Below are 260,754 nucleotides of genomic sequence, written 5' to 3'. Positions count from 1 at the left end.
CACCAAGGCCTACTTTACACTTGCAGAGTTGGGAGTGATTAAGGTGTTTTTACGGTGTTCGTCACCATGGTAGCAAAGTACCTGATGTTTGCTTTAGACATAAGTGAAACCTTTACAGTTTGAATTTTGTTCTTTGATGCTTGGTTTGTGCCCGGAATGGAAGCACTTGAAGCAACCATGAAAGGTAACAGTCCTTTTTTCTTACCCTGCTTTCCTCCTGCGTTAGAGCTCATGAGTTAGTGAAGACTCGGTTAAAGACTTGGGTAAGGGGGGTGAGAGGTTAACAGCTTAGTGAGACTTTGGGGTGGTGTCTCATGTTTTGGAACATTCTGAAAAACCTTGCTCTTCTGCTTGTCTCTGGGAGCTGTCACTCTGCCCTTTAGCATAATTATGATAAAAGTGTACGCGCTTTCATCATGAACACAGCAAGCTTGCTCATCCTAGTTATGTTTGTAATACTTTATCTTTTCCTGTTAGTTTTCTCAGTGTAATCAACTGAAGTGTCACATTAGAAATAGATAGTTTGTTATTTTCACTTGTTTTCTGCTTCCTGGGTGGAAGCTGTTGGGCAGCTTTGCTCTGCTAATGCGAGAGCTGAGTTGTAACTGTGGCTGTGTGAATGCAACACGCAGTGTTCTTGCTCTGCTGGTTTGATAAAACCTGTAGTGTGAAAAGGGGCTTCAAAAGTTTGGAATATTTTTGAGGGCTCAATCATACTTACCTTTAATGTATTACCTGATTTTTTTTTTTTTTTTTTTTTTTTTTTTTTGGATCACTACACGAAATAAATTGCATGGCTCTCTAGATCCTTTTATCCGACTTATAACCATGTGTTTGAGACATTGATAATTCCAGAAGCTATTTCTGATTTTTATTTCCTACCACATCTTTCTGAAGTACAAATCACTAAGCTGTTGACTGGAAGCCGTGTTTGGTAATAGCTGCAGAAGAATTGTGCAAGTGCTGTCTTTTATGAACTTAAAGTCGTAAAAGTAATAGTAAAAGACTATAAGTTTGTAAAAGACAGCATGCCCATAGTCATAAAATACTATCAATTGTATTTTCTTGATTTGAAGCTTGTTTTAGTGCTTAATTTGGTGTTTAAAAGATAAATTTCATCGCAGTAATGTAGACTGCCCCACATCCTCTTAGCTTTTAATGTAAGAAGTGAGAGTTATCCAGTAGTAGCCCTCAGAGGTAAGCTGTTGCGTCCTGGCATGGGGGTTGGTTGGTTTGCTGCTGCTGCTGGTTTTCCCCTTGTCTGAAGAGGAAGCTTGAGGAGGTGAGGGCTGCTACACCTTCTGACGACGGAGTGTGGTTGCCGTGCAGCTTCAGAGAGGTGCAGAGTCCCTGAGCGCAGGAGCTGGCTCAGTCAGGAGAGCCCGGGCGCGCTCATTCCCTCTTTGCAGGGTCTCTTGGCTCTGCTGATGAGGGCTGGGACCCGAAACGCCCCATGTCCCACTCCTCTGGCTGTTTGTGTCAATACCCTTTTATTCTTAGTTTTTGTACTGGTGAAATACAGCCATGTGGTGGACAAAATGCACTAGATATGCGGGGCAAGGAGAAATTCTCCTGGATATCGTGTAAAGATATTTAGGCAATGCTTTTGCATACTAATCACTTCTAGGTTACGTTGTTAGCAAGGATTAAAATTTGCTCCATCTCTGATAAATTGTACCACTCAAAGTGGTGCCGTTTTGGTGCAAACTCCGAGTGTTTTTCATGGCAGAAATGAATCATTCTCATCTCTGTATGACGAGATAGGATGAAACCAAATTAGAAACTGAGTTAACCTCGTTTCTTTCAGAGAGGTTTCAACCTTGCTGTGAAGCACTGATTAATCCATGAGGCTGGTGACTAATGTGATTTCAGATGTACGCCAGGTACAACTGCACCCCTGCATGGTAGGTAATTGCTACGTTCCGAGTATCTGATTTAACTCAAGGTGAATGGAAATAGGAGGGCTAAATATAACTTTTCTAGTGGCATGTTCTTGTTTCCCAGAGTCTTTTAAAGTGTGAAGGAATTTGTCAAGTACAGCGCTAGAGCTGTGTGTATGGGGAACAGAACATGCAGCTCTCAAAGGGCAGCTGCTGAAAGGGGCTTGCCTTGCCTCAGTTGCCCCTTGCTTCCAGAGTTCACCAGGCTCTGAAAACACGTAAGCATGGCCCCGGGGTGTGTGTGGCACGGGCAAGGCATAACTGGCACCTTCACCCCTTCCCCCTGGCTTCATCATCTCGCCTCCCAGCACACTGGGGATAGCTTTATTTACAGGTTGAGCGTAGTAATACGTTCGGTTTCAAGAAAATCCCTGTGGGCAAAGCATGGCTCCTGAGGCTGTAACTGTGTGGTAAAATGGAGGTGGAGTTGCAAATCCAGCGTTCAAGCCCGTGCCATCTTTAGCTGGCAGGAGGGCAGCGGTGGGCAGGGCCTCATTTGTCCCTTCTGTGGACCCTGGGCTTCATGCTGATGTTGCCCAGCTGTGCTGCTGGCATCTTCATTGCTACTGTTAACTGGGCTGCTGTCATTACAGGTCACTAAGGATGTGCATTGAATTTATAGTCTGTCTGCACTATAAGATTGCTTGGCTTTTTTTATGTGGGGTGTGATTAAAAAAAATAGGAAAAGGGGTAGATATTGTTGAGTGGCATGATGGGCTAGGTTCTTGGGATTTCCACATTTTTGGGAATGAGTCCTGGACACTTACAATCACAGCCTTAGCTCTGTGCTAGTGTAATGTGACAGACTGAGCACTGAGAGCAGTGAGTGGTGTGTGTTTGAAAAAGAGCATTTGAACTCCTTTCTCTTTCCTGGATTTTGTTGGTTTGAGTTTATCTGAAGGGTTCCTTGGTGTCATTTGACCTCAGAGGGAAACTGAGGACCACGCAGCTGCTCACTCCCCCTTCCCCCAGCACTGGGGAGGAGAAAATGGAGCAAGAGGCTCAGGAATGGAGATAAGGACAGGGTTAAAGATGATACGGAAGGGATGACTCACCCGTTACTGTCATGGGCAAGAGACAGACTCCTCAGGGGAAGAAAAAGAACGTAAATTTAATTCAGACACTAACACCACCACCACCTAACAGACAGAGTAGGACAGTGAGAAGCATTACTGCATCTTCAAAACACCTTCCCCAACTCTTCCTTTCTTCCCCGGCTCAGCTCTGCTCCCAATATCTCTCCCTCCTCCCCCCACAGGGGGTGGGGAAGTGGGGGGTGTAGTCATGGGGGAATGGCGGGGAACTTCTGGCATTCTCCCCCTGCTCCATCGTGGTCCCCCTCTCACAGGAGACAGTCCTGCACAAACTTCTCCAGCTGGAGTCCCTCCCATGAGCTGCAGCCCTTCCCGAGCTGCTCCGGTGTGGGACACCCCGCACACTGCAATCCTCCCAGCACCAAACTGCAGCACCGGGGGCTGCTTCTTCCCACAGGATCCTGGCCTCCTTCAGGTGCAGCCATCTGAAGTGGTGTGGGGCCCCCCCATAGACCGTATGTCAGCGTCTGCTCCACCACAGACCTCCATGGGTGGCGGGGGGATGGCCTGCTGTCTCACCAGAGGATACAGGGGGGTCTCTGCTCTGACTTACCTCTCCCCTCCACACACTTTTTCCTGCTCTGTCCTTCCACTGACCTTAGTGTTCGTGTAGATGTTGCAACTCTTCCTCACAACTCCAACTCCTCCTCCCAGCTCCCTTCTAATTCTCTCTGCCTCAGTGCAGAAGTGGGGCTGACTTGGAGCTGGGGAGACTTCAAGAAGCTTCTCACAGGGGCACCTCTAGCCCCCTCTCCTGCTGACAACAACCCCACCACTCACCCAAACCCAGGGCACTTAGGAACCTTACTTGTTTTCACTAATTGCTTTCTGGGTTTGAGTGTGAGGGCTTCCCTCCCCGCTGGCTTGGTTGTAGCTGGGGATGTTTAGACAAGAGCGTGAAGGGGGGCCATCACAGACATGCCAGGTATCGCACGGGTGGCTGCGTCCCCCGGCCAGGGGGGAAAAGGCTGGCCGTTGTTTATTCCAGATGCTGTCAGACATGGGGGGAGTGGGGGGGGTAGCGTAAGGACACCAGAGCAGACCTGTACTAGACATTTTCGTTATTAAAAAGAAGGAAGTGAAAAATGTTAGTGGTGCATAATATATATAATGTAGCCATACATAAAACACGTTAACATGTGTATTGCACGTGGCGCAGATAGTTCTCCCCTGTTCCCAAGTACAATTTATCTCTTCCTTTCGGACTTTGCTAAAGCGCCTCTAACAGTGCTGACACATCCCAGATGCAATCCAAAAACATAGCTGAGAAATAGGTCAGTTGTATCAGCAGTCAGATTTCCTAAAAATATACCAGGGGAAGAGCCAGGAGGCTCCTGAACGCGAAGCCTGTGTGGGATTGCCTTCCTCAAGGGATGAACGTTCCAAGCGAGCAGTGGGGCTAACAGTGCGCAGGAACAACAGCTTTGCTGTCGTGCATCTGTGCGGAAGGGAGCAAGGAGGAGCTGGCAAAGACATTTTGGGAGGACACGGGGCTTCTGAGGAACCTACCTGACGAGGTCAGGGATTTATTACCTTGGGGATCGCGGTAGGCAAGAGGGATTTAGGTGCTGTGTGAGCAAAGAAATGAAGGTGGGCAGTGGGAGAGGAAAAATTTACAGGTAATCTGGGATTAAGCCCAAATTAAAGTAACATGGGAATCATCCTTGGAGTGATCAGTGAACACAATAGGTGTATGCTGATTGAGAAAGTTCTAAGGTGTCTGTTCCTCATTCATTCTTGTTTTCTATGACTTTCAGTCCTATTCTGTCTACTTTTTTTTTTTTTTTTCCCCTCCTCTAAGGCAAGCACAAAGTAATTCAGGGGAAATAGCGGTAAAGTTTTGAGCAGAATTTAACAGAAAGTCTGTGTGCTTAATGACATTTCCCCGAATTCTCATTATGTTCCCTCTTTCCCCATTGATAATCCCATAATTCTTTCTGTGATGCAACACACCACCTGTAAAATTTGGATTTCTCACCCCATCCATGATACTGAAGTATGCCCATATGGGCCCTAACCGTCTTCTGCTTTGATTGCAGCAATTTTCTCCTCTTGGCTTCCTTCACTCTCGTAGCCTCCAAACCAAACCAGTCACAGCTGCAGTGACCCATTCCTTACTCTTTGTCCAGGTCATCTCTTAGTGTTGGCAAGAAGTTGAGTTTCTTCTCCTTTATTGCTCGTGGTGATTGTTGTCTCGATCTCTTCTTTCTGCTCTACTAGTGGTCACAGTATTGGTCTCCCTCATCTTTCTCAGTTATCTGTACTCTGCACTGACCATTATTTGCTTAATTCCCTGTTCAGCTGATCACGGTAATGATCGAGGCACTTACCGAGAGCATCCAGACAAACTGAAACAAGGAATCAAAAGCCTCGTCCTGCATCAGGGGTCAGACTCCAAAGCCAGAGGTCGGGAGCCAGAATCAAAAGAAAGGATGAGATGACGAACTCTCCTGTCAATCACAGTATTAGGCACGTCGACCGGGCAGGGAAATGTGCAGGAAGGGTCTGACCAGGCCCATTTCTTCAGATGTTACCGAAGTGGGAAAATGTGAGCAAGAGCATGGCCTGTTGGTGCCAGCGGAAGGGATTCCAGGCTTTGCTCAGCAAACTCAGCAGCAGATCCTTGGTTGATTATCTCCTTCCAGGGGTTTGCGTACATTTGCCTTGGGCTACATTGCCTGCAAAGATCTGAGCAATGCATAATAAACTGGATTTTTTATGTATACAGAGCTGCAGTGCAAAGTAACATGAATTTTAAAACATATTGTTATCTCCCTCTTTCTTAATATTAACACCTGCTCGTGGAGAAGGCAGTGCTCAGCACGTGTGCGGTGAAAGGGTCTTCACTTGGGTCCGAGCCCCCTATGATCGATTCTAAGGCTGCTTTAGGTGCTGGCGTTATTTCTCCCCTTTTTAAATCTGCAAAATTAAACCGCTGATCACTGCTGCTGGCCTCTAGGCAGGAGAATTACTGATGTGGCTTTATGCTCTGGAATTATTGCTGCAATAGCGATTGTCTGTGTTAGCTGCAGATAGGCACGCTGGAGCCTAACATCAGCTGCTGCCAAAAGATAGTTTAAGAGCCACTTCTCTCCCTGCAGGTTCTTCAGATAAAGGCATATTCCTTGTACTAGGTTGGGGTCTCTGTTTTCCTGATGCAAAAGAGTCCATGAGTACTTATATCCTTTCCGTTTTGATCGCAAGTTTCGAACATTTTTCTCCAGTGGAAATTGAGCTCTGCGGCTCAGAGATTGCTCTCTCCTCTGGAAGGAGGAAGGGCACAGAAAAGTGAGGTGGAAGAAAAGATTCAGGCAAAACGTCTCCTGTCTCTCCCAGTGTGTCATGCGCTTGCTTGCATGTGACAGAAACTAGTCCCAGTGCAACACAAAATTGTAAGGTATTTGGCAGTATAAATTCACACCAAACATCTCGAAGCAAAGTTGAGCTCTCCTGGTTCTCAAGAGCAAAGGCCTGTTTGGCATGTGTCACTACCAAAAGACAGGCAGTCGCATCTGCCATATCGGGAGGTTTGTTTTGGGATGGTTTGCTGCAAAAAGTGTGATGCAGACCTTGTATTCACCTCCCATCGCAGCCATTTAATTTTTAAAATTTAAAACAGATTATTATGAATAGTTAATGAGACCCTCCAAAGTGCATGTGCAGCACGCCAATAAACAGTAGTAAACTTTAAATTCATAAAAAGTGATAGATTTCAGCTCCTGTTGGCTTATTTTGCACACAGGAGTACTTTCTTGCTCATTAGGGTTATCTGAATGAAATACTAGGCAGGGTTTGTTTTCATGTCATGAAAATAAGTTTGTAGGTACTTTTTTTCTTCTCTTTTCTTTTTTTTTCTTTCTTCTCCTTTCTTCTGTGGACATACCTGAGATACCTAAGGGCTTCTAGGATCTTGCAGGCAAACAGCTGTTCAACTCAAGTGCGCTCTGCAGTTGGTGAGCGAGGGGTTTCTGTTTGTGTTCCAGATGCTCGTCTCTTTAGGGCTGAGCAGAAAGGCTCCCTTGAAGAAAGATTCAGAGACCTGGTAACTGCTGAGCATTTCCTTCTCACTTTCCTTCCAGAGAGAGAGGGATATCCACCCTTCCTGCCATTAGCCTTCTCCAGTTTCTCAAAGGCAGCAGATCATACAGAATGATATTTCTTTTTTTTAAAAAAAAAAAAAAAAAAGCAGAAAACACAAACCCAGCACTTCATAGATAACACCACATGGGGAGTTCAGCAGCAGTGCTGACATAAGGAGTTATGAAGGTGCAGCTGGTTGTGGGACTGGCAACCAGATCAGGGAATTGACCTGCCTTTGAAAGGCAGGGGCTGGGGAGAGAAAAGAGGGGGGTTCTTTGTTTTGAAGCTCGGTCGGTTCCCCGATCTGGCTCGCAGCGCGACTGGGTGGTGCACGGCTGCACTGGGGAGGAAGCAGAAGGCTGGGAGCGGGATGGGAGTCGTGAGGGAATTCTTGCCACTTGGACTGCTGCTTACAGTAATATCTGTAAAATGGTGCCAGAGTTTGAGAATTAATGTGGTCCTGAGCCTGTTCTGAAGGAAGCCGATGGTTTTGGGGACCTACGTTTGCCAGCAAGCTTCATCACAACTTTCCCTGTGAAGAAGTCCGCGTTTAACGCTCTTTTACAGACGTGAGAGCAAAGGTTAACTGACTTTTTCAGAAGGGATTTGCTGTGGGAGCAAAGGTAAGATGTGAAAGTTGGGAGTTGCCTGTCGGTGTGGTCCCTGGTTTGCACGCACCTTCCTGCTGCCCGCGCCGCGGCGGAGCTGGAGCCGCTGTCAACAGCACCTGGCCGCAGAGAAGTCCACCTAAGCGGAGCCACTCACAAGTTGTGATCTTCTTTGGAAAGAAAACCTCTCAGAAATTCTGAAGTTGGTACCAACAAAGACCCACAGCAGCCAGCCCTGTCAGTAGTAAGAGAGACACTAGTTCACCCGTGTGCTTTTCAGTAAAACAAGAAGGAATCAGTTCAGATTGGGTTTAAGGTAACCTTCAAAATAATATTCAGGAAACTCCTACTTTCCATCAGGAGTAACCTAACAGAACTCTGTATGTGGCTTCTGTTTTAGCTGGAAGGACTTTCTCCATATGAAGATTTTTCAGCATACTTTTTTTCCCTCTGATCCTATGGAGCTATGGTGATGAATAAGACTTTTTGAACTGCGTTGAATGTTTTTGTTTAATGAACTTGAATAAAAGATTAGGTTGTGCTTGTTCTAGTCTGAGCATGATCAGAAATACTGCGTGGTGGTTTGTTATGTTTGGAAAGCTAACACTGCATCTTAGCATGAGCCTCAAATCTTTTGAAGACAGATTTAGTTATTTTCTCCAGTTATGAAAAATATTTAAAATTTAATTTAAATTCCATTAGACCTGTGTTGCTGTTTTCAGGAGGTAATAGCTGATTAGGTTCTCAGTTACTTTTCCTTCAATTCCTGGAAGGAAATCTATTCTGTGGCTTACGTGGTAAAGTGACTGAAGAGTTTAAGTGTGTATAGACAAAGCTGTCCCTGTTAAGGAAAAAGTACAGTTAGAGGAATGTTATGAAAAAGTGAAAGGTGAAATGCTTTTTCAGCACGTCAGCTGCATAGGACATGATAAATCTACCCTAAAGATGGTCCCATGCATGAGAGTCTGTCAAAAGTGAATCTTGTTTCTTTAGAGGCTCATGTTTGTGGGAGGAGTCTTATGCTACCTGACTGGTGTGCCTGGAGGAAAAGATGTATTAAATGCTAGCAGAGAAGAAGGAAAAAACTTGTCAAAATTTGTGGTTTATTAAAATGGTGCCAGCATTTGCTCAGAGCCAGCTACTCTAGACTTATAATTGATTCTGGGGGTTGAGTTTACAGGAAAGTTTTGTTGTTCTGTTAAAAAGTAGAACAGGATGAACTTTTCAACCTAGTAGGTAAAGAGCTAGTTTCCATGGGCCTGACTGTCAGCAAAACAAACGAGTGTTAAGACAGAACAGGCCGGCTATGAAGACAAGGCATTAGCAGAGGTGTTTTCTCATACCTAAAGCCAGATGACTGAAATTGGGAAGTTTCTTGTCTTCGAAGTCCCCTCTGGGACACTGAACTAGACATCTGACTTGGAAGATAGGAAAAGGAGAGATGAAAACTTATATGATATTCATTCATATCTGCAAAACCAATTCTGAAACATGTACGAAAAATGTTTTTTTTCAGGGGAGAAAGAATCATCAACTATAAAATGAAAGTTGAAGCAAGACTTTTAAGACCTTTTCCCATGTGTCACACAGAGAGAGCTGTTCCCCCCTCACACACACATAGCTGCGTGGGTGTCCATAAGCCCACTGCAGTACAAAGTGACATATCATTCCTACCTAAATGTCATGAATCATGCTCCATTTGTAAAAGGTCTTAGGTCCTATAGAGACTTATGTAAAAAACCCACAAATCACAACTTCCCAGCTTTGTATTTACTTGACACAGTGTGTTTTATAGGAGGCTTGCTGGAGAGGTTTGTCTTAAATCTTATTCTATTCTTCGTCTAACCAATCACAGTCCAACCTTCAAGAAGAAAAAGTTTTGAATGCTGACAATTGTTTATTTATTGTAAGACAATAATACCCAGGTTCCTCTGAGAAGGATCCCAGAACCTTGTTGTGCTAGGCATCATAAAAAACACCGTGTAAAGAAAAAGTCCTCACCAAGAAAAAGTCCTTATCAAGACCTTGGAGTAGCACATGGCTCTTCAGAGACTAAACACGGCTTTCCTGCATTGTGGCAGCTTCTTCTTAAAAAACAAGGTGTCTTAAGATCTTATCCTTTGAGGGCTCCTGTTTACGTGCAAACACCCATTGCAGAAGAGTGTCGAGCACAGTCTGCCCTGGAGAACCCTGTTTCTTATTGCTGCTGAGCAAAATTCAAGGGAAACCTTTAATGAGAACAAGCATTCCTGTTTCTTTGTTTGGAGAATCATTGTTCCTCTTTTGTATTTTGTGCTTGCCAAGAAGTGCTTGTGTGATTAAAGTGGTTTGTTGTTTTAGATCGATAGTTCGGGTGTGGGATACAGGAATTGCTGGATCCAGCTTCCATGGACCAGAAAATCTAAGTGAGCTCACTGCCACTCTAGCTTCCTGCTGAGGGAGAGATCTCAGTGGGATCTCTAAGGATCAGTATTTGTATGGATAAAGAGATCTATGAGATGAACGCTTGTAAGTGACACGAACCTTCCCTTTCCAGACAAACACCCTGGCATTTCATGCTCAGTCTGTGACGAGGAGGGAGTTGTTAGGAAAACAGAATTTCTGGGAATCGCAACATGTACAAACCTCGTGTTGTTCCAAATCAGAATGAAAAGCCAGAGCTTCCTGTTGAATGAAAACTCTGGGGATAAGAGAAAGTTGATTCGTGACCATGGAAACATTTCATACCTTTATATTTAGTATTACGTGCTGATAATGCAAACATCAGTGCTAATGTTTCATAAGTTGAAGAAAAAGAAATTCAGTTAAGTGAAAGCATGGTGCTTTATTTTGACATCTTTACTTCTACCCATTTCAAATTTTCATCCGTGTCACAAGACCAAAAGAACAACCACACTCAATTCACATCAAGAGTTCTTTTTATCTGAGGGAACATGATTTAGAGAGTGACTTTTCCAAAGGTAAAGCTCAGCCTTTATGTGATAGATGGGTTGTCCAAATATGGGAAAATAAACTGCAGTGTCTGTGGTAGCGGGGAACTGCATTTGTGCTTCATCCTGGAAGTTTAAAATGAGCATTAAGTGTCTGTTCAAGGTGCTTTGGGAAAGAGTATGGGAACAGGGAGAAACTCAACAGAGCTTTATCTCAATACCTCTCCTGTTATTTCCTAGTATAAAGAAACCTGCAGTTTATAAAGCTCTTGAGCTGAAGACAATCTCCTGTTTCTTGTGTTTTGCTGTTACTGCATCTTTCTTTTATCACTCTTGCTCTCGTTTTGTTAGGTGTGTGATTTTATCATCTTAAACACTTTGTATTGATTAGTTTAATAATTTAGTTTTGTTGAGTGACATAGTAATTATCGGGTTAAGCTTGAGGCCTGATCATATTCTTGGATCTCCCTTAGGTGTTTTAATTGGGAGTCAGCAGATAAACATTTCCCTTCACCTGTTTCATGCCAGTCATGATTTTACAGGCCTCAGTTTCCTTACTGATTTTTTTCCCAAGCTGAAGAGTCTGGGTCAACTTAAATACTTTTCACACAGAAGTTGTGTCATATTGCTAATTTGTCCTCTTTTTACTTTTTCTAGTTCTGTTATATTCTTTCTGAGAATTATATGTAACATCAGAGGTATTGCTGAATGACTAATTCTGACGTTTGCAACACTTTCTTTTTGATTTTCTCTTCTTAATAATGATTAATGTTCTGTTCTATGTGCCTGTTAGACATTTTTTAAGGAGGTATTGCTACCAGAGAAGGAGCCAAAATAAGTCCAAGATCTTCTCCAAAGAACTTTCTAGTGATAATAACATATTAGAGACCATTACTTCATGTAACCAGAGAAGGGTTTTTTCACATTTATGTTTCTCAGTATTGAATTTAACCTGCTATTTTGCTCCATGCTCACTGGCTATATTAAAATTATTCCACAGCCTGTAGTCTGATAACATGATATGATGAAGTTTGCCGGTGATGTTGGATAAATTGGTGTTGTAAATAGGAGTGTTACTTGCAAAGATATCCAGAAGGCTCTTCTGAGGGTGCCATTTTAAAGTCACTCAAATTAAGTTCAATGTTGGTATGTACAAGTGATGAAGAAAGCTGACATTGGCTTAAAAAAATAGATGTGATCTGAGCTATTTGGGAGTGAGACCTTGTGGTTATATTAGAGTGAAAAAGTCACTCTGATATTCACATTCAAAAAAGCAAATCAGGTGTTAAGAATTAGTATGAGGAAATAAGAACTAGTAGGAGGAAAATGAACTAGGGTACAAAAATTTGCTGCTGTGTAGATTCAAAGTGTGCCAATACCCTGATTGCTGTGCAGCTCAGCTATCCCCGTCCTCCACCCAGAAAAGGGCTGTAACAGAACTAGTTCAGAGAAGGCCAAAGATGATCTAAAAATATGGAATGGCTTTTGTAGGAAGGATGACTGAATCAGCTCTTCTGCCTGGGAAAGAAATAACTGAAGGGGAATATTGCAAAGATATATGAATTTATGGATGACATGGAGATGGTTAATAGAAAAACGTTGTTCGTGTATGGGAAGAGACAGTTACTTTGGGACTATCCAATGAAGGTTACGGGAAATAGGTGGCACATAAAAAGATGCGTTTTTTCATGCATACAGTTAAGCTATGAAAGTCCTGCCAGAAAATGTTATGAGTGATAGAACAAGTCCATTTATCATAACTCCACTAAGGCTGGGGAATGCTAAAAGGAAGTTACTGCTTTGCTTTAGCAACCACCTGTGCAGTGGGATGGTCTGCACCTTCATGAAGCTCATGCAAGACACTGAATTGGAGGAAGCAGTAAATCTACTGGAGGGCGGGATGGATCATTCCTCCAGCTTAGCAAGTTCCTTCCGAATGGTCAACGAAAATCTCGTGGAGTTCAGTCAAGGTAAATGCAAACTCCTGCACCTGGGATGTCATAACCCCATGCACCAGTGCAGGCTGGGGATTGACAGGGTAAAAACCAGCTTTGCAGAAAGGTGCTGATGAGCAATCTGCTGAACAGGCATCTGCAGTTTCTCTTGCAGCAATGAGGACTAACTGGTCTGTATTAGCAGGAGCATGGCCAGGAGGTTGAAGGAAGTGAATATTCCCCTGTATTTGACACTTATGGGGTCATGTCTGGGGTACTGTGTTTGGTTTGGGCCACCCCAGAACGAAAAGGGATATTTACAAACTGGAGAGGGTCCAGGGAGGGTCACCAAGACAGTGAGGATGCTGGAGCACATGCTGCACAAGCAGGGGCTGAAAGGGCTGCGTGTGTTCAGCCTGCAGGTGAGAAGACTAAGGGGGGATCTCATTCCTGTCTTCTGCCACCTAATGGGTACTTATCAGAGAAGCATGCAAACAAACCTACCTTGCATCTGTGTTTCCCAAGACTCGCCATGCCTTTCTGCCTCCTGTGTCTTCCCTTGACTTTAGAGAGGTCGAGTTGTTCTGAGCAGGCGGAGCAGAAGTCAGGCAGCTGGGCAGATGTGGGGACCCGCGCTGAGGACGAGGGCCAAGAGGTGTGCCCTGGGGGCTGGGGTTTCCAGGGGTGGGAAGGTTGGGGATGTGGAGGAGTATGAGAGTAGGGGAAAAAGAGGAAGGTTTGGGAGGAAAGAGAATTTAGGGAAGGATGGGAAAGAAGATGGAAGATGTCGGGGGTTCTGGATTGAAGTGATGAGGAGAAACGGTTTGAGTCTGAGAGTTGAGGTGGGTTGAGAAACGAGTTTGGAGGCAGAAAGGCTTGGGAGATAAAAAAAGTCACAACTGGGAAAAAGCAGATAAGAGGGGGGAGTCAGGGGATGAGCATGCCGTGCTACACAGGAGTTTGGGTGAGGATGGGCAGGGATTACTGTGCTGCCTCCCTGCTGCCTCTAACCAGCTCCGATCAGGAAACAGAAATTTGCAGAGACCTGTCCTTCCTCTCCCAGCAGCACGGGGTTTGCCTCCCCTGCATTCTCTTTTTGTCATTCAAAAATATAAAATTTCAAGTTTAATTTCCAGATGAGAAGATAAAAAATAATTTTGCTGGCTATCTCTTTTTTTTAAATCGACGTCTCAGCAAATCATAGTAATGTCACGAATCCCCAGACCCCGTCTCCTCCTCTACAGTTTTCCTCCTTTTCCAGCGTGAGACAGAGAAGTACGCGCACGCTTGTGTCCCAGCGTGCAGCCCCGCTGCCGGTTGCGCTGGCCCGCTCCCCCTCCTTTGCTCAGATCCATTCCCAAATTTAGCCCGACGAAGAAATAAATTGTGGACATGGACCGTTCCCGGCTTGGCCGGCAGATGGCAATTACTGCTCTTTAAGTGACCCTTAGGCGGCCTTTAAAGCTTACAGAAACAGGAGTTTGGAGTAGATGAGCCTCCACAATACTATATTGGGTGTAAAAACACCTCTGGAAATTGAGTTCAGCTTTCCTGTCATCTACTGACAGGTCAGATGTTGGAGCTTCTCAGTGAAATAAGTACTGTTACCCACTAAGGAGAAAAGCACTTGATGTTGTTCTGAGTTGTTCACTCAGCACTTCACTCTCTGTTATGCTGTCGTAACATGCAATACAGGAACTTCTGGTCCCTTTTTAAAGGTATTGTAAAATCTATGTTGCTTCTGGGATGCTTCCTGCCACATCAAAAGGTCCTGATATGCTCTGACATGGAGTACTGAAATAAAAGAAAAATTTCATATATGTGTGTGTTTCCTATTGTTGTTACAGATCATGGGGAAATGAGCTGTTTCATTTCAGAAGGAAAAAAAGCAGAGAGGTACAGATAATATATGTAATAAATGACAAACTTCTGGAACAGGCTAGCAGAGGAGGCTGCTGCAGGAAAATAATGTAAACGTGAGTTATGTTCTTTGCTGAACAAGGAGAATGTTTCAGGGATGATGTAAAAAGCCATCAAGACAGCAAGTTGGAACTCTGGTTAATGGACAAATATACCAACATTATCCTGAATTTTTCTTTCATTTTCACAATGAAATGGCTCTGTAGAGCTAAATACAATGTGCTGTTTAGGGAATGCGGTGAATTGTTACCGCTCAGGAGAGATAACTCCCAATGTGGGGAGGAGGAAGGGTTAAGAAGGAGGTTCAAGGTGGCATTATAATTTGGTTCCTAGCTATAGTGCTGACTGGGCCAGAAAGGAGTACAGAAATCCTCCCTAAGTGCGGGGCAAAACGTTTCTTAAATCATTCTCTGGTGACCTTTTTACCTTGAGAAGCATAAATAGGATATGAAGCAAGCTTTATCTAGCTTTGTGTGGCTCAAAGTTTAGTTGTCCTGACACGAGCCTGAGAGCTGAAGGGAGCAAAGAAGAAAAATCAGTGGGAAGGAGAACTCGGGGTCCTGCCAAAAAGGCTGGTTTGCTTTTAAACACTCAGTATTTCCGACTGACTGTGTTTTACTTTCCAGTCATACCGATATGATCAAGCTATACCGAGAGTATGAATTCCTAGACTGAGAGTGTGAATAACAGTTTTTAACTCCAGGTCCTTTCCTGAGCCGTTGCAGACAGACCCGCAGCGTGTGATGTTCACCCTTGCATTTCTAGCGTTAGTTGCCAGCGCTCTGGGAAACCCCGAGTTAGAAGCCCTCTCATTGTCAAAAAAGAAAGGGCTTCCTTGAGTCAGAGAGAGTCTGCACCACCAGAAACAAGGCAGTCAAAGCGGAAGTCTGGAGGGGCTGTCTGGCCTCGGGCTTCAAAGGGAGCCCAGGGTTCGCTGGTGGTGAAGAGCTTAAGCAGACCGCAGGGACTATGTTCAAGAGTTTGTTTAAAAACAAACAAACCTGTAACTCTTGCATGTGCATGGGTAAGCAATTCCTGTACTAAGCCTGTGCCCCACAGTTGTTTCTGAAAACTGTTGTTAGGAATCCATGTTGTTAGGAAACAACAAGGTAGGCTCAGGAGGAATTTATCCACGTGATCTGGGAGCTTGGTTTGGGGATGAGAGACAGAAGACACTCACAGTGGTGAGAATGGGGTTAAACATGGGATCTGTACCTGGCAGTTCACTTGAGAATTCCAGAGTTAGGACCACCAGGCCTATGTGCATCAGCAAGACTTTGAAAAGCAGGAGATTGAGGCTGGACACAATCACAACAAATCAATGTCTAATCAGAGAAGAGAAATCAACCCACCTGTGAAAACCGGTGCTTCCAGTTAATGTCTCATGCATATATAGCTCCCCAAAGTGAGCTTGACATCTCATCTTTATAAGAAGCACACATCTTGGCTAGAAAAATTCAGAAGACTAGCTCTCTCACATTGCTCCTGCCTATCAGGAAAAGCAAAAGGAGGAAAAATGGCACTCAAATCCCTTGTAGGTTACCCTGAAGTATCAGTGCTACTGTGAAAGCTGAAGTCAAACACGAGGTTGGGTTTTTACGTTTGTGTCTTTAATTCCTGGCTATGATTGGATTCATTGCACAACCAGAAAAGTGCTTTTTCCAGCTGATAGCCTTGCAAAGTCACACTGGAAACAAGAAATAGTGTGTACTTTGGCTGAGGTATTACCAGCCATAAAGATCTGGCAACAGCAGCTTGTGTAACGATTTTGCTAATTATATTTAAATCGAAGTGAATCAACCCTTCTAACACTGAATAAAGAACAACTTTATTTTTCCCAGGGAGAAAAGCAGATAGGAGACTGGATGTATTCAGGTGAGCAGGATTTTAACAGATGTTTCCACACTAAGATTTAACACCACTTTGGCTACACAAATTCGTTAGGCTGGTGCAAGTTATGACACCGTGTAAAGTAAAAGACGGTCTGAAGTTAAAGCTGGTAATTATTCCACAACAGTTCATATGTGAACAGTCTTAGAATAATTTTTTTATCTTCTTGTTCAAATTTTTCCACATGCCCATGATACATTAAGCTAATTCATGGAAAAATAACCCCTCTCCTATATGTGGCTGTACACTGGTATGTGTAAGAAAGGGCCGGTAGTCCTTTAGCTTCTGCTTTTCTACTGACTGGTGGCAGTACGTCAGGCATCCTGAAGAAGCACGATTAGGAAAATGCCGTAAGATCAAATGAACTACAGAATTACGATGTCTGGGAACAAAGTGGGTCATAAAATGTCAGAAAACATGAATTCTGTAAAAATAACGGTCCTCGGTTATTTTTAAGATCACGTCCTTATGTCGGTGGTGACTTTCTTAGTGTGAATACTAGGTGTGTTTGGATAGTGATATAGAAATCTGAGATGACTTCACGATTAATAAGGCTTTTCTCCCTAGAAAATTTACCTCAAAGAGAAGAACTGTACATCGTTTAGTACACAGATTTCATGCCCAGTCAATGGCATATAGGTCTTATTAATTGCAAAATCCTGTTAGTACACAGTAGTATCCTTCAGTAAATTCCAGCAAAGTGGATCTTGGAACTATAATGCTGCTGCTTGTGTATGGTTATAAATCAGATTCCTAAGTGTTTAGAAATCATTCATGTGGTTTAAGTGGCTTGGGTTTATATCATCTTGTTGCTTATTTGGCCCAGTTTGAGCACACGATCTTTCCCTTAAAGGGTGGTACTCTGTGTACTGTTATTCAAACAGTTGGCAACTTCTTAAAGGTTTAGAAGATACTCCTTGGAGAGCTTAGAGGAGCTGAAGGCTTTTAGTAAAATAATTTAGGTGGAGTGTCATTTAATTTTAAAAATTATTATCTCGGGAAGAATTTACTCTTAAATAAGATGACCTTGATTTCACCTTGGTGAGAGAAGGAGGGAAGACTCACCTTTTTCTTTAAAGTGTTTGTAACTAAAATACAAGACACAGACAGCCACCTAAACAGTTAGACATTTTATATATGAATAATTCCGCCTGAAAACTGGTACTGCATCTGTTGTGTCACATCCCTGTGATCACATGCTGCTGTAATGCAGAATCTTTTCAGAGTCTTTCTTATAAATCATTGGGAGGATCACTATGATGACAAAGCAAATTGATTATTAATTTTATCCATTTTGGGGAATGCAATCTAGGTTTCACAGAGAGGAATCTTAGTCTATTTGCATCCCTTGAGTTACCAAAAATGCTATTTCAGAGGGAGTGCAAGTAGCACTTGGCAGCTACTGAATCTGGATGATCTACATCTGGCTTTCAAGTAAATGTTGCACTATGAATGACCAGCTATTTGCTAACCTGGTAGTCCTTGTGAGTGAGAGCAGCCAGGGGTATTGCGTTATCTTTCTCAACCTAAGCAATATGGGAGGTAATAACAGTTAAATTTAGGATTCCTTTAGGAAATTGCCTTCTGTGAATATATGCTATATTATAGATCCCTTTTTTCTGTATTTATTTCTTTTATTTTTATAGCTAAAACAAGGGTTATTCCATTAATCTGGCAGGGATGGATTTTTGTTAAGAGTATAAATAGAAAGGGCAGGGCCTGTGTGTGTGCTTACTGTTAAACAGGCCATATATTTTTACTTAGCCACTAAGTAATTATATATTTAGAGGAAGGGCATTGATATGGGATTTATTTAACTTAAAAAAAAAAAAAAAATCCCTGTCAATTCAAGAATCAATTTAGTTCTGCTTTTGAAGGAGAGGAGATATTTGATGGTACTAACAAGAATCGTTATATTTATTTCACAGTATACAGTCATTGAAAACCGAATGAGGCATTTCCATATGCCTTTTTTTGAAATCTGTTCTACCCATATTACCAGATATGGGATGAATTGTGGGTTAAATAATCTATCAGTTGGAGAAAATTGAACCAGAGAGAGTATGTACATTTTGTTTTGAACTGACCTGCAACAGACTGAATTTTTTGCTGTGGGATACACAGCTTTAAATTCAGGATTTCAGATAATAGTTAAGAAATAGGTGTAGACCTCGCACAATAATTTAAAAAAAAAAAAAATTGAAAAAGAGATTGCCTTTCTGTTACGCCTTCATCTATTAAGGCAATCCTTTGTGAGTAGAAAAGTAGAGTGAAATGAAGCTCTTCTGTGCCAGCTGCAAGGTAATATGGTGTATGAAATGACTTATCATATATATAATATGTCCTATACAGTTCAAGTATTTCAATGCAAATATGTACAACCTGAAAATATTTCTTGATATATTTAGTAGCCTTATACTACTCTTAAAACATCAGATTTTTTTTTAATGTTTGTATTTCTCAACATAAATCTGTTCAATTTCCAACGGCAAGTAGACTTTCTACATGGAAGACTTTGTTAACTGTTCTCATATGCCTTAATATTTGAATTGATTCACTTAGACACACAGTTTTGTTTATCTAGTAAGTAAAATGCTGAGAGTGTTGTAAATCGGGTCTTGAAATGGGGCCACTAACATCTGCTAACCCTTGTTACAGTCTTTAATACAGAAGCGCTTTCAAAATGACAAGAAGAAAACGGTGACAAAGTTAATTTGACTTGAATAGAAATTAGAATTATTAAAAAGCAAGCATGCAAGATTAGTGTCACTGCTATTCATGGTGGTTTGTTACTTAGGTCATATTGGCAGAGGTAGTCGTTCTTTGCATTGTGGATTTTTTGCAACCTGAAAAGTCAATTGAGTAGCGACTGAGCAGACAACCAAACTCTGCTTCTAGACAACAATCGGATTGGGTTTATTTGATAAAACATTTGCTTCTCTGATGCTCCGAACTTTTGTTGAAAACAAAATTGAGTTCTTGAGATTGCAAAGGTGGTCTGGAAGATATTAAATCTGTGTAAACAAAGGAAGGAACTTTGAGGTGCTTAGATCCTATGATAATGGCTGCAGTATGAAATACTTGACCTGGATAGTGGTATCAAATCAAACCTGAAGACAGCCTAAAACAATGGCTTGAAGCAGTTCCTGCTCATTTGAAAGAGATGTTAACTTTGAAGATGAATGAGAAAGTTGCCAACAGTGTTAGTTATTTCACTGCCAAGAAAGAGGTGAATGATCATGCTAGGACAATGTATTCTTCATGCTTCCTCATTTAGCAATAGGATCAAAACAAATTCCATGTTTGGGGTCTGAATAAAAATTATCTTAAGATGTTCTTCAACTTAATATCTGAGGCTGCAATTATTTTCACCAAATTTTAGGTGCCTGGAGTTCTCACTTGTACATCTATGCCAGTCATCTGGGCTCCTTTAATATCACTGATCTCATCACAAATGTTAATCTTTAAGGTAATTTGTCCCCTGGAATTCCCTAGTCTCTCCTACCAGCACTATGTAGATGACCAGCTCTGATCAGATGTTCACTCTGGAGACAGGGACAAGGTAGGCTAGAGGAATCCTGCACTAAAAGTCTGCTATCAAAACGTAGCTTTGTGCAGCTGGAGATTTGTAGGGGGCAGAGGGCTTTTACAGTTGGTAGCTACCACTTTCTTTCACTTGCCTACCTTTAATAATAGCAGTTACACGGTAACTATGCCCCAGATAACAGCCTGTCAAGTCCCATCTACACTTTGTTAAATGAAAAAAGAAAACTAAATTTAATTTGTAAAGGACCCAGACCTGAGCTGTAACCTGTGCTTTAGGTGAGCCTAAAAGAGGAAAATATTAAATCTGGAAGTGTTGTTTTAAATAAACGTGGTAGAGGGACTTGGACCTGTTGCTTACTCTCAGCTTCACCAGTTAGACATTTAGGCTACTCTCTTTCCCTCTCTCATTCTACTCACTCTTTCTCTTTTAAAGGGACAAAAAAGAAAATTCTCTATATTTGTGAAGTAGGAGGAAACCTGTATCTTGACAACTAATAGCACTTTAGGAAACTTTTACTGTAGGTATTACCAAATGCTAAAACTAAGGTTAGATGTTCCTGATGGTCCCCACAGTCAACAAGTAAAACCTGTGCTTTTAATCTTTGAAAATGTGACTCATTTGCTTCAGCAGTCAGTTGCAGCCCCTGTACTTCATACGACTCATCTGGAGCCCAGTCTGAAACATCAGTAGAACATCCTGTCTGGCTGAGCGATGCGTAAACACTGCTTACTGAATGGGATTTAATCTGATGTTGATCTTCACGCAGTTGGTGATACCATATGTTTTTGTGTTTTAATGGTTATCCTGTTTATCTCATCTTTTTGACTTAAGGCCAAATCCTTCTGTTGAATAGGTGCATTATTAATTGTAGTTGAAAATTAAACAACAAAAAGGCTTAATCGTTAAGAGCACGTACTAGTCTATGTGGCCACATAACTTGGTGCTCGCCTCATGTCCTCTCTGTATAGTGTCTATCTTTCTTGGTTTTCATCTATTGTACTGCTTGTTGCAAATCTGTAACAAAGTTAGGCATTTTACTGAAGACCTTTTTTTTTTTTTTCTTTTTTTTTTTTTCTGGATGATGTAAGTATAGCCTTTTCATTGATTACAGCATAAATTCTAATCAGATCAACAGAAGAAGGAAGAATTAAACTCCCTGAACATGTACCAGTCAGACTTGGCATCCTGTCCACTTTACCTCTGTAGAATACTACCTGATTTTGAAATGTTCTATGAATAAAGTGATTTATGGAAAAAGCTGTCTTGGTGTGTCACTATCAGCACACTTCAACTATATAGGTAATTGTTTTTAAAAGTAGCTAGCTACTGAAACTTTCCTTATAGTCAAAAAAAGTGCTGCACGTGAGAGCTACTGAAGTATTGGCCTATTTTCAATAGCTTGTGAGAAAGCAAGGGAATGTTTATAGGGAGCTGGCTAGAATTTCAGCTAGGGTTGCAGAAGATGCCATTTCCTGGTCTGTGGGTTCTGAGAGCCCACAAATGACAGGGCAGATTCCTCCTTTGGCACTGGCATTTTATATATTGATCCTAAAATAGGCATAAACTAAGTACCACCAGAGCGGATGTCTGCTGCAAGCATTATGTCTTTTGCATGCACAATTGCTGTTCGTTTGTTTTATCAGCTGAAGGGTATTAATAAAACATGTAAAATAAGTAAATTACTATAAACAGGAACAAATCTTAGACAAAATGAATGTGTTTCTCATATCACATTTCTCATCCACTCTCAGTCGATTTTTTCACTTTCCTCTCTATTTTGATGTTGGTTTTATGATTTTTCATTTATTTGCTTGTAACAACAATTTAGCTGAAATAGATACAGTTACCTGTATATAAGTCTGTAATCTCTTTATTTTCACTATTTTTATGAAAATTCTTTAATGTCTGTCTTCCTTCTTTTTCACTTTCTTAACTGTTTTTCTTGTGATCATGCAGGACTCAAACAACAGAGCCATGAGGGTGGCTTTCTTTTTACATAACTTCCCAGAGTTAGTTGGTTTCTTTTTTTTTTTTTTTTTTTTTCCAATTCAAATAGTCTTTTTAAAAATTTGTTGATAGCAAGAATTTAAATGTCAATGCTTTTTTATTGTGAGTTACTGGGGTTACAAAAACTTTAGAATTCAAACCTGACCATATTCTGTTTTCAAACTAAATTTTCTATGGAAGGTGGGGATTGAAAATTGTCTGACTATGAAGATTGAACCTTTATTGTTCTTGTTCTTGGAACTACTAGGGAAATAGCTGAGATCTCAAGAGACCTCTATTGAAAGGGAAGAGACTTAGTACTTTACAGGAGCAGAGAGTACCGAAGAGCAAAGAGGTACAAAACTTCCCTAGATACTTACTTAAGGCCTGTAAAGGAAGGCCCATGTGCTCTAGTTTTTTAATAATATAAAGCTTTTTTTTTTTTTTTTTTTTTTTTTAGTTTAGATAAATAGCAATAGGACAGTAAGATACAGAATACTGAAGAAACATGCGGAATAGTTATAGCCATCAAATTTATAAAATTTTTATGTACTGGAGAATCAGATTTTGTGACTCTCCATTCCCAACAGTGTAAGAAGAAAGGGAAAACAGTTATTTCATACTAAACAGGGTATAAGAAACACTTAAAAACTGGAAAATAGAATCTATTTTTAAAAAATGCCCAGAAGTTGATAATATGTTCACAATGTTTTTTGCCCTTGTTTACTGAAAGTTTAATTAACATAATCATTGCTGGCAAACATAATGCAGATTGAATCTGGTTCCAAAAAAGGTTTGCTCTGTCATAAGTGTTCAAAAATGTTATATTGTGGTGGGTGAAGCTTGATTTATTATAAGAAAGCTCAACAGATTTGGACAACAGCCTCTGGACAAAGACTTGCTGGAGAATGTGAAGTGTTAACTTTTGCATGTTAAATTGCTTACGAAATATTCTGAGCACATTTAAGCTTATGGTAGGCTTGGGGTTTTTCATAAGCATTAAAACTTGTTCCTTGGAGGGCACAGATGTGTTTTTCAGTGGTCGGCCAAGAGTTCTCTCTTTGCTCTGACAGTTATTACGCATTTCACACAGTTATATTGTGTTTTGTTATGGGCTTTTATTTTTTTTTTTTTCTGTATTCTACTGGTGTTGTATGTGTATGTGCAATGTTTTCATGTTTAACTTAGACGGGCATGGGTAACAAGACAAAGGGAGCATGCTGCTAGATTAGCGTGTCTGTAAAATGCACTTCATTGTTATAATAAATGTATTTGTATTTTTTTTTTTACCAAAAATGACTTAAAGAGATTGGAGGACAATAAACATGCAAAATTAAGAATCTGAAGGTCAATGAATTCTAAAAGCCAGGCATTCTTAAAGACGACATCCATTCAGTGTGCATTACTACATGGGCATTCATTATGTCATTACATGGTTTTCTTTCTTTAGCTACTACTTTTTATGTGGAGAGTGGCTGAGTAATTTGTGCTGAAAGAGGCATGTTTTTAAGAATCTGTGCTTTCTTCTGGACTAAGTTTTGTTTCCCCTCGTGGCCACTGGAAGGTAGGAGGGAGAAGGTGATTCAGGGTCCGAAGAGGAGGAAGAGGCTTTAGCAGGCGGGCAGGGGAGTTCTGGTACAGCAAGAGCAGCCCGGGTTCTGAGGGAAGAAACGGGGATGGCGTACAAATGCGAGAGAGAGCTTCGAGCCCTCCAGGTCTCATGAGGACGGACAAAGTATCCAGGTTTAATCTGCTGATTTTCTTTCAAGCAGCTCCTCTTCCTCATCAGGCCCAAAGTGCTTAAAGCGTGAGTAGCTGCCAAACATATGAACAGATGGGCGGCTGAGAGTTTGGCAGCAGGATCGCGGCTCAGAAGAGCTTGTCGTTTAACACCCCTGACCTCGGCTTTCCCTATTCTCTCAGCTGGCTGTGCGGAGGAAAGGCCGAGAGTCGGTGACTCTGTGCAAGTGGGAGACGTTTCATGAGGTGTGCGAGTGCAGCATTTTCTCCTCCTTTGTAAGGAAAAAAAAAAAAAAAATAAGGCGACGACCGGGGATAAACGGTTTCGCCACCGCCATGCCCGGGAAAGCGCCGAGGGTGGCCCAAGGGGAAGTGGAGAGCTGCTCCCCGAGGGTGGCGGATGCCCCGGGGGCCCTGGGACGGGGCGACTCCGCACCGCGGCTGCCAGCCCGGAGCCCGGAGCCCGAGACAAGAAGGGCGGGCGACGGAGGGCGCCCCGCGGGCCAGCGAGCGGCGCGCAGGGGCCAGCGGCGGCCGTGAGGGGCGAGCGACGGCCGTGAGGGGCGAGCGGCGGCCGCGAGGGGCCAGCGGCGCGCAGGGGCGAGCGGCGGCCGTGAGGGGCGAGCGGCGGCCGTGAGGGGCGAGCGGCGGCCGTGAGGGGCGAGCGGCGCGCAGGGGCGAGCGGCGGCCGTGAGGGGCCAGCGGCGGCCGCCAAGGCGGGCGGGCGGGCGGGGGAGGCGCGGAGCGGCGCCGCTCGCTCAGCGTGCCGCGGGGTTTTCACTTCACGCGGTGGTCGCTGGCTAAGCCGCCGGGGAGGGAGTTTCGGACTCTCCCCTCAGCTCACGGCTGCCCGGAGCGGGCGGCCGCAGCGGGGCGCCGCTGGGTGTAAGTGCCCCGGCCCGCGGGGAGCGGGGCTTCTCCGCGGCTCTCCCCGCCGGGCTGGGCGGGGGCGGCGTGCGGTGCCTGCGCGCGGAGGCTTGGGGCGCTCGCCCCCCCCCCGGCCGGTAGCGGTTGACTTCCAGCCCCGCTTCCCCGCCCCGAGCGGCGGCGCGCGGCCGCGGCACGAGCGCTTAACAGCGCCGCCGGCGCGCCGCGGCCCCGCCCCCCCCCTCCAGCCGCTGGAAGGGCAGCGCGGGGGGGGGGGGGGGGGGGGGGAAGAGGAGCGCGGCTTCGCCTCCCTCCCCTCGTCTCCCCCCCCGCCTCCCTCCCCGCAGCCAATCGGCGCGGAGGAAAAGCCGTCGTGCCGCTGACGCCCCCGCGGGACCCCCCCTTTTAAAATAAAGCGGCGGCGGGTCACCCCCTCGGCGCGCGGCGCGGCGGGAAGGAAGGGGGCGCGTGCGTGTGGGGGGCGAGCGGTCGGCGAGAGCGGCCTCGCGCGCGCGCACGGCAGAGAGAGAGAGACAGACAGACAGACAGACAGACAGAACGCCGCAGGATGCCCGCAGCTCCCGCGGCGAGGGGCTGAGGCGGGCGGGCGGGGGCCGAGAGGTCGCCGAGAGGGAGGAGGAGGAGGAGGAGGAAGGAGGGAGGAAGGCGGGAGCGGCGCGCGGGGGAGACAGGGTCTCGCGGCCGAGGATGGCGCCGGTGCGCGAGCAGCTGGCGCCGCAGGGGGACGCCCCCCCCCTCCTCCTCCCCGCCGCCGCCGCCGCCCCCCCCCCGCCCGCAGCGGTGGCCGAGCCGCGGCGGGAAAACGGCGGCGAGCGGCGCCCCGGCAGCGGCAGCCCGGCCGCGGCGAGCGGCGAGAGCGGGGCCCGGCCCCGGGCGGCCACGCAGGCTCCCGGGAGCGCGGCCCCCGAGCCCCCCGAGGGCGGCTGGGGCTGGGTGGTGATGCTGGCCGCCATGTGGTGCAACGGCGCCGTCTTCGGCATCCAGAACTCGTGCGGGGTCCTCTTCGTCTCCATGCTCCAGCTCTTCGGCGGCGGCGACGACAAGCAGCTGGCGTTCAAAACAGGTGAGGAGCAGCGGGGGAAGGGGTCGCGGTGGCTTGCGGGCCCTCCCCGCCCTCAGCCCCGGCGGAGGAGGTGCCCCCGCCCGGTAGCTCCCGCGGTGCCGCCGCTCCGCCCGTCCGTGTCCGCGCCCCGCGGGGCTGCCGGGCCGGCCTGCGGCGTGGCCGCTGCCCGTCCCGCCCCTCTGCCCGCCCGCGGCCGCGGAGACCCCTCGGGGCGGGCGGGGGGGGGGGGGTCGAGTCCCTCAGCTCAGCGCAGCCCAGCCCTGCCGCACACGCGTGGGGCCGCGCTGAGCAACTCGGAAATACTCGTCGGGGCGGAGGGAAGCTCCGCTCCGCTCCCCACGAGGGTGTGCGCTCACAGCTGTGCCCCGGGGGGGCGAGCGCCTGGTGCGCGGGGGGAGAAGCTGCAGGGAGAGGAGCAGGTGTACTGGCGCCTTCCGCGGCGGTGTTTTCAGGCATCTGTCAGCGTGCGCTGCGGGAAAAAACGCATCCTCTTGGTCCCAGGAAGTTTCACTCCCTGGCCTCTCTTCGCCTGATGGATTAGTCGAAAGGATTAATTGTCTGTGGGGTATAGAGGCGCTTGAAATGTGTCAAGAACGGGCGTAACGGTTGCCAAAACCAGTGCTTCGGTGTGCAGATTTACTGCTGTAACCCGTATCTCAAAACTCACCAGTAAAGTTCACTAAACTCCTAAAAAACTCGGCGGTAAAGTTTACTAAACTCCTAACAGTGCTATTGCAACCAAATCGCCACCCTGCTGTTAGAGAATCTAAATCATTCTAGACACATAGGTATCGGTTAATCCAAAGGTGAGCGTATATTCTCTTTTGCTTTGTGTAAGTTCTCTTTGAAAAGTGTCTTGTGCTTTGACTTTGTAAGTTGAAGAAAGGCAGTATTTTGCTCTCACAGTAATAATTAATATTTATAATAATGTCTTGCAGTAAATTATAATAAAGTTGACTTATTTAAAAGGTAGATTACATATCGAAATGAAATATTAAATCCCCTAAATATTGTCTTTTATGTTTATGTTCCTTACTAAAAAAAAGGTGTTCCAGCTACGTAGCCCTGCAGAAGTGTAAGCCTTCTAGGAAACTTCTTCAGTACAGAGTGGTGTTATAGACCTTTAAAAGAAGTTTGCAAATTACATCTTCCTTAATATTGGGATAAATAGGCCTAAAGTTGAGATGTTGGAGACAAAGGAGCTAATTTTCCTCCCCTGACTTAATAACAATATTTATGTCTGAAGCAGAAAACTAATGCAAGGGTTTAGACTGAAGTAAGAAGGCTGTGGTGGAGCACTGATGCGCTCTCCCATGTTTGGGCTATTTGTGGTGATGTGTAAGGTGTATTGCTCAGTGTTTTTGAGCTAGAAACATGTGTATGTGTCTGCACGTCAGGCGTGGCAGTGCCTGCTTTGCAGAAGGGAAGTGTGCATCCAGAAGCAGCTGCCGAGGCTCCTTAGCCTGTACAGGAGACGAATGAGGTTGTTCAGAGGAGGTGCTGTGGATATTTACATACTGACCTGGGAGCTTGTGGCCAGTCAGAAATGCAGAAACACACAGGGGGTTGATCCTCTGTCTGTTCATGGTACAGAGGTGTAATTCCTTTTTCTGAGGATGTGTTTCTCTAGTAATGATCTCTCAGAAGAGACTTCTTGTGCTGAAGAAAATGTGACTTTTACGAAATGGTGCAGTAGTCAAAATAATCAACAAGAGGAGGATTGAAATTATTATCTTTTGTCTTTCAGAAGATTAATTGCACCACTGGTGTTTAAGTGAAGTGAGTTTGCGGGTGTGCTCCACCCATGCTTTTGAAAATTTGCCCAACTACACAAGTGGGGAAAAAAAATGGAATGTGGCTTTATAGTCTAGTTATTTTGCGTTCTGCGTAGAAGAGCAGGAAGAATTAGGAGTCCTGGATGCAGACAGCACCTTGTACATCACTTTTTAAAAAATTTATTATTATTAAAAAAAAAAAAGCTACAGCTATGTTTTGTTTTGCTGTCAGATGTGCTCTGGCTTGGGTAATGCAGATGACATGTTTTGCTTTTTTAAATTCAGATGGGTGTCGGTTGGGGGAAATAGCATGAGACAGCTGCCTTGGCTAGGTGACATGTGTGCATGGGAAGGAGGAGGACTGCAAATAGAGAAGTGCCTCCTGTAAATAGCAGAATAGCAGATAAAAGGTGTCCTTCCTTTTACTGTCTGAAAGTACCATAAATTATGAGTCTGGACACCATAAGGTCTAAAGAGCAGCTGTTAAACAGGACTTTTTATTCCTTAATGTTGAACTTTATTGTTTAGAAACTGTTTGTCTGTTATTTTTTATCTTGTTGAAGGTAGGACCAAGAGTGAACTGAAGAAATTCTGCTACAATATTTAGTTTGCCATAAAGGGGAGCTAAGATCAGCAATGGCAGATTGCACTTAGTGTGTCTCTTACTGAAACACTGATGGATTAGCTGGCATGCTGTAGAAAGAAAAAGGATGACTAATGGGATAGTCAGTAGGATTTTAGTGTTAGAGAAACCCTAGCCTGATTGTTCCCATAGTATTGATTATTGTCCTTATTTTAGTTACTCTTGAATTTGGACTGATTGTACCTCAAAATTGGCAGTGGAAACTGAGTTTATGTATCAGATTTAATGAATTTGAAAACTGGAATTGGTAATGAAAGTTTTCTTGTTTTGGAATACAAAGTCTAATATTCTAATCCTTAAGAAAAAAAAAAAATCTTTAAAATCTGAAATGCTGATTTTCAGAGGCGTGAATACTCTAGTTAATCTCTCCTGGGACCCCAGGTGTCTGTGGAATCTTGCAGTTGATCCAGAATACCACAGAATTCAACTTTTTTAAACTACTTTTGGGACCAGCTAGTTGTTGTCTCTTGCCTACTGTCTTCCTTAAAAAAACTAGGTAGGCTATAGTACATGCTACTTTTGTTATTTCTTAATAGATGGATGCCTACCTCGATGTAAAGCAAAACGGAAAGTCATTAAGTAATCATAGTATGTGCTATTTTTGTTATTTTTAGTAGATGTATGGATATTTGTCAGTATGAAAGGCAAAATGGGAGGAGGCAGAAGGCAGGAGGGATGTAGTCAAGAAGTGACTGCCTCGCAGATAAGGAGTAGAAGGAACCAAAAGTACAGGCAAGGCAGCAAAGCTGTCTTCAGAATGCAGCATCAGCACTGGATAAGTAAGATGAGTAACTGTAGACATTGTTGCAGGATTTAGGAGTGTTAATGGAAAGGAGTTATATGGAAGAACTTGTGCTGTGGGTTATAGAGGATTCACAAATTTCTACAAGGGGTATCTAAGTAGAATTAATATTTTTTATGAAAAATTTTGAACTTAACTAGGATAAAATATTTTGGTATTCATATTGGTAAAAAGCTTGTTTCTTTGCTGATATATTGTACTAGATAAGCATTTCCATTGTTTCCTTGTGTAGCCACTTTTTTTGTTCAAAAGCTAACTGGTGCACAGCCATAGAAGAGGAAAAGCCCTCATTCTGAGTACAGGACTTCTAGAAAGATGTGCCTGACGTCTCAGGAAGCTACTCTGTTCATTTTTTACAGCTCATTGTGTTTGAGGAACAAATTGGGTGGAAAAACACAGTGGAGATGAATTTCAGGGGACTCTTAGCCCTTGGAAATAGGGCAGACCTAGTGGGCTTCTAGCATTCAAACGCAGTTGTAGTCTGATGGTCCTCGAAGGAGGAGGACTGGGCCCCGGGACCAGTCCAGGCTCTGGCAGGAGGAGCACTTGGTTCCTCTCCCTGTTGTCGCAGAGGGATGTGGAGCACTGAGGCAGCCCCTGTCTTACTGCGGTAAGAGATCTGCCGTATGAGCCCCATCTAGGCCTGTGTTGTGCTCTCTCCATAGATGCCTCTACCATGTAGGTTTTTGTGTGTGTACGTACACATACCTGTTTTCCAAAGGCAAATAATTCTAAGATACTAGTGGCCATAGAAATAAATACGCTGGGTTTTATATATAAAAAAAAAGTAGATAAAAATACTAGTTCTACTAGTTTAATTATTCTTCATTCTGTCATTTATAATGCTGGTTCTGTAACTCCACTGAATTACTCTTATGTTTGTTCATCTTCACTTGTACAAATAGCCTTGCACAGGGAATATATGCTGTTATTACTGTTCTGCATCCTCATGTTTGTTTTGCGTTAGCAAGTGTTATTAGAAGACAGTATATCAGCTGGCCTGAACTGGTTAATGGTGTGCTTGTATGTATCTGCCTTGGTTTGACTTTGTAAGGTGCCACCTTTGGTGATATGTCTGGCTATCAGGATGATTGGTAGCTCCTTGAGCTGGCTTAACAGTGTCAGCACCACTGGGACTCTTGGAGCTGGATTGCTGTGGGTCTGGTAGGGCAGGGAGGAAATTCTGCCTTGGTTGTCATATCCAGGCCATAACTCAGATACTGTGAAAATAATGTTGGATAACTGCAAAGATCTACAGGTGTTGAGAACAAGTGAACCATGACCATATATGGTAAGTTAATTTTGCTGAGCCGGGCTGGCTTTTCCATTTAACAGGACAGTTGGAAGTCAAAGTTTTTCCTTTGCTCTTTCCTTGATATCTTTTGCTAATTTCCTGAGCTTTGCTTCAGAGATAAGAATGCCACCAGAAGCTCTGTTATCATTCAAGACCTTGTTCTGTAACTGTCCTTCAGAACCATGCTTTTATCTCTGATTTTATGGGATGTGGTTTCCAGTAAATTGGGAAGATTGGCACGTCACTTATGAGAGAGCACTTGACTTATTTCCCCCTTTTTTAATGAAGAAATAAATCAAATTTGGAACATAGAAGTTATCAGAGCATATAACTGTAGTTTGTGTGAGGTACAAGAAAGCACAATACTGTGTAACAGTTTGGTCAGTAAGGGTTATGTTGCAATGAAGGAGGTAGTTTCAAGAAAATTTGGACGGATGGATGTTGGTGCTGCTGTAGTTTGCCATCCTTCCCACATTTGTGTGGCCATTGAAACCAGCGCAGGGAACCAGCAGCAGGACCAGATTGACTGAAAACTGAGCTGATCTAAAAGTAATGATTTGTTTTATTCACTGCAGTCATATTTTTGTATTCTTTTGACCTGGCTTTGTGAGTATAAATTTTTATGTAAATTAGCACTATGGCATAGTTGAAATTATGACTGGGTCAAACTGGAAAGTTGAAGGTAGTTTTGTTAGTGTGCTCATTTCTTTAGGACAAAATAGTTAATACTACTAACATTTATGCATTCACTCATGCACATATATCTTTATGCCTCCAGCTCTGGAGCATTTAATTTGTACTCTTGATAATTAGCTTGCAGACTGACTGGCCTTGTGCCTGCTAGTTAGGTTGTCTTTTTGTGTTTTTCCTCTTGTTGGAGTTCACACTGGTTATCTCTCTTACCATTCCAACTACAGATTAACTTGCAGCAAGTTGCTTAGTTAGGGAGAATAATCTTCCTAGAGTGTCTGAAAGCCAGTTACCAGTTTATTTTTGTGGGCTTCTTTAGAGGCAGTACTTTAATTTCACAGGGATGAAACATCTCTATAAAATTCTAAAGATGACTGGCTATTGCCACCACTCTGCATTAAATGCACATGCCTCAAGTTAAGAGCTTTTGTGTGCTGCCTTTCAGATAAAACTGTATCCTTTAAAACCTCCTTCAACCAAACCCTCCTAAATACTAAGTTTTTACTGTACTTCATTCATGAGGTGACAAGTTGGATGAAAGCAAAATGCTATTGTATCTCCTGCAGAGTAATTTGCTGTTAGTGTAACCTTATCAGTCAAGATGAAGTTCTCTCACAGCTCTTATACTGTTAACACTGAGAAGCTAAATGTAGTTAGTGCCTACCTGTAGCTATGCTAATCCAGTTACAGGTGCCAAAGTAATGAAAGGGTTCTTAAGCAATAGGTTAAAATAGTTTAAAACGCCTTTTAAAAAATGAAGTGAATGTGTTTAAAATGAAACTTTATTTGATGGTTCTTAAGATAGTGTTAAAACTGTTTTCCGTTCTCGTCCTTAAATGGCAATTTCTAAAAGGTATATGTGAAATCTTCTTCTGAATACTCTCATTTCTAATCCAAATAAACAGCAGTATCGTGTGGTTAGACTGATCTGCAGATGGATGAAGACTCAAACTTGGTTTGATTTCCAGATAGCAGAAGAAACTTTTTTTGTCCTTCATTTTGAAGATGCTTTATTTAGATGACTTGCTGGTCTGTCATCTGTCATTTTACTTCCAGACAAAGTAGCTTGGGACTGGTGTTTGTGTGTATATTTTCATGCATGTGCCTCCTTGTGTCTCTTCCTTGGATAAATCTTTCAAGTTTTAACAGTCTTATTCCATGTGGAACATTCTTCATACTCTCAGTTAACATTATGTCTCTGTCATCATCTCTGATGCTTCTATAACCTTCTGTAATATGGAGAGGAAAGGTTCTGCGTGTCGTATTCCAAACGAGTCTCTGCTGTTTTATGCCATGCCATGATGTACTATAATGACCTTGTGCTATCTAGTTTGCATTATTTACATAACCTAAAGTTTTTTGTTGCTGCTCTTTATTAATACCTGCTTTCATTGGAGTTTAGTTGACTGTGAAGTTTTCTGGTGTGCATTGCTCCTTACTCTGCAACTTTGTTTTGTTTAACTGGTTCATGTAGTCTGTTCAGTGTCATCTTATTCATCTATGTGAGGTTCCTCAAATTCCTTCCTGATTTTTGAGTTAGTCTAAATAACTGCTGCCTAAAGAGGAAGTTGGCAAAATGTATATGTTTATTAATAGACCCTTTTCTTAGACTTAGCAAGATGTACCAGAGCTTACTGCTGTTCAGTGCATCCACAAAGATGACTTAATCTTTTAAAACTTGGTCTGCTTTGCCTCCAGACATTTTAGGTTTCACGATATTGTCTCTTTTCTCATGATTTGATTTCTTTAGCATCTTAAGAGGTGTGTTAAAGGCCAACTTGAAGTTTAAATGTTATCGGTCTCTCTTCCTTTTATTCAGTTACTAGCTTTTCATGAAGAAATGTAGTGGAATGTTCTCAAACTGTTACAGCATAATTTGTCTATTTACTCTTCTAGCCAGTTTGAGTTAATTGAGTAACTACAGATAATAACAAAAGGGTTAAGGTTGTAGCCTCTCTGTTTGGAGGAACATCTACTAGAGCAGGCAGCTGAGGACCTTGCCCAGTTGGGTTTTGACCATCTCCAAGGACGGAGGCTCCAGAGCTTCTGCAGGTAACCCGTGCCAGTGTTTGACCACCCTCACAGTAAAAAATATTTTTTATACATTTCCTGTATTTCAATTTGTGCCCATTGCCTTTTGTCAGAATACCACTGAGAAAAGTTTGGCTCAGTCTTTTTACTTCCTCTCCTCAGTTATTCATTCACGCTTCAGATTCTGCCCCCTACCCCACCCCACCTCTCCCAGCCTCTCATCGTATGTCAGATGCTCCAATCCCTTGATCATCTTGGCAGCCCGTTGCTGGATTCTCAGTAATAAGCAGGCTGCCTGCTCCTTTTGCACAGTTGGGAGTTCAGACTATTGAGGCTTCAGTGTCTCGGAGAAGATAAGGTCACTCTCTTCCTTGTTGTCTCTGGTGCTGTGCGGTGTGCTGACCTCCTCCACGTTTCCTTCTCTTGGCAACGCACATGCTCCACCAGCACACACCTCCTTGCAGGGAAGTAGCCTGGCGCCTGCTGCCTTGGCGGGGGCCCCCAGGCCTGCTCAGATGCATCCTCCCTCGGGAGCACAGTCGGGGTGAGCAGCCCTGCTGTGACAGGGACAGTTGCTGGGGACTGTGCCCTGTGGCACCGCCACTGCTGGGCAAGTGTTTGCTGTTCTGAGAAGAGCTGCCGGCCTGCTTTGGTATGCCCTGCTGTTGGCTGGCTGCTCTGCAACCTGCTCTGTCTGGCTGCCGCGGCTGTGCTGTCGGAGCTGTACTCAGCACCTTTCATGTGAGGGTTCAACCGTCCTAAGGAATTTATTATTTAATATTTTCTGAATTTTATATAGATATTGTTTACTGCTTGAAGAGCCTCATGCAGATAATGTTAACTGAGGAACTGACCGGCAGTTCAGGTTTAGCCATAGAATTGTTATATTCTTAGAAACTATACTAATCTGTATTTCAATTCCTCATTTGTCAATTTATGGATTAGTCTGTTCATACTTTGGGAACTGGTATTTGATCAGTCACGTGAAAGCATCTTTAGTTTGCTAAATTTTAAGAAAACTTTGTAACTCTTTATTTTCTAGCCTTTTACTTTTAAACAAAATGTGTTAAAAATCTTCAGTTTAGTTTTCAGAAAATACCTGCATAAATCTTAGTTTGGATTTTTAAGACAATTCTTTCCAAATCTTTAACATCAGCATAGGGAAGGGAAGGGTTTGTTGGTCTGAATTATGACTAAAAATTTTTAATAGAATCCTACACCTCAAAGGTCACGCTTTGAAATGAGATGAATATTAATAAAATTATAATTTACATTGCTGTGTGTTGCTAAGGAAAATAAGGGTTTTTCATTAAACATTGATCTATAATGCTCAGCAAGTAATTGTCCAATTCAAAATCGCTTTTGCTCTATGACAAGGAGGAGGCGTACTGATTATTTGCATTCAAGATAATGTAGCACTGATAATAAACTGCTTTATTTTAGCATACTCACTGTGGCAAAAGGAATAGTATAGGTTCTTTCATATATACTCCACAAATTTTTTTAATCTTTTGTTTTGTGAACACACACAGTTAATGCAACCTTATACTACTGTAGATTAACCTTCAGCACATATGTACAGAAAAGATAAATCTATGAGAAAACATTCCCTTGTGATTTTTACATTATCTGTTTTACTTCCAGAAATCTAATTTATTACTATAATAGCAGCTCTGTTTTATATCTTGCTGTTAATTTTCATGGGAACTGGATAGGAATGACTTGTTCTAATAGCTGAGTTAGAGTAGCAGCCCTTTAGCAAGGATGGGACCAATTTAAAAATCATCAGTGTCAGTTCCCACACACAGGAAGGGATGGATGGGATGTTTAGCCCAGCCTCTTGCTATTATCAGCAGCATGTCCGTAATCCCGTGGAACACAGTCTCCCTTAGATGGTGGGGTTTACTCAGACTGCAAGCTGTAAAACTACTTTCTTGTTGCCTTTTTGCTGTAATAAGCAAAAGCAGTGAGTTCTTTGGCAATCTTCTGCAGTGTGCTTTGTTTAGTAGAGCTGTACTTTGTGTATGTCTTCAAAGTACCTCAGAATATTTTTTTATTTTGCATTTTTAAAGAACATATATGTAAGGGATAGTAAGTGATTTAAAACATGCTAGCTATTAATTTAATTCCCTTAGTCTCTAACTATTGTCCTCTTTGAAATGACTTGTAAAATGAGCAGTAAGGATTGTCTTCTGGCTCATGGTTGGGGCTTTAGCCATTTTTCAAGCTGCTTCAATAATAAGGTTCCAAATGGAAAATGCATTGGGTAAGTACCCCCAAAAAAACTTTATAGTTTATTGTAAAATAGTATGTTGATATCACAGTTGACAGACTTCAAAAAGTATTTTATAATTTTAACTCTATTTTATCAATGCTGTAATTCTGAGCAAGGATAAAACACTGTGGTAGAATGTCAAAAATAAACTTTAAGCTTTCTGCTTCTGCAGTCTAGAATGAACAAGCCTTTCTTTTGAAACAAAGCACAACCTGAATAGTTGTAAGTTCATTATATGATGACCAGGAACAGTGTTCTTGTGTACAAGGTAGGAAAGCTGCTCTTTTGTAAAAAACTTTCATGCTTCTTAACTACAACACCAAAAAAAGGTGTTCTAAATTCTCCTAATTAAGAGGTCAAACTAGGACTTCTCTACTGTATTGCATTGAATGCTTAAGAGCCAGAGAATTAAAGAATAAAATAGAACATTAGTATTAAAAAGTAATCCTCAGCGAATGTTGAGATGGACCGTATCTTTGAAGGCTTTTTTCTGTGCTGTCTCTGGTATTGGCACTCCAGGACCCCTGTTGTCCTTGGGCTCATTATTGTGACAGTCTTGTTTATTTTCTATACCCAGGCATGTACTATCCAGATGTCTCTTGAGATGCTGTTTAGTTTGCTCTAGACTAGTGTCTGGGTGGCAGCTAAGCAGTATACAGAATGAACACCCGAGGAAGGATATTGGTGTAAAACAGAAACCAGTTTGGTTTGCCCAAGGAGGCCTGTATCTCCTATCAAAAGAATCGGAAGTACTGAGTGTTCTTGGGCCACACAGCCAGAGCTTACTTGGACAGTAACCTGATCCTGTGCTATAATTAAACGTGCTGGAGAACACGCTGGGATTGGAATAATCTCAATGGGTTACATAGGTGAGACTGAAATCTTACTTATTGTCAGTTTGCCCATGTTTAGCGTATACTGTAGTAAGTTTCAAAGTGGCTTGAACTGATTGATGACATCAGCTGCTACTTAATGCTGCTTATTTTTTTGAGGAAAGAAGGTGTGGTAATGGTGCTTTACCTAAAGATGGTATTAACCTCAAAGCAAATGAAATTGAGAACCTGAACTATGGTCCATATTTTGGTCATATGTCAGTGGTATGTATCATGGTTTAGAGGAACAACCTTCTTGGAAGGTCAGTGTAGTGTTGCTAGATAATATTTTTCAAATCTCGAGTGTTGTTGTGGTTTGAGCTCAGAGGGCAACTGAGTACCATGCAGCTGCTCACTCTCTCCATCTCCCTGCGCCCAGCAGTGCGAAGAGGAAAACAAACAGTCTTGGGTTTTGAGATAAGGGCAGGGAGGGATGACTCACCCGTTACGGTCATGGGCAAGAGACAGACTTGTTAAGGGAAGAAAAAAAGAATATAAATTTAATACAGACTCTAATAACAACACTTAGCAGACAGAGTAGGACAGTGAGAAACATTACCACATCTTGAAAATACCTTCCCTCCACCCCTTCCTTCTTACTGGTCTTAGCTCTGCTCCTGATATCTCTACCTCCTCACCTGAGTGGCGCAGGAAGCAGGGAATGGGAGGTGCAGTCAGTGCTGCCACTTCTTCCATCTTGGGGGTAGGAAGGAGAGCTTCTGGAACTTCTTCCCCCTGCTCCAGCGTGGTCCCCCTCTCGCAGGAGACAGTCCTCCACAAACCTCCTCCAACTTGAATCCCCCCCCCATGGGCCACAGCATTTCCCAAGCTGCTCCAGCATGGGACACCCTGGCACGCTGCAATCCTCCCAGCGCTGAACTACAACAGCAGGGGCTGCTTCTTCCCACAGGTTCCTGGCCTCCTATGGGCACAATCACCTGTGATACCATGGGGCCTCCCGTAGACCATATGTCAAGCATCTGCTTTACCATAGACCTCCATGGGTGGTGGGGGGCAGCCCTGCCATCTCACTACAGGATACAGGGATCCCTGCTCTGTTGCATTTCCCCGCCTGCCACCTTTCCTCCTCTGTTCTTCCCCTGATCTTGGTATTCACATAGGTGTTGCAACTCTTCCTCACAACTCCAACTCTTCCTCCCAGGTGTTGTCTTAAATATGTTATCACAGAGGCAGCTGATTGGCTCGGCCTTGGTGCAGAGGTAGAGCTGACTTGGAGCCAGGGGAGATTCCAGAAGCTTCTCACAGGGGGCCATTTCTGTAGCTCCCTCTTCTGCTGCCAAAAACCCCACCGCTCACTCAAACCCAGGACAAGTATACAAGTTGTCTGATGACTTTTGGGTTCTCCTTCAATTCATTTGCAAAAATACTGTCTGTGGCTTCTTGAGTTCATTGGTTTAAGTTGCATGTGGGTGACAAAACTGAAGGTATGTACTTTAAAGAAAGTCTTTATGGTTTTGGCATATGGAATTGAATTTGAAATTGCCCTTTCTTTTATACCTTCAAATAATTTCTTACTTTTGAAATACTTATGTAGCTTAGGCTCTTCAAAACCCAATATTGTATTCCAAACTTGAAAGAAATTAGAACTCTCAGTTTATAATTTCTGACACTGCTGGGTGCAGGCAGTGATCTAGAAAATTAAATCAATGCTAGGAAGTTTTCTGGAAGCTTAAATAAAATGTGCAAGCCTGAGCTGTATTTTTTAATCCTATCAGAGTAACCCCATTTTTCACAAATACAAGCATGGAACATTAACAGCTTTTTACACCTCTGTACATATCAAAGTCTTTTGTGCAGCAGTTTAATGAACATTTAGTTTCATGCAGTGAAATTGCTGACCCTTGAAGATGTGTGTGGTGGGGATGGGGACAGAATTGGGTAGCTTAGGGGGAAGGCTGGAGTAGAACTGCACAAAATTGATATCGACAACATCAGTATTTATATGCACAGTCAGAAGTTTAATAAGCATGACCCAACTCTGATGTTGTGGATTTTTAGTGCTTTTTCTAATATTAGGCAAAGAAAATAGTATGTTGCATGCAATTCATACTCCCTCATGCTACAGTATTAATCTTTTGTACATGTGATATAATGCTTTTGATATTAATGTATGTTATGTGATACAGGTTCAGTCTCTACATGAAGGTCTGTGACAAAACAACTGTATACTGTATTAATACTTTTTTGTAGCTGAACATGTATTTCAGCAATTGGTCAAAATACATAAAAATATTTTGTAAATAATTTATCTGTATTTATTAAGGATAATTGTATTGTGAAAATACAGGTACGAACAGGCAGATATTCTACAAACTGTTTGTTCTTTGGGATACTGTCACGGCTGCTTCTGAGCAACTGACATCTTTCCTGTTTTATGAGGCATCCTACCTACCAGTCTTCTAGGTGCATATTTTCCTGATCAGGGTAAGTCAGTGTGGTGCCATAAACAGTAAATCGAAAAGCCAGGTGAAAAATGGCATCACATCTTTAAGACTGCTTACACCTGGACCTGTGTGGTTCTGGAGTTTCAAACAAAAAAGGATGTGAGAGCAAAAAAATGTGAGAGCATTCCTGTAGGTTTCAAATCAAGGATCAGAATGAAAAGGGTACAAACTTAATTTCAAGATGAAAATTTGCTGCAAGCTTTATATTGCCTTCTGTGGGTGAGAAATCTTTGCTTTTAAACAAAAAGTTGAGAAATGCAATGTGGATTCTGTGGAAACTTTGAGTGCTAGTTCTTTGGGACTTTGGGATAAGAACTCAGCCTGAGAGGTTGTTAGTATTACTGTGTAGAAGATGTTGGTATTACAAGCAGTGTTCTTCTAATGGAAAGGCTTTCATTGTTTTTATCAAGACATTGCTTTAAAAAAAGGTTAGAGCTCTGCTTTTCTTAGGCTTTTGCAGAGGTCTGTAGAGTACTTCATGAACTGGTCTGTAATTCCTCTTCAACGTATTTCTTTGTTTTTTTTTGGAAAAGAACAATTTCTGTGACTGAGATAAGCCATTATGACCAAACTGTGTTAAAACCTGGTCACTGCTTTTGTTTTGTGTATTAAACTAAAATCTGAACTAGAGGAGGCTCAGTGGACTTTAACTGATAATTAAGAATGGTGATCATATTTAGCCTTAGAAATAGCTAGTAACAGTAATGTGGGCAAGGTGACTAGTTTGTGAATCTCTGGCTGGTGTGATTGTAGCTAATTAATAGATTTATTGGATCTTCTCAGAAATTAAGTAAATAACACTTTTTTCCTTTTAAGACATTAAATGCTAGATTTTGCCCACACAGTTTTTAGCACTGTTTTCTGTGTTATGAACCAGTGATGATTCTGATAAAATACATCTTAATATACTTAAGAATCAATTCTGATAATATTTCCTGTTCTGGAGCTTAAGATGCATCTTTGACTTTTGCTCTGCATCCTGCTTAATAGAGAAGGAACATGTTAATTTTATGCGTACACGACCTATATGACACAAAACCCCACAAACCCTTCAACTGGAGAAGGGAGAGAGGTCGTCCTCTAACCACCACTGTATCTTGTATATACCTTATCTGTTTCCTAAAAAGCTATAGACCCTCACTACCTACTCTTTATTTTTAGCAAAGGCAGTGCTTCTGCTCTGTAATGCAGGGCTTTCCATCAGTTTGTAAGCTCTACCTTCAACTTTAAATTCCCTGATAGAAGAATCATAAGGGGTATAAACTTCTTCCCTCAGGCTCCCCATGTCACTACCACCAGAACTACCCCCTGTCTGTGCAAGTCTTAGAGCTTGGGAATGTGATCAATTAATTTTAAGGTAATCTTGTCACTACATGTGAAACTGCATAATTAATAAAATTCTTTGTTTTCTTGAATAGGTACCCCTGGTGTCTAACCTTTTAGTGAAGTGTTGAGTGTATCTTTGCATAACACAAACATTGAGAAATGGGATTAAAGGTTTGTGACTGGGGCAGTGCATGGATGTTTAGTGGGAATCAGAGGTGGTTAGAGAAAGACTTAGCAGTATTTACACGGAGATAGTTGAAATGAGGGGAGTTTGGGACAAGTGTAAATGCAGAGGAAGGAAGAAGGAGGCTCCACCAGTTCTTAGGGCTAGTGAAGAATAGATCAAAGGTAAAATCAATCTGCTTATTTTAAAGGTGTTTTGTTAAGCCACCCTCTAGTGAGAATGCTGAATCCACACAGATTATTTGCTTGATTATATAAGATCTTGCCTTCCCAACTGACTTGTACTGCTTCTGATTACAGTTATTCTTTGCTGTTGGCATTGTCATTTGTTTTAGCTGCTACTTTTTGTCTTTACTCTTTTTTTTTTTTTTTTTATGAAGTCACTTTATAATTGTAAAGCCTTTTTCTAGATGTGACTGGTTTAGCTTAGACAGGCACAGATCCTTTGAAATTCTGTAAGTAATGAATTTCAGTTTAGTAAGACAAGGTTATTACAAATGTTTTGTCATAGAAAACAGTATCACAGGATTTTAGAGCTAGTCTGTTCATATGCTTGTCTCCAATTTAAGGAGTATCAGTTTGAAGTGTATTCTAGTTGCATTTTTTCCCTCAGTAGTTATTTCTGGCATGTACTAAAATCATAAATAGGTAAACTATATATAGTTGTTCCCTTCCTTGCTTTTCTTTTTTCTGTTTTTATCTGGGTCACTATGAGACTGTTGAAGCAAATGTGGTGGTCAGAGTGTTTTGTTGTGTTCTGAAAGGCATGATATATGCTGAGGTGCAGTGCAGCCTTCCTAAATGTCACTGGTGCCAGTCATTCAGCGATGCTTGGCATCATACTGGACTAGTAATGTGCATTTTGTTTTTATTGGTGTTTTTGCTTTTGCTTTGCACTACTTGTCTGCATTGCAATGTTGGGTGACAGGCATTTTCCACCAGTGATGCCAAATACGCAGGAGTGGTGTTACACTGGGAAAGACCTGGCCAAGGTATGGGATTCAACTTTCAGGTTCTAGTAGATGGAGGTCTAGTCAGTGCACTCAATGGTATCCGCAGAGTTACTCAGCTGGCCAGATGCAGGCTTCAACTTTAGGGTGGGGTGAAACTCAGCAGTTTCTAGATCCCACTAGAGTCAGTGGAGAGCTTTGACTACTCACACAGGCATCTAAACTTGGGTCCTTTAACATGGAAGTTGAATCCAACTCCAGGTGTCCTGTATTGACCCTGAGCATTTAGTTTTTATTGGTGGGCACAACAAAAAATACTGTTATACGCTTGTATGTGCTACATCTGTAGTGTGCTCTAACACTATCCCTACTCCAACATGCACATCCGTGCTTGATAGTTAGACATCACATTTACAAACCCAGGTAGCTGGATCTTTAGGGGTTTTATTGTCAAAGCTGTCTTTGCTTTTGAAGGTTTATTGCAACCTGATAAGATTGGTACAGAAAACAATGCCCCCTAGAACTGCTTGATTTTCTGATGTTGTATGTAGTTATGAATTAAGCTGTATTTGCTGAACTGTCCTCTGTGTGACGTTGTATGAGCTTCAACCTCTAATTGCCCTAGAATTTAGTTCATGTGCATATGGAAAAACAGGCTAATGCAGAGTTTGTGGCCAATGCTTTTGTATGATTCTGTTCCTCAGAAGTAAAGGTAAATTCATCTTGTAATTGGAATGTTCAGATTCATTCATATAGCTCCCAACAGTTAGACTATAATTGTATGTGCTGCATTATTTTCAACCATTTCCAAATATGAGGCAGTTAGGCAGTTTTATGCAGCTTTTCCAGGTATGATTGTGGCCAGTGATTTGTTGATGTGCAAAGTTAAGATACACAGAAGGAAAAAAAAAAATCAATGTGAATACATCAAGGAAGTTGAAGTAGTGTGATTTTTTTTTTTTTTTTTTTTTTTTTTTTTTTTTTTTTTCCCCTCTAACCTTTCTATTTCCAGTTTTGATCTTGGCAGGATTACAGAGCCCCTGGCATATCTAGAGGCCAGACAGTGCCAGTCAGTTATGTCCTGTGTCTAGGAGAGGGAATTCATGCTGAGCCCCACACTTGGTAGGAGCTGGAAACTGAAAATTACTTCCTCTCTGAAGCAGTGACTTGCTCCTCAGAAAGTTGTCACGGCAGGACATAATGCTTTGCCAAGGTATCTGGGAGGTGCCAGTTGGTACCTGCCAGTCAACTATTTTTTAATTTTAATTTTTAAACTGTTGGCTGGGCTAATATGCTGTTTGAGACTTTTGGTCATGTGTTAATTGTAACTCATGAAGATGATCAAATGCTGGTAAATGGAGGGCTTTTAGGGTGAAATTGTCTAATAAGGAAATTATCTGACTAGGATTTATCTGGATATAACCAAATACAAATAGAAACACTCTGGTAATGTTTTCTTATTCTAAGGAAAACACTTAAGGAAACATTGTAGCAAATAAAACTTGAATGTATTCAGGTAGATACTTTTGGTTTATGTTGGTATTACAGGTTAGAACAACAATTGAAAAACTGAATCTGAAAGCCTAGATATTATGTATGCTAATCTCTTGATGTAAAAAGTCCTGATTGTGATCACACTGGTACTCACTTTTACATGTGCTAAATATATATAATATATATATAAAACGTTTCTATTTTTATCATGTATTTAACTTGAGCATTCTGCTTTTTCTGTTCTGTGATGCTTTCAGTTTCTATGAAAATAGACCAGTTACTATGAAAATAGATTGTTGGAATAGCATGCTGCCTGGTTTTGGTTTAAACAGGTGTGGGCAACCAGTGGCACTCTTAAGGTTCTGCATGCAAATGAAGGGCCACTTCTTTCTTTTCTTAACATTTATTGTCTGTATATGGGCAGCATCTGGAAAGGTTAGTGCTGCTCTATTAGAAAATGGCTTGAAGAGTATTTGTATTTTAGGTTTTTTCTTTCTGAAATTGTTCTTTATTTCCCTTAAGTAAGAATGTTATCTAGACAATTCATCTCAAGATTTTTTTTGTTGTTGTTGATCTTCAGCAGCAAGATGTAAGGTCTCTGACTTCCTGCATGTATGGGCTCTCAATACATTACTAATGCAAGTTGCCAGTAGGAAGCACTGGTTTCTACATTTTCTTTAGCTGAGTTGTTTGCAACTGTTTTCTTTTCTGAGCTCTCAAACCAGAGAAGAAATGCAGGGAAATGGAATTATTTTTCTATTATTTTCTAGTTTTACTATTATTCTTATTAAATTTACGTTCCTCATTAAATGAGGTAAAATGTTCTCCATTTTCAGTTGGGAAGAGGGAAATGTAAAAGTAACACTTAATCCAATTAATGTATTTTCCTGCTCTGATTCATTGTGATGACTTTGAGCATCTGGTAGTAACTGAGCATGAGCTGCTTAAAGTCAGAGAAACCCAATTCCCATTATTTCTGCTCATTGAAGGGAATAAATAAATTACCAGGCACTAATCTTCAGGTAATTGCTCACTGAACAGGAGATTTTAGCTCTTTCTTAAATAAATTAGTTTTGTAAGTTTATAGAACTGTCAGAACTAGTGAACTATTTAAAAAGGTTAACCATAAATGAACAGAAGCTGAGCTTTCAGTTTTTTATTCATAATTTATGCAGTTTAACCTTGCAGTACACATAGTATGTGGAGATAGATATTATCTTTCCCCTTACGAGTTTTAGTGCAACTTATCAACTGAAGTGTAAGCTGAAGACTGACCTTTGTGTCAATGTTTCTGGCAGTACAAAGTTAGGACATATGTGGAATAAGATACAGTATGTATTGCTGTTTTGAATTACCAAATCATTTTGGGTTTGAAGTAACTCTTACTCATTTTGGCTTGGAATTCTAATTCTGACAGAGAGCAAGGCATGTGCTTTTTAGCTCTAGACAGTCTACCCTGTGACATTATATCATGCATGTAATTTTTCTGATTTTTTCCTTTAATTCACATATCTTAAGCAGGTTAGCTTTCAAAGCCCTTGTTCTTGATAACTGGGTGGACTTGTGATTTATGTCTTTAGGGTATTGGTATTTGAAAGTCATGCTCCTTATCACTGGTGGTCATCACTCCTTTGCCTTTGGAGAGAAGCCTGAAAAAGCGTGAGGAGTCATGTTTCATAGCTCCTACTCAGTAGCCTTAGGCCACCCTTAGTGCTTTGACCTCACTGGAGTCTTACTTCATTCTAGGAGCAGACTTCCTCCCCCACACATACATCTGGAAACATTCAGGGCCCCAAAATAATTAGATGAGTAATTTTTTAGGTTTGCTTAATTAGAATACAGTGCCTGTTAACTTATTTTCAACATCTTGTATTCACAGGATAACTAAGGAGTAATTTAAGTGGTCCCTGGATCTTTCTGACCTGATGGGTACTTTCTGTCTTTAGTTTGTTGCAGTGGGCAGTTTATACATTTTTTTCTGAGGCTATAAAAATCTGTATTTGCCTCTGTCAAACTCCTATTCTGCAGCTGGTCTTTACAAATAACAGGATATATTCCTTCTGTTTCTCTTACATTGTATATTACAATGTTTATTATATTACATTTTTGATCAAAATTCCACAGGGATTCTGGCAGAGGGATAACAATACATGGTTAACTCAGATTAAATGCTCTGATTGGAGGTAATTTTTCCATGCAGTGTGTTTCTGCCTGTCAATGAGAACTGGACTTCTTTCCTGTAGACAGTCTTTTCATTGTGGAATCTCTGCTTGAAACTTCCTTAATTTAAAGAAGTAGGCTTTATTTAATCTCCTTCCATTTATTTTAACTACTGTCAAAATATGAGGATATAGCAGACTTGCCATACAAGGACACTATTATTAATAATCTTTAAGGACAAAGTGATCTCAGTAAGTCAAGCATGACTTAGTTTTCACAGAATTTCATGTTAATACTGCTGTAAATTTCTTCAGAGTGCCATTATAAATAATAGGGAAAAAACATACTGAATCTTTGCAGACTTCATCTGGTTTAAATTTGTTTGTTCATCAAGTTGTCAAATGCTTCTGTACCCCGAAGGGCCAAAGCACTATCATTCACAATCTTAAATACATTCCGGTTACAGATACAGCATTAGTGTTGGAGGCAGGTCTAGCTGTGCCTTTGAAACAGCTTTTCCTTAGACGTAGCCATGATCAGGCCTTCTGTTAAGTGCCTGGGTTTTACCGCTGTTCCTTAGCACAGGGAGAGGGAGGGGGTGTATGTATATTTTCCTCTGCAGAGACAGGCCTATAGCAAGCACTTGTACTGCCCCCACCCCGGGTGGAAAGCACAGAGGCTTCTTCGAGGGGGGTTGCTCCTCAACAGCCAGCGTTCAGACGTCCACGGGTTGGTAACAGCAGGAGTGTAAAAGGCATGTAGTGTCATAGGTACTTGCTGCAAATACATAATGTTTTAACACACGAACAGACACGAACAGAAAACAGCATTTCCTTTTGCACACAGGAACTTCTCTTCCTGAATGCGTACATGTACACCTTTTTAGGAAAGTGTAAAAGCAGAATCAAGCCCAGCTTGCTGTTTTCAGATTTGTTTCTGCCATGACACAGCTCCAGTGTTTTGTTCATAAAACCTGTATACAGTGGAAATATATTCAATAAGGGAAAGAGGTCAATGTTGTTATATGCATTTGTCATTACAAATCTGAATTTTTATATTAATATTGATTAGAGTAATAAAAAGGAATTGTATTCAAAACTTAATTGAATAGGCTGATAAAAAATGCAGAGGTATGTGATTTCCAATTGATGGGTCTCCTGTACCATGCACATGTAGTTGTCATGTGCAAAACAGAAAATGGCTTATTACCATTTTTCAGTAGTTAGGGGTGTTTCATTATCAGAAGCAGAGCAAATGGAACTGTTAGTATTTTCCCAGTGTTGTCCTTCAGTTTGTGAGTACTTTAATTAGTGTTTTGCTTTCCTGAACTATTGCTAAGAGATAGTTACTTGATTTGATGTTTCCTAATGTCTTCTTATTGCTAATTTGGAGTTAATTAAATTGATTTATACCTTTCTTGAACACTTGAGAGTTGGATCTAAAAATCAGATGGTTCAACTTCTGAATTTTACAAAGAAGCTAGTGTATGCAAAAGAATAGCATTTGGCCTGTTTTAGTTTAATAAAACAAAATGTTTGTGTGGTAGACTAGAGCATTTGTTCAGCACCATGGTATAAATGTAGATGTAGGTCCTGAAATGTCACACTTTGGTATAAACCAACTACTTAAATTGTTAGGTTGCACAAAGGTTTCCAAATGAGACTGCAAGCATGACGTGCAGCATGAATGACTGCTATTCTTGCTGATGCTGGGCTTTGCTTTCCAAGTTCTTTTTCTAGCTAGTAAGGTAAACTTTTATTGGGTCCACGTGCTCTTTGAGCAGTTTATTTTGGTTCGCCTTTTACCATGTTTTTTTTTTAACTTTCCAGTAGTGTATCTGGTGAATGTTTTGTCTTGACTATTAACATGTCCTAGACTTTGTTCTGCATAACTTTAGGAATAAGGAATTCTATTAACTTTAAAACCCAAGAACTTTGTATACGTAGCTGTTAATGTTATCAATAAATCAATGCTAATTTCACAGTTGCTTTGGATTACTGTGCAAGATAGAAGTTGGATTTCTTAGAACTTCTATTCATGTGCTGTCTACAGGCCAGTTGGTCTCACCTCTGTGCCTGGCAAGATCGTGGAGCGGATCATCCCAGAAACTGTGCTAAGGCACATGGAAAATAAGGAGGTGATTGGTGACAGCCAACAGGGCTTCACTAAGGGCAAATCATGCCTGACAAATCTGACCTTCTACAATGGGGTTACAGCACTGGTGGATAAGGGAAGAGCAACTGATGTCATCTACCTGGACTTGTGCAAATCTTTTGACATCCTTGTCTCTAAACTGAAGAGACGTGGGTTAGACGGATGGACCACTCAGCGGATAAGGAATGGGCTGGATGGTCGCACTGATCAATGGCTTGATGTCCAAGTGGAGAGCAGTGAGGAGTGGTGTTCTTCAGGCATTGGTATTGTGACTGGTGCTGTTTAACATCTGTTGGTGACACGGGCAGTGGGGCTGAGCGCACCCTCAGCAGGTTTGCTGACCACACCGAGCTGTGTGGTGTGGTCGACACGCTGAGAGCAGGGATGCCATCCAGAGGGACCCTGACAGGCTGGAGAGATGGGCCCGTGCAAACCTTGTGACGTTCAACAAGGGCAAGGTCCTGCCCGTGGGTCGGGGCAATCCCAAACACAAATCCAGGCTGGGGTATGAGTGGATTGAGAGCAGCCCTGCGGAGGAGGATGTGGGGATGGAAAACTGACTGAGCCAGCAGCGTGCGCTCACAGCCCAGAAAGCCAACTGTGTCTTGGGCGACATCAAGAGCAGGGTGGGCAGCAGGTCGAGGGAGGGGATTTTCCCCTTCTGCTCTGCTCTTGAGACCCTACCTGACATGGACCTGATGAAGCGAGTCCAGAGGAGGCCACAAAGGTGGCTAGGGGGCTGGAGCACCTCCCCAGTGAGGACAGGTGGAAAGAGTTGGGGTGGTTCAGTATGGAGAAGACTCTGGGGAAACCTTATAGCAGCCTTCCAGTACTTAAAGGTGCCTTCAGGGAAGATGAGGATGGGCTCTTTATCAGGGAGTGTAGGGATAGGACAAGGAGTAACAGTTTCAAACTGAAGGGTAGATTTAGAGTAGTCAGAATGAAGAAATTCCTCACTGAGCATGATGAGACCCTGGCCCAGGTTGCCCAGAGCAGCTGTGGCTGTCCCCTCCCTGGAAGGGTTCAAAGCCCGGTTGGACGAGGCTTTGAGCAACCTGGTCTAGTGGAAGATGTCCCTGCCTCACCTCCTCACTCCAATATGTCAATGTTTGTCTCTTGTTCTGGGGAACAGAAAACTCAGTGCAACTCCAGATACAGCCTTATGAAAATGGAATGCTCATGCCCCCTCAACCTGCTGGCAGTGCTCCTGCTAATGCGACCTGGAACGCGCAGTCAGTCTTTGTTGCTGAAGGGCACAGTGCTGACTCAGATTCAGTTTGTGTCCATGAGGTCCCCTGTGTCCCTTTCCGCAAATCTTATTTCTAAGCAGTCAACCTGCAGCCTGTACTGGCTCCTGATGTTTTTCATCCCAGGTGTAAGACTTTACATCTGCCTTTGAATTCCTTCTGGTTCCCGTTGGCCCATTTCTCTTTACACTGAGGTCCCTGTACACAGCGTTCCTGTCCTTCAGCATGTCAGTCACTCCTTCCAGTGTGGTATTCAGGACTCGGTGCATATGAAGTCTTTCTCTTCATCCATATTATCTCTTGTAAAACAAGCTGTATGGCTTTAATGCTTAATAAAAAGAGACTATAAGGCTACATGTTGCATGACTGGATCATGCATGAGCAAAGAGAATTACATAAAAATAATGGGTCACACTTCAAATTGATGTAAGCCAATGTTTTGTATCCAGTACTAGTTACTGATGCTTATAAACCTTGAGAAGTAGTCCTTCCTGCTATATACCTTCTTCCCTTTGGCCAGTTAGTGGCTTTTGGACTTGGAGACACAGAGAAGTCCACCCTTTATCAGCTGTTTTTTTTCCAAAGTCACTTAATACCAATGGACTTGAGAACACTCAGTTGTAGAGGATGCACAGTTGAGTTTATTTTTCTAACATAATTCAAATTTTCTTGTGTTCTAAATGTGCTTTCTGATAACTTTGGGAGATGTATGTATGTACCTTTTTTATGTATTAAGAGAAATAAAAAAAATTTAATCTTCTTATATAATCCATTTATATTCTCTTTCTAAAACCAAAACACTTTCCCCCTCCCCTCAACCCCCCCCTCCGAAAAACAATCAGAAAATCACCCTTTATCAACTGCAGTCACCTGAGTTCTGTTTTAAGATTAAGAGTTTTGTCCCTTTAGCCATTCTCCCTTTTCCAGGTGATTTGTTAATATTAACAAACAGCAAGGGCACTCAACATGGATTCTTTCTGGATGTTGCTGGTAACTGCTCTCTGTATGCTAATTTGACCTCTTCTTGTTTCTTTTAGCCAGCTTATTCGTACCTCTGAGGTCTTTTCCTCTTATCCAACTGAAACTTTGCTTTTCTAAGAATCTTTTGTGATGGATGAACCCTTTGTTCCAGCTGTAAAGCATTCTAAGCAATTAACATTAGACTTATTTTGAATGGCTTGTTACTTTAGCATATCCAGATAATTCTCAATAAGTGATTATATCTAAACCCTGTTTTTTATCTCTTTATTTAAAAGATGTTTAATCACTTGACTCATAATTGCTTGATGAATGGTAAGTATTTAAAGCTGTTTTTAGATGAGCAAAAGCTTGTGATATTCAGCCACTCTGAAGAGGCTTTGCATCAGAGGAGGTACCCTCCTTATTATGGGGAAGAAATAATTCTATTTTGTTTTAGTGCTTTCTAGAATAAAATTTAGATGAGGGAGAGAAGAGAATCTTCTTTAAAAAATAAAAATTAAATTAAAATAAACCTTGGAAAAGAATAATATAACTTTTTTCTTGTAAGTTTTAATCTAGTTTCTTAACCAAACACAGAAAACATACTTTAAAATATAATTTCTCAAATAATTTACTGAAGTGCCTTTTATCTTCTGGAGGATTAGCTTTTAAAACATTTTCTAGTTGTATCTCTGCCATGCAGAAATACTGGAATTTTTTTGCTCAAGCAAGAATAAAAGAATTTTTTCCTGTCCTCATCTTTTTTTTTTTTTTTTTAATAATACTTTTATTGTATTTGGCTGTACTAAAGCTGTGGAAAGGGTAAGTGTTCTTCGTGAAGCAACTACCAACCTGCACCTAAAGGATATTTAGTTCTGATTGTCAGGAAAACTATTATTTATGGTCACCAATATTGAAGTGTATGGCATCATCTGTTTGCCTTGGCAGGATTATATGAAGATAGTCCTTGACCTGGAGGTGAGGGGCAAGGGAGAAAGATACTCTCATGTCGTCTTCCTTGCAGGCTTTTTAAGAGCAGGAGTGACCCTGTTTGACAGTAGCCATCTCGAGTATGAGAAACTTTAGTGAATTTGTCCTCTGTCTCCTAAGGGTCTGTCCCTAGTTGCATTTACCAAGGGAAGATAAATACTTAACGTTGCTGTTTTGAGTCTATTTTCAAGCTTCTGTAATTTCTCATATGAAGTTTGTAATATTCTTAAAAGTAAACTGATAAAACTATCAGAATCCTTTGTTTTAATTATTTGATATGTTAGTAAGTATTATTTTTTTTTTAAATTGAGTCACGTCAGAGCTCCTGAAAGTAAAAGCATTGCCTCAAGCTAAGCATGGTGTTGGCAGGAGCTATGCAAACTTTGTGTAGTTTTTGCCAAAGAACCTCTTTTCCTGACCTGAAATATCCCTGCTGTTTCCAGCTGTGAGCTTCATGAGCAAACACTATGAATTTTGACAAGCTGATCATTATTCATGCAGAATAATTTATTAGAGCAAATTCCTGTCCTAATTAGTTACCCTTTGTATTTTAACAAGCTTTAGTTTGGTTTTGTTTTCACTTGTTTTCTTAGTAAGTCTTACTTTTTGCCAATTTCATTGGGTTGAGTAGGTAATCCTAAGAAATGATTGAAGGATGCAAGTGATGTGATGTTGCATTGTCTAGCTTAAATGGAAGGCACCACATGTAAGCTACTCAGAATGTATTAAAATACAATATCATTGCATTGATGTATGGAATTGTCTTAAATGGTCTTTAAATTGTGAGGTACATAAGCCAGGAATAACCTGGGAGGGAATTAATTAAATTGGAACTTTAAAAGAATGTTGAATTTGGAGTGGTTTGGCATTTAAATTGCTGCATCAGTGTTTTTCACAATAAACTAGTGTTATACGCTACTTAGGAGAGCAGGATTTTCTCCTGCAACCAAATCTTCCACCCAGTCAAATAGCGGGAAATGTTGAGTCAGACATAAAATGGTCAGTGCTAAGGCTACTATGTGTGATTCCTCAATGGTTGGATTATATGTAGATGGATATTAAGGACTGTTTCCTTTTGTTGCTGTAGTATAATTTTTCCTCTGGTCTCATTCATCCCCCTCATTTTGCATGATGAATAACATGGCAAAGCTCATTGAGCCCCATCAGAAGATGATGGGGAGGTGATTTTTAATTAAAACAAACAAAAAACTCACACAAAAAACAACACACCCTACACCCCCCCACACACTCATACCCACATACTCATGAGCATCAAGAAACATGTATCAAAGTAGCCTGTTGAGCAATCAGACCACACAGATGAATGTGTCAAAGTGGTCTTGCTAGAAATCCTTCCAATGAAATGAGCGTTGAGATTTCTGCTATCAAATCCTCATGCCTTCTGGGTTGTTCTTAGGTCAGCAGCTGTGTGCTGAATTTGGATGTGACTTTTGTACCCTGTAGGAGCTGACAGGGGTGAGGATCTCTTCATCCTGTTCCACCTCTGAGTCATTAGGATTTACTCAGTCTTTTGTCTCCCTATCTTGGCTGTAGCACAGCTTCGAACCTGTTATTTATCTTCCCACCATTATCTCTTAATTACTTAAGTCTATAGTTTGTCCCTTGTTGTAGTGTAAATGTAGTCCTTGTTTTATTGACCTGGGTATTTTGAGGAGCTGATATGTAGTTGTACTGTGATCTTTGATCTGCTTATCTAGGAGCCATCAACACTAGCTGTTCTTAAAGGTCTTTCTTCTGCCATCTTGCCTGGCATTTCCACGCCCAGGCATTCCCATTCATTTGTCTGATCGTATCAGTCTTAATGTTTCCATTACAAAATGTTTCTACATTTATACCAAAAGGGAGAGAACACCTGCCTCTCTTTCATGCTAGCAGCTCCTAATCTGTTAATACCTATTAAACTACCAAAATATACTTATCAGACCTATTGTCTGAATTGTTGTTAAAATTACTTTCTGTGTGTTAACATAACTTCAGCTATACTTTCCTGCCTGGGACTCCAGTTTGCTAGAATCTTTGTTCATATCCTGTCATCCAAGAGATCTCTCTAGTCTTACTTCTCCCTCTTCTCTTGTTTTTCTACCTTGCTGGTGTCAGAGGAAACACAGGACTGCTGCCACACCAGCTTTAGCTGTTGGGGCTTGTCAGCTTAATCCTTTTCTTGTTCTTGATATTGCAGACTCCTGTCTTGTTCATACATGCAGATCTACCCATCCCCAAATTCTATTAACCTGCTCGATACTGCTGCAATTCCTCAGTGTCTTAGGCTCCTGATCCATTTCCTCTCCTGGGCTGAGTATGCATTCCTCGCACAGTCAACCTCTTGTTTTCCTCAAAGAAACTCTGAAGAGCAGCCACCTTCTTCTGGAGACTGATTCCTAGAGGACTGGTGGGGTAGTTGTTACCAGGTTTGAACTGCCAGGGGCTTGTCATATTACTGCCGGATTCTTCCTTCTTTGGCACCCAGTGCTTTGTGCTAAATAAAGCAGAAGCAACAGAGCTTTCTGCACTCCAGACTACAGAGTGAATTGAAAGCAAACAGACCTTGTCGATTCTTTGTTTTCTTTGGGCTGTCTAGGGATGCTGACTGTTAACAGTTTTTATTTGAAGCATTTCAGCTAAAGGAACACTCACAGTATGCTTTAGTTTTAATAATGTCAGAACAATGGAAAAATAGATACTATTCTTTTGCTGTCCACAATCCCAATAGTTAATTACTTTTGCAGTCCATTGGACTGAAATTTTTATTTGCAGTCTTACTTGAAAGTTCTTCCAAACTCTACTTACGGGCAGGCATACTATTTATTCATGTTTTTTCATTGCACTTGCTGGTATCTTTTTTGAGAGAATCTGTCTAGTAACTTTTACCTGATGCTGGTTTACACCGTGTTATGCCATCAAGGTGAAGTTATGTGCACCAAATTTCCGTATTTCTGATTAGGGATCAGTGCGTGGAAGTCTGTTTATTCCATAGATATTTGGACTTTGCTATCCTTTGTATGCTTTGGACTTCACTTCTTGGATGCTTTGGCTGGTATAGTTCAGAACAGCTGCTGAGTTCCCAAACTTGTATTCTAGTTGCTATAAGGAGAGTGTTCTGTCCTAGCAACTCTTCTTAGACTCGAAGCGAGAGCCCTTGGGAGGAGATGCAGAGCATCCCAGAGGCTTTCTTTATGATAGAGTAATACCAGTAAGTATTCTTTTTATCCATATAAAAGCTATTTGTGAATTTAACTGACAGGAAGACCTCTGGGTGAAGGGCATTACTTTAGTGCAACTGAGATGCTCTCCCTCTGCCTCCCCCTTACAATTTAGCACTTCTGCTGCCACATCAGTTAGCTCATGTAGTAGTTGGGAATAAGTGCTACAGCAGCTCTTCAGGAGGATAAGCTTGTTTCTGAAGGGACATTATACCTGAAAACTCCTTTAAGATGGTGGAATTAAACCTGAACTTTCAAAATTGTAGCTCTCTTGTCTTGGCAGCTCTGCTAAGCTTTACGGTGTCAGTGTTTTTTCACTGGCTGTTTCACCAGACCTGGTGGAAGAAAGAACTAATTGTTTCATGCTGAAAATACAAGCTTGGACCAGAAGGAAATGACTAGTGTATTTTAAATGGGGCTATAGCTTTTTTCGTGTGTGGTTCTTTTAGTTCTAAGTGTTTGGAAAAATATCAAGCCAGATTCAACAGCCTGAGAGAAGGGAGGCTGCTGCAGTTTTGTGTCCCTGGTCTAGCCAGTAGTGGGGCTGAAAAGTTATTTCTGGTAGGGAGATTTGAGCAGAGTGCACATGTGTACCACATATACACACGGCTGGCCACCCAGATGAACTGACAGACACTCAAATAACACTCACATGAACACAGCGCTTGTGGCCTCATCCTACTCTCCTATAACTGAACAGAATGGAGGTCTGCCAGTGAAAAGGTGTGCGTATGTATCTATATCTATAATGTATGTATCCATGTTTGCAGTGTGGATCCCTCCAGATGCTGGGCTTAGACATTCAGATACGTACACAGATGGAGGGGTCCTTGCCTTAAGGAAAAGGTTAGAAAGGAATTTGGCAAGAAGTCCAGACAGGCTGTGCTCATCAGGCACAGGGCATGGCCAGACAAGCGTACTGACCAGCAAACTGTTTACATGCGACCAATCCTTTTTATTCTCTTAGCCCCCTTCCCTGCCCCCTCCACCGATCCTCCCCACACCACTTAAATCCCTTCCCGATTGGCCCCCTGAACATCCCGTAAGTTGTCCTGTGTGATCCTGAAATGCTCCTCCGCGGTCTGTCCCCTCCGTGTCCCACGCCCCCGGGCAGTAACCCCCCTTGGCATGGACCCACGCTGGTGGGTGTCTCCTGGGGCAGCCCGGGGAGGGCTGGAGCCTGCAGCTTGGCTGCCCACCCGCCTTCGCCCCTGTGCTCCTCCGGGCACACAGGGACAGGCTGGTGCTAGCAGGGCCGAAGGCTCCTGCCGTTATTTGGGCTCCTCTCCCCGCCCCACCTTGCCTCGGTACCCCTCCGTGGGTGTGCAGATGCCCTTTTATCGCGTGACCTGACACTGCGCCAATGGAGCTTGATGGAAGGCAGTCTGAGACCTGATAAGGTCGGTAGTGATGCCTGCAGCAGGCTTTTGACCAACCTCAACAGAGTTCTAGTCCATGAGCAATGGAACTCAAAGACTTTGTTCAGGAACTTGCATGTAATACACATAACAGCAATTTTCCTTGTTCTTTTGCTTTTTCTGCATTTTCTCCTCTTGGAATCTGATTTATTTGTGAGTGGACAGAAGTGATATTTGGGAATGAGTAATACTTGTGAGTGTCTTAAGCTTTTTAGATCGTTATAAGAGCTGGAATCTTGCTTTTTCTATGCTCTAGAAGATCAAAAATCCCTGTATATGTAATATGGCTGTTTTCTGTGAAGTGTGGTTATGTATTATAGGCACATTATTATTATTACTATTCACATGTTATCTAGTGACAGTTACTGTTTATGATGTAATAGCATTTTTGTTAGCTTTGATATTTTTAGTCCTTTTCTTCCTTTCCCTTAAAATTAGAAATAGTGGATAATAGCTCACTCATTTGGAGTTAAGATCTGACTGTGAAGATTGCAAATTGGTGGTGTAATTCCTTAATTGATCTGGTCGGGTTATTGTTCGGGGAATAGCATTAAAGTAAGAATGGTTGTACAAGTGCTAGTAGCCAAGCTACTTGGTGCTTAGATCGCAAGCTGATAAAATCCACATCTAAAATGCTCAGTCTCCTCTAAGAAATTGTAGTCCAATGGTAATGGATGTAGATTGATCCTTCAGCAGAAAGACTTTGAGTGCTTTTCTTTTTTGATAACAAATGTTATACTATTCTATACTGTGCTATTATGCAATATAACTGGAAAAAACCTAATCTCTATACTGATTATATACCAGTTCTTGCCACTGACGCAACAAAAATGGCCGAGTCACTGCAAGAAAGTGTTTCAGATTTGTGCAGCTTAAGCAAGACTATTGCAATTACTAGGCAGAGTGATGGTTTTAGACTTCTTTTCAACAAATATAAAGATTCTCTGGTGAACAATTAAGGAATAAGGCACTGAAACTCCCTAACATATTTCAACCCTCATCAGATTTTTGAAGGAGATGACTGATTCTAGCAGTTTTCTTAACTAAACTTTACAGTTTCTCTGAAAAAGACTTTCATACCTGAAAGTAATAAACAATGTTTTAATCCAGGACTTCAGAGAAATTTATAGTAGACAGTGTGTGCCTATGTCTGTTTGCTCATGGTGGGTACAAAGAGTCTTTTTAATACAACCACCCAGAAGCTTGAAGAGCTGAAGGCATTGGTTGAAAAACAGGGGAGGAAATGAACCAGCCCTGTGATTGGCTTAGAGTTTGGTGCTGTTGTACCTACTTATTTTATAAATAAGAGCTTTGGACTTCTGCTGTTTTTCAGAATACAGCAAAAATATTAAGTAAAAGAATTAGTTTTCTTTTTAAGATAGTGCGATCTTATAAAGCAAAACTATTATTTCTATAAAAGAATCTTCGGAAAGTTCTATCTAACTGAACTTTTTTTTTGGAGCAGATATCATAGTTCTGGTAAAGGATCACTAGGTGGATCCAAAGGAAAAGTAGTAGGAATATTACTGGAATAGAAAGATGTGTTTCTTGAGTTAAACAACAAATTTATTCCAGATATCATTGTTTATATGTGCTTTTTATTTCCTATATATGATATGTAGGCTTTATTATTCCCTTATTTTTTTACTAGACTTTGCCTATATAAACCTTAACAGAACTTAAACATTTGATTTAGAAGTATACTCAGTATTTTGAGAACTAATTGAATGTCTTAAGTGTAACAAAATAATTTTTGCAGACTAATAGAGTAATGATAAAGGAGGCCACTTGTAATGGTAAAGAGTACCTATATATGCGAGAAATGCTTCAGAATAAAATTTGTGTCCTATCTCAAGACAATTTTAGCTCAAAATAAATATTGTAGTTTTAAAACTGCAAAACAATGCTCAAGTAGCTCAATTACTTGCCCATTTATTTGTATTTTAAAATGAAATTGCTATATTTTGCTGTGGAAGTTCCTGGTGCTGAGTGCGAAATATGGAAGTCGTGCGAAATGGCTATGAAAAACTGAGTTTAAATTGTTTTTTGGATAAACTCAGTGACCTGGATAAAGCTGTGACCATGTGGAGGGAGAGGAGCCCATTCTGGAGCAGGTTTGCTGGCAGCACTTGTGACCCACGCTGGAGCAGTTCATGAGGTACTGCAGCCTGTGGGAAGAGCCCACATTGGAGGGGTTTGTAGGCAGCTGTCTCCTGTGGGAAGGACCCCGTTTGGAGCAGGGGCAGAGTGTGAGGAGCGCTCCCCCTGGGGAGGAGGGAGCAGCAGAGACAGCGTGTGATGAACTGACCCCAGCCCCCATTCACTGGCCCCCTGTGCTGCTGGCTGGGAGGAGGTAGAGAAATTGGGAGGGAAGTTGGGCCTGGGAGGAAGGGAGGGGTGGGGGGAAGGTGTTTTAAGATTTGGTTTTATTTCTCATTACCCTACTCTGATTTGATTGATAGTAAATTAAACTAATTTTCCCAAGTCGAGTCTGTTTTGCCTGTTGCGGTAATTGGTGAGTGATCTCTCCCTGCCCTTATCTTGACCCATGAGACTTTCTTTGTATTTTCTCTCCCCTGTCCAGCTGAGGAGGGGAGTAATAGAGCAGCTTTGATGGGCACCTGGTGTCCAGTCAGGGTCAAGAAATTTAAATTCTCATCTGTAGAATATGAACCTAAAATAAATATGGTGCTTCTTTAAAATAGTTTTGAGGAAGTGTTTGCTTTCATGCTTGACTTAGTAGTGTTTCCTAAGGGGGAAAAAACAAAAAACAAACAAACCAAAAGAACAACAACCAACCAAACAAAAAAAACCCACCATATTTTAATGGTTGGGAGAGAGAGCCTGTGATTCAACAGCTTAACAAGAAGCTTCTTGTTTAAATTTTTTGTACTTTACCAACTGTAAATATCATCTAAATTATAACTGTTACCAGCAGTAAGTATTTGCAGTGTCTAGAGATGGTAGTCTAAATCCTGTTGGTATTATGAATAAATAAAAATACGTATAACCTCTTGGTTTTGATTTTTCGCAAACTGGATGTTAGACTAGATGGGACCGATGAGAACTCCAAGTCTGCTAAGAGGTACTTCAACAAGCTGTAGTTCCTATGTCCTGTATCTGTCAGACTGATTTATCTCAGTTGCATATGTGAAATACTACATATGCAGCAAGTCATTCATGAGTGTCAGCTGTGTATCTAAGATGAAAATTATTTTGTGTGTGCAAAGTAGCAATTTGTTCAGGTTTTCTAGATGTATGGCAACCCAGGCATTTGCATTTCTGGGAATCAGATAAGATGCAGGAGTAGTTGGGCTCTAAATTATTGAGAAATAGTTTATTATCCCAGTGAGTGATATTGGCAGACTTAAAAAATTTGGATGGAGATGAGGTAGAAAAACAAGAGCAAGAGTTACAGTGGCTGGTTCACTTGGTTACAAGGGTTACAGAGTGCACAAGCTGAGTTGGGTGTGTGTAACGGATATAAAGGGCACTTGCTGGCATAGAAAATTAACCTGTCATATATGCTTTTTCTTGTATTTGCTCTTATCAGACTTTCTGTGCAAATGACTCCCTCTTCTTACTAATCCTCTGAAAGGGACAATGCTTTAATCCATTTGTTTTCTGTGAAAAAACTTATGGTACCCCTGCTGTTTTATTAAGTTTTCAGTATTTGAAGGGAAGAGAATGGAAGATATGGGTGAAAGAAAATATGATCCATGTAAATCCCCCTTTTTCCCCAGCCTGTGAAAACATTTAATTCTTAGTGTCACTTAAAAATAGTTCAGTTTTGGACTTGTATTTCCATTTGGCACTGTATTTGTGATGAGACTGATAAATTTATACATAAATATTGGAGGAAAAAAAAGGTAAACACACTTTACAAAAGATAGGCATACTGAACTTCTTTATCACTTCACTTTACCTTCAGATTGCTTCTTTTAAAGTCAAATGTAGCTTTCCACTTAACTTATTCTACATAATTTATAGCAGAAAATAATGTTACAATTGCAAAGACAGAATTTTGCTGTATAGTTCAGTGTTTGTACTTGTAATAATAAATGCAGGCGCATGCCTCTGAATGCTTGTCTGTTTTTTGGATTGAAATGTCCTATTTCAAAATAGACCTTTTCTTTCTATATGAATGCAGATTCTTCCCCTGTGAAGCAGATGCTAGTTCAACAATCGGATCTTACCTCGAAAAATATTTCTTTTACAGCATCTAAATGCTTTGTCTTAAAATCACTTGTTCTTCTGTTTTATTTGCTCTGTATAATAGTATTTTGTTTTTTTCTTTATGACAGATACTCTGTCCCTTGATGAAAATGGGGACTTGTTTGCCTATGAAGCCCTAAATGTGATGCTCTTACTGAGTCTCTTGGGGTGGATAGTGGGGAATGGTGGTTTGTAACACTAGGAAATCTTTTAGGTAGCGGTTTGACCCTTGAAGATACGGATTTAAGACCTAAATTAAGTTTGATTATTCTGTAGGGGCCTACAGAACATAAGGGGACTATATGCTGATGTAAACAGAGAATGCATGTCCCGAGGATGCTCAGGGATTTACTGAGATGTGATGGGGTCTTTTAGCCAATTCTGATGGATTCAGAAGGATCTTTACATGTGAAAATTAGGGTTAGTTTGTGAGCTGCTTGATGGCAAACTATGCTCCTGAACTTCAAATAGTGTACCAAACTTACTTGTGAAGTAAGATTTCTTTTTCTTGTCTGTTTTTATCTTCATCATGGTCTCACAAGGACTTCTGATGCTGTAGAAGTGAAATGTATGCTTGTGCCATTTAAAAGGCAACCTTGATTTGCAGGTCTTGCCCCAGTGCAAGTGAAGTGGGGGAAAGGGAGAAGGCTAGTAATGCCATTAAGACCTTAGGAGTTTGGGTCTTGAGGTCTGATCTGTGCTCTAGCTTGAAGCCATGAGACCGTTCTATGGCACGTTTGGTTACAGATATGTTCAGAATATGTCTGTAACTGTTGGTTGTGGAGAGCAGTTAGGATTAAACTTTTCTGGCAAATCAGGCTGTCATCTTTGAAGTTAATAGCAAATACTTTCTTATGCAGAATGTTACTGTTCCTAAATCAAAACAGAACGTGATACTTGGTGTTCAACTGTTTAGTATTTAAAAAAAGTAATAGATCAGTGCTAATTTGGGGGCAGGGAGAAGGAAGGAAAGATAAAAATGTGCCTGGAAATTGCTTCTGGAATTCAGGTTTTTTGAAGCCATTAGTTAAAAATGTGATTACACGGTACTTTGGAAACTGTCTCAGACAGTTGGGGAAAACATTATTGTATGACTTCTAAAAGGAAAAACAAGTGGTTACAGCCATTTCTTATCGATTTGTTCCTTGTTTATTCTTCCTACCACAGCATTTTCAGACTTTAAGTGTCAAAGGTCAAGCTCAGTTTGCCATGAAATCCAAATGCATGTGTTTTTCCGTTAATGATTAACTTCAGCCTTCCTTTAAATGTTCCTGAAAGCTTAATACTTATAATCTCTACCAGCAGTATTTTGCCTAACATTACACTTTTGAGCTCTTGTTTTAGCTTTTACTAACTTAATCATTTGTTTATTTTCCTCTAACTTTTTAAACTACATAGGAGATCTGCAGTCTCTGTAGCAGGGAAAGTTGTTTGCCTATAGGAACATCTTTTTCTTTAACTGTTTCAGGTTCCTACTTTGTACCTTATAGTTTGAAAAAAATGTCACAATCAGTTCCCCATGATACTTGCTTTGGATTCTCCATTACTATCTGTTTTGTTGATTTGTTAAAGGGGGAACCAACAAGTGAAAAAGCCCCCAAAACTCTGCCTAAGCTCGTGTTATAGCTCATGTAAATTAGATGGTAGTTAAATAATCAGCTAGTTGCAGTGATACGGGATGTTTTGTCAGTGCATGAATACCCATTTTCCTGACTTTTCTGTTTTCTTGCTCCTTATGATCACCCAAACTTGATCTTGGTAGAAATTCTAATCTTGTCATTAATTCTGAAGGCAGAAGGTGAAACTCATCTAGTCCTATTTTGTAAATGGCCAGCTTGGGGAGGGTTACTCTATTAAGGATATACATGAATCTCTTCTGGCACTTGGTCTTTCATCACTGTCACGCACGTCAGAGAACATTTACGGTGTGCAAAGCCTTGGAAGAAATCGGTGTATGTTCTGACTTGATATAATACTTGGGTTTGTTTCTTAATCCTACTGTGATCTTATTTTGCTAATTTTACAACATATTGGCAAGTTTATGCTTTTTTTCACCTTGCATCAAGATCAGAATGGCACATACACACCTGAGATAGTATTTTGACTGTCACAAGGCATGTATACTGAAGAGATGCTATGCATAAGCACAGGAGAGCTTACAGCTATTTGTAAAACTTGTGCATTCAATCTTTTTTTTTCAGAATAAACTAATTCAGAATGATAATGACTTAATGTCTGCTGAAAACAGAAGTTACACTTTCATGTTTGTGATATGGAAACAGAGTGTCTGTTCAAAGATCTCTTCACTGGGAGCCAGTGGGTCATGTATAGTTCATTGTTTCTGACTCATTATAACTACCAGTATCTTTGAATAATAAGGCTATTCAATAAAAGACTTTTTCTTCAGGGACAAGAAAAAAAGAGTGGGCTAAAAACAATGTCTTGTATACCTGTCAGATACTTCCACTAGTCCCTGCTTCATAAATCTTTGTGTGTTGGCCATGATCTCTTTGAGTGTGCTGCAGAAAACTGATTAGATCCTTTATAGATAATTCTCATTCTTAGATCCTGTTCAAGAATAGTTTGGTGTCCAAAAGAGATGGTATTTCTTCAGGCTAAATTCTCTTTGCCCAAAATATTTTAGAATTTTCATTTAAACTGGGATTTAATTTTTTGTTTGTTTTTTTTTTTTTTTTTTTGTGGACAATATTGCTTTAAGGGAGAGCCTAGCTCGGACATCTGCAAACTATACACTGAAAAGTAAGCAAACTGAAAGCTCTAGTCATGTAACCTGAGTTCAGAGTATAGGATACTTCCTGTGGCAGCATTATGTCATAAATTTATTTTTAGTCCTTAAATACGTACTTTCTCTAATGGAATCAGCAGATCTCTTTGGAGTAGAACAAGCAGTGCACTTTGTTAACAGTAGGAATTCTAAACGTGTCCATACAAGCATTTCAGCATCTGCTCTCCTTTCCTACTGACATACTGTTCTGTGATCTCTGGGTTGCTCAGTAATGGGAACAGCTATGTGGAAATTCAGTTGTTCTCCCTTTTGCACCCACAAGTAACAAAACTCCTCAGAATTCATGAGAAGCTACAGAGCAGTCTCTGAAACAATTTTGAGAGGCTTGTGTAAGGCATGTGGTACTAGTCATTTGATGTTGTCTTTCAGTAGTGATAGGTTGGATAAAAATAGGATTGGCAATTTCCAGGAGGCTGACCTACAGAGGCTCTCTGTGGACACGGGAGGATATTCTGATACTTGCTGGGTCTAGTGGTTCGGTTGGTTACCTAACATGTATTGAACCGTTCTCTTGGAAATTACCAGCTTTTCTCTGGAGAAAATAGATAATAGATAAAAGAGGATGTATCTGGACTGCCTTAGGTGAAGTGTAACCCTATGCTGCTGGGAACAGGCAACAAGAATAAAACAATATTGATGGAAAAAGTGCATCAGTAGGAGAGATGCAGTAGTTCTAAGCAATAAAGCTTGCATCTAGAATGCTAACAATAGGTTTCTGAGATCTACTTGTAAGGATCTATTTGGCTTAGAAGTCATATTCTCAACTCCTTCCCATTTCCTAAGTAAAAATTTTCTAAGGAGAAAAAAAAAAGGAGTTTTAATCTTATGACTTAGTTCTGTTTATTTATTTTCTTACCTGAAGGAGTTTTTACATATAAGACTCACAAGTAAGGGATTGGTTGTCAGCTTAATATTGCCAACCTAAATTTTTTTTTCCTGAAGAACTGCTAATTTTAACACTGTCGTAAGAATCCTGTTTTTCAAGAAGCAAGGGTTTAGAACCGTATTCTTCCAGATGAGTGGTATTCCTCAGGGTGGGGTCGGTATTGGGACCGGTGGTGTTTAACACCTTGGTCAGTGACACGGACACTGGGACTGAGTGCACCCCCAGCGAGTTTGCCGATGGCAGCGGGCGGGGTGGCGCGGTCGGCACGGGGAGGGCAGGGATGGCACCCCGAGGGGCCTGGGCGGGATGGAGAGCGGGGCCTGAGCAAACCTCATGGAGTGCAACAAGGCCAAGGGCAAGGGCCTGCCCGTGGGTTGGGGCGATCCCAGGCACAAACCCAGGCTGGGCCATGAGAGGATTGAGAGCAGCCCCGAGGAGAAGGACTCAGGGGTGTTAGTGGATGAAAGGCTGACAATGGGCCAGCAATGTACCCTTGCAGCCCAGAAAGCCAACCATTCTATGATAAAGTACAGTGTCTTAGAATAACTTGAGTTGGAAGAGACTCTGGTTATCTGTGCTGACACCCCTCACTCAAAGCAGGGCCAAGTTAAAAAATACATTGAACTTCTGAGTTAGATCAGGTTGTTCATGGCCTTGTCGAGTCAAGTTTTCAGTGTATTGAAGGATGGAAATTCCGCAGCTTTTCTGGACATCCCATTCTGGTGCTTGACTACCTTCATGGTAAAAAATTGTTTAATGACATCTAATTGGAATATTCTTTATTGCAGTTGCAGTTTTTGTGTGTGTGTGTGTGTGTGTGTCCTGTCACTGTGCACCACTGAAGAGAGACTAGCTTTATATTCTGTAGTAATCATGCATTAGATATCTGGAGGCACTAATTAGGTTCCTTTTGAGCTGCTGGTCTTCTCATCTGAAGGCTGAACAAATGCAGACTTTGTAGCCTGTCCTCATACATGAGCATGTTGGTGGCTGACTGTTAACTTGATGAGTTCTTGTGTTATTGTTGAGTAATTAATATGACAGAGTAAATTCAGTGTATGTATGTATCTCATGGGAAGAAATATAATCCAAATACATGCTGGAAAAAAAAAATCATCTCTATGTCAGTTATTACCCTTAGGAGAAAAATAAGGAGGGTATAGAGAATGAAAAGAAAGTTATGTTAGCACAAACTGATTGTTTGTCCCATATTAAATACTGTACGCAGTTCTGGCTACCTTGTCGCATAAACATGATGTTATAATTAGACTCCATATAAAGGTTGAAGAGGGAGAAGTGTATCTTCTATACAAAGACAGAGTCTAAAAGGTGTTTCATTTTGGAGAAGAAACTAATATGAAAAGATGTGATAAAGGCATATGAAATGATAGGTTGCAAAAGGAAGTTTAGCAGAGATGATTAGTTCATCTTTTTTACAGCAGAGGAATTGAAGTATGAGCAGGTTCAAAACAAAGGGGGGAGGTTTGGTTTTTTTATGTGGTGCCGGTGCCTGGACATGTTCTGTAAGTGATTACAATGAAATGCAGTGAAGCCAAAGTAGTATTGATGGAACGAAATGTTCTTGAAGAATGATTAGATGCAACTTTCTGCTTAGGAGGTTTCTAAGCTGCTTATTGCTGGCTGGTGGGAGGACATAGCCGGGGAGAAAGTACTGCAGGATGCTAGCCCTTTTTCAAATATTCTTTGTCTTAAGTATTTTGTGGTGGTCAGATACTGGGCTAAATAAGTCTTTGATCTACACAGTATGGCAATTATTTTGTTTTTAAAAATAAATGCCATGTAAATGTGATTATGCAGGCAAGGAATTAATAATACTAGCTGGAGACGAGCAAATTATCTCCAGAAATAACTTTGAATAACCACTTTGTTTCCTTCAAAACAGGATATCTCAAATTTCCGAGCTACACTCATAACAAATATTACGGAAGCCAATCTTCTGCTATGCTGAAGAGAATATCCTTGTATGTAAATGGCCATGGTAGAAGTGGAGGTTCTTCACACAGTCCATAATTGAGTTATGGAGCAGTTTGCTGTAAGAAGTTGAGGATGCTGAAAATGCTTAAGTGTTCCAGAAGAGGGTGGCAGTTCACAGAGGGGAAATCACCAGAGTATTGATAAATACACTGGAAAAAAAAGTAATGTCCAAATATGTTTAGTAGGAAAAACAACACCCCCTGGATTAGGCAGTCCCTCAGCTGTTAATGGTTTGAAGCTGGCAGAGTACACAGGCTTCCTTATTCTTGCATAAAGCATAACTAATAACTTAATGGAAGCATGAAGATTTTCATATTGTAAATACTGTCCTTCCCTTTCTCTCCAAGTATTTTTATAAAATACAAAGAAAATCCTCCTAAATATTATTGAAGTTGAGCTTTCAGAAGTTAATGAGTACCATTATTTAATCAGTTACATTGACTCTGCACTATGATTTTATTGTAATAGGCTACTTCTGCACAAACCCTTTCAGTGTGAAACACTTCTAAACATCTGCTATTCATATAACTTCTCCTGTATTTTTTATTTTACACAATAATTTTAAAATTTCTTTCTTAGAAATCTGCTGTGTAGAGTACCTTCCACAAAACAAGAATTTTACATACTTTCCCTATGAGAGGAGTATTGTTTCCATCTTATAAATCAAGTTTGACTATGTCTCTGATTCTGTACTTCCTGTTCATTATGAGTTAACCCAAGATTTCTCATTATCCAGCATTATTGTAGTTCGTATTTAAAAGTATTAGCAGCGTAGTGTGGCCTGCACTACTGTACTAGTTACATAATAAGATGGTGAGAGAACTGATTTTTAGGAAGGATGTCTGACAGTGAGCAGAGGTACTGATTTAGGGGGTTGTTGGCCTGTCTGTTTTGCAGGTGCTTAAAAACAGTGTAGCTATAGGTCTTTGCACATGAGAATCTGTTATATTAAATGTAGAAAGTTTGCTTTCAGTTTCCACAGGCTGTGCCTCTGTCTTAGCATGTGTAGTGCCAAACAGATTATTCTGCAAGCTATCCAGTGAACTATAATTTTACTGCTGTCTAGTTTTGCTGCATGAGCCCCACAGACGCACATATCTGGTTTTTGAATGTGGGGAAACAAAATATTTTTGAGTTGATTTTGAATCCTCAATTTAAATATTCTATTCACTTGCCTCATACCACTTGTCTTCCAGACAGTAGCTTTTTGTTCCCTGTCTCAACCAGAAAAATCTTGGGGGAAGATATTAAAAAAATTCTTGTAGTTCATTAAAGAGTGAAGAAATCTATTACTGTGTTAAGCCAACCACCTGAAAGGCACTTGTGAGGATAAAACTGATGAGATCCTTACTGTAATACCTAGAAAGATTTTGATCGTAAAGAGAAATGCTATGGAGGAGTAGCCTGTATTTAAATTTATGCACAATAAAGCATTCCAATGTGATATATTAATGCTTTATTTTGTGTTGTCTCATAAGTCCTAGTGCTTGAGTCTAAAGAATGAACCAAAACATTTTAACAGCTTGATTCATAGTTTAGTAGATAAATATGTACTACATGATCTAGCTGTGATGATGGGAATGATTTTGTGAATGCTCAGATATTTAATACTATATTTATAGCTGAAGAAAAAAGGCTTTTTAAAATAAGGCTGATTTTTAAAAACTCATGGCAAAAGAGCAGCATATTTTTATATGCATATTTCTATATCATAGTTTCATTGCTATAGACTTTTGAACAGGGAAAGAATGGAAGAAATACGAGAACATAGATGGTAGCTGAAATACATCAATTTGTACTGAACTGATAAGAAAATAGCATGTAGCAATGATGTTGCATTTTGGGATACTTTAATTTATAGTAAAGTTTGGGGTTTTTTATAATCTATTATGTGTTTCAGTGTCACAGAAAGAGACTTATCAGTATAGATGCTACTAATAGACTCTGGTCTGATATTTTTATCCTAAGGATAACTTCTGTCTTCTAGGGAAGCTTGGGAATTGGTTATTCTGCAATTACATGTTTCGAGGAGCTAATTTTTAACTTCCAGTGCCTTAAGGAAGGTATAAGTCCTTAAAGTAGGAATAGCTTTTCTTCTATGGGAATCAAAATGTTTTGTGCATGAATATGAATGCAGTTATATGTAGCAATTAGGTGCTGTATTAGTATCTGAATTAGCAGCTCTGGAATATAGCCAGTTTGTGGCCAGGAAAGCAGCCAATAGCCTGGAGGAGAAATGTTTTAATTAATATGTAATAACTGCTCTAGAGAGCGCTTGTTATTCTGGCAAGCTGCATTTCATATTACTTATTTGGGACAGTTGTAATTTTATTTAAAAAATGTGGAAGACATTTCATTGTACTTTTTTCATACTGAGTGAAAAAGTGTAAAGATGCTTGAAAATTTAGTTGAGCAAAATGAAGTTGACAATTACTTGGTTCTATGGAATATAATCTGTAGACATCAGTTTCTTCATAAGATCAAGAGATTGCAGCAAGGATTTTTTGCCTTAAGGAAATCAGTGATTTATACATGTGCTCTTCTGCTTATATTTTAATTATTTCTGGTGCTAGGTTTCTTCTCAAAGGATGAATACAGTAAGTTTTCTTGAACTATGCATCCATGTAAAGCTAGACTTCAAGAACGTACTTTGCATTAAATAATAAAGCTCTTCATACAAGATACACCAGCAGCATCTCTTTAAATGACAGCTTTAAGTTAGTATGAGAGTCTTGTGTCCTACAGAAATGTAATTTAAAGGGCTCCAGTTTTCATCGGGTAGATAAATGGTAAAGCACGGGCTCCCACTTCTGCAGTTTAATTGCAGAGTCATTCCAAAACACTTTGGATAAGGTTGCTGTCCTTCTTAACTGTCTGTTGTGTTGAAAATCAGTGGGGAACGTTTCTTCTCTTTTAGACTTTGCATGTCATTGCTTTAACAAAGAAGAGAGAATCAAGTTATAAGGCAGGCATACTTCTTTCATTAGTACCTGGAAGCATGAAGAGGCAAAGTCAGCAGGTTGTTAACTGAATGTGATTTGAGCTGAATGTTTTCACTTCAGGCTTTTATATTCCAATTATTTTATTAGCTGTATAAGCCATTAAAAAGTACTGTAAACTATTTGATCTCACTAAAGAGAATGCTAATTGAATCACAACCCGTGCTAACTGGAAATTAGGACACTGGTCTTGTATCTGTGGCTCTGAAGTAATTTAGTCTGTGATTTTATGCAAACTATTTAACCTCTGTTTAAGTTGCCCAGTTTCTTTACCTGTTTATCTCCACGAATGGGGTGCATGTACCTGTCCATGTGAGATTGGATTCTCATAATTTGTAATCTGTGGGCTTGTCTAGTGCCACAGTTGTCATTGTCTTCTCATACCTGGGCAGGAAGGCTGGCAGGAGGGTCAACTGTTCCTTGCTGCCTTCATACCACTGGGAATCTGAGGACATCGAGTCCTGCAGTGTCCACTTCTTGAGATTTAGCTGCCTTTTCTCTTGGCCTTGCAGATACCCCAGGTGCCATAGGTACTCTGTAATTCTTAGTGCTGCTCTGCAAGTCTTGCAGAGATGCTGAGGACTGTTCATGGTGGTGGAGCTACCAATTATTTTGAGGGGGGGTGTGTGTGCGTGTGACAAAGTCATGGACATTCTACCTCCTAGTGTTTGCATTTTCCTTTGGACAGCAGAACTGCAGGCTCTCTACAGCTCACTCTGGGAACGAGAAGTAAAGTGATGAGTCTTGTAGAAGCTGGACTACTTAGAAGCTTCGCAGCTGTCTGGTCTCCAGGCTGTATGAGAGCATGTGCTCCCTCCTGAGTCCTGTTCACAAGTTGTAGTTGGTATAATGTTGTCTTGCAACACCAAGAGCCATCTGGGCTGTAAAATGGGACAGATCTCAAAGTGATCTCCTGCCAAGGTGCATTTGAGCCTTCCTTGACTGCAGAGGAACAGAAAGGGCAGATCTTTCATAAATCTGGTCTTTGCCTTTCAGTCAGTGTCACAGGGGGCTCATTCTTCCTAGTCTTTTGTGCTATCCCTTCATACCCCTCGTGTTTCTGCTGCAGAGGTGCAAGGCTGGCAGGGCTATCTTGTCTAGGTTAGTTGTACCCAGGAAACGCAAGAAATACCATAGAAGTATGTCACTCTTCTTCAGATCGCACCTTGAAACTCCATTATATTTATCATAAGCTCAGAAGCCCTGCCCCAAACAGTTAGGTCATGGTTCATTGAGATAATTGTTTGCCCTAAAATAAAGGGTTTATTTCTTGTGCTCCCATTTCTGGTTTTCTCTAGCCATCTGTTCTCTTTGTAACCCCTTTCAAGGACAATTTTTTTGTTTGCTTGTTTGTTTTGCTGTGTCTTCCTTAGCACCTTGCACAATGAGGTCTTCATCAATGTGTAGGGCTCATAGGTGCTTAAACAACACTACTTCTAATACTGGTATCAATAGATATACTTGCAAATATCCTTCATTAGGTCTCTTGGTTATATTTTTTTTTTCCCCCAGATTATTTTATTTGCCCTTATCACTGAATCACAATTGTTTATCTAACTGTGTCTTTAGAAATGATTATTGCAAGCAAAATTATAGTTACACAGATTTAAATCTATTCCAGGTTGAGAGTTCTTTCATCCTGTGTACAATTAAAAAAGAAATTAGAATACTTCTTCCAATGCATCTTGCATCTGCAACTTTTTCCACTACCTGTTTAGAGCAATTTTTTTTTTCCCCAAGTAGATGGGGACATTTACCCACCTGAATATATTTGTTGTAACTATTGTGCTACAGCAGCTTGATCTACCTTTATGCCCTGGGAGAACTGTTAGGTGTAACATCAGTAATACATGTTTGAAAGATAGATTAGGTGAGAGCAGGTAAACGATGTGGTTCTGAACACCTGTATGAAGTCAAGCAAAAAGCTGACTTTTAATGTAAAATGAATGAAATTCTCTTCTACCTAGGTTATTTGCAGATATTTTTGGTACACGTGGAATAAAAACCACACTTGTGGCTGAAAATTCAGTGTAAACACCTGAACTGAATCTTAATGATCTAGACTCATTTCTAAACAAAGTACAGTTTTAACAACGTCTGTAAAGCTGGAGCAGTATCAGATGCAGCAACACTTTTCCATTATACATGGAAATGGTTGTGCTAGCTCAAGTTCATTTAAAGTAAAATCATATTCCTAATGTGTGTATTACAATATAAAGGCCTATTGTTGTTTGTTTACTCATTATTAATGTTCACTATGATCTAGATCTATGTAATTAAGTTAAATGGTTATTTTTTTTCAGGAAATTTAGCTGTTTAAAGTCATTAAAGTTTAGGATTAAATCAAGTGAACATGCTAATTGATGTCAGAATGGATATGGAGCCCCAAAGGTATCTTTAACGGCCTAGTAATCAGTTTGAATACTAGCTTAATTACTGGAGGAATAATTGTGGTGTGGGTTTTTAAGTCAAAGTAATAACTACTTCTTTAGCTAATTGTATTCTGTGAGCTGATAAAGTCTGAATCAGTTGATTACATAAATTGCTCAAGCTCTTTTACCATGTTAGGTAAATATATTTTAAAATGTGTTTAAATATTTTTAAAGCAGTTACCAAATTGTTACCCAACTTTTATCTAAAATTTTATGTTGCTGAACTAAAACAAATACTAGCTGAAAACTTAAATCCACAGGTCTTCTAAAATGCCATCTTTTTCTATTTTGCAGCATGGGTGAGTTCTCTTTCTATGGGGATGGTCTTCTTCTGTTCTCCAATAGTCAGCATATTCACAGACCTGTTTGGTTGTCGAAAAGTAGCTGTTACTGGAGCTGCAGTAGGGTTTGCTGGACTCCTGTCAAGTTCTTTTGTAAGGTAAAAAATTATTTTCTTTACACTTGAATTCTTTTATCAATTTTGCAGTGTAAAGGTAATGCCGATCCCATCAACACGATATGGAGTAAGCAGTGCTACTTGATATTATCTGAGTAGAAACCTTGCTTTAGTTGTTTGTGTCTTTCTAACTATGATTTGTGAAAACTCCAAGTGGTCCTTTCAACTTCAAAAGTAATTTAAAAAATATAATATAACCTCTTAACAGTGCTCCCTATTTAACAGGAGCCACTATGTATAAATGTATCAACAGCAAGACTAATGCCATAAGATCAACAGCTGGATAAACTTGTATGTTTGCTTCATGTATGCTGTTTTCTAGCAGGTATATAAACATTGATCTGTCTTCCCCCACGCCCCTGGCCCTGTCCCTTCAATTTGCTTTCAAAACACTGTTTTAATGTTGATAAATATGCAGTAGGACCTCCAGGAACATGTTAATGTTCTAGTAAAATTTGATGTTTTCTTCTATTCTCACTGGTACAATTGCCAAACACAGAAATAGGAAAAACCTTGGTGTAATGACATAGGGCTTACTGGCTTTATTAAGAAAACCTCAGTTCTTTCTTGTGTTGAAAAAACTTGAACAGTAGTTGAAGTGTAACCTGGATCAAAAAACCCACTGATTTCATACATTTATGTAACTTTTGCAGAATAAATCCTAAGAAGTTCAAGAGCAGCTGATTTGTTGGATATGCCCAGTAGAAGATGAGGAAATGGGAAATTTACTCGCTCATTCTAGTCATCAGCAGAAATTGGTTAGTGAAGATAGGATACGAAGTAGCAGGAAAATAAGCCACAGTTACCTCTAGTTCTTAGTCTGCTTTTTCCCCACCCTTATCAGTATAAGCACAGGAACAATCAAAAGCAAAATTTAGAAGAGCTTCCTACACAGATGATAATATATCTATACAGACAGGTTTGTGAGAATGTGTTTTCTCTGCCTGTACTTTGAACCAGATAGCTGTGAGCTGGCTGTGATCTGGATGGATGAAGAGCCATGCAGTGTGGGACTGACTATGCCTGAGCTGATATGTTTAGTTTCAGCATATGTCCTCCTAATGTGAAAACTTACCCACAAATTTACAGGACGAAAAGACAAATAGTTCTGTCTTAAGTATAGAGACTAGTGTTTATACTTGGAATAACCTGTTTTTATGGGAAAAAGAAAGCTTTGTTTTCTTGTTGCTTCAGCAAGTTTCTGCTTTCTATTTTTTTTTTTTTTCTTAATCCAAGTGCACATACTTTGCTTAATTCATTTTTATTAAATCAAACAAAAACTCGACTTCCTGATATGTTTTAAGAGGCTTGTTACCACAGGTGAGATAAACTGAAAGAACGCAACTTGGAAAAGTCTTTCTTCTTCCTTGCTTCCCAGTAGTGTGCGAAGTGATGAATACTAAACCAATCTTATTATAAATTAAATCCCTGGATAAAGGAAAGATGTTTCCTTCTTTGAACAAAATGCTGTCATCCTTGTGTTTCTCTGATATCCAATGGAACAAGGCCACAGCAGAGGCATGCAAAAGCAAGTTATTTTGTAAAGGTTTTAAAAATATTTTAGCTCATTTGAATTTTGTTTTAGAATTTGAGTTGTTCTGTTAGAGGAGGGGTGAATTCGTGTTAGAGTACACGCCATGTTAATGTGCCTTCTTGGTGTTTCCTTATGGTACTTACACTACAGTGACTTGTGCCTATGATGTTATCAGTTAATTGAGGGAGCATATTTCAGATACAGAAGTCAATGTTCTAAAAGTAAAATACTGTACAGTAGATAAATGTAAATATGATTTACTGCTTTTGTTACATACTGATTTCTTAATATAAGTTTTATCTCTTCGGAAGCTGAGATGTAAGAGTATTTGTAATGCAGGAAGATATTTCACTATATGTCACGCTGCAAAGTCTTTGACTGAATCTACAGAGGGAAGCTAAAGTTCTTTGTCCTTTACCGTATTATGTTCCTCTTCTCATTTTATAACTTATGCTTTTATTTTTCCTGGTTATTTTCTATTGATAAAGGTAATTGGTCTTTCCCCCTTACATTGTTTCTGCTGGCTTACCTTGTGTATAATCAGTCTTGGAGATTGCTAGTTTAATGTAGAAAGCAACAATATTATTTTACACAAATATTCTTTTTCACAATCATACCCAAAACCAGAGTTGCTGGTGTCAGACCTTTGTCAGTCAAATACTATTTTCTAAGAATTTCTGTAATTGCATGCAAAGCTTTGTAGAGTGTATTTTGGTACAGAGGGGGGCTGGCAGGTAACATTCTACAATGAGAAGCACTACATAAAGCATTCATACTTCTTAAAAAAAAAAAAAAAGTTAATATACTGGCTAACAGGTTAAATGTTTTTTTGTGATGGCTTTAAGAGCAGGCGTTAGCTGATAGAAAAAAACCCAGGGTTCACGGAAAACCTAGTATTAAGAAAACATTTCTCACACATTGCCTCCTTTATCTAAATGTAAAAAAATGTCTCTTTTGACTCATTAATACTATAATGCTAAGTTAATTATACTAACACTGTTATTTCCTACTTTTAAGATTTCTTGCACAAGTACCTTTTAATGTCCCATGTCTGCCTGTAACCTCATACGATGGCTCTGCTTCATTTCAGTTGTATGGTAGATGGTAATGGTGGAGAACCTTCTGATGAAGATCCTCCTTAATATGAGCTGAAATATTGCATTCTTTATTGATCTTTTTTTTCCTATTTCTTTCCTAGCGTATCCAATATCTGGATCAAAACACTGAATTTAGAATATTTAATAAAAAGGGGATTATTTGTTTAAAAAAATTAATACCAAAAAAGCCTATCATTTGTTAATATATTACATTACCAAAACATGACAGTATTTTTGTTTTACTTTTCATTATTAGTGATGTTTACTACTTTTGCTACTGTGTTTTCATAATAGCTATGTAAATACTTGATTTTTTGGGGGATTCATAAGGAGTGTTCAGCATTATGTTTGAACTGCTAGCACAGTGAAGAAATGTGTAAATCAAAACAATATAATTTTTCTTTGGAAAAGAGACAATGAAAACCCCAGCAATAGTTGAACTTACATTTGGCTTGTTCATCCTGACAATGATTTTAAAAACCTTTTTTTTTAGTCAGACTACTTTGTGTCATTATACTTAAATATAATTTTGCTTTTTTACCTGCTTAGTGACTTCTGTGAAGTTTTCAGTGGAAGAAAATAGACTAATTATTGAATTAAGTTGGCAGTGTATTTCAACTATGAGGACATACAAACTCTTAACTTCTGTAAATATGTCAATTCATTGAAAACCTGTCTTGCATGTGGTAGGCCAATGTGAGCCTACAGTGTTGTACAAAACACTAATGATTTTTAAATTTTTTTCTTTTGATATAGCACCATTGAACCTCTGTATTTCACCTACGGAGTCTTATTTGCCTGTGGCTGCTCATTTGCGTACCAGCCATCCTTGGTCATTCTTGGGCACTACTTCAAGAAGCGCCTGGGACTAGTGAATGGCATTGTCACCGCGGGCAGCAGCTTGTTCACCGTGTCGCTGCCCTTCCTCTTGAGAGTTTTGATCGATTCCGTTGGCCTATACAACACCTTGCGGGTCCTGTGCATCCTTATGTTTATTCTGTTCCTGGCTGGCTTTACATACAAACCCCTTGTTTCCAACACCAAAGACGAGGAGGGAGGAAAGAAGGGAAAGTTCAGATTTCCTCCTGAAAAAAAGATCTGCAATTTCTCCGTTTTCAAAGTTCCCAGTTACCGAATCTGGGCTTTCGGGATCCCAGCCGCGCTCTTTGGATACTTCGTGCCTTATGTTCACTTGGTAAGCAGATGTTTCTTCCTACATATGTTGTATTTAAAACTGCAGCTATTTCCCTTTGTGTTACGGACTAAGAAAATGATTGGTGATAGGAAGCAACAGTTAAAGTGCAAGTTGTGTTGGGGAGAAATGTGAAATTAATTTTGATGTTGCCTGTGATTAAAAGAGGGTTCTAATCAGAACTATTAGTTGAGCCAGTTCAAATTTTAGTTCCTCGTTCTCAATCTAGGGTTTAAAATACTTTAACTGTGAAAAGAGACATTTGAAAAGTATTCTCTATTATTCCAAAGAGAATTCTTTATTTTGGTACTCAGCTGCATACATTGCCAGTGATACTTGTTCCATTATTCCTCTGAAATGCACAAGTAAATAACAGAAAATGAGTAAAACTTCTAATTTTTGCTCCTTTAAATTGAGGTATGTTTGTTAAATTGTACATTTTTACTGTACCTTTTCCAGGTTTATTAAAAGCAAAATACTTGGATTTTTCTGTGTCTCGAACTTCAACTTTGTAGTTTACCACTATAGCGCCGACATAACAGATCCTGTTCTCTGGTGCTTCCAGCTGCCAACTCAGCTGGTTTTTATTGCCGTCTGCAGTAACTGATAGAGCTTTAGCTTCTGATGATGGGGAAGCTGTCAATCAGCCATTTCTTATACATATACTAAAGTTAATTTGTTTCCCTAGCAGAATTTATTTTTTTTCTGTAGTACACTTAATGTAAGAACTTCTGATGCAACTGGAAGATGCATTACATGAGGCGTATCTGGCTGGCACTCATTGCACAACTTAAATGGTGAACTGTTTTTGAATGGCTTGCTGGTGGTGCTGGCTAAACTCAAGTGGTGCAAACCAAAAGGCTTGAAAGGGAAAGGGGAAAAAAAAAAAAGCCCACAGCCAGCAGTGGGATGCTCTATTTAGACCATTATACATCCTCATATTCAAGTAGTACATGGTAGAGAGCATGGACTAGTAGAACGAGTACCCACTATGAAAACAGAAGGATCATATTAATATTTATTATTCATCCATGATAGAACAGTAAGTTTAATGGTAATAAATGCCTTGAATTCTGTCAGAAATCTTCAAGTCCTTAAAAGCCCACAGGTTTGTATGTAATATAGCAAATGGTATCACTGCTTTCTGGTAATACATCGGTTAGATTACTGACTCTGCATCAGACACTTATTTTAAAAATTACCTTAGGATGGGGGCTTGGGTTTTTTTGAGCAGTTGTAAACTGACTTTTATTCATGGCTAGATCTTGTTACTTGGTTTTCAAACGTGTAGATCTTACTCTATAGCACATGGAATTAGACTATTTCAAAGGATTGTACAATCAGATGACTAAGCTATTACGACATCTTATGCTATTTTCCCATAAGTTTTGGAGAGATGTTTTGAAATAAAACAGTTCTCAGAGGAGTAGAAGGGAAGTGGTGTAGAGAAAGCTATTGGATAGATTGTAAATGATTGTTAACACTTGCAGGGAACTGAAAAACAAAAATCTATATGAGCTATCATATAGAACCTCTAAAATACATTTATTTTACAAAAGGCTTGTAATTTTTTTACCAAGACACTTGTATGAATGCTTCTTGTCTCTACATTGGACTAAAGCTTCTGGACAACTTGTAGAGGACAAACACCTTTTTTTTTTTTTCTTAATATTTCTTTTTATAGTGTGCTTTCACTCCTGTTGAGTGTTTCCCTCCCCCCTGCATCAGATTGGCACAAATTCTGATTGCAAAATACAGCTCCAGTACAGGAAAACAACTTGATCAAGGCTGTTTCTAATATAATGTTTGATAACACTATAAAACTATTCCAAAGTACAGTTAGAATCTAATATTTTAAAGATTACATCAAAATTATACTAGGAGATTTAAATTCCAGGTTTTTTTTTTGCTCAGAGTATCAGAGGAGCCATGAAGCTTAACTATTTATAACATAAAATTTTCAGTGGCAGTCAGATTGCTTTGTATGTCACTTTTGAGAGGGGAAGCTTCACCAGCTCTTAGGAACCCTTCCATGATAAGTTTTATTATCAAAACCTCCTCCTAAAACACACAACTTTTTGTTTTAATTTATTTGTCTCTAAATACTCACTTTTACTGTAGAATTTTCTGGTTGTCCTGTAAACTAGAGGAAAATCTTCTCAAAGGTAGAGTAAGCTCCCACTACTTTTAAATAAAACAATTCTAAACAAGAACCTTAGCTTTCATTCTTGGTTTTTCAGATAGCATTATTAAATGGAAAATAGGTTGATTTTTTTTTTTTCCTTTAATCTTTTAAAACATGTGATTATTTATGATTCAGATTTCTATCCAAAATTTAATTTAGGTACCTTTCAATATACACAAAGAATCCATGGAGGATTGAGGTACTACTTAGCTTGTGTTATATACCGAGGACTCTTGACCGTACTCTGAAATATTTAAAGCTGAAACCAAACCTTGATCAGTGAGTATGATAGGAATGGTAAGAAACAGTATGAGTTGGAATAAAATTTCATGTGTTTATACTGATAAAGAAACTACATAGGTACCATCCATGTCACATTTCTGTTTGCTTATGTATAGGGTCCATTAGGTATTATGTAAGTGCTCACTTAATATTTCCGAAATCTTGACATACAAATATTTTAATAAAGTAATCCCTAGCTTTACTGATGTTGAAATGGAAAATTAAAACTTGAATTTCATAAATGGCAGTATTCCCACTTCCAGAATGTATATTTTTCTAACCTTCAGCCTTGGATAAGTGATCAGGATAAAAAGAGTTTAATATCTGCGGGTCATATATTTAAGATTATTTTATAATTATTTTGTATGTCATTGCCAAGGATGGATGTATCCTCAGTAGCAGAAATCTTTGTAATAGAAAGGAGGAGTTTGAATTGCTGTGTTGGAGGACCTACAACCTGTAGTTGTAGGACTAACAGTAAACGTGCTGCTTGGAGCTTGAAGAACGATGTGTTCTTGCAGTAAAACCCATTATTTCTGTAATTATTTCTACATAAACCTAAACTCATTCAAGAATTTAGGTCTGCTTTTAGAACTAAGCAAACACCCCTCTAACTCAAATTTACTAATGCAAAAAGAAAGGAATTGAAAGAGGTATTCATTTTTATGAAAACATGAGTAAGTGAGGAACCATAGCATTTATTACTGGTGGGCAATGAGGGGGAGTATTTAAAACCTTAGAAAGTGTCTGGATCTGTTTGAGAAATTGAATAGATCAGTGTTTATGAAGGAACAGCATGGATTCTGCCCTTCAACACAGATACTTCAACTCAGTAGATAGCTCTGGGCTTTTTCTATCCTAGTTTTGTCTGCTTTTGATAAAAAAACCACATTTTACATACTTCCAGATGAGTCAAAGGCTATAAGAAAAAAATAACTTTTTGCTGGTACATCTACCAAACCAGAGATTACTTTCCTCAGCTTTTGAAAATGAAAGTTACTATTTTTTCATTGTTTACTGCATTTTTAAAATTGTAGCAGTACTGGAAAAGGGATATGATACTCGGACAAGTGACAGCTTCTGTTATGCTAGAACTCTTGAAATTTTCCCTCTGTTAGGGTTGGTCGGTGGTAGCGAGACTGCTCGAGTGGGATGCTGGTTGCAGGAAAAGTCACTTGCACGTGGAGCCTCCTACCCACAGCTCCTCCCTTAGCCCTCAGACCTGGTTCCTGTACTTGCCAAGTCCCGTTTTCCCCCACCTGGAAAGGCAGTTGCTGCCAGTGTCTTGACTCTCTGTGACAAAGCACAGGTGCCCCCAGGCCCTCCTGTTAGGGTCCTCGTGTGTCACCAGGTAGCTGCAGGTGGCAGGCTTGGTGTGCGCTGGCCACTGCCCGCCAGCCGCCCGGGCTTCCCAGGCAGGGTCTCCTGAGGCCAGCTCCCATTTCTGTTTGTTTCTCTTGCCTTTGCTGAAGCATGCTGGAAAGGAGGAAGCGTGTTGTGAAACTTGTAGTGAGGAAGAAATTAAAGCTTGCTTTGGGCTTTGGAATAAAAAAATTAGCCAAGTCTTTGCAATTTTAGCCGTCTGTACTGTATTTGCTAGATAAGAGTAAAAGCTGTTAAAAGCAGAGAAGATAACCTGCTAATGAACTAGGCTCTAAGTAAAATTAAACAAATCAACAAATTAATTATATGACGTGCTAGATAGGATTCGTATCAAGGAGCTGGCAAGAATTACTAGTCCCTGACTGGTAGATATCAGCTGCATGCAAAAGTGGCATCATATTCCTTTTGGCTCTTGTAAGGGAGAACCAAGAAGGGAGAGCTTTTCTTATCCCAGTTTATTTGGTGTCAAATTCCATTAGTAGGTGTTCCATTCCATGTGATTTGGGGGAATTGGGTTGGGAGAAATACTATAAATAGGTTTTGACTTAATTTTATTATATACTTTTAATTCAGATCGAGCTTGCTAGGTCAAGTCTGTTGAAATTTGATATAAGGTCACGTTTTAGGTAGTTTAAAAGATACACTGTTGCTTTTTGGGCTTTATTTAACAGGGCAAAAAGAAGCACTGCTTAAAATGGATGTCGTCACTGCTGCAGTCTTTTCTAAATAGTGACTAAAGTCAATACTAAGGTTCAGTAGTTCAGGACTATCTTAATTAGGATTCATTTGCAAAAAAAGGGGCCCAGTATTGTGTATGTTTTGATATAGCAAAGTTCAGCCACTATGAGGAATACTCGTAGGGCTGAATATCTTATTAACACTCCCAGTGCAGTGTTTCAGTCCTGTAGTAATTTGTCTTGGGACATTTACAGAATCTCCATTGATTCAGTTTCAAACAGAGACATGGTTTGGTGTAGCAGCTACTTTTATTAAATGACTCTTGCTAATGATAGGTCCTGTCTTACAGTATATGACACCTTGTATGATGAAAAACTGAAGAACTGAATAGTTGGCAAATAGTGCAAATATTTATTGCAGGTTTTACTTTTAAAAAAGCAACTGGATGGTAGACAATGCAATAAAAATGTGAATTGATAAAGTTTACCTTTCTAAGTCTAAATCTTTTTTTATAATGAAAATACATACTCTTAAAGAATGGCTGGATCTATTTGAAAATTATGCTTATTATTTAAATATGGTTATAGGCTTGTATACAAAGCTACTAATTAATTGATAAGCAATGTGAAAGTTACCATAACACTGACTGTACCCTTAAAATTTCAGAATAGCTCAGGAAAAATAGATTTCAATATTTCTCACCCTGCTTTGCTTCCTATTTCTTAATTTACTGTGTAAATTTAACTTTTGATGCTTATGCACATTCACATTCCACGATGGATACATACTTGCATACGTAGAGATTTTTGGTTAGCAGTAGCTATGTTGACTGCATGTGTTCTGTGTCTGTGTACTTCATGTTTAAGATATGAAAAAAATAGTGTGTACCTGGCCATTTTTTCCAACAACTTTCATGGGAGAATCTGTTTTGGGAGACAGATTTAAATACTGGATTTATTCCCCTCCATAGATAGATACTGAAGATTCAGTGTCTCCGTGGTTCTCTGAATCAGCATATGCCAGGAGTAGGTTCAGCTAGACCTCAAAGGAACAGGGAAGTGAGACTGCAGACTTAATGCTTGGAAAAAATAAGTAGATACTGCTTCAGATTCTAGAAACTGCCACTGAGAAACAAACATCACCTTGGACTGCTGTAAACTTTTCATCAACTCTATTGGAAAAGAAAATGCATCTCGCGTGAAAAGTAGAGGCTTCTGAGCAGCTGGCCAGCTGGAAGTTATTTCAGAAAGTTATAGCAGCTCCAGGACCATTGTTAGGTACAGACACTCAGGCTCTGGTGGCATCTTATTTGAAAACATGAGATTTACTGGCTCCACTGGTAAATTGCCTTTTCAGATTCTTGGGGAAATTTTGTAACAATGAAGTGAAGGTTTAGCCTCCAAATATGCTTGGCTGCCAGCAGTGGACACTGTGTAGCTGTTTTTCACTGGGAAATAAAAACGTGCCATAGTGTATGTCCTCTGTGGTGCTGTGCTTTGCTGTATGAAAACCAGGAACACACTGTTTGGAAGAACTCAGAGGAGATTCCTTGTTCCCCACGGTATTATATGTTGCATGAAGGAAATCAGTTCAGCCGCTTTGTCGTCTTATAGACCTTAAGAATGGCTGAGAAGAAGCACCAGTGATGACGAGCATTCTGACCAGGCCACTGATCCCCTGCTCTGCTCAGCCCACAAACAGCTGTGACAGGTTGGGGACCTTGCTGTGTTTCCTTTGGAGAACACTCGGCCCATTCTGAGCATTTGAGTCAGCATTACACAGAATACATCTCTCTCATCTGGATAATCCTTTCAGTTCATTACCTTCCATGATCTTTCAATTGTCCTTCTAATGATATCTTGTATAATGTGAAGTTTCCTGGGAAATAGGAAATTACTCACTTTCATCTCCAAAAAATAACAGGTTTGGGGAAACTTGTTCATCTGCAAACTGAAGTTAAATGTAAGTGAGAGACTGGGTCTTACGTCTCAACTTTCAGAATTCAACATTTCCATTACATTACCACATGTGAAGTTCCTTAGCTCGTGTTAGGTCAAAACCATTACCAATATCAGGGCCCTTCTCATCTGAATTATTGACGTCTTTGAGGATTTTAACTGATATCTTTTGAGGTAGCTGACTAATACAGACAGATCTTCTCTACAGGAAATATTTAGTGGTGAAATACTTAGAGATCTGGTCAAAGAGCTCAGTAGGGTCTTTAAACCTCGGAGGTCAAACCTTTTCCCTTGGCATAATGAAGGTTATGGTGTCCTCTTTGGTTTCCATGTTAGCAAGGGTGTACCTCTCTTGCCTGTTCACGCTTGCAAATCAAAACACAACAGTGAAGGTGTACATTGTGCTATGTGCCAGGCTGTATCTGTGATCACCAATGGGCTGTTGAACGTTGGCCTGTTTCGCAGGAAGGTATTTCTTATATATATGCTTCTGTGTTCTTGACGTTCTAGAAGAGTTCAGTAAGTGTCTGTGGGGGACCGCCTGTTGACATCCAGGTCATCTAGTTCACTGAGGGAAGCTCACTGGTTTTAGAGACACACACACAGTGCTCTCAAAATGTAAACTGCCTTTTCAGAACTCATGAATCTGTTTTCTGTATAATCTCTAGGCTTAAAGACAGCTGTGGTCAATACTGCAGTTGTATTTTCTGTTATCAGGGAGAAATGTCATGGTGGTTCTGCTGTATACAGGAGCTTTAAAGCAACGTATTTTAGATATCTCGTCAGAACAGATGATGAGCACTTTAACGACTAAATCATTTAGGCAGTCTGCTGCTCAGATGGAAGCTAAACTGTGTTCAAACTCTTCACCATCCTAACAAGACACACATTTTTTTAAATTCCTGGGAGTGATACGGAGATAGTTGGAATCTCTGTAAAGTACTTATTAGTCATAAGAACTTTTTAATGCATATAAACAAACAAATTTTTCTAGACTGCATCACAAAATCAGACAGCTCAGATAAATATTAGTCCGTCTTCTGTGTGGCTTAGTCCATCTCCAGATCTTCTGCGTTTGTTACTTTGAAGTTGTTGGGTCTAGTGCTGTGCCCACATAGTCTGTCCTCCAACAAAAAGATAGTGCTGTCTGCTGGTCTATACTTCTTATCTCTTGCTGGAACACCCATTTTGTTCCTGTTCTTTAGCTAAGAAAAGCCTCCTTTTTCACTTTAGAAACAACATCATGAACAGGAGGATGTGCTGGTTTGGATTATATAGGATGCAGATTTTTTGACTCTGCCCCTTTTTCCCTCTGTAGTGGAAGATCCTTGCCTTCATGTGATTTAACTGTTGTACAACTGTTTTATCACCTTGGACTGCCTTCTTAAATTGAACCAGGACGATTTGCCCTTCAGCTCTGTTCTTTACCAGCCAGCTATTTTGACTTGTCTCTACCCATTTCTCACTGTATATCAGTGACGTGCCTTGTTGTTATTAAGAGATCAAGTTCTGTTGTGCAAATTCAGTGTTTGAACCTTTGCACCCTAGAACATGTGCCAGTAAAAACTGCCTTCCCATGCAATCAACTTGAAGAAATGAAGATCCAAGCTCTCATGGGGATCCTCTGTAGCCACAACTTTTCTAAGAACTTATCTGAAATTCTTGCTATGTACTTTGAAAAGTGAATTCACTTCCATATACTCAGTTTCTAAAAGCCTTTATTTATTCAGGGCAAAAAAGTCTTTCTATTCTGCCCATCCAGAAAAATAGCCGTTTTCCACTTTTAAACTTCACCCTCCCCAAGCAAGTTTTGGGTCATTAAGAACTTTACTGGAAGATATGAAGGGTATAGAAACCACCCAGGAGTCTCCGACCAGACCTGAGCTGCCGTATCAGGACAAACTGTAGGATACTCAGGGTGAATCTCACTGCAGTAGTTGCTGTTCTGCCCAGCAAGACCCTCGTTGTCATCCATAACACTGCAGCTTACAAGTATTTCTGTAACTCTTCAAGCCTTCCCTACTGATGTTGTGTTCCCTAAATATTGTCAGGTGTGACATCTCAAGATTAGACCCCTCATTTGAGAAACCAGAGTTTCGGTTGCTGACCTTGCAGGCATGGTCATCTCAGCACAGAGAATTGCTTTGTGTTCTCTGCAGTGGGACATGCATCTGCTCAAGGAGCCAAAGTAGAGAGGGGTTACATCCCTTGCAATAAGCGAAGCTCTTCAAGTTGTGCATTCTGTGTGTACAGTCCTAATCCTGCACCTCTCTCCTCCCTTTGTCCTGTGACCCTGGATTCCACAGTGGAGACAAACAGAAGCACAGATACAAATGCTGTCCTTTGTCTGAGTGCAGAGCATGATGAAAAGTATGATGTATGCTGTATGGACTCTAGTAACCAAAAATCTCTAAACATAAAAAACACATGCATATCCACAGTAAAGTGCATACACATAGCGCATCTTGAAGAAATTCAATTCTTGTAAGGTAAGTGTCTCTGTCTTGTGAACCACTTGTATTATGTAATAAATTTGCTACTTTCAAAATGTTGTGTAAAATGATGTTTAATATCTAATTGGTATGTCTGGATTTTTTTACGCAAGCTGGAAAAAAAAATCAGCATTCATCACTATATTCACTTGCTTTATGGTCTGCTGTTCAAGAAACCTGTTCATTTCTTCAGATCTCCTACATCAGTCATTTGTCTGAAGTCTACTACATCTTTTATTTCCCAGAATCTGCTGTTTTGTAGTGATAGGATAGTATCTTTTAAGTTACGTCAGTACTAACAGATAACTGTGTCAAACAGGTATTTCTCTATACTGTAGATAATCTAAAAAAGTTAAAACTGTAGGTATAAGCTGTCAATTTTAACACTATTACCTTTCTCATTCACTTAGTCCACCATATTTCTGTCTCCAATGGAAGACTAACAAGGCACTGGTTTTGTAAAGGTCCAATGTAATTATTAAGCAGATATTTCTGAGACCCCAAATCTTCAGTGGCTCCCCATGCTTTACTTGCTTTTCTAATCTTTGCATTTATCTCCCTTCAGATCTCAACATCTGCTGCAGTTTGACTGCCCAGGTTAGTGAAATTTTCCCCCTTTATCCACTTCTGTAATTATCTTGTGCACCCATTTCTTTCCCAGTACTCCTCAATGTTGACCTGGCAGTATTTATTCTTTGCTAGATTGTCCACTTTTGATATTGGGGGGGGTGGTGGGAAAAGAAATAAAAGATTTCCTACTTTATACATGTAATTGCTATGAAAGCATATTTAAACTATGTTTTCCAAATAAATACTAGAGAAGAATAAAAATCATAAGTATAGAAAGAATAGAAGCTGGAAAGAATCAAACACGTTTTCTGTTTCTTCAGAAGTAAAAGTAAATGAAAGGTTACAAAAAAAATATTTTAGGTAGCAGGTATACTCGGGTACAAACAATGAGATGATGTTGAAGGATAAGAATGAAGCAGTCTCCCTCAGGTCTGTGCGATACTAGCAGATTGAAAGGTCTGGGTTAGATTATCTCCTTTCTCTACCAGCACTAGTTAATGTACTCTTGCATAAAGCAGACTGTTCCAATAGCAAATGGAGCATATTGTTTGAAATCAGATTAAACTGTAAAGTGTATTCTCCTTTTTTTTAAACTCTTTTTTTATTTTTGAAAATGCATTTTAATGGTAAACTCAGCATCATGTCTTTGGATGCTTGAAGCATCTTGACCTGAACTCGATTTTTGAAGCTCCACAAATGCCCAGAACCTTGAGAACATAGTTGATGGTTTTTCCCTGCTGTCCTCATGGAGAGTTAAAAAAAAAACCTAATCACCAAAATTAAGTGATGAACCTTCCTTCGCTCATATACAGACCAGTTTTTGTGTCCAGTTTCTGCTCCAAGAGCAGCTGGATAGAAACCCTCTTTGCTTTTTAAATCCTATTCAGACTTGTGAATGTCTTTCCATGTATTTTGAATTTTCCTTTTAGTAAATCCTGGAACCTAGCTCTTTTCATTTGATTGCCAGTAACTGTCAAGCTACAAGCTATTTTTCAGGTTCTTTTCTGATGATTGATTTAAAATTTGTCAGTAGTACTGAGTGGAATATTTCCTAGGAAAAGGGAGAGGTGGTTTTGGATCACTCCAGGCAGGAAAGAAAACGAAACATAAATGTCTGTATCCTGAGCAAGGGTTATATCTCTGTATGAGGAGGAGAGACTATCATTATAACTTCTTTTTGTTGTGTTTTAAATGAAAGTATGACTACTTGATTCAGTTTCTCTGGGCCCTGATTTGGTAGATACTTGGCAGTGTATTTGGGACTTCCATCTAGAACTGAGACTCTTGCAAGAGATTTTTTTTTTCTTTCCCAGTAAAATGAGATGGGCCCTTCACCCAGCTCTGTGAAAGCAGAGGTGATTATGACCACGTCCGCAAGTAGATTTCTAATACTGAAATATTATGGATGCCCTCAGAGTTATGTGGCAGCTGAATAAAGGTTTGAGAATCTATGTTTTGGTGTTACCCAAGTCCTACGGTTTAATGAGTTTAGTCCTGAGAGACTTGATAAAAGTAGCACAAATTCTGCTGTGGAATAAGGAAGCCAACCTTTCTTAGAAGGTGACAGTAGCATTGTAACATGTAGGTAGATGAATGAATCCCTATTTTACTCACCAGTTTAACTCCAAGCTAGTTGCTTATCATGTTGTTCTTCGAGATATGTAAGAAATACAGTCTCTATGTTTGTAAATTTTAGAAGGGCCTACTGTAATAAGATGCCTTCTTTTTACACAAATGAGTTGTATAATCTCAACTGATAATCTTATCGTTAATTCTAGCGGTGAGTTGAAAAATTTACTTGAGGTAACAGCACTGTTTTGTAAAATGGAAACCCATCGTTTTGTAAAAACTTTTTGTTCCTGGCTAATTACTTTCACTAATGCAAATAAACACTTACTTTGATTCTGATCTTAGTCCAGCTTCCAGTGTTTCTCTTTGCCTTTGTCATCTTCCTGTCAGAGTAGTTACAGAACACGAGCTCTCTCCTGATAAATGTTTCAGTACGGTAGATTCCAGAGACCTTGAATCAGTTTCATAGATGTCTTTCAAAATGTTTTTCAAGCTGAGGAGTACTCACCTCACTTGACTTGAATGAAGACCTTTACTTTGCCTGACTAGTTCTTACAGTCCAAAAATAAGAAGCCTCTCCAGAGAGTAATTTGGAGCATCAGGGTCAGGCATCTGAATTGTCTCTCCAAGAATAGTTTTTTTTTTTTTTTCTTGGTATCAGTTAGGAAGACTAGCTGGCTAAGGCAGATGCCTTAAATTCAGCAGTGAGAAGACATCCTTTTGTGACATGTAGGTGCTGTAGCAACACAGTATTCTGATAAATGTCTGGCTTGTTGTATTATAATGGTGTTAGCACTTCCCCTTTTCCACTTACTACTTCATTTCATTGGTTAGCACACAGTCCTACTTGTCCTGCTACATAGTTGACTGTAAGCTTATCTTCAGCTTTGCCGAACTGAATTGCCAAAAGCTAAATATATGCTTTCTATGAAATTAATGTAATGTTTTCATCAATGTTTAATTTAGGCAAAAATAAGGACGGAAATTAGGTATTTAACTGAAGTAACTATAACTACCAACAGTTCTTAGTTTAAAGAAAATCACTTCTCTTAGCATATCTTTGCACTTACTTCTGAACAAATAGTATATGCTGTTATGTTCTTCTCAGTATTCTATTATTTTTCTTTTTAAACTAGGCTAATGAAGGTTGACCGTATTTGTTTGGAAGTTAAGGCCAAAGCACTATCATCACTAGACAGAATAATACAATAGATGTATTTTTCTTTTTAGAGTTGAAGATGACTAAACTGGATGTGTAGCAGCAGACTTGTATTAAAATTTTACTTAAGTATGGCTAAATAAAATTAATCCATACTCTAAGCTTTTAGTTTAATATTATAGAGAGAATGAAGTTGCTATATTAGGTTTTAGTTGCTTCACTTCTGCTAGCTGCTCTGAGAATCCATCTTAAATTGTGTTTACAACAATTAACCAAAGTGGTTTTTTAAGTAAGTCCAGTGCATACCATGTTAATCATCAGCCGTTAGTGGAGTATTTTCTTCTTACTTCAGGTATTTATACAGGATATCTTAATCCGCTGTTTTGATGTTCCATAATTTCTTAATCATAGCATATCATATAATATGCTCAGTTTTAATTACATAAATTATAACCTGATAACACTATCACATTAGTAAATGCCACAATTATTTGAAAAGAATTACTTACATTATGCTTCTAAAATTTAAGTGGTGATGTCAGGAAATTGCTTCCTTCAGTCATAAGGTTACTTTTAATCAAATGTGCAGCAGAGTTTTACCAAGCTAGAGCTAAAAAAACAGTTTTCAAGTTCTAACGCTCAGTAAGTATGTGTTTGTGACTATACCAAGACATCCATCAAATCACTTCATGAATTTTTCACGCATCATAGAAAATAAGACTGGAGTTATCCCAGTACTTTATCCAATTCACCCGTTTTTTTGAGTACAGACTGACTTTGGTAAAGGACCTTTTAAAATATTTCTTAATATTTTTTCATAAGTCATGCTTATTAAATTTCTGCTTATTGCAGAAATTTAATCTGCTTATGGTCTATGTCTTTAATAATGAGTAATGACCAAAATAAGACATAATTCAGCTGAGGCCTTCGTGGTACTGAGCAGTATGTGAAGGTCGCATCATGTCATGAATTGATGTATTCTGTTCCTTTTGTAATATAATGGCATTATAAGAACATGCTGAAGTTTAATCTGCTAAACTTTCGGTTCCCTTTCTAAAGAGCTGTTGCCAGATCATTTTTCCATCTTGTATACATGCATCTGATTTTTACCTCATGTAGTGGTTTTTTAATATTATTTACCTCATAATGCTTTTGTGGCAATTAATCTTATTTCACACTAGTGACTGAGATGCCGGGTTGCCAAGATAATTTTGAATTTGAGTCTTTCTTTACAGTGCCTCTAATAGTCATTATTTGATGTAATTTGCAAATTCAATAAGTATATTCTCTGTTTCGCTGTCCATATCATTCATGAACATGTTAAATAGCGGGAGATTTGGGCAGGTTTTTACAGAGCCTTCTTTGGCATATTCAATTTTGCAGTGAGTCACTAATTAATAATAGCTTCTCCAAACACTTGAACATCTGTCTTTACAGTTGTTCTATTTAAGTCATGACTTCCAAACTGGCTCATAAGAATTGTTATGTTTGAGAGAATTTCAAAAGTGGGCAAGGTCAAGATTTGTACACCTGTCCTTCCCTCTGTTGTCAAAGTTTGCTACCTACCTTGTAATAGAGAGAAATTAAGGTTGTTGAATCTTCATCTTTAGCTTATGATGTTACCTGTCCGATGCTTATGAATAGTTTTGGTTTTGTTTCTTTTTCTGTAGTTATTCTGGAAATTCAAGTTAATGTGATTTGACCTGTGACTCTCTAGGACTTGCTGGTAGTAGCTGATTTTGGACATAGGAGCTAGCTGAGTTTTGAGAGTAAGACAGGCCCAGGAAACACTGCTTTAGGGCCACAAGGAACAGAGAGAACTAAGACTTTAAGTGGTGGCTTGTACTCACAAATGAGAATCAATTTTAAAAAGTGCTTAAAAAGGGTAAGTTATTTGACAATTGAACTCTCAGCCCTGATGCGTACGTAACGCTTCTGTTCTTACCCTTGACTTTATCCTTAATCCTTGTTCTCAGTCACTGTGAGCTTCCCCAGGTGTGTGTGTGTGCCTTCCCTATTTTGACGCTGCTGCCCGAGCCACACCAATCTCTACCAGTATTGTGCCCATTTTTTAATGCTATCTCTGGTGGCTCCAATGGGATCTAGTCTCTGTTGGCACCTCCGGGAGCTATTAGGACCCTGAAGTATCCCGAGAGATGAAGCGCAGTGGAAGAGGGAAAGAGCAGAAGTCATGCACTGTCTTGTGCTGCAGTGTAGGGGTTGTCCCCAATGCTTCAGGCATTTTTCAGGCCCCAGAATGTTTTCTTTTACTATTCCTCGAATATCTTTCAGGCCTACCATTTGGCATTCATTCTCTCAAGGCCTGAGAACAGGCTTAATTGCTTTAAAAATCATTAGCATTTGTGACTCTAAGTAGAAAAATTGTTTATTGGCTAACAGCCACCGTCTGGGTTTCTCCAACTGAAGTTTTATGCTGTCAGTTGCCTATTTCGATCTTTGGGATCATACTCATCCTTCACTTGCTCTTAAAGATAATGCAAGCAGCTCTGAGGTTTTGTTTTCTTATTATTTAGGGCAAATTTCTTCAGGACTAGTTAATATGAGAGGGGAATAAACAGACTAACTATTTTAGCTATGTAATTGTCAACCTGAGTTTTTCTTAATCTAATTGGAATTATTAACCTTTTTTATATCAAATAGGCTTAACAGTTAACTTGTTAACTCTTCAGTTTTACTTAAGAAATTCAGATTTAAAAAATTCAGATTTAACTTGTTCCGAGTCATCATGATGTATGGATTATTCTGTTTAATCTGCTTTCCTTAATGGAATAGTAGAAAATTTCCCGACTGTTATGTAATAATCACCTTGTTTCTTTTAATTATCTCTGTGTTTATTATATAGATTAAATTGATCAGAGATAGAAAGAGGTATTATCAGTGCTGTGGCAAGTATGTAAACAGGAATTATCTTGAAGATACATGCATATATTTGTCATGTGAAGACACTTAATTTCTAAAAAGTTGCCATTTTAGGATGATGGCACTCCCTTAAAAATGGATCTGCATTCGGTGTTGGTACTGCTATGTCGTGTCTCTTACATCGTGTCAGTAGATGTCCAGGAGTCGGGAGTTCCTGATTCGTTTGCTAGTTTTCGACTGATCAGTAAAAGTTTATTTGGAGTCTGGAGCAGAAATGTATTTGCATTAAATGATCTTCCCTGTGCTTACTGTCATACAGTTCTCTGACAATCAAGTTTCTTTCTCTGATTCTCCACCGCTGGTGCCTCCCTCCCATTTTTGTGGTGACTCCTTATGTTAGAGATTAAACAGTGACTTGTGCAGAGTTGCTTTCTGCTCTGTTTTTCAGCACATCCTGAAACTTTCAATATTCTAGGACAATTCACTGCAACTTCTTGACAGATCTCTATCAAAGCACCAGTTAGTATTTTTCTCCAGGCCTTTGAAGGAATCTGCTTGTTTGGGCATGTGGTTAACTTGTTCATTGAAGGAAGGCTGCTGTGTGATGGCACTAACTGCACAGCAAGATCTGTACATTGTCAGTAAGTCTGTGCTTTTCTCAGGAGTTGTGCGTGAAATAAATGTAAGCTTTTTCTGAGGATCTAATCGTAGTCTTGAAGATGAGCATGAGTATAATCTTTCTACATATACCCACTCCAGTTGTATCCTGTCAGTTGCTAATACCCTTACTTGGACATGTACTTGGTTTATTTTTGTCTTTTGCCTCTTTTTGCACTTACAACTTGGAAAAAAAAACCCCAAACTCTGAGTGATGGAATGACAAGGCTGTTGTGTCTTCTAATAATGCTGAATGGGTTTCTGAAGGCCACGGTAGTAATCAAATCAATATATTATGGAGGTATTGCCATGCCTAGATTGATGGCTGAGTCTCATAGATTATACTAGTTTAGAAATATTTTGAGTGTCTAGATTTGAAATGGTTGCATGGCTAGGAGGGCTAATTATTACTGAAAAAATCAATATTATTAAAGCAGTTATGGATGTTACAAGTGCTCAGGGCAGATTCCATACTATAAGCACTACGAGAGATTCAGTCTCTGATCATAGTTTTTGCCTGTAAGGTTATGTTTTAGACTCATCTGACACCTCATGCAAAGCTTCATCTTTGTCACTTACAGGCATGGCTCACCACTTCGCATTCCAAGGAATCAGTTTTGCCTGGATTTCTATAGAACTCGTACTTCTGGAAAGCATGAAGAATGAAGAGTGAGTTTGTGTAGGCAATCCTTTTTCTTTTCCTGTCTGGGAAAGAAAAATCAAAACCAAAAGACCCTCCTGTCAGCTCTTTCAGGAAACTTCATTTGGAGCTGTTGGGAATAGTATCTCCAAATTATGAAGGGTGCCAGCAGTGTTCTGTTTGTGTTTCCTTTTATCCTTACACTGGTTCTGAATGAAAGTGTCAGCCATGAGAACTTGCATCAGGACTTGAAGACAATGCTGGTTTTTATGTGTTCAAGCTTTTCTAGGTTATATATTGCTGTTGGCCATCTCTTTCAGTGAGAAAGAAGCATTGCGCTTAGCCTACTAAAGCCTTACTTGCTTGGGAATTCCCAGAATGGAATATACATAGGAAGAAAGCAGTTGACAGAAAGAACTGTTTCTTTCTAGTTCACTATAATTTCTTTCAGATTCAGGTTCTTTGTGTTTGGAAAAAGGAACTATGCCTATGTTCAGATTGCTCCATCTTTGATTCAGTGCATGAATATAGCTGAAATATGTGTGCATTGAGTGGAAGATCTTGGCAAAATCTGGGATGGAGAGAGGTTAGCTATGACAGTATATCTGAAAACGTTCCAGCCACTACCGAGGTGGCTAATCTTTCTTCTAGTTTCATCCTAACAGTAATCAGAATTCCAAAAATAAGATCTCTGTTTGTATGCATTACCCTCATAATAGAGAACAAGGGTGTAAGGTACAATGCTGGTGTCAGGTATGCATTCAGTTATATTGTCCGCTGTCGATGTCTTGATTTGGAAAATTGGATTGTACAAAGAGAACTTATTTTAAGTTAGCGAAGCAGCTGTCACAGTTGGGAGACGTTGAATTGGTTGGCTCAGGAAAAATTACAGGGCTTCTCAACATTTGTTAAAAATCAGACCTGCAATTCAGCATGCACACAGCTCTGCAGAGTGAAGAGCTAACTACATTACTGAGAACAGGCAAAACCCGTAAGGAAATACTTTGGCCTTCGATGTGTCTGTGTGCCTGGGTCCCCATTTGACTGCTGTAGGTAGTCCCTAGAGAGTCATGTAATTACAGCCTGTATAGTTCTGCAATGGCGAGACTGTTGATAGATGGGACGCTGCCTGGGAAGGTTCACAAGAAACGGCCTGTCATGGGATTTTTGATTAGTTCTGTCAGCTAAAAATCTGTGAAAATCTGAATCTCTTTTGAGCTACTTCATCATAAATAAATATATTTAACCTATAGTTCCAAGAAATGTCTCTAAGCCTATGGTGAGTTAGCACTTACAGTACTGAATTAATCCTGAATCACTGTATTTTCAGGTATTCAGTTAATAATACTGCTGTTACAGCTTACTTAGTAACTGTACCACTGAAGACTGAATATGCTGTTAAGGATCAGAGGGTCAGCTCTTGAGATCAGACCAGGCTTCTCAGGGCTTCATGCACTTGGGTCTGGAAAACCTCCAAGGAAGGAGACTGAACAAGCTCTCTGGGCAGCCTGCATCACTGCCTACTGCCCTCCTGGGGAAAAAGTGTCTCCTTGCATCTAGTTGGAAGATCTCTTTAAGGTTCTGGTGTGCCTAAGAGTAGTGAAAGCTAAAAAAAAAAACAACCAACCAACCAAAAAAGAATACAAAAAAAACCCCAAACCACAAAACCTAATTTAGCTATTAAGATCAAGATGAGTAGCGGTTATTTTCCTACTTGAGGAGTTGATTGAATCTGATACTTTCCCCCGTTAATGAAGAGGACAGCGTTTCACTCTTGGAGCGCAGCTTTGAGAAATCCAGTTACTCAGTTGCAGATGCAGGGTTAATAGTTACCTAGATGTAGAGCTTTATCTTCCCTCTTGAAAAGCCTCTGGAGAATGGATGGATCAGGTCTGCTAATTAAATAAGCTGGAGGCTGCAGAAACATGGAAGTGGAACAGGTGGCAAGAATGGCAGAAAATACCTTGGCCTCTCTTCTCGGCCAGGCCAGCAGGTGTTGACAGGGGTGGGAAAACTGTCAGCTTTTCCTCTTCTCACTTTTGGCAGAAAGAGAATAAATGGAACAATTTATCTTTCATGTTTAAATATCATTCCAGATGAAAAATTTCATCAGATTCTGTTCCCAAATGTGTCTTAAAGAAAAGAAAAGAAAAAAAAAAAAAACAAACCTCAAAAAACAGAGCAAGCATCTGTCTTCAATTGAAGATAGAAGTTATTCTTTAGAAACAAAACCAAACCACTAACCCTTATTTTCTTTATTTCCTTTCTGACAAAATAAATTATACTGGACAAATTAATATTATATTTAATAGACTTTGACATGTAAACAAAACCCAACTGATTTTATGCTTAAGAAAATCACTATCACTCAACAAATCCTTTTTATGTTGGAAAAAAAGGCTCTGCTTGTGTATTAACACTCAGTCCAGGAAAGAATCTTGACTATTTTTCTCTGGAAGTATTTACTAAACCTGAACTTTTCCATTTTATACATTGGAAGTTAAGGGTCCTGTAGTTTGAAGTGCTATCGCATAATCAGAATTACCAACAAAATCTGGGTGCAGCTTTTGCCATCCAGATCTGTCAGCCTGTGGTGACCTCGTCTCTCAGATGTTTTTACAACATCCTTACATAAAATTGGTTTCTTCCGTTTGCTTCCTCACACCTGAGTCTTCACAGTTTCTTGTTTGGAACTAATTACAAGGACAGGGATTGCAAGACTATGTAAATGATTTCTACATCTTCTAATTCCCACTCTGGCGTATTTGATATTGCCAAGCGTGTTTCAAAAAGTGATTGTGCAAAAAGTCTTTCTTATGGGTAATTTTTGGTCTTAATGGTTGATTTAAAACAAACAAACAAACAAACCAAAACAAACAAAAAAAAAATAAACAAAAAACCACCAACAAAAAAACCCCCAAAACCCCCAAACCAAAAAACTCAAAACATAAAACAACCTCAACCCAACAAAACCCACTGTTGAACCAGAAAGAATATAAAAAAATCCCAATCCATCAAGCCAGTGTTGTGATTTATTGTTTTTTTTTAACACGACTTGCAAGGTTAGCATTGCTGACGCTGTTGGTCCATCGCGCTGTAGCTGACCTACCGCGAGGGCCTTCGTTCGGTCGCTCCGGGCTGGGGAAGCTGGTAGTCCCTTCCTCCAGCCTGCCCTGCTGATCGCTGTGCCGTAGCTGCAGCTGCCCCTCTCCTGGACGCGCAGGGCGGTTCCTGCTCTCCTCCTCCTTGCCCCCGATGCCGCGGTGAGCGGGGATGGCTGGAGGGGCCCCTGCTACTGGCACGCGCTGGTCTCCAGCCCCGACCCTCTGCTGCTTGCTTCTTCCCCGGCGCGATGCTCCGAGCTGGGGAGCACGTAGCCCTGCCTTAGTGCACGGAGCCGCGCGGCCGGGATGCTCCTCGGCCGTTCGGTACCTCCGGGCCTGAAAGCGTGCCCCGGCCGGCGAAGCAAGCGGCTCGGCTCAGCCTTGGGGAGTCTCCGTTACGTTAAATCTATGACTGGTAAATTAAATGGGGGTTGGGGAGAGCCCTTCTAGGTTCTCTTCAATTTTCTCGATATTAGGCACAGCCTTGCTTTCTTGAATTAATTTCCTTAATTGTGAGTAAAGTGACAACATGGTTCAGATTGGTTTTATTGTATTGCTCTTAATACTGACAAGCCAGTGCAAAACTTACTCTAAAATCTGTAAAAGCAGGGTAAGTTAGTTTGCCATTTGCAGACATTTTTATAAATCTAAGATTCACAGATTCCTTCTATCTAACTCAGGTTTTCTAAGGTTTATCTTCCATTTAATTCTAAAGCCAGTTTATTTTTTCCACCTTCTTTTTAAACAGATGAACCATGTAAAAGACAGATTTGGTGACACCGTGCCAGAAGAAGTGCTTCTGCTGTGCCTGGGCATTACTTCAGGAGTTGGCAGATTGATCTTTGGCAGAGTTGCAGATTACATTCCTGGTGCAAAAAAAGTTTATTTACAGGTATGTCTTCACAGCATTCTGAAGGAAAATACAAACAATATTCTAAAGGCTTCGGTTGCAGCTACTACTGAGTAAGCAGAATTAACTGATTTGGAGATTCAAACTTGAGAAATTTCAAAAATCTAGGAAACTTAATATATGGTTTTTGATAGTAGGAGCCTTTGGTGCGAAGTTTGTGAATGTCTGATTGTGTTTTTTCTTCTCTTTTTTAATGCTAAGGATGCATGTCAAGTATCTGCTAGTTGTTTTTAGCTGGGAATGAATGAAATTACTAATCATTAGCATGTGAGTGAGAAAACCTTTGGGGATTCCCTAGACTCTGCTTTTCATGTTTTATTTCCCCCAGTTTCATGATGATTGCAGAAAGGTGATTCCCACCCCCCCAGCCCCCCCCCCCCCCCCCCCCGTGTTCCTCCCTTAAGGATTTTGGATCTCTTTTCTTGATCTTTGATAGGTGATAATTTTGGTGTCAAGTATGTTCTGTACACGGTGCGCACTGGTAAAGCCATGGGACTCTAAGAGGTGCTTAGTTGAGAAGATTTTGCTGAATGAAGGGTGTTACTTGCAGAAAGAGTCACAGGTTCCAGAAATGCTAAAGCTTGGGGATGAAGGGAGGATATGCACCTTTTTCCCATCATGCTGACAAATGATACTTTTTTCCTGAGAAAGTAGCAGTGTTAGTGTAGATTTTTGGAAAAGCTTTAGTTAGCAATGTGTGTATCATCAGTCACTGGGCATGCTTGTTGTTTTAAAATGAATAACAAGGGAGACATCTAACGGCTATTACTCTGTACTACAATAATGAAAACAAATTCTTAGGCAAGAACCACCTTTCTGAATATGAAGTATTTGTTGCCATAGTTAGATAAATTTAGATTCTCTGGTGGTAGAGACTGGGACCGTATCTCATTCATTTTCATTGATACCTATTGTTACACTTTCAGGAAATATCCATATTAAGATAAAAAGTGAAAAGGCATCATTGAGATGTTACATATGAGTTACAAAGCACAAATACCAAACTCGCAGTAAAACAAAAAGCTTTTTTTATCATTTTCCTTGACTAGCTAGAACTGCAAAGCATGGACTTTTGTTTAGGGGATGAGCTAGGATGCTTCCGCGTACTGTTGGCTTCACCTAGTTAGGAGAAGGGAAAACGTTAACTTTTGCTAAGCCGTGCCCCAGCACCTTCAGCTCTCCTGTTTCAAATCAGTATATCTGAGGGAGGGTGAATATTCACCTCGAGTATTATTCTGGATTGTCCAACAGCTCATACTATCATCATATCTAATTCAAAAATTAGTTAAGAATTATTGTTGACTAACACAAATGAAACCTCTTTCGTCTTAGAACCTTACAAGAGTTCTACCCATCAAGTTCAACCATCTTCCCGTTTCTGCATTCTTTTGTACAGACCTGTTTGGCTGGATTTGGCTTTATAAATTCTATCTTTAGTAACAGATCGATGCTTGTTGTCTCTTCTGGACACAAAGTTTAGCGATTCTGGTTTTACAGTGATTGCTGCTTTTACCATAATATGATAATACAAAGAATCTGGTCAACAATACCTTGTTTAGAGTTTGTCTACAGATAACCACATACTATTTAGATATAAAATCATCTCAAATAACATTTGTATTTTATGTATCAGAATATGCAGAACTAAGAATCTCTTCACCTCTATCCTTAAGTTCCTAGAAAAAGCACAGTTTTTCAATGTTTTTACTTATATACCATATTTTAGATGCTTTACAGCAGTTTTTTCTTTAGTATGCTAAATAAAGTACATTACCTAAAAGAATTGTTATGCTGTCCTGAAAACTAAATTTCATCTAGCTGTCTGCTTAAAGACTTTTCCTAATGACATAATTTACTTAATGTTGCTTATCCATCAAAAAGTCATGTCTATTAGTTTTTAAGTAACCTTGGTTTTGACCTTGTTTAATGGTCTACAACTGACTAATGCATAATGCAAATGTCTTGTTTGGAAAATGTTTGTGCAGTTAGGTGGGACATTGGTTTTCTGTGCTGATATATGGATGATATACAAGCAAAACTCTCACCTTTTTTATTTTCTTTTTAATTCTGCTTCATTTTGCTGAAAGGGTTTTATTCCTCTAATTTACAACAAACAAATAATAATCTTAGATTAAGATTATAATATAAAATCTTTGTAAGTATGCATGGTTACAGGAATACAGCAAGATACCCTTATATGGAAAAACTGAAATAAGGATTTCAGACATTTTCTCTGAATATAAACACCCTGAAGTAATCACTCACAATGCTGCTATTTTGTACTTAAATGACAACAGTGAGGAGTCTAATTATAGTGTTGTAGCTATATTAAACTTTTGTTATTTTTATGGCGTTCATTTGTCAAAAGAGCAAAGAGTAACTTCTCAAAAATTGTTGGTACATGACAAGTGACCTTACATAATCACTGCAGGATAGTCGATTACAAATACAGTTTGAAAACTTGTGAAATGGGTAGTGGAATTTATTTGATTGCATGTCGTGAGTGTTATATGTGTGTCTGTTTTTTCTTGGTATGTAACTTCTGATGGTGGCAATCCATGGAGACTGCTTATATTTATTTTAAAGTAAATAGAGGCAGACAGTTTAATTCCCTACAAATGCAAGAAAGCTCATTTGCTCCCTTGATCTTTGCTGATTTGATGCAACATTGTCTTACACTTATTTTTCCCTTCGTCATGTTTAGGTGGCCTCATTCTTCTTTATTGGCCTGATGTCTATGATGATCCCGCTGTGCCACATCTTCGGCGGTCTCATTGCTGTCTGTCTCTTCATGGGCCTGTTTGATGGGTGCTTCATTTGCATTATGGCTCCCATTGCTTTTGAGCTTGTTGGGGCTCAGGATGTCTCCCAGGCCATAGGATTTCTGCTCGGACTCATGTCAATACCTATGACAGTTGGACCACCCATTGCAGGTAAGTATAGATATGGGCTAGTAGCTGTAAATATGCTTCTATAGTTGCATGACTTTTTGGCCATGTTTTCTGTTCCTACATCATAATATGCAGTACACTTACATTGGAAGTTTTCTCAGTACATGCTTCAGAATGTGTGGTGAATGTAAGTGCTGCTCATGGGTTATTAATTTACTGTCCTCTTTAAAGTTTGCTTCAGTTTTTTTTGGTTTTTTTTTGTTTTTTTTTTTTTTTTTATTAAGCTATGCAGATGTAAAACATTCCTCGGTTTCGAGTTGGATTGAGGATCTGACGTTTTCTGTGCTGTTGAGGTGACAGCCTATATGTTGATTTTGTTACACGAGGGCTCAAAAATTAAAATCTGAAAATTAATTGGACTCTAAAACTTGCTCATGCAAGAACAGTTGAAGATCCAGTCACTTTAATTGCTTCTTATAAGTAGGAACACTGGCTTTTTTTCATTCTTTGGTGGGAGACTGTTTGACAAAGTACAGGTTTTTAAAAAGAAAACTGGGAGTTCTTTGGGAGGTGGAAATAGCTTAAACTATAATCCTTACCATTCCTGGTTTTCAGTCATACTTTACCCTAAGGTCTTGTGAGTGCTACTGAAAGATAGTAAGTTCAGTAAGATGTAACCGAACTATGCAGCATTATGAAGAACAAAATTTTAAAGCTAGAACAGCACAGACTAGCTGCTTGGATCTGGATACACTATCACAGCTATTAATACTTGAACAGAATTTGATTAATGGGAGGAGTTCTGAGAGAGCAATTAGAGTGAATTGTTGGAAAACACACTTTTAAATGAGGCTGCGAGGAATGCAATATATGCAGTATATCTAGTGTAAGATCGGGGCACCTTGATCAAAGGTAACTGTTAACAAGAGAGGGAGGATTTCTCCAAGTCACTGCAAGATTCAAGTGCTGGAGAAGCTGAAAGGAGCAACTTTCAAATAGGAAACATGGTACATGTTTTAAAGGATGGGTGGTAACTAAGTAGTTGAGTGGTCACATGCTGAGCTCTTCATTACTTGGAGTCTTTAATCAATTCTGGAATGCCTTTCTACATCTATAGACACACCTATATTTGGCCATCAGATGGTCCAATTAGTGGTTGTTATAATCTGTGCCAGCTCTCAAGTTTCTGAATCCAAAGACAAGACATGAGTTTTGTAGCTTCCTGAGGCCCCGTTATTTATCAGTGGTAATGTTCTGTCTTTCCAGGCCTGCTATATGATCACCTTGGCACCTATGATGTAGCATTCTACCTGGCTGGGGTCCCTCCCCTTGTTGGCGGAGCTATATTGTGTTTCATCCCCTGGGTCCATGAGCGGCAGAACTTAAAAGAAAGAGCAAAACCTGTTGATGGAGAAACTACTGAGAAAATGCTGGAAAACGAAAGCACTTTGGTGTCGGACGCTACGGAAAAGCCCGTGAAAGAAACGGAATCTGGGTTTTGATGCTTTCTTTTCCTGTACCAGCCCAACCTTCTTCTACCAAAGCTAGATTTGTACTTTTTGGCTGATGATACTGACAAAGTCTTGAACTATCACTGAAATTGCAAAACTGCTATAAGAATCTTTTATACCATTGAACTTTTTTTGAGTCATTGAGTTTGATTTCAAGCAACATTTTCAAGGTATTTGAAGTTTTTGTAGCATTAGTGTGTACGCGTGTAGTGATTCTGTGTGTGAAGAGAATATTTTTCTAATTCATCAGAACCTGTTTCTAGAAGCGTGAAAGGTGGTTTTGGTTCACTGACCTAGGATTCTTTAGTAACTTTTATGATCCATCCAATGCAGGTACACCTGAGGGTGTTTATACTGGAAAATGTAGTAGCTCTTACAACTGGTTTGTTTTCTTGAAGTTTCTCATGCTGTTTTACAGTCTCCTATAATTCTGTATCATGAACATGCATATGCGTATTTTTGTTACCCTTAATTCTTGCTGAAATAATTTTGCATTAGAAAGCTAAATTGTTAGACATGTTTTATTTTCTCTAAATAGCCGAGCCTGCTCAGTTTGCTTAAACTCACCTGTTTTTGCACTCACCTTTTCATAGTAGCCCAAACAAAGAATGTTAAGGGTGAAATTTTTGATGGGCACAGCTTTTGAATAGGCGCAAACTAAGCTCTGAGTGCAAAGACATTCAGAAGTAAAGCTGCTGAATGATAGATTATTTTTTTTTTTTTAATTTGGTGAAGGCAGTACTATTATTGTATATGTGTATATCTCAGCTAAACCTCAGAATAGCTGATAGTTTTAAAATTGTACTGAGAGTAATACTTTGGAGCAGTATTGTGAATTAGACTAAATTTCAAATTACACTGTTGTACTTGGGTTCTTTTTTATTCTTAAAAATGAGACAGCTTTAAAGGATACATTCTAAGTGCAATAATAAGTTGAACGTGGAAATATTCACGGGCTATTAGAATGACATTCAACAATTAAAGATTTTTGCACTAAGTAAACATGCAGGTTTATTATAGGTCTTTATAGCTGTGTTCAGGTGCACGTAGGATATAGCTCCATATTTTATTAAAATATAAAGAAATGTCTTTTCATGTCCTATTTCTTGCTTAACATACTAAACATATGACCCTGTTACTTATGTGTTCTTAGGTATTATGCATTGTTTATCAAGCAGGTATTTCTGAAAACCTCTCTGAAAAATATTTAAAAGCATAATACTTTGAGATGAAAACATTGCTTTTCAGTTTATCATAAACCACTTCCATGTACATTGTTTATTTGTGGATATGGATCAGCAATGCAGTGGAATACTTAATCATTTGTTATTTCAGGTCCATTCAATACCAATAATTTTTGTTTTCTTGTTTAGAAGCATCATAGCAAAGAGTAAACTAAATGTGATTTGAAGACAAAATGCACATTTAAGTGCATTTTCTTCATTAGTAAACAATACCTGTTCTTTACATAAAACACAGAGGCATATTGTTTTAAAATTATAATGTTTATTGTCTTTTCTATTTTTATTTTTCTTTCTCCAGAGTTGTAGTAAATGGCTCAGCCTATTTACATTTGTGATACAAAACGTTATATTAGCAATACTATTGCGTAGAATGTTTACATCTTACCAATTTACAAAAGTTCTTTAAATATAAAAATGCAAACCATCCTAATTATTGGAGACCAAAGCTCATACCTTTTTATATTGCAGTGTTTCAATCCCTGCTTTATGTGAGTGAGGTTTAAAAGAATTGGATCTTAAAATGTTAGAGGTGTATGGGGGGGACTTGGAGGTGGAAAAAATTCCAAACCAATCTGTAAAACAGAGGCCCCTTTAGGTTCTTTGGGGCTTGTGCTTCTGTACCTCATAAGTATTTCTAAAAATTTAATTAAAATATTCATAGTATTGTTAATTAAAATGACTATGAAATGCTGCCTTCATTATAAAAATTATGTTAATAGCCTATGCTGTTCTTGTCTGGAGTATTTCTGTAGAACGTGTTATTCAGTATTATCTTTTATTTGCAATGCAAAAGGTGTTGAGTAAGTGTGGTAGGAGCCTCTTGTTTCCTGTTGCTTTGTTATGAAAAATTAGTATTCATCACAGATCTTACATTTCATGTGGTGTTAGTGTTGAGTTTTTAACCGAAAACAAGGCTGCTGTTTAGCACTGATGCAATTTGAAATAATTGTGACCAGATATCGTGCTGTAGCTGTGGCACTTCCTGACTTGCTGCTCTGTATCTATATAAATTATCTGGGAGAGAATATAAAATAATTGTTGTTAAGTTTTAGAAATGATCCAGAAATAGTATAACAATCATATGGATTAATTATTGCCATACCCTTTAAAAATGTATCTGTACATGAAAATCCAAACTCTTATATTTGAGTAACTAAAAATGTAACTTATTCTCGCAGATATGAAGGACAGCGTTTTTAAAAAAAGCACCCCAGAGACTCCAGGAAGAGGGTATGAGTGAATAATTGTTTAGGAGTGATTACTATGTTAAAACCAGCTTGTGAACAGGATATCAGACAAGAGGGAAGCAGAGTTAGGGGTAAGGAAGCTATGCTGGTGTGATGATATTGGAATAAGGAACCTATTTCTGATACCGGTTTTTGTTTTACAACAGTGATAAAATTGGAAAGGCTTTGGAAAAAGATCATTTTTCTGAAAAGGTAAAAAAGAAAAGTGAATTAATGCATGAGAATTCTGTTAGCATCTTTACTGTCAGCTTGTATCTAAGGGGGAAATGCCCAATAGAAAATGTTCTTTATTGGACATAAGCATAGGATGATTATGTCCTAAAGCTAGATAAGATGCAGTTGAAATGAAAGCAGAGTTCGGATTGTCAGTGGTGAGGCTAATGAACCACTGAGAAACTTATTTAGAGAGATACTGGGTTCTGTGTGCCCTGAGGTTTTAAAAATGACGTTAGCTGTCTCCCTTTAAAAAAAAAAAACACAAAACAAACAACTCAGAACCCAACCCAAAACACAAAAACCCCAACACAAATAGCAACTATTTAGTACATTTATGAAAAAATGATTGAATAACGTAGAAATGGTTGCTATTCTGAAAACCAGGAGAGAAAAGCACCAAATACTAAATTTTATTTTGACTGAGTAAATGTAAATAGAGTTTTGTAACATTTTAAGTGTGAAAACCTGTTCATGGGAAACCTGCTGGACTCGTATTTTGATGACCTTATTCATGCCCGATTTAATCTTGTTGGGGGTAGACTGTAAAATTACAATGCTAGCTTAGTTCAAGAAAGCCCTTACATTTGAATGATTTATCCCTCTCTTGAGAACAGTTCATAGAGTGCTTTTCATAGACATTGCTCTCCCGTCCTATAAACAGTAATCATCTTTTTTCCATTAAACCTCAGGGTAAGCTTCAGAAGAAACTGGGTTGAAAGAGGTTCGCTTAAAATGGCAGTGTGAAATTTTCAGTCCTACTTGATGCTGTAACTTAATACACCAGATCTTGAAACCAAGATCAATTTTGAGCAAGGGCTCAGATTTATGTATGGCTGACACTTAGGGTTTTTTTTCAGTAGGTATGAGATCCTTGTAAATTTTAATATAGCTGTTCAGCAAAGAGTCTGAAATAATGAAAGCTCTTCAGGTTCTTATTTACATCTAAGCTATGCAACAATATACAATGCTTACTTAATAAAAAAAGGATTTCTTTTGGCTACGTGTTGGAAGGCCTGTACCAGTCTCAAACCAGGACTTTAAATTAACATACTCTTAGAATTTCTTTCATCCAGATCTTTGTTCATCATTAACATTTCATTTTTTTTCTTAAGTGTTTTCAGCAACCATTTATGGACCTTCCTAAATTGCTCACTCAAGTCAAAGACAACATAGCCATTCTGTGGCCGTTCGTCAGGATATATTCAGTATCAGATGAGGTAGACAACTGCCATTTTTCTCCTTTTGGCTCTTCATGCCCAATGTCTGGGCATATACGTTCCCCCTTCCCCTTTGGAGACACTGGATTGCCGAAGCTGATGCACACCGCGTTGGATATGGGTAGTACTTCTCAGCCGTCCGTTCTCAAACTTCTTCCCTGCGCTAAGCCTTTGAAGAGCCATGGCCTGGTAGACTGGGCAGGTTTTTGCCGGGTGGGAGATGTGAGGTTGAACCACCCCACGGGTACCGGAGGCAGCTCTCACACGAACTAGACGGACGCTGTGATCACGCACGTCGGGTGTAAAAAGCGGACGCTACCACTCGAGGGCAGAAATGACCTGCTCGGTTCTTTGCATTGGGTGGTGCACGCCTAAGGGACAGGAGGTGCTTCCCTGCAGCCCCGAGGGAAGTACCTCAGGATGGGGATCGGTGCTCCGACCCTTGGGATCATCCTTAGGGGCAGCTGGAGCCGCCGGCTTGTCCCCGTGCTGGCACGGGGAGCTCCCTGCCCGAGTCCCGGCCCCTCTGGGGAGCTGGAGGTGTTACGGCAGCTGACTGTTGGGCATCTTCACTCTTCTGTCGGGACTGACCCTCTGATGCTGAGAGCGTGTGTGTGTGTGTGTGCGTGTGTGTATACATACCGTGTACTTTGGGCAGGGCCTACACAAACATTCCGCATTTAACTGCAGGAGCTGTAGCCCTGGAATGTGGGAGACAGCTGAGGAAAAGGTAATTATTTTCATTTGTGTGTTTCATTGTTGACAAGCACAGCACCATTACAGTTCCAGACAGCCAGTGAGTTTTTAGTCGTGTGAACTTCGGCATATTTTCAGTATGCCTTTTAGTCTTTATATATAGTGTCAACATTTTTAATGTTTCAGAACTGCATATGCTGAGAGTGATTTTATACTAAAAATGTGGTCTAATATTGATAACACTGACATGTTTAAGTATCTTTATAGACATCATATTTTGTATGTTGTTTTTGATATTAAAGGATATATGTTTTGCTAGCTTTACCTCCATTCTTTAAAGTTCTGCTTTGTTAGAAGGGTAAGAAATGAATGTCTGATGTTTTTCATGGTGCTGAAGTAACTGTGATCAGTCTCAAATTATTCAGAATAAAGATTGATAGTTCTTAAGTGCCCCATTTGTTATTGCATGCATCATTTTTAGCCTTGTTCTCCTGGAAAACTTGCCATTTTAAAGTAATTTTGTTACATTCTGGTAATTACTGATTCTCATGTGCAGACTTCTATGTAGAAGTCTTTACAGCATTTACAAACACTGTGCTCTGACTGGAATGTCCCCATTATGTTTGTTCCTAAATTAATATATGATGCAACCCATTTCATTCTGATTGCACTGATGATCCACTTTAAGACCGATGGTTTATAAACCTAAACTACCGACTTCCACAGTTACATGCTTCTGAAAATTTTATCTACTCTATTTCCCATTCTGGGGTTTAATATCAAACTTAGAGAACAGTTGCATTCACAAAAGGCAGAAGTAAAATTGAGGAAGGGAGGGAAACTGTGGCAGAATAAACTCGAGTGGTGTTTTAAAAGAACACTGTGTATTTTTGCTTCATGAACTGCCAGTGTAATTCGGAGGACCTTTGATCATTTACTGGCCTACTACCAGTTTCACCTTGACTTACCTTGGCAGTGTGAAGTGTTTCCTTATTGACAGCTGCAGTAAATCACAGGAGTTTTTTCACCTCTCGTTTGTAGTAGGGCCAAATATTTCATTTGCTTTAATAAACATATCTAAAGATAAGGGGGAAATACTCCCATTTCACCTGGGGTTATTCTCTAGAATACTTGTATTTCAAATTAAAATTTTAAAAAAGGTGCCTGAAACCTTTATGAGAGCCTGAGTGCTGTTGCCATTTGTACGCTCCCGAGGTACAAAACCTCTTTGTAAGTATGTAAAACAAAAATGTGAAGCTTATGGAACACATTTCCAATACTTTTGTGCCTTTTTCCGGGAAGCTATTTTTGTACTATTTTATACTAGCTATTATGAAAGCTACTTAACGAGGCAAAATACCAACATATAGAAATATGGTTTGACTTGTATATGACTTTCAGAAATTAAATACTGTTACTTTATACTTTCTTTGGAATACTATCTGCTGATGGACCTATGAACAGCAGCTTAGCTGTGTTCTGCAGGTATCTGATAGTAAGTCTTTGCCCTCCTTGCAAAGATATTAAAGGTGGCTATGGACAACCCAATTTAAGTGTTATCTTATGCAGTTATTTGTTGTAGATTTTTTTTTTTTTTTTTTAAAAAAAGCGTACATCCGTTCCCTCAGGTTATCCCGAAGTAGAGCTGTACCTGCCACACGCTAACCAGTGCCAGGAGAACCAGGCTCAGGTTGCTGCAAGCGCCATGCAGTGCCTGCTCCGTTCCAGCACCTATTTCTGAACAACTTGGGAAACAAAGCAAACCAAAATCCAGCTTGGCCTTACCTTGGAGTTTGCGAGGCTTAAACCGAACAGGTATGCTGAAAGTTAAAACCTGCCCTACTGAGAGTAGCACCTCTCTGCGGAACAGCACTAATGAAACCAAGCCCTTTGAAAAGCCAGCGAGCGGCTGCGGGCAGGTTCTAGGGATTCCCGCGAAGTGACGCGTGTTTGTGACGTGCGGAAAACAGACTCCACAATCTGGTAGATTGTAAAGTAGGTATGTTTATTCAGCGCTGGGCACACAGGGGATCGCTCCTCCGAATGTGTGTGCTACCATGTGGCACCGTTACCTTAGATTTATAGAGCAAATGATTACATATTCATAATATTTCGCAATACGCCTATACATATGCATTACCTATCCCCGCTTCGTATTATAATTAGCATTTCCATTATCTCCTCCCAATTGAGTCTGCGCAGTGCCTTCTGGTGGTGGTCGTGGGGGTCTTTGGGGATGAAGTCAAGCTCCTCTTCCTCCTGTCCGCTCTGTGACCCCAGGTTTCGCGCAGACTCAGTCCCTTACTGGCTGTTGTCCAAACCGTGGGTCTAGTCCCAACTGGCTTTGTACTGATAAAGCCTAAAGACTCCATGCCTCAGCTCATCATGTTTTACAAACTGTCTACTCATTAAGCAGAACTGTTATCTCAGCTATTTCCCTGTCATCCCCTTCTTGCTATTCCCATGTTAACCCTTACATCCCCTGTTCCTATCTAGGCCCTGTATCATTTGAAGCCCGGAGGAGATGACTCTGGGACTCTAGACGGCAAAGGCGATTTATGCTGTTATCTGAAAGGCCCAATACACTTTGAGTTAGGCGATAACGCTGGGGTGTTTGGGGGGGGTCTTGTTTGTTGTGGATGTTTTTTTTTTTGTTTTGTTTTTTCGTTTTTTAATATTCTGGTTTCTGAGGGCACTTTTAATTAATGGGCTCCTCACCCTGCTGGCAGCAGCACGGCCTCAGACGGCACCCGGGTGCGCTGTGCAGGCCCAGCCGTTAGTGGCCCCGGTACCCCCGGCCCGAGCCCCCGCCGCAGCCGCTGGGCAGCTCGAACCGCCGCCATCTTGCCCCGCCCTGCCCGGCGGCGCGGAGCACGCTGGGAGTTGTAGTTCTTCCCCCCCCTCCGCCCCCCCCTCAGCCGGGGGCGGGGCGGGTCCCGCGGGCCGCCTCGGCCGCCGGTGCCGGTGCCGCCAGGCCGGGAGCCATGGCCGGCGCCGAGCGGAAGAAGCACGTCCGCTTCGCCGCGCCGGGGGAGGCGGCGGCGGCGGCGGCAGGGCCGCGGGTCCCCGCCGCGCCGCACACGGAGGTGGCGGTGGCCGGCGGCGGCTGGCGGTGCGGGGCCGGGGCCGGGGCCGCGCTGCGGTGGTGCATCTCCGGGGCGCTCTGCGCGGCCTTCCTGGGGCTGGTGAGCGAGGCGGCGGGCGGGCTCGGCGCACCCGCGGCCCCTTCCCTCCCTCCCTCCCTCCCGCAGCTGCCCCTCAGCCCGGCCGGGAGCCGCGGCGCGGTCACCGTCACCCCCTTTGGCGTGTGTTGCAGGGGATGAGCATCGCGGTGCTGGGGCCCACCTTCCCGAACCTGGCCGCCAACGTCCACAAGAACGTCAGCGACATCTACTACATCTTCGTGGGCCGGTCCCTGGGCTACCTGGGGGGGTCGGTGCTCGGGGGGGTGCTCTTCGACTGCATGAACGCCCACCTCCTCCTGGGTGAGTGCCGGGCCGCCCGTGAGGGAAGCGGCCCCCTCAGGGGCGGCCCCGCTCCTGGGGCCGGCGCGGCCGTGGCGTGGAAACCGTGAGTGTGTGGTCCACGCGCGAACCGCCGCGCTGGTGCTGCTGTCGCGATAGCCCGTTGGCTTCGGTTTTCTGGCGGGGTGGGGGGGGGGTGTGTCCGTATGTCCGGGCAGTGCCTGCTGTCGGGCATCGCTCCCAAGGTGCTTGGGCTCGCTGGGCACGTTAATGGCGGTAACCGGCTTGGGACCCACCAAACCCCTTTGGATTGACCAAAAGGTGCCTTTGGTTTGGACAGGAAAAGTACAGTTGGGTTTACTTATTTATTTTTCCTTTGTATCAAGTCGTATATTTAGTACAGATCCTCTCGGGAGATACAGGCTCCTGTAGCGTTACCCTGTGACACCCATAAACCAGGGAATCTGTTGTTTTGCCGTTGATGTGCAGACAGCATCACCCTCCAGCAGTCACGCTGGGGCACACTTCTGCGGGGAGAGCTTTGTAAAATCCTTCCCTTTCCTGAAGCTCATCAGGAGTGATCGTCTTCGTATACTGGATGAAAGTACTAAGATTTTGATTGGAGGGCCTTAACCAAATTAGAACCTGATTTAACCATGGAAAAACTATTAAATACCACCTGTGGTGGCAGAAACTTGCAGTTCGGCTGCTGCTTAGCTCTAGAAAATGGTTAAACTGCAGCAAGCACAGTTTCCGTTCAGCATCCAGAAATGAAGTGCTCCTGTTAGAGTCGTGCTCGTGTCTTGTTCGGGTAGAGATTCCTGGAGCACACCCAAAATAGTGGAGACTCTCTCCTTTTTTCTTTCAAGTGCAGTAGCGGCACTACGGGCCTTTGTGCTGTAAGTTAGGGACTAAACCAGAGCCTTGCTCTCTCCCGTCCTCTACCTGGGGAGGTTCAGGCAGGACTGCGCCTCCCCTGAGGATCGTGCTGTAATTGCAAGGGCAGTTCACAGATATGAGAAGTTCCACTTTCCATTGCTAGTGTTTGAACTAATTCTCTTCTTATCCCTGGATAAGATACCCACCTTCCTGGATCAATTCTTATTTGCTCTTGTTCTGAGATGTCTTTATTTAGTTCCTTCCCTGCTTGTTAATCCTTTCCTCTAGAACACCTGTAAAGCGGGTTTCCTTTAGCCTCCTTGTGCATCTGACAGGTCAGAGTTGTCGGTGTCTGACATTTGAGACTCTGCCTTCCATAATGGAATTAATACATCTGTGGAAGTGAGTGTTAACATGAAAGAATTTAGTATTTGCTTCTTTTCCCGAGGTATCGCACAGGATAGCTGCTGTCAACAATGCTTGGAAAATGATTCATCTCGTCAACCTTTCCAGTTTGGTAGTGCTTATGGCAAAACCACACTTTGAACTATTGACGCTTCTCTTGTTTTTATCACAAGGGCTGCCTGTAAGAGATACTGGCATGTGCAGTTTTATCTCCTGTCTTTTAGCTGCTGAAACTCTGCTACTGTACAGAAAAAAAAAACGAAGACGTAATCAGTCTGTCAAGGAAGCTTTTAAGTAGCCACAAAGCCGAAGTGGACAACTGGGAACTTGCTGAGAAGTTACTTTTCAGCTCTGAGTGGGGCATCTGAGAAGCTGTACTTAATACACCCCATCTCTAGCTTTTTTTCTATGCAGCTCAGCATGGTAGCCTTCAAAAATGTTTTGAGGCATGTATTCCAAGTGTTTCGCTAGGGCTCTAGGGTACTGGATATTTATTTCTTCCTGTGTTTGTTGTTGGTTTTGTCTGGAATTACCCTTAGTTATTAATTACGTCAATCCCCCACCTATGATCAAGCATTGATTTGAAAAATACTAGAGACGTCTGAGCTGGTACAAGCTTTCTGAAAACATAATACTGTATACTCAAGATACTAATGGCAGATTATTTTATTATGAAAGATTATAAGCATAGAACTTAGCTGCTAAACTTCCTCCCAAAATGTAATAAAAATAATTTCCATCTGCTAAATAATGTTTTCTGAAAAGGCATGCTGTAAGTGTAGTTAATAATAGCAAGACTAATACAGTTAATGAATTGCTGCTAAATTTATGATGAAGCATTTTGTAGCTAAGTTTATGATAAGAAATTTTGTAGTTCTGTCCCTTAAAACTCCAGAAATCCCTTGGAATACCTCCCTCCTGTGAGAACAGAATATGAATGAAAGTCAGCATCTTTACATGGAGGTCGCTCGCTGGCCAGGGTGCAATCACTTTATAGGATTTTAAGAGCTTCGTGACTTGGCTTCTTTTAAAGTGTAGTCAGATTTAATGCTTTGTAAGTTTCAGAGGGAAAACTTCACACTGTTCAAAAACATGGTTTATTCCTTTCATGGTAAAGTAAGATTTTTAGATTAGAAGATACTGAAATAGCACTTCTAAATCAAAAGTTTGCAGAAGATTTCTTAGTGTCCTAGCAGCGGATGCTACTCCCTTTGCAAATAAAGCTTTAGCAAAACAGGTTTTTCATGTAGCATTTATATTCTGAATGAAATTCCTTTTTTCCAAGTGAAAAATGATTCTGTTGATCTTTCAAGCTGCTTCTGCTAATCATGAATCGAGGTTAGTTAGGTTACGTCACCTATTAGGATTATCTCTAACTTTAACAATTATGAATGTCTTCTGTATGTTTTGTAGTTTAAATGGAAACTGTAGTATGTGGGTTTTTTGTTTTGTTTTTTTTTTTTTTTTTAACCTTTCCAGCATTATCCATGTTTGGAACAACGGTTGGTCTCTATGGGATACCTTGGTGTAAGAAATCCCTGCTGTTAACCGTCTTGATGTCAGTTATTGGAGCTTCCATGGGAATTCTAGACACAGGTAAGGGACCACGTGGTCTGATTGATAGTTCCTCCACCAAACGAATGAGAAACTTCAAGCTCACCGAAACTGTTGCTGGTGTTTCATCTTGAATTAAAAGAGGGGAGCTGTTTTACCTGGCTGGGATTCTTGGATTATTCTGGTCCCGAGACTTCCCAGTGTTTGTGTCTCTGTAACAGGCCTTCCTTAAGGGGCTTGGGGAACTGGGTGTCTCTTGCTTCCTGGAGAAGATCAATGTGTATTTCAGCAGGCAGCTACAGGCGTGAAGAAAGTGTCACATGCTCTTTAAGTGGTGTTTTCTTTGAATTGCTCATCTACAGGAAGCTCGTAGGGTTACGGTTCATTGGTGCCAGCTGGCGCTAAGTCAGCCCTGCGCAAGCCCCGGTGTTTGGGGGAGAGATTCTCACAGTTGCTCTGCTGGAGGGTTGCCTGCCTGAAGCTGGCTGGGTGGCATTTGGGGATTCACAGCAGACATTTACTGCCACAGCTCACTTACAGCACCGTGGCGTCTGTCTTCCTGAACTAAGGAATGTTGGCTGTCCTTGGCCAGCCTCGCTTGGGTGTTGGGGAATACAAATGTATTTTATCCCCCGCGCAAATCGTCTGTGGCATGTGCACACTGCAAACGGCTTGGGGGAAAAAAAAAAAAAAATCGCACTGATGCTGGAAAACCGTTCAAACCCAATTTCTTGGTGGAGGCTCATTATTGGAGGAAGATGTACCAGTGATGTTGCGGAGCAGATGTCTACAGGTGTGGTTGGAAAGGTCAGTTCTACCAGCGGTACGAAAGAAGAAAGTCCCACAGAAGTGAGCTCCCTGGGCACGGCTTAGAAGGGGTGAGCTAGCGACGGCTGGGTGCAGTGGGCGGTTCGGAGCAGGAGGCAAGGCCACAGCACGAAGCACGCCGAGAGGCGACCGGGTAACGCTGGCAAACCTGCAGGTGGGGATGAGGAAACAACCAAAACCACATCAGCAGTGGAGCGTTCTGGCGTTGCTGGAGAAGGTGGCGGTGAAGCCGCGAGAGGCGGCGGCTCGCCCGGCACCTCCGGGCGCCTCTCAGCGGCGTGCCGACCTGCCTGGCTTACTGGGGAGCCTCTGCTTGCTCGCTGGCCAGCAAGGTATGACTGGAGCCTGTTGACCATCTTTGGGGCAGGCCTATTTCTGAGAAAGAGCTGGCTGATGTGTTAGCCTAGCTCTCCAAACAGCGCTGGAAGCAGCCCAGCCAGGGCTCGGTTTCGGTGGCTTGGCTGGTGGGCAACGCAGAGGAACGATGGCTGCGCGTGTGAACCGTCTGCCCTAATTCGGGGGAGTCTGAGGGAGCTCCGGTAACGCTAAAAAGAGCATGATGGAGGATCCAGTAGTGAAAAAGATGGTTTTGCATGGCACAGGTTATGCTGAATAACCTGAGTGCCCAGGCGTATTTGCCTCCTCTGGTAGGATTATACGTGGGGCTTGGTTTAAAAATTCTTCCAATGGGAAAATCCTGTTGGCTTATTGTCAAAACGCCTTCAGTGGGTGGGGGTGTGCTGCTTGGAAGTCAGACCCTGGAGACAGGGAGGCTTCTCAGCCTGAGCAGGTGTGGCAGGGGGAAGCAGGAGCGAGGCAGCAGAGTAACTGAGTTCATTTGGAAGAGCGTTAGTGCTGGGTAACAAGGATTGCTGTGCTGCAGCGCAGCAGTTTGATTACTGTTGTTGTTTTTCTGTATTCTTCTCAGGGACTACTTAAAAATGTCTCTCTGAGGTCTTACTTTCTAGCGTTATTGTTGACCAGAGGGTGTGGTAGTTTGGTCCTTGCAGTGGTATTGTAAATCTTTCTGCTTCTGGAAAGTCGCTTGTACGCAGTGGAGGTAGTCCCAGCCCATCAGAAGCAAGTGATTCTTGCTGTTTCCTGGAATGTTGTTTAACGAGGCCTCTGATCCTTAGCGTTGTGCATTGTTGCTGTTAATACGTACAGAAATGAGAAGCAGTTAAATTTGCTTTATTGAATAAAGGCTGAAAAACGCTGCAAATTGTCAAGTAGGGTAATTGGAATCATGGAATCATTTAGGTTGGCAAAGACTGTTAAGATCATCGAGTCCACCTGTTAACCTGATGCTGCCAAGTCCACCCCTGAACCCTGGCCCCCAGCGCCACATCTCCAGGTCTCTTAAATACCTCCAGGGATGGCGACTCGACCGCTTCCCCTGCAGCCTGTTCCAGTGCTTGACAACCCTTTTGGTGAAGACATTTCTCCCAGTATCCAATCTAAACCTCCCCTGGCCCAACAGTTAAGTACAGCCATCGCTGCTGGATTATGCCACTGCCCTGGCTCTTCACTTTGCCCGCTGTGAATACCCTCCTGAAGCCCAAGTAATCGCGTAGGTTCAACGTGCAGAATTTCAGCTAACTACAGTCGTGCACGTTGTATTTGCTGAACCTGATATTGCTGCAAATTGAATTAGTGATACAGTTTATGGTTTGATTTGGTTTGTCTGTCTTTTTTTTTTTTTTTTTCTTTAAAACAATGCCTGGTTTCAGACTAAAATGACTTGACTCCTCCTCTCTCCGGTCTGCAGGTGGCAATGTACTGGCACTGAATACCTGGGGAGCAGAGGCTGGGCCCCACATGCAGGCCTTGCACTTCAGTTTTGCTGTCGGCGCGTTTGTGGCTCCGATCCTGGCTAAAATGGCCTTGGGAGGCTCTGGCTCCGAGGACCCCCCAGGAGCTGAAAAGACAAACCAGTCTGTCCCGAGGTCTGTGCCGACGGCGTCGGCTGCGTCAGCTGCCTCAGCGCTGAGACACCGACTCGGTGCTGACTTTTTGTGGTCCTACGTCGTCATCGGGACCTATCTGCTGTTAGTCTCTTCCTTCTTTCTGGTTTTGTATTCGAAGGGCAGCTCCGCTCGAGACAAGGCCAAGGCTTCGCTGCAGAAGTGCGTGTTTGCCAAATACCACTACGCTCTTATTTTTCTCCTGTTCGTATTCTTCTTCTGCTACGTGGGAGCGGAAGTCACTTACGGCTCCTACATATTTACCTACGCGAAGGTCTTTGCCGAGATGAAAGAAAACGAAGCGGCCGCTTTGAATTCTGTCTTCTGGGGCGCGTTTGCGGCGTGCCGGGGCGCGGCGATATTCTGTGCCGCCTGCCTGTACCCCGGCACCATGATCCTGCTGAGTGTCGCGGGCTCTGCCGCCTCCTCCTCCTGCTTGGCCGCCTTCACGCGGCGCCCGGCCTGGCTGTGGGCCGGCACCGCGGCGTACGGGGCGTCCATGGCCACCGTCTTCCCCAGCGGCATTTCCTGGGTGGAGCAGTACACGGTCGTGCACGGCAAGGCGGCTTCGCTCTTTGTGGTGGGCGCGGCGCTGGGCGAGATGTGCATCCCTGCCGTGGTGGGGTATCTGCAGGGAAGGTTCCGCCACGCTCCCGTGGTGATGTACACCGCCCTGGGCACCTCTGCCGTGACCGCCGTCCTCTTCCCCCTGATGTACAGGCTGGCCAACGCCCCCGGTGAGAGCCGCTCGGAAGGAGCGGGTGAGAGCGAGGACCGGAAAGCTTTGCTGTCGAACCCGGGGCTCACTGAGGACGAGGAGGACGAGGAGGAGTGGAACGAAGCAGACTTTGAGGTCATAGAAATGAATGACACGCTGAAAAACTCTGTGATCGAGACCTCCCGTAAGATAGCAGGGGACTCTCCAGCCAGAGTCTCTCTCCAGCCCCACCTGGACGATGTATTTTGTGATTCTCCAGCGGTGGCCGGGGGCTCCCCTGGGAGAAAAAATGTGAATGTCGATCGGGAGAAGAACGATTAAAGTAAAAGCTGACTTTTTTTAAAAAAAAAAAAAAAGAAAAAAGACAAAAAACAAAACGGAAATGCGATGGAATTGTAGCTGTTCTTGTCAGGTGGCTGGAGAATCCGCCTGCCGCGGCGCAGAGCTCGGCGTGTTCGTCTCCGCGTTTGTCTGGCCCTTGCTTCCCTCTCACTTCCAGGCTGCAGTGAGGTGTCCTGGCGGGGGAGGGTCCGCCGTGACGTGCATGGGCTGGGGTGGTGGAATGTGCAGACGATACACAAGGGACGTTTGCTAAACGGGAGGCACGCCTGTACGTAACGTTTGCTGTAAGGAACTAACTAGGAAAGAAGGGGCCTGCTCAGAGCACTCACATTTTTGGGGCAGGTGGAAGGTGCAGTTCCGAGGTGCCTGGTCACAAATGTTTCCATGAGAGAGGAGAGAAATCTTATCTGTGACGCTGAGCTTTCTTATCTCTTGAAAGAGGAATGTTTCTGCTGTGTTGAACATTCGTGTGTGACGTAAACCAGGAAATCAAGTCAAATTGCAGGTGATGCCCAGCAGTTCTAAGTCGGATAACCTATTGGCAAACTATGTAATTTGCTGGTTCTGCCACTAAGAAAAGAAAAAACCTCAATTTTTAGGAGTAGAACCATGCCTTTGGGTCAATTGAGGGAAGTGGAATGTGGGAAGTGGGACAAAATGGGTCGTATTAATCTGCTGGAATGCTTACTTCAGATTTCCTAGTTAGACTGTGGTGACCGATCGAAGTAGTCTAAAGTACTTGTGATGTTAATTACTGCTCTACCACTGAAATCAACAAAAGTATGAGGGAGGTGATAAAATTCAATACAAGGATTACTTAATATATGGTACTGACAGAGGGATGTGATATTTCTAAGTTTGGGGTTTGTTTGCTGGGGGGTGACTCTCCCCAGCGGGGGTTTGTGTCTGTGGGCTCGTTGCTGCGAAGCGGGGAGGGGCTGGTCAGGGCCTCCCCACTAAGGGCAAAAAAAGCAGCAGCTGATGGCAGAGCTCTGTTTGCCTCCTTGAAGCTCCAGATGTGTAGGTTTTTTTCTAAGGCTGCGAGATCGGCACCTGCTCGTGTTTGGGGGTTTTTCCCTTTGCACTTTTATTAGTATTTTTCTGGCTAAGAGTTTAATTTACTAACAAACACAAGAGCTCGAGATGTAACATTGCACAGAACCTCAGATGTTCAGTGTATTTGCAGGTCTGGTTTTGTTCCCTCTCCTGTCCTCTGAGTGTGCAATCTAGGACCTCATGGCTTTTTCCTTTCTTCTGAGTAGTGAGATGCAGGAATCCAACTGTAGTGAAAATGCACCTTTTTTTGCATCCTGCCATGTCGAAGGGCCTCCCCCTCCCTCTGCTGTTGGCACTTCTGTGCCACTGAGCTTTCACCTGACTCCTTTTTTTTCTTTTTCTGGTGTGTATGTGCACTTCCGTGGCACCTTTTCCAGTGCAATGCATGAACCTGCACTTTAAAATACGGCCTCGTTCCACTTGCCACACAAGGGTTCTCCCCTTTGCTTAAAGTAATGCTAAATGCTTGTAAGCACCAGGCCAAATCCTCCTCTCGGTGCCTGCGACAGCACCTGAGCAGCAGGAGGGAGCCCGCAGGGCCCTGGGCCGTGCGGTAACAAGTGCAGCCCTGCGGCACGAGGCGGTGGTGTAAACGGGCCCGGGTGTAAGCTGCATTTCGTCAGCTCCCCTTTCCCCCTTCTGCCCCCGCGCTACAGCAGCGCCTTGGCGTGTGTGCGGAAAGCAGGCGGTGCGTGAGGCGGCGGGGCAGGTCCTGCCGGTGGACGGGGAGAGGCGGCGGTAGCTGCTTTCGCGGGGGCTCCCGGCCCCCGGGGAGGTCACCGGTTTCCTTTGGCAGAGACGGGGTTTGGTGCAGGACAAAGGGCAGAGTTGCAGCTCCCGGCTGCGCCGAGGCCCCGCGGCCTCACCGGAGCTGCCGCTGAGGCGAAACGTCTCCCCAGGCCTGAGATGGTGGTGCCCGACGAAAGTTAGTGCACGAACCGCACCAGGCAACCAGGGAGTTTTAGAATAATCCCCAGTTCAGAGGCTGACTTTTGCAATGAAATTCCAAATTGGAGTGTCCTGCGTGTCAGATTGTTCTCAGGGATATCTAACCTGTCTTGCATAATAAAAACCCGAAGATGACAGTAAAGCCACACTGGGAGATGTGCTCTAGCCTCTTTGAACCTTATCTGCGTACGGCTTATCTGGACAGAGCTCTTTGCGTTTCTGATCGATGTCTTCCCAACACATGTGAAAATACTGTGTGCAAAGACTTTGTTTTGTTTTGTTTTTTTTTTTTTTTTTACTGGCTGCATTAATTCCTGCACGAGCCACTTGAATTCATCCCCATTTTCCCCCTTTGGAGGAGGTGGCCCGAGCAAGAGCCTGGGCCGCGGGGGCGAGCGTCGCCCGTCAGGGGAGACGGGGTGGAACACGGGGGCCGGGGCCTGGGGGGGCCTGGAGCCCCGCTCCGCGCACCGGGAGCCTCCCCCGGCTTGGGTCTGGGCCCAGGCTGGCTGGGCAGGACACCCGCCGAGCCTGTTCTCCCTCCTCGGGCACTGAAAGCATGCTCCCAAGAGCAGGGGCTGCCCTTTGATGGAAACGGACCGTTTAAAGCAATTCCAGATGAAAACAGACCTAGGGCATTTCCAGCGAGGAGGAGTCCAGCTCACAGCAGTTCTGGACATCCTTCGCGGTCGAGGCTGCGGCTTCCTTACTTCTTGGATTTCGGTGTTCCTCCAAGCTTGTTTTTAGACAAATGAATGTTAGTTCTTACATGTTTAAATTTCCTTCCAAAGTAAACTGCTTCCTGGCATACGCAGTTACAGTGAGGATCTATTTACAGTGCCTTTTAAGTTACGGATCCTCCAGAAAGCTTCAACACTTAAACTTACACGTTAGGGGTAGAAATTACTTGAAGTAAACTGTATTACTTTACCATTGCCTTGCATGCTAGAAAAGTCGTCTCGGTGTTGAGGATGAGCACTGTGGTGCATGGATCAATTAGGTACCTGAATTTACGAGGAATCGTGGTTTTGTCCATAAAGCCAGGACTGAGTTCAAGATGAGCACTTGCCCACTGACTCGTGTTCAAGGTAACCTCTCGCACTTAAATGCCATTCAATATTTTCCTTTCGGCCCCCAAAGCACTGCCAGCTGCTGGATTGTATGGCAAGCACAAACACGTTAGTCCTGGCCTTTGCACTTTGGTGCCGTACCCGACCGACGCTCGGCTGCAGGATTAGGCAGAGTCGTGTGCCTTGATGGGTGTTTTCAGTTATTTCGCATCAAAGCGCATCGCAATCTGTGGGTGTTCTATTACATATTTAATAGCTTTTATTCTGCTTGGTGTGGGTTTACAGTGTACGGTATAATGTGAAATTGAATAGACTGACTTGTATCTTGAATGTAATAAATTCTGACCTGGAGAAGGCACTCAGGTTCCCTGATGTAAATAAAGTTTCGTTCTATTTTTCAAAGCTACTCTGGACTTCTAAATTTAAAACTTACTCCCGTTCTGATGAATGGAAAACTGGAAATGTTTCTCGCCTGGCTTGGGGAAGCCTCCAAGAACTGCCAGGGAGGTTTTAGATCCCAAAGCTGGAAACTGAATTGTGGCTTCTTTTGCTCGAGTAAGAGCAGTCTTGTTTACATTACCGGTTGTGTGCTGAACTGGGGAAACAAAGGTGTCTGCAGTCGAGGGCAGATATTAAAAAAGCATGTAATTTTTACCATATCATTTTATTCAACTTTAATATGGTTTCCATTATTAACTTCTAAAACAAAATGATTTCCAGTTTAGAAAACAATGCACTGACCACATAATTCCTTTTCCATTTTATACAGTTATACAAATATTCTAAATACACATTTTGTCAAGATGGTGGCAAATAAGATTTAACTGTACAGTACATAAGGAAAGAAAATATTTTAAGCATATTTAGAAGCAATAGAAATGTCTATACAAAACAAGCAAAAATGGAATAAAATTTTATATTTAAAGTATTGCAACAGTCCCACAGGTTTGTAACAAAAATGTCTTTGCACAGTTCCTCACAATGCCCCATTAATAGCTAAAGCAAGACAGCAATTTTTAGAAAATAATGTTTCAAAATGCTACACATGATACTACTGCTTGCACAGTCTGATCAAAATAACAATCTACTTGGAATCAAGCAAAACTGAGGAGGAGATATACCAACCAACTTTAAAATTATCTGTATAAAAGTCATTGCACATTATTTTGCTCAGTTGTTTGAAAAGTAAAAAAGTGTATTTACAAAATATTTCGCAGACAAAATTATAAAGTGAATGGATAATATATAAGTAACACGTCTTGATACTGACAGTTCAAGAACACACACTAATGGTTTTATCGTTTCGAGAGGTTTTCAGTGCTCCTTCCTCCAGGAAGTAAACTTGACTTCTACTTTGAAATGGATTTACAAGATGTTACACAGAGCTATTTCAACATCAGCATTATAAAATAGTATGTTAGAAACATGAAGGAAAGAAGAAATTTGTACATCTTAAAAAGTGAGCTATTCATAGATCAACAAATGTATTTTTAAATTTTTTTCTTTTTTTTTCTTTTTAATTTAGTTAGGATAAGCGTTCATTATTCTTCAGATAATAAACCCAACAGTTAAAATGGAAATCCTGGACTAGATGAGAATCGAAAAAGCACCATGCACAATAGTCTTAGTGTGGTAAACACTGAAGGAAAAAAAAAAAAAAAAAAAATAGCACCTGGAATCCTGTAACACAGATCATTTAAAACTGGTCAAGCAGCTGGCGGAGATACGGTGCCTTCGACAGTTCTCTGCGCACTCTGGAGAGCTTGAAAAGTACGGGGCAGTTGAGGGAGACACACTGGATCTGTCGATCAAAGCAGCCCGTGCAGTTCTTGCATATCTGCATCACATGTGAAAAGAGCAAAACAGGTTAGTTTCAACTGAAGCCCAGCGCGGCGCGGATCGCCCGGCAGCTTCACCCTCCGGGTCGGAGCCGATCGATCCCAGGACACAAGTGCCCGGGGCACGCCGGTTCCGCTGCTCTCCCTGCTCACAGAACTACTCCTGAGCGTAGTTACTGCTGCCTGAAAACACTCCTAGCGGGAGATGCCCGATGGAATAAAATAGCAGCGGGCAGTTTTCCCAAAGGTAGCTACGCCCAGTAAAACTGAAGGCCCCTGCTTCGTTACTTTATTTTTAATCCTTTCCAGTATCTGCCACCTCCGACGCTTTTTCCACAACCTCAGAAATTCGCTTCCAACCACACTCGTCTTTCGTAACATCGAAACATTACACAACCTTATCCTACCGCTTGCATAATTTGAACAACAAATCAAAATCCTATCCTTTGCTTTGAAAAGGAGTTCTTTTCCTTCCTTCCACACTAAGGTGAGTCGGGCACCAGCGCCCTCTCAGCCGGACCGGTACCAGCACCGAGGCCCCGCAGACCCGGGACAAACGGAGCACGGCTGGCGAGGAGCGGCCCCCGGAGGGCACCAGCCCTCTGACCCGCGCCGGGACCAAAAGGATCCGGATTTAGGTGGTTGGTTCCAGGTTTGTAACCACCAGAAGAGCCTCGGAAAGAAGTCTACCCTAGTTCTTTCGAAAAAACCTGTGGCTGGTTTGAACGCAACGGACTAAACTAAATGGTACTGGAGACGCTTTCTAAGTTCAGTTTGTGGAGAGGGGAGAAGTCTGCGGCCTTAATCTGTGGCACGTAATTTTTAAGTGTGTTTTAAAATAACATATGATTCCGTGTTACATCAATTTGCCGCTGGCTCTGGCATGTTTATAACCTAGGAGGGCCAAGAATTTAAGCTGTGAAGGATCACAGACTGGTTTGGGCTGGAAGGGACCTTAAAGATCACCCAGTGCCCCCCCCTGCCCCGGGCAGGGCCCCCTTCCCCCAGCCCAGGGGGCTCCCAGCCCCGTCCAACCCGGCCTTGAGCCCTTCCAGGGAATATACACGTCTTCACCTGGAACGGAGACAGGCGCTCCTGCAGAGCGGCCGGGCCGCCGGGCGCTGGCTGGGGCGGGAGCCCAGGCCTTGCCGACGCGCGGCACGGCGCAGGGACAGGGGAGTGTTCTGAGCACACCCACCGATCCTTCTGCGGGGCTGGACAATCTGCCAAGTCCTGATGCGTTTTCCAGGACAAACGCAGTGTAGAAGGTGCAGAGCACCACGGGAAAACTGCAGGACATGCGTCACCTTCCTCTGCTGCCATTTACAACGCAGATCAGAGCAAATATCACAAAATACAGCAAGAAACCAAAGTCCACACCTTAGTAATGCAGTATTTATGAATAGTGAATTATAATGTTTTTCTAGCAACAGAGCCCCATGGGAACCTATGAAATCAATGCCCAGACTGCAGGAACATTTATATCCCTGCAATTCAGACGAGTCTTTAAAATGGCTCATGTGCCAGCACTAAAAAGAAATTTTAACAAAAATATTTATCAATAGTAAAATACGACAGCATGACAATCAGGTGAGCATATGCCCGTTTCTGCAAGGGGAGGCCCTGTGCCCTGTATAATCTATTCGTGAAGCACAGCCAGCTACCCTCTTAATTGACTTCTAGCTCAAGGGAAAACAGCAGCTTGGAAAATTCCTAATCGAGAGGAGAGGTAACGAGAAAACCCCCCAAGCTGACACACATCCATGTGTTTTATAAATAGATTTTATATAATAAATACATTTACTGGGACAAACGTTTTTGTCACTGGAACACCGTCAAGTTGTTTTAATGCAGAAATGGTGAATCTTTCACACAACTCTCCACCAGTGTCGTCATAAAAAGGCACCGACATACCGTGTAAGATACTCTCAAAAAAAAGGAGATAAGGAGAAAAGCATCTTCTGTTTTGATCCTCTGCCCTCAGTTTTACGCAAAGCTGAGGACAGCAAGAGCCGCTGTGATGCCCTCCAACAGCAGCGGGGGAAGCCAGCGAGCTGTGCCGCCTTTACCGCCCGCCGGTACCTCCCGTTCCAGCCGGGGCGTTCAGTGACATTTCAGCCCCTGTCGTTGGCTGACAGGCAGCTGACGACGCTCCCATCGTACCTTGACCAGCTGCTCTTGCTTACGCTCCAGCTCTCGGATTTCTTGGTTGAGAATCACTGCCACGTGCTGTGGCTGGCTTCTGCATTTATTGCAGATCCCATACTGGGTCAGTTCATCACACACGGGACAGTGTAAGGTCGTGAAGTACTGGGAGATGGTGCCTTTGCGTCCTTCTAGCTCACTGCGGGCAGTCGAGGCGGCTTTTTGAATCTGTTGAATAATGAAGAGGTAATGAACGTTCATGAGAGCAGCTTGCCTTGTCCCTAGGTCACACAGCCTGTTCTCTGAAAAGGCGTGCGGAAGGGCAGCACAGCCTGCGGGGCACGGCTTCCTACACCAACCACTGACGTGGATGTGGACTGCACCACTCTGGAGAGCGCAGCACTTGCCCTGAAGTGGCACACTGCACAGAGCCCACCCCCCGGGGACTCTCACCTGGGAAGAGAAACCAAAGAAATCCGCAGTCCCAGGGTAGATCCCTGACCTCACCCCACACTCTGCCTCCTCCAGCTGCCCCTCTGCAGGTGCCGATCGGCCCCACACCCAAGCCGCCCTCCGCATCCCGCCTCCCCCCCAGCTCCCGTGCTGCTGCAGTGCCGGCCACTGCGTGGCCACCGTGTGGCCACCGTGTGGCCACCGTCCTTTGCTCCGTGGCTCCCATTTCCCCAGGGAAAGCCTCACCGCTGCCCCCTGGCCCCGGAGGGTCCTTGGGCTCTGTGCCAGCCTTTGCCCCCCCCCCCCGCGCCCAACACCCAGCTGCTCGGCTCCCGGGGCCGCCTCGGCGCAGAGGGAGGGGCAGGGCTGCTTGTGCCTTTCTAGAGCAGCTTGTTGGAGATGCTACGGTGGGTGTCGCAGTGCCGTCGGGAGGGCAGGGAGAGGAAGCAGAACTGAAGTCAGCCAAGGCTTTATCACGGTTCTGCAGTGGGAAGCACGGTGTCCTGCTCTGCTGCTGAACTCTACGCTAGGCAGAGGAACCAAACGACACGGGTACACTCACCATCCCGTTTTGTCAGGGGAATCACACACTAAAATCCAGGTATCTAACGCTTCCTACATCTCAATGTTATCTTTAGCTTTTAGGAAAGTCAGTTCTGGATATAAATTAGTTCACCATTTCTGGTGATGCAGATTTTTTAAGAAGTGTTCCTGACGCTGGGCCATTACCACCTTTCCTATAAAGAGGAAAGCCCTTCAGAACATCTTTGAAAAACAGGAATTCCAAGATCTACTATAAGAGAGATTTAAAAGGTGGTACAGATACATTCCAAGTACTGCTAAAAATACGCCGTTATGGCAAAATCTTCTTTCAAACTAAGGAAGGGGTCAGAAGCTAGAAGATGACAGTGTGACTGACCCTGCACAGAAGGGCTGGCCGAAAAAATGGATTTTCTAAGTGAAAAACCACACAGAAGACTGAAGAATCAGGTCTGCGTGTCGGGGCATCCAACGCTGCCTTACAACACAACCCTCGCTGTTGCTTCGTGCAAACCTCATTCCATTAAAAGTCACGATAAAGGCAAACACTGCATAGCTGCGCTTGCGTTCGCGGTCCGTTGTCAAACACCCACCCGTGGCAACTCGTGGTACCAGCTGAAGACGTCTATGCCGATAAGCGAGAACACCCTAGCCAGCGGTGGCAGAATTTGTTTGGTAATGTAGTACGTGGCGTTCAGCCTCAGGCTGGGATCCTGCAGGAGTTCTGCGGGCCGCCTCACCAGCTCGATCAGGGGCAGCCCGGGCCCGCCGTACACGACGACGTAGGGCACTCGCTCTCCGACCCGCGGCTCCGAGCGACGGTCGTGGGCAAGCATCCTCCTGTTCAAAAAGAGCCTTTAGAACGCGCCCGGACACAAAGCCGGAGTTACTGCATTTGCTTGTGAACTTCCCGTCCCACTTTATCAGTGGCTCTCGAGACGAGCGACGTTGGTGTCTGTGATGGAGCACAGGGCCGAGTTGTTCCAGGTTCGTTTTGTGGCACGACCAGACCAAATTCCAGAGCTTGGAACACGCGCCCTAAACGTACGCTCTGTTTCAGGTCGCTCGGATGTGCACGCAGGCGGCTTCCTAGCTACCCCTTCCTTAAGCAGGTATTTTAATAAAGAGCGGGCAGGGTACTAGAAAGAGCTCAAGTACTCAGAAAGCAAAGGACAATTCAATTTGGAGCAGGTATCGATCCAGGACTTGCATTTTACTTTGTTTTAAAAGCACGGTTTAATTTGAAGACCTCGTATAGTAAGCAAGGTGGCAAAATTTGACAGGTGGCATTATCTATTACTGATAAACAACACCAACATGATGAAATATTAGCTTTAAGTAAGGTGCTTTTTAAAAAATGACAAATTGTGCCTGGCAATGTATTTCACCGCCCTGGGAGACATCACTATTACCACTGTTATCACATCCGACACCTGCGTGGGATGGGCAACCCTGGCGAGGCGAGCCCTTGTGCACAACCCAAGGCGCCAGCACCAGCTGTGGGCACAGCGTGACGGCGTCCCGACGGCCGAGAGACTCTCCTCCTTTCCTCTCCCACCAGCGTGGCTGCTGCCAGGACTGCGCCGCGGCTCTCCGGCACCGTCTGAACCCCGATCTCTCCTCACACGCGGAGCAAAGTGGGAGCCCAGATGCTGCAAGAGCCGCTGGAGGAGATGCCCCACCGCTGCCCGGCGCTCGGCAGAGCAGGGGCCGGGAGGGGAACTGCCCGCAGTCAGCAGCTGTTCATGTCCTCACCTGGTGATTTCCAGGGCTGGCACGCAGGACCCAGGCCTGTAAGCCGAGCTCCCTCTGTACTCCTTTGCAAAGATGAAGTCTTGCATGCTGGCTTTTCCCTCCAGTAGCTTCAGGCACTGATTCTGAACGTACTGTTTGATCTGACTTATGTCCCGTGTTTCAAATAGCAGCTTGATAGAACACTCAAGTATCTTTACAACCGGAGGAGAAAGGTGAGAAAAACACGTATGTTTAACCAAAAAGTAATTAATTCCTGAGAATCCAGTAAATTCTATGGAAATATTAATACCCTGCTTAGAAATAGTATCAGTTGTGAACGAGAATGTTAATACAACAATTGCTCTCTTCTACTCAAAGACGTTCATAAACACATTACTGGACAACTTCTTCCTCGGTCTGACACATCTTTCATGCCATTATCTACACTCCAGCATTAAGACTGTTTCAAAAATGACAGAGGTTTTTGAGTACGAGAGAAGATGTTTTTTCCTGTCATCTAAAATAATTTGCCATGGCTGTTCTGACCACCTCAGCAAACAAAAGAATTGGTATTAAAAAGAAAAATGGATGTAAATCCTCCTAAGTGGTTACTTTTCTTACTGGCATACATTTGTTTTGACTTAAGATTTTCTTCTTTTTAACCCCAATATACAGCTTAAAATAAACAGGCAAGGAAGGTGGTTTTTAATGAATTCTTAGCTAAACTGGATTTATGTGAGCTATTTAGCAGGCACATCAGTGGGCCTCACTCATCATGGAGTAATACCTACTTCCAGTTACAGTGAACCGGATCAGGAATGCTCTTCTGGAGAACTGATATGGAGCTGAGGGCTTTGTGAATGGGATTTGTAGGGGCTGAAAGATAGTAGTTAAGATGGAAAGTGCAAGTCCTTGTAATGCTGTGCAAGATCTTCCATTTATCTTTCAAATGGCTCATACCCGAAAACCAGAAGTCTCAGACAACTCACAAGGACTAGAAACCCTGAGAAAGGACAAATATACAGTGAAATAATACGATCCTATAATTTCATTCAGGAAGAAACATATGAGTGAGTATTTTACCTTGGAAACAGCAGGACAGGAGTCCCTTCGGACTGTCTCTATGCCTTTTGCATCAAATACTGGGTCCTTCTGGTCCAGTGTTTCATACATGTAACCCACGTACCTCTTTTTAGTTTGCAGGACACATGGCAAGTAGACCTGGAATGTTGAGAAAGAAGACAGCCCAATCTGTCATGCGTTGGGAATGTAAGGGGGCTCTGAACACAGAGGGTTTCCTAAGGAATACTTTGCTTTGTCGGTGATTTTTTTTTTTTTTTTTTTAAAAAACATTAAACCCAATAAACTAGATCAAAGGACTGATAAAGGATGGTTGAGGAAGTTGGGATTCAGTAGTGCACCATTCTTAAATCACTTCGTATTTCATGTCGCTGGAAAGGCTAAGCAACCTGAAGCTCAGGTGAAGTGACACACGGTATAATTTGTTTCGAGTACCCTTACGTTTCTGGATTTCACCTGTGAGCACTTTTGACTGTATTCTCTCTCTTTTTTAAAAAGACAACTTCATTTCGCACCAACAGAGAAGGCGACTTCCCCAGAAGCAGTAATGGCTTTGAAGTTCCCATTTTCCAACTTCATTTAATCCCGAGGTGCCTAGCACCTTGGCCCGGGGAAGGCATGCTTTTTAAATGCCTACGCTCAGAGAACAGTTTCTGCATGAATGGAGCTTCAGGGTCATGGTCGCTTTCGCTTGCTCTCCCCACCCTCTCATTTCTTTCCGACTGCCTGGGTGTTCCTTGACCAGTTTGAAGGGAGAGAAGGGGGAAGAGTTTCTCCCCAGAAGTCCCAGGAGAGCGCCAGACGTTCGTGGCCGTCGCGGCCGAGGGAGCAGGGGGCGCAGGCTGCGCCAGGCGAAGGTCCCGCACACCCGTGTCCCACTTCGGGAGCAGCGGCTCCGCCTGGGAGGCCTTCCCCTTTCTGTGCTACCTGAGGGCAGTCCCCAAGATTTTGGCCCACACGGGAGTAAGGGCACTTCAAGAGAAGCACTCGGACATCTTCTCAAGTACAACCTTGCACCCAGCATTTTTTTTCCGACTAATTACTCCTTCAGCTAATGACACAGAATTGCCTCGAAGCGGGAGGGGTCCCTGTACGCCAGTCAGTGAGCAGAAGTTGCTGTGCCCAGGTATCCTGACTTTTCTTGCTAATATTTTTCTACTGCGTTTTCCATGAAAAATGGGAATTTGCTTCCCAATTCTGATTGAACCTGCTGAGCCAGGTATGTACTTTGAAAATATCTGCAGCACCTGAACTGATTGCTAATAACTTTCCAATTATAAACTTCCACCCGAATTGGTATCACACTGAAAAGGCTTATTGTCATTAACACTTCTTTCAAAAGTCTACTGAATGGATTTTTATGATTTTTAATTTTGTAGGTATACGCATCACATGGATATATTCTGAAGTGTGTTAAGGCCAGCTGAAGAATAAACGTCGGGCTTGTAATTAATGCACTGCAATCACTTCAAGGGGTGGTGTACATTTTCTCTACCAGGTTGCACAGGTTGGCTTGATTGTACGTGTAGAATGCAAAACAGAGGGAGACATTTAAAAAAGTTGATAAGACAGGAATTTCAAATGGCCTGGTGCTGCCACCAGGCATCCTGATATGACAGTAGGAATATTTCTTTTTGTTGTTCATGCTGCAGCACTCCTCTGACAAGGTCCCTGAGGCATTAAGGAGCTCACAATGTACCCACGGAAACAGTATAGCACACAACTGTTTTATGTCCTTATGATATGTTAGTGTCCAGAAAAAACTTTTATCTTCACTTTTTTTTTTTCCCTTAGGATAACAATGTTTTCACCCAACACACTGGAAGCAAAATATTTTCCTTTTACCTTTTCAAACTTCAGTTTAACAGGTTTGGGGTTTGTTGCTGTTACAGCCTCAGCAATTTCTTGACCGATCTTAAAAGACTGCTCTTTCGTGGCTCCTTTCAAGAGTACAAACATGCTACGAGAAATCAGACGTACAAAATAAACACCAGTCTACTCAACACGGTTTCTGAAATTTCTAAGCTATAGTTTCCTGGTGGCAAGGCAGGGATGTTGTTGTCAACTCTGTTCCCTTCCTTCAGCTAGAAAAGCCAAACACCTGAGAAACTCTGGTGTCTGGTATGAGCTGAGGAGTGAGTGCCAAGGGCACGACTAATTCTGTGACTCTGGTGAGGTGGGGAACACGACTGCTCCCAGGCGCTGCAAAACCTGAGCTCCCAGGAGAGACTCTAAGAGCTCTGAGCACAGCCTTTTCTTCCACTATGGGCAGCAAAAGGATTTGCCTTCGTCTCCAACAATTTTTTTTTTTTTTTTTTTTTTGGTGACGCTACAGTGAATTTAGTATCTTCAAAATGTCAAGTTTTTCATCAAATCTGGCTGAAATCAGTCACTGGGTTCACAAGCTACTAAGGAAGGACAGTCAGACAAGCTTCGTTCCCCACGGCTGAAAAATTATCCAAGTCTGGCACCAGAGATGGACACACCTGGAGCATGGCTATCGCTCCGATGAGAGACTGACCGAGGAAGGGGAGCTATTTACATGATGTATTTCAGGCAGCCTAATCATATCTTTGTATGCTCTGGTGGCTGCTTCTGAACTGTATCCACTTTTGAAGCTTAAAATAATGCCTTCCTCTAAGTATCAACATGCAATGCCTACTATACTGTAAATACTCTATTTTCGAAAATAAAAACGGCATCAGAAACAGGCACAAAAATACCCATTCAATAAATAAGACATATTAATTCACACTTGAAAAAAATAGTATTTTTTCCCCCCTCTTTCTGTTCCACATAATTTTCAAATGAAAGGAAACTCTCGAAGTGCTTTCTAAGAGTCTTAAAAGAAACTTAACAGAAGTAAATATTTAATTTGCATATTCACAAGAGAGCATGCAACATCCCAAAGAGGGTCCACATACTTTTTTCAGTATCATAAATTCTCCTTGTTGAGACAAAAAGAAAAGTATTTCTATGAAGAGCTACTATGATTTTAAAACATTGTAAGAAGCAGACCATTATTTACCTGTCAGTATCACCATACACAACGTGAGCACCCCATTTTTTTGTATCGTTCACCAGTTTTATAGCACGCTCCAATGTTTCTCTGGCTTTGTGGACAATGCTATCCCCAAGCTGCCAAGTTAAAGATAAATTAAAAATCTTTATTGTACTGCTAAACCCAATCCTAGCTCTTGGTAAACATAGCCTAACTTTGCTTGATCTGTTTATGAAAATGACTATATTGAGACAATATATTTTATTTCATGGTTTAAATGCATATAATAAATAAAAAGGTTGCTTACACTGCCTCAAAATAGCAAGGATGAAAGTAAGAGCAATCAAAAATTATTAAGAATTAAAATAAAGGAAAACTTGGTTTAAGCTTCTTGAGGCATATTAAAAGTGTAAGGAGCAAGACAAGATTGCTTAGGATCATTTTCTCTAGTTTTTGAATTCTGCTGAAATCTCTCCTTTGATGAAAACTATCAAACAGCTCCAATGTTTTATTTTATTCCCACCATTAGAACTGTAATTCAATTTACCTTTGGAGAGAATTCTACAAAAATTCCAGCTCCAAATGTTCTTGTACGGGAAGAAGAAAAACAAGACTTTTGTTTTTTTTTTTTTTAAAAAGGATCACAAATAAATCCCAAGTTGCCGATTTTCAGTATTACAAATAAAAACAGCTTTTATGAAGGTGTTTAGATTAAATATGTTTCATATAATAATATTGTTATCTGACTACTTTATTAATAGTATTTTCCACAGTTTTTCTGCATTTTTATCTGCAACCCTTACCTCAGTGCATGGCATTCTTCCAGAAAAATTAGCAGCAGTATAACCGAATGTAAAATTAGCTATAAATTTAAGACCCAACTGGCGAGCTTCAAGCATCCGAGTTATAGCCTTGTCATGCTTGTAAGCCTTCATTGACTGTTTCACCATTATCCTGGTCTTCAAGATTTCTTCTAGCATTCTTGGCAGTACACCCTTTCTTACTGAAGGCTGACATAGAGGGAACAAAGGAAAAAATGATGTTAAAAAGCCCAACCTAAACAGGAATAAAAGCAAAACGTGGAGCTGTTAGATAATCACTGTTAAGAAGACAAATTAATTAGCGAGATGCCCCAGGCGCCAACGGTTTGGCTCTTTCCACAAACGTTACAAGCAATGTGGAATAGAGACAAAGCTCTTAAAGGCAGGGTAAATAGCTTTTTGTTCTTTGTTTTCATCAGTCCTGCTAATGCAATGTTTAGATAACCTTATTAACTAAAATGGGACTTCAATATTTAACTGTTAAGTCTCAAAATGCTAAATGCTAAAGGAGTATTACCTTTCAAAAATTCTGCAAACATTCTTCAGTTAAAGTTTTTGTTTTACATTAAATATATGTATGCTGGTGATTGGCTAATTATTTGTAAGAGCTCCAGGCCATGTTTATTAATTCATTACAGATCAGTCAGCAGCACACGTAACATAAAATGAGAACAATAGAAAGCAAGCCAGGGAGTTCCATCTCCTGAGCCAGGACTCTTCTTCTAGGAAAGCATTCGGCTATACAGGCAGGAGACGAATGAAGTGTTGCACACAGATAATTACCGTTTGATTCCCCAAACTGCATAAGTAAAATACAGTTTAATTATAGATGAAATAAGCCTTCGGTATAAATGAAAGCATAAAGATGACATTTTTTTTTCTGAACTGCCAGAAGTTCAGCACTCTGACAAATATCAAAAACCACTGGGAAATGAAAGACTGAACCTCCCCCCTTCTGTCTGCTCTTAATGCAGAAAAATATAAGCTACAGTATCAATTTGATCTTAAACTAGTCAGCCAAGAGGAAGTAAAAATGCCTGTCAGAGCACTAATATCATTACCTTGACAAAAGCTACTCCACTGGGTGACACTGTGATATCATGCCTAATCTCGTAAAGTAAGTCAGGAGGTACTCTGAGAGATGTACAGCCAAATTTGAATGCATCATATCTAATAAGGAGAATAATTAAATATGAAGACAATTAATTCATTTACAGCCTGTTCAAGCAAAAGCATCAACTCACATTAAAATGCTGATAATGCCAGCAAGGATAGAATCACAATTATAATCTCAGGTATAAACAAACATACTATCATTTAAAATTTCCTAGTTACGTGCAAAAGGCTCTGGGAATAATGTAGTAATAAATGGCTAAATTCCAACACATGCAACCTATCAATTCTGTTCTGCATTAATGCATTATTTCCAAATGCTGAGTTCGTGGAGGCACATACTCATACCATAATCCCCTATGGAAACCATGCATGTTTACCAAGCAACACATTGGATATATTTTCTTCCCACAAATTCAGAATTTCAGATCAGAAACTTCAAAACCTGATGGTAACACCTAGCAGTCATCACATGCATCTTCCCATTCTTCCCAAGATTGTTTTATAGAGGTGACTACAATGAGCAATGAGGTTTTTTTTTCAATCAACAGAATTACTATTTAGCTTAATAAGAGATATTACACAAAATAACCCATTGCACCTTTTAATTTTAAGCAGGTAAGACCAGGGCGAACTAAGACTGTTAAAAGACAGCAATAACAATTTATTAACATACAGTGGAATAACACCAGTCCAGTTTTGAAAACAGGCAGTGGGTTCATAGAACACGTTAACTTACTCTGAAGCAATATTAAAAACTAGCATCACCACAGTAATGGAGCAGCTATACATACACATGCACATACAGAGGAGTCTACTTCTGTATTAAATTAAAAATACAGAATGACGTGTATATCTACACATTAGATCTTTATCATCTCTATGGCATAACAGAAAGTGGTGCTGTTCATACGTACCCATTGGTTCCAGTGACAATCGAGTGGTCTCAGTATCTCAGAAAAGATGCTAAAGGCTCTACGGAATCAAAGTTTGTGAGAAAAGAATAGCAACTTACTTTCCTAAGTTTTCAACATGTCCCAGGCAAGTCGAAAAACAGTAGTTGTAGGCTATCACAATGGAAGGATATAACGACTGGAAATCCAGCACGAGCACAGCATTGCTGTAGAAGCGGGATTCTGGCTCCATTATTAAGGGAACACACTGCAGGGCTTTCATCTGAGCTCGCTGCTGGACACTGGGTGTCACAGGAATGTAATTCATGGGCTTGGCAATACGCAGCATCATCGACTCCACACGATACTGCAAAACAGTTTGGATATCATCATTATAATTTCAAAAATGCAGAATAAATATGGGCGTATTAAAACTTTGTAAATACGCACTTACGTTTCCTGAATTTAAAGTAGGGACAAGTAGCTTTCCAAAATAAATAGCCACACTCTTATTATTTAATGTGTATTTTCTATCACATAGTGGAACTTTTCCTCGTGTTTCCATGTGTTTCATCATCATTTAGCTCTAACCATTGAAAATCAAGTGCCTCTAATTTTTAAGTATGGAAAAACCAGACATCTAGCTCAGGTTAAAAAAACCAAGCATCCCACAGGATGCAACAATATATACTGATGGCCACACTACAGCCAGTGAATGAGCACCTGCAAAACTGTATTTTCGTTAGACTTTCAGAATATTGAAGAAAAATTATAGTATGCAGTTGACAACCATTTTCCATAGGAATCCGCACAGCAGTTTTATTTCAGCATTTGGGAAAACAGAGAAATGACATGTGAATTGTGGAAGTTGGGAATTGTGCCTCCAAGCTTCTGACCATGAGAAGAAACTAGAATGTACTTGGCAGCAAGAGAACCAGGGGAAGATTCGAGGTCAGCCCATTTCAAAAGTCTGCTGTTTTGCACTGGGTATCATGCTTTCTCCCTGACGATGCCACAAGGAATACAGGAAGCATAAAATAACAAAAAGTTTAAGAGCTTTCACCTTGTTCAAGACACCACAGAATGTCATATGTAGTGGTAGCAACATGAGATAAAAAAACCAGCCTTATTTACTGATGTATTATTCAATCCTTTAGTAAGGCTTTAAAAGCACTAATATCCAGGTATTCACTGTGTCCATTCACAATAAAAAACAAAGTAGCTGAAAATTACATACATGGGTGACAAAGGACTGAAAATCCCAAAATACCAAAGAACAATCCTGTAAAATCCTAAGATCCTGTGCTCTGTAAGCAACTAAATCACTATTCAAAGGGCCGCTGCCTGACTCACTACCTATTCAATCACTGTGCTGAGTAAGTTAGGCATAATTTCTTTAACTTTGATGTTATAAATGAACTTACAGAACCAACAGTTTTAACAAGACCCTGGCACCTAACAGACAGGTTGGGGTTTGAAAGTGTAGTTTTGCAGCAGCATAAGGTGCTGCTGTCTTGCACTAATTGCACACTAATGTGTGTCCAGCGATGAGCTCAGATGTCTGATGAGGTGGTCAGGGACTGGATCTGGCAAGAACTATTCTTTTTTTCCTTAGTTTTCAGCAAGTTCTTCAATCATCTGACTAATAATCTGTATGCCTCTGACCACCTAGTGTTAGATATGTTTAGTCTACTATGGAATATTCAAGGCAGCTTAATAAAATAAAGGGAAAAGTTGCTTTTAAAAAAGGTCTTGTAAAACTTAATATGAGATACAAAAATACGGAAAAACCCCCTTAAAATATCTGAAATCTGTTCTTAGTACTATTCCATTTTAACATCTTTTTCAGCTAAGAAGAAAAGGCATAACTTCACAAGAGGTAGTGATTATTCTTCTGAGTGCAGAAAAATTATCTGAGGTGACTGGGAATTGTTGCTACGCCATTTCTGTGATCTAGAAAGTTTCAGTGGAAACCAAACATACACGCACAGAAGGAAAGAGAAAAGAACAGTCAGGAGAGAACTGCCGCGTGTTTCCGCTGCTGGCTCCCTCCCTCTCACAGCCAGGAGGCAATGCCAGGCAGAGGCGATCAGGACAGTTCAAGCACAGCTACGCCGGCTGGATGGCAGTCCCAGCCCCCCGCCCTGCCCGTGCAGATCCCTTCCCCTGCTCCAGCAGCAGGACGGGCACCCTCCTGGCAACGCGGCACGCCGCATCGGGCAGCTAAACCCGCCAATACCTGCTGAACGGCCCCCGGGTTCTGCTGGTGGTGCTGCCCCCACCCCAAAACACAGGGCCAGTACCAGCAACACCTGCAGAAACCTGCACTGGGTCAGGAGATGACACGGGCAACTGCAGTCCAAGGGAAAAAGGCGGCAACATTTTTAAACTGGGCCGACTGGTTAGGGAACGGCAGCCTCAGACACCCCCATTTCTGGCTGGCTTAAGACAACGCTGGTCTGCTTAGGGCATCAGTTTTTAAGTCGTCTTTTCGTCCACAGAGCTTGGCAAAACAATGAATCCTGGTCAGCTCAGCTACACGTCTATTAGAACAGAAAGCAGAAAGATGGAAGGTAGGAAGGAAGATGTCAGCAGGAGAGCAGACACATCTAACGAGGGGCTGCCTCGTTTCAGGCGCTGCTCACGGCTCGCGTGAAGTCCTGACGGCAGCCTGGTTCGCCTTGCCCCTCAGAACGGACAGGGAAAGCCTTTGGTGGGTCTCAAACAAAGAGCAGCATAAATCTCACTCCGTTCTGCTCCCTTTTCCTCTCATGCGAGTATTAAAATAACAGACCCACACACTCCTTGCATGACAGATGTGCCTAATAAAGCCAGAGCCCTTCTTGTCTTATCACCAAACGCCATACAGAGGTCTGCCTCACAGGAAATGTCCCTCAGAACACATTCAACGCAGCTTTTTCCGCCCTGGAAGAAAATCATCTCATCGTTCTAAAACATGCTCAATTGTATTTCTTAGCGTCTTAAAAAGCATTAATTTTCAGACTCATCTAAGTGTGAAAAATACCAACACAAAGGGAAAACTTATTGCCCCCAAAATCAGCAGAAGAGACTCACTGGCGTGATTGCATTTGGAGCGCTCTATTTTTAACAGCCATTTTTAAGCTCTGAGACTAGCCATTCAATCCGTTATTACTGCTTTTGAATTGCCTTTCTTTACATTTCGATTTCATGATACGCAAAACAGTCTTCTGTGACATTATGAAAATACATATACTGACTGAAAAGTTACTGACAAACTGTAACATTTTGTACAGACAATTTTGCTTTTGCGAAGCGTAAGGAAAACTAAATCTTACCTGGGAGCCTCTTGTTAACACATGTAAGAACTGAATGCCAAAAAGCCTCGCCATCTCACTCGTTCTGTCAATCAAATCCAGTCTGTCTAACAACTGGAGATTCCCACGGGCCCGGCTAATATAATGATCAACCATTTTCCACCTGTGAAAGTGAACACCTCCTTATAAACAATCAGGAGTGCTGCTCTTTCTACTAAGAAAAACGAATTTTTATGATAGCTTGTTACAAAACAGCAAATAAAATTTCCCTTAGCACATTTAAACATACACTTACGTATTCTAGAGATACACACAGAATGTGTTACAGCAAGCTGTTAGTAAGGCATGTATCAACGACGTACTATATCCTGTTTTCTTACTGCCCTAAAGAATTACTGAAACAGAAACTCTAGTTTCTCCTAATCTGTTTACATGTTTTTTTTTTTTTAACTGAGTGGACTTCTGTGGAATCATCCTTCTATATTAAGAACACCTATCTCAGTTGAACATAAATTTGTAATTTCAGTACTAAACCAAGTTTCCACCTAGCTGAAAAGTATTTAACTTTTACAGAAATTATGTGTATGTCACAAATGACACCCGGGTGAGTACTCAGTTTTATGAGTTGTTCATATCACATAATACCAAATCACTCCAAGGAAGAGTGAAGCCCAGTGTGATACATGTCATATAAAGTTCTTTTTAAGCAGCTACAGTCACTATCTTAACATCTTGCACACCGTTTTGTACTATTTTTAAGACTAGCTTGGTTGACATGCACTGTGAAGTAAACCAGAAACCTGACAGTTCATTAAAAGTCCTTCTGATGAATAGTGTACACAAAATAAAGAACCTTACAGAACTTCAAAATAGTACATCTATTCAGATACGTTACAACTGTAGCTGAAAATCTGTTTTGTTTTTGTGTACTTTAAACTGACAAATACACAGAGTTGAAATATCAAGGGTCTAACTATACAGCAGAACAGCAGAGTAAATAGACCCATGTTGCTGTTCTAGTACCTCGATTGCTTCTTCCTGTGCTGACTTTAGCTTATACCTATTCCAACATTAAGAATCTGGTCTTCAAGAACAAAATGGGTTAACAGATCATTACCTGTAGACATCTGCCTTATTATCAAACCAATCAGACAGAACTCGGAAAGTAAATAAAGGAAAACGTTGATGAAGAACATGGAAGCCCACGTTTTCAAAAGTGTAATTCATTAGATTCACCTAGAAAAACAGAGAGGATGTGTTAACAGGTATGATGTTTTTCATAGTCAGAGAAATCTCTACTTCTTAGAAGTGGTAACAACAACTAAATTTATTAACTTTTTATTAGTATTTGTTGTTTAAAAGGTAAACATTTATACTTAGAAGTCCCTAACTATTTACAAGCCAGGAAAGAGTATCTCTCATCAACGGAAAAGAATATGTGGAATTAAGTAGATCACAGAGATCAGGTCTGAATCTGGACAGAACAAGATTTGTAAAGACTGACGCATTTGAGTATTAAATGTAAGGTCATAAGCAGCAAAACAATGAGTAAATCTGACAGCTTAAAATTAATTCAAGTATATAATTTAGTAAAAGCACCATGCTAGAGAAATTGCTCAAACAGGTAAGCTGTTCTCAAAACCCACAAAGAAGTGAAAAGGAGTATCATTAAAAACATTACTGAAAGATATGGGCTTCAGTATTTACATTTTAGCAATATGCAAAATCCTTTCCCATAAAGTAGCAGACTGCTCTTTTTGAAAAGGTGTACAAATAAAAACCAGAAAGTTACGTAAGTTACATGAAATTTTCAACAAAGTCTACAATAATTAAAAAACCCTAGTAAGTAAAAACCATTAACCTTTTACAAACTTTACCTCATTTCTCATCATTCTCCAAATATTTAAAGTAATTCGCCCAACAATATTTATTTCACTCATTGTATCTGATCCATATTCATCCAGCTCAGCTGCAAATCTGTTCTCTTTCTTTTCATCTAAAGACATTAAAAGAGCATATATTTAGACACGTTATAGGACAGTCAAGACCAGATCAAACTATCCCTCTTCCAATTTGAGCTCTCTAGAAAAACAAAAATTCATAAAGACTATTACTGATTGCACAAGATTATTTATTTACCAGCCTTCCACACAATCTCTAAATAAAACTCCCCAGGTTTTTCTGCTCTTGCACACCCCTCTGAAGATAACTCTTCCTTCGGGTTCATTGAAATGGTGTCCATGGCAATATATTCTCCATCGTGAATATACTGGTTAAGCAATGCTGAATAGTACTGGAGAGGTAGCCGCATGCCCAGTAGTGCACAACATTACAAAAAAAAAAAAAAAAAAGTGATTTCTGCTCTAAAGAGCGTGTAACTCAAGGCTTTACTTGTAATGATCTTACACAGTCAGAACCAGGTCGTGGGAGGGAAAGCTCAGCGCCTTTCATACAGTAAAAGCAAACCCACTGCAGTGAGAGCAGGTTGCCATGAGGTCTAGGTAACACAGATGGAGAGAGAAGGACACAGGGAGGAACAAATGCAGAGGCAGAAGTAGCATTCTGAACCCTTCTGTCAGACAGCAGTGACTACAATACAGGAAACATATCATCTTTTGCCATCCTTTTTTTTCATGACTTGAAATACTACAGCACAAGAGAAGACAGTCTTTTTGGTGTATGTTTCTTGAAACTGTCTTTTTTTCAGTCAGCCCAAGGCTACAGTTTTGGTATTCTGTCCTGAGTTTACATAGATGTCTTTTAAAATGTACAACACAGGTTAAAATTCAACATGAAAACACTGTATTTATTTGATCCTCCAGCCTTGTTCCTTCTTACTAGTTTAATGGAAGAGAAAGCACTTGGAGGCAATTTCCCCCAAATTCTAAATCCAGACCCGTTTTTCAACTCTTGGTTGTGTACTCTGCTCCTGCTCATTTTTCAGATACTCCCGTACAGTGCCGTACTAATAAAAAGCAGAACATTTCGGACAGAGTGTGGAGAAGTATGGACACACAATGCTTTGCAATAATGATCAGCACTGAGCAATTAGTTCCTCAGACAGCCATGAAGCACATTTACCCTTGAAGACAGAAGTAAAAATTGCCTGAAATTCTGCAGAAATGTGGTGAAACAACGTAACACAGGCTAACTTCATATGCTGCTCTTTCAAATCATACCAAAATACGGTTAAGAAAACCTATCTGTCATTTACTGGCTTTATCAATAAAGCCCAGAGCCCTGACAAAATGTAGCAGTCCTTCCCTACACTTTAAACGCACACCATCTTCTGAACCTCCTTCTTGTTTTAAAGAAGGAAACAGCAATTTCTCTTTTCATGTTTGGATGCAAAAAAAAAGCCCCACAAGCAGCAACACTTTTTCTTCTGCTTTTCTTCATGTCCACATGCTGGCTATCTCCAGCAAAAGTGAGGAACTTCTATTTCTCCCCGCCTCCTCCCCGCCCCCCCCCCCTTTTTTTTTTTTTAATTGAAAGCGAAAACTATCAGTTCTACTTTCTGCAGTGTCATCCTACTTCTCTTTTGACTTGTTTAGGAGATTCCCTATGATTCTTATGTTTGCCTCATGACTTGCTGGTAAAGACAGGCAACAAGGTATACTGTGGTCACAAAAGAGACCCACTGCCCCGATGAACAAAAGACTCTGCACGTGATGAGCACTGCAAAATCACAGAAACCTGGAGTGGGGAATATATCACCAGAACCACGTGAGCCTCTTTGGAAACAAAGCTGTTAAGAAGCAGAACTGGACGTTCTTCCTACCTCAAGGGCATGAGATGAAATAAAAAGAAGCCTCCTCTCATCCTCTGTCGCCCGGTCCCTAACTCTGAGCTGCGATGTGGAGGAGGAAACGGGAGGCCACAGCACACACACACGAATGCCACTACGCTCAGGCACAGCACTCACTTCCCTTGTAGTGTGGCCTAATGACTTATGAATTGTTCACTTGTAAATGGCAGAGGCAGCACCAGACTCGGCCAATAAAGCAACACCAGAGAGAAGTCCAGCTTTCTTTTTGTTAAGATGAAATCACAGGAAAGGGAAGGAAAAGTACCTTCCATCTTTATTTCAACAGGAGGAAAGAGGAGCATACTGCTTGAAGGAGCACTCCCTGTTCTGAAAATACGGCATGTGAAGAAGGGAGGGAAATATGAAGCATAGGGGTTGGGAAAGCAAGAGGGACATAGATGGGGTCAAAACCGTGGACAAGGAAGCCACAAAGCAACAGAGAACACACCACTTGTACGTTTATGGTCACGCGTGCAAGCCCACGCTTGTGGCATGACGTTTTTGGGAGGGGCTCACCAGCGTGAACATTTCTTATCTTTCTCCTGCAGTTCAGTCAGAAATTACTTACTTACCTTACAATTACACTAGTTCTTAGAAACTGCTAAAGCGTTATGCATTCCACTTCTGGGTATGCATCTACTACCCGGCACAAGAGCATCTGTGCTAAGAACACCAGTGCTGTGGAGATCACGCCTACGTCCTGCACGCCCCCTTGAACTTTATGTCCAAAGAGGTTACGGGCCACAACCCCCATTTCCTTCGCTAGAACTGAATCCATGTTGTGTGGGGCTCCACAGCTGTGCGGAAGGCAGCCCCACGGTGAAAAACATTCAGAACCATGCGGTTCCCAGAGAAGTAAACCTCCCTTCTCTGGGGAACTCTTCACGTGTATCCCAATTCCAGGAACGTGAACAACCGCTTGTGTCATGGAGACGGGTACTATCGAGAGCTCTGCTGAGGCCACTGTTGATTCTGCATCAACTACAGTGCGGACAAGGCTGTCCTGCAAGACAAGAGCCATGACTCAGCCTTCGGGAACAAAAGCAGAGACAACTTAGTTACCTGAAGGGGTTGTTCAGCCATACTTCTACAGCAGAGCAGTAAACCTCTGTGACCTTTGGAGGTTCAAGAAACCTTTGCCTGCAACACTTACCATTCCTCTTACCAAAGACGTTGCAAATCTTGAAGCGTAAGGGGTCAGAAGTTTTTCTGAACATCCTTCAATACCTCTGAAGACTGTACCCAGAGGCATTATTGTTGCAACTGGTGTATCATCTCAATTTGAGCCATCAAAGGAATTTAATAACAACGTTCATTCAATCAGTTAGTATTCCTGAAAATCAAATTTGAGACCTTTGTGGTGAGGAAGGAAACTTGTGACCTTTGATGGCCAATTCATATTTAAACTGTCACGTGTTCCTGTTTTCATATTCACCAAGGTCCAGTTGCTAACAACTTTCAGCTGAAGATGTAAATTTGAGAGGTCACAGGTATCAAAGCATCAGAAGGTTTTGAAAGCATCAAAAGAGTGCACAAATATTCAAACCTCAAAGAAGGAGCGTGCGGACGTAGCTCTTCTAAAACATCATGCTCTCCTGGCCAGGCCCACAGGACGCCAGCGTAAAAGCTGCTGCTGCCAGGCTGGGTCAGCCCAAAGACGCAGCTAGCCCAGTGTCATGTTCTATCAAGTACCCAAAAGCAGATGCTTCAAGAACAGGGGAAGTAGCTATCGATAATCTCTCCAGAACTCTCACAGCTTCTATCCATTTGCTGCTTCCTGGACCAGACATTATTTTCAGATATATAAAAGTTCCCAATGGATTTTTCTTCCAAGAATTTATCTCCTCTTACAGCATTTGTACTACCTTGTGGCAAGAAACTCAACAGTTCAACAGGTGGGGGTGAAAAAATCAACTACTATTCTGTAGCTGCCATTTGCTAGCTTCACTCGATGATTTCTGGTTCTTGCATCAGAAAAGGCAGTGAACAACCAATCTGTATTTTCCTTTATATCCCTTAAGGGTTCGTAGGCTTTTACCTTCCTTATCCAATTATGTCTCTTCTGTAATCCTAGTTTACTAAATTACCAGACACATTTGGATTACCCTCCTCATCTTTACCAGCTCTCCTACATCCATTTTGATGGGGGAAAGGTTATGAAGAGACTGAAAACGCAGTATCTGAGGTGCAAGCACACTACAGATTTCTACATTTACATTCCTTGTTTTATATTTTCCTTGCTCCATAATTCCTAACATTTAATTTGCTTTTTCAACCATTACAGAGTAACAGGATCAAATTTTAGTAGGACAATCACAAGAAGCACTTCTTATTTCATGGCTATCTACTTGCTGTACAGATCTTTGGCAAGAGCCGTGACAAAAGCAGCTTTTTCAATTGTTTTGATTTTTAAAATCGTATCTCCCTCATCCACATCTTCCTGAAATCTGCAAAGAGCTACAGCAAGTTTTTGAAACAGATTTTAACTTTACAAAGTCGTCCTGACTCTTCTCAGGTGCAACACATTTATACAGCTGTCCACCAACTGCATTCTTCCCAATGATAGCTTCTGTTGATTGGCTAAGTACAGACACTAGGCTCACCACTCTCCTGGATAACGTTCCCCAGGTTTTCAAGAAAAAAAATCAAAACAGATCTTTTTCTGAATGTTGGAGGAAAGCATCAGCACTTGTGCCAGTAAGATTTACCCACGGTACAAGAATGGCTGTTGAAAGTAAGGATTTTATTACAGAGCTGCTGACCAGGACAAGCACTGCTCAGGAGCATCTTTATGCCCTTGTATCCCAGCCAGAGAAACCGTGAATAATGGTTGTGGCAGGTACCCTGGGCAACACCTACATACGACATATACTGAAGTCAGTGAGCAGCAAGAGAAGGTTGGGTAGCAGAAGCACCTCCAAGAACTGAAAACTTTAACACACGTGACTACTGAATATGAGTCTAAGAAGATCATGGATACAGGACACACCCAGAAGTGGAACACACAAGGAATTTAAGAATTCAGAAGAAAACCGAAAACCAGAATCTCATTGGTATATCAAGTTTACTTTTTTTGGTGTGATTATACCTCTAACAACACAGCAGCAACAATAAAAGTAGAGGTCCATCTGAAAAAATACTCTGAATTTATTTTTTTAATTTATTCACAGATTTCAACTTGTTTCTATTGGAACTGAACTGAAACCCTGAACAGTAACTTACCTGGCACACGAGAAATCATCTGGCATAAATCAACATTTAGTGCAGCAGCCCTCTGTAAGAGATAACCCCAGGAATGCATCTGGACTTCATAGCCTAACAGAATGTCTGGGTCATATCTAGAGAGGCGGGGGAAAAAGGAAAATGAGCTTCATATTATTTAAGAAAATATTTTCCATGAACAGAGTATAAATAGGATTTCATTCTAATCATGTTGAGTTTTAAAAAGAAGCAGCCACAATGGTTTTCTATTAAAGCAGCATCTGGACTAGGAGAAAATATTTAAAACAGACAAACTTTTAGAATTTTCAATAACATTCAACTGAAAAATTTTTTAGAAGGCACATTTTACTTGGGAAATACTTTTTTTCATGTACTTCTATTATTTCAGTCTTGAATAATGAATAAAGAAAGAACAAAATCAAGGTCTAATCAGGTTTTATCAATGGAATCAGGCTGTATTGCCCATAAACGGAAACCTAGCTACCAGCACAAAACAGATGTGCAAGGAACTACAGTCCTGCCTCAGACTTTGTTGTACTATTCTCCTTTGTGAAATAGAACAGAATTTGCAATTAGGCTACTTGACTGCTTTGCAAGTAACAATGTGTCATGCGTACTGCAGCGTGGCCTATAATAATCAGAGGACACTTCTGGTCCTGAATGGTGATTCTTTATGGGCAAAGTTACAATTTGGAGTTGAGCGAGAGCCGTCAAAACTGAAACATGGAGAAAGGCAGCCATTCCTACCAGTCCTGTGTGAGTACCTCTTCCTTTAAGATAACCTTATTTCTATAGGACACACGAGAAAAACTCATTTTATGCTCCATCTCATGCTAGGTGGAAAATCTGACTGGCTCGGATATGACAAAAAGGAAAGTCAGACTTGTCTTCTGACGCAGCCACCGCCCATCTTCCAGTCGGGCCCAGAGAAGAGCTGCCCAGACAGGACAGACGAGGCGGCTTCAGCGTCGAAGCACAGGTGGGAGCTGGCTCGGCGGAGCCCGTATCACCTACCTTTTGAGTAGGCACCATTAAAACCAGAAGTCATGATCCAGCCACTTGCTGAAGAGCCTAGGAATGACTTTCCTGGGCTGGGCAGAGACAGACTGGCCAGAGTAACATCAGCTATCTTGTTTTTACAATAAAACAAGAAAGGAAGCTTCAGCGGGGAGCACAGCTGCTTCCTTCAACGCAGCTCGGTCAAGGGGCTTTGTGCTCTGGCAACCAGCATTCAATCCAGCTGAACGAGAGGGCAGTGGGCAGGGGCAGAGGGCTGGGGTCCCGCACCACGGTCCGTGCCCGGTCCCACAACAGGGTGCAGGCTTGTGGACCTCGACTTAGGGGAGGAGGAGGCAGGAGCCCGGGCCTATGAACAGGCGCTCGGTACTTCCTGCATCCGTAAACGCGTCAAAAACCGCCAGCATTTCCTGACTGTTGGATATAAGAGAATGCCCTTTCGCTGAACCCTAAGCTAAAGCTGTATCACGGACACTGCAAACGAGCCTCAGACTTTACCATGAAAGTGTCTTCCTCGCTCGTGCGTCCCAGCCACAGGCAGATGACAACTCTGAAGTAACTAATGACTCTCAGGATAGCTCCAGAAAAGAGCTCCTCCCCACTTCTGCCAGGGACACTAACTTTTCGTGAAAAATAAAGGGAAAAGTATTTGAATCTTCTTACTCGGCATGGTTATCTCTTTATTACAGTTTGGGCTGTTGCACCAGCCAGCAAAAATCCCTTTTACCACCTGCTTCTACCTGTGAAGGAATAGTTTTGATACAGTTTATGGCAAAAGCAGAAGATTCTAAAGTAAGTTTTTTGATTTCTAGCATTTTAAAGAAAGTAAAAAAACTAGCACTTCGCATTTTGGGGGTGTTTTGCTGTCAGCTGTTAATGTCAAATGAACGATTCTTTGATTTTGGAGATAGGAAATAATCATCAGGAGTGGAAGTAGTAAATTTACTCGTTTTGGAAGTGTATTCTACCAGTGGTACAAACTCGAAGCTACTCGGAACAATTGATGAGCAAATGAACGAAGTTAGCCTGCAGTTCCTTCCAGCAGCAGAATCGGGGTCAAAAAGTTAGGATGACTTGCTGCTCCGCAAAACATACAATTGCCAACTGAGGTTCCAAAATTATGAAAAACTCCATCTAAGCTTTGAAATAAAAAGGAATTATGTAATGGCTTATAGAGTCAGAGAACAAATGTTAAAAAAATTAACACATTTTCACATTAATTCTTGCAACTAAACTATCCTGGTCCTAGAATATTGCAAACCACTGCTGATTATTTAAAATAAAGGAAGTGGTCATTTATGTTCATATCTGAGAACTGTTTTCACATAATTCAGAATTGAAAAAACTTGTAGATTTTACGCAGGGCAAGACGTTATGCAGATGGCTTCCATGACAGATGCAAACGTGAATGAGAAACCTGTGAAGAACTGCTTATGTGGTACATAAAACAGTATTCATTATGCCAGGAATGTGCTTGCTCTTTTAACCCTGTTGTGAACAGAAACGAGCACACTGCGAGTGGCAAGCTGCCATAACTACATGAGCTGAAACCACCTGTGATGAAGGACAGGTGCTTTGAGTTTTTCTGTGCCCAAGCAGCACATTATGTCCCTCACTTCCTAGTTAACCAAAATTTAGTGGGCTATTACATACATTACTACTGCAAATACCCTTACTTGTATTGCAACTGTATACAACATTTCATCAATTCGTGAGTTAATCTTATTATTCTCTTTTAAGCTAGTGGATAAAATCACCTTTGCAAACCATCTGCATATAATCTCAAGAATTGCTTCTCTAGTATCCTTCAGACGGGAGTATGTTTCAGAGGCCAAGACATAAAACCACTTTAATTTATGATGTTTTCAGATACATGCATTTTCTTATATAAATAAATTGTATCTAATGTAAATATTACATATTTTAACACAATTTTATGTAAATTCACATGTAGATTGGAAAGCTTATCACTCCAAAGGTTTTTTAAAAAAATCAGCATGCTGGTTTTGAAGTCAGTCTTGCTTGTCCAGGCCATTAGGGATTGCCTGTAACGGTATATTACTGAGTCACAGGGTATCACTTTACAGTGCATTTCTTACTCTGCTTTTTTTTCCCCAACTAGACACTGCACAAGCACTTAGGGGAGGGTCTCATTTCGGGATCTCAGGTTTTCTCAGCTGGTCTCTTTATTGTCATTGAAGAAAAAAAGGCATCTTTGGGTGAACTATTCCTTATATTTTGGTCACCTCTTGCAGAATGAGATCCTGTTCTTTCCATTTAACATACATGGGGATGAGGGCAGCTACTGAGACACTGACAGTGAAATACAGACGTCTAAGTTTCAGTCAGATGACTCTCATACAAAGCTATCTACAAGGAAAATCAACATAGAGTAGCTAGTAGATGGTGAATTCAAACCCTGCTGTAAATTCCCTGCAAACACAGTCCCTTAGTCTCAGCTTCCCATATATAAAACTTAGATGCAAGATTTAAATATGCTTCAGAAAGTACAAAACCCAGTAAATATGCTACCAGCAATTGAGTTGCTAAGATATTGCAGTAAGTTACACATACATGTATTTTGTATGTATATCTGTATGCATTCACAATGTGTATGCACAAAGGACTATAATTAGTATTAACAAAGTTATGGATGCTTAGGTATTTCCTTAACTCGACAGTCAAAATAATTTTTGGTTAAGTGTATCTCTGAATTAGCTTTGAAGGCAAAACCAAGGTCAGATTAAATTCAGGTAGAATTCCTTTCTACTGAACAACACTTGGGACCCCCACCTCCTGCACTGCAGGATGGATGAGGTCTACACCTTATGCGGCAGGCTGAACAGACCTATCAGATTTCTTGCACCTAACATGAGGTGCTGTTGTTTCTTGCTTCTTATTTCCTCGCTGATCAACTCTGTCTCAGTTTATGCAGCAGAGGTGCCCTCTTTTGCAGCCCAGTCCCATGCACCAGCTGTACCAATGGACCAGTGTGTCATTTGTTGAGACCTCCTCTGGTATTCTTTCTGCTATTAGCGAAGAAGAGATGCCTGGAGCTAAAAGATGACATTATTCCAGGTGGGAAAACGAAAAGGTAATCCCAAAGTTTGGCTGGTGTGACCCTCAACTGAAGTCTGTCTCTCTCACTTTCTCTCTCCCCTTTTCATGTGGTACCACAAAGATGACAGGCTGTGAACTAAGGAGAGGACAAGTTTTATTTTCTTCATCCTCCCTTCTTCCAATTTTTACAGTATAATACCCAGTTGGTCTTCATCATCAGTTTAAGCTGTTTTACTAAAAGAAATTGTAATGAGACCAGCTTTTACACCTGCAAGAAACTACTAAATTGTAATAGTGATATCTGAAAGCTGCTGGCTACGACTAACATGACAGGAGTAAGAAGTGTGCCTGCCAACACAGTGCTCTTTTGTTAAAAGGATGGGCACTGATACTGCTTTGCATGCTGTTGCCAGTCTCTGCAAAGATGAAAAGCAGCATTTATACTGGCAGGATTTATAGATGACAGCATTAGCATTCAACTCATACATGCTGCAGAGAGAAGAAATGCGATTATTTTCCTCTCTAGCTAAGTCGTACATGCTGTTATGCCATCTCTTCCTCTTTCTCATTTGATAATTTAGTGAATGAACACTAAAGCTCCCAGTTATGCCTTCCCTTCTATTATGTGACTGGTTTTCCTGACTGCTATTTTATTTCCAGCTAAAATTAAGAGAAAAAGGAGGAAAAATAATTAGGCCAGACCTATGATACAGACAAAAGCAGTAACTGTGCATGGCATCAGAATACTTTGTGACTCAAAAGACATAACTGAAATCTCTGAAAACATTTTTCCAGTTTGCTTTGGACAATAAAAATCCATAAAGTTGATACAGCACATTAAGTTAAGATTTCTACTGGAAAACACCACAGAAGATGATGCTGTCCTGGGAAAAAAAAAGGTTAGATTATCACACATCTATTTTAAAAAGAAAACGTTACTAGAGCATTTACAGAAGAACAAATAAAATGCATTGTATCCAACAAAAAAATATTGATTAGCTTCATACTTTACAAGAAAAACATCATACAAAATATTTAAATGCTAAGCATTAACAACTAATTAATTTACAAATGTTTTATCCCCCAAATATTTAAGAAAAATCTTACAACTGTATACTCTGGTTTTGTACTTTTATCAGAAACTGCTTCCATGGGGACAAAGAGCCGTGGGTGGCTGGTGAGTCTCAAGTAGCAGTGAATCTACTACTTTTTTTTCAAGCCTGTCCTGTTTCCACATCCTCTGCATGTCACAGAGAAGGGGACTGTGCATTCCCAACATGAATTCCCTAAATTTTGCTCCTCTTGTGCCTGCACGATCAGCCCTTTTCTGCCATCTGATAGTATCTGTACTTACAGAAGAGTGGCAAAATTTGCCTTAAAAGTGTTGGAGAGGCCCAGACATTTAATTTCTCTTTCATGGGAATCCACTGCTCCATCAGGCTTGGACATGTCTAGTTTTCCCGTGTTTTTAAATGTCCAAGACAAGCATTCTTGTAGTATTCTTTTCTTCCTCCTCCTTCTCCTTAAACAGCCATCCTTCCTGCATTTTGTACTGCCTGGTTTACGGAGCTATGTCAATGTGTTTACTCTTTTTTCTGCCTTTAGGTTCAGAGAGGTGGTTCTGTTTTACTTGTTGAAGCAGACAGATTCTTCCAATTTCTCTCCCAACTCATCGCAGCTGACACCTTATGATACAGAGAGGGTCTATTCAAGAAGGCTGTTCAGGCAGCATGACAGAATCTTTCAGGACAGCAATATAAGTACCGGCTCCATTTCAAGAAAAAAAAAGAGAGTTTATTTCCGCTATGACAACTCCGAAGAGTTGGTGCTCTGTGCTTGTAGATCATCCACACAGGCTGCATAGGATGGGAAGGAGGTTGTTTCCCAGCTCCTTCATGCCAGTTTTGAGCTGAAGTCCTATTTTTTTCGTTTACAGAGGACAGCTTACCAATGAAGGGAAAGTGGGACCTATGTAGGTGAAGCGTCCTCTCAAACTTTAAGATGGTTGTCAGTGTACCAAGAACCACTTTAATTATGCTTTTCTGTGTTGCAAATCCATGTGGTCTATTCTTCTCTGCCTCCTCCGAACGTGCCTCTATGGCTCTTCCCATTACTATTTACTGCCTCTCAACCCTCAAGCAGCTCAGTATTTCAATACCTTTTAGAATTAAAGGGAATTCTCAAATTCCCTTTACAATGATGTGCTCTCTTCCAGCTGGCTCCACATAAGATTTTGGTACTCACACTTGTAAGTACTCCCATTTCACAGCTGATTCACTCTCAGCAATAATCTCCTAGAAATAAAGGCACTTATTCCTCCCAATATTTGGACAAATCTGCTAGTTTTCAGCATAGATGAAATCACAGATCATAATTCCAGGTAAACCACCAGGTCTTCTGGTCTACAGACCCCAAGATGACTTGATTTTCATTTGTCAACTGCCCTGAGTTAATCAGAGATGACACCTACTAATTTCACAGGAGAACATTTAAGCTGGTGTTTATTTTAAGGATGTCTAGGTGAAAACACATGTTAATCTTACTGGGGTCATTCAGATCTAGCACACACTGAATAACTTCACAGTGAGGGTGTAACTGAATCCAACCTCAGCTCATCAATTCCAGCGAGCTTTTTGGAGCAATACCCGTCTGCGGTGAACATGTAACAGAGTAACGTGAGCTATGCTATAAAAAGTTAGATTTGGGAAACACTCTTCGGTAACAAAAGACTAGTGGTGCAGCCCAAGAATAAAACACCAGCCAGCATTAAAACCTCACCAGTTTATCCCTCTTTGCTTCAGCATCTGTGTCCCTCAGTATCAACCAGCACGTTATAAAGACTATTTGCATAGATGCTCTGGGTCATTTGTTCTAAGACAAAATGCTTGCAGATTTCTGATGGAAAAAGAGACTGATGAGCTCAGAGTACCGCAGGAAGTGATATATTTCCCAGGAACCACCTTTCCCTCAACTGTGTGCTGGGAACAGTGGTCAAGAAATCTCTACTGTGCTCTTCCAGAGTTCACATCTATTGACAAGAAGTGACAGAATCAACCATTTCTTATTTTCAGTGACCAGAATAGAACAAAAACAAAAGGCCTAAACAGAGAAGTAGAAGGATGGAACTAGAAACAAAGGAGTATGTTCCACAATTTCACATATGAAATAAGAGCAAGAATTAGGCCAACTACAAAGAGAATGACTAGAAATGGGAACAAGAATTCTTCAACTGGACCGCATAAGACAATTCTTCCCAGAGTTGAGGTACCCTCTGTTCAGTGCTCCAACAAGTTGATAAAGTCTGTTCCTGGTATCGACGGTCAAGATTGACTAGATATTCTGTCATTCATTGTCCCAGGAACCTGGAATTTCACTCTTCCACCCTTCCCTCAACAGCCAGAGAGGTCAAGAACATGAACCCAAAGCAAGCTGCAGTCATGCTGGGCGTGCTACTCGGTCACAAGAACCTATTACCCTCTAGCCTGACGCATACATCGGTATATAAGATACTGATGTGGTCCTCTGCTGATAAATTAAGGTGAGTTTGAGTTTTGCTCCATGAACCCCAAGTGGCAATGCTTCTTATACATGGCCTGATTGTTTTCTTTCTCCAACATATCAGATCCACTATTAAGTGCACCAACCAGAACAACTACAGTACCTAGCTCGTGCTGGAAAAAACAACACTAACAACAGCAACAGAAGATGGTTTAAAAAGTAATTCCTGGTGCTGAAAGTTTTCATTAAAGCTGCTTACTTGTTCATTTCCCACTGAGGATGATTTTTGCAGTCCACTACTTTTTAATCAAGTAGTTTTACCAAACCTTTTCCTTCAGATAAAGCTACTCTGGGCCTAGACACTTGTTTTGTGCTTAAAAAATATAAAAACATGTACTCCAGCAAAATTTCTTACTCTCTTTTGCCTAGGCTACAGAAAATAAAGGGGGAAAAGAGCAGCAAGCTGTAGATGTGGTCCAAGTTTTAAAAACATATTTGTTGAGAATTCAGCAGAAGTCTGATTCCTTAGGTGATGTTGCACAGAGGGGGAGGGAAGTAGACTAAGATGATGGCAGTAATCTGCCTCTCCATTAATAGATCAAATCTTCTATCTCTCAGGAACGCAAGTTAGCTAACTCAATCTTTGAAGATAAAGTTGCTGCATCAAAAAGGCATGCTAGCACAGTGTTGAAAGAGATCTCTTAAGAAGAGATTTCTCAGTCAGCAACCTGGCGATTGCTACATTGCGCCTTGAAGTACTACAAAAATTGCATGCTTTTTTAAATTCCGTAACGCCTTCAATACGTAGAGGTGTAGACTTCTTCTGTTCTTCTGTGATAAATACATATTCTAACTGCCGAGGTCTCTCTCCCATACTCTTTATGTACTGTCACTTTTTAAATCTCCTCACAACTGGTGGAGGATTCTTCATTTACTGGCAGCTTTTCATTCTCAGTCATTTTCCTAAGTTTGATGGAGCACTAGATTTCCAAGAAAGAAAAATAAAATTATGTTCCTTACCTGAATTTTGTGTTCTCTGAACAGGGATCTGCTGCTCTGTCAGGACCCACCCTGTGTTGGTTGCATTCAGCAACTCTTTTTGTATTCTGGCTTCATGGGGTTGGTCAATGTCTTTCTCATCAGAGGTTTTCTGGTTGGAGAGAGAAAGAATTGCAAATGTACTCTGCCTAGTACACAGTTTTTTCTTGTGCCTCTATTCCAGCAGGGTGACTCACAGTTTAGATCTGTTTATTTTTCCTTGCAATTTTACAGCTTGGCACCTCTGACAGTAAGGCCTGGAGAGACGTCTGTGGTTCCACCTACTCACCAGCCGAGAGGGCTATCAAACAGGCTTCCCAGCCCTGGTGGAGATGGGGAAAACCAGCAGTTTTCCAAGTCTGATGGAGCAGGGGATTTCCATTCAGAGAAGACAAAACTAACGAAGGAAAGTGATTTTTCAACTACCGGTTATTTTAATCTGTCCGTAGCAGTTTCAGTACCATGTAGGTTTGACTCTCTCTTGCCTCAGAGTCCCCAGAAAAATTCTTCCTATCTGAGGGGTTTTCTAGAGCTCTCAGCACTGTTAATATCTACTATTCTGAGAGTTTCAGAGAGAAATGTGTAATGAATTCCGGGATTAACAGGAAAGGTTGCATGTTAGAGAAGATTACTTATATGGCTGATTAGTTTCAGGACTGTAACTCAGCTGCATAAGAGGATCTGAATGTTCTTGCTGTCAGAGAAAAGGAAAAGCAAAAAGCCTTTTTATTTGAAAGACCACCATGCTTGTCCGCTCTAGAAATAAGCCTCTGAGGGAAACAACAACAAAAATCAGTATTTGAGAGACTGTAAGGGTTGAAGGAACTAAATCTGCTGTACCAAGCCTGAAAAATAAAAGCAGAACGTACAGATATGCTACCTTTTTACAATATTCACTACTTCCTGGAAAAGAGCTCTCTCATCAGTAGCGTAACTGACTTCTAGTCCTGTAACGCCAGATCTTGTGAGCAAGGGGGCTTGGTCTCTGCTCCCTAGAAAATAAAGTAAAAAAAAATCATTACAATTTAGAAGGAATTCCATGGCTTCAGTCAACAGTACCGCTTTAGAATAAAACTGAAGTGTGGAATACAACCTATTTTTATCTGTAACAGTAATTTTTATCGCAATTAATCCCATGGATTTATTTTGTTTCTCTTGGGTGGAAAAGTTTTTTTTTTCACTTTGTAAAATTCTACCATAGTGGTAATCTTGTATAAATTCTCAGATATAAAAGAATTTGATTCGTGAGAAATTTCCCATTTGACATGTGCAAGAGTCCAGCTATTAGAAAATTATTTTTGAGCAAGAAATATTAAAGGACCATATAACAGCTCACATAGTGTTTTCATGAAAAATATGTATTTTAATTGCTAGCTTAGTTGTGCTTTGCAAAATGCTTTGAAGAATTAAAATGTTACATGACGTAGCATAGTTCTCTTTTCAGTTCACTTTTTAAAAAACACTGCTAAGTTACTAATAGAAATGGAAAAACACGAGCAACTGCTCACTTAGTGCACATTAAGAGTGTCTACGTTGATAATGTGTGAATAATAGCTAAATTTGTATGCATGCAGGAACTCAGCATTTGCCTTCCATATAAAAAAACCTCTTTAATAATATGCAACACATATTCTGTCTTTTAATTTTCTCTGTATAACAGATAGTAATATATCTGATTAAGGCAACAATCTGGAGTTTTTAAAAGGCATTCTACTTTGACACATGAACATCTTGAGAATTAAAAAAAAGTGTGCTTTCAGAAATAAATGTTAAAATGAGTACTGCAACTTATAAAGCAATAATAAAGCAAAAAGGGAAAAAAAAAAGAAGAAAAAGGTGTATCTCAATGTCAAGTCACTCCATAGGTAATTCAAAAAGTTCTAACCAAGAAAATATTGACAGCACACACCAATTAAAGCAAGGAATGTCACAAGAGCATTTAAACACATCATTTTATTTCACTAACAAAAACAGATGAGAAACTTTGTTTTTTTCAAAATATTATTTGACCTCCTTACAGAGAGCTTTTTCTCAAAAATTTTATCAGTAGCACACACCTAGGGAGCCACAGTGGCTATGCTGTGGAAAACCTCACTTAGTAAGGTAACGGAGATAATTTTTTTTTCAAGATAGTAACAAGCATATAATACCAGAATAAACTTCACTGAGAAGAATAAGAACTGAGCTTAACGTAATATAGTATCTACAATACTTTGAAAAATAAACTGGTAAAAGAAGGAGCTGTTGCCTTAATGCTAAATTTACTTTTGGTAGGTTTTTGTCCACACTTAAATTTTAGACAGTATTTTGTGGTTTAATACACATTCACAATGCCAAAGAAACCCTGTAAGAAAGAAGACTTCTTTTTGTGTTTGTTTGTTTGTTTGGGTTTTTTTGGTTTTGTTTTGTTTTTGTTTTGTTGTTTTTTGTTTGGTTTTTTTTTTTTTTTTTACTAGCCTAAACCAGTGGTACTCAACCTTTAACAGCTGGAGAGCCACTTCTTTATTAAATGGAGTTGTAGAGCACCATAAAAATCAAGTATCCACCGTGTGATTTTTTGTTTTCCATCATGACACTTCAATGTGTGATGACGCTGCCTCTCCATCATCACATATTGATACATCACGACATGACACATCAGCACCCTCTCTCCCAGCAGCAGTCTGTCGTCAACCCCTTCTGGCTGCTAGGAAGGAGTGGGGTGGGGGGTGGAAGGGGCAAAAGGGCGACTTTTCCCCCATTCCGCCCCACGGCTGCTGGGTGGGAGGTGATCTCTACTCTTACCTGTGGGGGGGTCCCAGCAGCTCCTTTTCTTTCCCCCTATGGGAGGGGGAACTTCAGCGACTCCCACACTGCTGGTCCATTTGCTCAGTGCTCCCCGCGCTGCCTGACAGAGTGGAGCGCCGATCAGACGCCTACATTGCGAGAGCCGCCTGTAGGGCCATGAAGAGCCACATCCGGCTCTAGAGCCACAGGTTGAGTATCACTGGTCTAAACAAAGCCAAAAAGGTACAATAGGATAAGGGCCCCTGTTTAGATCCTGAAAGGATCAGATAAAACCACAAAAATAACCCTTAAGTAAAATATAAAACATACTGTCTCGCTTTTAACATTTTCTACTCGTAGCTATCCAGCAAGTTGAGTAGGAAGCTAAAGGCAGGTTTTCCTCTTTATACTTTCAGAACACTGCGGGGGCTTGTCCACAAGCACGCAGACATGGATGCTTTGCACATGCGTATGCTGTTTGTGGTCTACAGCCCACGCAATAGTCCTTCCAAAGGTATAAGCAGGAAAACTCTCTCTGTTTAATATGGCCATTCATCCAACAGTCAACAAGACAAAATTAAAGGAGCTAAATAGCAATAGAGATACTCGATTGTATTTTGCTTGCTACTGTTTGATTACTAAGAAATAAGCATTTTTGTAAAAGATGTTAAGAAAAAAGAAATAGGAACCTTGGCTTGAGAGTGTCTTGTCTCTATCGATCACTATAGCACCAGTGATTTCTTTTTTATCAGTGTTTGGCAGGGCTGTGTCCGATGAGATGCAGTAGAATAAAGCACAGATCGGATCAAACTCTGGGTCTGGTTCCAAATCTCGTCTGGTTCGAGCATGTAACTCCATACTGATGAGGGTAAGGTGTTGGACCTACCAACAAATAGATACAGGAAGTTAGTATGTTTCGGGGCTTTCTTCAAAAAATTTAAGAGGAGATTATTAGTGCAAATTAGTGCATTTATATGGTCGCATGATATTGTAACTAAGAGGTCGCACCTGAAAATTAATAGAAGTGATTAAACATTCATCTCATTTTTTTGTAAAAAGCATTATCTTACAAAGAAATTTAATCGCTTAATACATTTTTATACTCAATTATTAAAATTCAGTATTTGTTTTTTGAGTGCTATCTTCTTCTACCAAAAGCAGAAAATACAAACAGAAATATTCAGCAATTGTAAATCCTTGTACTGTTTTCGAACAGCTTTGCATATTGAGCTGAATTAAGTTTCCGGACTGACCGAGAACAAAGAATCACTGCCGGTCTTTATGTTCTTTTCCCTCCCTCACCCAGGGCGTACAAACAAGCCTGAGGACTCAGTCACCTACAGGGAGGTGTGGAGAATACCTCACCTTCCCTTCGCTTGCATTAACGAACTTCCACATCATCTTGCGACTGCTTTTTGCAGAACGGTTTGCATGAAGAAGATGCTAATGGCTACAGACTGTACAATTTTGACTCTACAATACACATTGCAGTGTTTAATACTGTTTCAGTGTTATGTTGTTGCTCTGTCTTGCGTGACGTAGTTGATCATGTGGACTAGTGGGCAAGCTGGAGGGACTACAAGGGAAAAGTTACAAATATTTCTGAGTATGTAAGCTGCTCTGGGTGCAGCCTGATCTCCTCCAGATTTGCATCCTAAATTACTGCAGCCATTACTGAAATGAAATCTTACTGTCAAGCTCTAGCTTCATTTCCTGCAAAATCATCGGTTTCTGGTGGCTTCCCCCGTATCACCCGTTCAGTGCATCAAACTGCTGCCCCCCCGTCTCATCGGTAAACTGGTCAAGCGCCAATGCCAAGCCACGGATGGGGTGGCTGTCTGGGAGCACACACGTGCTGGCTGGCCAGCTGGCAGCCGGACGCAGCCCTGCTGTGTTCACACTGCAGCCCCCTCTCCAGCACCAGGGCTGGTCCCTCTTCCCAGAGCGACCACTGACCTACAGGAGATACGCAGAGGCACTCTGAGGCATGCGTCATTTTATTCGAAGTAGTAGAAACTGGCGAACAGGTTCAGAAGGTAACACACACCGGGGGGGCCTGACTGAATGATGCCAGATGCCTTGTTTCTTAAGGAAATAACTCACAAAAGTTATGGTCAACTAATCTTTCCAGGAATGTTTTTATACAAAACTTACTATTTCTTCCTTTTGATCTTTCTCTAATTTTTTACAGGAAGGTTTACCACCTTCTCAGCAGAAACACTGTGACATTTAGTTCAATACTGTTAAATAAAGGCATCTGGAGATCAAGCTGAAACTAGCAGAGCAACTACTTAAAGCTGCAGATATCACACACTGATTCATCTTAAGTCCGGCAGGGACCACAAAGAAAAAGATTTTTAAATTCTACCTGATAAACTTTTATTTTATAAAATAACATGTAACAGTAAGTTACCTCATGTAAAGATTTTGCTTCCTGCAGGTTTTCCACACTGACTTTAAAACCGTAAGTGTTATTTAAAGATGGTCCTTCAATCTGAGAGGTCTCCTTCTTTGGAGCACTGAGGGCAGCAAATTGGTTCTTAATGGGGGGGGAAAAAGCACAGTACAATATTGAAGAAACTACAGGTTGCTAAATTCATATGCAATATTAAATACAAATTTATCAATGAAAATCAAATGCTACACTACAATTGCTAAAATAAACCCCAATGACTTTCACTGTCTCCTCATGTCACTTTTCAACAGGAAAACAACAGTTCTAACTTTCTGCCTTTTAGGAATAATTTTAATGAAACCTCATAGTAAAGCAAGAGTCAGTTTGAAATACTTTTTAAAAGCCCAGAACCCCAAACAAAAAACCCAAACCCCACACATATTGGCTTTCTTAGAAGTCTGAGGACAGGGGAACCAGCAAATCTCTATTCTCTCCCGAGCAACAATTCATCAAGAGGCTCTGCTTCCGTCACCGCTTTTCAAGGCGCTGAACTAAGGGTTTATTGAAGCACCCACTCGGACTGAGTGACTACCAGGACGCTGAGAACAAAAGAAACGACTGTTGGCTCATTTCCGTCACGCACTTGCCCCCCGGGCTGTTCCCAACACGTGAAGCATAAGCACCGTTTAGGGAAAACACACGAGTCTGACCGTTTTATGCGACCCACTCCCTTTCTACTCTGCCAGGACACCAGGGCCATTCACTGCCTGTGCTGTTTGCAGAAAATGCTTAGAACATTGTCTGAAAACCAGTCCAGAGGCACATAAATATCCACGTCTTGTGTGTGTATACATATATATACCCCCCCCCCCATATACAAAAAAGGGAAATCACAATAGAACTTAGAAAGGATGTTGTAACTAGAAGAGCATTCTTACACCGTGTCTCTTTAGTGTTTCATTAATGTCTCACTACCCTAAAACATAGAACAAACTCTCACTACCCAACTTCCCCCCCTGCATATTAAACTGATTTCTTCTTCCCAACTTCTGAGCGTACACTGATTCTATGGCAATTGCACCCTAGCATTTTAAATGTATTTTCAAGATCTTAACAGCAAGAAAAAAAAACAAAACAGAAGAAAAAGAATGGAAATGTGTATGCATGGCATAATAAAAATACATCTGTACATAAAATCTTAATTTACCTTCATGTGTGTGGTTAGAAGCACTCTTCGAAGACCATCCATATTATTTCCCCTCTTATGGTTCAGTTTCTGGGCTTTTGGTTCTGTAAATATATATGAGTGCAAAACTGCTCAGCCTCAATAATACTGTCTAGACATTAAACAACATGCTAGAAACAATGAGAGGCATTTGGTTAACCTTATAAACAAATATTATATATAGAAACAAACACAGTTTTATTCTCTGTCCAATGCAAAGCACAGCTATTAGAATTTGGTATTTATGGACATTTAGGAACGTATAGTACAAGGCCAGTAAATTAGCAAACCTCACAATTATGACTTTAAATGTTGCAGTGTTACTCACACTCTACATTGAGATTACATTTGAAAAAATACAAGCAGTATAAGCAACAATATTTCAAAATCCCCCAAATAAGCTATACTTTTACATTTTTTTTAACCAACACTTTGGAGTTCAGATACTAGAGACCATCAGGAAGCAAAAAGGTATTCTGCTTCTAAACTTTTTACATAATTCAGTAGTTACTTTAACAATAATGCGCAGGCGTTTTCCTTTCCAAAACTAGTTTTAAATGCATTTTTGTGAAGATGTAATTCTTTTCTCATTATGTCAAAAGAAATATAACATCATATTCAGGAAATTTTTTTGGCGTATCATTAGAATCACTTAATGGATTTACCTGTGGATAAGGGACTCAAACCAGGAACCTCAGGTACCCCATCTTCATTTTTTCTCTGCACAATGGGTGTACTATGTAGGCAAATGGATTCAGAATTTCCAGGATCTTCATTAACTGGAAATGGAAACATGTCAAAGGATGTCCTAATGTCCTCTGGGGTGCATGAAGAGTTTTGTGTACTTCCAACAGGTACTACATCGTTTCCTTCCACAGAAGACAAAATGATATCCTGACATTTCCAGTCTGTGTCTTCTGAATTGGACTGCTTGGGATCTGGAGATGCTACTTGCTGCCAAGGAGGAAGTACTGGAGAATCTGGTGAACTGTAATTGACGTAATAATCTTCCTCCTCCTCTTCCTTATCATGTTCTAGTGTTGAAGCAGTAAGTGTCTTGCTTTCAGAGGGAGCTTTATTAAAGTCTATGTCATTTTTAGTATTTACTGAAGTTCCTATAGTGCTTATAGACTTATCACAGGTTTCCTTGGTTTGTGTTTTTGTAGTTTCTGCCACAAAAGCAGGAGAATTCTTTGTAGGCACAATAGTTCTTTCATCTTCCAGGCTAGATAAATTGAAATCTTTAGCTGCTTTTACTACTTCTATAGATTTCTCTTCAGACAATACTGCAGCGCTGAAATTCTCAGCTGCCTTTGCCAGCTCAGCAGGATGATTCTTAGGCAATTTCTTGAAATGTTCATACTCTTCTTTGGCATGAAGCCATATCTGAACTTGCTGTTGGCTTGGAGCACACTTGCATGGCATTATGACTATTTTTTTGTCTTCACTAGTTTTATGGCTATTACTTTCTCTTCTATTAACAGTAGAGTGACCATTTCGAGGAGGAGACCCTGGTCTAGGACTCTCTGTCATTGCTGAGAATGCAGTTTTCCAGAGTCGTAGACCTTCTAATGAGAAGTCCCCCTCAAATTCGAGCAGGTCATTTGGAAGTCTAGTTTCCACTGTGAGAAGCCGTCCTCCAATCTCCCTATGAAGAAAATAGTTTCATTTACCGGTTTGCTCTAAACTGCATTGCAGGCAGTCATAAAGATGATATACAAGCAGAGTTCTGCTAACTAGCTTTCTCACTGTGCAATTCCTGTGGGCAGTATCTTTCTTTTACAAACAAAGCAGGCACATTCTCACTTACTACACTAATAACAAGCAATAAAAAAAAAAAAACAAAACAAAACAAAGTATCATGGAAGAAAATGGGTATTTGCACAGGAAGTACAGCAATTTTCAACTTCAAATGTATGCATATCAGATGGGCTATTTCATGCATCTGTGTCACATAGCAGCATAAAACTGTTTACAGGAATAAATTATGTTTAATATAATCACAAGCATATGTAGACAGAAATGCATTTAACAGTACCTTGGCTTTTCTGGAGCATCTGAAGGATTGCTGCAGAACGGTTCCTGATAAATTGTTTCTGCGAGATCATGATCCAGCAAAGTTGCCATGATTTCTTCACGGCTGGGTGGGGACATGAGAGGCTTAAGAATGTGAGCAGTACGAGATGTCAAACTTCCATTCTTTGACTGTGAGGGAGAACTGGTTGATCTGGGCGAACTATCTGGAGTTGGAGTTAATGCCTCATTGTTTCTCGAAACGTATAATTCTAAATCCTCAGACGCTGCATCTATAAGTTCACCATCAGGAGAAGACAATATAGATGTAAAAGAGGTATTAACTGAATCAAGTGGTTGACAGGGTTCAAAAGTGGTTTCTTTTCTAATGTGGCTTTGAATCCAGTCTGAGCTGGTTGGCTGAGGAAGGTTAAGAAATCTCTCTTTATTTACTGTATTTCTATTCAATTTGAATTTTTCATTCAAACAGACCTCAGTCTCTTGCGTACAAGAGGTATCAACGGAACTAGATCTAGAAGTTGAAGGATGAACGTTTTTCCTCCATTGGCTGTGGCAGTGGTTCTCATTATTATCCAGTGAGGTTTTCTCAAAAAGCTCAGGGCTCAGGGAACCAGATCGTATCCATTTACTTGTGCTTGAAGAATGCTGCTTTTCCTCCTCAGATTTTTGGTCATTATGACACAGAAAGTCATTTTCTGTTGCTTGTCCAGAACCAAGATCCTGAACTGCATCGCTCAAGAATTTCTGGGGCAAATTTTGATCTGCTGGGACAAACTGACTTGCAGAATAAAAACTGCAAAATCCACTCTGCCCTATGGTATTAATATCAAAGTTGTAATTGTGGTCTGGAGACAAGCTGTCTTCAAGCGAGTAGCAGCTTTCAAAACCAGGGTCTGAAAAAAAAATGGGGCTGTCATCAGAAACGGAGTGATCAATGCGACTGGTGATCTGCTGGCTTAAAGACTCCATTTTTGAAAGTTTTGGTGTTTTTTCTTTCGGTTTGGTATTCCTGGGAGCACGAGATCTTCTTGGCGATGTGATTGACCGTGACCTTTTGATCGCTTTACTCTGCTCAAGAGGGCATGGTGTACTCCTGCCCAGCTGTGTTTTAGCTGGTAATGGTTCTGGTGTAACACCTGCGTTCTGAGCTTTCTGCTGTCTCTTCTGGAGCAACTCTTTCAGAACAGCCAGGCCAGACTGTCCTTCACTGAACGCTGATGGGGCCACTACAGACCGATTTTTACACTGGGAGATGGGTTTTGGCTGCATGGTTGTTTCTGACGCAGACCTCTGTTTTACTGTTACAGGTTTAAAATGTGACATATCCAGAATAAATCCTCTCTGGTTTTGATCCCAATTTAACTGCTTCACTGGACTCTTCAAAGACGTTACAAAACAGTTCTTAGGCAACTGAAGTGGCCCAGGGCTTTCCTCAGATGACTTGAGAATAGAAGAACAAGGATCAGAATGCTTGGATGCCTCTGGTAAACAAAAAATCTGCTGTTGATTACTGTCTTTACAATGCACATAGTTAGTGGCATGTAACTGATCCATCTTTGCTGCGTCCAAAGAGTCACGAACTTCATTTAATTTCCCAGCTGGTGGTAAATATCTGTTTTGCAAATTTTTTATCTCTTCTGCTTTTGTAGAAGTCTTCTCTTTAGAGATACGTGCGTTCTGTGTTACCTGAGTTGAGTGATTAGATGGATCAAACAGGTTTTGAATGAGAGCAGAATCCTTCATTCTAAATACAGCGCTTTGAGTCCTGGGTCTCTGAGAGCTCATTTTTGGTACTTCCCTTCCAGATGCCACAGGAGAAGATGCGAAAGACGAATGGGAGTCTTCTCGTGGAGCAGGTGAACACTGTGCATCTACAGGCCTATCAATTTCCATCAGTGAATGAAAACAGCCCGCTGAATTACCCTGGGCATCAGCTGCTGAAGGGAGCTGTGCCGGCGGCAAACATCCCGCCGAACAGCCAGCAAGAGCACCGGCTTTCCGGTTATGAAGTGGCTGCGAGTTGGCAGAGCTGAAAGAAATCTCAGGCAGATCTTGGTGTTTCAGCAAAAACTTTACTTCTGCAGTTGAGCGAGTATTTCCTTTTTCATCTTTAAATACAACCCGCTTTCTTGAGGATGCTTTTTCAGCTGGTGTTTGTCTCTGTTTTGTTCTAGGTTTCTTCTTTCCATCATCTGATGTTTTATCAGCCTGATTAATCTTTTTCTTTTTCTTGGTAGATACAGTGGGGCTAGCAAATTTCTTTTTACTTTTCTTAACCTGAGTTTTTGCTCTACTATTTTTTCCTACACTAGAATTAACAATCTTGCTGTTGTACATATTGGGCCCCCTACTAAATAAAGCTTCTCTGTCCAGGTTGGTCAAAATTTCTTCTGCTTTTGGATCAGTGGGAGACCAGCAGCGAGGGGGAGATGTATTTACTGGGCTTGTGCTTCTCTCAGAAAGAAAACCTAACTTGGACATAACATCACTATAGTTATAGTCACAGTCTTCAGCTTCAGCATTGTAGGATGGCGAAGGAGGAGAAAGAATTGTATGAGTCCTTTTTCTGAAAGATAAAGTTCTTTTAATATTTTTACTACCTGTTTTTTGTGGTTTTCCAGCTTTTTCTTGGTTGACTTATGTTTTGCTTTTCTTTTGTGACTTTTCTTTGGTGTTAGTGGATAAATAGGATATTTGGTCGCAGGAGAGTCAGGAACTTTTGGCCAAAAGTCCTTTAAAGGTGCAAGCTTTTTATATAAGTTCATCTTTTCCTCTGTGAGTACTACTCTTTCCTCACTAGAATCTACTTTCCCTAGTTTAACAAGCATATTTTTTCTCCCTCTAAATCTATTGATGATAATATATTTAATAATAACAGGTGGCAATTTTTTAGAAAGTTTTCTACGCTTTCGAGACTTCTGAGACCCATCCAAACTTTCAACACTTTCTATCGGTTGAGGTAGATTAATTTTTGAGTTGTGTGCGACAAAGCTTGATTCACTGTCTTCAGTCTCATAATTTACCTTCCTTTTCGTTCGGAGCGTGTATTTATTCCCACATAATCCAAAAGACTGCTCAGTTTCAAGAGATCCATCTGAAAACTGGCAGTCAGTATAATTAGCAGTACTTGTAGGCATTTTGTTTTCAAAAGCCTCAAGAGGAACTTGAACCAAGTCACTAGGTAAAGCACTATCCTTATCAGGAATATTACTACAAGTATTACCTTGTGTATAGCAGCTTTCCTTCACCGAGGCAACATCATTTACACTTGCAGGCTCCTGATGACTGATAAAACTATGTTTCTTTTTATTCAGCTTCAGCCTGGACTGTTTGTTGCCTTGCTGTAATTTATAGGTCACGGGAGCTAATTTCTGTGGTCGACTGAGACAATTAGAAAGAACAACACTAGGAAAGAACATATAATGTGCTGCTTGTTGACTGAGGCTTGGCTTTTCTGCCTTATGCTCCTGAAACTCTTCATACCTAATTTTCAGCTTATTAAGGCCACCTTCATCAGTGTTATTTTCAAGTGAATGTACCACAGTTCGACTGCCTCCTGAACAAGACACCAATTCACAATTTTCTGTAACTGTTGCTGGAAAAAAGCTATTTATACTTCCACTGCTGGATTTTTCATTTACTTCAGAGGACATTTTACTTTTGGAGTGGCTCAAATCGGAAAAGTTAAATAAGTTTTTATTCAACATGCTGTCACCAATGTGGCGGCCCACATGCATGAAAGAGACATCTTTTTCAGCCTTTCTGATGCTAGTATACTTCCTACTAGGTACCTGTCTGCTCACTGATGAAATATCATCTTCATACTCAAAAATATTATTTTCACATGAAGGAACTGGGAGAGTATCTTTCTTGTTACTCTCTTTGTGAGAGTTTTCTGCATGGGTACTATTGCTGAATGGAGTTGGGTACTTTGCTGAGTAAGTGCTTTCTTTTGTAAGAGAATGGACTGAAAGTTCAGGTCTTGTTTCTGTGTTTGGTTGTGAGAGGTCTTCTACTAAATCTTCATTATTCAAAACATGGTTAGAAAGGGCACTTGTGTGTTTACACTGAAAAGTAATTTTAGCAGAAGATGGGGGTTCTAGCGTAGCAGCATCTTTGTGAAAGATTGAGGTCTTTACAGACATTTTGCTTGTTGCAATGACGGAGGAGTGAGTTCGAGAACTTTCATTATTCAAAGGATTGTCTGAAATGGAAGATAAGCAATTTTACTCTAGTTTTCCTGTAAAAAAAAATAAGCTAAGGCATTAACCATTTTAATGACATTTTCCTGAAAGCCCTCCCATCCAAAGAAGAAGCAGAACTCTTCTAAATCACACTGCATTTATGGACGTGAGAACTACAGACCCCAAGTACACGATCTGCTTTATCAAAATCACATCGTCAGTACATTTGTGTCTCAGCCGTTCTGTCATTTACTCCTAAATGGGAGGCTTGCGTATAACTGCCAAAGATTTCATGCTGATTTTCTGACAAAGGCTTCTAAAACACTTGCAGATAACTGAATACAAACAGACTGATTTCTACAAAGGCTCGTACCCTGCTTTGTCCCTGAGAAGTATGCACGCTCATTAGCCCTGAGAAACAAGGAACTTATTTAGATGACTTTCCCCATACAGAAGAGCCATTGCACAAAAAGCTGAAGTCCTGCCTTACAGCATGGCAAAGGCTTTGAATTAACGCTCCTGGGGACCAGGCACAGGTATCGCACTGCGCTTTTACAGAGCAAAGCACCCCCCACCCATTTGGGTGGTTGCGCGAGGAGCCTGCGCCGTTCAGTTAGATCATGAATCCCTGCCCGTGCATGAACACTCCCACACAGACCTGACCAGCCCGGGCCGCGGTCACTGCCCTGTGCACACTCATCATACCCAATACCCGGGACCACTGCTCTCTTTTGCACGTACTGCAGGGTAAGTGCGGACAGGCAGGCGGCAAGTAACGAACTAACAACTGGTTTGCAGCAGCTGTGTGCTTGCTCATGACCACAAGAAACACCAAGTTATTTGAAGGAGTTCATTCCTCTGCAGAGAGGCAGTTTACACAGAGCTCCTGGCACACAGCAATTTGTTCCTGTGTCCGTGTCTTTGGCTGAAACGTTGAAGGGGGACAGGAGTTACAAAACGTGCTGTGTGACCTGGAAGCATGTTGCACACTTTCATACCAGGCAGGGTATCCTTTTGGCCTTTACTGTAAATCTCAGCCAATTTGGGGATTATCTTAGATTCATGCTGCCTTCAGTTTAGCAATTTATTTGTTGCTGTGTGAGAAAAATAAAAGGAAGTCTCAACCAGTTTCTAATAACATTTTCTAATGCATACGCAGCCCCTGAGCTGTGAAACACAGCTGGGAGATGCTGCCTATGATTCTTTGAAGGTAGGAGTCCACACAAAGAATGAGGATGATTAACTGAAAACCAAGAAAATAGGAGTTTAGTGAAGTGTCAACGAACACTTGGAAGACATCTGACTATTCAGACACAGAAACTGCAGAAATACTTGTCAGTCACTCAGATGTTATAGACGCAGATTCGTGTGTGGGTAAGCATTTTCTAATTTAGAGAAACTGGACTGAGATCTGTTTTGAATTTACTCTATCTCCTATTATAAGAAGTTGATGTAAAAGTTCACAGTAATAAACTCATTCTAAGCTGACATTCTTCTGCATGTGGTACTTCATATACTTAAAATATTCTAAAATTTAAACAATGATTTAAGATACAGTCTCATTAGTCAGAAGCATCCGGTTTTACATTAAATTACAAAGTACTGCAAGTAAGGAAGTTACAGTTGTATATTTTTCAAAACCAAATCATATCGGTCACGTATTAACCCTACCATTATACCTATAAAAGCAAAGGAAAAAGCAAACTATGCTTTAAACAGCGCACACAGAAGAATACCTGTGGTTGTCTATGTAATAAGCTCACGTTCTCTAATAAATATATCTATTAGTGATTCGTAAGACATATGTATTTTATATACTAATATATGAAGTTTGTTACTTTTGTCAAATAGCTTCAAGAGACATGAACGAACGCAGAAATTCTGTAAAGGATTACAGTCCTGCCCTGAAGAGCAAACGCGGTAATAGGAAATTAGATACATGCATGAGCACAACCAAGGTTTTACATTAACCAGTTTGTAGTATGGATTAAGAAAGAAGCTTCTGTGCAAAGTGGTGTTAACCACAAATTTCAAATTTTCAAGGCAATGAAGTATGACTAATACAACATTTCTAAACAAAGGAGAACAATTACTGTTGATTAAACCAAGAAGAAAAGTGAACCTAGTACTGGGAAAAACCCTGGATACAGACACGTATGTTTTCCCCACAAGATCCATACATTTCACATTGCTTTGCTCAACAGAATTTTCTAAAGGTGAAAATATGTAGATTGTCTAATGGAACAAATAATAATAGGTATATATTTGCCTAACCTCAAAGTATGCATTCTGTTAAGTAAGGTTATTTGATCAAAGACAGCAGGTTATAGAGATGACAAGAGATATCTCTACAGATTAATTTATTTTTTTATAGATTTTGAAAGGCAGTTTCTTCTGCATCAGCTTTGCCACTGCATGGTTTTAACTCACGCAATCCCAAGATGTGAACATGCAATCTGCAGAATGAAACAAGCTCAAACAAAGGCTCACATTTTAGCACGTGTGGCAAATACGTGCAAAGTAAAGAACCATTAAACATACAGATTAATACATTTACTGTTTACAAGGAAATCCTAGCAGTATAACTGATCCTACAGAATCATTAATTTTAACACCAGATTTGCCTAACAAATAGTAGCAGAAAAATGCCCCTTGCAACAAGGTAACTGTCTTTTCCATAAAACTAATTAAACAATGCCTTTTTTTGGATCATTAATACAATAGGAAAAGCAGATTCTGGTAATCTGTAGAGGGTACTGAAATTAAAATATTATTGGCTTATAAGGAAGAAGGGCCTGCTTCTGCAATCTGTTGAGAGCATTTCCTTCCAACTGAAACAAGAATTGAAGACGGTTAACGCTTTTGAGAATTATCAAATTGATCTGAAAAACAAACTATGACCCAGGTAATAATTCAACTTCCAAAGCTGCTTTTCTATTTACTTACCACCATTTTCATCCGCAGTCCCATCTAACTGAGGTATAGAGAGATTAGTTAGGAGCATATTGTTACCACTCCACTCCATTTCTTCCTCTGATGATGAATCCTCTTCTGTTGAACTTCGATGCATATTTTTGCCAGCTGACCTAGAGAAAATGAAGCAACTAATTAATGCACAATACTTCCCTTAGAAAATACCAGTAGTCACAGGGAATCTCAAAATCAAAGGGGGGTGGTGCTACATGGCTGTGTAATTGGGGGGGGGGAGGGGGGTGGGCAAAGAGAAACAAACAAGAAAATTGTTACATTTCTCACCAAGAGATTAAAAATATTAATCAGCGTTACTATTTTAAGAGGAAACAGTGGTAGCCAACCATTAAAAGACTACAGACAAAACTAGCAGGTTTCACTGTCTTAAGCAGTTAGAGAAAAGGCATTTAGATGCTTAATTTTATTTAAATTTTACTGAAATTTAATTTTATTGCTTGAAAGTGCTTGAAATTTGAAGAATAGACCAACTATGCAAAATTATTTCAACTTAGCTCTTAGCAAACAGATGTTTAGATTTCTGTTTGTTTTTGTTTTTTTGTTTTGTTTTTTAAGGAATCTTTACTGCATTGTAACAATTCTCTCTTGGCAGGCTTAACTAAAGCATAACCACAAAAATAGTGTTTGTTTCCATCCCTCCTTGAACATTCTGAAGATGCTGTTGCTAATACTTAAGTCACTTACTGTTCTACACTGTCCTGGGTTGAGTGAGTGGTGGAGTTTTTTGGTAGCAGGGGAGGGGGCTATTGGGGTGAACCCCCTGGGAGAAGCTTCTCGAAGCTCCCCCAGCTCCAAGTCAGCTCCACTTCTGTTTGGGAAATTGAGCCCATCAGCTGCGCCTCTGCGATAACGTATTTAAGAAGGGACGTGGTGACGGGCAGTGGGACTGGTGAGGAGGAGTTGCTGCAGCTGCGTGAACACCAAGGTCAGTGGGGGAACGGAGGAAGAAAGGAGGGGGGAGGTGTGCCGGAGCAGAGACCCCCCTGTATCCTGTGGGGAGACGGCAGGGCGGCCCCCCCTGCCACCCATGGAGATCTACGGTGGAGCAGACATTGATTTATGGCCTGTCGCTCCTGCTCAGCTGATCAAGGGTCTGTGCCCGAAGAAGGCCGGGGTCTCGTGGGAAAAGGCAGCCCCGCTGCTGTAATTCAGCGCTGGGAGGATTGCAGCATGCGGGGGAGTCCCACGCCGGAGCAGCTCGGGAAGGGCTGCAGCCGTGGGAGGGAATCCAGTTGGAGGAAGTTAGTGACCCATGACGGAGCAGTGTGGGGAACGCTGCGGCCCGTGGGAGGGACTCATGTCGGAGAAAGTTTGTGGAGGACTGTCTGCTGTGAGAGGGGGACCACGATGGAGCAGGAGGAACAAGTTTTGGACACTCCCCTCACCGAAGATGAAGGAAGTGGCAGCGCTGCCTGCACCCCCCATTCCCTGCCCCTGCGCCACTGGGGGAGGAGGTAGAGATATCGGGAGCAGAGCTGAGCCCGGGAAGAAGGGAGGGGTGGGGGGAAGGTGTTCTCAAGATGTGGCAATGCTTCTCACTGTCCTGCTCTGTTAAGTGTTGTTGTCAGTGTCTGTAATAAATGTATGTTCTTTTTTTCCTTCCCCTAACGAGTCTGCCTTTTGCTCGTGACCATAAAGGGGGATTTTCCCCATCCCAGTCCTATCTTGAACCCCAAGCCTGGCTCTCTGTCCCTTCTCATTGCCGGAGGGGAAGGGAGAGAGAGCTGCTGCGTTGTGGTTGGCTGCCAATCAGGCCTAAACCACGACATACACTGCCATTTTTACAGTCACAAATCTGCTGGGGGAAAAAAAAAAGAAAGTAGTAAATCTACAAAGAAAAGCTTCTAGGGACTACTAACATTTTTAAGGTGTCATGGCTTTATATGGGGAAAAAAAGAAAAAATATGCAGAAAAACACAAAAACCAAACCCTCTGGTACATTACAACTCTAGAAGCACTTAGGAATTTGATTTCTTCTTTAAAATAAAGTGTGAGATGGACATAATTCTTCACAGAAATATTCTGTGGCTACAAAAGAAAAATCTAGGTAAGTATTAAGGAACTGAGGTTTGAGCGGGGTTTTTTTTGCTTTGTTTTTTCTGTTTGTTTTTCTTTTTAAGATAATAATAACCTATCTTGTTAGTTTGATATATCAAAGCATTATTGTGTAGTACCTTAAAACATATAAATACAAAGGTTTTGAATGTTAATTACAAGGAGAACATTCTGCATTCTGAGGGTGTTCAAACCCCAGAACATGCTGTCCACACAGGCTATCCAAATTCTGTCTGTGGAAATACTCGAACCTTGACCAGAGAAGGCCCTTAGCAACTGATCTATCCAAAGCTGCTTTGACCAGGGAACTGGACTACATAGCATTTAGATGTTTCCTCCAGTCTGAATTATGCTGTAATCCTATGCATGAAGCAAATCTTTGTCAACTTTAGTAAACCCAGTCAGGCTGGAGACAACTTCTGCAGATAACACCTTGGATCTCTCTGCATTCAAGCCCATCAGTTTAGATTCCAGGGGAATTTGTGTGACACACTATGATATCACCATACCCCAACCAGTCCAGGTCCTGATGTTTTTTTTTTTTTCCTCCAGTGCAGCACAGATCAAACCAAAGCCATTTAATTCAGTCAGTAGGATGTTCTTACTCCTCATTATTGCAATATGCTTTTTGGGATAATGGAAGATTGGTGAATACCCAGTAACAGAAAAGTGATAGTACAGACAGGGGAGGATGCATTAGGAAGCAGTGCAGACAGAATGAGCCTGAGCAGAATAAGGCTGGACCCACCATCAGGCTCAGACTGGCTCTTTATGCATGGGCTGAATCATGAGGGGGCAGACATAACCATGCTCTCTTCTGAAGTCAGTCCAAATTCTGCAAAGATCACACTGAAACAAAGCTTGTAATTCCCTCTGAACATGACTTGATTCCCTGTGGAGGCACCTGGGATGTACACTGCTTTCTCTCTGGGATTAAGATGTAGGCATATATGAGCAAGTCATTCGTGAGCCAGCTCATCAGGTCTGATGAGTTTTTAAAGAGGGTTCTTCGCTGCATGAAAGCAGTCAATTGCTCCAGGATGCTACCTGACTCCAGGAGTTGTACATTCATGCCCATACAGAGCTGTGCCTGAGCTAATAAATTCTGCAAGTTATAGGCTGGTTTTACACAGAAACTACCACTGAACTGAAGATTAACGTTAAGTGTTTTAGATGGAAATTCCAACTTTTCAGACTGCTGTGAGGGAAAAAAAATTAAGAAAATCACGTCAGATAGGAAAAGTAGCTTTAGAGATGAATTATCTCTACAACTGGGAAACTAATGATCTAACTTCTGATTCTGTTATAACTTTTCTGTAAACCTACATGGCAGAAAAGATTAAATATTTCTATGCCTCTCTTGCTCTCTGAATCATAGTGTAATTATGGTTTCTGATGTATAAAAAAAAATAATCAAAATGTTATTATCTGTGAAGTCTCTCATCTTTCAAATAGAATTAGAAATACCAGGTCTGCCAAAAACAGGGGTGAAGAGAAACTGGAGATAGCTTCTTTCAATGCCTGTCAGTGCAGACTGTACAAAGGGTCATTACAACCTGAGAAGGTGTTCCAAGAATCTTGGCCTTAAAAATATTCAAGCTGCTGACCTTTAGCAGTCCAGCAGAGTGAGCAACACTCATGTTTTGATTTAAGATTTGAGCATAGAAACAAATGGGTGTTTTTCTCAGGCTTCTGGGTCAGTCTTCACAAGAATACTTCTTAAATATTCACTTCAGTAAAAAGTTACAGGCACATGAGGTGTCCAAGATACACCTTAACATCTGTGCTACATCCAGAGTGTGACCTTAATAGGAGGTCACAACTAAAGTTTCTGCTATTTGGATTCCACCAATAACCTACTCAATTTTTCCTCAAACAGCAAACCAGAAGTTCAGGTCTAGCCAAACCTAAACGTTTAATCTTCATTTCTGTATAAACCTGACAACTCACAGCATCATCTGAACAACTACATTCTATCCCAAGATCTGCATAGATTTTTCCAGTGCTGTCAACAGAGACCTCTCTATAGTTTGTTCACTGGCCTCGTAACACACTTGAAAACAGGGTGGGAGGAAGGAACGATCCGGCAGAAAATAACATATTAAGAAAAGAAAATCACATATATACCTTCTTTTTGGCCCAGGCTCTTCAATGCTACTGTCCCACCTTTGGGACATTAACAAGCTAAGTTCCATTTCTTCTTTCTCACACTGTGGCTCGTTTTCTTCATCATCACTGTTCTGAGTATTTCGACAGCTTCCAAGAGAACGATGGTGAGAGAGTGGTTTGTGATGTCCCATCTGATATCCATCATTCTCCAATCCAGCCAACAGATCAATCATGGCCTCATCAGTACTACTGTCCACTGCAGAAAAAGCCCATACAAGTAGAATCTGTATTTTGTTCTACTTGTAAATGACTAGTTATAGTCTACCAGTAAAAAACAAAACCAACCAACTAAAACAAAAAAACCCCTAAACGTTTAAAAATCTACTAGTTACTGTCCAAATCAAGGCAGGCTACAGAAGCAAAACTCTTTTCATATCTTATTTTTTCAAGTTTTATGCTTTGCTATATTTTCTAGTGCTTTATCTAGAATCCTGACAACCTTCTTTTTTTATTTCTGCCCTCCTCCTCTGAGTGTAGCAGATTTAGTGGAAGCACTTCTCTCTTTCTCTCCCCACCCTCCTATTACCTCCTCGCGTTCAGTAAAGCATCGCTCTCCCCTTTTATTTCAGCATGAGCGCCAGCTTCTGAAGCATCACTGACTTCTCTTGCTCTCCCCATTTCAATGGCTGCATTAATTTTGTTGGGTATTTCTCTCTGTATCACTTGAAAGACTTTCAGTCACTGCATCTCATGAAAGGTGGTGCTGATTTTGACCAACTCTTTCTTCTTTCCTTCTGTCCTTTACTACAATGCTTAACTTCATCTCCCTTTTCTTTCCACTATAGCCCATTCTCTTCCTAGGTTCCTCTAAACACTGAAAGTTTACCTGATTTCATTCCTCCCTCAATTTTTTTATTTCCCTTTATTTGGCCCAAGCTTACACTAACTAACACATGTGCTTGCCTTCTTATTTATTTTTATTTCTTAAATACCATTGAATATCCTTCCAAGTCACAATTTTTTCTCACTTTCCTCCTGCTTACCTTTCATCTGACCTCATAACCAATTTATGATCTCCAGTCTACCAGGCATCTTTGTTACTTCTCTCTCCTTCTCCTCTGGCTGAAGTACTATAATCTCTACTTTCCTTCCTCAGGAAATATCCTATGATTTACAATGATCCTGAGAATCATATAAAATAGGTCTCAACATCGGTGAGAAAGGCATTTTCCATATTTACAAAGGCTTCACAAGACACCATGCAACCGTTCAGAACGGAAACCCTCCCCTTTGCCAGAGTACTGAATTGACCCACTTTGAACTGTACTTTCTGTTCCTGGCTCCTTTGCCCTTTGTGAGGTCAATCATTAAGCTCCAACTTTTACTTCCCATTAATATAAACCCTGTGTACCTCACAACAGCAGCGGTAGAAGCAGTGCTCTTCACAGCCCCTGTGACACTATGACTCTACAAAGGCATAGTAAAGACTAGTCCATGCTATGAAAGAGCATAAGAGACCCAAAGATGCAGCATGTTTACTCATGGTCACACAAGGCACCAGCAATTAGTAGCCCCATGATGAGAAGAAAAAACAAACAAACAAACAAAGACAAAAAAAGAGAGAAAAAGTCATAAAATCTCCATTTGATTCCCTAGCCACTGTAAAAAACAGACCATTTCAACACTCCTATTTGGTTGAGCAATTCAAATGCATAGTCATAAGATGTACCCTATATATTATTTTAGCCACTTCTCATCCTCTCAGCACAACCTCCTCACTCAAAAAAAACCCACAAAAAGAAATCAATGCTCATATTCGTCAGCTCCCACATCACTATTTATAATTTTCTTGCTAAATCCAAATCCTTGCCTATAAAACTTCCACAACCAAAATCCTTCCTACTTTCTGCAAAATAAAACAACACTGAAAAATACTCTTAATCTTACTCCATCCACTCCTCCCTTCTTTGCAAGGAAGGATTCTATATTGTCATATACCATATTACCCACGGACATACATTGTTGCCCGTACAGTATCTCGTTGCCTATGCACATATTCACACCACGTATGTATCAAAGGCGCCAGAGGTTATGTGTTTTAGATATCCCATGCCTGACCCCTCTCTCCCCAGCACCTTGTAGTATCAACTTGAGTGCATATTAACATTATACCTCATGTTTACTTAACAATGTATCTATAGAGATAGCACAAACAACGTTCTTTTCCTCTCCTCTAGAACATTTGAACTATTTCTACCTGAATTAGCTTTTCATACAAGTTCCTTTGTTGTGTTATTTTATTGTTGTTTCCCCCTTATGCCATTCACATTTGCTGTGATGGTTTTTCTTCCCCTCTTTAATGTTTTACTTCTTGTTTCTTTGTCTTCAACCCAATGCTGAAACCAGGACAGTACCCATAAATTCTGGGAAATGCTCTGCTGCAATTTGCCTCTCATTATCAGCCTAATATACCCCAGTATCGCCAGACAACTGAGCTCTTAAAGACAGCTCCTGAGCATGTTCTCTACCGTAACTGTAAGAATGATGCAGTAACTGCAAGAACATAGTGGATAGACAGTCAAAATTCTCTTTATTCTGACAGGTTTAGTCCTATAACCCCAGAAGCATAAGGAAGAGCAATATCCATTGAGCTGACCTGGCAAGAGGACAGGCTTAAGTGAACCAGTAAAGCACAGTAGGCTCTACAAATACACTGTCCTGGTGACATTTTTTCAGAAAACAGAAGGTGTTTTTTCGGTGGTGGTGGTAGGGTGTGTGTGTGTGAAGTCTCTATCTGCTTGACAAACTCCCTGAGGTAAACTACTTACTTTCTTTCATGACTGGCAACATAAGTGAACACAATAAACACTGTGGAACGATAAAGCAGCCTGGAAGAAAAGACATTCCAGTCATACTCACTGAAAACTGTAGTCTGACTCAGTCTTTGAGACAAAGGCTGAAAGCTCTGACTATTCTCCACAATGTTTAAAATTGCTTCTTCATTAATAAGTGCTTCCTCTTCTTTATCGGTATGCATCCTATTGGATTCTTTAAAAGAAAAACAAGAGAAAGGATAAAACTTCAAAGAGTCACAGACATCAATACATTATGAAAGCAAGCCACTTTAAAATGGATTCTACTATTCAAGTATGTTTCCAGTATTTGCTATGGCAATTTCAAAAATGCTTACTCTAACAGTGATGGAAATAAAAGCAAAACTACTCTTCATTTTTTCATAACTGACAATCAGATCTTCCTTGGCTTGTTTCTGCAAATAGTCAGAACAGCCGAAGTATGACATAGATTTATGCCTGAACAATTATACTATTAAAAATACTCACCTTTGTTCATCTTTTTATCTTTATGCACTTCTACCATATTAGCTGGTGTACACTGAAAGGCTTCAGGAGAAAGTACCTCAGAATGTAGTGTTAGCTCAGCAGAGAACTCCTCTGATCCATTACTGTAGTCCACTGATCCTGACAACGTTCTAGTTAATTGAAAACCAATTTTAAAATGCATATTTAAGGTATGCATAGAATACTGTACTTCATGGCAAATGGCTGAACACTTACACAGAGAAGTCATTTTGCTTGAGGATTTCTTTAAGTCTCTTCTGAAAAAATTTTTCACTCTCTGTTGCTGGCACAAATCCACGGTCTTGAAAATTTGAGAAGTATTTGTTATACAGTTTTACTTTGAAATCTCAACACAGAGCAGCTAAAATTATTAATTCTATTAGGAAACGGCTCAAAGTTGAAGTGTCTACTAATTTTAGGTGACAAGTTTGAGGGCTGATTTTTCAAGTGTATTTAAACACTTTAAAATACTTCACATACTCCCACTGATCTCATTTGCAACTGTGAGTATCAACAGCATTTACAAATCGTGTTGCAATTACACCAAGGTGAGCATCCAGGAAAAGAACAATCAGCGAACACTTTTGAAAACTCTGGTTTATGCAGCCTGAATATTACACAGAAATGCAGGAAAAAAAAAAAAAAACAACAAAAAAAAACAGTCAGAAAGCAGCCTGCCTTAGCCAGACAGCTGCCTCTTTCCTTCTTGCAATCCTCTGGCTTACTTGCCAAATATCATTCATATTTTAAAAGCAACATGGCCTAGGTTCTACAGAGAATAGATCTGTTCATTATGCAATTAATTTGCAGAGCACAGTCTTCCCTGTGCAATGAATTTTACATAAAAATACAGGGATTTGTCCATATTTTCAGAATTTTCACCTAACATCACCTTAGCTATAATTTCACAGAAATTCAAAGGAACTGCCCTTGTGCATTAAACTGCCACAGAAAGCTTCAGGATAAGAGATTTAATTTTGCCAGTACTTAAACACTTAAGTGTTTTCCATCATAAAGCATGCAATCTTAACTGCCATTATCATTCATTCTGCTTTGTAGCTATCTGAATCATGATGCTTTTAGGCAAGGTTATGTATCTTGCTTTTAAAATTGGAATACACATACTGGGCAATCAGTAAGCTTGGAACTGATAAAACAGTACATCTGAAAAGCCCTCAAACTTGATACACTGATTTAAATTCTACCTCCTGCTTGCTTCTCATTCAAAGTTTTTGATAAACAGCTGCACAGTTTATTTTTTTTTTACCTTGTGACTCAGGTGGCTTAATCTGAGAAGATTCACATTTCTGTCTCCGTCGCTGCTTTTCGTCTTCCCATATAGCTTGCAAACCAGGGTTCCTGCCAATCTGGGCTGAAATACGCAATAATACATGAAGGGAAGGCTGTCAATGCGACCAAGTATTCTTCCCCCCAGATTAGATTCTGACACTCTTCTTCATCTCGTTTGTCATTCTAACCTGTAAATTTTTTAATTGCAATTCTTGCCTTACTCTAGGATTCAGTGTTATGCAAAAGTTAAGGTGTAACTTTATTCGTTTACTCATCTTTATTCGTAACTTTATCACTAGATCTCCTATCTGTTATTTAGATCTTTGACTTTTGCTGGCCTTCTCACAAAGTATGCATGTGTATGTATAGATGTATGTATGTACACACACACACCTGATGTCCATACTGCTCTGACAATAGGCTATTCTTAGAATCTGTTTTCTTTCAGAGTCCATCTATTTTTTTTCTTTTTTTTTTTTTTTTTTAAACTTTATAAATTTGTAGATCAACAATTCACTAACACTGAAATCTGGATTGTGGCTTAACTAAGCTCAGCCTTAAAAAAGACAACAACATAGTTCCTGTCCTAAAACTTTTTATATGGAAAGTTACTAACACTTCACCTTCAATATCCAGCTGATTTAAAATGTCCGCAGCTACTGCATCCACCTCCAATTCACAGGTACTTTGCGGCTCAACACCTTTCAACATTAAAGAGCTGCGACAACATAAATACAACAGGTTAATTTTATCAACATGTTGATTTTGAAACATGCATCATCACTGTTTTCTAATTGGACTAACATCTAAAATTTTTCAGGGGGAGAACCTGAATACAGATTTACCAGTTCTCAACCTCATCTGCAAGTCTTTCAATCAGTGGTCATATTCAAATCTAATTAGATGAGAAATTTGGATCTTCAACTTAAAGGGATTACCTTTGTCTTTTGTGGGGAGAAGAGAAAGAAGTGGTAAACAACTCTAATTGGTGCAGCAATTACAATAATGTTCTCCTCCTCAAATACCAGATGCAATGTTCTATAGAACTCTCAGCCAGTAGGACCATCTGCGTTTGCACGATCTTGCGCCCAGAAAACACAGCGGCAAGAATTTTTCTCTCTAATTCACAGTTCAGAGCAATGCGAAACAGTTTAACTTTTCCAACTAAGGGAAGTGAAGCAAAAAAAAAGTTTTATTTTTCAGATTTTATTTATTTAGGGGGCTTAGGGTAGCCTGGTGAATATAAACAGAGTATTAGCATCCCAAATGCAAGCAGAACTAAAGATAACTGGCTTGGTAAAGACGTAACATACCAGAAACAGTTTCAAGCTTCTATAATGATCTGATCATATTTCTGCTGGGCATTTTCAGATCTGCTAAGGTCAGTGACTTTCCACCTGTTGCTGTCAGTGTACTAATTTTAAAGAGTTCATGAAGGAAGCCAAGAAAGAGGAACCTTCTCCCAGGTTTATGTGGAAGTCTGTTTGCCCTTTGGAAATTTTTAGGGAAACAGAGAAAATCCCCACAAAGCTCACCATGGTTAAAATAATGCTATTCTTCAGGACCCTTTGTCTAGGTTAATTAACTGGTGATTTACAACATCTACTTGTATTCCTACATTCCCTGATATACACAGAGCCTCAGAAATCTCAGCATGGAATAGAAGATATAATTCAATAATGTTCTCAACGGTCTCTATAAGCTTTGAATAGAAGTCACTATAGCCCAAGGAGGAAGTAGATGCTGTAATTAAAAGCTGGATATCCCTGATACTATCTAGAAATATGAAATCTGGAAGAAATGCAAAATAAAACTGCCTTGCTTAGGTTGCAGATGACACCAAGCTGAGTGGCACAGCTGACAAGCCTGAGGGATGGGATGCCACCCAGAAGGCCCCGGACAAGCTCAAGAAGTGGGCCCATGCGACCCTCGTGAGATTCAACAAGGCCATGTAAAAAGGCCTGCACTTGGGTCAGGGCAACCACCGGTATCATCAACGCAGGCTGGGGGAACGAAGTGATTGAGAGCAGTCCTACGGAGACAGGCTTGGGGGTGCTGGTGGATGAACAACTGAACGTGACCTGGCAGTAATGCACTCGCAGCCCAGGAAGCCACCCATGTCCTGGGCTGCATCAAGAGCAGTGTGGCCAGCAGGGCGAGGGAGGGGATTCTCCCCTCCTGCTCCGCTCTTGTGAGACCCCCCTGGAGTCCCCTGTCCAACTCCGGGGCACCCAAAGCAAGAAGGACGCTGGCCTGCTGGAGCAAGTCCCGAGGAGGCCACACAAATGGTCAGGGGGCTGGAACACCTCTCCTATGAGGCCAGGCTGAGGGGCTGGGGTTGTTCAGCCTGGAGAAGGGAGGGCGCCGGGGAGCCCTTACTGTGTGTGGCCCTCCAGGGCTTAAAGGGGGCTTGTAAGAAAGATGGCAATAAACTTGTTAGTAAGGCCTGTAGCAATAGGACAAAGGATAGTGGTTTTAAACTAAAAGAGGGTAGATTTAGACTAGATATAAGGAAGACATTTTTTACAATGAGGGTGGTGAAACACTGGAACAGGTAGTAGATGCTTCATCCCTGGAAACATTCAAGGTCAGGCTGGACCGGGCTCTGAGCAACCTGACCTAGCTGAAGATGTGCCTGCTCACTGCAGGAGCGGTTGGACTAGGTGATCTCTAAATGTCCCTTCAACCCAAAGTATTCTATGTAGGGGCAAAAAAATCTAACGACTTCTCAGAAAACATCAGAGAGAGAACTCAATCACAACAATATTCAGTTTCTAAAAGGCTTCAGGGCATCATATTTATTATCGAGATACCAGATAGCATGCCAAGAAAAAAACAAAACTGACTGTGACTTCATCACACTCCCAATCGGTAGTATCCTAGAAAAGAAAAATATTTATTTCTAAACTGCTTTTGCAGAGGTCTATGATACAGACCATCAGCAAACTATAGATTTCATGAAGTTTGGACTGAAGCTAGTTCAGACACATTTTCTTCCTTGAGAGGGCTATCTATGGGCAAAGTGTGCAGTGCTCAGCAGGGAGCTAATTAAAACTGCTACGATGCCTCCTGCAAGCAAGCTCTAAAATATTTTTCCTGACTTTGAAGGAGCAGAAGAGGTTCGCTCAAACGTACTGCAGAAATTAAACTGGTTTAAACAGCTTGAACTGAAATTGAAGGTAAGGGTTGCTTTTATGGCAGCTTCAGTGGTCTACTACTTTACCATCACACCAGAACTCCTGAGATACCCAGCCCACACAAAGAGTCTATGCTGTAAGTGAAGTACAGAACACAGGAGTCCTAAATAGGTACAACATTTCTCCCGTCTCACTTCCTCCTGGCCCTCAGCTTTCCTTGCTTCCCCAAAAGAACAACGCTTGCCTCCACAGAGGTCCTACCTCACAAAGGACAAAGGCTGAGATATTATTTTCAAAAGAAGAAAGGGGCGGGGAGGGGCAGGGATGGGGACACACAACACGACAAATTAGGAGGGCTACTTATCTGAACCGCTACCACAACGTGAACTTTTACTGACTGCTGTCCAGTTCTGTCAGTAGAATGGAGATCTAAGTATTCCTGAAGTGTATCAATGTACCATATGACTTAGTTTAAGATACCAAACCCATTCATTTGTGATTACGAAAGCAAGAATTATCTATTAGGTCTACAATAGTGTATGAACTTCATAAAGATTAAGAAAGACCCTGGCAAACAATTATTTTGCTTTATAAGACTGTTAGGTGGCAGTATCATGCACAGAGAAATCCTAAATTGTTAGGATGTAAGTACTTTATTATGCCTGCATCTATTTTTCCATCTATGAAGAAATAATGTCAGTCAGTTGAAATACCAACTGCATTTTGCATAATGCAGAAATAGCTTCCTGCATCATTAGCGAGAACACTGAGACCTCACAAGGAAATCAGAGAGTTGTTTCTAACTATAAAAAAGTTCTGAAAAAGTCCACCTTTTTTTTTTTTTTTTTTCCCTTTAAAAAAAACCCTCACAGCTTGTTTGCTTAACTGTTTAGGCAAAGAACTGGACAAGATGTAAATAAACAGTGCTAGAAATGTAAGCAGAAATTAAACCAGTTCACGAATAGCTATTTACTGGCACTTATAAGGGAAAAGATAGAGAGGTCTGAAAGGAGATCTAGTTATTTGGTCATTGACTCTTTCTATAAATCAGATTAATACAAAATTCAAGTTGTATTACTAGTTCAATTGCTCAGCTGATGTGTAACTTCACTTCTGGGATAAGAAAGAAACATTCCCCTATGTAAGGCTGATAGGGTTTACTGTGATAACCTCAACCTCTCTACAGAAAACCTAGCTTTCACGAATCACCTTTGCTCTCCTGTATTACACCATAATAGTGGATTTTTTTATCAGAAAGTAAAATCCTGTGTTATACATAATATGAAACTTGGAAACTGAACAGAAATCTCAGCAATTGGATTTTTAATGGAGTGAGGGGTAAGAAAAAATGAACAGGCATCCTGAAAGTCAATTTTAGAAATTGCCAGACACTTAACGTTTTGAAAGCATATACTTTAAAAGCAGAGAAAACAAAGTTTCCAGAATAATTTCTTAGCAGTCATACTTTTAAAATTTGTGATATCACATTTTGTGGCTACATTAATACAGTAAATGTATTTTTCACTCTGTATGTAAATGTATGTTTCACTTGGTTACAGCAAAAGAAGGCAGAGCAGGCTATTTCTTTATTCTAAACATCCAGAAGCAGTCTGGCAGAAGCTGTAAAGCAAGTATCGTGTAGAATTCATTAACGACTGTAAGATGCTATGCACTAATATATGATTACTAATCCCTCCAGCCAGCAGTACTGTTTCAGAGCTACTGTGAGAATTGAGAGAGTAGATCGTAGAACCCAGAGCAGCTCAGCCTTTTAGCAGCAGACTGCCCATGCCCTAATGCACACTTTAAGGACAATCCATTGCCATCACTTCCTTCCCCTCCCAGTCATGCCATCAGCTGAGAAACAAGTCTGTAATATGATCAAAATGCATACTTTTCATGTCACACACTTTGGGTGCTCGTATTCATCAAAGCATTCAAACAGAGCCTTGCCCGCACGGCAGGCGACAGGAACTGCAGGCAAGCTGAAACTTGCATTTTGATCCCATAATAAGAACGAACTGCAAGATCACTTGGAAACAAGAATGAGACAGGAGGCTGCAAAAATCTTGTCTGCTCCCTTCACAAAATCAAAGCACTTCTGGGAACAAGGGAAAAATACACAATGGTCATTGCTATCAGAAGAGTTTCTGATTTTAATACTTTCCCTTGATAAATGACACATGTAAATGACCAGCAACCTGGTCAAGATCTGTCTTTGACTTGTTCGGTAGATACAATAGCAAAGCTCTGAGCTTTCTTTCACTAATTTTCTCTCTAAAAAGAATCCAATTAAAAAAAAAGGGGTGGGGGAGGGTGGAAAAAAAAAAAAAGAGAGAAAGAAAAAAAATTATTGAAAGTTTAAGACAAAAAATATTTTTAATGTTAGTGATCTATTTCCGAATAGCTTGTTTGATGACTAAAACCATTAACTGAAACACTTGCCTTTGCTCTGACAAAAAGATAGCTTTCTATTATTTTTGCTTTGAAAAACACCCATGTCTTGGTTTTCCACATTCCCATCAAGAGCGTGGCCAGTGATTTGTCTTGAAAAGTGATCGGTACCACAGACAGAATTGGCCAAGAGCTTTCCAAATAATCAGATTTTTTATTTATAAAAGACTCTAATATGGGTTTATCCTATAAAAAACAACACTGAATTCAACATTGCTTAATTCAAAACAAAATGGTAGCTGTCACTGTAACTGAAGTCTTTTTCCATAGTAATATTAATTTGAAGCATGTTCTCTGTCTGCAACTCACCAAGACTCAAACGATTTGGCGATCAGAAGCAGAAAAGCTCATTTTGCCCAAGCTCTAAATCAAACAGATATAAGGAGTCTTTCTGTCAAAAACTACCATATTCCAATTAACATGGCATATTATTCAAATAAAAAACACTGAGCTAACAAGAGCCCTTTTTTGAAACAAATTTAGGATTTATCATCATAATTCTCATTAACGCTTTAAGGATTAAGGCAGGGCTGGCAGCCAGAACTGAATACGCCAAAGACCGACGTGGAAACTACTAAATACAACTGACACATACAGCAAGATTTCCGAAGACCTGAAAAATGTCTTCTCAATACAACTGGATTATGACCTTGGCATTTAACAACCTTGTCAAAGTGAGTTGCTAGACACTTGCACTAGCAGAAGTCAGGGCAGTAGCACTACAAGCTTCTGCAACGTCTAGGTAAGCCACAAAGGTCGAGGAGCCATGTGCTCCCACTTTAGGAAAAACTGCAAAGGGCATATGGAAACAGAGCAGCTTTAACTGGCCCGACTAACAATTTACTGGTTAAAACAAAAACGTCGGGGGGAGTGGAAGGAGTACACACTGTTCCGAAGTTATGAAGTTCAACAAGGTCAAGGGCAAGGCCCTGCACCAAGGTCAGGGCAATCCCAAGTGAAAATATAGGCTGAACAAAGATTAGGATGAAAAGCAGCCCTGCAGAGGAGGATTTGGGGGTGTTAGTGGATGGAAAACTGCCCGTGAGGCAGCCCCGTGCACTCACAGCCCAGAACCCCCCTGTGCCCTGGGCTGCAGCCAGAGCAGGGGGGGCAGCGGGGCCAGGGGGGGGATTCTCCCCCTCTGCTCCGCTCTGGGGAGACCCCCCTGCAGTGCTGGGGCCAGCTCGGGGGCCCCCAACAGCAGAAGGACACGGAGCTGCTCGAGCGGGGCCAGAGGAGCCACGGAGATGCTGGGGGGGCTGGAGCAGCTCCCCTGGGGGGCCGGGCTGAGAGAGTTGGGGGGTTCAGCCTGGAGAAGAGAAGGGGCCGGGGGGACCCTGAGAGTGGCCTCCCAGGGCTTAAAGGGGGGACAGGGGAGGTGGGGGGGGACTCTGGATCAGGGGGTGGGGGGATAGAACGAGGGGTGACGGGTTTAAGCTGACAGAGGGCAGATGTAGATGAGATGTAAAGCAGAAATTGTTCCCTGTGCGGGGGGTGAGGTGCTGGCCTCAGAAGTGATCTGTTTGACACACTGCCCTACACAATGGATTAACCACCTGCCCCAAATCACATGAATCAGTTTTGCAAAGAAAAAGACAATTTCATGTAATGTCAAAACCATGATTTGAGAATATACGTATTAAAACAAGATTAGAAAAGAAGATCTAGCAAGTCACGGCCGAGGTTTTTCATAACATCTAGGTTGCATTTTGTAAAAAAGAACGTAGATAGAATTGTTCACAAGGTACAGCTTGTAATACAGATATATGAAAGGCAGGGCTAAGCAAGGTGGTATAGGAATGGAAGCAACACAGCTGCAAGAGAACAAAAGTTTACTCTACTAAAAAGCATGATAAAACAGGGTTGCACAGCATTGAGCTGTGATGCCTAGGCTTCTTGAGATATTCAAACCAATTAATTTAAAATTACCTTTTATACCTGCACACTATGCTGAAAAATTGCAATACAAATCCATCATACTTTTGTAGAAAAAGCTCCAAATAAATTATTTTGAGGACAGAGAGAACTGCCCTTATTTCTCAAAACAGTAAAAGTTAGTTGGCACTACCCACCAGCATAATAATAAAAATGAAACCTGTGTTCAAAGGAAGTACCAAGGTTTAGTTCCTCAGATGCTGAGGCAATGAATTAAAGCAACAGTGGACACAAAATTTTCCAAGTGCCCACTACATACAGTTAGCTAGACGAAGGTTCTCAGAAGCCTTGAAGAATGGACATCAAGGTCAGCATCTTAATTCACCAACATTAATGACAGCCTAGGGAAACAAGTTCTGTGATGACCACATCTCAGGTATTTATAATGTTAAATTGAGGACAGTAGATAAAAAATTAAACCCACCGAGAATCTGAAAGGTATCACTCAACTACAGGGATTAAAAACTCTAAACTTTGACATAGCAGTTTTCCATATTCTGCTCATGGAAGAAGAAATGTCTTTGTCTGCAGGATGTTCCAGTGACTTGAATAATGCACACATTTTATTAAGAATCAAGTGGCTAAATAAAAACATGTACATCCTGACAAGCGAGAAAAGCAAGTATGACAGCCACAAACCTAGCAGAAACCTGTAACATTATGTAACTGCTAGACTGTACAATAGTGTTATTGGTCAGATCTCTCCATTTCCATATAAACTGGTGCTCAATAGCAAATCTGGGATTTAAAAAAGTAAGTGTCTCAAAAGCGTTTTACTAATCACTCTGCTTTTAACACATCATGTCCAAGTGGTACACTTGACCGGCAGATTACTCCAAGCCTGGTGATTACCAGAAAGTTCTCTCACTGAAACTCATGGAAGTGTTTCTTTGTGTATTACCAGCTACCCGAGCCATAACATTAATGTATCTCATGTGAAGAACTCCTCTTGCCAAAACTGTTGGATAGCACCGCCAGGCGCAGGTGACTACTGTCTATTTTAAGGTGGGCTTTGTAGGTTCCTGTTTGGTAACACTGGCAAGTATCATAGATAAAGCTGTGTAACACTGGGGATTCATGGGCACTAGTGGCTTTGGACGTTTGCCTACTTCACAACAGAGTAACTCTAGAATTAGATTAAAAGAACTGTCCCTGGCTTAATACACTATGCTAATTACAGTGGCAAGTTAGTAATTCAGAGATTTGCCAGGAGCAAGACAGCACACGGCCGGATTAAATACTGTTCTGGAGAAGTGGCAGAGTAGCAAGGCGCTATCGAGTACCGAAGAGTTCAGTCAGCAAGAAACTTTGTCATAGTTCTCAAATGTTTTTTGAAATAAAGAACCACTACTAGCATTTACTCATGTGCTGCTAGTGTTACATATATAACTTCTGAATAATATTTTGGGTATTACATATTTTTCGGATTTCAACCACTTGCTATACCATACTCCAAGGTCAAGAAATGCCAAATCACTGGCACTGCTTGCTTAAACCAGAGAACTTGTCAGCTGCCACTTGCAGCAAGGACTGGGCAGATACACATTGGACTATCTCGAAAATTTATTCTCGATATACACAAAACCAAGGATAATGAGTCTAAACAGACATGACAATCACTAAGAATACAAGGCAGCCCTAGAAATTTTGCACTCTCAAACAACATTTGACTGTCTTTTTCCCCTTTGTTTTTTTTAGAGAGAACAACTAACAACTTAAATGTACAGGTGAAAGGTACAAAAGGATTTATGAGATCTCTGTATCTGGTACAAAGGACAAGCAAAGACTTAGAAGTTCAGAACTAACACATAGAAGAAACCCCAAATGCTGCTGGAAATATCAGTCAAATGGTAAAATATAGTAAGTAAAATTTTTTTGCTAAACAAGTCACAGAACAGTTAAATGTCTCAACTTGAACTCAAGAAGACTGGATAATAAAGTGAGAGGACTGTGCTGGTATTGTACATGAAACTAGAAATTAATATAGCTATACACAGAAACCAAATGTCTGGAATACAGAATACTTTGTCAAGGAAAGACAGAAATAAAGGAAGAAGGGCAGATTTACAGCTATCAAGTAATGTTGTAGACTGCAAGAATAAAAACAGTACAGAAAAAACCTGAGTCACAATCGTTTCAAGAAACAGTTAAAATGTTTTCCTTGGATAGATAGCTCACATACTATCTGGGTCAGGTTCACCCTCAAGCAAGGTTGATCACGACAATCACGGGTCCATTAAACCAACCTAGATGGAAATTTTCAGACTTTTAAAGGAAATAAAGTAGGAAGATAATCTGGAAGTTGGGCAAACTGCAGTATGGGTCTGATTACAAGAACACTGTTTTAAGTTGATGCCTCCCATAAAGAATCCAGGAGAATTTATAACAGGCAAATGATTTTGTGTAGATATGAGTAAAATCAGGAATAGAAAAGAGCTACTTTGCAGTGGCATGTACATCTTACCACAAGTGGAAGATAGCCATGCTAGAACACTTTTAATAAAATAATTCATTTTCTAGACAAAGAAATGTTTGACAGAGTATCAAATGGAAACAGTTTCAGTTGGAGATGTAAGTTAGTTTCTAAATTATTAAAGCATTTTAAGAGCTGGCTAAAGTGAAATTCCCATTGGTTATATAAAAAAGACTGAGGGTTGATACAAAATTTGTAGAACTGAATATAGACCAGTTTGTGGGACTCAGTTTATTTCACATCTCATTAGCATTGCTGGCAGGAAACGCAGGAGTGTACTAATCAAATATGTAGGCAAGATGGTAGACATACTGGATACATAACCAGATTATAGTATCATAAAATGGAAGCAGGCTAACTTATAAGTAGAATAATAGAAACAGGATGAAATTTAAAAATGGGATACAAGACCCTATATGAACTTATAATGGATTCCAAATGGAAGATTATCACTTGGAAAAAAAGGAAGAGGAGAAACATCTTGCACTAATAAATACTAAAATGTTTATAAACCAAAGTGACATGATAAATGAGACTGTAAAGCCTATCAGGGAAAGAACTGCCAGTACCACTGCATATGGCACTAGAGAGAATTTGTTTGGTATACACTATGTATATTCAGGATATACATTCAAGAAATTCCTGCTGGCAAAAGCACAGAGAGCGAATGGTAGGGAACTGGACAGGCTTGGTATCTGCCCCATTACCGCTAACATCCCACTGCAGGAAGGTGTGTGAGAGCCAGAGAAGGACTGGCACAAGTGAGGTGCTGTACCCCGGCTGTATGCACAAAAGTGTGGAAGAAGGAGGAAAGAAGGCTTGTGGATGCAGCCACGAGGATGAGTGCCTGCAGAGAAGACATCACTGGCTCCTGCGGCGCTGGGCTCATCCCCCTCTCGTTCTGACAGCCAGGAAGTGCTATTTTGCTTTCTTTTTATCCGCTTTCCCCAGATCTGTGTAAAGTAACATCAGATAATCCTGGTTTAACTTATGATCCAAGCCCCTCAAAGGTTAAGTAACTTGGCTTACATAAATGAGCCAAATAAAGGTTGAAATGGACTATGAATGAAGTATGCAGCCAAAAAGAAGAAGAAATAGCCCAAGAAAGATGGATACGAATTGACCACAAGTAGAATCACAAGACAACCATCAGATGAATGTTATTTCAAAACCCTGAAGTAGGGAGTAGTAGAATCGCAAAAACAGATGCTACCTTGCACGAACTCAAGTTTTTGCACGTTTTTGTATGGTTTAAGGCACTTACTTCCTACTGGGGAAGCAAATGCTCCCAGTACGTAACACTAGCAAGCAGCGTCACATATTGAGTCTGATAACCTATTCAGAGAAGAAAGACAGGAACAACCTAAAGACTGAGAAGACCAGTAGCTGACAGTGTATTTATAAGACCTGTCAAATGCGAGAAAGTAGCTTAAAGAATGAACTTGCTGTGGGTAAACTATACAAATCAAGGTAGCACCAGATACTGTCAGTTTCTCCCCATCCCGCCCCTCAAAACCCCAACACTCCAGATATATTCCCTTTCATATAGAAGTAAATGTATTACAAATTACAAGCTGTAGACTAGGAAATGTTTAGAAAAAAGGAAGAGCATGGGAGATGGACATGAAAATTCTAAGCTGAGATTCTTATGTAGCTAGTATTTGAAATGGACAAATTGGAATACTCTGACAGTGCACTATTCACATTAGTTAAGGGTGATTACAAAAACAGAACCTGTGAACAGATGTGTAAGTATTCTCTATAACTTAAACTTGCTTAGCATTGCATCAGAAGTCATTAAATAAAAACATCTTCCAAAACCCAGAAAGTTGAATTTGTCACATATATTCCTATTTTTTATCTCCCAGTTAGATTTTAAAACCATATGCCAGAAAGCGTCAGATGACCAAAACTATACAAAGAAACTAAATGATGATTGTCTGTGTCATATTAGCATTTTTTTTGAACATATAAAATATTTAAGGGTCCTTTAAAAGAGAGACTGGAACCCTCTAGTATATACAAGCTGATGTATATAAGAAAAAAGCATATATAAATTTGGCGTGCTGACCTTGGTATTTCATCTTCTTCCCACTCAATAAAAGATGTGCTGTTTGAATTTTCTGGCAAATGAATTCTGTGACGTTTACTTACACCTGATGTATCACCTAGAAAGAAAAATAGAATGAAAAATTAATTCATTTATGTGGCAATATTTTTTACACATATCATTATATAATTTGCATTTATTATTTAATAACTACTAGTCCAAATGCCCCTCCTAAAGACTAAATAGCACTGCATGTTACCCTCTTCAAAAAGTAATTATGCTATCATTTAAATGATTTAACCTTCTCTCTAACATGTAGATACATATAAAAAGAAAAATATATTCTTAACACACTGACATTACTGGAAGTACATTTTCTGTGTTCTAGTCGTAACTTAAATCCAATCTTTTCCTATTTGCACAAGTTTCAAAGTAAACCATGCAGAGTCTGATGTAAACTTCAGAATTCCCAAGTGTCTGGGTCCTCAGGTCAGATCCCAGTGGAAATCAGAAGCCAAAGTAAACACTAAATTTTACTTCACACTTTTCCTCTTTCTTATCTTTGAGCTGAAAGAGAATATACACTATATTCCAGATGCAGTGGCAGTAGCAGTAAGTGGAAACCTGCAAAGAAGGCAGATGTTGTCTGACCTACAAATAAAGAAAACACCACATAAGTTTGCTTGGAGGCCTCAGTGAAAGGAAGCGTGCCCCCAGGTTGTGCTGGAGAAGGCCCCTCTGAAGATTTACTACCTCCCTTGTGGTCTCCTCCTGAACCTTCACTCTTCAGAGGAAGGAAAGACAGTATACACAGGATGTGGCTCCAGAAAGAAAAATGCCCAGGAATTGAGTTGGGGGGGAGACAGAATGGCAGAAGACTGAAAATTACTCAGTCTTCCACTTCTATGTGAAAGACCAGCTTGAACCTTGAATTTTCTAAGTTATGTTCATGTCACACACTAGCAGATTCTTTTTGTATTAAATTTACCTTTCAGCAATAGGAAACACTTTTGCATTTGTTAAAAGATACACAAACTGAGCAACTCAATCGCCAGAGGCATTCAATAAATAAGTATTTATTAGAACGTTATTTTTATTCTATAATTTTAAAACAAATTTCATAACAGAGTCTTGCCAATGTGAATGACAGTACTTGGAACAGCAGGGATGTGTCGTCTAGCAAAAAGCTCTGAATAATATAGTTAATACAGAAGCAACTGGGAAACATCATGCCAGAAGCTCTGCAGAAGCTACGAATAGAAGCAACTGAAATCCAGCAGGCTTAATTAACTATATTCCAGACCAACCTTACTGTAACCACACTAGTTCCTGTAAATGCTGCCCCTACATCAGACTCCTAAAGGCACTGACACGGCACAAAGACACTGAACTCGCATGGGAAACGTGGCACTCGAGTGTGGAGAAAAGACATGTTTATGCAGGAGCCAGCTCCCGCTCAGCCGCAGCGGCACTGACCCGCTCTGCTCACCGCCATGCCTGCGCTCCTCACTCCTGAAGGCCAACTCCAAATAGCTGATGCCGTTTGCACAGACCCAGCTCAAACCTAGAGGAGCTTAGCCTCTGTGCTGTTCAAAAGTGACAACCTGCCCCCGGGCACAACTGGTCCAGGGAGAAACACAGCCTTGTTTTTACTGTGTGGCACATCAGCTAATTCTCTATTTTAAAATGGAAGCCGACTATGCATGGAAACATCTCGTTATTTTTCATCTGCAACTTGATTATTCTGGGTTGACAAAATGGAACTGAATAGTTGTGCATTTTAAAGGAAAATACGTCACAGTAGCTATGCAAGATTATAGGCCAACTAGTAAAATATATGCTATTATTTTAAAAAATAATTTCAAATATGTGGCATTTCAAATAGCACACGAGAGCAGTTTCAGTACATTATTCGGTACATCTAAGTACCCTTTCATACTTCCTGTGAGCCCGACTTTCAAATACTTCTAAAAATCAAAGCTCAGATTCCTGTATCAGTTCATTTCTTCAGTGAAGTTACTCACAGGGACAGAGATTTAAGGACACTCAATATTCCCCTTTTCTTGACTTGAAGATCTTTTAAAGACAGTAGCAGTGACACATCAAGGATTTTCAAAGTCGTATTACAAAAGAAGATTCAACTACTGAAAATAAAAGTTTTGTAATAGTTTTAGTGGCATATGGTGCATGAATGAATTTGCAGCCTTCTTCCTCACTATCCATAAAGAGAAGAACTTGAAAAAAAAAAAGAACTCCTGCATCTTCTTCCTGATACAGGCTGAAGGCAGAATATTCCTGCTACTACAAATTTGCCTGCTGATCTCTCTCAGCCTTCAAAACAGTCTACTTAGTGAAAAAAATACCACTGGAAACAGGCTCCTGAGGTTGCTTACTTACATTTAGGAACATATCTATTATTGAATTTTCTGTTCCTTGCCGGACCGATTTTTATATCATCATCTGCAAGGGAAGAAAAATAACTGTTTGCTTAACTAAGTTGTTCAGGCAAAGGTTTTTACTGCCGTCTATGAAACAACGTTCAGCCTGGCCTGCATGGCACAAACTACGCTTGACTGAACTGAATGCAGACCCCAAAGACACGGGAGCTGTGGAACAGGCAGGTAAGTGTGTCACTCATAAGCAGAGGCTGTGCCTTCTGCACCACCCCAACAAGTCTGAGCTTAGAAAGGCTGGCACTTCTCAGGGCTGCCGCCCCAGGACTGGCCTCTGGACAGCACTGTCTCTGTAAGGTTGCACCAGGGACCATTTGCTGCTCAGCTGCTGAGCTAGGAGCAGTAGATAGTGATCCTGTGTCTGGGGACTGCAAGAGACTGAGGCACGCTACTTACACACGTGTGATGTGGAGCCGTGCCCAGAGGTATGAATCTTGCTAGAAGCACTGCTGCTATTATCTGATCAAGCCAGGACAAGGTCGTCTTTCATTTTCTTGCTTTCATCCTATTGGATTCTTTCCTACCAGCATAGTTAAAGTTCACTGGTCTCAGCCCATGCTCCTCTTTCACCCTCTTCTTCCCATTCAAGACCTATGTCTCTCATCCTTAAATAAACGATGAAGGAGAATATAAATAGCTTATGTCTTTCATCTATCACCTGAAAGAGAGAGGGAAAAAGGAGCTATGGCAAAAGAATGGGAGTGCCTACTCGATACAATCACACTGCATGTCTCCAGAAGGCTACTTCGGACATTTGGAAGACTGAAGGTACCTGACTATACTTTCTCAGTACTCAAGATCCCGAAGATGTTCTGTCCATGGCTGAGCTTTTGTCTTCTTACAGTTTTGACACCAGCAAAAAGTGTGGTCTACTGTTGAGTATGAAGAGTCCTTTTCTTTAGATGAGAATCAGTTATTAAACCCCATGCACTTATTTACTGCTGTCTGAATATACATGCATAGAAATAATGGGACAAAATTAAAGTGAGCATGACTCTTAATAGCTGTTTTTACAGAAGGATACTTTATCATTCTTTTCAACTGTTGCTTCAGCTGTAGGAACAATTATGATTTAAGTACACAATACTTATTTTTCTAAAAGTGTGAGAGGTGACTTGTAACTCCCTGAAATAGGGTGAGAAAGAAAAAAAGGATGGGAGGCAGAAAAGGCCCTCTGAGCCAAGAAATGCCTCCAACACTTGCATGTAATGAAACTATAGTCACGGGGTGAATAATGTGGGAGTCTGGAGCTGGTAAGGCAGCCTGAGTAGCAAAAGATGCAGCTGGAAAAGGGATTCCTGCGAAGGCAAGACAGTTCTGCTCTGGTGCATCTTGTAAAGTTTCAAGGGCCATCTGTCCTGTGAATGACCTTTGTTTCACTATCCAGGAAATGCATATTAAAGTTGGCACCCCTGACTATGCTAATGAAGATTAACAAGATCATGCTAGTTACAGCATCCCATAAAGCACCTTACTCCTCCCCATACACGTGCTAGGCAGGTATGTGGGCTGGCCTAGGTGCCTGACCCAAGGAAATGGTGTGCAGAGCTGTGGAGGAACGACACGCCGAGCCGGGTTCAGTGTGGGTGATAGAGCATCAATCACCGTGTGTCTTTATTGGTCCAGGGTACATGTATTCATACCGACAACGCTAATTATTATGCCTACTAGTCACTAGCTGATTGGCTTAAGCTCTAAAGGTCGTATTCTCACGGTCCACCTACTTGCAGCTAGCTTACAGCACAAGCTGCTCATCACACTAAGCTTCTCAGGCCACTATTTCTAATTCCTGTTTTTGACGCACCACGGTACCCAGGGCCGAAGCATCCCTGACATTGCTCCCGTATCAGCAGCTGCAGGCAAACCCCAGTGAGGCCCAGCATAGCCCCCAGAGCAGGCTCTGATCGTACAACTGCTCGGCGGGCTCAGGGCCCCTGCCTCGGAGCCCTTCTCCAACAATGGTGTATCACTTGAGGCAGGGCAAGGAGTGAGAGCGAGCGAGCAAGCAATAGGTAGAAAGAAGTGAAGAAGATGGATGCGTCCCTGACGAACTCAGATGGGACCAACACAGGACCCCAGACTGGTGATCTCTAGTCTCTCTCTCTTCCTCTCTCTTTTTCTTTTTCCCCTTTTCCCTTATGACCATTAAGTAATGCAAGACCTACTATACCACTTGCCACAATTCATTATATATTTAGCCAGTTATCATGTATCCAATTAGTACGTTGTGGGAAATTAATAAATACTTGTGCATGGAGTTTGAGACTTCTCTCACTGTTGTCCGCTCTGATGGGGATTTATGAATCTAAGTCACTTGTCTCCCTCATTTGAACAGGACGTGACAAAATGTTAAGTAGCAAAGACATTATAGTTTTCCTATGGTTATCTCCCCTTTATGCTGAAGCATTTACGTAACATTACGGATGTTCTTGACAAACTTCATTTTTATGTAAGTGTGCACATTCAAAGTGCCAAACTAATTTTTTAAAATGAAAATTTAAAATACCTCCTTTGCGCAGACATTAATATTTCAAATTTCACCTTAGAGCAAATAACCCCGGTACAAACACAAGCGTCTTAATTAGAAACATTATTTGTCAGCAGAGCATAATGACTAGTCGTAATTTTGTAAAAACAGTACTACAGCAAAAAAAAGATTTGATACAGGGATCAAAACCAAACATCAAAAAGTTAAAGGAACAGTATTAGTATGCTATCTTTCATGTAAATTCTTCAACTAAATATCAACTATTTTTAATATTCTAACTTGAAAAGAGGTGTGGTCATTTTGTGAAAGTGGTCACAGCTACACTGCTGACAGAGCACATGTTCTTGATATATAGCATCTCATTTCAGGAAGCAGACTCTTCCTCAATCCCAATACACAGACAGAAAAAAGGAAAAATGGTAGAAAGCTACACATGGACTTTGTTTTGACACAGAAAGCAAATTATAGGGAAACAACACACGATGCCCATTCAGCCACAAACTACGGCAAAAGTCCGAGAGCTAGTGACATTAACCTTCAAAACAATTATTCGGTCTTAAGAAATAAACGCCTTACTTTTTCTCCTTGCCTTTCTGAATTTGACAGCAGCCAGGTTTATTAAATTCATTCCATATAAGTTGTAGTCTATAAAGAGTTGAAGGAGGTAGGGAATATGGGCTTCATGAGGCTGGTATGATTTGTTCATTATGGCTCCACCTTGCAGAAGCTCACATACTCTAAAATTAAAGACAAATTAGGACATAAACCAAAAATTATTCCAATACAATACTGATATTTGATTTTATAAAAATATAAAATATTTAAACTTCTTAAATTTTGCCTTAGTTGTATTTTTAACATCAGAATTTTGTTTTCACAATAACAGACCCACAAAAGTGATCTCTGATAATAATGATTCAATATTTGGGTGTTAAACTATGAATCCTTCAGCTTAAAAAAAAAGCTCTGAAAAAATCATCATACTATGTACTATTCCTGCAGCTGATCAAAACCCACTATAGTCCATGGTGATCCTTCTACAGAATAACTGACAGCTGCATGCCTAACACATCAGTAATAGCTTTGAAAGTCTCTCTAGTTCTCCTTGACATATATATGAAAATGTTCCGCATGGTTTTCAAGTTACATACTGTATACACAGAAGCAGTATTTTAACAGCTTCCAAGAAGCATGACAAATCTGCTCTTTTAAACATCTACACATTAAAAATAAGTTCAGGTGTTTGGATAATCATAAATCGGTGCGACAAATCTATCTCAAAGTAACAGGATTTATTTATAAATCAAAGAAGAGCACTAAGCATTGCTAAATGCAACAAAAAATAAAGTTTTATACAGAAAAATTAAAGGAAAAATTTAAGTGAAGTGTCAGTCCTTATTTGGATAGAAGTAACTCAACTATGAGAAGCTCCAAAGTTTGAAACAACTGTCATGTCATACATGCATATAGATTACATTAAGACTGAAATTTAAAATAATGTAAAATGTTACAAGCCTAGGTCAAAAACCAGAAAATCCTATCTTATGATCACATAATCAGATTTAAAAAAAAAACCAGTTATGATAGGTAATACTACACACTGAAGGGATTTCAGCTCATGTTTGAGAAATAATTCCTCCTTATTTATTCCTGAATTTACTGTAACTATTCTGACAGTAAGATTGGGATCAACTGTGCTTTCATTTAACAGAACATTAATCTATCGAGAAATAGAGAAACTGTCTAATAACAAAAACTATCCAGTTTTCCAAGTATATTTTAAACTTAATAATGGGTGGTGGAATTTAAACACTTAATAACTACCAATATCTACTTCATATTGTACGAAAGAGTAGTACATTCTTTTCCTGAGGAGCTGCAGGAAAAGTAACCTGATGCAAATTTGTATAAGTGTTCAAGAATTACAGTGAATACAAGACAACTAAAGGCAACTGTATTTTGGTCTTGCTTTCCTAACATGCTACTGCTTTAAGTAGCTTACTGGTGTGCTTAAAATTAGCAATTTTCTTATGTTTTTTGAAAAATTTGGACAATAATTTTGTTGTTTTTGTTACTATGTAGACGGATCTTGCTTCAAAATTGACTTTTTAATTCAAGATATAAGGAAATCAGCCAGAACTTCGCATCACCACTTTCTTACCTTTTTACCATTGCAGGATTGTAAAGATAAATCTTCATAAACTGTCTCTCCTTTTCATGGTAACCGTAAAAAGGCCTGGAGAGGAAGAAGTAAATGCAAGAATCTAGCCAGTTATGCTCTGACATTTATTCAACCGCAATTTACTATAAAGAGTATTAAAATCCAGGGGAAAAAATTAGAAGATAAACTGCATATCCAGGAGAATGAAAGTCTGCATGTATTAGGCCAAAGAGAAGCACTATGTTACTATATAAAGATAAAAAGAATAAGCCTTATGCATGTCAAAGTATCTAAAAAAAAAATAAAAATTGCAAAGCACTTCTGGCTTAAAATTTCTCGCCTTCCCCACATGTAAACACACTGATGGCACACCATCATAACAGTACTTTTAATAAACTTATTAGTGCTGGACTGCTTCAGAAAGTGTTCAGCTTTTCTGATAAATGCTGTAACAAAGTCCTTAAGGACATTAATTCTGCAGATCAGGTGTAAATGAGTAAATACTGGCTGCGTAATATGAATAACTGAACAATGAGAACAGCTTAAAAGTGAATAGCTGCTTCTTTTCAGTGATTACTAATCATCTTGTGCACTAAATGAGGCATGAATCCTGAAGAAAATAGGATTTGGGAATGCAATTAAAGAACACATAGCACAATGAATACGTCAAGACTAAACTGAGGTTGAACAGGCAGCATTAATTCTGGTATTACTTGACTGAATTACTGACTTTTCAGTATCTAGGATTCTAATCTAATCTAGCATGCTTGTAAAACAGCATGTTAAGGAAACAGGCCATAATTCAACACACTGAGTGAATGCATGAAGTCTACAGTTTGCAGTAGTCACAACCAAATCAACAGAAATTCAGAAAAGCATACATTAAACGTTGCCTCTACAAAATAAACTAAAATCTCTATCAAAAATATTATTTAAAAATGCAAGTGGGATGCTTACCTGCTAAGGAAAAAAAAAAATAAAAGGAAGTTCAGTAGTAAGAGGGATTTCAGTCCTATATTAAATGCAAACTTAGCAGAACTGCACAACTACAGCATTAATACTGCCATCCTTAATATGCTTAAATATACACACTTTTAGTGTCTCCAAAAGCTAGACTGAACTGTTTTAAAAAAAATATTTATGATGTTAAAACTGAGCTAAATTGAAACAACAAATTTGAAACAGCTGTTTAAATTAAAGCTATTTAAAGCTGTTAAACTGAAAAGGAGGAGATCAGATGTTGTATAATGAATCAGTAATCTCTTTCTTATAGAGATAGTATAAACTTAATGACAGGTTATATACATTGAGTTATAATGACTCAATGTGCTGTAGGCATGTAAATGAAAAGCTACTTTAAAAGTAAGCCAGCACTTGCATGGCAAGTGATCCATACTCACATTGACACAGCAGCAGGGAGAGCAAGATTACAACACTTCCAAGGTTAGCCAGGAACACCTACTTTAACTTCAGAATGCACAAGGACAGCATATTTCACCTTTTTTATTCCTGGACCTCCAGTATGTTTGGTGTTTAATGCAACAAAGATCTTACCTTAAACTGATAAAGGTTAAGCAAACATCTTTGTTACATAACAATTTTCATGCTAATGAAGAAGAGAAGGGGTAAAATAATCTCCAAGATTTAAAGAAAAATATAGGTTTCTCACCACAGAGACACTATAATATCTACGAGCAGAATCTGACTCAGAACAGAAGAAAACAAATAGATTTGAGTGACTACATAAGCGTGTCTATCTACCCAGGTAAAGATGAAGAAGTGTTACAGCTTCTGTTAGGTGTTTCCCATTAGCTTCTTATCTAAGCAAACAAAATACATGAAACAATCTTTCATGTGCTTCTTTGAAGCAATGAGCATCTGACTTTCAGTAATGACATTTTGAAGCTCTAAAGCAAGAGAGGGGAAAAAGAGGCAGATTCTCCTAAGCTCCACCTGTTTTCTTACTGATTTGAGGAAAGACTGTCTTCAGCAGTTTACTCTGCCTAGCTTTCACTGCTGAGATGAACAGCTATACTACAATTCACATAGTTTCCACAAAAAGAACAAAAACGAGGAGAAATTGGGTTACCTTCCTTGTTACTGCAAGAACACATCAGAAAGTTCTAAGAAAAGAAGTTATTGCAGCCACTTTACTAACAATGTCTAGAAGATACCACTGAAACTGGCTGGGAACAGAAAGATTATCGTCTCAAACTTAGAAAGAACAGATTTCAAAAGTATGTGAAAAAATAAGTAAAAGATAGTGCTGCACAGTACTGAAAATTAGCATATACATTGTTCTGAAGATGAAAAATTCAATGCACGTATAGACTAACTGTGTTCTTCCAGGACAGCTTCCTATCATTCACTACGACTTGATGTATTTTTTAGCCCTTGGTTATGCAAGCTAAATAAAAATTGATTAAGAGAACCCTTAAAACATTAACATTCAATAATAGCATATAGTTCCAGCAATAGTAGAAAGCTGCACCAAACAGAACCCAACAGTCAGCTTGACAGATAAGCAAATTAATGTTTGAGAGGCTCCACTTCACAGCCTGTGCTGCCAGGAGAATCAGATGGACAAACATGACCTGACAGTCAGTCTCTGTGATGTGCTTCCTAATGGGACCATCTGAATTGGACAAAGAAAAGGAGACCTAGAGTGAGGCTCCTGCATGACATGCCTGGTCACAGGGAACCTAGAATAATCCAGACAGGTAGAAAATGCTGTCTGGAAAGTACTGCTGTAATAGCAGAGACAGAAAATATAAAAGGAACATTTGGAAAAATGACACTAGGATCCAAGTTTAGGAAAAAATGGTTGTGTCGAGCATTTGGCGGAAAACCTGTTGATTATGTTGAAGTCAAAGCAAGTGAGAAGTTATTTAGTAGTTGTACAGGCCTGTATGAAGACACACATGGGGGAAAAAAAAAAAAGCAAAGCACTGCAGTCACTGAAGTCCACAGTAAGTGCTTTCATGTAGTACAACTGCAAAAACATTTCAGAACAAATAACCAAAAATCCTAACAGGTCATACTTACATTCCAGATACTAATGACACTTTGAAAACATGTTGAATAGTAGAAGACGGATTGCCTAAAGCCACATTAAGTGCTCTGTCAATGCTGAATGCCACTTGACGAAGATAGTATTCTGGATGCTGTCCAAAACCATCATATGGTACATAGAGGTAAGGAAAGATACCATGTAAGTGGAGACAAGTCTTCTGACCTAAAAGGAAAAGGTAAATATTTATTTTCTAATGACTGCATCTTTTTCTTATTTTAAGTAGTCCCTAAGTTTGAATTTTTTCAGGTTATTTTCAGGTTCTGCAGACAGGATAAATTTATGAAAGAAGTCCAGGTGTATTTTGAAAAAAAGGTAGCAATTTAGAGCAGTTCCCACACTTGATTCATTGACAAAAGCAATACTGAACAGATGTGGTTACATGACATACACAGGATTATGCTTGTATAACAGCACTAATGATCTGCTTTGCAGCAACAACACAACACCTCTCTGAGAATCATTTTGCACAGTGAGTCACTGCTGGATGGTTAATGGTTTCTCAGCCTTTGTGAAAATTTTGCAGTATCAAAGTTCTTCCCATTCCTCTCTGGGATGAGCAACTCAACCTCTCAGAAATTAAAAAGAACGTCCAGAACATTTATGAAGCCATTCAACAGTCTAGTTATTAAGGTGTAAGTTGGGATATGCAAAAAACAGGTGATTTTCAACTTTTAAAATATGTGGATCCCTAAGAGGTCTCTACTCCCTATGCAGATCTGTAGCCTTCTAACAACACACTTACTTGGAGCATTAGCTTTCACCAGTCTGCAATAACAGCAGAATGCCCGAACACACCATGAAGGCCACAGCTTCAGCTTCTGCCTCAGACAAGCGAGTACAGTGATGTAGACCAGGATCTCCCAAACCTGCTACTTGGGGGGGGGCTAGTCTCAACTGCAAGGTGTGTTCTCTGTTCTTTCCTCACAACAATAGAACAGAGCATGCATTCACTGCAGAAATGAACATCAGGCCCTGCTTGTCAGTCTTTCAGCCCCCAAAATCATTCATGACTTCTCATTGGTCAATGAAAAAGTTTCACAGAAAAGTACTAATAAGCACATGTTGATGATTAACCTCCACCACACTGCAATAACAGACAAAGTATGTGATCTTGCATTTTGTTTGGATAAATTCCCTGCATGAAGATAAAAAAACAGTACCAAAAGGCAGTGCTTTCATCAACCAGGAGACAAATATTATAGACAAAGAAGCAGCACAACTCCATTGGTTCACAAAACCAATGAAAAGATCTCCAAAAGTCCATTCTTTCAAACTGAGATTATTTCTCAGCAGGTAGACCCTGCCTGAACTATTCACATTCGTACCCACACCAGTGCACCACTGGCCACCCAGTGAAAACAGCTGTATGTCCATGCAAGCGCAGGAGAGCGAGCTTCGCAATCAGGACTGCCTGCAAATTTTCACACCTGTGAAATGCGTGCCTCCAAATACCGTAAACAGCTTAGCATTTTCTTTAATGGGGGTCAGATGTCTTGTTCTTTCTTCAAGTATTTATCAGACCTTCACGTAATGTCCCGAAGTGAAAGAAATTGCTCAAGGATGGTAGTACAAGTCCATTTTCCAAGGTGAATCCTACTCTTCCTATAAGTCACCCCCATCAAGTCTCTTCACCAATGGTTAAATACAACCTATATACACATTCATGTTGAGGTTATCATCCATGACAAATTCTGCCCGTGCTTTTAAACTATTTCAGGAGAAGAAATTTCTGATATATATTTTATGTACTTCAAATAATAATACACTAAGAAAATGTGGAAACTAAAAGACAAAATACAAGCTAGAGGGTTTTTTTAAATGGCAAAATAAAGGACAGTAACAGCTTTATATGACAGAAAAACCTCTGCCTCCTAACGTGGGAGAAGTCATTTATTAATAACATGTGAACTGAGAAAGTATTGATCTGTGTAGTGGTAGCAAACCATTTATTTTCTGTACTGAGTTACAAATAATCTTGAGTGTTTACTCATAGTTGTACTTAAGGCTGATTCTGAAATAAAGGGCTCTCCCACTCCAATATAATTAACAGAAAATGAATAGGTTTTTTTAAACCTCTACAGTTCCTCTATTAATTTTTTTTTTTTTGGGGGGGGGGGGGGGGGGGGCGGAAGGGAGAGGCAGGATTTGTGGAGTTTTTTTGTTGAGTTGGAGTGGTGGGGTGATGGTGGCTTTTTTAAAATGTATGCCAGGATCACATTCAGGGAGAAATTAAAACTAATTCATATATATAATTTGTCTGAATGCCTACTGAAGCTTTTAAAAAACAAGTGGACAAACCAACCTAGCCCAAACTAAATTTGATATTGGAGCTACAGACCAAGAATTTCTGGCAAATATATAGGTCTATCCCCCATGAATTTTATAAATTCAGGTGTTTGCTACCTATAACTTGTCAGTCAAAATCCATTCTGCACTTACTTTTTGGTTGTTTTTTTTTTTTTTTTTTTTTTAACACCAATAGCTATGAGCTCTTCTTCTTTCTGGTAACACATTAAAAAATACCTTTGCTTAACAGTTGCCCAGCTATTCTGAGTTACAGTTAATTTATGTTCTCCCAGAAAGCAAAACTGAAAAACACCAGAATAAACAGAACAGGGAGACAGTCTAAACTTACTGTACTTAAATGCAGGTTCCTTTCAAGTTATGCAAGACAATTAATTAATAGAGCTTTCATAGCTTGCACCTGATTACTCAAGTTATTTACATTTAAAAAAAATAAATATCCATTTCTACTGCAGCTATTTAACAGTTCTTGCTAAACTGCCACTTTATTGTTGAAGAAAAAAAGAACATGTACGAAGAAAGCTCCCTTTTATTTCCTTCTGTCCCCTTCATGTTCAAAAACCCCATGAAAAACACTATAGCTTTCAAGTGACCAAAGAGTCAAATTACCACCTAACTCTAGGGAAGTCTTATGAAGCATACACAGTGAGCTGCTTTTCATTTTTGATTCTGCCAGGAACGCAAACAAGCCACTGCTGATCTAAGACTCCTTTTAGGCCAGCAGCTGTCAAGTTACACGTGTTTATACAGCTACTCACTTTGATCCTTGTTAGTATTGACTCATTTACCATGATATTTGGTTATACTGCTATTTTTATTTACAATCCATATTACTATGAGTCCTACCCTGCTAGCATTAAGAACAGAGTCATTTCCTTCCATCAAATTCTATCCAAATGTCATGGTGTTGCGTCTGAAGCCCAGACTCCAGTAATAGCAACCATGGTTTGCACTAAGCCATTACAAATTCTAGTGAATTCTTTCCAAGAGCCACAAGGAGAAAACAGATCTACCCACTGAGGATCTCAAGCCACACAGACTCATCAATTAACATAAATTAAAAACTTGGCTTGGGATAAAGTTAAGAAGTTTTATGCCTTAAATGTGTCAATCTTACGGTTCTTTCTTTCCAGAGATACAGACAGAAGCAAATCTGTACCACTAGAACAGCAGCGACTGCTACAGCGACCACTTACAGTGACCAGCAAATGCTATTTTTACATCATATTTTTTACGTCTGTAGAATCAATGGAATTGGTGCTTGACAGCAGAAAAGGCATATGGTTTATAGGATTGCTCTCCCCAGAATTTCCCCATGCGAAACTGGACACCTGGAAGTGATTCCCAGAGTTTTCCAGTGGGACAGGCCACTAAAATGTTTCATAGTGTGGCCTCATCATGGACCTACTGTGCATGTGCATCACAACCATTCTGTACACAGGCGGTACATATGATGTCTCTATTAACAATTAACATAATCTGTATGTAAATGACTGGTGGTGACCATGGATTATCAGCCAGGAGGAGGCTGCTGTCCCAGAAATTTCTCTGGCCCATGCTCTCTTAAAGAATGCGGTCTGTACTGGTTGAATTATCTGCAAGTTTCAGATCAAGCATCCCAGTGTATGACTCAAGGGGGCTGCTGAGTAAACATACAGAAATCTAGAAGTAATGTTGAGGCTTATTCACAAGTCTTTTTCAGGCACTGAATGAAGTGGTGAATGAAGGAGCACAAAAAGTGCTGCTACAACACAGAAAAGAGGCAATACAAAAAGCCTTGAGATACTATGAGATGCTCAACTTGCAAACTGGCTATTTTCTTTGAAAAGAAGAAACTGCAAACTAAATGTCAATACAGATGAAGAGCTAGAATAATAATGAATCAATACTTCAAAAATAATAGAAATGTAATATTTTCACACAGTAAAGAAAATGAGCCCACCCCCTAAGCCCAGTTAAAAAAAGCTACTGAAGTGTTATTTAAGTATTAAAACCAAATATAGCATTTTGCATACTTGCATACTTGAAAACCACAAGAGAGAGATCAAGAAATCCAGCCTGCTATTCTTCTGAAGATGGTGCCATATGCATTACTAATAGGGACACGTACCAAGCATTATCCTTGAACTACTGTGTCATTTAAAATATTAGAAGAAAAAAAGCAGTAGCAACCCTAAGACAGAAAACTTCAATATAATTAGAAGAGAACCGAAATGAGTATGATAAAGGAATGCAAAGCTGCTCAACAACTACTCAAGAAGATCCAACAACTGATGTCTTCTGACCATCACAGTGTTCAGCCATTCAGGATGAGCCGGTAAGGATAAATCTGAGATGCAGTCTGTACAGAATCGCAGAATGGTTGAGGTTGAAATGGACCTCTGGAGGTCATCTGGTCCAGCCCCCACCCCGCCCAAGTATATGAACACCTAATTTCACAGTACAACAAACTAGAGAACCTGAGGATTTTTATTCAAGTGATCTCACAGAAGTACTTTTTCACCATTTGAAAAAACTGATTTTGCTTTAAACTTCTAAAAATTGCTTTCTGCTGAGATCAAAGTGGACAAATTTCAGTACAAGAGAAAATTGTGAAAATTATTAAGGGACCTTACTGTATTGTCCAGTTCAGGAATAAAGCTTGCAAACAAGTTAGACAAGGAGGACCTAAGGATTCACCGCAGGTAGCAAATGAAAATCTGTGTATATATTCAAGACAGAAGTCCATCCGTTCTGGATGTAATTTCACACATACACAAATTCCTGCTGGCTCATATTTCAGCAAGGGGAGAGCTAATGCAGATACTGCCTTCAGTTATCTCTTCCAGAAGACTTGCACTCTCATGGAAGGACTGTCTGAACAGAGCATGTAGATGATCCTAAACCAATGCAGTTTAGAGCCTAGAATATTAAAGTACACTGGAATCTACTGAGCTTCTAAGTCAATACTTAGGTCAAGGCACCCCAAAGAAACAACACACTAGGTTCTAGGATCCGTTCTACCTACAGTAGCCAAACCCACTGTTTTCACATTAGACTGACTTAATCACAAAGCTGCAGGCAAAGCGCTGCAGACCTGAATTTGTACCCCCACAGACAGGAATGCCACATTTGTGTGGCTGATATGCTGGAGGGAAAGGATGCTGTGCAGAGGGACCCTGACAGGCTGGAGAGATGGGCCTGTGCAAACCTTGTGACGTTCAACAAGGCCAAGGGCAAGGTCCTGCCCGTGGGTCGGGGCGATCCCAAGCATCAGTACAGGCTGGGGGATGCGTGGACTGAGAGCAGCCCTGCGGAGGAGGACTTGGGGGTGTTAGTAGATGGAAAACTGACTGTGAGCCAGCACCGTGCACTCGCAGCCTAAAAAAACCAACTGTATCCTGGGCTGCTTCAGGAGAAGTGTGACCAGGAGGGTGACGGAGGGGATTGTCCCCCTCTGCTCCGCTCTCATGAGACCCCACCTGGAGTCCCATGTCTAGCTCGGGGGTCCCCAACAGCAGAAGGACACAGAGCTGCTCGAGCGGGTTCAGCCTGGAGAAGAGAAGGCTCTGAGACCTTACAGGGGCCTGCCAGGGCTTAAAGGGGGAGCAGGGGAGGGGGGGGGGGACTCTGGGTCAGGGGGTGTAGGGATAGGATGAGGGATAATGGTTTTAGACTGAAAGAGGGGAGATTTAGCTGAGATGTAAGGCAGAAATTGTTCCCTGTGCGGGGGGTGAGGCGCTGGCCCCGGGTGCCCAGAGCAGCTGTGGGTGCCCCCTCCCTGGAAGGGTTCAAGGCCAGGTTGGACGGGGCTGGGAGCCCCCTGGGCTGGGGGAAGGGGGCCCTGCCTGGGGCAGGGGGGGTTTGGAACCGGGTGATCTTTAAGGTCCCTTCCAGCCCAAACCAGTCTGTGATTCTATCATTTCTATAGGAAGAATAAGAGCCTGACTCCACAGCTCAGGGGCATTCCAACCTCAGCATTGTTTATACATTAATAGGATGATTTTGAAGTACAAGATCCCCACATCTGGGATTTCTAATAATGAATGACAGCATGTCCTACAGTTGTGATGCAGTTTTACTAATTTTTTATAAAAGATACTCAAAGCTCCTATCCTGTAATTCTTCATTCCAGAACTGCTTACAGAATCCTCACAAACTGAAGTCAATACTGAAAACATTTTGAACGGACACCATCTCATCTAGGATTTAGAAAACAAAACCTAAAATCTATGTAAATATGATTTCAGAAAACAGTTCAATGCTGGTCTACATACAAACATTTTTGCTGTGGTATTTCTGCCACAGAACAAGCTGATCTCATTGTAAGAAGCTAAGCAGATCTGTGGGGAACAACTACATGGAATCCACGCTTATATAGAAATTAACAACAAGTTTTAGAACAGTTTTCCCTAAAACTGTTATTTTAATTGCTGAACTATGAGCCATTTCTCCCAGACCACTGTAAAATACAATGGGGTGGGAGTAGAAAGGAGATTGAAGCAGCACTTAAATACATGGCAAAATCCCAAGACTTTAGAAATATTCTGACTTGAATTAAAAAAAGGATGCAGAAGATGGAAGACAAAGGGCTTCTTATCCACTTGTCATCTAGTAAAAGTACTTTAAGCGCAGACTTGTAAAGTCACGGGACTAAACATGGACAGTATTAGCAGAAGAATGCACATGAACAAATCAAGTGTGTCACTGCAGGATGCAGAAAAAGCTAGGTAGTCATAAGGGATTTCCCTCCTTTAACAGCAACAGTAAAGCAAAGACATCAGAAACCAAAAGACATGATACTGCCACCTTTAAAAGATATTAAGTATTTTTGAGTAACTGTTGAACCATATAGATTTAAAAAAAAAACTGAAAAACAAACTGAACAATGACAACTACAGAGAATGTAAAAAGTAACAATCCTATTTGAAAAACAATTCTAAAAATGAAAATTTGTAAATATTAGAACCCAAATTCAAAGTAATTTCTTTCCCTCGATAAATGTCACCATACCATAGGCAATCTCACTTATCCTTTCTCCAGCAATAGGCTTCAGAGAGCAACATCAAATTGTAACAGAAGTACTTACTCTACCCTGCTAGGTAGATGCAACATGAGCGAAATCTTCTGTACAGATTAAATTCAAGCTATGTCACTCACTGGAGTGGGCTTGTCAAGACATTGATCACTGACTATCCCTCAGAACTGAGCTACTGAAAATGGATAGGACTCAATTACTTTACAGTGCTAATAGAAATTAAAGTCATTCTGTACTTGCTTAGGAAGTGAATGAATCACATACACAGACTGATAAAAGTAAGGGTATGATTTAGTGAAGACAAATCCCTAGAAAAACTTGGGAAGGTCTCTCCCTCTTAAAACGTTTGCTATGTCATTCAAATACGTAAGAGTTTAATCTTTTAATCTCAAGGAATTCTTGAGTAGTATATTACATTACTGTAACTTCTTCAGTGATTAAGTGAAACTCAACCTTTTCCCAGAGTCCCCAGTCAAGTCAGCTTTTTTCCACGGGATGAGAAGAAAGGGAGAACTACACACATCGTAGTCTTAAATACTGGATACTAGAGAAACAAGAGTAATAAAATAAGGTCTTGCAGCAGCAAGATGTTCTCAAAACAAAATCAAGAACAGAGCCCAAAGACCATATTTAATATATAATATTAGATATTTGTGTCAAGGCTTTCAGTTTTTCCCTGGCCTGCGAGAAAACACTTATTTCAGGAATATTTGTAAACGAGACAGAAATAAATATTTTTAATTACATTTGTTTGAATCCAAATGGAATGTTTGGTTATTTATAATTTTCTAGTCAGTAACAGTTCCTTGCAACATGCAATACCTCTACTCTCATGAAAAGAAAAAAAAAAAAAAGAAAGCTTATCCACCAGAAAAATGAGGGCCTATGACTCATTACAACTAGATTGTTCCTCACCCTTGATATAGAGATCCTTAAAGAGAGAAGAGCTGGATTTTCCATCTGTAATTTAAAATTAGACATCTCTGTGTAACTAGGTCCATATTGAAGTAATACCTAGCCTACAATCAAAGACACAAAGAGTTCAATTCCCATCTAGGGAGACTTCATATGTAGCCTTGGGCAAGTTACTTACCATTGATGATGCACTTTCTTGTGAAAGTGATGTGACAGTGCTTTCATATCTAAAATATATATATAAAAGGAATACCCTGAGATGAAAAAAGATGGGTTCTGGGAGTACACAATGGCTAGGAAGACATAGGACAAAGTGTTCAAATGAGCAGCAGTACCCTATTCAGGATGTTGCCACATCTGTCTCAGCATGCCTTCGAGAAAGGAGAGGAAACTTTCATGAGCAATTTGTAGGCCTAGAATCACACTACTAAATGTATTCTTCTTCAAATTGCGGGTCCCCTGCATCCTTTTTTATCTCACACTACTAAACTCTGAAATTGTACCCAGCTTTCTTCAACACTTCTGCATCAGCAGAATTGAAACAACCTGACCATATGAAAAATACATGACCTCAATCTTCCATCTGTGGGATGGCTTGGTGCAGCAAGAAAAGTCAGTCAACAAATTTGCTCTTCCACTGGAACTATGGGGGCAAACAAAAATAAGACAAAAGCAGAATATTCAGATGTAAAGTTGAATTACATTTTTAAAAAAATAACTCAAACGTTTAAGATGCCTGATTATACCACCACAGGAGAAAAAAAGGTAAAGTTAGTATGAGGAAAGTTTCTCTTTATATTCAAAACCCAAGATCAACGTTTGGAATAAGCATCACACCACTTCAGCAGGCTTCTAGCAGCAGATAAATAGATCTCACCAATTAGGAGAAAATGCAATGTATCATTGGTTTTGGTGACAGGGCACCGCTGTCCAAACCCAGAACCATAATGGCATTCTTATGCTTCTGAAGGTAGCACAAAGATCCTCTCCCCAGAATTCCAGATCTCTGGGCAGTTTCTAGATTCGAGCAAGTCCCCAATCTTCCTTTAATCCGTTACCTTCCAAAAGACAAATTCCTCTAAAGTTCTCTAGCAAACATGTCAGGTCTAAAGGCCCAGAGGTCTGAGAACCCTGGAACAGATGTTTCTACTGCTCAAAGGTTCAAAGATAATAACACAGGTAAAACCAAACAAAATTACATATGAAACACTGTTTTTTACTGAGTGCCTAAGTACACATTTCAGTTGTCACATCTCCAACTGATATCCATTCAGTTAATTTGCTCACAAACAGCTTTTATATCAAATACAGGTTGTCTTAATAATTTGAAACATTAAGCCTAAGAGACCACCTGGTTCACCAAGTCTTGTCTTCTCCACCCTAGAAAGCCATGCAGCAGTCACACAAAACTGAAGTTTATTAGATACTCTGAACTGCGAGGTATCTTGAAAAGAAATAATCTTCGAGGCCTCTCAGGCTAGAGTTGACATTGGGCATTACTGTGGATGGAAAATATCAATTGTAAGCCCCAAAAAGCAAGGCTACCATCTTTGTCTTATTGAGAATTTTTAACTTGTATTATTTTATTCTAATATGCAAGAGATGCTGTTATTCCTTTTTGCATAAATAATGAGCAAACCCCAAGAAAAGCACAAAAATCGAGACAGGGCATTTGATACATCAACTCAGTGAAGATATTCTGACAATCTTCACAAAACTACCTCCTCCTGCCTTGAATTGATTAGGAGCTTTTCTGAATTCCTGCTGCGACACTAAAAAGCAATCTGGTCTCCAACTTCAGAAGTACTACCGATAAACCTAACCATTTACAGGATGTAAACAAACAACATCAGAAAGAAACAGCTATTACCTACAGTTATCACCAAGCAAAAATAACTGGATTCATACTGGAGACTGTAGGAAAAATATAACTCTCAAAATTTACTGTTACACAGTCAAACTAGAATGAGGAAAGTCCAGAGATGCAGAAGATAATTTGAAAGTACAAGTCTCCCGAAATAATAGAGAGCAAAGAAGTTAATCATCTCAGTATCAAGGATGAGCTGTGTACAAACCATTCTTCACAAGCTTGGTGACTTGTGAGTTATGAGAAATGGCAACAGTGGTTTTTTCTTTTCTTAGCAGAAACAAGCAGACACGCAAGGTGAGGTTAGGTATTCGCTGATTAAACACCTATCTACAAAATGAGCCATATACGAAATCTTATTCTTGCTTCCTCTATTGACAGATTACTCATGTAAGCAGCTGGACAATATCAGTAATATTTCTAGAATGTATGTCAAAAATCACTAGGATGACAGCTAAAATGAACTAAAACACATGAAGGAGGAAAATGGCCCCAGCTACAGATTCTAGCTACCATACCAGGCTCTCGGCATGCAACACAGGCCAAGCTGCTCTTCCAGTAAGAAAAGCAGCCACATGAATGCAGCAGGGGCAGACTATTATTAGCCCACACTGACCAAAGCATAGCTGACTAGAATAGAGCGTATTTACTAGTCCCAGATAAACTAATGGTGTGTACTTCACCACATCCAGTAAAATATGAAAAACATAAGTCAGTAGTAGAACGAGGCTACAGAGTAGTCACACAGGCTTTGGTCTTCATTTCCCTCAACTAGCTTTCATTAAAGACCATTACTGCTACACAAGTTCTCTTAGCTATCTTACTAGCCTTTCCCAATGATCATAATTCAAGCCACATATAAATGGAAATTGGTGTATATATATTCAAAAGAGAAAAAGTTTTGCTGGTTGGTAATGGAACTTTCACCTCCGTATGAGGCCGATATGCCTATTAAATACTGCAATGAGCATGCATTGTTCCAGTGACAATTCCCCTCTTTTTCCTGTGTCAGACAAAACCATCTGAAACATTTTTGTTCAACAGGTATTTTTCTGTCAGCTAGATAGCTAATTAGAAAAAAAGCACCAAAGACTATTTGTTACTCTAAACTGCAGGAAAAAAATCCTGACATTAACTGTGACAAGGTTAACCATGTTTTCATCAGTATTATCTTCCATGGATGCTTTTCAGAAATGTTGACTGTTTACAAATTCCTGAATACCACCCACCTTGTGTTAATCCCAGAAAAATGATATTGTCAAGTATACGCATTTTCATGAGTCAGTTTACGTTAACAAGTAAATGACACCACATTTCATTTGTTTTCTCTTCCCTATTCTTCAATCAGTGCTAACTAATTCTGTGAATACTTCTTGGAGTTTTTCTTTTCTTTTGTATTTGCATTAATGTCTCCCACTCACAGGTAACTGTCATGTCAGCCTATTCCCCTAGTCGAGGAAAGCTAGAGGACATGCTCCACAGAAACAAGCACTGTTCTTAGGGTACTCATAAGCAAATTTGTGACACTTGATACTCCTTATTGCACACACCCTTCTATTAACGATTTTGGACAAGCAGCAATTTACTTAGGGATTACTTCCTCCCTGTAGACACCTTTGAAATTCTGCTATAAGCTTCTGAAAGGGCTGTACGGTATGCTACGGCACTTCCTGACCCAGAAATTAAACTGTTCTTAATATCTTCCTAACTCCGTATTCAGGCTTTAGATGGCAAGCTGTTGACAGAGCCGTGGCTGCGGGGGTGGCCGCTGTGGGAAGAGGCCAGGGGCTGCCCCGCGTGGGCCACGGCTGGCTCCAACTGACCTACCGCAGGGCACAGCTGAGCCCCTCCGCCAAGCTGGGGGCACCTCTGGGAAAACACGCTGAAGAACGGGGAAAGAGGATGAGGAACAGCTCCACGGCAGAGCAGATATTCCCTGCAGCCCATGGAAGAGCTCACATTGGAGCAGACATCCCCTGCAGCCCCTGGAGGACCCCACAGAGGAGCACAAGTATAGTCCCGAAGGAACTGCAGCCCGTGGAGAGCCCACACCAGAGCAGAGGAAAGATGCGAGGAGGAACGAGTGGCAGAGAGATACCACTACATACTGACTGCAACCCCCCTGGCACCCTGCACCTGAGCCTGCAGCCAGGGGTAGGCTGTGTGCTTTGAGAAATCCAGAGAGAAGGAATGAAGCTGAGCCTGGGAGAAGTGGGGAGGAAAGGCGCGCTGTTTTAATATTCGAGTTTATCTCTCACTACCTGAATTGATTTTAATTGGCAATAAAGTAGTTAATTTTCCCCAAGCAGAGTCTGTTTTGCCCACAGTGGTAATTGGTAAGCAATTTCCCTGTCATTATCTCAACCTATTGTTTTACTGTTTATGTTTTTCCTATTTTATCCTCCTGCCTTACCAGAGTGAGGGGGCAGAGGGGGGGGTGTGCAAGCGAGCAGCTGGGTGGGAATTTGGCTGTTAGCCAGAATCTAACTGGCACACAGGGTTTACGAGAAACCATCCCCTGGAAGTCAACCTCTAGAGCCTACAAACGAGCTCAGTAGGTTTGGAAAAGATAACAAAGTAAAGCAAGTCTTAGTGTTGGTAGACTTACACCAGCTACCTTGTAATCTAACCTCACCAGAAGGTTTCAGCAGGTGTTACAGCTGCAAGTCTCTGCTTTGAACTGTTACTCAGAAAAGAGGTATCAGCCTGCCCACATTACCTTCATAAAAAAAGAAAAAACAAACCAAAACCAGCATACAGCCCCAATCCCCGAGGTAATAAAACCTTTCAATGCAACGTTAACATACTTAACCACAAAACGTCCATAAATTAGTCATATTACCATAACTTACACTAAATAACCTAATGGTATAAACACTGCTTAATTATTGTATTAACACAACAAACGGACAATATGGGAGAAAGTCTTATCCTTTAAAACAAACTTATTTAAAAACAGTGAAAGATATGCCTGTTTGTGAGTCTTCCAAAAAAGGCTACACACAAAGGTGTGGAATGTTCAAGACATTTCCAAGTGGGGCAAAAAGAAGCTACAGTGAGCAGACAGGGCGATGTAATGCTCTAATCCACTGAGGCTTTTTAAACAGATGCTATAAATTGAGATTGCACATACCTCAAATCCTTATTTGAAGTTTCTCCTAAGGAGTCTCATGATAGGACCCTTAAACCAGCTACACAAGGGAAATGATTTTCAGCTGATACAGTAGCCTTTGGTTTGCTATGAACAGATCCCCAGCGGAATTCAATTTTGTAGAGCTGTTACAGAGGGAGCAGCTCCACAGATGATTTACAGAAGCTGCATTCTTGAAAGCTGGTGGTCTGAATCCTGATTCATCCAACAGAATTGTAAATCCTGAGCAATTCCATAGTTTGTATCACACAGGAACACACACACAGAAAAGTATCTGACCACCTCCCTTTCCTCCAGATCATTTTCAACCTCTTTGCTCCAGTTCAACAGCTGTTCAATAATTACTATACTTATCTTCAACAGCTATTCAGGATTAACTCCTGAGAGGTACTATGCAAGTGCAAAAATAACTCTTTTAAACAGTAGAAACAGCAGCAGCATTAGAAAAATCAAACTCAGATTATGCTATTTTTCTGTAGGTTTTTTGAATTCTGACGAAAGATGTTCTTCTCCTTTATACTACAACAGCATGGTATGTGGAAATCACACTACAGTAGTGTTACTTCTCTAATTTTATTTTGCTTGCCAAAACATTAAATATCCTGCTTGCTTGTCAGAAGACATGGGAGGGTAAGAGTTTTACACAAGAAAAAAAAAATCTGGAAACCAAAAGTAAGTGAAACTAACTCTTTCAGACTTAATATTTTCCCACAGATTTATCCACAGTATTTCAAAATAAACTGTATTTTAGCTTTTTGTCTTCTACCATGAATACAGCCCTCAGATCGCTGCCACACCCTCAGCTGTGGTTACTAACAAGCAGGGATTTTTCCCCCACTCCAGGTAAACAAAGACCTTAGCAGCCACTAAAGTTAATAGATGCTAAATACAGGCACAGCATCTGTCACTCCTCAAATGTGATCTTATGCCTTCTTCTGTTCTTTTATATATTACAAAATATGTAAATGAATGCTCTTTCAGTAATACAGCTGGTGTTACTATTTTATTCTGCACATTTTGCAATACTATTAAGTATCTTACTTCCCATTTCGGTTTCTTTTGTGACATGCTACTTCACTTCCTCATCTTGAATTAGGCATCCATCCCCCTCTTTTCATCTTCTGTAAAGTCTATTGTCTCTTGGCAGCACTTGAAGGGTTTCATGGCTTTTTGCCTGTTCTAGCCTTTCTTTCTGAAAAGAATGCCCAGTCTTTGTAGCACTCATCTTAGGCTTGTTATAGTCATTAATTGATAACATACACACTGTTCTAGTTCTTCACGTAATTAGAACTGCAAGATCTTTTTCTGTCTCAGTGCCACAGAAAAAAAATTTAAACATTTGAGCACTTTACAGAAAGCATGTATCTAAAGACTGCTTGCCTTGTACAGCTCATTTCATGTGGTTGTCTTGTATTTACTCAATAACCTTCAGAGTGACTGTAAAGACTGCGTAGATTGGATGCTCCACTTGACAAGACAAGGTATTTATAGCAATATCTACATTCTTTGAGAAATGTTTTGAAGTGTTACTCAGAAGTATCTGTCACTGATGTAGTATCACCCAGTCCAGATACTCCTATTTTACAGGGTCATCTCACTGGCTATTGAATTTTAAATTGTTGAAATTCTGTGCACAGCACAACTCCAATTATTGACTACCTTTCTGCACTGAAAACAAAAACTCTCCCTTACATATAATTAAAAAGGTACAGGGGGAGAAAAAACAGCAAGCAATCTAGCTTCACATCTTAAGACAATCCAACAAATGCTCAGAGGGACTACTTAATGCCAGTTCCTTCCTCGCTCTGTTCAGATGTGCATACTCTCTACCCCCACTTACCCCTTTTCCCTAACTAATGACAGCAGTGATACCTAGGCAGTATGTTTTAACACTTTTTAACCAGACTTCCCAAAAGCGTATTCCTCAAATTTGACCTTAAAATTTTAAAGATCAAGACTAGAACATTATCAAAAGTGGCAGAAATGTGATGAACTCCTTCCAGCACTGACGCATTGTCAAAAAGGATGTTTAATTTTCACTACCAGTCCACAGCTTTTTCTAAAATGTAGTTATCTGTTAATGCTTTAAGAGATTTCCTCCTCTTTTAAGAGTCAGGATACTATGCTTTAGAAGCTCCCTTCATCCTGTATTTTGAATGGCCTATGGCAGACTGAAATCAGAGAGGCGGAGAAGGTAAGAGTATAAATACTTTGGGTACAATCAGCATTGTTCATGTTCCTGAAAGGTCACTGTGGAATGAACTCACTACTTGGGCAGCTCACTCGGAACTATCCTTTAATCTTAATAACACAGATGCATCCTACACCTACTGAAAGACTCTTATTATCACCATTTTCATTGACAGTTTAATAGACTGTGTATCCACATGTTATGTGGATGATCATGGTAATTTTAAGTAGTGCTATATATGGGAACTGTTCAGGTTTGTTTTTTGGTTTGTTTGGTTTTTTTTGTTTGTTTGTTTTTTTGTTTTTTTTAATATAGTACCTTGTTCAGAGAAAAACTAACAGGAAAAGGCCTGGATAACTGTAGGACCAACTATAAGGAAAGACAAATTAATAACTTTGTCACTAAGTGATATACTACACACTACAAATTTTCCTATCAAAATAAAATAAAATCTGAGCAATAATGGGAATTTCTTCTGTGGTTTTATCTAAGAGCATTAATAGAGTGTGCAGCAACAGCAGAATAACTGAAATGAAATGCAAAGACTCCCCCTCCCTATTTTCTCAGTAGCCCTACTGCTGGTATCCAGCAAGCACAGAAAGAAAAATGGAGAAGAAACCAATCAACCAAAAAAAACCCCACCCCACCCATGGGGAGGGGGGAGCAAAAAGATAAACGAAGAGATAAAGAAACATGGGGAGAAAACAGGAAGCAGGAGTCTGAGAATGACAGGAAAAACAGAAAGAGCAGTCTGGCAGATGATAACCACTGATAACAACCTGAATTCAACTTGCAACTCAAACAGCCAATTTATTGACAGAAATCTTAGTAAGTGCCAGAACCAAGTGCTACTAGTTCAGCCTTTGGCTTCTCAGGTATATGTATTAAATACAAGTTTAATTGTGCAACCGATAGTGACTCTTTCACAGAACCTTAGCTTCACCTGATACACAGGAAAGACCTGGAACCTGCCAGTAAGTCAGAGCTACATGCTGAACAAGTTACCTGCATAACGCGTATATCATTTGTCACAGTAGTTAGAATTTTATGCCAATAAAGCAGGCACCAACACATACAGAACGATTCATCATCGAGGCAGATGAGTATCATTCGAGAAAACAGGTACCATTCCCACCTTTCATTTGGAATTTTTATTATGATGTCAAGTAAGTATACATAAAAAACTCAGAGGGAGCTTTTTTATTTTTACACCAAGACAGCTAAAAATTATTCAGAAAACTGTTGAGTATTTCTATGCTTGATTAACTAATTAAGCACTGTAATGTTATAAAAACTTAAACCCCAATACTTTCAGGTTGAGACCTCTGAAGTACGAAAAGTTAAAAAATTTTAAATCTATTATCTTCATTTTGGAATCTCATTTCTTCATGTACAAGGTAATATCCTTACCTCATCTCTGACTTGCAAATAACTTCACAAAAATCATAAAAATATCAATATTACAAGGAAAAAAACCCCTCGCAAAGTGAATGTTTTATTTGGGTTAAGTTTTTGACTGTGGATGATAAATAACATTATGCCTACCAGCTGAGTAACTGGATAAAAAGTCACTAAGCACCATGTGCTAATTGCTAGGGAGAACGTGAAAAAATAGCATTTGATCACATTATTGAAAATCATCCTAATGCTTTCACACAGGGGAAAAGATTTCTGGCATACCTTCACACTTTTGAGTGACTGCAAGGCCAGTGTTCTTTTAACAAAGAATTTATATGCAGCACTGAAAAACAAGGACTGCAGAACTCCTACAGAACACGAGAAAAAGATGAGATGGGAGAGGAATTAGAATTTGGCAACTCTGGGGTTGAAGATGTCTGTGATCATTGAAGGGAGGTTGGACTAGATGATCTTTACAGGCCTCTTTCAACCCAAGCCATTCTATGATTTTGTGAAGGTGAAAAAACAATTTGAATTGGCCAGTAGATGCCACTTGATAGACCTTGCTGAGATAGATCAAGAAATAAAGGAACTTGCTCCTTCCTTTAGGACGCAGAAGGACCAAAAGTATTTATTACCAAAATTTCTGTTGGTATTTCCGAAGGTCCATAAGCCTGTACTTCTCCACTGTTGCCTAGGTGAAGCTGATATTTTGGGTTAGGCCTCTGATAATTTTTGATAGACAGTATAGAAAAGCAGGGCAATTAACAATAAGACATTGCATAATGGAAGAGTTTGAGATAGGTAAAAGTTAGATGTGTTCAAGCTGAAAGCACCAATTTACTGAAGTTCAAGGTTGCTGCCAAGCTGTAAAATTCCTATAGCAATATATTACCAGAACATACCGAACTAAGCAACCATGAACGGTAGGTATCATGACATGTATGCTTTGTTAGTGTAAGAATGACATCGGCTCTTACATTTCTTTCACTTCTGAAAACAACTATCTACCAAACACAAATTGACCGACATTGAGTTTAACCTCAGCACAACTGACATCTATCACACTATTTAATCTTCTCAGTCAAGATTTGGCCAGGCAAAAAAAAATGAACCTGATATGTTACAAAGCACATTTAGTTTGGCTATTGCTGTATGCTGTCCTTCATTGTGATTCTATCCTTACTCATACAATTCCAGCTCTATAAGAGCAACATAACAACACGAGTCACCTTGTGGCTGGAATGAATAATGTACTAGATTCCTTATGAACTTTAATCTAAAACCAGTTTTATGACAGTACTGCATGTTCAGCATCTGCACACATGAACTTCAGCAAGAGTATCAAAAGGTGAAATGATGAATGCAGTCGACTGCAAATACTACAGCTGAATTGCTGAAGATTTACTTCTCATGCCAGCACATCAGAAGCTACATTATAAAGGTATTGTCCTGGGTTTGGGTGAGTGGTGGGGTTGTTGGCAGCAGGAGAAGGGGCTACAGAGGTGGCCCCTGTGAGAAGCTTCTCCAAGACCTGGCTCTGCACCTAGGCTGAGCTGATCAGCTGCGCCTCTGCAATAACGTATTTAAGAAGGAGACTTGGGAGGAGGAGTTGGGAGTTGTGAGGAGGAGTTCCAATATCTGCATGAACACCAGGGTCAGTGGAAGAAGGGAAGAAGAAATGGGGTAGGGCGGGGAAGTGCCCTGGAGCAGAGACCCCCCCCTCCTTGTATCCTGTGATGAAACAGCAGGGCCACCCTCCCCGCAACCCATGCTGGTCTACGGTGGAGCAGACACTGACATGCAGTCTGTGGGGGGCCCCATGCCATCTCAGGTGATTCCGCCTGAAGGAGGCTGGGACCCTAGTGCTGTAGTTTGGCACTGGGAGGATTAAAGCACGTGGGGGTATCCCACAGCAGAGCAGCTCGGGAAGGGCTGCAGATCCTGGGAGGGACTCCAGTTGGAGAAAGTTTGTGGAGGACTGTCTCCTGTGAGAGGGGGACCACGATGGAGCAGGGGGAACAAGTTCCAGAAGCTCCCCCCACTGAAGATGGAAGAAGCAGCAGCAGCACTGCCTGCACCCCCCATTCCCTGCCCCTGCGCCACTGGGGGAGGAGGTAGAGATATCGAGAGCAGAGCTGAGCCCGGGAAGAAGGGAGGGGTGGGGGGAAAATGTTTGCAAGAGGTGGTAATGCCTGTCACTGTCCTACTCTGTCTGTTAAGTGTTGTTAGTGTCTGTATTAAATTGATGTTCTTTTTTCCTTCCCCTAATGAGTCTGTCTTTTGCCTGTGACCATAACAGGCGAGTTATCCCTCCCTGTCCTATCTCAAATCCCAAGCCTTGGCTTATTTTCTCTTTCCTAGTGCTGGGGGGGGGAAGGCTGGAAGTAAGCAGCTGTGTGGTGCTCAGTTGCCCTCTGAGCTCAAACCATGACAGGTACATAGATTTGAGTGAAAGTACCTGCTTTATTTTTTTCCAAATTAAAATTTCACATTTATTTAAATATGAACTATGACTTATTGCTGAAATGTAACCATGTTTTAAGTTCATCATTTGAACCTAGCACATAGCAAACTGTCCATTTAGATCTTTGAGTTTTCAGATTATGGTGAACTGAATGGAAAACACCTCTATATTCAAGATACTACCTCATTCCCCCCACCCACTTTTAACATCAATACTACTTAGGAAGAAGTGAAATAACACACAGCTGTGCAAAACCAAAGTATTAAACCTGCTATATGTGCTCCTCAGTTTTTAATTTTTGCCCTTTTATTCCTCTAGGAAAGGCAAGGGAAAGGAAAAAAAGCAAAATACAGCATAAGTAAAGAAAACAACCCCCAACCCAACTTTGTGCTCTAAGCTTTCCAACACAAAAATATCTCCCCGGTGTTTATACAGAGAAAAAACAGGGCATAGTGTCATGGTTTGAGCCCAGAGGGCAACTGAGCACCACACAGACGTTGACTTGCCCCTTCCCCTCTCAGGAATGTGAAGGAGAATAAGAAGCAGAAATGTCTCAAAGAATCCATCTAAGGACAGAGAGGAGTAGCTCACCCATTATGGTCACAGGGAAAAGACAGACTCGTTAGGGGAAGAAAAGAAAACATCACTTTTATTCAAATACTCACAAAGACAAAACTTAACAGACAAGGTGGGACAGTGAGAAGCACCACTACATCCAGAAACACCTCTCCCCACCTCTCCCTTCTTCCCAGGCTCAGTTCTGCTCCCGATCTCTCTCCCTGGCAGCGCAGGGCCAGGGGATGGGGGGTCACAGACAGCTCGCTGCTCCTTTCTCCTGGGGAGGTGGGTGAGCGCTGCCCAGCCCTGCCCTGCTCCCCGGGGCTCCCCTCTCACTGCAGACAGCCCCCCAGGAACCTCCTCCGGCACCAGTCCTCCCCACGGGCCGCGGCCGCTCCCACGCTGCCCCGGCGTGGGTCCCCTGCACGTGTCGCAGCCCTCCCAGCGCTGAGCCACCACAGCGGGGGCCGTTTCTCCCCTCAGGCTCATGGCTTCCTTTAAGCGCAGGCACCTGTCCTGGAGTGGCTTTTTCCTCAGACTTGAGGTGGGCCTCTGCCCCACTGCAGATGGCCATGGGTGGCAGGGGGGCAGCCCTGCTGTCTCCCCACGAGATAGAGGGGGCTCTGCTGCAGTGCACCTCCCCCATGTCCTTCTCCTTCCTTCTACTGACCTTGCTCGGTGTTTGTTGTCCTCCTCACAAGTTCCCACCCACCCCCCAGGTTCCCCTTCTTAAATACATTATCGCTGAGGCTCAGCCACCATCACTGATAGGCTCGACCCTGACCAGAGCTGGGTCTGACTCGGAGCCCGGGGAGCTTTCGAGAAGCTTCTCACAGGGGCCACTGCTGTAGCCTCCTCCCCTGCTACAAAAAACATACACGCCACAGAAGCCCAGCACACAAAGGAAGATGATTCTTTAGCAAAAGCAATGCAGCTATACAGTAGAGACAAAAATCAGATGAAAACTAGATTGCCTAGGTCATCTGCTCTTGCTCCTGTTCTTCATTTGTCTTTTGAGACTGTACAAGGCTTTGGACATCTGCTCTAGGAACTGAGCTGGAACACTGTTCTGGCTAAATATTCATCCTGAAAAAAAGATTACCCTTTCAACATCTATCAGCTCCCCAAGCTCACCATAACTGAACATCTTACTGTGCCAGCACACAAGACAGTTGTGCACAGTTCTTGCTTCATACAGTGCCAACGTTGTTAGCTAACACATACCATAAGCAGCATTCAAAACTATAACCTAAATGTTTGCTACTTTTAAAGCAAAGGAAAACAACCCTGTACTGTCACCTTCCTAAACGTGGGAAGGAACAGTTAGACAGTACGTACACCCATATAGCTTTTATGTTGTGCCCTCTCCATTATTTTACTAGAGAGAGATAAAAAGCAGTATTTTCTGCAAATACAAGGAAATACCAGAATGCTGGTTAACTAACTGCTATAAGATATTTGAACAGTCTTTTCTGAAATCAGCCTTTCATTAGATATTGACAGAAAACTCTCTGAAGTATTATAAGTGGCTTTAAAAACAGTAACAAACTCTAGATGTTCCTTACTTTTAAAGCAAGCTTGCCAGCCTGTATTTTACAATAGTTTTGGAAAACTAGATTGACAAAGCAAGTAATTTCCAAGGACTAATAAAACAGAATGGTATTTGTTCTACATTTTCAAAACACAAATCCTATTATTCTTATCACTTGTAAACAACATAAGATGACTTGAGTTTCATGGGGAGAAAAAGAACTAATTAATCCAAAGTGTAAAGCAAATTAAGTGTTTGAAAAGCAGAGCAACTATAACAATGTTAATATAACTGGATCAGAGTTAGGACAGTGGCTATTGAATGGGGAAACTCATATTTCCTCCCCCCCCCTTTTTTTTTTTTAAGGGATTTTATTCATAATCAATAAATGTACCAGTAAAGCTTTATATACTTTGCAGTTATTTACTGGACAACATAAATGGGCAGAATAAATAACAAACCTGAAATCATGTGTTCACACTGTGAGGCCATGGGATCATGATACACCAGAAATTAACAAAACCAGTGCAGTTTCAAGTGCATTGCTTGGAGACAGATGTACTGAGCACCTACTGGTCAGAACACAGCCGTGACTCCCAAACTGATTAAAAGAATTAAAGAGAATGCAAACTTGACAAGATGTCATACAGCAAGAATTCCACCCCCCAATCCTCCCAAAAGAACCAATGTCAGTTTTGTGAATGTCCTTTAGACATAAAAATCTATACAATGAAAGCAAATGTCCATTAAAATTCTCAAAGAAATCACAGCATAAGAAATGGGCTCAGCACTGGAGATTCAAACATATCTGCACAAATGAAGCAACGCTTCCTCAGGGATAGTACAACACGGTTTTTAGTTACTGTGTTAGAATTATGATTTATCCAATCACTTTTTAAAAAGTGCAGCACAGGATTCAAGACACACCCACCATAATCTGTAGCTAGGCATGCAAAAGAATGCCAATTTACTTAAACATTCAGAAAAAAGTAAGACCATTGTTAAGAAAATTTTTAAGAAGTACTAATGATAGACATCAACATTGTGGCCTGCCATTTGACCAGGCTTACATTTTTGCTCCAGAGAAATTTGAGGCTAACCAACTAATAATTAACATCTGCAGTCAACTGGAAGATACATAGCTCTAGGGATGTGTATTACAAAACATGCTATTTTCTAAAGTTGCTTTATTCTAGTTTTTTTTAAAAAAATGCTTAACAGTCTAATTTGCAGCTCATTGCTTATAAAAAAATTGTGCAGACAAGCCCCCAGTGTACATGATAAACATGCATAAATATAACTTTCCTTTTTCTAATGGAAACGCATCTAACAAAGGATTGTCTAAATTCAGATGGAGCTAAAACAGTCAAAGTAATTTTTAAAACTTTCCTAGTCCCAAGACAACTATTTCAGCAAAAGTATAATCGCTGCAAAAATAAGCAGACACAAGACAATATACTGATATAATTACTCTCCATGTAGTTATCACACCACGTATAAATGACACGATCTGTCTAGTTACCTGCCTGCACTTTTAGGGCCCATGTACCCTGTCAACACGCGTGAGGCTCTTTATTTGCAACTCCCTACGGCTCCTGTCCTGGCCGGGGCTGGACTAAAGTTCCTGTTTGTTTTAGCAGCGGGAGGAGCTGCAGCCCCCTGAGACCCCAGGGGCTCCCCAGGCCCCAGTGCCCTCACCTGTGTGCGGGGGCGGGGGGAGCACAGCTGGAGGGCTGGGCCCCGATTGGCCGATATTCCATGTCATGTGACATCATGCTCACTATATAAAGGCAGGAGGGGGCTGGGAGGGGCTGCCACTTCTGGGAGTGTGGCTGTGGGGTCTTCGTGTTTGGGATTGCTGGCTGGGAGCAGGTGGGTGGTGAGCAGCTGTATTGTACATTACCCATTGATACTGCTGTCAGCGTATTACTCTGTTACTGTTATTAAACTGTTTTTATCTCAACCCGCGAGTCTCCCTTTGCCCCTCCAATTCCCTCCCCATTCCCAAGTGGGGGGAGGGTGGGTGAGCGGCTGTGAGGTGTTTAGCTGCTGAGCAGGCTCAAACCACGACAGCTCCTTTCACTATGTGTACTTGAATCCAAAACTGGTACCACATACTTTGTGCTACTGTTCACTCCATAAGGATGTTTCTATACTGTTGTTTCTGGGGGGTGGGGACAGGGGGAGAGAAGCACGCTCATTTTCATGTGTCTAACTGTCAACAGAACTGTACTGTCTGCATGAACCTAACAGTGAAACAAGCCTAAGGTCTCCTACCACTGAAGTTTGACCTACAAGGCAAAGGGAAAAAGGTAAGTCTTGAGAAAGAACCATTAAAAAATAGCAGGAACAGCACAGTCATCTCTACTAAGTTGCATATTACACATACCCCACTACAAGCCAGATGGATCTTTTTTCTTGGCCCAGAGGCCTACCTCTTCTTTTAAGCATAAGGTTCATCCAGTCTAATGAGTTAGAGCATTATGCTGCTTCTAAATCAAAGAAGAGCAGGGGCAGATGGAATTCTTCAACAGGTAATTCATCCTACTTTAAGATAGCAGTTTTACAGACAACACCTCTCTGGTGTTTCAGTGGCACAATCAGCTACATCTGGAAAAGTGACTTCCCAACATGTAAATTTAGAACTACATTTTACAGGCATGTTACATGCACAAAGACTTGGAAGAGCTGGGTGAAATTAAAGGTTGTCACCACCAGATGCATTTTCTAACAAACTTCCAATAGTTAACACCTTGTTCTAAAGTTACCCTACTTTTCACCTCTGTGCTGTAGTTACCAGATGATACAAAATCAGGTTTCTTCTTATTACCATCCAAGCTAAAACTTTACACTGATACATAACATGAAACAGAAACTGAGCACTACTTTCTGTCACACTACCATTTCCCTTTGAAGTTGAGGGGGAAAAAAAAAAAAACAAACAACCTATAAATGATGTTTTCATAAGCACAAAGAGAATCATTTGTGAAATTTTAAATTAAATGATACATTTCTCTGTTTTCCTTAAGCAGAGGAATGGTCAGTGGGCATTGTCTCCTTAAAGGCTTCTTAGGAGCACATTCTGCTTAAAGAATCAAAGCCACGCCAACATTTAATCAGAAACATCAAATGTAACTTACATTGCAAAGCAAATCATAGTGATTCTATGCTGCGGAGCTTTATGAGGATTAGAACGAAAAGTGCTTAATAGTTTGCCACTCAACTAATCCCAGTTTTTAGATCTCTCTTCTTCCCCTCAAAAATGAAGATCTGGCATAGCTTTGTCACTAAGGAGTTTCTGTGAGTCACCCGAACCCTCACACTGACAGATGAAGACTGCTGACAGAAGGGGAACAATATGCAAATTGCTGATAGCTGGACTGGCCAGAAAGCAGTGATCTTCTGGCAAATAATTTCTTCCTTTATCAGTTTTCCCCCTTTAATAACTGGGTTTCAACCAGGACAATACTCACTTAAGCTGAAGTGTTTACTCTGTGAAGGACAGAAATGACTAATACTGAATTCAGGGACTATCCAGTGAAGGACATCTAAATTCACAGACAACAAGTGAAGCCAGGTGCCTAGAATAGAGTCAGTCCTCCTGTGACTGGTGTGGGTATTGCAGTAAATATGACGATGTCAGCTGCTCCTTGTATGACCACAATTATCTCTCCATGCCACTTGAGATTTCTCCAACAATTCATTCTGACTTGTATTTCATTAACAAGGGTTGTATAAAGTATGACTGAGACAGCATCTCTGACAGCAAGGGGCAAGCTTCTTTCAGTAGATGGGCCTGACTATTTGGAAACATATGCTTCCAAAACAATACTGACTGGTATTTCACAAGTATCTCTCACACTCTCAGAAAGAGGCAAGGGCAATGATAATGACAAGAAGGTCTCTCAGAGCAACGCCAGTGAAGTATTTGTATTGCCATAAATAAATAAATGTCTAGAAATAAAGATAACTGCTTCATAGAATATTGTGATGCTGTATTTTGCATTAGTACTGTTGATGAAGTGCTCAACACTAACAGGAACAAATATACACTTGCTTTAGAAATGAACAGCTGAGGATTTCTATTTCTGTTTTACACAGTACAGAATCAAACCAGGTCTGGCCTGATGCTATGCTCTCCTGAAGCTGCTTTTTACAGTGTTACTTTTTTATATACTAAAAAGAGGTTTGAATAAAAATAGACTGGGTATGCCAAACTGTGTTTCTGTTTACTAAAATACTGGCTTTATTAGGCTGACACACTTGCGTGGTCTTTCTGTAGATCTAACCAGATCAAACACTGCCTGAAAAGGTATCTCACATGTCTCTTACATCCTTTTGGAGAAGGGCTTACTCGCACAAAGGAAATAAGGAAATAGCATGTGCCATAAGTGCAATAAGCATCAGAAATATTTAGCAATAATGGATACATAATGAAGCCCAATGATTCAACCCAAACATTTCTGGCTTTGCACCTGTCTGAAATGCTACTATACATAAAGAAACACAATAAGATAAAATGTTTATCTTATCTGAAACGGAGAAAGAATCAAGGGGCAAGTAAATCCTACCCACATCACATCTAATTTATAAGCTAAGAACTGAATTAGTTAGTTACTAAGAGTAAAGTATGTATTCATCTTGGGATTCTCTCTTATAACCAGAAAGAACAGCCAGCCGGTAGAAGCTTGCCCTTTATGCTCTGAGCTACACCGTGTGAGAGCACGCACAGTACTGGGATCTTCTCTTAGGTCACAAGCAGTCGGGAGAATCCAATCCTGCACACGCTGAATTATTCATCGGGTGCATTTCTAAGCACAAGCCCATCTCAAAAATTGGTTCATTGAGCTAAGGCTTACTCAAGTTGTGCAGCTGCTTTTGGAAGACAATACAGGCTTCCCTGCTGTATGACACACTAACCAACCTCCCTCCCCCATGGAAAGGTGGCAGAGAGAGGTTCTGATTACCCAAAGGCACATTTAATATAAAAGTTACATTTAGCTTCAAATTCTGATTCCACTGTGACAGTGCCCATGGTGACAGTGACACCAGGTGAAGACACTACAACTGATTGCTCAAATGCTTTGAAAGTATAGGCATGATGTTTTGCCTGTCATCCCTGGAAGCACAAGCACATGCACAAGTTACAGCAGGTTGAACTAGCACATAAATTTACACGTATCAGCTGCTCCTGCCATGACAGTTTGCATAGCTGTTACTATAGGGTAACACCGTTAGAATGATGCTGCAAAGCTGGTGTAGTGAGCTCTCTGATGAGCTCCAAGATACAGAAAGCACAATCCTACCCGCAGGTTTTATCTAAATCCCCAGTACTCGGGGGTCAGATGTTTACATACAGCTCGGATCAGCACAAGCCGGTAAACTCTGGGATAGCTCAAGGAGACTAATGGGGAACTGGAACACAACTCTTTCTACTTCACAAGCCTATGGTTAGTAGTCCACATTGCTGAGACTGAACTAGAAGCAGTACTTCCTATCCCAATGCAACCCTGAACCGATACAGCACTGAATCATATTGATGCAGTGAACTGATATTTAATGTACTTTTTTTTTTTTTTTTTTTTTAATTATGGTGGAAGATTAGGTCAATTTATCTGCCTTCCAGGATATTACAGACCTAAAAGTTAACCTGGTCGCCCAGTAGCTCAAACGACAAAAGCAGTCATTCTAGAAAGATCCATGTCCAGCTTTAGGAGAAGAGGAGGCCACCACTTTCCTTTAACAGGCAGTTCAAAACCCCTTAAACTCTCCTCTCTAAAATTCTTCTTTGCTTCAATATTTGTTTGAGCTGTTGTTTGAATGAGACTAGCTTAAATTTCAGATATTTGTTCCCTCTGTGGTTTTCTTCAGTAGACTAAAACTTCTCATCACTTCTTCACAGGCTCCTGATACAATCTAACAAAAATATATCTTAATATCCTCAAGGAGGAAAAAACTATGTTTGAGCTCTCTTCTGAGCCTTCTATATTATGTCTACATAATTTGAAATACATAGGTGCAGGAGTCAGACACATTGCCTATCACGTCTGTTTCACAAACGCTACCTTCCTTGAATTCTATCAACCTTATACAAAGTAATACTGATACAAAGTAATTACACAGTCAACTTGCACTAAAATAGCTTATTACAGATAAATATTATAACCAGTAGTTTCCTCTGTGAAATATTTATGCTCCTTAAAGGGATGGAAACTCCGAAGTTATTAAACTTTTCTAAAAATCAGACTCTGGCTCCTACTATGCAACCACACACCATAACTCAAAACAAATGAAAGCATAAAGTATCAGGCGATATTCTCCGAGTTTTCAGAAAGCTTCTACCTTGAAATCTGTACATCCAGTATTAAAAAAAAAAAATTAAAAAACAAAAATGCCAAGCGTCCTCTACTCTAAATAAATTACTTTAATTACTTTTATTACAGTTAGAATGAATATTGTTCACCAGGCCAGAAAGAGCCAGTATGCTTATACTTCATGGCACATGGCTGAAGAACAATAAAGCTGCAATAAAACAAACATTAGAAGAATAAAAACATAAAAATGCATCAATAACAATACCAAAACGTAAGTGCAAAAGCATGCAAGCGTATTTGTATGGTAAAGTTCAAAACCAGCAAAACTGAACACAAGATACATTGTATATTAAAAAACATAGCAACATTTCTAACTAGGTGCATTTTATCTCTATATATGGTAGTTAAACCATGTGGGTGTGTTCATTCAAATAAGGAGCACTCCAGTTGAAAGGTCCTCATTCTAAAATGTTACTTGCATGACTAAAAGAGCATTGCCAAACTCAGAAATTTCCACCACACCACCACCCCCCCCCGGACTTGTGTTGAAGTATTCCTAGTTCAAAATTGGTTGGTACTCACTGCAACCACCAAAACTGACACATGTAAATCTGCTGAAGGGAGACTCTGCATGCTAAACGAGCTGTTAAATCCCAACAATCAAATGTAACTTAATCTCAACTATGCAAATTTTACTGAACGTTGCCCTTTGTTCCATGACTGAAGATTTAATCACGTACTGACTTAGCAGTATGTCTCTCCTCAAACTCAGATAATTCTTATAAGTCTGCAACACCTGAGTGCAACAGCTGCAGTTTGTCAGCAAGAGCAACTAGAGTGCATCTGTTAGCTGTACTGAATTTTCCCCTTAATTTCACCTGGTTAAAATCATGGTCCTTTATCCAAATAGTTAACTATCACCCTTATGCTTTTAGGGAGTCACAAATTATATGTCAGTGCTATTCACTAATTACATTTCTGAAAAGACTGATTAATGTAAACTAAAGTATCATCGGCTCAGCCCTGAGCCTTAAATCACGGAGATAGGTGGTGGGCAGCACCACGTGACTCCCAGAAAATGGATACCAAAACCCCCTCAGCAACTAAATACCACAAAACAATTAAATCTTTTTGATAGGGTCATAGTAGGAGGAGACAGACATAAACCCAAACTGTTTCCATTTAAGTAACTTTCAAACAAACCCTTTCCTTTGAAAGTAAACCTTATAAGGATTAATTTTGAAAGTGTAACAACTTAGACTGAGGTTTATGTTTGCTGTAAGCCATTAACATTATTTCAATTAAGTGTTAAGGAAACCAAATCCAACACAAACATCTTAAAAGAAATTCAAACCATGAAAATGGAAAAGTAAGCGGCCTAGGATTACAGAGTGTTTCTGAATCCAGCTTCTGACAGAGACCACCTCTCTCAAGCAGGTGCAGAACAAGAATCTTCACTTCAGTTTTGTCAAACATATCAGTGATATTCATTCAAAACTGAGAAAGAGACAAAAACTTGGGTATAGTTGCAATTCCGTTAATAAACACTATGTAGAAATGACCTAGGTAGTCTGTCTTCTAATTGAAGACAACAGAATGAGATAAAATATTTCAACAAACCAAAGAACGTATTCTGAAATACGAACTAGTTGGATAAACCTATTTAAATGCAATTCTTCTGTCACATAATGGATTAACGGAACAGCTGAGGCTGGGCGGACCCTCTGGCCACCATCTAGTCCAACCTCCCTGGCTCAAAGCAAGGTCACCTAAAGCATGTTGCCTTTGACCTCGTTAGTGGTTTAGTTGGGTCTTCTTTTAGTTGACTTCAGTTTCTACAGAAATGTATTTTGACAAACGTTTAAGCCATCCAATCACAGTTAAACTGAAGCTCAGCAATGAAGAGAAACAAAAGAAGAAGCAGCGAAGGTAGTTTTTCTTCAAGGAAATAAGTATCATCAAACTTCACTAATTTAATGTGTATGCCCTATGACTCAAGCATCCCGAACCGACAGTAACTGTATCAGTAAGCCTAAAGTTCTACAATATTTATTTCAGAAAAGCTATTCTAAATCTGTTTGATGCTGTTTAGTTTAATATCCATGTACATATGTTCTCCTACTCATTTTATTAACTCTATCAGCCTGTCTGGGCTCTACATTTTTCAGAATGTAAATAAGATGCAAATAAACATGGTACTCCTTCCTAAAGCCCAATGAAGAGTGCAACAGTTAAGTACTCTGACTTTTTAGAACATGACTATTGGCATTCAGACTGGCACAGTTTCAAGAGTGGGTTAGTTCCTACCTCAGGGCTATTGTTTCAAGCTCTCTGAGAGCTCAAGCCGACAGCGTTTTATTGGATTGACTTGTTTTTGGTGTTGAACGCTTCCTTGCAACTACAACTACAGAACTGGTTCTCATTTGAAAACAACGTTAAGATGCCAAATCAAAAAACACAGGTCCACCTGTGTTCCCAAGATGCCTTCTTTTACATCCCCTGGGATTGCTGCTATTATTATTCTAAGTTTGGCTTTACACAAAATCCCACTTAAATTGAAGATGGCAAGGAATAGCATATATTACACAAATCTGCATACAAAGTTTCACTAATAGAACTTTAGTGATTCAGGTTTTGAAAATTTATCATTCCTTTTTCTAAACATGGTAATTGGTAGACAAATATCTAGACAAGTTTAATACAAGTATTTCATATTTTACTCTATTAAGCCTTTGAGTTGAATGGATCATCAAAAGCAACAGGAATGCTTAAAGAATTCAAAAGAACTTGCAATTCCAATGCACTAAGAAAATAATAATAATCATCTTAACTGGACCAAAGTACGTCCTCACTTTTTATCTGTAATCTGTTTAAAAGCTACATATTTAGTAATAGATGAAGGACATCCCACATTTAAGATACCCATAGGACTTCATTAAGGTCCTCACTACACCCTGGTAACTGAAATAGCATCCAAAATACAGACATCTCACTGCATTAATCAAAAGTCCAGGTGGACTAAGGGGTTTTCGTACAAAAGCAGGGGTAGCACAGATCTGAAAAAACAAAAACCAAAAAACAACAAAAAAAAAAAACCACCCCAAAAAACAACAAACAAACAAAAAAAAACCCAAAAACAAAACCCAGACAGCATGTTGGAGAGTCTTAGCTAAAATGGGAAGCAATAGGGAGGGGACAAAGCTAAACAAAATATAATCCATTCAACTCCCATGATACTGTAAGTAAAAAAGATGAAGTGTCCTTATCACAGTAACAGGTGAAACTTGGGGACAACACTATAGATTAGCTATGAGATGTAATTTTATGCATTCTGAATATAACTTTTGATGAAACTATTATGAAGTAAACATTTGAAAACAGTTTATTCCTTATTAGTTGGTTTTCTGTAGTGGCTTTATTGCTTTTTACTCAAGGGCTTACAGAAACAAGCATTCATTAGGTCTTTTTTTCAGCTGATGGCAGAATACACATATGGTAATCTTCCTAAACCATTGTTTTTCCATGCTACAACTACTGGAATAGTAGAAGCTTATCCGAAAAGAAAACAAAGAAGCCTAGAAGCTACTGAACATATTTTTCTTTTCATTGTCAGAGAAGTGATTGTCTCCATCTCTTTGAACGTAACTTTTGCTTTACTCACATGTGTGCTCAGAAACCCTCGCAGCTGGTTACCCCATGGAGAACTCAAAGATTAGCAACCGAATCTGAAGACACAGGTTAACCTTGTAAAACACCATTCCGTGATTCTGCATCTTCAATACTGGTTTTGTTCATCTATGTACCTCTAATGGTATATTCCACTTTTCATGCTGACATCCTTTAAGAGCTCTTAGTGTGTCAGCTCTATTACCGTTTTACTATGTCAGCTTACATATCTTTCAAGAACAACTGTAGTAAGAGGACTAGAGGTCTGTAGGCCCTCAAATAATTTTGCCTGCATCATCATGGCAAGCTTGAGTAAGAAATGTGCTTGAATCCCAATCTATGACTTTCTCTAAAGTCAGTAAACTTGACCAAATCTGAAAGCACATGCAGACTGTTAACGTAAATGTTATGATACTCTTACGGGCGAGAACCGAAAGCACTACTGCTAATTGCTTAGTGAAGACACACCTTAAAAGAGCACCTCAAGTCTTCCTCAGAAGCAGTTATTTACATTTCCAAGAGTTTAAAAGAAAGGCTGTCCTCCTGAAGCCATGCAACAACTTCACACTAATCATACAGTGTCAGGAGACAGATGAATAAGTTTATACAAGTTCAGAAGTACACCAACAAATCATACCCCCCAATTTTTTGTCTCTGAGGTCCATTGGACAGTTATTGCTGCAGTTAACTCACAGTCCAAAAAGATTAGCAATAAGTAAAATGTTTTGGGGCTGCTGAAGTTTAAAGTCACCATAATCTCTCACTCATTTAAAAAAAAAAAAAAAAAAAAAAAAAAAAGATTCTCTCAAGATGTACCTAGCTTTGTAAAGCAGTAAGAGTACTACTTAACTGGAGACCGTAGTTCAAGTCTAGAAAAATGTCTGAGAACACCAATATCCCCGAACACAAATATTGCTGTTCTCGTGTTTCAGATTTGGAAGTGTTTGCATTTTATTTCCAGTACTAACGGTATTACTTTTACTCTGGACAATTAAATCTATTTCGCTGTCCCAGCTCCTGGTCCTTTTGAGAGAAAGGTTTAATTCAATCCTTTGAACAATAACGATGAGATTATTAACAATGAGTTCAAGAAAAATCTGACACACTTGAACAGGCATCCAGAACAAAAGAACCTGGAAATATTGACAGTAAAGTTCAGGACAATGAAGAAAAGGATGTATTTTTTTTATTCACCATTAGACCAAAAGGTGAAAATATGATAATGTAGTTTAAAAAGATTTAGATCACCAGTGCAGCACTGTGTCAATTTATAAATTAGAACTTCTCTTCTACTTTATTTTATATTTTCACAGATATCAGAAGCATCTTCCAAACCCTCAAAGGAAAATGATGGAAAAACAAAATCTGAACTCTAACACCCTGACCATCAGACTGCTCTTCAATGCTTATGCTTCCAGTGAACATTCAAACACTTGGGCAACTGCAGGAAACAGACCATAACCAGGAATAAAAATCTGTGCTTGAAAATTATTTTGCATAGTTAAGACCAACACTTAACTGATGATTTCAAATCCTAGTCAGTTAACTTGAATATATCAAAAGTAGTATAAACACAAAGTGCATCGAGAGCAAAGCACAGACCCAGAACCTCCCACACAGGTGACTGCGACATCCCAGTATTAATAGTGATGTCTGTGAACACAGGAAACAACTGAAAACTTGGTATTGAGAGAAAGTAATAGTAAGTCTTGTGCAACTCTAAAGAGAAGCTGACTATCAAAACCTCTGGGGTTCTAGCCCTTTAAGAGACAAATAATTCATTTATTTATAGGAAAAGCAGAAAAGAATTGCCATCAAAACCACCAAAACCCCTTGAGATCTAAAAACACAGGTAAGGCTATTTATTGTCTTAGTCTTGGTCAGAAAATCATTCATCATTGTCACCAGGGTGTTTCTGCACTGTCCTGTTCTAAAATGAATGTTCCAGCAAATTTTAAATTCTGTGTATTACTACATATTATTAATTTCTTCAGAAAAAAAAAAGAAAAAAAACTTTAAGAGAAAAAATCCCTATGTTTCCAACTCTCTGATGACAAAGGCAGACTTCCAAATAAGAATCATTTCAACCCTATGCCTGTAGAAAGATTGCTCCTCTGCCTCTGTTGCTATTCATAGGTCTCTAAGCAGCTACTAGTCCAGACCAGATGACTGTAACAAATTCAATCACTTCTGGCAGAGGCGTGTGTATTATTTTCCAATATGACTGTGTGCCAAGTTTCCCTGTCCAGGATTTTTTTTTTTTTTTTTTTTTTTTTTATTAAGAAAGGAACTGTGTAAGCCAAACTGTGTCAGGGGCTATCCTTCAAACAATTCTTTCAGAAAGTGGAAGCACACAAGCACGTATGCAGACTTGTATTTGAATATTGTTTAAAAACATTAGAAGACACAGCACAGTCAAAACTTTAATCTTCAGAAAACAAAATTCTATGCTGTCTTTGAAATCATTTATCAGTACAGAATAATCAAAACCTTTCTTAACATGTGATGAAAAAAGCATAAACTTTAATGAAATAAGCTGAAATTGATGAACACAGCCATCTTTAGTTCCCCTCAAAATACAACCTTTTAGTAACACCTTTTGTTTTATGACTTTTCAATACATATTCTATAATGTCTCTTTCCACTCTACTGCTCACTAGTTTAGCTGTACAAATTTGCACTCAGTATTATGGCATAAAGGCACATATATTGTGAGGGCACTGGTGAAAATCAGTATCTTCAATTATGGTCTTGTGGTTAAGACACCTAAAGGCAAGTAAAGGAGGATGAATCCCACTTCAGACCCCTCATGACCTTGTACAAGTCATTCAATTCCTCAGTCTTGATTCTACATCTATAATACCACACTAAGAATTACTTCAGTATTTTAAAGCACAAAATCATTTGCTAACTGCATACATGGCATTCAGACAGAAATGCAGTCATGCAGTATATGTATGTGATAAATGCTCAAAACCAAACTTTGCAGGAGTAGAATTAAAAGAAAGAGAAGACAAATGTGTTTGCAAAGGTTCTGCACATGATTCGCAGCTTTCAATCTGAACGTAAACTTGAAAGGCCAACTTGAATGAATTATGCTCTTCCAAGAGTGTAATCCAATTTAAAATAACTCTAATTAGTGAAAGTACAAAGTACAGACCAAACACAGATATTGCTTAAAAGGGCAGTGGTTTGACATGGTAAGTCTTTTGATTTATCTTGCTACTATCAGGTTTTCAGGTCTTGATGTATAAAATTATGTTTAGGACATGAGCTGGAAAGTTGTAGGGGAGGCAAAAACGTTAAGTTATGACTGCATGAAAAACAGCAATCACTTAAAAATTACAGTCATAAAGAACTAAAAACTTAACCTTGTACACAAATCACAGATGAGATGGTGCATTCTGCTTATTCTCTCCTACAAATAACTAACTACCCTTGACAATTATGCATTAGAAAAAACACAGGACTCCAATTATTGTTTCTAAATAAAAATGTTTGTAGCACATTTCTCTAAAAAAAAATGACTGTAAGGGTGGAACTCCTGGAAGTAGCCAGAAATACACTGATTTTACAGGAACTGTGAATATTAGATACTTTTGAAGAATCAAGTCTTGAGGTTATGGAACTGCATTAGCCAGATAATTTATTGACAAACTGAAGAATTGTCCCTGGAAATTATAATAATGTCTCAAATATTAAGAAACTGTCTTAAAACAAAGAAACATCTAGTACATAATTTCCTGCAACAATGGCAAGTTAACAAAAGTCTTTAAACGTGACATTTTTGACACATTAATCCTGTTATCGTGGCTGCTACTGTTCAATAGCTAGGGATCAAGATGTCCATTAACAGACAATTACAGAATGTAAACATTTGTCTCCCCACTGGAAAAGTGCAACCCATTTCTAAATAAATTATAACCATCATCTTCTACTGTGTTTCTCACTTTTTTCACCTTTCACTTAATCAAAATTATGAGTTTTAATTGCATCAACAACTTTTGTATCAGCTTGTTTCTCACTTTTGGAAAAGATCACTCCATTTCTATCACACTCTTCATTAACAGTAGAAAATGTCTGATTTTTTTTTTTTTGTTTTTGTTACAGATTTCTTAACTGCTTGAGCAAATTCTAATAAAAAACTACAACAATTTCAACCATTACAAATCCTCTTTGGAGTAAAGCCTTTTGTCTCTGATTGGGCCTAAGTAGAAATACCACTAAGCCTCCCGAGAGATGATTTTTAGAAGACTTTTTAAAGCTAAATAGTTCAACACACAGCTTGGCAATGAGAGACAATGATGTCCAGTTGCAACTGAGGTTATTTTAAAATGTGACTAAGATCCTGAACGGAAAAAGAGCTCTCGACCTCACTGTGCAAATACAAAAACAGTCAAAGAGCAACAGTTTTCACTACAGATGTGACCTGTGCTTCATGAATTCAGAGCTAAACTTGAACTAACTCACAAAAGCAGAAACTACCTCAGATCAGATTTACTTCTGAGTTAGGGAAGAGCGTACACAGAAGCTACTTGCCAAAAAAACAACACTTCATGCAGTTGGCGCCTTATCCTTTTACATGGCTAGCCTCCAATATCAACTTGGAGATTTCCTTGTTCTAAATGCTGGCAGCTACTAGAACATAGGTTGATGAAAAAAAAAACTTTTCTCCTTGTAAAATATGTAATGTATCATGGTGATAAATTCTGTTGGTCAACTGAAAACTAATCAAAAACAGAAAAAATCCTACCGCAATATGTTAAAAGAAAAAAGCCTGCTTCCTTACAGACAAAAAACTTGTATTCTTTCTTTTAAATTCTGAGCCTAGCTCACAAACAATAATATCAGAGAATATAAAGTCCCTTTATATTATGTTTTAATAATCACAATACATTAAACACTCAAATTAGAGACTGCTTAAAACACGGTGCTTTGGAAAAAACAGTCATTGCAATCAGCTGCTGTAAAACAGCTGCTGTACTTTGGAACATGTAATCTTGTTTTCTTTCATAAAATGGCTTTTTAAGACGTTACATAGGACTGCATTTATTTCTCAGATTTCTTTTGCAATGGGAAGAATACAAGCACAACAAGGAAGAAAGAAAAAAAAAATCATACTTTAAAAAATAATTGATTAGTAAGCACAACTAGGATTTCATGGTTTATTCCTAGCTGGAACACTGGAAAGAATTTGTGGGGTTACAATTAAGGTCCAGTTCCCTACCACTATGACAACCGTATCATGCCATCCCTTTCACCAGCACTGTAAGTTTCATATAAACATCTACCCAAGAAGTAACAAAGTGACACTGACATATTTTGGCTGGCACCAGTGACAATAACCCATTTTTAAGAATATTTAGAAAACTGACACCAAAAAGAACTAACTGGCATCAATTCTACAGAAGTTTAGTAGAACTAATTCCTTTTGTATAGATGACACTATCACCCTTAATTACAAATTTCATCTTTAAACTGATTTTTAAACATATTTTCCCAAACATTTTAATTTTCCCTAACAAACCCACACAAACAAACGAAACATACACTTCAAAGTATAACCACAAAAGACTGCTCTCCTACCCAATCACTCTGGTATTGACAGAGCCAAAGATTTAGTGGATAGCTCTCCCTGCCACGTACTCCTCCTCTCCTAAAAACTGTAAGAAAATAAAGGACATCAATGCAAGAGCTGCAGAATTTTCCAATTATGATTTAACTGGAAAAAAAAAAAGAAAAGGTGAAAAATTAAGAGTTATATTAAATTTTAACATGCAATTTTTTTTTTAAAACTGTATCATAAGATTTGTGACAGCTATACTAGCTTCTATTCTGTCAAAAAGACTATGGTTCTGGGTATGCATTTAAATAGACAATTTGCAGATATTGAAGAGGCAGTCTTATATTCAGAATAGCAGAGCATATCTAACCCCATCACGTCTAGCTACATTAAGGAACAGCTGGTATCTGTAACAGATCACTACATATTTGAAGAAATTAAGAAACCATTTTAATAATGTTCAGAAGGAAAAAAGTTGAGACTCCTTCATGAATTCAGATGGAATGGACTTCTAATTCCCCAGCTTTTACTTTTTCCTCTTTTTTTTCTTCTTATACGTCTCCTTCCGTAATCCTCACATGAATATACTATTTCTAGTACTAGCAGTATCCTGTTTTACTGTTTTGATGAACAGTAGAATTCTTCTGCACACCTTCAGTGTGTACAGTATTTCAGAATATATGACTGGTAGAAAATCATCTACCTTTCTTTAGTTATTCATTACAGCATCAATAAGCAGCTCACAAAATGCTCTGAAACGGTAAGTTATTTTCAGCTCCAGAACAGTTGAAACCTCAATTACACTGTGCTAACAAAGAATCCAATTATTTGAGCACAACAGACTGAGCCTACTTCCATTTAAAAAACAAAACAAAACCAAACATCCCCCCCTCAAAAAACCTCCTCAGCTCAGCAAATATATTGCATCAGTCTTTCCCCTCATCTTCCCTTCCCTGCAATTCTAAGTGACTTCCTAGTGTAAAAGCACTAACAGATAATCATACTGCATTTGTCCAAACACAAGCCAAATAAAAATCAGATGGCTTCAGAAAGCAACACTTATGCAATGTGATGGCTACTGCATCAAAGTCTTGGACTAGGAAACTCCTGTTCAATACTGCATAAAACCATAAAACATTTAAAATCATTAACCAAGCATAAAAGAAAAAAATGCACGCTACTAGACTTAAAAGCTCATGAATCTTAGAGGTGTGTTAAAAGATTCAACTGTATGATCAAGCTTTAAGTTTCAACTGATGGCTGCTGCAGCGCAGCTGTAAAAACAGACAAAGTTTTAAACTACTCAGTTTTAAACATTACTTGTGTTTCTTCTGACCCTTGTATACCAAATTATGTATCTTTAGATAATAAAATCATTACACTGCAGTCAGTCACCAGGTTCTCTCCTAAACCAACTTCTTACTAAAGGTTCTCTGGCCAAGTCTATTCTGATCAACTGTTACTGGAGATAAATGCATAAGCTTCAGCTTCTCACCATCAACATTCTGCTTTCAAAATAACAAGTCCCTGGTCATGAGGGTACTGCAAGTAAAAAAAAAAACCTTTAAAAACTACATAATTCAAACATTCTGTGAAATCAAATGGTTCACTATGAGTTAGATGGCTACAGAAACCAAATTATTAATAAAATTAAAACATTCCATTGCCAGTGGTTTCCACAAGAGAATGACATTCTGAAATAGCCAAAGACTAACTTGGAAAGAATAAAATGTTGTTAAGGTTTTATTTCAACAAATCAAGCTTACACAAAACAAGTAAGATTTTTATGGAAGCAACCGAAGAACATGACAAACCAACAGGCTACAAAACACTCATTTACACTAAAGAAGAGATGATCAGTTGAAGAAGTGACCTGATTCTCACTGTGTTTGGGTTTTGTTCTGTTTTTTAAATCTGCACATATGCACCTACATTATGCAGGCCAACCTATCTTTCTCTGCCAGCAAAATATGTATTTTCTTCTGTGTGTATCACACTAGAGAGTCAGGCTTGAAGTCTGGCTGGTTTTAGTTTATTTCTACTGATACACTGGGAAGATGAACACCAGATATTTAGAAAATGTTTTCTTTACATTTTCACATCTCTTAACCTAAAACCAGTAATTTTCAGGCAACACAAAAGCATGCAATGCAGGGAATACAAAACATGCTCACAAACTGTACAGTGCTCATGAGAATACTGTAGCTCTCTGCTATGTTCTACACCTCTTGGACGGCTCTCAGTTGGGGGGACTTTGTTATCGTTCTCTCTTCTCCCACTGCACAGAGCAATAAACCTCATGCAACACTTCATCTACTTCCAGCCACAAGTCTGGAGATAAGAAATTCCAAGGGATGAATCAGCCCCATGAGCCAAAGCAAGTGAAACCAAAAGGGAGCAGCCTTAGATAACTGGTCCCTGTTGGTGCAGCTCCCATGCCAATATTTTCCCCAGTCCTGGCTCTCAGCACTCTCCTTCCTCCAACCCCCTCTCCCCAGCTCACCTCACATGCTCTACATATTCCTTTCCGCTCCCAGCCCTCCTTTCAACACATCCTCCCTTCCTCCTGTTTTTCCATTCAGGCAATCCCTCCTACAAAATTCCACTTCAAAATAATGACTAACAATATTGCCATGCCATCTGTTTTCATAACTTATCACTCTTTCTACACCTTTTAACGCTCCATTTATACAGAACATAATTTTTTTGGAGTGACGACTATCCACCATTATCTGCACAATGCCTAAAACAACTGGTTTCTGTTCTTAAGTCTTTCATCTTTAATATAGCAGTGGTTAAAAATTACTATTTATTTCCTTGATTATGTTTCCAACTGTTGGCATAAGAACACAAGCTCACCAAAACCTGACATGCTGGCACAATCTGTAAATGCTCAGCAGAACTTTATTCTGTTCTTCCCCTCTATCCTAAGGTGGGGGGTTTTGTCAATGCAGCAGACTCAAAACAGGAATCCAGGCTGTAAGGATACTAAATTAATCTCTGCATGGGACTTTCAGGTTTACTAACACACAGATGAATGAACAAATTCCTTAAGAACCATACATACAGAAAGCATAAGAATGACCTGAATTACCAGGGCAAGTTAAACTACTTTACGCACAACATATGCCACTTTTCTGAAGTAGGGAAAACACGGGACAATTTAAAACTGTATTTCTGATACAGAACACCTTTTTAGCCAAATGATGACTTATATTCAGTTATTTTACGTCATTGCTTTGTTTTCCGTTCAGGTAAAACATGCCATCAAACCCCCAAAAATACAGAACCAGGATTTATTACTTTTACATAATTATACCATACCTGAGATATCTACACATAAGTTTTATAAATGCTACAAAACAAACCTTGCTGTAATCAGATATGAAATGAAGGGCATATACTTTCACCTCAGAGGATGGCATGTTAAAAAAAGGAAGAGGTAACAACAAAACACACACCGGAGAGCTCTAAACCAGATTTGACTGTTATGCAGTGGGGAGAGAAATGAAACTTAAGTGAGAAGAAACGGCCTTGCAATAATGGAACACAGAGGCCAGTCATTTGCAGTGTACTCTAGAGGTCAATACTGAGGCCAGTAATGTTTAACTTCTTCATTAACGACCTGGACATTGAACAGGTACACCCTCAGCAAGTTTGCAGATGATAAAATTTGGAGGAGTGCCTTATACGCTAGAGAGCTGTCCTGACATTCAGCAGGACCTTGATAGGCTGGAGAAACGGGCAGAGAAGAATCTCATGAAGCCCTACCAGGGAAAGTGCAAAGCCCTCACCTGGGGAGGAATGGCTCCATACATCACTATGAACTGGAGGCAGACTGTCGGGAGAGCAGCTTTGCAGAAACGGACTCAGGGGTCCTGGATGAACACGAGGCAGCAGTGTCCCTCAGCTGCAAAGAAGGCCAACAGTGTCCTGAGCTGTGTTGGGAAGACCCCCACCGGCAGGTCGAGGGGTGCGACCGTTCCCCTCTACTCAGCACTGGTGAGATGCATCTGGAATGCTGCATCCAGGTCTGCGTTTCTCAGCACAAGACAGACATGGAAATACTGGAGCCAGGCCATGAAGATGATTAGGGGCTCGGAGCACTGGACATACAAAGGAAGGCAGCATGAGCCGGGATTTTGCAGCCTCAAGAAGAGAAAGGTTGGGGGTGAGGCGGGGAAGGATCTTACCGATGCCTACAAATATCTGACAGGAAGCAGTAAAGAAGAGTGACTCCAACTCTCCTCGGTGGTGCCCAGTGAACGGACGAGAGGCAAGGGGCACAAATTGAAACACACCAAACTTAAAAAAAAAGTTTTGCGTGTTTTTTCTTCTGTTGTGTTTTGGATCGTCTTTTTGTCTGTTGCTTGTTTTGTTTTACTGTGAGGGTGGTCAAACACTGCAACTTGCCCAGACAGATTGTGGCTCTTCCATCTTTGGAGCCGGTCTAGGTGACCCTGCTTCGAGCAGGGTGCTTGGACTAACCAGATGATCTCAAGAGATCCCTTCCAACTTCAACATTAATCTGAGGATAAAAACACACTTCTGTTGTGGGAAATAGACAAACAGATAATACAGCAGAACTGGGTTCTTTTTACTGCTACTATGTAGGTCTAACAGCAAAGATGGTTAAGCCTCAGTTCTACCAAGATAAGTCAAAGAGTTCAATAATTAAAATATTTGATACCAAGTATTTCTAAAAATAGATTAATTTTACCTCAATGTAAGAAACTGCCTGTAATATCTTCTAATTTCCTACAGACAGTAAAATAGGTTTCACTGCTTACATCTGTAAATGCCACAGAACCATTTGCTTAATGGTCAATGGATAAAAACATACAAGAACATGAAGGAAGATTCATCAGCAGTGGAAATCTTCTGTAACATTTTAGCTAGGTTAAATAGGTGACTTTTAAAAAGGGAATTAAAAAGCTGCTATATCAAGAGCTCCAGAAAATAACCTCCTCATCTGGATATTAAATGTAATAGGAGTGGCAGCAATAAAAACTTGTTCATTACTGATCTGAAGGCAGTACCTGCAGAAGTGAGGGCTGAATCAGTTTTCAATTCCCACTGCTTAATAAGATCTGCGCTATACAGAAACCCACCTAGGTAGTTTCAAGCACAAAATGAAAGACTCATTATACATCTCATTATACAAAACTCCGAAAACTTGTATTGTAAACCTCCCCTGAGGAGTAATGCCAAGTATTATGGATTAGGTGCAACATTCCACAGCCCTTTCAATATTCGCACTGAGTACCGCATGTTGATATTGCACCTAAAATAGGACATACAGCCTTGCTGTAGTAAACACTGGTTTAGTCAGCAAACAGTACCGAGGCACAACTGGAATTTAAATAAGCAGTGGCTGCTCCTACTTTCTCTGTAATTTTTAGAAAAGAACCTGTCACTGAGGGACAAACTCAACCTAGCGATGGTCTCTGTAGTGGATATTATTTCTTTTCTTCTTCCTGCCAAATCTAAATCAGTTTTCACTAACACTGCCAAAACCTTCCAGTAACTTTTACAGCTGCAGGGTAATCAACTTAAAGACAGTTACTTGGCAACCTTTCCACATCATTTGGATGCAACTGTGTTTACCTGGACACACAAACAGGCTGTACAGAGCACCTGGATACTCAATGCTGACAAGAGTAATCTCAGTAACCACAGAATGGTTGAGGTTAGAAGGGAGCTCTGGAGATCATCTGGTCTAAATCCCTTGCTCAAGCAGGGCCACCTAGAGCCAGCTGCCCAGGACCACATCCAGATGGCTTTGGAGTATCTCCGAGGACGATTACTCCACCACCTGAGAATCTGAGAAAGCATGCACGTGGACACCAAGGTCACACAACAAGAACTCACAGACGTGCAGTCAACATGAGTAAATTTACATGATATATACGAGTAGGGGAAGAAGTTATCCGAAATGACCCTCTGCACACTGATCACAGAAAGGCTGGAGTATATAGGTATCAAATGGTCCCTAATAAGCCATATGGCCCAACCCAGACAGTACATGTGGAGTTTTATTTAAATGCCCTGCCAAAACACGCAGAAACTTCTACACACCTTATAACTTCTCTGTAATAAAAAGCAGCTCTTGAAAGAAAAGAACCTTAACAAACACATACGAATGAAGCCTGTGTAAACACTGGCACTTCAGACAATCCCTTTATTTAGTACAAACATTTCTGGTATTTGTTTAGATTCCTGTATATTTTGGGTTCTATCCTCAGTCTTAAAGTAATTGTATCACGGGCAGAAAAATACTGCCTGTTTGCAAGCTCATATACTTGATTATTCCACTGCATTCCTCAAAATCAGTGGTTTCACCATAATACATATAGGCATCATGAGTAACAGTGCAATTACAGCCTAACTATACAGATTTCATGGCAGATCTTTGCAGCCAGTCCCTGGACCTTGTTAATCAAGCCTGAGCCTTAATGCTGTAATTGTTACCTCAACTATAACCTTGGTCAACAGATAAAAGAACATTATTTTATTGTTTACATTTATTTATTATCGGGCAGGGCAGTAGAACAGAAATAACAGTGCTTGTAGACAGCAGCTTCTTCACAGTACTACCAGTTCTGCTATTGATTTGATGTGGGACCCTAGGCAAATCCATTCTTTTCTTTACACAGGTATATCTTGCCGTCTGTAAAGAACATGTTCTTGAAATGTGAGATAGCAATTCAATAGACAGTGAAACAGTTTTTCCCCATAGAATAAATGTAATATACAGGAGACGTATACAGGAACTTAAAAAAACACACACAGTTGTAACACACAGGGACAATACATATGACATGGCTGACAGAGAGGAAGAATCAAGTTCACCAGTTGTCAACTCAACATCTGACGATGACAGATGAGGAGGATGAGGTGCTGGCTTTTCAGAAGCTGGCTTTGCAATAGCTGGAGATACAGAATGCTTAATTTAAAAAAATAAATTGACTGCTAATTGTCCTGAGATTTTGATGAGCAGATCTCCCTTGACATGAGAGTGAATCTTCAGGGACCCCGTCCAATCATTCCGAAAGACTTCAGCTGCTTCATCTGTGAGGCCAAACATCCACTATACATCTTTTAGTGTGAGTGTTCATGCTGCCTCTTTTCAAATGCTTACATTTTCATTGTTATCATCATCCTTCACAGAGGCCCACTGCACACAGAGGTCAATCGAGTCGATCAAGGGGAAAGGACAAAAACAGGGTAATGACAACAGTTAGCAGAACAGGGTATTAAATGATCAATACTGGAACTCTGAAACAAGGGACTGAGAAGAAATGGATAGCATGGTGTTACTGCACCTGTTTCCTTCTTCCAGAGATTTATCTTGTCTACTCAGACTGCAAAAATTACTAAGCAGAAGCTGTTTCTCACTGAGTGTTTACACACCGTCTAATCCTGCCAACCTCAGTTGTGATACGTATGTGCTACTCTGATAAAAATAAAGAGAGATGACTATTTTCAGGCCAGTGTGTTATTTTGAGGAGGTTCATTTTACACACTGAAAAAGAAGATATTTCAACAAGCAGCCAAAAAGCACCCTTAAGAAGTATGTAACAGAACTGGAAGTTGTAGCTGAGATACATAAGCTGTTAGTCTACTTCCAGGGGCACTGGTCATAAAAATCAGTCCCAAGTTGTATATTAGACCCAATATAGGTGCAGCTACTTTGTGAAACACTGAAGTCTGCAGCTGATGGAGTTCTGAGCAGGGCGTGTCAGTTATACTTGTCATTTGACTGAATGACAAAAGCACGACTATATTCAGTGACTTGACCAAGAGGTAGTCTACAGTAGCAAACAGTATATTGGTTATGAAACCAGTATCTGGATTCTAGTTAGAACATCGATTTTGTCACAGTATCTTAAGGCTTATTTAAGAAGCAGAATTAAAGCAAGCCATATATACATGGATAATAAATTTGCTACTTAATGAGTTTGATGCCAATGAATCAGAATCTCACAGTTTATTCAGGCAGCCTCTCATTGCTCAAACAACTCAGCAGGCAACCTATACAAAGTACTTAAATGCCTCAAAAAAAGGAGAAGGTTCTTAAGAATAAATTAAAAAAAAAAAAAACAAAACAAAACCAAACAACAACAACAAAAAAACCTGAAAAAAAAAACCAAACACCACAACACAAAAACCCACAACACACTAGAAAACACATCCTTTTAAGAAGCAGGTAAGTTACAAGCTAAAGACCTCCAATCACATCAGTGACAAAACTCAAACATTGAAAAAAATCTCAGAAAAAATACATTATCTCAAATTCCTCATTCCTACTCCAGCCCTGCTCACATCTTACAGAAGCTATAAACCTCTGGAGACAAGAGAAACAAATGGACACAAGGTTATTTTGCAAATAGCTCTTCAGGTGTACAAGAAGCCTGCCAGCGTAAGATGCAGAAATGGTATGCTGGAAGTGGAGCTACACTGTGCAATGATGAAAATCTTCTAGGCCATGTTGCAGTCCACAGAATAACCCCCTATCAAAAGTTACAGGCTGGTATATTTTGGGAGAGGGTGTGAAAAGGTAAGACAGAGGCATAAACCTCACCACAGTGGCTGTATCCTGTTTTGCATCCTCTCACTACGAAGCCATGGAAGGGACTGGAAGATGGTTAACAAGTGCCCGCCTTTGGGAAACGGAGCATGAGAAGTAGCAACAACTGGAATGATGCTCAGCTGTGAACACTGGAATAATGAACAGAGACGGACGGCTACAGGGAATGACCACTGCAGGACACCACGCCTGGAACGGTAGCAAAAATGAGGGGAGAAAAAAGTTAATCACTAGCTGAGCGTGCAAGCAAGTTCCTGCAATGAGCTCATTCCTTCTCAAGTGAGCAGCAATGGACGAAAGACACTGGGATGGGATCAGACATACAGCGAGCCAGGTCAGTGAAGGGGGAAAGGGGAGGGAAGAACAGAAGAAAGAAGATAAGCAAGCTCCCTCACTGACTCATACCAGAGCTACTGCTGCTGGAAGGGAGCCAGATTTGAGCTGGAGCATTTGCCTCTGTTTTTTCCCCCCTCAGAAAACCGTGGGGAAGTGAAGCCACCAAACTCAGGCATCTACCTGAAGTGCATTCAGATTTTGCTGACTGTAAACCCCTTCTCTAAATTACACCTAACCTCAGAAAAACTCAGAATCAAAAGCATGCAAGAGTAACTTCAAAACATCGTCTTCTTTGGCTGAGTTTTTGTGCTGCCCTGAAGTAAGATTCATTCTTGGATCAGTGATTTCACAACGTAAAATACAAAACCCTTCAAAATGAGATAAATATATAAAGTGGCAGCTGAGGACAGCAGAGTTATATTATTCCTCAAGTTACACATTGCTTTTTCCTAGGTAAATTCCTAATCTGCCTTTTCTAAAGACCCTCTTGTCAATTGAACACACTTTTCTCAGCCTCACACCCTTCAAAAGCAATTTTAAAATGTGTACCTATTTCTGTAAAATTTATCACGTATATCAGCCTCAAATTACACCCAAATCAAAATTCTGAGTATTAAAAACATTCCAACTGTTTCACAGTACTCATTACCAAACACCAACAGGTATCTTGTATGTGGTTTACTATTAGTGTTGTTGGCTGCTTGCACTCGGTCTTGTTAAGTGAAGCAGTAATTTAGCAACCTCGGCTCGTCTGTTAATGTCTCTCCTAACATGACATGTAGTCTCACCCTGATTTCTTTATGGATGGATTTACAGTTTGGTTCTGTCTTCTTGCAGCTGAATAAGCACCTGACAGAAACACCCAACTGAGCATTCACATGTTTATTTAGAAGTGGTCAGTGAAATCTCGAGGAAAGACTCCAAGAGCTTGAAATGGCCAAAAGCTAGAACAAAATAAATCAAAACTTTTCTAACTCCATATACCACAACTTAGCAACAAGAATGACAATTCGAGAATTACCAATTAAACAAAAGACCATATGTAAACAGAAAAATCAATTTTCATTACGATTTCGCTCTAATAAACAGGCCTTGCAATTTCTCAAAGTTTTTTGTTTTGGCTTGTGTTGTTTTTTTTTTTTTTTATAAAAAGCATTTACAAAAATTGTTAGCTAGCAGAAGAGAAATCCTGCCTGAGAAGATAATTAAATTTTGTTTCATAGTTGAGCATTAATGAATTAAAACCTATTGCTTTTAAATATAAGCAGCAATTTACAGGACTCCTTTAGAGATAAAAAGAATACTATGTCAAATAATATCTATGATCTTATACGACAAAGCATGAATTTAACACTGCTTTCATTGTATTACCACCATGGCAGCACGGTAGCATTTCTGAAATCATACTTTTGTCCAAGTCACTATGTCAAAAGACATGCCAGTGCGCTTCAAGCACCAAATGGCTAAAATGGAGTGAAATGGCTCAACCAGCTAAGATGCGTTCAAACATAAAAACTAGTCATGCTTCACTTCACCTTTTGCTGTTGTAGTCAGAATTTTACTCTTTGTATTTCATAGAAAACCAGAAAATAATAGGTGGATCTTTGGGCTTAAACAAAATTTTGATTCCTTGCCTTTCAAGCTCTTATTACGCACAGATGTAAGACATCAAGAGATGACTCGCACACTCTTGTCAAACAGAATGAGATCTCTTCCTCAAAAAAACCTGAAGAAGTTGTCAAACGTTATTGCCAACACAGTCCATTCTAGAAGTTCATCCTTTCATTATTTTTAATTAAAAGTCTGGTTTTTACGTCCCTCAACAGCCATACCACAAGCCACTTTAATTTTACAGATCGTACCAGCAAACCTTTACAAATCAATTGTTGAGCACGGGATTAAATAAATGCCCTCAAAGATAAGAACACTGGCAACCCTTGTCATTCCTAGACCTCACGGAGCACAGTACCTCCAGAAGAAGCAGCAGAAGGTGCAGGTAGATGCCCTCAGAACCAATGTCCACAGCGGATACTAGACCCGAGATACAGTGCTGCTAGATGTCTGACTTTCGGAACATCTGCATACAAGCCACTTCCACATACCAATCAATCCTCCTTCACTCAGCCGGTGAAATTTGGAGTCTGTTCTGAACCTGACTCCCAATTAGCTGCACAGCACGGACACACAGCTTTGAACATACCAAGATTCGTGCAGAGCTGATCATGCTGGAGGTGAAGCAGCCCATACATAGTGGTTTGCTGTTATGTAGGCAGCATGGCAACTGAGCACCCTTCCCACTGGCAAGACACACACGTTAAACCCAATGCGAAAGGGTTATTCCTATCCAGACCAACTCAAGAGAAGACAAGCATCAGACTGCATGTAAGCCAAACAATAAGCAAACCTCCTATTAGAAGCTGGTTTTACTACTTCTTTTTCCATCTACATTTCATCTACACTGACAATAAAATGTCAATGTAGATGCAAGTGATCATACTTAATTTCGGTTTATATTTCAACTCTCAAGTAAATAACTGAATAGCCCTCTCTCTGTAGTCACAAACGTTAGTTCTGACAATGACTGCTTAGGTCAAACACCTCTGAGAAGAGACAGAATTACACTTGTCTCCTTTTTTAAAAAAAATAAAAAATAACGCAGAGATGTCACAAGCTCTTGAGGCTTATTAGCAAACATTACTAATGGCATGTAAAGCAGAAAAAGCCATTAAAAAGTTTAACAAGGAAATAAATAGAAGATAGCCAAGTCACACTTCCTTTGCAGACTATAGTGAAGTGTCTTCTCTAACCAAAACAAATTAGAAACACTTCTATTATGCAAAGTAACGTTAAAGTTTATAGTTTGGGAAGACAGGGATTTCCTACTCTATTCCTAATCGCTGGACAACTAAACTACTTCTCTGTTTACTTTATGATGCCACATTCATGATACGGCATAGCCTAAACATTTTCTCAAAAGAAAATAAGCCTTAATGAGTTAACCACACGCACGCACAGAAAGCCTGCTACCTGCCAGACAACCTCAGGCTCTACATTTTTTAATAATGAAATAGTTACTCATGCCATTACATAAATATTATTACATAATATCTCCTTTGTATGCAAAATTAGAACTACAATAAAATAGGTTCCTTCTATTTCAATATTTTATCTATTAATCCCACTCATCCACTTAATAATTTTGAGCTGTAGATGCACCAGATCACAACAGCTTTAAAATCTCACATTCCTTTGTGCCTAAATAGAGAACAGACAGATAATTCTAAAACAAAAAAAGAAAAACCACAAAAAAACTCCAACAAAAAAACCCACTCTACTATAATCACTGGGTGAAGGGAAAGATACCGCTGTTTTTATTATGTGCTTTTTGTCTTTTCTAAAATTGAATGTATATACCAATACCTGATTTTCAACATGTAAGTCAATAAAATACGCAGAAATACTGTAATTCCCAAGGTCAGCACGACACAACATACATTTAAAGGGATTACAAGCAAGGATGCTTAACATGTCTAACATCTCAAAGAGCGCGGCCTTTTTCCCAACTTAATATATGGGTAAAGGACAATAAACGTTAATTTCCTAAACACTAAATTTGTTAGAAATTCGCTCCGATGGTCAAAAACATACTTGAGATGCGGGAAGACTACAACCGCGGGTCCGCAGAGAAGAGGCGACGAAGAAGTGGGATGTGACATTAGGAAGTCTCAGGGGGCAACATGTGGCCCGCGGTCAGGACGTTCCCTCCTGCACTGCAGCACCGATGCCTTACCGTCTTGCGCGACCTGCACCACGCCAGCGCAGGAGCCACATAAAGCCCCTACTTTGTAAGTACTGCACAAGTCTCACTTGCGACTGCGTCCGAAGGTTCCCCCCCCCCGTACGCCCACCCTTTCGCTATTCGCCCCGCAGAAACACACCTCCAGGCGCGCCGCCCTCACCCCCCGTGCCCGCACCCGCCCGCCTGCCCTTTCTGGGGGGGGGTCGGGGGGTGCTGGGGGGCCGCGGAGCGGGGCGGGCGGCTGCCCCCGCTGTTTGCACAGCTGCCGCCGCTCGCTCGGGGCAGCCCCCGCCGCGCACAAAGCCCCGGCCCGCACCTGCGGCCCAGCCCCGCGGCCCCCGCACCGCCGCCGGCCCCGGGGAGGGGAGGGGAGGGGGGGGTGAGCGGGCGGGACGCGCCACGCCACGCCACGCCACGGCACCTCCGGCGGCGGCTGCCGGGCTCCCCCGCGGGGACACCCGGGGCAGGTACCCCCCTTCCCCGCGGCTCCGGGGGCCGGCTGGGCCCGGCGCGCTCCCTCGCAGCCGCCGCTGGCAGGTGAGACGCGCCGCAGCGGCGGGTGGGGAAAAGGGGGGGGGGGGGGGGGGGCGCGACCCAGCCACAAAGAGCAGGAGCTGCCGCTGCCTCCGCCGCGGGGAGAAGGGAGATTGAAGGAGGGGGGGGGGGGGGCGGTGGTGGGCCCGGCGGCAGCAGGACCCGAGCCGCGGCGGGGCCGTCCCCGCCCGCCCGGCCGGCCGGCGGCGGGGAGGGGGGGGGGGGTCCCCTTACCTGCAGGGGTGGCGCCGAAGACTCTGACGACGGGCACCCGCCTGGTCGGGGCGTCTCGGAAGCGGGACTGGCAGGGGTCCAGGCCGGGCAGCGGGCTGCCCATGTAGTAGTCGGCAGTCACGATCCGCACTGAGAACATGTTGTTGGCCGCCGCCGAGGCGCGCACTGAGGGAGCGCGAGCGCGGAGCCCGCACGGCTCGCTCCCCCCCCCCCCGCGCCCGCCGCCGCCGCCGCCGCAGCGCGCGAGCGAGCGCAGCCCCCCGCCTGCCGCTCCTCGCCCGCCCGCCCGCCCGCGCGCGCACGCACACGCACGCGCGCACAGAGCCTCGCGCGCGGGCACGCGCCCTTCTCTGTCCGCTGCTCTCGCTCTTCCCTAACAACCCCCTCCTCTCCCCTCCCCTCCCCTCCTCCGGGCGCGTGCGCGGCACGCACGCACGGGCGCGCGCGCGCGCCCCGCCGGGGCGCCCCGCGGGCTCTAGCGCGCGGCCGGCCGCGAGCGCCTCACGGGCGGCGCGAGCGCGGGCCCGTCCCCCCGCAGCACCACGGGCACCGCGGCGGCGGCGGCGGCGGCTCCCCGGCTCCGGGCTGCGGCTGTTGTTGCCATGATGATGATGTCACGGACGCAACCATTATGGGGAACGGGGGAAGGCGGACGGGCCGTGCGTTGCGGGGGAGGCGGCGAGCGGCTGGGTTGTGTCACTCCTCGGCACGCGCCCGCCCGCCCCTCCAGCCCGAAAGACGGGGCGCGAGTGCGCGTGGGAGTGGGGGGGGGAAAACTTCCCACTGCTGCCCTTCTCCCTCTTGTTAGCGGGGGGGAATGTGTGTGTGTGTGGGGGGGTAAGCTCGGTGATTCGGCGATCGGCCGCGCGGTCTGGGACGAGGCTGCGGAATCCCGAGTCCACGGATGGGGCGGGGAGGGAGCGCTGCTGGGACACGATGGGGTTAAGCTGGGTCGGCCGCCATTTTGGATGCCGCGCCGCCCCGCTGCGGGAAGGTGAGTCTCCGCACGCTGCGGGGGCCAACAACAACAAAAAAAAAAATAAATAAAGAAAAGCGGGGGCGGCAGGGAAGGAGGCGGGAGACGGGGAAACCTTCTGCCGCAGCCGCCGTCGTTGCGGCGGCGGGGAGCGGGCGTAGCGGCGCTCTGAGGGAGCGCTTCCGCCGAAGCCTGCGCCCCCTTCGGTTGTAACGGTCCCTGCGCGCGGCGTGCCGCCGTTGGGGGGGGGGGGGGGGGGGGGGTCTGGAGAAGGGCGGCGGCGGTTGGTGCCGTTGCCGAGCGCGCGGGTGGCGGCGGGGCGGGGCCGGGCGCGCTGCGGCGGAGCGGCGGGGGCTGCCCCCCCCCCCGCCCCTCAGCCGGGCCGCCCCTTCCCCTCCCCGCTCCCCCCCCCCGGGCCACCGGCCGCCCGCCCTTCTCCGTCATGGAGGCTCGTTGCCTCCCTGCGACCCGGGGAGTGGAGGGCAGGCGTCTCCCGGTGGGGCTGAGGGAGCCGGCTCCCTGCTCCAGCCCCCGCGGGGGCGGGCGAGACAGCCCCTGGGAGACCGGCCGTAACTGGGAGGCAGCGGGCCCTGAGAGCGAGGTGCCTGCCTGCTCCCCGGCGTTCATTTGGGTGAAATTTACCAGGGGTTGGGTTTCTCTTCTTTGGCCCTTTAGGAGAGTTTATTTTGCGTTTTCCGGCGCGCTCGTGCAGGTTTTCGTTTAAAATGGTAACAAAAACCTTGAGTTGGGATTCCCGTTGCAGTCTCTTTGTCTCGGAGCGGAGGATTTGGGGCAAAAAAAACGACACCAAATATCGAAAGACTTGGCAGTGTGGAAGATCAGCCTATAAAAAGGCCAAATATTCTTACATATACTTAGAATGATATTGTTACATATGCGTGCAAGACTGGATGGTATGAGACAAACGTACAAATCTATAAAATCTGACAAAAGTCCAATATGTAAAACATATGTTTCGCATTTTGCTTACATATGTTTTGGTTTTAGATTTGAACAAAAGACAGGTCAGGCAGTTGCTACCCTTCATTTTTTCATTGTAATGAACAGGAAGCTTGCCTGTCTACTCAAGGGTAACTGGTTTCCTACTCTTTCTTTGTAAGCTGTTTGTTTTCTCTAGCTCACATCTGTTTTCCTCTTTAAAGTCATTTTGATGCAAACAAAATAAAAAAAGTCAAACTACCTAGTCATCAAGAAATCTTGCGTCACAGAAGTAGTTGAAATAGGGCTGAAACCCAAACTATTTTCATTGTATCTAAAGAATAACTGAGCTACAACTTTAATTTTTTGACAGTTATTTACATTTGTAAGGCTAATATTTGGAAAACCTTTGGAACTGCGGGAATACTCTTAAGCATGCTTAAATTTCACAGAAGCTAATAAATGAGTAGAAGGTTACTGGTGGAACATGTTAACAAATAGCATCTCTAGCTCTTGTTATTTGTGTTCTCTACTGTTGCTTAACTAATGCATTTCCCTCATTTCCATAGGATTTTGGTAGGGACGTTGCTCTGTTCTTGCGTTACAGCATTCTGTGCTCTGTTGTCTTTCTGTTCACATGACAATCTTAACTTCTTGAGCATCGGATCTTCCCATCACTGTTCATTTCATTGACAGCTTAACGTCTTTGAACGCTGGCAGATGTGCTCTGGTGTCCCTTCCTGAGTTTAAGATACTATGACATCAGCAGTCCACTACTATATTCTGTTGTCATATACATAAGCAGCAGAACATGATGTGTGTCTGCACCTCAGCTGGATTAGTGCATAATCCGGGACACTGATTTAAACTACTGGAGGATTCTGGCTTCTTCTAAATGAGTGTGTGAGGTGTAGGCACAAGTTCATATCTGGTAGTTCTGAAGAGAAAGCAATTGCCCACAATAAAATAGTGTAGATAGCTGGAATAACTAACTTTATAGAAGCATAAAGCAGGATTCACTAAGGCACGTCATTCAGAGTCTTCTATTTCATTACAAAAAATTTTACATTATTAAATCAGAGAGAACCATGCTTTGAATTGGAAGAACTGTTGCAAACGGAAGGCAGTAGGACTGAGACAAGAACAGTTGATACCTAACTGAGAGTCAGTTTCCTGTTCATATGAGGTATTAATTTGATTTCTGAAAGTGGTGAATGTTTCTGAAAAAAAATTGAGTTTCCTCCATGCAGACATTTATGTGGAACTCACATGCTTTCTGAGCTGTACCTTTTCAGTTTCAGTTTCTTAGAGCACGCCTGTGCTTCCGTATTCTTCTTGCAGTCAAGTCAATAAGTTAGTCTGCAGAGTCACACCAAGGTAAGAATATATTTTCAGGAAAGGTTTGAGTCAGCACTGTCATGGGAGGTCCCCTGCCCTCCTCATATCAGTGCAAGCATTTGAATAGCTGCATAACAACCTGGATTTGGAAACTGATCCAGGTAAAAGTGATCCAACTAAAAAATATGGGTTAGTTTTAACTTAGATTAGGTCCCTGATCTGCCTCATTATGTAGGTATGTGAAAGCATGTGCTCACACAGTGGAGGAGGCAGTGCAGGGGCTGAGTTTGAGCAGCAGAAAGAAAGAGAACGCTTTTTTTCCAGCAGTTGGTTTGTGGTAGTTTAAGCTGATCACTAGTTTAAGTTGCTGAAGTCTAAAAGTCAGATTAACCGTTACAGTAGATGACAGACACAAAGCCTATTTCTGAATTTCCTACATTTCAGCTTGTGTGTCAGGGTTTGTTGTTAGCGCTTGTTTTATTTGTTGCTCATGGACATATGTGTATGCATCTACCATATGTACATTTTCTTGTAGTGTATGCACCTACTGTATGTAAATTTTCTTGTAATTTGTTACCTGAAAATGCTGCCATCCTAGGATGTCAATAATTGCAAAACGAAACATCCTGGTGAGAGAGCACTACCACCCAATTTCCCTGGTATCTACAAACTCTGTATGTACTCTTTCTAAGGTTTCATCCCGTTTTCTGTTATAAAGCGAGTCACCCCCTTTCTCTGTTCCTCCAGTTGCTAAGCAGCAGCTGTTCTCCCCATTAGCTAGCCATGCATTTGCATGAAAATAATCAAGCTTGAATATGTAACTGCTTCTAATCATGCACAGTTAAACAGCTGTACAATAAAAATGTATTAGTTCTATTAGTTATCACCATAACTGGTGACTGTCTTAAAAGTTAGAATTTCTCTATAGAGTAAAATCAATATAGTTTTTTTTTTTTAACAAAAGGCACATCAGTTTTTTCTTTCTCCTAATCCATTCTATGTACCTTACTTAAAAAAAATGGTCACAAAATTATATCTGCAGTTCACAAAAATGTATAAATGCAAATATGAAGACACAGTCATCTAGCAACTAAACATGATGGGGGCAGGGAAAAGCCACATTTTTCAAATACTTTCCAAGTTATTATAGTAGCAGAATGCAGCAGAATTTGATGATAAAAGTTTAGACTATAACACAATGGTAAAATTTTGAACAGTACATCTTAACTGCAAAACTGATGGGTATCCTTGTTTGAATTCCTGTTGATTTCCAGGCTGTTCCGTTATTTCTGAGCTCTATGGTCTGAAATCTTGGAGTGCTCTCTCAGTCTGGGGATCTCCTGGATTTATCCAAACTGTATTTCAGAATGAGGGCTGAGTGTGGCCCACATATTCTCAGGCGTTGATTTTTCAGGTGACAGAAACATGGTTTCTGCAGATAAAAAATCCTGGGCACCCATGGGTCAAGAGTAATGTGTGGTCCACCCGGTTGGTATCCTGACCTAGAGGGTCAGACTGTCTACATTCCACAGGAAGTTTATTTCCCAGTGTGCCCCACTAAGTGAATCAAAAAGGTCTAAATCTTCAGATTAAAATACTTGGTGCTACGCTGTGTAATTTTGGACTGCCAAACCTGTGCATACTTCGACACATCTGAGAATCCATAGTCTCATGTCAGGCTCTAAGGCTCCCTAAACACCCAGCGCAAGAATAGGTCCTCCTGATCCGCAAAAGTGAGTACACTGGATGAGCAGCTGCCTAGAAATGCTGAGGAAGTGTAAACTGATTTTTCCCTTGCCCAAAGAAGTAAGGCTGAAGTCTTCTCTCAAGATTCTCAGTTTGGAGTCTTCTCCTAGAGTTAGGTACCTAAGCAAGTACAGCCATTATCTGATTTGGGAGATAAAAACAACCAACCAAACAAACAGAAAAAAACCAAACCAACCAACCAAACAAACAAAAAAAAACCACAAGAAAAGCCAGCTCTTTCTTCCAAGCCCAGTAGATCTGGGATTTGAAAACAGATCCGCATTTCACGCATGAGTGCCTTAACAGGAGGTTAATGGATGTACTAATGCACCTGTGCAAAATATTAGGAAAGATTAATTTCTGATGGTTTTTCATGTTTTAAGAATGGTTATTAGACCGGACATTGTAGGCAAGGTACGCAGGAGGATTCCTCACGTGAGAGCCCTGACAAGCCTTGCTTATACCGCAGGTAGTTAGGCCCACTTACGCCAGAATTTGAGGCAACATTACAGATGCTCATCGTACCAGTTGAAAGTCAAGCACTGTCTGGATGTTATCAGATAAAAATCTAAGGACAGCATGTGAACAGCAAGGAATTGAGCAACTTGTGGATCGCAGACTAGTTTAAAGTGCCGCTTAGGCCGCTGAATTCATTTGTGGAGGTAACTGTGCTTTGAAAATAATACTCAACATCCTGATTTGTGTGCAATTTTAATTTTTTTTTTTTTTTTTTTTTTTTAATTCTCAGTGAACAGACAGAGGCTCTGCAATAGGCTCTGAAGTGTAAGGCAGTCAGGTTCTGTCAGAACCAGGGCAATCGCATGTAATCAATGGCCTTGCAGCAACAGTGTCTTGCCACTAGAAACCTGATGGGAAAACTAACCTGGGTCTCAATTATGAAAATACTAGAAGTGTCAAAGCAGTCTTTTAGCAAAGCCTATTAATAAATCTATCGGAGCAAGAGTGGTGCCGTGTGATTGGAAAATAACAAATGTGCTTGAGGAGAGCCCAAGGAAGTGTTAGGTGCAACGGTTGCAGTATACGGGACATAGGAAACAAATTCTAACATAGGATAAGTGAAGATGTCGAAGTGAAAAAAAAACATGAAAAATCTTTAGTGAAGTAAAGGTAGATTTTGTTGGGGTACCTGGGCATTTTTTTGATAAAATAATTTATTGAGAAAGGAAACAAAGTAGATCTATTCTGTACTTCATAAAAGGATTCAGTATAGTGCCATATGAGAAATTAAGTAGAAGGCATAACATAAAGGATTGCTAAGGGGAAATGACAGTGAATTGTGTTGAAAGAAGGACTGTAAAACTGGAAGTTGGCTACAGGTAGAGTTTACCCATTTAATGTCTTGAGCATAGTCCTATTTAGTATATAAATAAAACTTGCTGCTAACCTTAAGTTTGGAGAACAGGCAAATCATATAGGAGCAATTGTGTGTTTTGGATTGGAATAATAGAAATGTCATAACATCTTGCATATGAAAGACAAGATTTCGTACTTTAAAATTGCTAAGAATTTTCTGCTCTGAACGAGAACATCAGAAATGACAGAAGATCTGGGAGTCTGAGTAGTATGAATCTACCCCCATGACGGGTCCTAAAGGAGAAGTACAATCCTAAGCTGCATGAAGTGAGTTATTTCTGTCAAAGCAAGTGATATATCAATGTGGTTATACAAGAGCTTCGTCATACCTTATTTGGACTATTTTTTAAGTCATCAAGAGGGATGAATTTAAACCACAAGAGGTATAGAGGTACTGAAAATGATCATAGATGTGAAAAGCCTGTTTTATCAAGAAGATAAAAATTAGTTGGCTTCATCTAGAAAAAGAAAAATATGAGAGAATATAAGTGAACTTTGTAAGTATATCTGTAACTTTGGAGTAAGCAAGTAGAAAAGGTATTTAAGCCAAAGAATGGTGTTGGTGTAGAATGTTTAGCTATAAATTGGTAAATAACTTGCCATGAAAGAAAGTTTCTAACCAATGGATGAATTAATTTCTTCTCTCAGTGCAAGTGGCAAGGCAGAGCATTTTAGCAAGTTTTAGTATGGAGGTTGATGAGATTATGAAAAGGGTTATATGAGGTTTGATGATTATCACACACAGCTGCACCCAATGATCAAAACTCTAGAAGAATTGCATGTAGTTCCCCTAACATTTCAATAGTGGGTTCCTCTAATCGGTGCAGACAATTTAGTCATTAGGATAAATGAGTTTTCATCATCGTTGTACAAAACACATTGTATTCCATGGATATCGTATAGCTTTCTGTTTTAGAAAACCTTGACTAGCACAGAATGCAACCCTGTTACAACACGTATTGTGGCCTTATGTGTATGTTCGTATCTGTAAATGAATTGTGTATACAAATTCACATACATGTTTATATGAAAATGTAAAAGCTGCCTTTGACCATTTTTGTTTCCTGGGTTGTGTTTGCATTTGGTGACTTTCAATCAAAACTTCTGTCTGAAATGTAACTAATTCAATGTTTTATTTGTTTTGAAAGTAACAATGTTTTTTCTAACATTTTCAGGTCTTGCCATTGCCTGGTATCAGAAAAACCTACCAGTGAATATGTGTACAGGAAATGCATAAGTATTTAAGGAAATTATATAAACTGAAATGTAAAATTAATAAAGAATTACACATGTAACAATGTAGAACTATACCACTTTTTTTTTTTTTTTTAAATTGAGAAGGTGTGTTTAATTGAGAAGCAGGATATGCACAATGTAAGAAAATGGTCAGTAAACAATTTTAATTCTAAAGATGAGATTCCTGATCTGTTCCATGCTGACAGAATTCTACATGTCAGGAAGGGATTGAGGTTCCCTCCCATGCTTGGAGAATGACCTATTATAAAGAGCAAAATGTTTATATGATTGCACAGGGAATTAAGTTTGATATAACAAGAACACACACATTGTTGGGGAACAGTTAACAGTATAGTAATGAGTGAAGTTTAGTGATTTGATGTATGACAGTGAGAATTTTGTAGATGAAATTTGATTAAGATGAACTGATTAAGTCATAGATAATCAAATAGTGCTAGAGCTGTTTCTATACGGAGCACTGCTGAATCAGCGTAATTAAAAAAACACTGCTTAGTGCTTGGGTCTAATGACCGTAGAAGTTGGGTATGGACTTAAAAGAGACAATTGTGTGTAATGACATATCACATTTGTACATTAATGCTGTTTGTGGGAATGGTATGTGCTTGATCCTTCCATCATCTTCCCAGGAGAAAGCATATGTGACTGGGTGGGGTTGGTTAATTTAAGTGTATTTAATTGTAGATATGTATACCAATCCCTACCAAACTCTGAGATTTCTATTCCATACAGTGCAGCTCAGGGAAATGGTTGTAAGAATTGTTTTTAAACAGGCAAGCAAAACATAATTTTTCATATTCTAGTTCTGATAAGTAGCTGAAGCATTTAGTTGCAACTCTACATTGAGAAATATGTCTGGCGTGAAGAGAGTAAGCCCAAATGGTTCTAATAGTAAGTAATTAAAAAGATGTCATAATGGAAAATTTTCAAGTACTGTAACTGCCAAGAGTTCTATCAGTCTCCTATAACTTATGTAGCCAAATATATATAAGTATGTGGTTATTATCTGAATTTTTGTTGGTTTAAAATGTGAAATGAGTTTCTGTGGATGAATCACAGAAATGCTGTATTTTTTTCTGCCATGTAGTGTGAGTTACTGGAGGCATTCCTCATTCATGCATCAGACAGAGTGAAAGAAGCCTCAGTCCAGTGTGTTGATCCCAAACAGCCATCTGTTATCCAAAAAGAGAGAGGAGTGTTGCCATAAGAGTAAACTTTAAATGTTTCAAGACTAGATTAGGGATGGCAGAGCTCCATTAAATGCTTTGTCCATCTCTGTCAGTATTGGCCCCTTTAACATATGACTGTATACATTATGCTGCAGTTTCAGATGCCTGCCATTTTTTTCTATTAGGACAATTACCTATAGTTTAGAACTCAGTATATGTTTCCTGTATTGTCTAAATCTTTCCATTCCTAATTAAGTATGTTTATATAGCCTTTTATCACCTCAAATAATTATTTTTCCTTCTTGAGGTTTATTTCTTTGAAATAATTTTCCAGAACAAACTGAATGTTAAGAAAAAAGCATTTTGAACCTTTTACTTGCTTACCTTGAGCAAGTAAGGTAACACTTGTTTAGGTTTGTAACCTTTCCATTTGAGTCTTTCCAACTCCCAAAGAATTTCTGTTATTTTTATGTGAATTCCATCCAATTTGCCGAGAACTCTCATGTAATATGCCTAGAACTCATTGGTGAATTCCAGGCGTGGTTGTAAAGAGCATGGATGAAGAATTTATGGTTTATGTCTAGATATTGTTTCAGGCATCCATATGACCTCCATCTGTAGGGCAGAATTAATTACTTGAGGGTATTAATGTCTGGTCTACCGAGAGGCTTGAAGGAGTTTGTTGGTTGTCCACAAATAAAGTGTTCTACAGTCTGCCCTACAGCTGTATACAGAGAAACTGTCACCTTCCTGCTCCAGGATACAGCACTTCCAAGTATGCAAGTCAAATCTAAATTGGTCTCTTTGTTGGTACTCTGCAACAAGTCTATTTGTAGTTTCTGCTTGCTTGTTATCCTTAGATCCTTTACAAGTATGATGCCTGTGGGGTATTTCCATCCTACTGAATATATTCCAGAATCAGTTCCAGAATATTTCTCTGTCTTTTCCATAGCAGTAGCTTGCTTTTTCTCATACTCAATTTCATTTTACTGTTTTCTGACTGCAGTTTAGCCACACTAAGTTGCTTTGAGGTATCTCAGTGTCCTCAAAGTTGTCCACATTGTGCCCTCACAGGGATTAATGATGATGTCAAATAAAGCAAGGCGTCACAACAGTTCCTGTGGCACCACACATACAGATAGATTACTACTTGTCCTTTATCCTAAGACTCTTTTATGTGCTGTCAGTTTTCCCAGTTTTACCTTCAGCCCTACAATATTCACTGTTTTCCTAAAGCTTCAGAATCTTTACACAGTCCTTGTGTCTTTGTACCTTTCATTCAGCACATATCTAACACATGGAGTGATTTTTGAGGTTTCATGAGAGTACCAAATGCTTTCCTAAAATTGAGTTGTGTAGTATCTAAAGATTTCTTTTGGACTGTATATTTTGTTCTGGCTTTTGGGGAAAGTGTTGCTGTTTTTTTTTTTTTATTGTAAGCTAAATTTTGCCTAGTATTCTGTTGTCCTTTAAGGCTAACATTTTCAGGCTTGCTTGGCCAGAAATTAAGTTTAGTGTAGTTTAGTATTCTAAAGGTAGTGCTCTTATCTAGATGTTTAAAAAACTAATTTTATGACTGCTGAAACCTAGTTTCAGAAATGTTCACTTACTGGGCACTCTTTGCGAATGTTGTTTTTTGCTCAGTACTCATGGTGAAAGCACAATATAATTACATAATAATAATTATTATTGGTGGTGGTAGTGGTAGTACTTCAATTCTGGTAATATCTATGTCCTGGGTTGAGTGAGTGGTGGAGTTTTTTGGTAGCAGGGGAGGGGGCTATCGGGGCGGCCCCCTGTGAGAAGCTTCTCGAAGCTCCCCCAGCTCCAAGTCAGCTCCACCTCTGCACCAAAACTGAGCCCATCGGCTGCGCCTCTGCGATAACGTATTTAAGAAGGGACGTGGTGACGGGCAGTGGGACTTGTGAGGAGGAGTTGGGGCAGCTGCGTGAACACCAAGGTCAGTGGAGGAATGGAGGAAGAAAGGAGGGGGGAGGTGTGCCGGAGCAGAGACCCCCCTGTATCCTGTGGGGAGACGGCAGGGCAGCCCCCCCCGCCACCCATGAAGATCTACGGTGGAGTAGACATTGATTTATGGCCTGTGGCTCCTGCTTGCCTGATCAAGGTTCTGTGCCCGAAGAAGGCCGGGGTCTCATGGGAAAAGGCAGCCCCCGCTGCTGTAATTCAGTGCTGGGAGGATTGCAGCATGCGGGGGAGTCCCACGCCGGAGCAGCTCGGGAAGGGCTGCAGCCGTGGGAGGGAATCCAGTCGGAGGAAGTTAGTGACCCATGACGGAGCAGTGTGGGGAACGCTGCGGCCCGTGGGAGGAACTCATGTCGGAGAAAGTTTGTGGAGGACTGTCTCCTGTGAGAGGGGGACCACGATGGAGCAGGAGGAACAAGTTCCAGAAGCTCCCCCCACCAAACATGAAGGAAAGTGGCAGCGCTGCCTGCACCCCCCATTCCCTGCCCCTGCGCCACTGGGGGAGGAGGTAGAGATATCGGGAGCAGAGCTGAGCCCGGGAAGAAGGGAGGGGTGGGGGGAAGGTGTTCTCAAGGTGTGGCAATTCTGCTCACTGTCCTACTCTGTTATGTGTTGTTAGTGTCTGTAATAAATGTATGTTCTTTTTTTCTTCCCCTAACGAGTCTGCCTTTTGCTCGTGATCATAAAAGGGGGATTTTTCCCCATCCCAGTCCTATCTTGAACCCCAAGCCTGGCTCTCTGTCCCTTCTCATTGCTGGAGGGGAAGGGAGAGAGAGGTGCTGCGTTGTGGTTGGCTGCCAACCAGGCCTAAACCACGACAATCTACTAAAGGATGACACTGAAAATGCAGGCCCCATCAGCACACAGATCTACCTCAGCAATTTCATAGTTTTGCAAATAAAATTAATTTTCATGCCGGTATATTGATCATTTTATATCCCTAAGCATGAGATAGGTACAGTTGAAGATAGAAACGTGGGAAGGAAACAAATTTATAGAGTAGATGTGCTAGTCTGATGTGATATGTTAACTGAAGTTAGGAAAGATTGAAAGGAAAGACACCATGATTCTGTTTCCAGATTCTTGGTAGGAAAATTGTGTGTGTTGCTTACAGACTTCTAGTCAAGTACAGAAATCGGTGTTACATTCCCTCTGGAAGCAGTGCAGATAAGGGACTGAGATTGGATTCTGTCATGCTGTGGTACGTCTTTCCTGCCGTCTCTTGCGTAATCTTGCAGCTGCTTTAGTTAGAAAATCAGGGATGCTTGTTTTCATCCAAAAGCAGGAACTTGATGACTCGGCTACTAAGACTAAACAACGCTGCCCTCAAAATCTGTATTAAGTGCTATGGCATATTCCAGTCTCCCCAACCACTGCACCTCCACCTTCCTTTTCCTATGCTACTTTTCAAGCTATTTTGTGGATACAGTATTTTGCATAGCTGTTTTTCTGAGGACAGGACTTAGGCTTTCGATCTATTTAATTTATTTTCTCTAATAAGTGATGTGCTTGCATTAGGACCATCCTTTTTTCAAAGGAAATGATTGTTGACTGAAAGTACTAATATGCAAGGAAAAATAGGAAATTATTATGCTGTAAAAATAACTTTGAAAGAGTCTCAGATTGTTCAGAGGAGGAAGAGAGCCTTCCAAGAAGTGGTCACATTCTCACACTCTGTTTTAAACACATTCTTTATCTTTAAAAGGAAACAGAAGAGAATCAGTCAGTATATCAAACGTAGCTGTGGGCTTGTCTGCAAAACCGTATCATTCTGAAATAAGGTGTTAGGATTGGACATTTGAAACAAGAATTGTCAGTGCTTTGAGAAAAAAATGGCTATGTGTTTCAGTAAACAATACCTTTCTTGCATTCCCTGACTGTTTTACTTCATCATTGTCTAAAGATAATGGTTATGGTGGCTATTCTGGGTGAATCTTTAGGTACACATTAAAAATTGGACTGTATTTTTGTACTGTAATGAATAAACTTTTAAAATCACTGTATTTTTTTTTTTTAATATCTGTTTATTTGAAAAGAAAATCGAATTTCTTACCAAAAAATCTCCACCTTTTCTTAGTTGCTTTTGGAGAAAAAAAGACCTGTAAAGACCACATGTTCTAGCTACAACTTTTTAAGCTTGTTTTGTGATAAAGATTACACTACCAGTAACCTGAGTTTCTCTCTATTGCTCCAGCATAAGATTACTAGTCAGTTCCCTAATTTCTTCTTTTCCTGACTGGCACAGAATTGCTTTTTGCCCAGAGAATTTCAGAAATTGCTTATTTTAAACAAAAGAAATCAACAGCATCCATGTTTTTCAAGCTTATCGAGTAGCTTTATCTTTTATCACACTTTGAAAGTATTAGCATTTTAAAAATTAAATAGTTCTGTTTAGAAGTAAATTGCACTCAGATAAAGAGAAAATACAGCAGTAGTTGCCAAAAGGGATAAAGTGCACTACCTGGAAACATATCCTTTGTTTCTTAAGTTCTGACAGAAACGGAGATGAATGAGTGTGTTAGAGGCACAACGTTTCTGTAAATAGTATATTGTTGTTAGCATAATTTATTTCTATGTTCCTAATAAAAGCAAAACTTTTTAAGCTTATTTGAATTTAATTGTGTATAAAGTGCTAACACTGCTTCTTCAAAGATTTAAAAATTCCAGGTGATTTGACGTGAACTGCACTGTTACAACAGAATTCATAATCTCCTCACTGACTTCTGTGTGATGTTCCTTACCATACGTTAATCTTCAGGGTGAAGTAAAGACGGGCTAGAGAGACGGCTGTGTCCCTGTGCCCCGCCGTGCTGGCCCCTGCGCAGCGTGGGAGCACTGTTCCGGGTGGCACTGGTTGTTACGGGCCTCAGCTGCCACCCGGCGCGCCAGAAGCTTAACGGCGCGGGTGGTGAGCAGCCCGGTGTTCAGGCTTGTTCCTTGGAACCATGCTGCGAAAAGCATAGGCAGCCCAGCAGTGTCTCAGGTAAGGTTTTTTTTTAAAATGTGCCAATTTGCCAATTTCGGAACAAGAGACTTAGGGCTATTCAGTTCCACTGCTTTTTCTTTTCTGAGTGCTTCAGATACATTAATTACTTTTCATACCATCCAAATAAAGGAGTAATAAGGGTCCCTGCTTAAAAGTCCTTACCCCCTGCTCTCAGTACTGTGCATGCAAGCTACATAATTACCGTTTAAAGAAAAAAAAAAACACAAGCAGGCCTAGGAGATTAGAGCTTCCTTATTCCTTTTGGCATCTAATTCTTCCATTCCTCAGAACTGATTTGGAGGTAAGAGATGCTTCACATGCAACCCCCCTGCTGATCGGGGCCCTCTCCTAGGAGACAGGCTGGACGTCAAGCAGTGTGTCTTGGGTTGAGTGAGTGGTGGAGTTTTTTGGTGGCAGGGGAGGGGGCTATCGGGGCAGCCCCCTGTGAGAAGCTTCTCGAAGCTCCCC

General features: G+C 40.8%; 3 protein-coding genes and 1 long non-coding RNA gene across 7 annotated transcripts; 3 read left to right on the top strand and 1 right to left on the bottom strand.

Annotated features, from left to right (window-relative positions):
- The first annotated feature begins 24,967 nt into the window (after nucleotides 1-24,967).
- Nucleotides 24,968-104,123, top strand: SLC16A10 (solute carrier family 16 member 10). Of its 4 annotated transcripts, none has more exons than XR_004408592.2 (7): nucleotides 24,968-25,620; nucleotides 70,198-70,342; nucleotides 73,748-74,186; nucleotides 94,489-94,632; nucleotides 97,355-97,583; nucleotides 98,808-99,222; nucleotides 102,872-104,123. XR_004408592.2 is itself a non-coding variant. In XM_033002906.2 (6 exons), the coding sequence occupies exons 1-6, from the start codon at nucleotides 25,245-25,247 to the stop codon at nucleotides 99,041-99,043; spliced, it is 1,569 nt and encodes a 522-aa protein (XP_032858797.2). In that variant the 5' UTR covers nucleotides 24,968-25,244; the 3' UTR covers nucleotides 99,044-104,123. The 4 variants fall into 4 exon arrangements, 1 of the variants encoding a protein (XP_032858797.2); XR_004408591.2 differs by having other exon boundaries at nucleotides 98,808-101,526; XR_004408590.2 differs by having other exon boundaries at nucleotides 98,808-101,614.
- Nucleotides 104,124-106,606: 2,483 nt separating this feature from the next.
- MFSD4B (major facilitator superfamily domain containing 4B) lies at nucleotides 106,607-117,306 on the top strand. Its single transcript, XM_042795718.1, has 4 exons — nucleotides 106,607-106,857; nucleotides 106,989-107,157; nucleotides 109,900-110,016; nucleotides 112,571-117,306. Exons 1-4 carry the CDS (start codon nucleotides 106,657-106,659, stop codon nucleotides 113,803-113,805), a joined length of 1,722 nt encoding a protein of 573 aa, XP_042651652.1. The 5' UTR covers nucleotides 106,607-106,656; the 3' UTR covers nucleotides 113,806-117,306.
- Nucleotides 117,307-117,545: 239 nt separating this feature from the next.
- Nucleotides 117,546-246,722, bottom strand: REV3L (REV3 like, DNA directed polymerase zeta catalytic subunit). The gene is given in 33 exon segments (XM_042795717.1): nucleotides 117,546-118,737; nucleotides 120,902-121,111; nucleotides 122,470-122,716; nucleotides 123,632-123,822; nucleotides 124,694-124,831; nucleotides 126,536-126,650; nucleotides 127,719-127,828; nucleotides 128,495-128,701; nucleotides 129,574-129,682; nucleotides 130,641-130,885; nucleotides 133,836-133,977; nucleotides 134,932-135,050; nucleotides 135,692-135,810; nucleotides 140,845-140,960; nucleotides 150,338-150,449; nucleotides 152,913-153,105; nucleotides 154,637-154,762; nucleotides 155,826-155,908; nucleotides 156,509-157,491; nucleotides 157,882-160,498; nucleotides 160,501-162,081; nucleotides 165,008-165,147; nucleotides 169,232-169,469; nucleotides 172,133-172,261; nucleotides 172,555-172,703; nucleotides 172,789-172,873; nucleotides 173,840-173,944; nucleotides 174,486-174,580; nucleotides 185,933-186,029; nucleotides 191,429-191,589; nucleotides 193,014-193,088; nucleotides 196,059-196,248; nucleotides 246,522-246,722. Coding segments are annotated over 33 exon segments (9,507 nt in total). The 5' UTR covers nucleotides 246,661-246,722; the 3' UTR covers nucleotides 117,546-118,596.
- A 677-nt stretch (nucleotides 246,723-247,399) lies between these two features.
- Nucleotides 247,400-254,304, top strand: LOC116964160. Its single transcript, XR_004408593.2, has 2 exons — nucleotides 247,400-253,161; nucleotides 254,070-254,304. It is a non-coding gene; the product is annotated as an uncharacterized LOC116964160 (long non-coding RNA).
- Nucleotides 254,305-260,754: the final 6,450 nt, after the last annotated feature.

Source organism: Tyto alba, unplaced genomic scaffold (assembly GCF_018691265.1).
Source record: "Tyto alba isolate M040663 unplaced genomic scaffold, T.alba_DEE_v4.0 Super-Scaffold_22, whole genome shotgun sequence".
Lineage (NCBI taxonomy): Eukaryota > Metazoa > Chordata > Aves > Strigiformes > Tytonidae > Tyto > Tyto alba.
The sequence above is the reverse complement of the archived record's forward strand: the minus strand, read 5'-3'. Positions and strand labels throughout refer to the sequence as shown.

Excerpts from the sequence above, each read along its gene's own strand:
- SLC16A10 (XM_033002906.2), top strand. The coding sequence starts at position 25,245 with ATGGCGCCGGTGCGCGAGCAGCTGGCGCCGCAGGGGGACGCCCCCCCC. Across the intron at positions 70,343-73,747 it reads CTGTCAAGTTCTTTTGTAAG|CACCATTGAACCTCTGTATT; the intron begins GTAAAAAATTAT and ends CTTTTGATATAG. Across the intron at positions 94,633-97,354 it reads CAAAAAAAGTTTATTTACAG|GTGGCCTCATTCTTCTTTAT; the intron begins GTATGTCTTCAC and ends CGTCATGTTTAG.
- MFSD4B (XM_042795718.1), top strand. The coding sequence starts at position 106,657 with ATGGCCGGCGCCGAGCGGAAGAAGCACGTCCGCTTCGCCGCGCCGGGG. Across the intron at positions 107,158-109,899 it reads GAACGCCCACCTCCTCCTGG|CATTATCCATGTTTGGAACA; the intron begins GTGAGTGCCGGG and ends TAACCTTTCCAG. Across the intron at positions 110,017-112,570 it reads CATGGGAATTCTAGACACAG|GTGGCAATGTACTGGCACTG; the intron begins GTAAGGGACCAC and ends TCCGGTCTGCAG.